At 41.6% G+C, this 288,358-nt stretch overlaps 1 protein-coding gene across 1 annotated transcript; it reads left to right on the top strand.

The window, feature by feature from the left end:
- Positions 1–83,647: 83,647 nt before the first annotated feature.
- On the top strand, positions 83,648–211,400 carry LOC309543462 (uncharacterized protein; the record flags this gene model as incomplete). Its single annotated transcript, XM_082242944.1, has 4 exons — positions 83,648–83,931; positions 91,349–91,424; positions 92,113–92,629; positions 211,285–211,400. 4 exons carry the CDS (start codon positions 83,648–83,650, stop codon positions 211,398–211,400), a joined length of 993 nt encoding a protein of 330 aa, XP_082099070.1.
- Positions 211,401–288,358: the final 76,958 nt, after the last annotated feature.

Raw genomic sequence — 288,358 nt, 5'->3', positions numbered from 1 at the left:
CACTTTTTTTCTCTGTAAATGTCTGTCAGTGTTGCATTCCCCACACACATGTTTTTAAATTAAATGGTCCTTTTTTTTTTACATTTTATATTAAGCATTACTAAAGTCATTGCTCCTCACCAAACTGAATTTCTAAAATGTTTTTGCTTTGATACGTGTTAACTAGCAATACTTTTGCTATTACTTATGATACAAAATGAGGCATATATTGTGTTGGGGGGGGGGGGGGCAAGGCTTTCTTTTTGCATAATTATCTTCCAAGTGCTGTAAATCAAACAGAAATGCAAATGGAAGTGCACCCATGCTAAGGAAAAGTGAGGTCCTCAGTTTGACATTCTGGGAAGGTATCTGAACCCATCTTGAAGGAGGATCAGCCCACCCAACCAGATGGATGGATTTATGCTGCAGACTCCTCTTCTACAAGATTTGCTCAGTTCCTGCCCATTTTGCCTGACCCATGTTGGGGTTGGTGTGTAAGATATTTGCCTTGTTAGTTGGCATGGACATCATTAGAGCCAAGCAACCGAGAACCCATGTCATCTCTTGTGGGTAGAAGTTAAAAGCAAAACAAGGCTTCTCTATAGCTCTGATGTGTCACATCAAGGGGAGGATTTCCACCCACTCTGAACTGCCTTGGTATTTTAGGTCTGTTGAGTGGGTTTGAGGGAGGCAGAGAGAGATGTGTACTGGGGGAGAAGAAAGGGATGTGTGGTGGGGGATAGAGCTGTATACTGGGGGCAAAGATATGTGTGTGGGAAAGGGGAGATATGTATTAGGGGAAATTTGACCCCTACATTCTGGCTTGCGCATTACGTACTCCTGTGCCCTGTACTCTATGCATTATGTACTCCTGAACTTTATGCAATAAGCACTCCTGACCTTTGCATTCTGTACATTACTTACTCCTTACCTCTGCGCTCTGTACATTATACATCCCTGACCCCTGAATTCTGTGCATTATACACTCCTGCACTAGCCCTTGGTCTTTGTTTATTATATACTGTTAACCTTTACACTCTGGGTGTTGAGCACTCCTAAACCCTGTGCTCTGTGTTATCCACTTCTGACTCTTGCACTATATACACTGCTCCAAAAATGTAAAGTAACGCTTTTTAATCAGAGTATAGCATCAAGTCAATTAAACTCCTTGGATATTGATCTGGTCAGTTAAGTAGCAGAGGGGGTTGGTAATCAGTTTCAGCTGCTTTGGTGTTAATGAAATTTACAACTGGTGCACTAGATGGGCAACAATAAGATGACCTCATAAACAGGAATGGTTTTACAGGTGAAGGCCCCTGCCTTTTTTTTTCCCTATTCATCTCCTCTGACTGTTTTTCACTAGTTGTGCATTTGACTAGGGTCAGCGTCATTACAGGTAGCATGAGGCGATACCTGGACCCTATAGAGGTTGCACAGGCAGTCCAACTCCTCCAGGATGGCACATCAATATGAGCCATTGCCAGAAGGTGTGCTGTGTCTCCCAGCACAGTCTCAAGGACATGGATGAGATTCCAGTTACTCTAGGAGAGCCGGACAGGTTCGTAGAAGGTCTTTAACCCATCAGTAAGACCGCTATCTGCTTCTTTGTGCAAGAAAGAACAGGATGAGCACTGCCATAGCCCTACAAAATGACCTTCAGCAGGCCACTGGTGTGAATGTCTCTGACCAAACAATCAGAAACAGAAATCATAAGGGTGGCCTGAGGGACGACGTCCTCTAGTGGGCCCTGTGCTAGCTACCCAGCACCGTGGAGCTCGATTGGTATTTGCCATTGCACACCAGAATTGGCAGGTCCGCCACTGGTACCCTGTGCTTTTCACAGATGAGAGCAGGTTCACCCGGAGCACATGTGACAGACGTAATAGGGGCTAGAGAACCCATGGAGAACGTTATACTGCCTGTAAAATTGTTTAGAATGACCGGTTTGGTGGTGGGTCAGTGATGGTGTGGGGAGGCATATCCATGGAGGGACGCACAGACCTCTAAAGGCTAGACAATGGCACCCTGACTGCCATTAGGTATTGGGATGAAATCCTTGCACTCATTGTCAGACCCCACGCTGGTGCAGTGGGTCCTGGGTTCCTCCTGGTGCACGACAATGCCCGGCCTCATGTGGCGAGAGTATGCAGCCAGTTTCTGGAGAGTGAAGGAATTGACACCATTGAATGGCCTCCCATGCTTGTCTGATCTAAATCCAATAGAACACCTCTGGGACGTTATGTTTTGGTCCATCCGAGGCCGCCAGGTTGCACCTTAGTCTGTTCAGGAGTTCAGTGATGCCCTGGCCCAGATCTGGGAGGAGATACCCCAGGACACTATCCATCTTCTCATTAGGATGTCGTCCCATACTCCTGACCCTTACACTCAGCACACCTCCTACTCTTAACCAAAGTATTTTTGTATCAATAGTTACTGATTGCAAAGTGGTCACTGACTTTTTTTAATAAGGTTCTTATTTAAGAGAGTCTTAGACAAAGTGTTTACTCTGTCTACATTTTCTGTACGAAAAAAGTATATGTAATGGAAAAGTTTTATTTATTAAAATGGATTGTTTGGATGTTTACAGTATACTGTATGTGTCTGCACGCTTTCACTTGTGGCACAGCAATAAAGCAAACAATGTAGGTACAAGAACTGTGGCATATGTGTGCCATATATACAATGAGTAGACTCTAGTTTTAATTAACCATGACTCTAGAATCCCACCCCACTGTTCACACAATTTAGCCACACTCCCACCTACTCCCAATGCCCTAAGTGTCAAAGGGGGGCCCATAACTTTCACAATCTTAAGCTGGCCATAGATGGATCAAAATTCGGCCAGTTAAGAAGGGACTGATTGAATTCCGAAACAAGTGGGGCTGCAGAGGTCAATTTATGTCTGTCAAATAGGAATATTGGAAAATGGGTTGCAACTTCTGATTAGTGTATTCTGATTGTATTCTGATAGCGGAACATCCCAATGTCAGAATACAATGTCTCAGCGGGGAGTATTGTGCCATCTACCTCATTTGTAAGGATGGAGGAAACCCGCTGGTTGATCAAAATAAAACAAGTAATCTATGGCCAGCTTTAGCAACACCCCTGGTGGTTAACATGGGTTTGGTATCCTTTGGCAATAGGCTTCCATGACCTCTTTGCATTAAATGGTTAAACACCAACTTTCTATATAAAAAACACAATTCTTACAATATTATTACACAGACAAAACCATTTACATTAATCAGTGATCTCTTTCATAAAAAAATAGAGATCCTATAGTCCATATCACATCGATCTCTCGGTTGTTCTGTGCTAGGATTATAAAGGACTTATACTTGAGCTCTGATTTTCCCTGCCTCCCATGTTTTCAGGAGATCTTCCGTTTGTGACACTTGATATAAAACACTCAAGTCAGTAAGCGAACCCCGTCATCAGTCACCATCAAGGCGCCGTGTTTTAGATTATGACATTTCCACATCTCCCGACACCATTTTACCAGGTAACATACAGTTTTTCTAATAAAAACATGCTGCTTGCAATGTTATATTAAAGCCCGAACAAAATGAAAGTAGTTGTGAAACGTAAACAGCCCACATCTGTACTTATTTATAATGAATATTGCAGGAAACGATTGCCAAGAAAACTCAAAACACAACTCCAAATAATAAAAAGGCATGTCAGGAGAAATGTATATATTATATATAGTTCACATCACAGTGCTCAATTTATCATTTCACACAAAAGAATGAAAACCAACTGGCACAATGGGTAGTAATCCACTTGCAAAGCATGTCCTTGGGGACTCCAGCTCATTGCCATTGTTTAGTCTAGTCTATAAAGAGAAAATGATCTGTTTTTGCTTATTGGATTTTTTTCTTTTTATAGAATGTTATTAAGTCACTTTTTATATTTGATATCCTGATAATTTCATGGTACTTTAATATTAGTGATATTATTAAAATGGATATAATTTCTTCCAAATAACTCAGTATAAGATATTTCATACATTGCCTCCAACCTGACCTATACAGACCACAGACTTTTAGGGATAACACTAGAGTAAAGGTTAACTGATACATAGCAACCAGTTTTTTTAAAAAATATGCCAGGGATTAAAACCTATTATATTAAAAAAAAAAAAAAAGCCCCTGTGCGTATGTGTGACATCCAACTTGCATTATTTTATTTATTTTGTTTTTATTTATCTTAACCACTTAACGTCTGCTCACATTGCTGCTACTGCAGCAATGTGGCTCGTTATCGTCTAGTGACGTAGTACTACGTCGCTAGACTCCTCCCCCTGTAGGCGGCGCTCGCGCGCCGCCGGAGGCGCGCTCCCGCTGTTTTCAGTCACAGCAGGAGTCGGGCCAGGGGAGAAGCGGCGGCGATCGCCGCTGCTCTTCCCCGATCGTCAAGGAATCGAGTGTGGAGATCCGCCCGCCTGTGTAAACAGAGCGGGCGGATCTCCTAAGTGACAGGGAGTGACAGATCAGAGTGTTCAGCATAGCTGGACATCCGATCTGTCCCTGACTCACTCAGTCACCTCCCCCCACATACGTCAGTAAGCACCAGGCATACATTAACCCCTCCCTCTCCAATAAAATTAACCCCTTCCCTGCCAGTGTCATTTTTACAGTAACAGTGCATATTTATAGCACTGATTACTGCAGTAATGTCACTGGTACCCCCAAAAGTATCAAAAATGTCAGTCAAGGGTCCGATCTGTCAGCTGCAATGTCGCAGTCCCGCAAAAAAAATCGCAGATCGCCGCCATTACTCGTTAAAAAAAAAAACACCAAAAATGACAGAAATCTTTCCCTTAGTTAGTAAACGCAATAACTTTTGCGCAAACCAATCAAAATACACTTATTGTGATTTTTTTTTACCAAACATATGTAGCAGAAAACAAATTGGCCAAAAATTTAAAACAATTTTGATTTTTAAATTTTTTTGGGGGGGAATTTCATATAAAAAAATGTTAAAAATATTGTTATTTTTTCAAAATAAACACTCTTTTTTTGTTTATAGCACAAAAAGTAAAAATCGCACAGGTGATCAAATACCACCAAAAGAAAGCTCTGTTTGTGGGAAAAAAAGGACGTAAATTTTGTTTGGGTACAGCGTCGCACGACCGCGCAATTGTCCATTAAAGTGGCACAGCGCAGAATCGCAAAAAGTGGCCCAGACGTAAGACAGCAAAATCCTCTAGTGGTAAAGTGGTTAAAGAAGAATTGAACACTGGAAGCCCTATAACATAGCAAATGCTGGCTTTTTGATTTCAGTTCCACTTTAAAATATAATACACAACAATCTGTATATACTAGCAGTCACATTTACAGTACATTTAGTTCCCACATGTCAGCAATTTAATGAATATAATAACAGTACTCCATACAAGGGTATGCAGTTGGGGTACAAGGGCCTATGTTTAAAGGGCTTTTGATTTTCATTCTGACATTCACACTGGTGTTATTATGAAAAAAAATGAAAAAAAGTCTGGTGCACTAAAAGTGTATCATCTGAAACAGGTGGATGTGATAAAAACATACCTATTTTGATATATCAATAAGTACTGATGACTAAAGACAAAAGTAAACTTTAGGTGAAAGAATATTATCCCAATTGGGAATTGTGCAAAAAGTCCCAAAATCAACAAACTCAAAGTCCAATGGTGAATGATGCAATAAATCACAAAAGTGTCCAACTCAAAATCCGATGGTCCTGAATGTTGTAAACGTGAAAAGTGTTAGGTGAACTGGTATTGAAGAAAACAACAGCGATATATGATATGATAATGATAAAAAGGGCATATAGAAGGCAGAAATCAATCCAGGGAGAACCTCTGTGACAAACCAACTTAAGAGTGATGAATTCCCACACTTATATATAAAGGGGCTTCTTACCAGATCCCAAATATTTTAAAGCTTGTGGTATATTTTCCAGTCTCTCCTAAGGCAGTTGATAATGTGCAAAGAAGGTCTCCTGGCGCACACACTCAGTTCTATGTCCAATATTCATATCGGCTGTAAAAACTCATAGATGTGAGCGTGTACCATGGGAAACCCTGTTAAATGGACTGTAGTGGATTCCTCATTTATTGTCACGATTTTTTGTGCTCCTGAATGTGATTTGTTTGCAGACAAGAATTTGGCTGGTAGATGGATAAAGAGAGCAAATCCTGCAGTGGCTACACTGGGGTTATTGCTTTATAAAATCCTATACTTGCCAATAGTCTGGAGTCTTGGAAACACCTAATGTCAAGCCTTTGATTCTTTGGGACAAGGATTCCCCCTTTTTATAAATCTCTTTGAAAAAATCTATAGCCCTGTTCATTCAGGAGGAAATGATTCACATCCCTTTTTTATTCCCACCAAATGCGGCAAATGTGAGATCCATGCACAATTTGACACTAAGGAGTAGATATGCAGGGATGGGGCAACTAACAGGCCACCCCCAAGAAACTCCCTTTCAGGCAGGCTGCAAATGTAACTGAGCAATGTTGAGGGGGGACACCTGTCAGTTATAAAATTCAGGCACCTTGACACCTTAATCTTGGGCTGTTCTGTTGGGCAAAGCTCTGGTATTTTCTGGTATTATCAAATCTTTCCTATCCCCTACATATTCATATTGGCCAATTTGGCAGCCCTCCCTAGTGATGAACCATTTACAATACGTGCGGAGTGGGAGGAAGCCACAAGCTTCTTGGAACTAAGCCGGAGAAACAACAGCAGGATTGCTATACAAACACACTATGACCTGAAACTTTTTTTCATAACTGTCTAAAACTCATATGAAAGAACGTCATAAGGATGCCAGGTGTATAACCTTATAGGGCAATGTGGAATTAGTGCAAGAATACAAAATAATGGAACAGATATAAAACTGCCTTCATTATAGGGAGATAACAACCAGACAGCAAGCATGTCTTTAGCTCCCATTGGTCAATCTTTCTGTCTGAGTGGGGATGTGTATAGGGTAGGATCAGTATCCTGGCCACATACCATAACCCAAAGACATGAATTGATACTGAGGGTTACTAAAAGTCTCATCTGAAAAGTTTGGCCTTCACTTACCTCCCCATGGTTACCTCTAATCCATTCTGCAGGGTTTTTTTGATACCTTGTCGAGAGTTTATTACTCACCTAATACCACCATCCAGGTGCCATGCTGGTGCAGATTCTGATGGTAGGTCCCCTTGGGTGGATGTCATCACCTGCAGACTCTCTTCTGAATCCTATTAGGGCCCAGTGCTGTACAACCAATAGGAAGTATTTATGTCACAGAGATGTCAAAGAGATTTGGACACCCAAAGAAGGACCCTGCCTCCTGTGCAAGGAAGAAGAGAGACCCATATGCATGATCGTGGGTTTAGATGAGTAAAAGAGGCATTTAGGTAGTTTTCCATATTGCCAGTAATTAGTTAGAGAAGGGAGAGGGAGGGGGAGAGCAAGATGAAAGGGGAGCCTGAAGTTCAGCTTTAAAGTAAAAACCAACCATTACAGTTTCCCAGAATAGGGATACTTCTTATTTAGAAGAACACGCTCAGAGGAATATGTACAATAACATTAGAAGTGGATTTTATTTAAAGATATAGTATTCGGTTTAAATGGAATTTTTGATGAACCAAATGAAAAAAAAAAAAACAGTTGCAGATATAATCTACAGGCACCATACTTGCAGAAGCCACAAAATGCACCCCATTATGGTGCATACCAGGAAAATTTGATGTCCATAAAGGTCTTTTAGTTTGCCTCCCTAGCTTTTGCCCCTATATATTTCTACTAGCTCAACATTATGATGGCTGTCTCTCTGGTCAACAAAAGTGTGTTGGCTGGTAATCTACTACATTTACTGCAACAGCCTGACAGTTGGTCATAATGGCCGAATTTTGTAGACTGCAGGCATTTTCAGGTATTTCTAGGAGCCTGCACTGTATACCTGCAGCAGTGCCTCCCCGCCAATAGATTTTCTTTATGTTAACCCTTAAATTTCGAAACATGACTGTCATGTATTGTCTAATGTCATGAGAAAGAAGATATATTTGAAGTTGCATTTACAGTACCAATTACCAGTTTTGGCTACAGGTGGGTCCACATAGAGTCATAGACTGTATGCAATCCTGAGGCAATGATGTGGCCTAAAGACCTGTACAAGTTTAATTCAAACTTGAACCCAATGCAGGTATCAGAATGCCTATAGCAAAGAACCAAGATGAAAAAAAAATATTTGGAAAAGCAACAGCCATTAAACCACATCTTCCACACAAGGCTACATGGTAATATACAATAGAACTACTAGTTCAGGTCATTTTTAGGTTCATATTGGCATTTGACATGATGGGGGATTATGTGGGCTATAGGGAATATTCCTGTTTGTCTGGCCTAGCTATCATACAATCACAATTTCAAAATTCATATTTGAGTTAAAAATGAAAAAATAATAGATAAAAAAAAAAAAAAATCAAACATCTCACCATGGGCCAAAGTCTGAACAGGCTAAAAACAAAGCGAAGCATCGAGCCAACTATGTAGGGAGGCCTCAGAGGTCCTTCTAGACAAGCTGCAAATATAGTTATTCTACAGAAGTGCTAGCTGTAAAGTTTATGTAATTGATGTACTTAGCAGAACCAGTAAACAGAAAAGCAGCCTAAGTAAAAACATCAGTTTCTTTCACGCACCAAAACATACAAAACATAAAATTAGCATATGCAAGAGGCTTATTGCTTTAGCATGTGTGATAATAGACATGAACAATACATACAAATTCAGTGATGAAATGCAGCTGTAGATACAGCACTGCCAATACACAGAATATAGAAATAACAAATAAAAATGAAGAGGTAATATAAAGAACGCATTATTTTCACAGCTAAATCTGGTGAATAACAAGAAATAGAACATAACACTGGTAAAAACGAAGAGCATAGAATAAAAAAATTAAAAAAAACTGAAAAAACAAATGGAAAAAATATTTTAACATTGGTTTTTTACTAAGGTGAGTTTTGGTGAGGGCTACACAATTGTCATATTGTTCACATCAGGGCAAATCACAGGCTTACAGTTTTTTAATGCAAAAAATAAAGAGCTTCCTGAGGATGAGCAATCAGGTAGAAACTCCTTAAAACTATACCTGCGTCATTGTGAGTCACGCAATAGTTACTTTCCCTGGTAATTAGTTACTTTTTTACTGATGTACCGTATTTTCCGGCGTATAAGACGACTGGGCGTATTAGACGGCCCCCCTAATTTTCATTTTACGGTAATACTTATACTTAGGTTACCTTGGAGATATTATATTCGGCGTATAAGACGACCCCCCATTTTTGGGGGATTTTTTTGAGGTTCAAAAGTAGTCTTATACGCCAGAAAATACAGTAACTCATTTACCTTTTGTGAGAAGTAACTAGTAACTATAACTAATTACCTTTTTTAAGTTACATGCCCAACTCTGCCATGTCCGCCGGGCATCCGCGATCGCCCTTTGTGGACACAGAACAGCGGTCTGCGGATGTAAACACGGCAGACCGCTGTTCTGTCAGTAATGAACACAAGGACCCTGTGTTCCTCTTATTTAGGAACACAGGTCTCTGTGTTATTCCAGTGAGCCCATCCCCCACACAGTTAGAAAGCATCCCCTTGGCACACACTTAACCCTTTGATCGCCCCTGGTGTTAACCCCTACCTTGTCAGTGTCATTAGTGCAGTAACAGTGCATATTTTTAGCACTGATTACTGTAGTAATGTCACTGATCCCCCCCAAAAGTATCAAAAATGTCAGTTAGATGTCCGATCTGTCCGCCACAATGTCGCAGTCCCGCTAAAAATCGCTGATCGCCGCCATTACTAATAGAAAAAATAAAATAAAATTGACATAAATCTTTCCCCTAGTTTGTAGACAGGATAACATTTGCGCAAACCAATCAATATACACTTATTGGGATTTTTTTTTTTTACCAAAAGTATGTAGCAGAATACAAATTGGCCTTAAATGATGAAAAAATTAGATTTTGAATTTTTTTTCCGGAATGTTATATAGCAGAAAGTAAAAAATATTGTTTTTTTCTTTCAGAATTGTCACTCTTTTTTTGTTTATGGCGCAAAAAGTAAAAATCACAGAGGTGATCAAATACCACCAAAAGAAAGCTCTATTTGTGAGAATAAAGGACTTACATTTTTTTTTGGGTACAGCATCGCGTGATCGCACAATGGTCAGTTAAAATAACGCAGTGCCGTATCGCAAAAAATGGCCTGGTCAGGAAGGGGGTAAAACCTTCCGGTCCTTAAGTGGTTAAATAAAAACTTCAGAATACAGAGAAATATTTTCATCATATTAATGGCTTTTGTTTCATAGATGGAAGTGTTTTTATAATACTTTAGCCAAGGTTGTGTAATAAAGTACCCAGATTATTTTTATCAAAATATACTGAATTAATTGTGTCTGGGGGTATTTTCTAGTCTGGAAGGCTGGTAGTTTAAATAATTTAGCTGCTTCTTCAAGCCTTTATTGTGATAAATGACAGTGGAAATGCACAATTGGGCAGCTATGTGGAAAATGAGGTTTAATGTTGATAAATGTAAAGTTATGAACTTGGGGACTAGAAACATGCATACATACTAGGGGGAGTACAACTGGGGGAGTCCATGGTGGAGAAGGATCTGGGTGTTCTGGTAGATCATAGGCTTAATAATAGCATGCAATGCCAAGCTGGGGTTTCCTTTCTTGTTTTAAGAAAGGCATGGACTGCAGAGAAAGATATATAATTTTGCTCCTATACAAATCATTAGTAAGACCTCATTTAGAATATTCCGTTCAGTTTTGGGCACCAGTTCATAAAAAGGATATTGGGGAACTAGAGAAAGTGCAGAGAAGGGCAAACAAAATGATAAGAGGCATGGAGGAGCTCAGCTATGAGAAAAGATTAAAGGAACTGAATTTATTCTCTCTTGAGAAGAGGAGAGTAAGGGGGGGGGGGGGGGGATATGACCAACATGCACAAATGAAAGTGTCTGCCCTCATGCTGTAAAAAGCTGCACAAACTGTTGGCGCTATAAAAATCCTGTATAATAATAATAATAGGTGGTCCATATAGTGAACTTGGTGTTGAGTCTTATACTTTAAGGTCATCACAGAAGAAAAGGGGGCACTCTTTAAGTTTGGAGGAAAAGAGATTTCATCTCCAAAAATGGAAAGGCTTCTTCACAGTAAGAGCTGTGAAAATGTGGAATAGACTCCCCCAAAAGGTGGTTCTGGCCAGCTCAGTAGATTATTTTAAAAAAGGATTATTTTCTAGATACACATAATATAACTGGATACTATTATGTATTGGTAAAGTTGATCTAGGGAACATCCTGTTGACTCTTGGGGGATAAGGAAGTAATTTTTCCCCTGCTGGAACAAATTCAATCATGCTTTGTTTTTATTTTTTGCCTTCCTCTGGATCAACTGTGGGTATAGCCTAGGATTGTATATATATATATATATATATATATATATATATATATATATAGGATTCAAAATAAGCTGCATAAATAATACAATAAGTCCTACATATACACTAGCAGCGCTTGTGGGCTACTCTCCTTAAGCCCTATAATGTATCAAAAATCGGTCAAACTATAGGCAATTACTGCATGTAAATGTGCAATCAAAGCAAAGTAGTCCTTTTCACATATATTACAATCCAATAAAGTCCCAATAGTGTATAGAGGAATCTTCCTTAAATTCTTGAAAGATAGATGGTGACAGGACACCTCCACCACACCTCTGTGAGCCCCTTAGGTACACACGTACCCTTAAGACTAAAGTCTGGCGCTTTGGATAATTCAGAGGATTAGTCCACCTCAGTCTGCCTGCACACACCTCGGTCCTGGAACCACCTTTGGATAGCAATCAGCACTCCTCCAGAGAATCTCCCATATCCATGACCACATAAAATTATAAAAGAGAACCCATAGTGTAATCCATAACAAAGGCACTTTATTGCAAAGAAAATAAAAATACACTCACATTGCTCTTAAAAATGTTCAGCATGTATACTATACCAGAGCACCCATTGCTCCTTACGTGCTGCCGCTCACTCGCTCCGCCCGGGGCTTGGTGTCAGCATATCGGGCTTCCGGGGCGTGACGTAGGCGTGACGTAGGACGCTCGCAGGTTGCCTAGGTAGCCGCGTGCTCACGTCCTGATGCGTTTCATCATCACGGACTTCAACTGAGGGCCTCAGTTGAACTCCGTGATGGAATATACCCCTTGTGATAACTCAATAATTCAAAGTACCAAAACTATTGTTTCTTGCTTTATATATTTGGGAGCCACTAACCCTCCTGACTTAAATAAAGCTATAACTTTTAGGCTCGTTTTAGGAAGGTTTGCATCGGGTAAGACAGACTCAGTGCCACAGTTTACCCTACTGGATTTTGTCTGTTCATTTGCTCTGGATGTACAGTATGTTGCTATGTTCACGTAAGAATGTTTATTTTGTTATAACATGAGCATTTAGCATTTATATGTATTTTTCTCCACTCTGTATGGATTTTTACACTGTAACACATTGTGTAATATGCTTGCTTTGTTATCTTTTTAAGTCAGGGATGTCCTCTGACACTTTTGACCTGTTGCATCCTGGGGTTGGAAGGAGTCTGGTTTTTGAACCACCAGGAACATAGGGGCTTTCTCCTATCATCTGTTAGTCAGGTTCAGGATATTGACCCGATTAAAGCTCATTGGTTGCTACTACATGGTCTAGAAAACCTGTCCACTATCATCCATATGAAAGCTTGGATAAAAGTGAGATTTATTATAGTTACATAGTTAGTCTGGTTAAAAAAGACACATGTCCATCTATTTCAACCAATAAAATGCAAATAAAAACCTAAAAAAAAAAAAAAATCCTATATTCACAATTCTATGAGGCAAAAAACCGCAGCATGATTGAATTTGCCTCAACAGGGGAAAATATTCTTCCTGATCCCCCAAGAGGCATTTGGATATTCCCTGGATCAACTTTACCTATAAATGTTAGCATCCAGTTAACCACTTGCCGACCACCCACAGTATATTTACTGCGGCAGTCAGCCCCTCAAGGGCAAAGCCACGTAGTACTACGTCGCTCGCCCAGGAGCATGCAGGGGGCGAGCGCGCGCCGCCGGAGGCGCGCTACCGCCCCCACTCGTTCCCTAACATCCCTGCATTACTTTGAGGTGAAATACCAACCCCCCCTCCCGCCACTTCCTGGTTGTCTCTGGGCTTACCTGACTTGTTAGCCTGGAGCGGATCCGCAGTGTCGGGTGCCTGGGCAGGAAGCTGAGTGAGTTCAAGATACCCCCCCGACTTAGCTCTATGCCCCTGCAGGACCGGACCGACGGCACTTCCACTTTCCGGCCTTAACCACTTGCCGACCGCCCACAGTTTATTTACTACGTATAGTATAATATACGTATACGTATACGTATAGTACTATGTCGCTCGCCCAGGAGCCTGTAGGGGGCGAGCGTGCGCCCCGAGGGCACGCTCCCGCCCCCCTCGTTCACAGCCATCCCTGCATGAGTGACCGGCGGCTCCAATGTCCACCGGTCACTCGTGATCTCCCGCTGGAGAGGGAGAAAGGCAGGCGGCTGATGTAAACATTCTCCTGTTATTCTCCCTGGCGTAACTGCAGAAATCATACGATCCTGCTATGTAGGATCGTATGTCTCTGTGGTTACATCACAAGCCACGCCCATTTACAGTTAGAATCACGCCCCTAGGGACACACTTAACCCATTGATCACTAATAAAGTTAACCCCTTCCCTGCCAGTGTCATTTTTACAGTAACAGTGCTTATGTATAGCACTGATTACTGTAGTAATGTAACTGGTACCCCCAAAAGTGTTAAAAATGTTAGTCAGGGGTCAGATCTGTCCGCCGCAATGTCGCAGTCCTGCCGCCATTACTAGTTAAAAAAAAAACAATAAAAATGACATAAATCTTTCCCTTAGCTAGTAAACGCAATAACTTTTGCGCAAACCAATCAAAATACGCTTATTGTGATTTTTTTTACCAAAAATATGTAGCAGAAAACAAATTGGCCAAAAATTTTAAAAAATTTAGATTTTTACATTTTTTTGGGGAATTTCATATAAAAAAAATGTGAAAAATATTGTTATTTTTTCAAAATTGACGCTCTTTTTTTGTTTATAGCGCAAAAAATAAAAATCACACAGGTGATCAAATACCACCAAAAGAAAGCCCTGTTTGTGGGAAAAAAAGGACGTCAATTTCATTTGGGTATAGCGTCGCACGACCGCGCATTTGTCCGTTAAAGTCACGCAGTGCCGAATCGCAAAATAGGCCCTGGTCTTTGAGCAGGAAAATCCTCCGGGGCTTAAGTGGTTAAATTAGGTACATTTAGGGAAGAATCCAGGCCTTTTTTTAAAGCAGTCTACTGAGCTGACCAGAACCAGCTCAAGTCTATTCCACATTTTCACAGCTCTTACTGTGAAGAAACCTTTTCGTATTTAGAGATTAAATCTTATTTCCTCTAGATGTAAAGAGTGCTCCCTTGTCCTCTGTGATGACCTTAGACCCTATTCTATTGGCCATTGTTGTTTCAAGTAATATGGATTCCCCTTCCACCTTCTTGGGCCAAATTTCCAGTAATTTTCACAATGATCCATTGATTCTTTATTTACAAATAATATATAGAAACCTTCATTGTGCTTTTAGATGGGCAGCACAGAAGGTTTTGGATAGGCTTGGAGGGAATGTCCTCAGGATTTATTCCTGCAACAGTAGTACAAGTATGTTCAAGAAGCTTCTTTACACTTTATAGGTCATGTGTGGGGCTATTTTTTGTGGTCGGTTTTAGTAATGTCTGTGGTCCTTTGTGTGCACATATACTGCTTTCAGCGACTTTGGAGGATTTTAAATTCAAATATGAGGCAGTTATCTTTAACCCTTGGCTGAATTGTTTCTTGTAACATATGCAAACATGCTCACATTGGATGTGATATACCATATTACATAGTTACATAGTTAGTCAGGTTGAAAAAAGACACAAGTCCATCCGGCTCAACCAATAAAAGCAAAAAAAACAGTAAAGAAAACCCAACCATACAATCCCATATACACAATCCTATACCCACAATATTGTAATTGTAATTATTTATAATATGTTAAATATTTCTTTAAAGAGTGGCAAGCTGTTCCCTGATGAAGATTTGTACAGTAATTAAATTGAAACACATTGAACCCTGGGCTGGGACACATTGCGATTGATTTATTAAAGGCAAATAGACTGTGCACTTTGCAAAGGGCAGTTGCATTCTGCAAGTGCAATTGCTCCAGAGCTTAGTAAATGAGGTAAAGCTTCACTTTGAAAAAAAACATGTGCAAGGAAAATAAAAAATAATAATTTTTGCTTCCACATGATTCCATGATGGAAGTCAGCAGAGCTTTTTCTCAGTTACCAAGCACTGGAGCAACTGCACTTGCAGAGTACAACTGCCCGTTGCAAAGTGCACAGTCTTTTTTCGCTTTAGTAAATCAAGCCTGTTCTATCAAGTTCTTGAATGGGATGTACTATGAAAGTCCCTGCCAAATGTATATGAGTTTTACCTTTTTTCTTATGTGACTCTGCCAAAGAGATGTGAATTTTATGAGATTTGTTTTATTGACGTAAACAATAAAATTTGTACTTTTTAATACACACTTGGTCTTTATGCCACATAAAGTCCAAGTGGAACAAGATGTAAAATATGGATGGTGGCAACTTATAGCCTCGTATAAGACCCAGTTTTGCATTAATAAGTATACCAACATTTGAACCTCTATAGAAACTGACAGGGTGCTTACCTGAAGATGACCCAATTTCTTCTACCCAACATCCCTCTTGGACAAACATAGCCTACATTTCTAAGTTTATACTTCTCTTGTTTTAATACATCAGTTTCCCATAATTTCAGTGATGTGTTCCTTAGTCATCTATTAGTCCATAAAATACTTTTTTTCCTGCATTTTGTTTCCACTTTAGGCATTTTACCGACACTTAAGTAATTTAGAACGAATAAATAGATGACTATCTGAACTCAATATGTATTAGGGCTCTTTCACACGGGCGGTCCGATCAGATCCGCCTGTCAGTTTTTTAGGCGGATCTGATTGGATCCTCCATGCAGCTCTATGGGGCAGTGGGTGTCAGCGGAGACACCTCCGCTGACACCCGCTGCCATCCGCATCCGATCCTGTCCGTGAAACCTGGACGGATGGAAATCCTATTTTTCCATCCGTTCAGTAATCGGAGCGGAGCGGATCTGATGAGAGCGGACAAGCGGTCCTCTCTCATCCGATCCCCCATAGAGGGCAGCAGGTGCTGAGACACCTCCCTCTCCGTTCTGCAAGCGGAGACGGAGCTGTCATCCGCCCGGCTCAGCGGGGATCGCGGATCAATCCCTGCTGAGCAACACGGATCCGCCTGCGGAGGCGGACCGTGTGAAAGAGCCCTAAGTCTGTAAATGTAAACATGGTGCTTTTATCAAATTACTATATTCAGTCAAGAAGTCAGTTTGCATAGTAAAGTATCCATCCATCCATCCATATTCTGGATGTTATTTCAGATATATTGAGTGGTAGCAATCGGTTAAAGTAAGAATACAAATAAGCAAATGTAAATAAAGCTGAAATTCAGGCCAACAGTTAAATTCACATATGAAATTCATATAAGGGAGTGGTTTTACCTGCCAAAGGATTTGGATTTCTGCTCATCTATTGCTGAGATTTACATAGATCACCTTGTCTGGCAGGGCAGGAGACCTGATTCTTCTCAGCTGCAGCTAAAGGGACACTAATGATATTTTTATTCTCTAAAAATAATCCATACACATCCACTACTTAAAGTGGCTCTAAAGCCTTATTCTATTAATTAACCACTCCAGCTCCGGAAGGTTTACCCCAGGCCATGACCAGGACATTTTTTTGCAAAACAGGACTGCTTTACTTAAACTGACAATTGCACAATCAGAAACCGCTGTACCCAAATAAAATTGATGTCCTTTTTTTCCCCCCACAAATAGAGCTTTCTTTTGGTGGTATTTGATCCCCTCTGAGTTTTTTTATTTTTTGCACTATAAACCAAAAAAGACTCACAATTTTGAAAAAAAAAACAAAAAAAAAAACAATATGTATTCTGCTACATATTTTTGGTAATATCCCAATAAGTGTATATTGATTGGTTTGCGCAAAAGTTATAGCGTCTACAAACTATAAAAAATGTTTATGGAATTTTTGTTGATCGTTTATTTTTTTGCTAGTAATGGCGACTTATAGCAGGACTGTGACATTGCCGCAGACAAATCGGACACTAAGTGACGCTTTTGATACTTTTTTGGGGACCAGTGGCACTTATACAGTGATCAGTGCTAAATAAAATGCACTGTCACTGTACTAATGACACTGGCAGGGAAGGGGTTAACGCTAGGGGCAATCAAAGGGTTAAATGTGTTCTCTGGGAGTGCTTTCTAACTGTGGGGGGTGCTTGTACTGTAAGGAGACAGAGATCAGTGCTCCTGCTTAGCAGAAACACAAGATCTCCTTCTTCTCCTGTCACAGAACAGCGATCTGCCTTGTTTACATTGGCAGACCGCCATTCTGTCTGCCTCGGGAATGATCGGTGGGTCCCAGCAGACATCGAACCCGCTGATTGGCTCCCACTTTATCCTATCACAGTGGGAGCGGGTCGCCATTGGCGTGTGTGCCTCAGGCCCAGAAAAAAAAATCACGTACAGGTGATTTTGCACTAAAGAGCCACCCTGCCACAGTACATGTACGTGGGGTGGTCCTTAAGCTGTTAAGGTAAAAAACATTCCATGCTGCAGGATCCCCCGCCCCCCCCCCCTTTATACTTGTCTGAGCCCAATCCAGCGATGTGCACAAGAGCAGTTGCTCATGCCGCTGTCTTCCTCCCAGATAGATTGATAGCAGCAGGAGCCAATGGCTGGCACTCACTGAATAGGAAGAACCAGGAGCACCACCAGAGGACCCCAGTAGAGGAGGAGCGGGGCTTCTCTGTGCAAAACCATTGCACAGAGAAGGTAAGTATGACTTGTTTATTAGTTTATTAAAAACAAATGCAGCTTTAGGCCCCTTTCACACACTCCGTCCGTTGGACGGAGTCCGTTTTTCTCAGCGGGGGATCGAGCCGCCGATCCCCCGCTGAGCAGCAGGAGGACAGCTGTGTCTCCGCGCTGTGTGCGGAGACACAGCTGACAGTTCCCCATGCATCTCTATGGGGGAGATCGGATGTCAACGGACCGTCAGTCCGTTCTCACCCGATTCCATCCGATCCGATCCGCTGGACGGATGGAAAATAGGGTTTCCATCCGTCCAGATTTGACGGATCGGATCGGGTCGGATGTCAGCGGACATGTCTCCGCTGACATCCGATGCCCCATAGGAATGCATGGGGGGACCGTTCAGATCTGCCAAAAAAACGGACAGGCGGATCTGAACGGTCCGCCTGTGTGAAAGGGGCCTATATGTTACTTTACTGGACCCGTGACCTATTTTTCATTAAACCATTTCTTATTGTGTTTTTATGCCTCCTAAGAAACTACATATCCCAAAATCCCTGGGGCTCGCAGTCTAGCACTGGTGTAGGTGCAATAAATAGATCTGACACAGCCACAAGCAGGCAGAGAATTTACATACACAGAAAGCTTGCTGATTCCGCTGCTGCAGATTTCTTTTTTTTTACATTAGCCCTTCTACATTTGTAATGCAACAAAAAAGCACTGCATACATTGGATGTTGCATGACCTAGAAATGGAAGTTGTCCTGGGCACATATATCTGTTTACCTATTTCTCTCCAAAGCCCTAAGTCCTGTGTCTTTCTGCTGCTCTGTTCCTCTGTTATCAGCAGGATAACTTCTGACAAGTTCTCTGACACAGGAAATAAAAGCAGCTAGAAATTTGAGACAGGCTGGGTGCTATATATATAGATTAGCAGAGAGCTGGTCTATTCACAGCACATCTCTGCGTGTTTCTCTCTTCATCTGCCTATGTGGAGGGGGGGGGGTGCCTTTCCTCCAATCAGCTGTCACACAGTGTATACCAAGACTCCACACCCAGAGCTGAAACAGGAAGAATAATTCTTAACACAATCATCACTTTCTAAGCAGTATAGAAAACTGAAGACAGCAGATATACAAATACAACGAGTGTAGGAGGATTTGTTTCATCTCTGTGTATCATCTGAGGCTGTTCACTTCACTTGGTATATGCGAGGGTTTACATTCACTTTAAGGAGACAGAACAAAAAGATGAGACAATAAAAAACCAAGGATTAAAGATTTTGCTTTTCTTTTAAAATCTTCACCCGTGGCAGAATCAAGATGGGTTATAAAGGAAAATTGGGTGATTGTGGAACAAGATGAAAGGTTGAAGAGTAAGGTGGAAAAATATCCTAATATAGCATTCATAAGTTGTAAAACTTTAAAGATCATTTGGTAAAAAGTGAGTTTAGACAGAAAAGATAAAATAAAGTAGCTAGCTATTACATGTGTGCTCTGTTGTAAATAATAGAAATGATAGATGGGGCAGTAGTAGTAATTAGATATAAGAAGACTACATTTGGGGGTATATACAAACCCGATTCCAAAAAAGTTGGGACACTGAACAAATTGTGAATAAAAACAGAATTCAATGATGTGGAAGTTTCAAATTTCAATATTTTATTCAGAATACAACATAGATGACATATCAAATGGTTAAACTGAGAAAATGTATCATTTTAAGGGAATAATAAGTTGATTTTAAATTTCATGGCAACAACACATCTCAAAAAAGTTAGGACAAAGGCCATGTTTACCACTGTGTGTCATCCCCTCTTCTTTTTTTAACAGTCTGCAAACATCTGGGGACTGAGGAGACAAGTTGCTCAAGTTTAGGAATAGGAATGTTGTCCCATTCTTGTCTAATACAGGCTTCTAGTTGCTCAACTGTCTTAGGTCTTCTTTGTCGCATCTTCCTCTTTATGATGCATAAAATGTTTTCTATGGGTGAAAGATCTGGACTGCAGGCTGGCCATTTCAGTGCCCGGATCCTTCTTCTACGCAGCCATGATGTTGTAATTGATGCAGTATGTGGTCTGGCATTGTCATGTTGGAAAATGCAAGGTCTTCCCTGAAAGAGACGACATCTGGATGGGAGCATATGTGGTTCTAGAACTTGGATATACCTTTCAGCATTGATGGTGCCTTTCCAGATGTGTAAGCTGCCCATGCCACACGCACTCATGCAACCCCATACCATCAGAAATGCAGGCTTCTGAACTGAGCGCTGATAACTTGGGTTGTCCTTGTCCTCTTTAGTCCGGATGACATGGCGTCCCAGTTTTCCAAAAGAACTTCAAATTTTGATTCGTCTGACCACAGAACAGTTTTCCACTTTGCCACAGTCAATTTTAAATGAGCCTTGGCCCAGAGAAAATGCCTGCGCTTCTGGATCATGTTTACATATGGCTTCTTTTTGGGCCTATAGAGTTTTAGCCGGCAACGGCGAATGGCACGGTGGATTGTGTTCACCGACAATGTTTTCTGGAAGTTTTCCTGAGCCCATGTTGTGATTTTCCATTACAGTAGCATTCCTGTATGGGATGCAGTGCCGTCTAAGGGCCCGAAGATCACGGGTATCCAGTATGGTTTTCCGGCCTTGACCCTTACGCACAGAGATTGTTCCAGATTCTCTGAATCTTTGGATGATATTATGCACTGTAGATGATGATAACTTCAAACTCTTTCAAAACTACTTTCTGATATTGCTCCACTATTTTTCGCTGCAGCATTGGGGGAATTGGTGATCCTCTGCCCATCTTGACTTCTGAGAGACACTGCCACTCTGAGAGGCTCTTTTTTTACCCAATCATGTTGCCAATCGACCTAATAAGTTGCAAATTAGTCCTCCAGCTGTTCCTTATATGTACATTTAACTTTTCCGGCCTCTTATTGCTACCTTTCCAAACTTTTTTGGAATGTGTAGCTCTCATGAAATCCAAAATGAGACAATATTTGGCATGACATTTCAAAATGTCTCACTTTCAACATTTGATATGTTATCTATATTATATTGTGAATAAAATATAAGTTTATGAGATTTGTAAATTAGTCCATTCCTTTTTTACTCACAATTTGTACAGTGTCCCAACTTTTTTGGAATTGAGTTTGTACATTGTAATAATTATTTAAAAACATGCAGGATCTGGTAGGTAGTGTATTGCATAATATGTTTATGAGAATTTTTTTATATAATATAAGAAAAACTTTCAGAATGATCTTTTAGCATACTCAAGATCATAGCATATTCAAGTTCATACACAAGAACATCTGAGATTTTTTTGAGACATCCAGAATATCCATGGTAGCAGCGTGAGAGATATTATGGTCAGTAGATGTGAGAGAGTGGAGGAAATCATGGAAAGATGTCATTACAAGAGGAGGCAAAATTGGCACCCCCACACAGGTGCATGTTTGTTATAGCACCTCATACTTTACCCTCTAATGTGGTTTGATTATTTATATTATCACCTGTAGGTAGGAAATCTGATTAGGAATAATGTTGTGCTATTAATATTGGCAATCCGATGGTGTGATTGTATCCTGAGCCTTGAAAATGCTGAATTATTTTGAATGTTTTTAGCCTTTGCTATTTTGTTACAATAAAGAAAATTAGAAGCTGAGAGTGCCCTTAGTTTTCTTCTTCTTGGAAAAGATATCTATTGGACTAAGATATGTGAGTATTACCTTGTTGGAGATGAAGACATGTATAGTGGTACCTTTTGTGGCTTTCACCTTTGGGTGTAACTGCACAAGTCTTCTTCTCCCTCTGGAATATTAATTGTGAGTTCCATGCATATTTTATTATGTGGATCAGCATTTGGCAACTAATACCATAATGAGGCAAATCTCAGCCCTTGTAAACTTATTCTAAAAACCTCTAGCTTCCTATGCATTAGTCAAGAAGACTTTTGTACATGGTGTCTCTCATGTGGACCCACATTTACAACTCCATGCAACTCTGTGGGATTTAAATTTGGTTCTGTCAGCACTTCAAATACCACCTTTTTAACCCATTAGGGTTAATTAACCCATTCCTCTTTCCATTCACACTCATAAGGTTGTTTTTCTTGTTGCCATCATCTCTTTGTAGCTTGTATCTGAGTTGGCAGCTTTGCCCTGTGAGGAATTCTACACAAGGGCACAAAAGTAAAGAGGTTTAAAGACTCCTTCCTTCCTAAAATAGACCTTAGATGGAGAAGGAAACAGGCACATTTCGATTCATGTATGGGCAGGCTAGTCCTTCTGAAGTTGATTCATCATTTTGTTTTTACTTAAGTAGTTATTATCCCACATTCTGCACCCCCTGTATCCCTCACTACCCCACATTCTGCACCCCCTGTATCCCTCACTACCCCACATTCTGCACCCCCTGTATCCCTCACTACCCCACATTCTGCACCCCCTGTATCCCTCACTACCCCACATTCTGCACCCCCTGTATCCCTCACTACCCCACATTCTGCACCCCCTGTATCCCTCACTACCCCACATTCTGCACCCCCTGTATCCCTCACTACCCCACATTTTGCACTCCCTGAATCCCCATTACACCAGTACTGCCACCAAATGTGACCTAGGCACATTTCGATTCATGTATGGGCAGGCTAGTCCTTCTGAATTTGATTCATCTTTTTGTTTTTACTTAAGTAGTTATTATCACACATTCTGCACCCCTGTATCCCTCACTACCCCACATTCTGCACCCCCTGTATCCCTCACTACCCCACATTCTGCACCCCCTGTATCCCTCACTACCCCACATTCTGCACCCCCTGTATCCCTCACTACCCCACATTCTGCACCCCCTGTATCCCTCACTACCTCACATTTTGCACTCCCTGAATCCCCATTACACCAGTACTGCCACCAAATGTGACCTATTCAAGCAAACAGGGCCTTTCTGAAACTTCTCTGAAACCAAATGTAATGGTTGTGGTGTGGTGTGGTGCAGTGTCATTTCAATGGTTAACATAGCTAGTGAGGAGGCAACATATTGCCTCGGAGCTGCATGTCAAATGGCTCTGAGAAGTAATCCACTATTGACACTTTTCAGATGAGTGGCAATGATTGGGGCATGTGTAAACAAGCCCTCAGGTTGTCTTTCTTAGGTGTGAAGATCTTGGCTCTTCGTTCCTCTTTCTCTGGGCTAACTTTGACAGCATTTGTTTGCAGACCTTTATTTGTCTTAGCAATAAACAAAACCTTTTGCAGGGCAAACCCCATGTTGGTAGAGGCCCATATTTTAGCAGATTAGTGACGAGTGCAATTTTGTTCTACTGATTTTCTGGCCTGTGAGAACATGCTAAGTGTGTTTATATAGAGATAAATTAAGTCCTGCTCCTGCAAACAAGGCTGATGGCTGTCAAAGTTGCCACATGATAGCAGACAAGAGCACTAATTATATCAATGTAGACCTTTACAGTCATGCAACAACTTCCAAGGAATCCACTTTTTAACAAAAATGTTGGTGCATTGCATAAAATTCAATCACAATGCAGGCTTTTGATATCTGCTTCCTTTAAACTTCAGAAATCTCTGCTGGCTTGTTGACATTAGTATACTATGGCTAATGCTCCGGCAGGTTTACACCCCTTCAAGACTAGGCCATTTTGTGCGATACGGCACTGGGGTACTTTAACTGACAATTGCTCCGTCGTGCGATGCTGTACACAAATAACATTTATGTCCTTTGTTTGATCACCTCTGCGGTTTTTATATTTTGCGCTATAAACAAAACAAAAAAAAAAAGACTGACAATTTAGAAAAAAAAAAAAAGTGATCAGTGCTAAAAATATGCATAGTCACTGTACTAATGACATTGGTAGGGAAGGGGTTAACATCAGGGGCAATCGAAGGGGTAAATATGTTCCTAGTGAGTGATTACTAACTGTGGGGGCATGTACTTTTACTGTGAGAAGGCAGAGATCTGTTTTCCTGCTTAGCAGAAACACAGGAACACTACTTCCCTTCTCACAGAACGATGACCTGCCTTGTTTACATCTGCACATTCTGTCTCTCTTAGGAATGGTCAGTGGGTCCCAGTGGACATCATGTCCACCGGACTCGCTGATTGGCTCCCAATGTGTCCAAATGCAGCGAGAGCGGGTCGCCGGTGGTCCATGTGTGTGCCCCAGACCCACGAGTGCAGAATCATGTACACCCCTCACATTTTTGTAAATATTTTATTATATCTTTACATGTGACAACACTGAAGAAATGACACTTTGCTACAATGTAAAGTAGTGAGTGTACAGCTTGTATAACAGTGTAAATTTGCTGTCCCCTCAAAATAACTCAACACACAGCTATTAATGTCTAAACCGCTGGCAACAAAAGTGAATACACCCCTAAGTTAAAATGTCCAAATTAGGCCCAATTAGCCATTTTCCCTCCCTAGTGTCATGTGACTTGTTAGTGTTACAAGGTCTCAGGTGTGAATGGGGAACAGGTGTGTTAAATTTGGTGTTATCACTCTCACTCTCTCATACTGGTCACTGGAAGTTCAACATGGCACCTCATGGCAAAGAACTCTCTAAGGATCTAAAAAAAAGAATTGTTGCTCTACTTAAAGATGGCCTAGGCTATAAGAAGATTGCCTAGACCCTGAAACTGAGCTGCAGCATGGTGGCCAAGACCATACAGCAGTTTAACAGAACAGTTTTTACTCAGAACAGGCCTCGTCATGGTGGACCAAAGGAGTTAAGTGCACATACTCAGCATCATATCCAGAGGTTGTCTTTGGGAAATAGATGGATGAGTGCTGCCAGCATTGCTGCAAAGGTTGAAGGGGTGGGGGGGGGGGGTCAGCCTGTCAGTGTTCAGAGCATACGCCGCACACTGCATCAAATTGGTCTGCATGGCTGTCGTCCCTGAAGGAAGCCTCTTCTAAAGATGATGCACAAGAAAGTCTGCAAACAGTTTGCTGAAGACAAGCAGACTAAGGATTTAAATTACTGGGACCATGTCCTGTGGTCTGATGAGACCAAAATAAACTTATTTGGTTCAGATGGTGTCAAGTGTGTGTGACAGCATACAGGTGAGGAGTACAAAGACAAGTGTGTCTTGCCTACAGTCAATCATGGTGGTGGGAGTGTCATAGTCTGGGGCTGCATGAGGGCTGCTGGCGCTTGGGAGCTACAGTTCATTGAGGGAACCAATGAATGCCAACATGTAGTGTGACCTACTGAAGCAGAGCATGATCCCCTCCCTTTGGGGGCTGGGCTGCAGGAAATTATTCCAACATAACGACCCTAAACACACCTCCATGACGACCACTGCCTTGCTAAAGAAGCTGAGGGTAAAGGTGATGGACTGGCCAAGCATGTCTCTAGACCTAAACCCTATTGAGCATCTGTGGGGCATCCTCAAACGGAAGGTGAAGGAGCGCAAGGTCTCTAACATCCACCAGCTCCGTGATGTCATCATGGAGGAGTTGAAGAGGACTCCAGTGGTAACCTGTGAAGTTCTGAAGAACTCCATGCCCAAGGGGGCTAAGGCAGTGCTGAAAATAATAGCGCCTACAGAAGATATTGACACTTTAGGACCAATTTGGACTTTTTCACTTAGGGGTGTACTCACTTTTGTTGGCAGCGGTTTAGACATTAATGGCTGTGTGTTGAGTGATTTTGAGGGGACAGCAAATTTACACTGTTATACAAGCTGTACACTCACTACTTTACATTGTAGCAAAGTGTAATTTCTTCAGTTTTGTCACATGAAAAAGATATAATAATATATTTACAAAAATGTGAGGGGTGTACTCACTTTTGTGAGCTACTGTATATACAGTATATATATATATATATAGTATACGGTGGCAAGCGGTTTAAATGTTACAAAATGACATTTCTTCATCTTTATTCACAGCAGCAAGTTGTAATGCGGTGCTGAAAAAAGTATAGCATACTGTACACTACTTTTTTTTTTTTTTTTCCAAAATACTTTTTTTAGCGCACACCTCTGTACTGATCTTAACTCATTGGACTCGGGGCAAATTGCCTTGATTATGCATTTGGAGTGGGTTGGGCAAGGGTGCCCAGCGCAGCCCAATTTATATGGTGTGAACGAGCCCTGCTGGATACATACCTTGCCTGCGTTATACCACATTTTTCCTACCATTAGTAGTATCTTTGGTAACACTTTTGACGTTTGACACAGCTGTTATAAGAAGTATTTGTATACTTATACTCAGCACTGTGTAATCAAAGTGGGGGCTGGCCATTTTTACGTTACTCAACCTTATGACTCAGACGATGTGTCCGCAAGACTTGTCCTTACAGCAAAATGTTTAATAAGAATTATACAACCGTTTCAACTGTTATTATTTTTCTGCTCACTAAATAATAACACCCGGTGGGATGTAAATGCCAGAACTGAAGAGCAGATGAGTATAAGTCGGAAATGAAAGTAACAGACACATTAGGCTGTAGGAGTTCAAGTTTAAACTTACTCAACTCAGATGATGTCACAATAACAAAGTCTGAGTGAGCCCACAATAATATCATACCAGCATGAATCATAGTGGAAATCATCATGACCATTACAACTTTACAAGCAATACTTTGCGTTCTAATCTGCAAAAAAAGTTTGTTTTGCCTTTCCTTTTTATCAGTATTATTTATTCAGATCACATACTGTATGTCGGTATGCAGTTAAAAAATGACTAATGGGCTTACTATTTAAAGGAAATAAAGGTGGTATATGTCAGGCTAGATTCATACCAAGTCATATCATTTAGCTCATGTTGATGTATTGCCAGGCATTGTTGATGCGTGCTTTTTTTTTAACCAATGACATTGCTGGACATTTTTGATTTTTTCCACACCAGGAGCCCAAATACTTTATTATATATTTGCATTACAGCTCACTGTTCTGCATTCTAATGCAGCACGTCTTACGTTTGCTCAGCGCACACCATCGCCATGCATTTGTGTGAACCGGGCATATTGAAAACCAGGGGAGGACCAGGCCAGGGGGCAGGGGGGCAATTGCCCCCTGGGCCGCTCTGATGCCCCATAAAAAGGCTGCACTGCTTCTGCTAAAGACATGCCTAAAGGATTCCTGGTGAAGAGAAGTAAAAAGTCCCTGCCGCTGACCTACTGAGTGCGAGTTGAAGATAAGGACAGAACGCAGGCCTCCCCCTTTCCCCCCAGCATGGAATGGTGTAAACTGTGTTTGAGCAGAGGCCAGTTTAATGAACCAATGGAGACTCTCCTCTCCTGGCCAGCCCCAACCAAGCTGTCCCAGCTCCCCCCAACTGCCTCCTGCTTGCCAGGTCATGAACCAGGATTCAGCCAGTGAGTAGAGAGTACCAGGAGCGAAGCTTCAGCCTGGAATGAGGGTCAGGAGGAGGACAGGAAGAGGGAGAGTGGGAGGGGGGCCGAGTAGCTGCACCTTGGGTCCCTGGTTTGTACTTGCCCCCTGGGCTAAAAGTTGCCAGTGTGCCCATGTTGAAAACAATGTCTTTTTTCTTGTTATTGTGTTGTGCCTGTGTTGGATCTGCTGTAAGTATTGAGTAATACTGCCCAATGCAGCCCAAGGCACATCTTTCCCTTTCATGGTGCTCTAAAATTAAATTAGAAATTAGGTTATTTCAAAATGAAAAATAGTATTTTTGTAAACATTTTATGAATTTCATGGAACACAATATATTCATTAGGGCTCTTGCACATGGGTGGTTGAGCCCATTCAATGTAAATGCCAGCGTCTTTTCCAGCCCATGATGCCTAGGTGCAGTGTACAGCCTCACATGGACATAAATGGATTTGTGTTGCTGTACCTGGGTATGCTCATGGATGCTGTTGTAAACATGATAAAGTAAAAAGTTATATATTTTGTATATATACTCATGTTTAGGATGGTACTGACATACAGTGCTCAGCATAAATGGAGTACACCCCAACAGATTTGTCAGAAAACCTTTACTTTCCTTTAAGAATCAACAATTTCTATGGGACACTATACTACAAAATACTCCCACATATTCGGCCCATTGATTGCAACCAAGATTTGTTTATTTGCACACACAAAAAAAGGATATTTCAAAACAAATTTATTCAAGACCATGTTGCAAAAATAAATTCACCCCAATGAAAGTTTTAGGAGCAAAGCTAATGTTTAGACAACAAAATCTTGATTAAAGGAGATATACAGCCAAAGCTGGTTTGGCTTTACATCTCCTATGGATCACAGGGGTGCAGTTTGTTCTGCACTCCTGTGACCTGTTTTCAGTAGAGAGCGGTCTGAAGTCTGCTCTCTGCTGAAGTCACAGATGTCGGTCCAGGCACCGCGTCATCATGACCATGGATTCGGGATCTGCCAGGTGCCTGGACTGACACCCGACTCCCTCCACAGCTCAGCGCTCCAATGAGCGAGGAGGAGGCAGAGCAGAGAGCTGCTGACTGACAGTCAGCAGCTCTCTGCTTGGGGAGCTGTCAGAACCGAGTGATCGGCGGTGTTCGATCGCTTGGTTCTCAGTTTATAGGCGACCGATGCTGCATCCACCTAGCTAAGTATAAATGGGGAACAAAATACAAATCCCATACTTCTCTTATAACAAGAATTCAACTACAGGTGAGTCTAATTATTCATTAAACAGGTATGCAGCAGGTAGTTGATAATAAAAGGGTTACTTAATAAAAAGCGTTACTTAACCCCTTCATGCTGACGGAATGCAAATATGCTGCCTCGGCTTCAGGGGGTTGTACCAGGGTGATGCCTCCAGCTAGAGGAATCACCCCAGTACTGTTGTTTAGAGCCGATGGTCGGCTTTCTTGTAATGACAACCGATGCTTCTGCGGCTCACCCGGGTCTCCCATGCCACCAGGAGACTCGAGCGACCAGCCGGCATGTCCGCCAGCTGGCCGAAGACCCAAACCAAGCCAGATTCGGCTCTGATCGGGTCTCTGATGTAAAAACCCAGAAGCTTTGTCATAAAAAGCACTTCCAGGTACTGTAGCCTTGAAACCAGATTTAAAAAAATTGTTGGCGTTTTGGATGCTTTGAAGTGCAGAGGAGGAGTTTGGGGTCTTTTAGACCCCAGATCCCTCCATAAAGAGTACCTGCCACTGCCTATTACAGTTACATGAGATGTTTAAATTCCTTGTGACAGCAATAAAAGTGATAAAAAAAAAACTTTTTTTAAACAGACGGTGTAAAAATAAAGAAAATAAAAATAAAATAATTAGGAAAAAATAAATAATTTAAGCGCCCGTCCCTCTGTGCTTGCGCGCAGAAGCAAACGCATATACAAGTCATGCCCACATATGTAAGCGGGGTTCAAACCACACATGTGAGGTATTGCCGCAATCGTTAGAGTGAGAGCAATATTTATAGCACAAGACTCCCTCTGTAACTCTAAACTGGTAACGTTAACATTTTTTAAAGCATCGTCCTTGGAGATTTTTAAGTACCATAGTCTCTCGTTATTCCACGAGTGTGCGCAACTTTAAAGCATGACATGTTAGGTATCTATTTACTCAGCGTAACATCATCTTCCACATTATACAAAAGAAAAATGGGCTATCTTTACAGTTTTTTTTATATCATGAAATTATATTTCTGCCCAAAAAAATTGCATTTGAAAGACCGCTGCGCAAATACCAAGTGAGATAAAATAATCGCCATTTTATTCTCAAGGGTATCTGCAAAAAATATATATATATCTATATCTATATCTATAGATATATCTATATAGATCTATATAGATATATATCTATCTATGTGTATATATATATATATATACATATATCTATAGATATATGTATCTATATTGATAGATACATATGTTGATGGGGACAAGGGCCTCTTCCCCATAACCCTCGGCTGTGGTTGTTGGGGTCTGCGGGCAGGGGGTTATCGGAATCTGGAAGCCCAATTTAACAAGAGAGCCCCCATGTGAATGAATATGGGGTATATAGTACCCTTACCCATTGATCAAAAAGTGTCAAAAAGAAATAAAAACACATTCACTGTTTTTGACAATTCCTTTATTGAAATTAAAAAAACAATGCCCCTCGATGTAGATCCATCCAATCACGACGCCGTTGCCACCGCAGGGCCCGAAAAAAAAAAACCTCTGCATGTGACAAAGGCTAACTGCCATATGCCTGGTCCATCATCTGACAGTTCTTAAACAGGTAAGGGGCGGGGCCACCTGGCAACATGTTGAGGGCATGTGGCCTGGTATAGTTCGGGGGGCGCTCGCTCGCCCCCCCCTTTGCTGACCTGCATACTCAGATACGGGTCTGGTATAGATTTTGGGGGACCCCATACTGTTTTTTTTTTTTTTTTACATTTTGGCATGGAGTTCCCCTTAAAATCCATACCAGACCCAAAGGGACTGGTATCAATTGGGGGATCCCCACGCCATTGTTTTAAACATTTTTGGATTATCTGCAAAAGGGGGCTCCACAGGCACTATATGTAAAGGAATTTTTAATTTTTATTGTTTCACTTTAAGCATCATTTAAATCACTGCTCCTTTAAAAAGCTTATTTTAAAGTTTTTTCTTGCATTGATACATATCCCCCAGGGCAGTACCTGGGCCCCTATACCCTTTTTATGGACAATTATTTGCATATAAGCCTATAAAATGGGGACTTTTGAGTTTTCAAATTTGGGTCCCATAGACTTCAATAGGGTTCACGGTTCGGGTCCGAACATGTGCGATGTTCGAGAGTTTTGGCGCGAACCGAACCCTGAGGTTTTCAACCCATCTCTACTAGTGAGAACAGCCATAAAATGAATTGTGGATTTTAGTGCTGTGAGTGTTGCCATGGGATCAGGACAGCATGACCTGATAGGTACTAACCCTTCCACACCCTCTATATTACAAAACTATTTTCATGGAGTTCCAGTTTAGCCCTTAAAAAGCACTTGAACCTTGTTAATTATTTGTATTTTGCATGGCATGATCCCAGTATAATTTCAGAAAAAACAACAAAGGAATACCTAGAGGCTGATTTTTAAAGTACCAATTGTTATTCAGATACTCAACAGTTTTATGTTGTTTTAGAGAGAGAGAAATAGAGAGGAACAATTTAGTTGGACATGCTTATACTGATGGTAGTAGTACCAAGATTGAAGCTGCACCACAACTTACTCACCATTTTTTTCCTTAGTCATTTTTTATGCTGTGTTCACCACTTATTGTTTACAGGGATGGATCCAGAGTCTAGTCTTGGGTAGGTCACTGCCAGAAAATAAGGTACTATAGTAACATATCACATGTGCACCTATTAAAAAGCAATCTGTTAATTAAATTATTTCTGAAATCAAAAATCAAAGACTTGCATCCATATCCAATCTGCAATGCACATACAGTATATGTGATAATCAAGCCCCACTCTGATCCTTAAATGGTGTTTAGAGCACAACAAAGCCAATAATTTAAAGAGGATAAACACCATTTAAAGGATCAGAGTGGGGCTTGATTTATCACATATACTGTATGTGCATTGTAGATTGGATATGGATGCAAGTCTTTGATTTTTGATTTCAGAAATAATTGTATTAACAGATTGCTTTTTAATGGGTGCACATGTGATATGTTACTATAGTTCCTTATTTTCTGGTGCTCTTAAAATTATTGGCTTTGTTGTGCTCTACTTGTAGTCAAAGTGTCCCACATGGATTTACATTCACCACTATTTGTTGACCACTTTTCACTAGTGTGATCTGCGATGCTTTGTGGAGTATTCCTCCAGTTAGTCACTGGCACTTTGTAAGACAACACCTCCATAAAAGGTCTTCATCAGGAAGCATCCTGATGATGACCTTTTATGGTTTAAAAGCGTTGAGACTAATTTGCGTCATTGCGATGCAACTTCAGCTGACATCATGTATGGGCACCGCTCCGCACTTCCGGGAGTGGAGCAAACACCCGCCAGTGACTCGCTGCTTACTAATACTGTCTATACAGGGTGCCAGGTACAATGGGCGCTTTTAAATGTAAATGTAATTTTTACCCACATTTTTAATAAATCATTAAAAAGGTTTTAGGCAATGAGCTCTTCCTCACTAGGGCAAAACCCCACAAAGCACAGCAGACCACACTAGCGATAGGTGGTCAACAAATTGTGGTGAGTGTAAATCCATGTGGGGCACTTTGAGCACAAGTAGAGCACCACAACGTCATTAATTTAAAGAGCACAAACACCATTTAATCACTTGCAGACCGCCCGACGGCTTTTTACTGTGGAAGGGTGGCTTCCAGTCGCGTAGTACTATATAACTGGAGTGCATGTGGTTTCGGCGGCGCACGTGTTTAGACACAGTGGGAGGCGGGCCACAGGAGGAGAGGTGGCGATCGCCGTCTTCCTCCCACGATCATCCAGGAAACTGAGAGAAGATTATGTAAACAAAGCAGGCGGATCTTCTTTCAAACAGCCAGGGACAGATCAGCAGTTTCACACACACACACACACAGTTAGTAAGCACACAGGCATACATTTAACCCCTTTGATCACTCCAGTATTAACCCCTTTCCTGCCAGTGTCATTTATACAGTAACAGTGCATATTATTTAGCACTGATTACTGTATTAGTGTCACTGGTCCCCATCTGTCCGCCGCAATGTTGCAGTCCCGCTAAAAATCACAGATCGCTGCCATTACTACTTAAAAAAAATAAATAAATAAAAAGTCCACAAAACTATCCCGTAGTTTGTAAACGCTATAACTTTTGCGCAAACCAATTAAAATATGCTTTTTGGGATTTTTTTTTTTTTTACCAAAAATATGTAGCAGAATACAAATTGGCCTAAACTGATAAAAATAAAATAATAATATTTTTTTATTGGGAATTTTTATAGCAGAAAGTAAAAAATATGTTTTTTTTTTCAGAATTGTCGCTCTTTTTTTGTTTATAGCGCAAAATCTAAAAACCGCAGAGATGATCAAATACCGCCAAAAGAAAGCTCTATTTGTGAGAAAAAAAAGGACATCAATTTTAATTGGGTGCAGCGTCGCACAATTGCGCAATTGTCTGTTAAATAACGCAGTGGCGAAACGCAAAAAATGGCCTGGTCATTAAGGGGGCAAATCCTTCTGGGGCTGAAGTGGTTAAAAGGATCACAGTGGAGCTTGATTTATTTATTTATTTTTAACAGATTGCTTTTTAATAGGTTTGTTTATTTAATTGCACAGGTGACATGTTACTATAGTATCTAGGACATTTTATTTATTTTTTTTTCATTTGTATTGCTGCTGATATGCGTGTACATTGTTACTGAAGCTGACACTGTATAATTCACATATTATTCATAGCAACCAAGACACAGCGTTTCAACCTAAGTTTTTTACATATTGATCTACCTGCTCCTTGCCACCTGAGCTCTGCTTACTATCCACGGGCTCACCAGTGCCACCACTTCCACCCCACGGCCTCCTGACTCCCAAAGTACTGGCAGCATGTAATGGGGCGGGGTCAGAGCGTTGGCGGAGCTCACAGCCCCTCCCACTCCTTGCTCACTGGGAAAGTGCCGCTGGCTGTCGCCTGTGTACCATGGTCAAAATTGTCAGAATTTTTTTCAACAAATAAATGAGACCAGGTAACACAACTGGTTGTTAGGGACATGCTGGCTTTTGGCACCCACTGTTTCCATAATAAGACAGAAAGCTGTTATTTATAAAAGAGGTAGAAAGAAATGCTACTATATATGATGTTCAGCTTCCACTGAATGAACAAAACATCCAGTGTTCACAAGAACACATGAACAGGCTATGTTTGCCCAAATCTTTGTTTGGACTGAACTGATTAACTGAAACAAATCCCTAATCTTTACTTGGTCATTAACACTCTACACTCTTTTTTATTTAGTTTTGGATAGAATGTATAAAGATTAGAAACACTGTCAGATTTTTATTGTTGCCTGTGCTTCTGCTGTGGAGTTTCACCCACTATATTTGTGGTGACCAATGTCACTAAGGCAATAAATGATGGCAAATTCAAAATGTTACAGATGTCATCAGGAGGTTAGGGGAAATCTCCAAATGGGGTCATGTCCCAATGACAGCTGTCTAAGAGGAGATTTTTCCTAAGTTTAGAGAAATTTCCATAGCTTCTAGATCAAGAGGCACAGGAAAATTTACGAAAAACTGAACCCTGAAAGAAAAAAATAAATACCTATCCAAAATCAGATCAGAATAGAGAAAGGTTGCCACCCACAGTAAGTTGCTTTTTAAGAAAAAGGCAAGAAAAAGCCTTCTGGGAGTCTGAAAAATAAAAGGAAAATTGCCCATGGTTTAGCTTTAAAGTAACAAAAATAACAATATTTAAGACAAGCAGTTTCTGCTACATATCCAAAGAAAATAAAATAATGGCGCTTTAACACTGCATGGAACTGAATGGTTTGGCTCGCTTTTGCGCTTTTCCACTGCAAGGAACCGCATGGTACGGTGTTGGAACGGTTCGGTACGGTTCGGTACGGCGGCGCTTTTCCACTACATGGAACCGAACGGTACGGCTCGCTTAAACAGTACCACCTCGGTTGTGGTTCCAAGAGGGCCGTGCCGATACCATATCCCACAATCCTTTGCATGCAGCCTTGACTGTTTGTCACTACTAGCCACTGATTGGTCAGAGAATCGTTGATATCCCACCCACTTACTACTTTAGTGGAAAAGCAAACCGTACTAAACCATACCGAACCGTTCCAACACCGTACCATGCGGTACCATGCAGTGGAAAACCAAACCGAGCCAAGCACGGCTAAGCAGGACCGAGTGGAGCCAAGCCGGTACTTGCAGTGGAAAAGTGCCATAAAACATGCAACTGTAGAACCCCTTTAAACACTTAAAGGGTAACTACACTTTCGTGGGGGAAAAAATAGCAAAGAAAAAACAATAAAGCGTATACAATTGCAACACAAATCATATTGTATTTGAATGTTATTAAAAATGACCTTTCCTTTTCAATCTGCAGCTGTTGTAATTTTCTGGAAATGCAATGCAATATGGCTACTTGGAGCTGTTCTGTACACAGAATGTATACTGACCACACCCCAGAAACATAATTTCCTGCTTGTGTGATTGGCTCACCAATTTTCCCTGAAGACTGCCTAAGATACAAGAGTCGGATTTCTGGCATCCCATGCAACAAAAATGTCATTTTCGGTGAGATACTCCCAATAGGAACACGCCTAAAGGGATGCAGGCCCAGCAGATTTCCTCATTAGAGCCCTGCAGCTGCCACAGCTGATAGATAAATATGAAACTACTCCCATTAGACCCACTCAGCACAGAGGAACAAACAGTGATTTCTTCAGAATAACAAAAGGTAAGAATCTGAAACAAAGTTTGTTAAAATCTTTGTAATGTACAGAGATCACCCAGAGGGGAATGTTTTTTTCCCAATAAAAATGGAGATACGCTTTAAATAAGCAATTTTGGGGGACTTACTAAAAGCTTCATACCATATAATCATCGCACTTCTCTGAAAAGGGCCTTGTTTTAACGCAGTAAGCATTAAACTATGTTTGGGTGTGTTCCTCTTTCAGGGGAATCGATTCAGTGCACCTTAGACACCGGAGAGCCCACTTCCAAAGATTTTGGCTGCAGAAAACACAGTTCATATGAATCATTGTGATCTCCCACCTGTTATGTCAAGTTGCATCATATTTATCTCGGAGACCATCTGCATCCAACTACACAACAGGAAACGCAGCTTCTTGGCTCTGATCCATTGGATTAGTTTGGAAGAAAATTGTGCTTCTTGAGTCATTACACAAGTTTACGTGAAAAAAAAAAAGATCTATAAAATAAAAAGAAATACTTTGGTTTGGCAACAGATGTCTGTTCTATAAGCATCCATCAAACCAAGCCCAGACAGGTAACCCTAGCAGTTAGAAAGATTCATCATTGTGTATAGATCACTGTAAAGACACACATCGGCTAGTTTTGTGCTTAGATGGGTATACTATGTAACATCACATCAGTAAGAGTATTGTTACTACGTAAGGGCTCTTTCACACGGCCGCTCAGTTTTTTATCTCCGCTGCGGCACTTTTTTTTTTTATTCACGGACACGGATGACACTTGTGTCATCCGCTCCGTATGTCCGCATATCATCCTAACCGTTTGCAAATGATATACGGACATAATGTATGTCTATGGGGATTTTGCATCCGTTCCGTTTTTTTTTTTTTAACGGAGGAAAAATAGGGTTCTGTTCCGTTCCAAAAAACGGAACAGAACTGAAAGGACGCAAATCGGATGTCAGTGGATGGTCATCCGCTGACATCCGCAATCCCATTGACAAGCATTATGTCCGTATATCCTCCGCAAACGGATGGGGTGATATACGGACATACGGAATGTCCGTGTGAAAGTGCCCTAACTATGTAACAATGTTGACTCCACAAACAAAAGTAGACTAGACAAGTTTATGCAGACAATCAGAAATATATGAAAAGACAAGAACTCACTGCTCAAGGTGGTTTGATTGCCTGATGACTCACACCGGTGCGTGCCCCGGCTCGCCTCCGTGAAAACTTGATAAAGGAAAAGGAATTGGCAGCACTCCAGGTTGAGTCAAAATCCAGATTTATTGATTGGACATCCAAATATGACAACCGTGACAAGGTAGACGCGTTTCACACACTGACTGTGTGCTTAATCATTACCAAATGACCACTGCAAATCTACAAAGACCTGGCCGTCCCTCTAAACTTTCAGCTCATACAAGGAGAAGACTGATCAGAGATGCAGCCAAGAGGCCCATGATCACTCTGGATGAACTGCAGAGATCTACAGCTGAGGTGGGAGACTCTGTCCATAGGAAACAATCAGTCGTATACTGCACAAATCTGGCCTTTATGGAAGAGTGGCAAGAAGAAAGCCATTTCTTAAAGATATCCATAAAAAGTGTAGTTTAAAGTTTGCCACAAGCCACCTGGAAGACACACCAAACATGTGGAAGAAGGTGCTCTGGTCAGATGAAACCAAAATCGAACTTTTTGGCAACAATGTAAAACGTTATGTTTGGCGTAAAAGCAACACAGCTCATCACCTGAACACACCATCCTCACTGTCAAACATGGTGGTGGCAGCATCATGGTTTGGGCCTGCTTTTCTTCAGCAGGGACAGGGAAGATGGTTAAAAGATGGTTAAAATTGATGGGAAGATGGATGGAGCCAAATACAGGATCATTCTGGAAGAAAACCTGATGGAGTCTGCAAAAGACCTGAGACTGGGACCTGAGATTTGTCTTCCAAAAAGACAATGATCCAAAACATAAAGCAAAATATACAATGGAATGGTTCACAAATAAACATATCCAGGTGTTAGAATGGCCAAGTCAAAGTCCAGACCTGAATCCAATCGAGAATCTGTGGAAAGAACTGAAAACTGCTGTTCACAAACGCTCTCCATCCAACCTCACTGAGCTCGAGCTGTTTTGCAAGGAGGAATGGGCAAAAATTTCTCTCAATGTGCAAAACTGATAGAGACATACCCCAAGTGACTTACAGCTGTAATCGCAGCAAAATGTGGCGTTACAAAGTATTAACTTAAGGGGGCTGAATAATTTTGCACGCCCAAATTACAGTTTTATATCTTTATGTTTGAAGCCTGAAATGTGGCAAAAGGTCGCAAAGTTCAAGGAGGCCGCATACTTTCGCAAGGCACTGTATGAGAGCCCAGTCTAAGTGTCAATCCTCTCTAGAGCTTTGTTCCTCTGCTCTCAGCATGTGTCACTTCTATGAAGTTTTCCGGATACTTGAGACAAATTTGTGTCGGGGGAGCTCAAAACAGAGGGGGGGGGGGTATGCCTTTCCTCCAATCAGGTCTCACACACTGTAACTGCAGTCTCTCCACCCCACCTCCACAGATGAGGAAAGATTTTTATCATGATCTGCCCTTTTGAAGGGGTGTAGAGAGGAGAAGACTGCAGATAAACAGGTAAAACCCATGTAGGAGAATTTGTTTCCTCTCTGTCTATCATTTGAGGCTGTTAACTTCACTGGGCATATGTGAGTGTTCACAACTACCTTAACCCTTAACTTACATGGACATGCTCTAGTTTACCCTTCATTTTACTATTGAACCCATTCATTTCAGTAGATCACCCTGTATAAAAATTATGTAACAATTTAATCTCCTGTTCCATGTTTCCATTTTAAATAATTTTGAAAAAATTTAATATTGTTAAAAAATACAAGTGTTATGGTATATCTGTTTTATTTTAAATCAGTAAGAACTTTAAATTACTGATGCATTATGAGATAAATGAAATATATGTAACATGTTAAGTTTTTTTTTTTTTGTGAACAACTAACATGCTTGGTAATAAAAATGTAATTTTAGTGTTGCAGCAAATAGAACAAGCAGCAGAAAAATATGTATATGTTTCCCCACAGTAATGGTACTTGTTTTTAAAATATTGCTGATCAAATTGTTAGCCTTTTTAAATTTTTTTTATTGGGAATGTTTTATAGCAGAAAGTATAAAATGTGGCTTTTTATTGAAAATTGTCGCTCTTTTTTGTTTATAGCGCAAAATCTAAAAACTGCAGAGGTGATCAAATACCACTAAAAGAAAGCTCTATTTGTGGGAAACAAAGGACATCAATTGTATTTGGGTACAGAGTCGCACGACCGGGCAATTTTTTGTTAAAGTAACGCAGTGCCGAATTACAAAAAATGACCTGTTCATTAAGGGGGTAAAAGCTTCCGGAGCTGAAGTGGTAAATTGCATCCTATGGTTTTATTGGATTGTTTACAGCATTGAAGTGCAGGCATTTTTTGGTATCCCCATTGGCCTTCCAGAAATATGGGGTTCCAGGCAGCTGTGGGTCCTGCCTATACCATTTTCCACCGCTAAGCTTGCATTGTGGGCCTGCATGCGTAGTTGGATATTTGCAGACATTGCAATGGCGATCCCTGAACTACCTACTCATCTTACACTTAAAACTGCAGCTAAATACACAGGCCATCAGCTCTGTAATCATTAATACATCTTAAAATGTATTTATTTTTTTTTTAACACAAGCAGTGTAAGTACCTGAACTGACCTGGTATCAGCCTCCTGCAGTCCCTGCACAGAAGAATTGGAGTGTGAGAGGAAGAAGCTGACAAAAAACATTCTGATAGGAAGAGAGAGCAGAGTGACAGAGAGATGAGCCCATTACTGTGCTGCTTCTCCTTTCACTGTTCAGTCACAAGTTAGGGGAGGGTCCAGGACAATCCTAGGCTCAGAGGAAGTGGCTTGCACGATGCTGGCAGAAAAAAAAAAGTACTGCAGGGGAAATCTTTGAAATAAAGGTAAATATTGCAGCAACAACTGAATTTGTTTTTTTACGTATATTTTTAATAGGGTTTTCATTTTTAACTTCTTACTTTTGGCTTAAGATTTGCTTTAGCATACTGTGGGATCTTTATTTGCTCTGTGTGTTCAACATCCAAATAATGCTGCTTTTGTACCTTTTGTTCCTATAAGTTAAGCTAAGGAATGTGCATGTCAACATTTTAGAGAAAAATTAAGTGAAATAAAAAACTAATGTGATCAGTCTGCTAAGCAATGAGATGCGTATATGACAAGCTAAACAGAATGTCAAAGTAACCATACACTCTGTTGTCATAGATATAGTACATAGTACAGATATTTATCACTGGATTCTCCACTTCAGGCACCAACATATGGCATTTTATGTTCTGGCTCATGCTTGAACCTATTTTTATTTGCACAAAGATACACACATGTGGTGTACAATAACTACCATGCATAACTTACTAAGTCTTTTTACGAATACTGTTTTTTTAAAGTCTCCTTTTATTATAGCTGATGCAGTTTTATTTCTGCATGACATATCCATTTAAAAATGATAACAGTGGATGAAAAGACCCAAAAAATATTAAAGTACATCGCATTTTAATTTTGGGGAGGCTGAACTGAAGTGTACATTCCATAGAAAGCTATACATTTTAGCAGAATAAAAGGATATTCTGTTTGGATATGATTTGCTTATCCACACACAATCAATGTGCCTGTGTACCTACGTTACATATCCTTTTATAAACCAGACCCATAGTCTCCATTTGGTCTAGCAAGAAAATGTGTAGATTGTAGGTTACAGAACCCTAAAATACAACTATATACTCTATAGCAGCCTTTTTCAACCAGGGTGCCTTCAGGTTTCTTTAGGGGTGCCTTGACAAAATGCCTAAAAATTGCCCAAAAATTGTATACAAGCCAGTGGGTGGATCAAGCCTGCCATTCATGTAACAGGGGGGAGTACCGCGCTTTAAAGGTGCATCTGTGCTAAACTATTAATGTGTTATTCCAATATATAAATTAATCTTACAAATAATATATCTAAAGTGACTAAGTGCTTCAGTGATTAATATAATATGTGTTTCACCATAAATAAATACTGTTGATTAATAAGTGTATACAAAGCTTATATGCATATAATAATCAATCTGTGCATACAATAAATATAGATAATAAATAAATAAAATATTTGTGCTTATATCCTGTTAATGTTTTAAAACAATAAATAATCAATATTAACATATATAGGTGGTTCAAATATTCTAAATATATTTAAAGTGCATAAGTGTCCTCAATAGTGGTGAAAATGATGTTTTAACAGTGTTGTGAAAAGAATAATGAAATGCATTTATTAAGGGATTTTGATTACCTCACTTCCGGTTTTAAATATAATGACATGAGAAGGTAATTCATACTATATATATTAATATTGATTATTTATTGTTTTAAAACATTAGCAGGATATAAGCACAAATATTGTATTTTTTTATTTATTATCTATATTTATTGTATGCACAGATTGATTATTATATGCATATAAGATTTGTATACACTTATTAACCGCTTGCCGACTCCTCACAGTATATTTACTGCGGCAGTCAGCCCCTCACAGGCAGAGCGACATAGGTCTACGTCGCTAGCCTGTGAGGCTCTGGGGAGCGAGCACGCTGCCGGAGGCGCGCTCCCGCGCGGTCACGGACCCCCCCGCGCGTGTGACCGGCGGACCCGATGTCCGCCGGTCACTCGGCAATCGTCGGGGGAGAGGGAGAAAGTCAGGCGGCTTGTGTAAACAAGCCACCTGTCATTCTCCCCGGTGTAGAAACACAGATCACACGGTTCTACAATGTACAACCGTTGATCAGTGTAACTACACCTCAAGCCACAGCCAATCACAGTAAGAATCACACCCCTAGGGACACACACAGCCCCTCCCTCTCAAATAAAGTTAACCCCTTCACTACCAGTGTATTTTTACAGTATCAGTGCATATGTATAGCACTGATTACTGTAGAAATGTCACTGGTAACCCCAAAAGTGTCAAAAATGTCAGTCAAGGGTCCCATCTGTCCGCCCCAATGTCGCAGTACCGCAAAAAAAATCGCAGATCGCCGCGATTGCGCGTTAAAAAAAACAACAAAAATGACACAAATATTTCCCTTTGTTAGTAAACGCGATAACTTTTGCGCAAACCAACAAAAATACGCTTTTTGAGATTTTTTTTACCAAACATAGGTAGCATAAAACAAATTGGCCGAAAATGTTAAAAAAGTTTGATTTTTACATTTTTTTGGGGGAATTTCATATAAAAAATGTGAAAAATATTGTTATTTTTGCAAAATTGACGCTCTTTTTTTGTTTATAATAAAATAAAAAATAAAAATCGCACAGGTGATCAAATACCACCAAAAGAAAGATCTGTTTGTGGGAAAAAAAGGACGCTAAATTCGTTTAGGTACAGCGTCGCACGGCCGCGCAATTGTCCGTTAAAGTCACGCAGTGCCGAATCGCAAAATACCCCCTGGTCTTTTAGCAGCCAAATCCTCCGGGGCTTAAGTGGTTAATCAACAGTATTTATTTATGGTGAAACACATATTTTATTAATCACTGAAGCACTTAGTCACTTTAGATATATTATTTGTAAGATTAATTTATATATTGGAATAACACATAAATAGTTTAGCACAGATGCACCTTTAAAGCGCGGTACTCCCCCCTGTTACATTAATCTGGATTGTGTAGGTTACCAATAACAGTACCTGCAGCAATAAAGGTTCTAGGTGGACATAATTATCAGACAGTGCGAGACTTACACACCCTCTTTAAGCCTGCTATTCAGTTACATAAAGCCACAGGTTTTCATTGTGTACAATTACAACCTTTCAACCATCTTCACAACCAATTAAGTCATTGGTTGATAAGGAGGACATTGGGCGCCAGCTCACCATCCTTGTTTGCCCCTCCCCTGCCCATCTCTATCAGAACTAGGGTCATGTTAGCTGAGTGAGGGGAATAAAAACATTGGAATACTAGTCACTACCAGGGTGCAAAGGTATGTTTATTTGGAAGAATAAATCACTTCTAATGTGTGGGGATGTTGCTGCGTTGGAATCCAACCACTTCTTGTGAGCCCAGGTTGTCAATGACACACTCCCTGGGCTAGTTTATTGAGCGTATCAAAAAGAAAACAGAGGTGCCGAGCAGACGCCCCTGCAAGTGGTTGCAAAACAAGTCTCAACACTGGTTTAAATGAATAAAGAACAATTTTATTGAAGAAAAAATGATTTGCATAAAAAATCAGTCACTGAAAGTACACATCTGACTGAATATTGACCTGTGGAAGCCTTCTCAAATGACAAACCACATCAACACACAAGTTGGCATTTGAGAAACAAGGCGTGTTCTTACATACCAGTGCTAAAAGGCAGAATGATCAAGATTCGATGATCCCTGGTGTGATCCGCATTATTGAGAAGGCCCTTTCTTCCCCATACATATCCATGGAGCATATATGCAAAGTATAGTGAGACTGGACTCGGGCAGGCTACAGGACAGCGCTCAGGGCTAAGAGGATCGTCCAGGGAGACCTAAGGGGATCCGGAGGCATTAGAGGCGATATTATACCTAAGGCCTGTTACCCCTGCAGGGGTAATTATTTCTGGTGAGTGCGGTCCTGGGGACACGGGGAGCACAGAGTGATCACCATAGTCAGCACCCTTAAGAGATGTACTGAAGCACCTGCACTGAAGTCAATTTTTTTGGAAAATTGTCTCTCTTTGCATAGGAGCCACTTGTGGATATTAGATCATTACCATACTTATGATTAATGTACTGTGGGATATAAATCATTGGACACTCATCGTTGGACTATATTTATAATTTTTTCCTATTTATTGGGAACTTTTTTATCATATTTATTGAGAGTGGTTTTGATATTTATTCTTGTATTTTTTATATCCCATGTTTTATATGGGGTTCCCTGCTGTTTTTATATTGTGTATCTCCTAGCCTGTTTCTAATTAGCATCCTGTTGGTTTTACACTGTGATTTTTCGATTTTATCTAGTTGCATTTCAAAAACGCATACACGGAGGATTTTCACTTATTTATACTTTTATGAATATTAATGATATTTATTATAACTTTTTTGATTACTATTAATAATTTTTTTGATTACCTTTTTTTCACATCATTATACTGAATCACGGTTTACTCACTTGGTTTTTTTATCACCAATTGGTATTTAGTTTATACAGCCATAGTTTATGACACTTTTTTGACTAACATCATTACATTTTTACCCACCAATTCACTCATTATCAGTTTTTTAAAAGTGGATCCATCAAATTGTTTGTTATTTCACCTTCACCAATTAATATAAAAAGGTCACACAATATTTATTTGCACCATTGCACTTTAAATATTTTACCTAACCAATCAGGAAGCTATAGGCAGCGCCATACACCTCCCCTTTTACCTTTTCAATTTCACTATATATCCTAGGATTATAGTTATAGAGGTAGGCTGCAGCCAGCTATATCAGTAATCTAGTATATCCTAAGCGCGGATTCTTTACATATATTTTCAGGGAGTACCTCTCCCCAATACAAGGGTTGAGCTGTTATAAGGTTACCCCTAGAGACATTTTTATGCGTTTGTAGTTTGTTGAGCAGCCTGGGCTGTCATTGGAATGCTGTATATACTGGTGCTCACATCTCACAATGTGAAAGTCATTACATGTCACACTGATTACTGCCCACCACTGACAATTGAAGAGGAAGAAAAAGGAAATCTTATGAAAGCAAGGAAGACATCTGGATATAAAATATGTATGGATCAACTATTAGGAATATAAGTGCCAAAAGGGATGCAGGCAGGGCTGGAGTGGGACTCATTTTCAGCCCTGGAGTTTCATGCCTTAGACCGGCCCTCTTTAGTTCACGACTGACTATATTAAAATAATGTAATTAAAACCTCAGAATATAAGTTTGCAATGGAGCACCGTTCTCTACAGCCTTGTAATTCATTGTATTTTTCAAAAAATATCATCATTTCCAATTCAGTGCAAATACAGTAGCCTTCTCCGCCATGGATTCCCCCAGATCCTTCCCCCCCCCCCCCTAGTATGTATGATGCATGCATATTCTTTGCCCCTAAGTGCATAACTTTACATTTATCAACATTAAACCTCATTTGCCACATAGTTTTTTTTAAATGTACAAAAATATCGGCCAATATCGGCCAAAGCCGATATTCAATAGCCAAAATATCGGTATCGGCAATAAAAAAACGATATCGGTTGATCACTAATTCATAGTGCTGCCAAAGAAGCCAATTCCATGTTTTAGCTTAGTATTAAAAATGAGATTAAACATTGCAGTGATATAAAGTGGGGAACTTTTGTAATCTGCTATAGCTATAGCACAAATAAAACCTCTACCCTGTACCAATTTCTAGAGAAATACACAGACATGCAACGATGTAGAATCCACAGATCACATTCAGTTTGGTGAAAGGTGACGGTTACATTCGGTCATGTATGGTTTATGTGCATTTGATCAAGGACCTCAAAAGCACCTAAGCAGCGTCCATTGGAGGCTTTTTTCCAATTTTGCTTCAGTAAACTACCAAACCCTTCAACTGTGCTACAGTCAGAAATTAATTTACTTCACCTCAATCTGAATTTTATGTATTTCTAAGAATTATGCAAAAATCTAAGATTCATGCAAGCTCCCACATGGAACGCATGCTTCTTGTTACTTGTTCCTGTACTGTGCAGTTGTCTCAGGGACACCAAAATGAATGATGGCAACAAGAGGACCTTACAACTCAGGGGCAATATCTCCTTATTCAAGGCCATCCTTCACCTCACCCTCCATAAAATGCTAGTTAAAACTGCAAAAAAAAAAAAAAATATCCACTAAATACCTGTAGGGAAAAAAAAAAATTAGCCAATTTACTTACCTTTCCCCCAGCTTCCTCCAGAGGTAGCTAATCAAGGAGGACATCATCTCCTTCAATTGAGGAATTTAAACCCTCTTCCGCTATGAATGCTGGGCCCCTGCCTGTGTGTGCCTGATGTCACTGGTTGCTAGACACCAGGTGGTTAGCAAACAGTTCAGGAATCACACAGTGTGCGTTAAATTCTGGGACACTGCTTTGTCCTGGAATAAAACTGCCTTCACTGTCATGCTACATGACAACCCCCCAGATGTTGCGCCCGGTGCGGCCGAAACCCTGCACCCAGTGCGGAGACAAGGTCATTCAGTGCCCAGGGCAAACATGGCAAGCTGTGCCCCCCACGCCATCTAAAGATAAGGCTAATAATGGTAGAAGGTTTGCTTCAGGCAGTAGGGAGGCGATACAATGGCTCCTTACCTCCTGTCAAATGCTCTCTGAAGATGATGGTTGCTTTTCAGAGACCAAAACACGTGTGAACAAGCCCTTAATTATTTATTTTTTACAAATGTTTTACATTATTTATATTGTTTTGAGAATTTATATGTACAGTGTATATATATACTTTTTACATTTTAACTGCCCTGTTGGGGGGCTTTTATGAAATATCAGGGCTCTAAACAGACCCCAGATGTTTCACTTTTGAGACACCATGTGGTTTGGTGCCTGCGTTAGCAGATGTGTGGGGTGCCATTACCAATAAATGGCACTGTCGCACATCTACTAATGGACGATTTGTTTCTGTGTGTGTGTCAGGAAAGCCACAATCTTGTGACTGACATTCAAAGGTGAGAACTTTGCCTTATAGTGGGGTCACACCGGTGCGCTGCAGTTTGGTCACAGTGTGATTGTGTGTGCATTTTACCTGGATTTTAGGTGCACTTCTATTGAATTCCATTACACAGTGCGTTTTCTGAAACCGCATCAAAGATGCAACATGCTGGACTTTGATGTACTTTCATGAAAACGCACTTTGTAATAGAGATTCAATAGAAGTCCACCTAAATCCAGGTAAAACGCACACACAATCATACTGTGACCAAACTGCAGCGCACCGGTTATTAGAGATAGGTATAGGGGGGATAGGTATAGGGGGGGGAATAGGTATAGGGGGGATAGGTATAGGGAGGTAGGTATGGGGGGATAAGGGGGGGGGAATAGGTATAAGGGGATAGGTAAAGGGGGGTAGGGATAGGGGGGATAGGTATAGAGGAGGGGGGATAGGTATAGGGGGGTAGGTATGGGGGGGATAGGGGGGGAATAGGTATAGGGGGATAGGTAAAGGGGGGGTAGGGATAGGGGGATAGGGATAAGGGGGGAATAGGTATAGGGAGGGATAGGGATAGGGGGGATAGGGATAGGGGGGGATAGGGATAGGGGGGGAGGAGGGCAGGTCTGGGTAATAAGAACATGTGTTAATGAAGAGCAGAGTGAAGGACTGTAGAGAAAGTGCTAATGCTGCATTTTAGGACAGGACTGGGTCAGCTAAATGGCTGCTTAGATAGCCCAGAGTTGGGACCAGAGTCTGCAGGACATGCAGTGCAGATTTATGGAGTGGACAGCTGAAAGAAGATGGTGAAGGGTTAATGTGAACAGGACAGGAGAGAGGAGCAGAAGACTCAGTGCTGACTTACTATTGTGCAGGGAAGGTAGAGAGGACATGCTGCGGACAAAGTGAAAGTAAACAACGAGGAAGATTCAAGTGACCTGGCCGGGAAGAACAAGCTGACAGGGGGGAGGGGAGCTTGTAAAGAGTAGAGTGATAAACAGCAGAAGAAGAGATAAGGCAGAGGTGAAGTGGATGGAACGGACAAGTCCGGGGATCATACATTGTACAGTGACAGGAGGGAGAATGTCATTCACCCCTCAGGCAGGAGAAGGCAGAAGCTCCTAGTGTGTCCCCACTTCATCACACATATGGACACGTCCAGGGCAGATGATACTTGTAACTTTTGGCAGTACACCGGCCCTGCCTGCACCCCAAATGGACCAGCCCACCTGGAATTCTCCAGATACTCCCGATTAGCCATTCCGGGCCTGGATGCAGGGGTCAGAATAGGATGGCTAAAGACTAAAGGGGGAAGATGAATAATGGGATTGGGCTTCAGATGGAGCAACTGATGATATAGCAACCTATCATCTTTCAACAATTACACATGACAGTTAATCTGTATAGATGATATAGATAACCTCTCCATAATTTTTCTCCAAGAAGAAGAAACATTAAACATTAGACTTAGATAAACATACAGAAGAAGGTAAAAAAAGCCACCTTTTCCAAAGTGTAACTATAGCCATAAAAGACCGTGGAACTGCTATGGGGCCCCGAAGCACAGAGGTCACATCACTGGCTGGCTATACAGTGATTTAGGCTGGCAGCAGAAGCATTCAGTAAATAAACGGCAATACAGCGTGCCCCTCTCATAATTTTGCTATGGGACCCCCATCACACTGCCCTGTGGCTTTCTATAGAGTTAAGAATTTTGTGTACACAGTCAAAAGAACTGCTTCGCTTCCTTATATTGAAAATGGGAACACAAAAGCAACTCAAAGCTCTGACAGAACTCAAAAGCACCGTAAACACATCTCAAATGTAAGCTGCAAGCATTTTAAACTTATCCATCTACATAAGCTCCAAAGTACATTTTTTTTTTTTTTGCAGTTTAGTAAACAGTTCTCAACGTGTTAATGGTGACATATCTTGAATAGAACTTATTTTAATTGTTATATATTTCTTGGTTGGTCAATAATGGTCAAGTTTAGGCAATCCAACTTAAAAAAAAAACTGGTGGAGTGTCTGGTGATCTGTACCCTAGGGCAAACACTCATGTCTATCAGTTGCCTCAGTAACATCTGCCATCAATTGTCTCACTATTATGAAATCAATTTACTGGTTAAATTAGCAATTTGACTACACATGGCTTCTCCAAGGTCATGCATGTGTGTCTTCTTTATCTGTCTGAATTGGTGTCTATTCTTCTTTTGTCTACATGGCTGAAAACCACCCAAACATTATTCAGAGGTGTGGACTTGCTCTCCCACTTGCACTACAATTCTGACATAATTGTCAGGCTGTTTGTGTTTTCCCAAAGACCTTACATGGATAATCAGTGCATTGTCAGTCCTTCTTTTTCTGCTGTCATAATATCAATGAACTTTATTTGATGCATGGGTGAGTGCCCTTCTTTTTGGATTTCAAGGCCAAATTTTATTGGTTTTTCTATTTGCCTAGTTAATTTGCATGGGAACAATGGGCAGCTTTTGTGACATCTGAGTGCTATATCATCATCATCTATCATTGTACCCTTAAGCTACATAGACATCTCTGTATTACATGCTTGGCGGGGATTGCAGAACCTTCTATAGATCCCAAGAAGATGACCTTATTTAGAACTTAAAAACCTTTAAATGACCCCAGCCTTTCTAAAGCGCTCTAGCAAACATTGACAATCTCCAGGATCTGGTAGCAGTCCGAGCATAATTTCTTCTTGCTGGGTATACCTAATGGTATGTAATATGTAGGCTTTACAGTAGCCAGTCTGGCAACATTTTGAGACTAATTTATTAATCTTTAAACATATTTTTTGTACACCCTTATAGTAAACTGATTTGAATATTTCCAATACACATGTTCTTAGGGTGGCCTTTAAGCAAGTGAATGCTGTAGCAACTACAAGCTGGGAAGCAATGCCAAAACAAGTCAAAGCATATATCACCAGCACACCATGGATCTTAAGAATAACATCCAAAAAGTACTAAAGAACTAAAGTGATCACATCACAGCAGTAAATTGTGATGGCCACTCAGGACCTTTTCATCGGGCTTGTAGTAAGTGCAAGGTACAAAACAGTGATTTTCAAAGTACCGTTCACCAAACAAAACAGAAAAATAAGGGCTGCCCCTTGACCTCTGGTGTCAGAGTAATGTCATAAACCTGTCAAAATGATGTAAATCCAGCCTGTCATATTAAAGAATAAATGTCATATTCGTCAGAAGTATTACGTATGGGAGGTGTACAGGTAAACTCACACAAAAGGCACACATATGATTATAGAAAGGGTCTTTGTTACCTGATTGAGCACATCTGGTGGCTGGCGGGTAAGATGTGGACCCCATTCCCCGGTAAAAAAGTGGTACTGCTGTAACGTGATCACTTTTTGGATGTTTTCTTACGATCCAAGGTGTCCTGGTGAACTCAAAACCCCCCATGTGCACCTCTATGCTAATTAAATATAGTTCAGCCGCTTTCCATTTTTTTCCTCTTTGCTTTGCATGAATTTTACACATAATGGGTCTTTAGCTGCCCCCAAATGAGTATGGTCTCCCAATGGGGTGCTGTAACTTTAGCTAGTGTAGTTAGCCTCATAATTGGCATTATACAATTTTGACCTCTGACGATAACAGGTGAGTACAGTAGAGTTGCAATGTACTAGAAAAGATTGAACATGTTTGGGGCTAACCGGCAGTGGGAACATCTAACTAGAATCAAAACCATTTTGGTGCTGTGATCAGGACTGTGAGTTCAGTAAGGTGCGATTTAGTGATGGTTACTTTAGTATTACAAATTAGGTTAGCAGTTAGGTTAAGGTTATGAATAGGGTTAAGTGTTTTGTTAAAGCTAATTTGAAATCTCCCAACCTACTGTCTCTTTATATTCCAGGTATTTTACATGCTATGTTTTATGACTGATTTTGCTTGAAAATGCCTAAAATGCCTTCTTTTCTCAATCAAAATCCTGTTTCTACCAGTCCATTTCACTTTTACATGATAACATAGCTGAATGACAGCCCTACCCCTCAGCACAATTCTCCTTATGCAGACTTGTATTGGAACGGAAGGAAGGGGGCATGCCTGATTAGGTCTGTTACCAAGGGTTTTTTTACTGAGTGCATTAGGTCTAACTCTGATGCCCATTGGAATATATGGTCATATTTAACCACTTAAGCCCCGGAAGATTTTACCCCCTTTCTGACCAGGGGGTATTTTGCGATACGGCACTGCGTGAATTTAACGGAAAATTGCGCAGTCGTGCGAAGCAGTACCTAAACGAATTTGACGTCCTTTTTTTCCCCACAAACAGAGTTTTCTTTTGGTGGTATATGATCACCTGTCTGATTTTTTGATCATGCGCCATAATCAAAAAAAGAGCGACAATTTTGCAAAAATAACAATATTTTTCACATTTTTTATATGAAATCCCCCCCCCCCCCAAAATGTAAAAATCTATTTTTTTTTACATTTTTGGCCAATTTGTTTGCTGCTACCTATGTTTGGTAAAAAAAAATCACAATAAGCGTATTTTGATTGGTTTGCGCAAAAGTTATTGCGTTTACTAACTAAGGGAAAGATTTCTGTCATTTTTGGTGTTTTTTTTTTTAACGAGTAATGGGGGCGATCTGCGATTTTTTTTACGGGACTGCGATATTGCGGTGGACAGATCGGACCCTTGACTGACATTTTTGACACTTTTGGGGTTACCAGTCATATTACTACAGTAATCAGTGCTATACATATGCACTGTTACTGTAAAAATGACACTGGCAGGGAAGGGGTTAACTTTATTAGAGATGCATTGACTATGTGTGTCCCTAGGGGCGTGCTTCTTACTGTGCAGGGATGTGGCTGTGTGTGTAACAGCACAGATCAACGGTCCTACATAGCAGGACGGTTAGATACGTGCTTTTACACAGGGGAGAATGACATGGCCGCCGGTCACACGCATGGAGGTGTCCATGAACGAGCCGAGGCGGGTGCGCGCCTCCGGTGGCGCGCGCTTGCCCACTATTGGCTCCCAGGCTAGTGACGTACCGGTACGTCACTTTGCCTGGCCGGGGCTGACCGCCGCAGTATATGTACTTGCGGCGGCCGGCAACCAGTTACAATGAATGTAAACACTTGCATATATCCACTGAAGTGATTAGCCTTTAGGTGATACACAGAGATGAAACAAATCCTCCCACATAAGCCTTGCCTGTTTATGTGCAGCCCACTTTCTTCTACAGCTATTCAAAGCCCAGAATTTACAGTGCATTTTTAAGCTCCAGAAGGCAAGGGGGTGGAGATCTGTTGTCACACACTGCAAAGCAAACAGAACTGAGTGTCATCTGAGACCTGAGCTGAGGGGATGGATACACCCCCCCCCTACACAGTTGCATAGGGAAATATGCACAGCTGAGGCTGTCAATCACCTGTTGTGTGTTGGAGGGTAAGGAGGCCATCTTCCAGGCCTGTCTGGTGTTAATAAAGACTGTCAAAAGTGACTCATTCAGATAGCAGAGGAATTAGAGGGGAGACAGAAATCAAGTGCTTTGGATAGAGGCAAGTACACACTATAGAAGAATATTCTTTGTTTATTTTTTAATTTCAGAGGTTTACAACCACTGCTGTATCAGTGGTAGGTAAGACTATAAAAAGAGAGGTTGTTAGTACGATGCTTGTGTTTATGCATATCTATTTCTGTGATGTTAGGGTTTAGGGAACTAAGTGTTAGGCTACAGAAGAGCTACAGAAGAGATTCACTCCCCCCGTAATTTCTCTTTCTTTCCCTTTTACCTTGATTGCTGAGTTGTCCTCAAAAAAAAAAATACACTTCCAGTGAATTCAACATTGTCTGGTGTAATCTGCCACTCACTTGCAGCCTGCCTGGGTGCTGCATTGCCATCTCCTTTTCTTACATTATCAGGGAGTAGGCTGTCCATTTCTGGTGTATGCAGCTGGCCCCCTGAGGACACTCCACAATCAATGCGCAAGAAGGGCAGGGCTAAGTCCTGAAAAAAGGGTATTTAAAAAAATTAATTTCGACCCTTCCCCACCTCCTCCCCACACCCCCCCCCCCCTTCCCTACCGTAATTCTCTGACTACATTAGTGGTCCTTTCGCTGAGATCCATCCAACTATCCCATTGCTAGGGTATGTTTATGACTCCTCTCCCTTTTTAGTTATGAGAATATGTAATTGGTGATAGTTGTGTTTATTGTCTAGTCACAAAATATTTTGTTGTTCGTATAGTTTTTTCTTGATTTTGTGTTCTTTTCTTCAATAAAGTCTGTTTAAAAAAAAAAAATAATAATAATAATTTCAATGGCTCTTTCTTGTTTTCTTTTTATTTTCACGCTTTTTATACTTGGGATTCAGAGCAGCAGAGGTAACATTGTCAGCACCCCACAGAAAGTTAGGAGATCACTGGATTTCTAGTGGGATCAACAAGTATTTTTCTGTAATCGCAGCTTTTTAAAACATAGGAAAATATGCATGTATTGCAGAAATGCACTTAGTTTTTATTTTATTTTTTTTTAATTTTACTTAGACACAAATTTTAAATTATGGGCCTTACCATTTGGGTTTCTTGGTTCTGATAACAAAAAAAACAAAAAACAAAAAAAAAAAATAGCTGCTGATACAAACAGGGGCACAGCACAGCAAGTGAAAGGGCAATGAATGGTGAGATGTAGCAATGAACAGAGGTAAAATGGGAAGTTGTGTTTTTGGAACAATGCAGAGTCTATTTTGTAAAGATTCGCAGGATGAATGTCACAGCCATCCATCCTGCCATCGTAAGTTCTGACTGAATTAATTATTATGTTTATTTTCTATGATCACAGCTCCCTTTAGTGGCCATAAAGCAGTATTTTTCCTGAAATAATTAAATTATTGGCAATTAATGTATCAGGCATTATTGACACAGGTTTACTGATCTGTACACCTGTGCGAAGGGTCATCTTCAGCTACCCGGGGATGCACTGGTGTTCCATGCAGGGATGAGCAGGCCTGTTGAAATGAATGACAGGCTTCCACCTGCATGGACCCGCACAGATCTCCATGTGCATATGGAGTGTAAATCAGTGCAGATCCAAAGCACAGATCTTTTTATAAATAGACCCCTTTTTGTGCCCTTCGGAGGTCCTACTGTAGATAAACTTTGGCCACATGACACTATGATAAGATGTATGCAAATATATAAAGCAGAGATAGGCACCAAGGGAGAAGCAAAATGTTTCTTTTTATGAGGCCATTTCCATAGTTGCCAACATTAAAAAAAAAATTTCCAGGGACACTTTGCAGCACAGCTATCATTTACCACACCCACTTCCATGAAGCTCCGCCCACTCTACATAATTAATCTTGCCTACTTATCAGATTATAGAGTCTACTCCAATATAGAGAGAATTACAGGAGATTAAAAAAGGGAATTTCAAACTTAAGGCCACAGTAGCAGAGTTGGAATAATTCTCGCATTCAGCTGCACTACTTCTGCGTAACATTTACGGGCAGCCCGATTAACAGGCACTTCCAGGGACAATATAAATTACCTGGGACAGGCTCCTGTTTGCAGGGACTGTCCCTGGAAAAAAGGGACAGTTGGCAAGTATGCATTTCTAATCTCCATAACAGCGTCTGCTGGAATGGGATATTGCATACAAAGTATAATTATTCGGAAATAACTTTAGTGCACTGTAAAACAATGCAATCCAAGAAAACAAGAGGGCAGAAGTCCAGGAAGGGGAGAAGAAACCACAAAAGATGGAACAATCCTAAATCATTGACAAATATTACAATTACAATTCTTCTAGCTCTCCGCAGTGTATATTCATGTTCATAACATTCAAGGAGAAGATTTCCAGGTGCAAATAAACTGAGCCTTGAAAAGTGAAAGGGCCTCAATGACATCTAGTGACACTTGCTGCATACATTACAACTCAGAAAAAAAAAAAAAGAAAATTATGCAAAACCAGGAATGTCACAATCTTGGAAGACAAGGGCAATGAGATTCAGTATTGTAACAGTCGCTTATTTTTCACGCTCCAATAACATACATAATTGAAACCACTCACAGATCATATTCTACGCCCATAGCTTAGAATTCCAGTAGGAATATGAACTTAGGATCATCTGTTTTGCTGGGGTAAAATAATCATCCAGAAGTTTTGGAGGAGAATCTGACATTCTTCAAGAGTGCGAGTGTTCTTCTCATAAAATTTTCACAACTGTGATCACTCACTAGATGAGAGGTCTTGCCTATACAGGTCAATCTGGCAAGTCTTGGAAATATAAATACAAACAAAATGATCACTTACGGTACTTATAGTGAGTGACAGCATGGAGTTGTTCATCCTGCAGGCTGTGATACACTTATAAATATATACAATTATATAAAGTAATTAAGTGAAACATTTCTTCAAAGCGGAAGTACAGCCTAATACCTTAAAGTGGAGTTCCACCCATTTTTGGAACTTTAGATCTATGTAATCCCCTTTAAAATGGCTTTTACCAATGGAAACTTTTTTTTTTTGCTAGTAAATACCTTAATTTCTGCTTTATTCCTCCTCTCCTCACTTCTGGGTCCGATCGGCGATGACGTCATTCGGCGATTCGCAGTGTCTGCTGGGATGTATTCTATTCCAGAAATCTCGCAGTAGCTGAGCTGTACTGAGCCATGCCTGCCCCGCCTCCGCCCCGCCTCCTCTCATTGAGTTGTATTGTATGAATGTATTAAGGCTGTTCTCTGCCCCGCCTCCTCTCATTGAGTTGTATTGTATGCAATGTATTAAGGCCGTTCTCTGCCCCGCCTCCGCCCCGAGGCGGGGCGGAGGCGGGGAAGAGAACGGCCTTAATACATTCATACAATACAACTCAATGAGAGGAGGCGGGGCAGAGGCGGGGCAGAGAACGGCCTTAATACATTCATACAATACAACTCAATGAGAGGAGGCGGGGCGGAGGCGGGGCAGAGAACGGCCGTAATACATAAATCGCCGAATGACGTCATCGCCAATCGGACCCGGAAGTGAGGAGAGGAGGAATAAAGCAGAAATTATTTATTAGCAAAAAAAAAAAGGTTCCATTGGTAAAAGCCGTTTTAAAGGGGATTACATAGATCTATGTATTCCAACCTATTAAAAATGGGTGGAACTCCGCTTTAAATTCTCCCCTGCAATCATTAATGTGAGGTCAGCCTTATGTGTCAAAATGAAAAAAAAAAAACAATTTTTCTACCTGAATTCTGCAGTATTCAGTGCTGTCACATGACTTCAATTCCTCTTCCTGCTGAGTCCAAGAGCAGCAAGTGGGTGTGGTTACTGAAAGCCAGTGACATCACTCCCAGGGAGGGGCACTGTTCATGTGTAGTCAGTGGGCATATACAGAAAAGGAGTAGCTGATCATAGGTTCCCACCCAGTGTTCTCTCATCATTAGGGATGCATTGTACATCCTAAAACATAAAAAAAATGAAGCAGAAAATTGCTCAGGTGGGAATGGAGCGTTAAGTACTTTTTTTAATGTATGATCCTGGTGGATGAAGTGGGAAGGGGCACAAGGAATGGAGGGAGGGACATCGGGATGAGTATTAATAGATAACAATGTGTAGGCATTTTGCAGGTCTCACACTGGATCATAGAGAATAATGGTCAGCCTTGCCCTCTTGTTCACACCACCATGCCAGCTCGTAATCCCTGATAGAAGCAGTGGCAGTAAGAAAAAGCTCTTGGGGGTGCAGTGCCCATGTCATGGGGACACAGAGGTACTGATTTGTATGTAGGAAAAAGGACTAAGCCTGCTGAGTTTACTTAGGATACAACAATCTTATCTCCGGTACTCATTACTAATAATAATCTGTCAGCACTAGGGGTTGTTGATAGTGAACAATCTTCTTATTAGTTGGTGTAGAGACTTAAAGTTGAGTGTTTCTTGTCCAAATTTAAAGGAAAGCTGGACTGTAGTTAGCTTAAATCAGGACTTCACTCTTTCAATCAACATTGACTATTTTTAATGCTGCTAACATTAGTAAATAGATAGGAACGTATACCCTATTTACTTGTTTTAAACTTTTATTTTACATTTCTGCAGTTAATTCCTGGTTTCAAGGTCTAGGCAAATGAGGTCATACATCTCAGGGGTCTCAGGAGGGGAGGAGGGGTTTTCTCAACTAAGCACAGCCTTCTGTCTGCATACCTGAGCTAAGGGCAGATGGATTTCAGGAAGTGAATGCTATGTGAACATTCTACCCTTACTCAAGGTGGCCACAGCCAGAAATGGGGGTGTTTTCCAAAGTATTTTCTCAGCACCATAAAACACGGACACATGGCTGGATGGGTGATTTTGTTTAAAAAAGTATAACATAATTAAATAGCATTTTAGGTTTATGGTGCTTGAAAGCAGTTTCATTCTGTGTTAAGCTCTAATTGTTATTGTTTTTTAAAATTGTTGATTTTTCCTAGGTTCAGACCTTTGTTTGCTTCTGCTTGTTGCAGGAAAGTGCCCCAGGCAGATAGAGCAGGAAGAAATCATATTACTGAGTTAATGTTTATGTCACGAACCGGCAGGACTGGTAGTGGATCCTCTGGACCAGAGAGGCGATGGCACGGGTTGTACTAGAGGACCGGTTCTAAGCAGTTACTGGTCTTCACCAGAGCCCGCCGCAAGGCGGGATGCATTTGCTGCGGCGGTAACTACCAGGTCGTGTCCCCTAGTAACAACTCGACCCCTCTGGCAGCTGATATGGCGTGGTCCACAGGGAGTAGGCAAGAGCGTAGTCGGACGTAGCAGAGGTCAGGGCAGGCGGCAAAGGTTCAAAGGCGAGTAGTCGGTAGCAACGGGTTCGGCAACAGGCAAAGCAAACGAACACAGCAGGGAACGCTTTCTCAAAGGCACAAGGCACAAAGATCCGGCAGGAAGCTGTGGAAGGAGAAGGTATTTATGGGTAGTGCACAGGTGAAGCCTAATTAAGTCAGCACTACCTCTCACAAACCTTAACCCTTAATAACCACTTTAGGCCAGGCACCAATCACTGGTGCACTGGCCCTTTGAATCTAAGAGTCCCGGCGCGCGCGCGCCCTAGAGAGCGGGGACGCACACGCCAAGACGCTGAAGTGCTGCCTGGAGGCATACGCTGTGAGCGCTCCGAGGCCAGCAGGGGGCCTGGAGCGCTCAGCGTAACAGTACCCCCCCCCTTTGGTTTCCCTCTCCTTTTGGTACCGAGGAACTTGAGGATGAGACTGCGGTCCAGGATGTTCTCCTCCGGCTCCCATGACCTCTCCTCAGGACCGCAGCCCTCCCAGTTGACCAAAAAAAATCTTTTCCCCCGGGAGATCTTGGTCTCCAAGATCTCCTTGACAGAGAATATATCAGAGGTACCGGCGACAGGGGTGGGAGAAACAAGCTTGGGAGAAAAACGGTTAAAGACAGCAGGTTTAAGAAGGGAGACATGGAAGGAGTTATGGATTCGGAGGGAGGGAGGAAGATGGAGCTGATAAGAAACTTGATTGATACGACTCTTGATTTTATAGGGTCCCAAGAAACGAGGGCCCAACTTGTAACTTGGGACCCTAAATCGGATGTACCTAGAGGAGAGCCACACCTTGTCACCCGGGGGCGAAATTCCGGAGGAGATCTGCGTCTCTTGTCAGCTTGAACCTTCATACGAAGCCTTGAGGAGAGCAGCGTGGGTTTCTCGCCAGATGGAGGAAAAGTCCTGTACAAGACTGTCAACGGCAGGTACAGAAGAAGGAGTGGGAGACTGTGGCAGAGGTGGAAGAGGATGACGGCCAAAAACTACAAAGAAAGGAGACTTGTTAGAAGCAGAGGATTGTTTGTAGTTGTAGGAGAACTCCGCCCAGGGAAGTAGATCAGCCCAGTCGTCATGGCGTGAGGACACAAAGTGACGCAGATAGTCACCCAAAATTTGGTTCACCCGTTCTACTTGGCCGTTAGACTGAGGATGGTACGAAGAAGAGAAGTCCAATTTGATCCCGAGCTGAGCACATAGAGCCCTCCAGAATTTGGAGACGAATTGTACCCCACGATCCGAGACAATATGTTTGGGAAGGCCATGGAGACGGAAGATGTGTTGGAAAAATTGTTTGGCCAACATGGGTGCAGAGGGTAGACCGGGCAGGGGTACAAAGTGAGCCATCTTGGAGAAGCGATCCACCATGACCCAAATGACGGACTTGCCATGGGAGGAGGGAAGATCTGTAATAAAGTCCATAGCGATGTGAGACCAGGGAACTTCAGGAACAGGTAAAGGCAAGAGGAGACCCGTTGGTTTCTGGCGAGGCGATTTATCCCGGGCGCAAATCATACAGGCCTGGACGAAGTCCGAGACATCTTTCTCCAAAGAAGGCCACCAGTACCTTTGGGAGATTAGTTGGAGAGATTTTAGCACCCCTGGATGACCGGCAAAATGGGAGGCGTGGCCCCACTTGAGAATTCGCAACCGCTGACATGGAGGTACGTAGGATTTGCCAGGAGGAAGAAGGCGCAGGTCCACGGGAGCGACTGTAATAAGGCGTTCTGGAGGGATAATATATTGAGGTGTTAACTCGTCGCCCACCACATCAGAGGAGCGAGACAGAGCATCTGCTCTAATGTTCTTACAAGCCGGACGGAAATGGATCTCAAAATTAAAGCGGGCGAAGAACAGAGACCAATGGCCCTGACGGGGATTTAATCTCTGAGCAGACTGGAGATAAGCCAGGTTCTTGTGGTCCGTGAAGATGTACACAGGATGTGTGGCACCCTCGAGTAAATGTCTCCATTCCTCCAGTGCCAATTTAATAGCCAGCAGTTCTCTGTCCCCAATGGAGTAATTTCTCTCTGCGGGAGAGAATGTTTTTGAAAAGAAGCCACAAGTTGAAGTCTTGCCTCTGGAGGACTTCTGGGTGAGGACAGCTCCGGCTCCCACCGAGGAGGCATCCACTTCAAGAGAGAAAGGCTTGGTGGAATCTGGTCTAGAGAGAACGGGTGCAGAGGCAAAGGGACTGGAAGGCTTCCTCGGCTTGGGAAGGCCAGGATTTGGGGTTAGCTCCTTTTCTTGTGAGAGCCACGATAGGAGCTACCAGAGTGGAATAGTGAGGGATGAATTGCCTGTAGTAGTTTGCAAAGCCAAGAAATCTTTGTATGGCTCGGAGACCAGAGGGGCGTGGCCAACCCAGAACCGCAGAGAGCTTGGCTGGGTCCATTTGAAGTCCTTGGGCTGAGATAATGTATCCCAGGAAAGGCAGGGAGGTCCGTTCAAAAAGATATTTTTCAAGTTTAGCGTACAGGCGATTCCTCCTAAGACGAGTAAGGACTTGTCGCACATGGACCCGGTGTTGGTCCAAATTGGAGGAGAAGATGAGGATATCATCCAGGTATACGACCACGCAGGTGTAAAGTAATTCCCTGAAAATATCATTGACAAATTCCTGGAAGACAGCAGGTGCGTTGCAGAGGCCGAAGGGCATCACCAAATACTCAAAATGGCCGTCCCTTGTGTTAAAGGCGGTCTTCCATTCGTCTCCCTCGCGGATACGGATCAGATTATAGGCCCCTCGAAGGTCCAATTTAGTGAAGATCTTTGCCCCTCGGAGACGATCAAATAGCTCAGAGATTAAAGGCAGAGGGTAACGGTTCTTGATGGTAATTTTATTAAGACCTCTGTAGTCAATGCAGGGGTGGAGGGAGCCGTCTTTTTTTGTCACGAAGAAAAAACCGGCCCCAGCAGGAGAAGAAGATTTTCTTATGAATCCTCTCTGTATGTTCTCACGTATATAGTCAGACATGGCAAGAGTCTCAGGAGGTGAGAGAGGATAAATTCTGCCCCGAGGTGGAGTAGAACCGGGTATCAGGTAGATCGGGCAATCATAGGGTCGGTGAGGAGGAAGAACCTCAGCTTGTTTCTTGCAGAAGACATCCGGCTTGGTATGGCTTGGGCAGCCCAGGAGGCGGAGAAACTTGCGGGTCCTGTTTTACCAGAGCAGGCTTGAGACAGCGGTCAGAACAGGAGGAACCCCAACGCAGGATCTCACCGGTGGACCAATTCAGGACAGGACTATGAAGTTGAAGCCACGGCAGACCCAGGAGGAGTTCGGAGGAACAGAAGGGAAGGACAAAGAACTCTAAAGTCTTGGTATGAAATATTCCGATGTCCATCTGCAGAGGCTGGGTACGGAACTGCACGGTGGCAGAGAGTCTCTCACCGTTAACAGTAGAGATGAAAAACGGCTTGGGTAGACGGATTACTGGAATACGGTACTTGTCAACCAAGGAGGCGTGAATGAAGTTGCCAGCTGAACCGGAATCCAAGAAGGCGGTTGCTTAGAAAGAGGACTTGGAAGAGATGATCAACTGCACGGGTATGATGAGACGTGGAGAGGAAGAATCCACACCTAGCAACGCCTCTCCCACGTTTACTAGGTGCGAGCGTTTCCCGAACGCGGTGGACGGAGAGGACAATCTCTAAGGAAGTGCTCGGTACTGGCACAGTACAGACACAGGTTCTCGTCTCTGCGGCGGCTTCGTTCTTGCGGAGTCAGGCGTGACCGATCCACCTGCATGGCCTCCATGGCGGGAGGCCCAGTAGCGGGTTGAGGTGGACGCCGAAAAACGGGAGCCAGACGAGGGTAGCGTCTAGGACAAGCTTTTTCCTTTTCAAGGAGGAGTCCCTCTTGTCTTTCGGCGAAACGCTTGTCTATCCTAGTGGCCAGCAAGATGAGGTCACTAATAGTGGAAGGAAGCTCACGTGCAGCCAGGACGTCCTTTATCTCGCTGTTAAGTCCCTTCTTGAAGGAGGCGCAAAAGGCTTCATTGTTCCAGTTCAGCTCAGAGGCCAGGGTGCGGAACTGAATGGCATAGTCACCCACGGAAGAATCTCCTTGGGTCAAGTTTAGTAAGGCAGTCTCTGCGGAGGTAACCCGGGCAGGCTCCTCAAAAACATTCCGGAACTCTAGGCAGAAGCTCTGGACGGAAGCGGTGGCAGGATCTGCGCGGTCCCATAGTGGTGTAGCCCAGGCCAGGGCCTTCCCGGACAGTAAACTGAGAATAAAAGCTACCTTGGCTCGCTCAGAAGGAAACTGGTCGGACAGTAGCTCGAGGTGGAGAGAGCATTGCGACAGGAACCCACGGCACTGCTTTGGATCTCCGTCATATTTGTCTGGTAGGGACAAACGGATTCTGAAACCGGTGGCAACTGCAGGCGGAGGTGCTGGCTGTTGCTGAGAAGGCAGGAGCTGCTGCAACATAGCGGTCAACTGGGCCAGCTGTTGACCCTGCTGGGCCACAATGGTGGTGAGGTCCGCTAGGCTTGGCAGGGGAACATCAGCGGGATCCATGGCCGGATCTTACTGTCACGAACCGGCAGGACTGGTAGTGGATCCTCTGGACCAGAGAGGCGATGGCACGGGTTGTACTAGAGGACCGGTTCTAAGCAGTTACTGGTCTTCACCAGAGCCCGCCGCAAGGCGGGATGGATTTGCTGCGGCGGTAACTACCAGGTCGTGTCCCCTAGTAACAACTCGACCCCTCTGGCAGCTGATATGGCGTGATACACAGGGAGTAGGCAAGAGCGTAGTCGGATGTAGCAGAGGTCAGGGCAGGCGGCAAAGGTTCAAAGGCGAGTAGTCGGTAGCAACGGGTTCGGCAACAGGCAAAGCAAACAAACACAGCAGGGAACGCTTTCTCAAAGGCACAAGGCACAAAGATCCAACAGGAAGCTGTGGGAGGAGAAGGTATTTATGGGTAGTGCACAGGTGAAGCCTAATTAAGTCAGCACTACCTCTCACAAACCTTAACCCTTAATAACCAATCACTGGTGCACTGGCCCTTTGAATCTAAGAGTCCCGGCGCGCGCGCGCCCTAGAGAGCGGGGACGCACACGCCGAGACGCTGAAGTGCTGCCTAGAGGCATACGCTGTGAGCGCTCCTAGGCCAGCAGGGGGCCCGGAGCGCTCAGCGTAACAGTTTATTCCTCTGTAGCAAACCACTAGGGTGTTTATTGCCAGTGGTGCATGCTGAAAGAGGATATACATATTTTGGGTGACCTTGGAGATAGGTATTTGTCGTTCCAGGCTTTGCTTGTGGAGAAGGATGTACTGGAAGTCTTTTATCTTTCCAAACCTGCAGCTTGGGGAGGATTGTTGTTGAAAGTGGGACCTGAGTCTGGGCTTAGTGAATTTATGCTGCCTTGCTGGAGGGTACATTACAACTGGAGTGGAGCAGGAAGATGGCTACCTATGTGGAAAATCTTGAGAAGTGATGTCACTGCTGAATAATGCCCTGGAGAGCTGGGTACAAGCTACTTCTAAAGGGTATCTGTTTTACGTGGTTCTGCTTAACAGCCTGCTGGTCTTGGCTTAAAACTTAATAGCCTGCATTGACTGTTGCTAAAAGGTCTGAAGCCATTATTGCCTATACTTTGGGTATCATGCACCCTAACCCTAACCCTCTCTTCTTGAGGTTATTGAGCTTTAATATACATCCCAAAGGGACTGGCATTCCTTTTACCTGTAAAAAAAGTCAAGGAATATGCCCTAAGAAAAAAAATAGAAATGTGGTGATATACAGTGGTTTACAGTGAAAATATTGCTGCAACTAGCAAATGATGGGTCAAGTGCAACAGTATCCAAAACAATAAAAATATTAATAAAAATAAAATAAAAATTATGAAACTGAAAGCAATTAAAAAATCTTGATGATAATATCAATCTACTGTGCTCAGATACACAACAGTGCAATATGTGAAACAATGAACAATACAATGAACAAATCAAAAAATCCTTTTTCAAATATCTAAAGTGCCCAAAACATAGTCCCTTCACCATGTGATATATAAACCACTTGTGAAATCAACAAAACAATTCTTCAGTGAAATTACACCTCCGTGCTCACAGGCCACTCACCTTACTGAAAAAGATAGCTAGTCCCAGTGGAAATCACAGAGTATGACTCAAATCAATGTGCAGAGGCCACCACCGACACCCAATCACACAGCCTCTTACTATCCATTTTTGACCTTCACTACAAAGGTCTAGAAATGTGGTGTTCAACTTTCAGTCTTTTTCCTGCTTTCTCAACTGATCTCATCCAGAACTTAGATACATGTCTTACATGTCTCATGCAGAAATAAATAAAACACTCATAGTGCAGGATTCACGAGCCAATTTAATAAAAAAAAAGATGTAAAAAACTCACTCACATGGTACCAATCATAATCCAGCATGTCTCTATACACTCAATCGGCGTTCCAAGCCAATAAGATGGCGGCCACGTCCCAGCATGTACCAGCGTTGTGCGTCTCCAGCTCCTCCCTATGCGTTTCATCAGCAAATGACGTCGTCAGTGAGTTTTTTTAAAACTTTTATAATAAATTGGCCCATGATGCCTGCACTATGAGGAGTGTTTTATTTATTTCTGCATGAGATGTTCTAAGTGCTGGATGAGATCAGTTGAGAAAGCAGGAAAGAGGCTATCATCATTATGGCCCACTGTAGGTTAAACACTACATTTCTAGACCTTTGTAGTGAAGGTCAGAAATGGATGATAATAGGCTGTGTGATTGGGTGTGGGCGGTGGCCTCTGCACATTGATTTGAGCTACACTATGTGATATCTGTGATATACTCTGCACATTAAATTTGAGTCATACTCTGTGATGTCCACTATCTTTCTGGCTGTGGACTTTTTCAACTGTCTTATGTTAGTAAATATATAGCGCTGCACCACTTTTTGTTTTTTATGTTCACTATATTGTTTATTCCACAATTTTGTGCCAGCTGCTTTCTGTATTATTTGGATCCTCTTTACGGTATATTGCTACTAGGCACAGCAGATATATAACTTTTAATAAATCAATCCCAATGCCTACTAAATTTTTCCTAATTGATTAAGTCACTTTATATACTGAGGGTTTACTAGTTTCATCCAAAAGCTTTTTGTTCAGCTGTATTCCTAATAATAACTCACTTGTGCAAATCCTTGGAAAAGTCTGATAAAGCAATGAAAATCGAAAATGTCAAAATGAATTAGAAAGTAAATAGATATTCCAATGAATTACAACCAGAATTCTGAAAATCCTGGAGCCCACAGACAGTTTGTTTTTCCAATGACCCATTTTATGATAGAAATATATCCCTAGAGTTCATCAAAATATACTGCAGTCTAATGCAAAACATGTATTTAATACTGAGTGGGTTGACCTTCCTTGTTGGACTGCGGAGTATCCTGTTCAGTCATTCTATAGCATTCTTTGCTGAGACAGTAAAAACCACAGTGCACACCGACTTTACATTCCGCATGAGTCTCTGCTCATTCAACTCCAGCTCCTATATTGACAGCTGGATACACCGGATACTGCATGGTGACAACTTCTAATTAGGTATTTATAAACTTATTTTTTTTATACGATCTTTCATTTCTACTACAAACATATAACATGTATTTATATGGAGAACATGGGACAGAGTAGTGGCTCTTCTAACCAGTGTTCTCAAGCTGTGATAAAGACGCATGGCCTGATTCACTAAACTGCTAGGTGCAAACGTTGCATCTGGTAAAGCTGATCTCCCAGCAAACAGACACATAAAAATACACAGATAAATCCATATATGAGACCTATCCCTCCAGTTTTGAAATTTATCCAGCTCTGCCACAAAACACAGCCTTGTCTGGCAGGGGGACCTGATATTTTTCTGCTGCAGTTTCACTTTCACTTACAGGTCTTATCCCCAACCCCACCCTGTGGCTGGACAGTGAAGGGAAAAGCAGCAGACTGGTGAGCTTATTGGTAGGTAAAGATGGCTTGCCTGCCACTAAATGGCTCTGTTCCCATTATAGCATGGAACGAGAAAGTTATGATTAGATGTAAGCTCCCTTTTAGAGAAGTCCCTCTTCTAGGGATGTCATGGATATAGTCAGTTTCCAATTGGCAGTGCCAATAATGCCAGTGTGGGAGGGGTCCCATTGTAGACAGGGCATAGGAGTGAAATACCTAGAGGCTGCTGAGACGTAATCTCCTGCAGTATTAGCCTAAAGGGTCATTTGTAGGGCTGAAGTCCCAGAAGAGGTGGAACAGCATTTGTGAGGAGTGGTGGAAGTTTGTGTCATCTGGCAGCTTGTCTGGCTTGGCAGAGGCATAGAGAGGATATTGGGAAGAGACTGATATCCTATAGAAAACAATTTCAGTTTCTCTGACACTCAGCTGTGGGTCCTGTGACATGGTGAAGGAAGTGTAATGCTGTGGACTGAGTATACATGGGGAAGTAGTCCCAAGTCTGTGGTGCTCCCTAGGAGCAATGGAGGTGTAAAGGGAAGATGGCTTAAAGTGTAACTCCACTTTTGTTGAGAAAAAAACATTCCCCTCTGGGTGATCTCTGTACCTTACAAGGATTGTAACAAACTTTGTTGCAGATTCCTACCTTTTGTTATTCTGAAGAAATCCCTGTGTGTTCCTCTGTGCTGAGTGGGTCAATTGGGAGTGGTTTTATAATTATCTATCACCTGTGGCAGGTGCAGGGCACTATTGAGGAAAACTGCTGACGTATTCCTATTGGGAGTATCTCACCAAAAATGACATTTTTGTTGCAGGGGATGCCAGAAATCTGACTTGCATCTTAGACAGACTTCTGGGGAAAATGGTGAGCCAATCACAGAAGCAGGAAATTATGTTTCTGGGGTGTGGCCAGTATACATTCTGTGTACAGGACACCTCCAGGTAGCCATATTGCATTGCATTTTCAGAAAATTACAACAGCTGCAGATTGAAAAGGAAAGGTCATTTTTAATAAAATTCAGTTCAAAATGATTTGTGTCACAATTTTATACGCTATATATATTTTTTTTTTATTTGCTGTTTTTTTTTCCCCACGAAAGTGGGGTTACCCTTTAAAGCACAGGTGTCAAACACAAGGCCCGCGGGCCGAATGCGGCCCCCCATGCCATCCCATGTGGCCCTCGCACCTCTCCTGCAGCTGCAGCGCCCCCCTTGTCTCTGCCCCCACCCTGTCTCCCTAGTTGGCAGCAGAGAGGACAGAACTCCCTTTCCAGATCCTGCACTCCTCTGTGCAGCTGCAGAAAGGCTTGTCTTTGATCACCCCGCCCTCCCCTTCTCAGCAGTCCGCAGCAGAGAGGAGGGCAGAACTCCTACAGATCTTGCACCTCTCTGTGCAGCCGCAACACCACCTTGCCTCTGCCTCCCCTGTTTCCAGCATTCAGCAGACTCTGGAAGCTGACTCCAGCCCTCATCTGGTTCTCCACCAGACCCTGCACTTCCCAGATCCACCCGCATCTTCTTCCTGGCAGCAGCATTAGGTAAGGGGGTGCATTGTGATGTAAGGAAGGGTGGGTGACTCTTGACTTCTGATGATGGCGGGACTCTTGACCTATCATGTAGGGGTGTAAGGGGGCGTGGGGGTGTTCTGGACATCTAATCTTACAGATATAACTGGCCCTTTGAGGGCAACTATAATGCTGATGCGGCCCGCAATTAAATTGAGTTTGACACCCCTGCTTTAAAGTGATATTAAACCCAGGACTCTGCATTCACTATATCTGGTCTCCCACAGTGCACAGAACATGGAAATATGAATATTTTTGTAAATATAAACTGCTAAATACCTTTTCTCATCAGCAGTATATAGCAGTCTTGTGACTTCTATCAGTGCCCAGCCAAGCACTAGTTAAAGCTTGTAGGAATTGTTTTCATTCACCTCTGACTGGCCTATGAGGCCTCATAACCTCCGACCCTCTATCTGGATAGCGCTGATTGGCCCTGTGCTGATCACATGCACCCCGACCCCCCCAAAAAAAGCAAAAAAAAGACTCTCTAGAATTACACACAAAACTGAGCATGTGCAGCGTGACTCCAAGGCTCTGTACTACCAGGAGATGGATTGGGGACTGTGGAAGAAGGAGAGGATCAGAGAAGATTCAAACAACACAGAAAAAGCCCCTCAGGCGAGGCAAAGACACCCAGGTGCTGGTCGGATCCGCCGTCCAGTGATCAGATATTCAAGGAAAAAGTTTGACCGCACTCAAAAGTAGATAAACTTGAAGTGTTTATTCCCATGCGTTATGAGTAAGCGACCCATAGAGTCGTGAAACGCGTCAACCATGTCCATGTCTGTGTGATGCACTGTTGTTTTCAATGCATGGGAATAAACATTTCAAGTTTATCTACTTTTGAGTGCGGCCAAACTTTTTCCTTGAATAGAGGATCAGAGAAGACAGGATCAAGCAGCCTTTTTACACAGTGTGGAGGATTAACCCCTTAGGTTCCACAGTGAGTATACCAAGCATGCTTTACTGCATATACAGACTGATTTTACTGTTGAGGGTTTAGTAACACTTTAAATTTTAAAACATGTGCTTGCAGGATTTGCTCAGTTTGGTGTCCACACCCAGCCAATGGTAAACCCCTTTACAAGCTGATCTCTCTGTTCTCTGTGCTCACATTTTATTACCATGATCATTGCAATGCATTTGGTCACAGTGCTCGAGAGAACCTGCTGGAGCAAGGAGTAAGGTAAGTGTTTATCCCCCTATCATTAGACCCTAATGAGCACTTTTTGGAGTTGGGCTTTGAATACCCATTTTAACACCTAAAACAGATTGAAGAATAGGCTACAAAATTCACATGACATATGTTCATTTCATGCAGGCTTATCTGAAGACAGTTTTTTTGGGCATCCAGTTTGGCTGCACAAACATTTTTACTGAATCGGGTTTAATTAAAAAAAAATTGTTACAATGTTATCTACCGGAGTCTCACATGCTATTTTTTTTAATGGCACAGGGACACCGAATATTGTCTTAGTGCTTCCGTATAGTGTTTACATCCAGTGTGAAGTGACATCACAACTGACATCACTGCCCTTCCTGTCAGTATGGATAACCAGGCAGAACTGTTTCAGCTCTGTCCAATCTCTCCTTACAGCAATAGATCATTGCTATAATGATCTATTGCTGGCAGACTGCAGCCAGCAATAAATCACTAATAGCAGTGATCTGCTATAGCACAGCTGCTTGGGGGTTTTGAATATTGCCTCCACTTTTGTATTTCTTTTTTATCTCTGAAATGTAGGAAGGTATGGTTTAACCCTTTCACTACCACCAATGTATGTTATGTCGGCAGCAGCAGGGGGTTTTACACACTGTGTGTAAAGTAGGTGGAAGCGATCAGATGGCTATACAGAAATCTGCGCTCTATTAGCTTCAATGGAGGGCAGGTGAGACCTCAACCTTGATGTCTCATTGAAGAGAACCTGTCACAACAAAATATAAAAAAAAAATAAATAAAAGTGAAACTTACACCTAAGCATTTAAAATGCACCCACACATACACACACACATACAAAGGTAAACACATGCGTCAGTGTTGTTTAATTGTTGCTAATTGTGCACACATTGCAAAACATGCTGGAGTGTGAGCACTAATCTAGGCCCATTTTTCATAGTTAACATGGACCTGTAGGGGCTTTTATAGCATCGCCTATAGAAAATTCAGGGTACCAAAGTTTGCTACTGTTTAATCACTTCCCCCCCCCCCCCCCGGAAGGTTTTACCCTCTTAAAGACCAGGCAATTTTTTGCAACACGGCTCTGCATTACTTTAACTGACAATTGCGCGGTCGTGCGACACTGTAGCCAAATAAAATGAACTGTATTTTCTGGCGCATAAGACTACTTTTGAACCTCAAAAAAATCCCCCAAAAATGGGGGGTTTTCTTATACGCCGAGTATAATAGCTCCAAGGTAACCTAACTATTATGAGAGATTACATGTGTTACAGTACTTTTCAATGGTGTTGCCTTGCTTCGGAAGGGGGTAGTCTTATATGGCGAGTATAGCCCAAAACCTATGTTTTAACTTGAAAATGTCGTCTTATACGCCTGAAAATACAGTGTGTCCTTTTTTTTTTTCCACAATTAGAGCTTTCTTTTGGTGGTATTTGATCATCTTTTTATTTTTTGCACTAAAAAGAAAAAAAGGGCTACAAGATTGAAAAAAAAAAACAATATTTTTTACTTTCTGCTATAAAACATATCCAGTAAAAAAATCAAATTTCTTCATCAATTTAGGTCAATATGTATTCTGCTACATATTTTTGGGGAAACAAAAATCCCAATAAGTGTATATTGATTGGTTTGCATAGTTACATAGTTAGTCAGGTTGAAAAAAGACCATCCGGTTCAACCATTAAAAAAAAAAAAACAGTATTGAAAACCCTACCATACAAACCCATATACACAATCCTATACCCGCTGTTGATCCAGAGGAAGGCGAAAATAAACCCCAGCAAAGCATGATCCAATTTGCTACAGCAGGGGAAAAAATTCCTTCCTGATCCCCCGAGAGGCAATCGGATATTCCCTGGATCAACTTTACCTAAAAAAAAAATTTTAGTACCCATTTATATTATGTACACCTAGGAAAGAATCCAGACCTTTTTTAAAGCAATCTAGTGAGCTAGATAGAACCACCTCTGGAGGGAGTCTATTCCACATTTTCACAGCTCTTACGGTGAAGAAACCTTTCCGTATTTGGAGACGAAATCTGTTTTCCTCTAGACGTAAAGAGACTTTGTAGTTGGCCAGCTAGAACCTGTCCTAGGTTGCTAATATGACCTACATGCATATACAGCTAGACCTGTTAATAACCTCAATACAGTGCATATGTTTATATGTGAGAGACAAAAGCAGAGTTATTTACTGTGATTTCATGTTTGGATGTCACATAACAATTGTATATTGTGTTCACAGAAGCAAAGGAAAAATATGCCTGTAAGATTCATTTGTATGCATGTAAGGTAAGCTCAGACACAGCAGAGTTGAAACCAGAAAGCACAGAGTTAAACTTTATTACCAATAAGGAGTTTGTGGCCAATCACAGCCAATCTCACACTCAGCAACAGTCTTGGCCAATTACAGCCAGCCTTACACCCATTTTTTTTCTCTGAAGCCTCATGCTTCAGCCAGCCTTCTCATTTTCCACTACAGAAGAGAACTGAATAGACACACAGATCCACAGAGCAGTTTTATGGAAGCAAGTGGCCAAAAATAGGTAATTTACAGTTATACATGTTCCTATTGTTAGTAATGTGATTAGAGCTGTATACTGAACTAGTTATGTGTTCACTTGTAGTTCCACCAAACTCGAACACGAAAACAAACAAACAAACTATTAAACTCTAAAAACTCAAAACCAAACCCAAGCAAACAAACCCAAGCAAACAGCAATACAGAGAGAAATATATCCACCATTTGTTATACTGTATTCAGCACATGTTGTACATGGACTGTCTGCTGCAAAAGTGTCAGTGTTATCTATGAAGAAAAGTTGAAGTTAATAAAGAAGATATCTTAAGCGTTTGGTGTGCTCTTTAAACCTACTGCTTTCCATAGAACGGTATTAGAGGAATTTATAGAGTAACAGACAGTCTGGTTAGACTGAAGTCAGAGAGATCCAATTCTTCTAATGCCACAGCGCATAAGGCACTTTGTAGTGCTGCGCCTGCCACACCCTTGTCCTCTGTGTTGACCTTAAAGTGAACAACTCAAACCCAAGTTCACTATATGGACCCCTTATGTATTTATACCCATGTTGCCCAATGAAACAGTGCACTGAGGTCAGATTGTAAGTTGGAGACCTCCTGTAAGGAAGTTATTCCACTGCAAAGCTTGGTGTCATCTGCGAAGACTGAAATGGTACTTTTAATCCCAGACCCCATATCATTTATAAAGATATTAAAAAGTAAGGGTCCCAACACTGAAACTTGGGGTACACCACTGATAACTTTAGTAAGAATCATTAAGCACTACTCTCTGAATTCTATCTTTTAGCCAATTTTCTATTCAATTACAAACCGATCTTTCCAAGCCTGTAGACTTTACTTTACACATTAGCCATGTGTGGGGAACTGTGTCAAACACTTTTGCAAAATTCAAGTATACTACGTCCACATCCACCCCTCTGTCCAAGGTTTTACTTACCTCCTCATAAAAAGAAATCAGGTTTGTTTGACAACTTCTGTCTTTCATGGATCCATGATGTCTGTTGCTTAAAATATTTTTTTCCAGCAACAACTCATCTATGTGGTCTTTTATTAAACTCTCCAATATCTTCCCGACTTTGTTATCGTGTCTACAAACTATGTGATATTTTTACGACATTTTTATTTGTTTATTAATTTTTTTACTACTAATGGCGGCAATCAGCTTTTTTTTAGTGGGACTGCGACATTGCGATGGACAGATTGGACCTCTAACTGACATTTTCAAAATTTTTGGGGGAACTAGCGACATTATTACAGTAATCAGTGCTAAAAATATGCACTCTTACTGTAATAATGACACTGGCAGGGAAGGGGATAACATCAGGGGTGATCAAATGGTTAACTCTGTGCCTAGCTGGTGTTTGCTAACTGTGTGGGGGTTGCCCTGACTGGATGAATACAGAGATCCGTGTTCCTGATTAGCAGGCACACAAGATCTCTATCTTCTCCCCTGTCAGAATGGCGATCTGCCTTGTTTACATAGGCACATCGCCGTTCCGCCATTCTGCCTGTCTGGGAAAACGATTGCGGATGGCCGGCGGACATCGGGTCCGCCAGACCCGCTGATTGGCATCCCTTGTGTCCAATCAGCGTGCTATCGCACCTCTGGTGTCTATTGCATGAGAAGACATACAGGTAAGTAGTTTAGCACAATAGAGCCGACTTGCCGTCGGCAAGTGGTTAATGGGCGCATGCAGTTTTAAGTCTTTACATCTTTGGTATCTGTTTACCTAGCACATCCTCATTTTTTATACTTTACCAAAAAAAAATTGAGTTACATATTTCATTTGTGTGTCCTAAAATTACCTTTAGCATGTAGCTTTTTTTTTTTTAATCTGAAAACTTGCACTTAATAAACCATTGCACTAATACTGTGGTACTACAACTACTTTATTCTCCAGGGTCTCTGCTTTCAGAAAAAAAAATGTATAATGTTTATGGGGCTTTAAAGTATAACTCCACTTTTGTTGCTGAAAAAACATTCCCCTCTGGGTGATTTCTGAACATTGCAAGAATTTTAACAAACTTTGTTGCAGATTCCTACCTTTTGTTAAGCCCCATACACACGTACCGATTGTCGGCCGTCTTTTGTCCAGGGCTGTCGTGTCTGTTGAAAACTGCAAAAGACTGCACACGAATTTTGTCGGCCAACAACAGCCGACTGCAGAAGTGATGTCATGTGATGGTTAACTTTCCTTGTCTTTTTTCTTTTCTGAGCATGCCCAGCCTTGCTAATCGGCTGTCTGTCGGCCGAAATCTGTTCTGACTGGCGAACAATCGGCCGTTCTGGTGTTGGCCAACAAAAATTTTAATGCCTGCACGACAGATTCTGTTCGGCTGAAAATGCGCTGTCGGAAGCATCATACTAACAAGCCTACAATCGGCTGATCGGTCGTCGGCCGAATATTTACGGCCGACAATTGGTACGTGTGTATGGGGCTTTATTGTGAAGAAATCATTGTTTGTTCCTCTATGCTGAGTAGGTCAAATGGGAGTGGTTTCATAATTATCTATCAGCTTTTGCAGCTGCAGGGCTCTAATAAGGAAAGCTGCTGGGCCTGCATCCCTTTAGACGTGTTCTTATTGGGAGCATCTCCCCAAAAATTGCATTTTTGTTGTAGGGGATGCCAGAAATCTAACTTTTATCTTAGGTAGACTTCTCAGAAAATTAGTGACGGAAATTATGTTTCTGGGGTGTGGTCAGCATACATTCTGTGTACAGGAACACCCCCAGATGCATTTTCAGAAAACAGAGCTGCAGAATAAAAAGGAAAGGCTATTTTTATTAACATTCAATTTCAATATGATTTGTGTTGCAATTCTATACGCTATATTGCTTTTTTCTATATTTGCAGATTTTTTGCCCCATGAAAGTGGAGTTACCCTTCAACCACTTCCCACAAATCGATGTAGCCCTACGTCGGCTCAGAGAAGTGGTTGTGCCTGCAGCTAGAGGCATCCACCCGATGCCATATTTTTAGAGCCGCCGGTCGGCTTTCAAGTGATAACAGCAGATGCGGCTCGGGAGCCGCTTGGCCGTTATCCCATCGAGCGGGAGGGGACACCCCGCCTCTCCCGCCGCCTTCTGTGGCACTGCCTGGGGCTCCCGTCCCACCGGGAGACCCGAACAACCAGCCGACACGTTAGTCGGCTGGTTGGAGTCCCGATCAAAGCGGAATTCGGCTTTGATCCAGTCTCCAATGTAGTACCCCGAAAGCGGTGTATCACGTTCAGGTTTCTCGACGGCTAAAGGCGCAGACTTTAAAAAACTGTCAGTATTCAAAAATGCCGATTTCGGCATTTTGAATACATTGAAGTGCAGTGGAGGGGTCTGGGGTCTTTCCATAAAGAGTACCTGTCACTGCCTATTACTGTTACAAGGGATGTTTACATTGCTTGTGACAGCAATAAAAGTGATCAGATTTTTTTATTTTTTTTAAACTATGCTAAAATTTAAAAATTAAATAAAATAGATAGAAAGAAAAAAAACATTTTAAAGCGTCCTCGTCGCTCTGAGGTCGCGCACTAAAGAAAACGCATACGTAAGTCACGCCCGCAAATGAAAGCGCTGTTCAAACATATGGGAGGTATTACCGCGATCACCAGAGTGAGAGCAATAATTCTAAAAAGAGAACTACTCTGGAACTCTAAACTGGTAACCGTTAAAATTTTTTTAAAGCATCGCCTATGGAGAATTTTATTGACCGTAGTTTGTCGCCATTCCACGGGTGTGATCAATTTTAAACTGTAACATGTTAGGTATCTATTTACTCTGCGTGACCTCATCTTTCACAATATATATAAAAAAGAGCTAACTTTACTGTTTAGTTTTTTTTTTAAACGCAGTGAAATGTATTTTTCCAAAAAAATGGTGTTTGAAAGATAGCTGTGCAAATACCGCGTGACAAAACATATTGCAACAACCGCAATTTTATTCTCCAGAGTCTTTTGTAAAAAAAAATATATATATATTTGATAACGCCCAGAATAGGCGGGCGAAATGCGTCGACGCACTTCCGGTCAGCAGAGCATCACACAACGTCACTTCCTGAAACCACCGTGGAACGCATGCCGGCAGCGTACGCGGAAGTGGGAGGACTTGCAGTGATTGTAACCCAATGCTGATTTTAACCTTACGTTTGTGAGTAAGATTCCTATACTTTTTTAAATAAATATACCTACGGGCTTCACTATGTTTGGCTCCTTCCCCTTCTTTCAATATATGGTCCTGGAGAAAGTGGAGAAGAGCCATTAGAGGGATATTTATAAGAGGCTGTGCAGGATCCATTCATCCATCCAGGGGATATTGTGTCTGCTTAAGGCTTACTTTTATCCTTGATTTGGTGAGTGCATCCCCATAGGGGGTTTTCTTCCTGAAGAGCACCTGAGCACCTTATGTGGATCACTTGAGCACCTTTTTCAGCACTTTAGTTCTATACTAAGGAACCGTTTTCTGGACTGCACTTTATTGAATATTTTTTGCACTATTATATATGATTGCACTATGGACAATTTATGATTGTACTCTATTTTATTCACTTTAACACATATAAATTTTATATTTATTGATCACGTTGTGCACTTTATTTTGTATGTATTTTATCATTTTTGATTACAATATGCATGGATTTATCTATTTTTATATACCTGTTAGCGCTGCCTTTTGATTGATTTTAATATATATATATATATATATATATATATATATATATATATATATATATATAATGTTTGGGGGTTCTAAGTAATTTTGTAGCTAAAAATACAGGTTTTAACTTGTAAACAACATGTGTCAGAAATGGGCTCGGTCCAAAAGTGGTTAAGTAATCTTCAGGTGTAAATTTTTTTTTTTTTTTAACATGTGTGCAAAAAACTGCTCTGGTGACGAATGGGTTAGGTATAACATAGCGCTGAGCCCCCTTGAAAGTCACACAGCTAGAGAAAACGTTGGCTATCCTAAAAAAACAAATGGATTCTAAATGACCTGATTTGTCTAGAAATGACTTTTTATAAAGTCAACTAAAAAAATGTTATTGCTGTATAATACTTAGGCAATGGTATAGAAACAGTTAAAAGTAAATATTTATGCGTTTGATTTGCACAGTACAGCAAGGCAGTTCACACAGTCTGCTTTTGTTTGTTAAATCATTTATCATTTAACAATAAAATGCTCATGTTTTTTCACTGACACATCAAGTAAACACAACAAATCAGCATTGTTAATGAGGCATAATAGTTGTGTAATCTCTTTCCTCTAATTTGTAGGAGTGTCAGACATTTGCTAAAGGTCAACTTCATAGAACGTTTTCTCATGTCTGTGATCGATCTGCCGGACAAATGTCTATGAGAGGCCAGATTCTGGAAACTGTACAGTACAAATCGCTATCTGCATGGCTAATGTTGATAGGAGAATGATGGGAAGTGTGGAAATGGCATTTCACTGCTTGTTTGCACATATTTATACAATCTTGTTTATTCCTACTCCAATTTTTGCAATAGTGGCTTATCCCTTTCTGAGTCCTCTATGCCTGACCTGAATATAGCAGAGACAACCACTGAAGGCAATCCTCACCTGAACCCACCAAACACTTGACATCCATGAATACCATTATTGCTTGTGAAAGGTTTGAGGCAAACAATATGATGTGTTAAATGTTAGGAATTTGCAGTGTTAAACACTTAAATATCGGGCACGGTCCCCCCCTTCCTGCCTAGACCAATTTTCAGCTTTCAGAGCTGTCGTACTTTAAATGACAACTGCGTGGTCATGCAACACTGTACCCAAACAACATTTTTTACCACTTTGTTCACACAAATAGAGCTTTCTTTTGGTGGTATTTAATCACCACTGCTAAACAAATAAAAAAAAGGCAAAAGTTTTGAAAAAAAAAGTTTTTCTTATACAATTTTGTCAATAAGTAGTTTTTCTCCTTCACTGATATGTTCTGATTAAGGCTTCACTGATTAGACGGCACTGACAGGCACTGATGAGGCAACACTGATGAAGTGGCACTGATGAGCACTGAGGAGGCAGCACTGAGGAGGTGGCACTGATAGGGAGTGATAGGAATGCACTAATATACAGCACTGATGGGCACTGATAGGCGGTACTGATATGCAGCACTGATGGGCACTGATGGCGGCACTGATAGGCAGCACTGATGGGCACTCATAGGTGACGGTGATGGGCACTGATAGACAGCACTTATGGCCACTGATATATGCCACTTGTTGGCACTGACAGGCAGCACCGATGGGTAATGGGAGGCACTCATAAGTGGCAGTACTGATGAACACTGAAAGACATCACTGATAGGCATTAATTAGCATCACTGATGGGGCTGCAATGATAAGCATTGCAGAGGTGCCCATTGAGGAAAGCTGTTTTTAAGCTTTTCTCTCCTCATATGCTGTCAGTGTGAGGAGAGGAATGCTGATAACTGGTACTTCCTAGTTACACTGTGATCAGCTATGATTGGACACAGCTGATCACATAGTAAATAGCCTCTCGTCTCTTTCCTGTGATCAGTGATGTTGTGTGTCCAAACGACACACCGCACCATGGATCGCCGCACTGCGTACCCTTGGGGGCGCACACGAGCGGCCTTTCTGAAGGATGTCTTCTGACGTCCTTTTAGAACAATAAAGCCCCCATCCAGCCGTCAATTTGTAATAGGCTGGGCAGGAACTGGTTAAAGGCCAAAAGGAAAATTTATTTTCAAGCCTTAATGTGTGTCTTGCAGGAACAATACAGGAACTCACAATGAGGAAAGAAGGATGTTACATCATATATACACAGAAATTTGAGTGTAGTTAAACAATGACCACATGGTGATTTATACATAAAGAACTCAAAGCACTGTCAGACTTTCCCCTGCGGTCCAAAACACACATTGGGTGCCAGCTTTCAAATAAGCTCATCCTGGCTATTTGAAGTAGATTAGAACACTGAAATCAGAAAAGCCGCACACTGGAAAACAGCTTCCATACTAAGTAGTGTGAATATCAGCTTCAGCCCCGCTCGTCCTATCCAGGCCCCACTGACGCATTGAACCCAGCTTATAGGGCTTATATATAGAGCTGAGCTCAATGATTTAGCCCCGTGGGTGGGGCGAAATTCATCAGGGGGGCGTGGCCAGAAGTAGCCGGGAAAAAGCCAATATTCACGCTACTTAGTATGGAAGCGGGGTTCTGTTTTCTGTGTTCTGAATAGCCACATGGTGGCAGCATAACCATAAACAGTAATTGCAGAACTAAAGCCTCCTTTTTAAAAACTGCAAGTAGGCAGAGTCTTTATTGCAGAAAATCTTGTGTGCTGAGAGGAAATTTCCATATGCCGAGGGGTGACGTTATCCTGCGACAGCTACAAAGACAGTCGCAGCCTAGCAGCTGGAAGAAGGCGAATCGAAGATTCTAGTGCCATTAACCACTTGCCGACCAGTCACGTTGACTGTACTGCGGCAAAGTGGCTCGTTCCCGTCCAGCGACGTAGACCTACGTCGCTGGACTCCTCCCCTTGTGGGCAGCGCGCTCCTGATGTTTTCAGTCACAGCGGGAGTGGGGCCAGGGGAGGAGCGGCGGTGATCACGTCTGAAGATCCGGCCGCTTGTGTAAACAAAGCGGGCGGATCTCCTAAGTGACAGGCAGGGTCAAATTGCAGGGTTCAGCATAGCTAAACCTGCGATCTGTCCCTGTGTCACTCAGTCACCTCCCCCCACACACGTTAGTAAGCACCAGGCATACATTAACCCCTCCCTCTCCAATAAAATTAACCCCTTCCCTGCCAGTGTCATTTTTACAGTAACAGTGCATATGTATAGCACTGATTACTGTAGTAATGTCACTGGTACCCCCAAAAGTGTCAAAAATGTCAGTCAAGGGTCCGATCTGTCCGCCGCAATGTCGCAGTCCCGCAAAAAAAATCACAGATCGCCGCCTTTTCACCAAAAATGACAGAAATCTTTCCCTTAGTTAGTAAACGCAATAACTTTTGCGCAAACCAATCAAAATACGCTTATTGTGATTTTTTTTTACCAAACATAGGTAGCAGAAAACAAATTGGCCAAAAATTTAAAAAAATGTTGATTTTTACATTTTTTGGGGGGAATTTCACATAAAAAAATGTGAAAAATATTGTTATTTTTTCAAAATTTACGCTCTTTTTTTGTTTATAGCACAAAAAGAAAAAATCGCACAGGTGATCAAATACCACCAAAAGAAAGCTCTGTTTGTGGGAAAAAAGGACGTAAATTTCGTTTGGGTATGGCGTCGCATGACTGCGCAATTGTCAGTTAAAGTCACACAGTGCCGAATCGCAAAAAGTGACCTGGACATAAGACAAAATCCCTTGGTGGTAAAGTGGTTAAAGGACCCCCTAATGTCTCCATAAAGAGTAACTGTCACTGCCCAAATCTATCACAAGGGGTTGAAATCCTTGTGAGACCAATAAAGTTAAATGAAAAAAAGTGTAAAAAAAAAATTTAAACAAAAAAAAAAACACCACCCCCTTTATTCCCATACTCACTCTCAAATGCAAATGCGCATACATATTGCATCACACATGTGAGGTATCGCTGTGACTGAGTAAGAGCAATAATTCTAGGACCATAAATTATGATTAACGTTAAACTGATAATCTGTAAAGGCTTTTAAGGCGTCACCCATGGACAATTTTAGGTACCGCAGTTTGTCGCCATTTCACAAGCATGTGCAATTTTAACTCTTGACATGTTTGGTATCTCTATACTCAATGCAACATCATCTTCTATATTTTACCAAAACGTGGGTATTATATTGGGTTTATATACACTAAAATTATTTAAGTGTACATTTCCCTGAAAATATGCATTTGATAAATGGCTGTGCAAATATTGTGCAATATAAAAAAAATTGCAATAGCCACCGCCTTCCATTTTATTCTCCAGGTCCTCTGCTTTCAGAAAATATATAATGTTTTGGGCTCCAAATAATTTTCTAACAATGCTGATTTCAATATGTGAAAAATGTCAAAATGACCCCAGTAGGCAAGCAGTTTATAAAGCAATGCAAAGAACATAGAAGTTTTATGCAACCAATGAAAAGATGTTTTTGTCAGCTTTATTTTAATTGAGTTTACAATGCTTACCTTCATTATACTTAAATTATATTATTATATTATACTTTTTTTTAATTTATTCATTATTCAGGTGTTGATATTTACACATTGTACATTCACACCAGTCCCTCCCCTTCACATACTAAGGCCATTTTAGACCAAGTCCAATTTAGCTACCAGCATATCCTTAGAGTGTGGGAGGAAAACTGGAGTACCCAGAGGATACCCCAAGGAAAACAGACAACCTTCATGCAGTGTCTTGTCTGGGGATCCCAGTGCTGCTGTGCTGCTTTTTAAAGATATATAAATATATACTATAATACATATATATATATATATATATATATATATATATATATATATATATATATATATATATATATATATATATATATATATATATATTTATATATATATTATAAACATATACTATAATACATATACATATATATATATATATATATATACATACATACTGTATATATATATATATATATATATGTTTTTTTTCTTTAAATATATATATTATTATTATTATTATATAGTATTTATATAGCCCCGACAGTTTACGCAGCGCTTTACAAGGGTAGACAGTACAAATACAATACACTTTAATACAGTAGGAATCAGAGGGCCCTGCTTGTTAGAGGTGCATCTCATAAATTAAAATATCAACAAACAGTTAATTTATTTCAGTAATTAAATTCAAAAAGTGAAAAGTGGATGCAGAAGTTGATGTGGTGCTTCTATCTAGGCTGAACCCAGCTTTGAGAGTTTACCTAGAGGGGTGGGGAAGGACTGCAGGACAGCAGTGGCCCTTTGGAATGCAGTGTAAGGCAAAAACATTTCTAACTGCTAATGTATTCCTTTTGAAAGTTTTGAACATTTAAATATCAAAGAAACACAGATGACTGACAATTGCGCGGCCGTGCGACGCTGTACCCAAATAAAATGGTTGTATTTTTTTCCCCACAAATAGAGCTTTCTTTTGGTGGTATTTGATCACCTCTGTGGTTTTTATTTTTCGCGCTATAAACAAATGGTAAAAGGTACTTTTTATAACAATATTTTTTAGTTTCTTCTATAAAACACATCCAATAAAACATTTTAAAAAATCTAATTTCTTTATCAGTTTAGGCCGTATTGCATTCTGCTACGTATTTTTGGTAAAAAAAAAAATCACAAAAAGCGTATATTGATTGGTTTGCACAAAAGTTATAGCACCTACAAACTGGGATAGATGTATGGACTTTTTATTTTTTTATTGTTTTTATTACTAATGGCAGAGATCAGCAATTTTTAACGGGACTGTCACATTGGGGCAGACAAATCTGACACTAAGTGACACTTTTTGGGGACCAGTGACACCAATACAGTGATCAGTGCTAACAATATGCACTGTTACTGTATAAATGAAACTGGCAATTGGGGCAATTAAAGGGTTAAGTGAGCTCCTAGGGAGTGCTTTCTAACTGTTTGGGGGATTGACTGACTACAGGAAGAACGAGATCTGGGTTCCTGATTATTAGGAACACAAGATCTCTCTCTTCCAGTCTGCCTTCTTTACATAGGCAGGCCGTCTTTATGTCTTTCTCCTGAATGATCGTGGACGGCTGGCAGCCATCGCGGCCGCCAGACCCGCTGATTGGCTCCCACTGTGTCTATACTTCTCTTTCTTTAACCAGCTCAATACCTCAAAATCTGTCAGGATTTAGCAGCAGCTAGGGAGACCAGACACATGGAAACTGAAACCAACAATTTAGACATCCTTAAAGTGAGATTTGTTTTTTTTTTACAGTGAAACACACGAACAAGCATACACAGCAAACAATGAACATAGGAAACTCCAGCAAACAAGAACCAACCCCAAAGACAAAAATATCCAATGATCCAAAGAACGGACTATCTACAAATATTTACAATATACGAGACAAGGGTAACAGGGAATACAGGGATGCAAGGAAGGGGCAATCATGGGAAAGGGAGGAACAGCCTTAAATAGCCACCTGGCAGCTGAACACAGGTGTAATTGATCATTATAGCCTGCTGACTTCTGAGAGACACCTGCTGGTGGACACTGAAACTGCAGCAATCAGCCCAGAGCAGCAAAGTGCCACCAGCAGGTGAACTCAATCCTAGCAATATCCCTTTCCTTTATAGGGCATTTTTCAGTTTTCAGCACTGTGATAGTTTGACTAACAACTACTTAGTCAGTTAACACTGCACACAAAGGAATTTTTTTTTATATATTTTTTGAGACAGATATGCCTTTCTTTTGGTGATATTTAAAAACCACTGTTTTTATTTTTTACTATACAAAGAAAAAAATATCAAACAGTAAAAAAAAAAAAAAAAAACATATCCCTTACTTTCTGTTATTACCAAACATATCTTCTTAAATGTCATACATTTAAGCCAAAACATATTTGTTTGATAAAAAAAAATCCAAAGATATATATTATTTAGCCTGTGTGAAAGATATATTTTACATAGTTTGTAACATTTTTGACCCCTGGTGTTCTGACTGTGTATTGCATTTCTTGAGGCCCTAAAATACCAGGACAGTAAGACCATGACACATTTTGAAGAACCAGACACCCCAAGGTATTTGATAAGAGGCATTGTGAGTATTTGTAAGATTTGTGACACATTTTCTTTCTAAAATGAACAAAGTAAATTTGTGTTGTTTTGGAAAGTGGGCACTTCAAGGTATTTTGTAAAAGGCATGGTGAATTATTTGTAGATCTATTGTTTTGCCGCTTTGTTATGGAAATTGAGCAAAGTAAATATTTTTTTGTAATTTTAATAAGTTATTTCTCACAAACAGAATGGGCGTTCTTAGAATTACATTTTTTCTTTTTGCTGCCTAGCCATAGAGGCTCCCAAAATCCAAGCATAAGCTTCAGGCTTTCAAGGGGCTTTCAAACTATTCATTCGATTTTCTGACTACCTATCACATTTTCAGAGGTCGTGAAGTGCTAGAACAGTAGAAACACACAGAAATTATCAAATTTTTGGTAAGAAGACACCCCATGGTATTTACTAAAAGGCAGGGTAGGTCTTTTGAAGATTTAATCTTTTTCCCTAAATTTTAACATGTAAGCAGTAAAAAAAAAGACATTCAAAATGGATGTGGCCTGTCAGAAGAGAAAGCAGCCCCACTGGTCATTTCACAACAACAGCTGGTAATGGTGTCTTATATTATATTTCGCTATCAAATGAAGTAAGGGAATATAATTGTCAGAAGAGAAAGCACCCTCACTAGCCATTTCACTACAACAGCTGGTAGTGGAGTGATGAAAATAATACTTTCCACTGTTACCCTTATACATTCCCTCTAGTGATGTACCCCAGAACTCTATTTGCCGTCCCCACTGCCTGTCCATTCAGTTTTCTGCTTTTGAAATTATCTGAAGTTAAAATACCAAATACTTTCCTTCTGTAGTTCTGGCTCACACTGTATCCCCAATATTATATTTTATGAGAGGATTCTTTTACTCTACATGTTCTTGTAGGGCAGGGGAAAAAGTTTACTAAGACCCACACACCCTGGAAAGAAATCCCTGAAAACGTAAGTGTTGGAGACTACACAATGTTATAGACTCCTTCTCTGGCCCCATGTGATAGTGCTGGGCAAATCACAAGGCACCTAGTGCTGTTACATTGAAGTGGAAGAAAAGGTAACATGTTTACCCATACCCAAAAGTGATTTCTCAAAAGCCCCTGAAACTTAAGAGAGCAACACAGGAGTGAGAAAGATGATTATATTTTGCCGGGCAGGAGGGTAGTTAACTAGAACACTGGCTGGTGGCACTACGATCCCTATACTTGAATGGTGTAGTTCCAGTGTCCACCAGCTGATGTTTCCCAGCAGTCAGCACATCTTAGAAATTAGTCACCATTTAATACTAACTGTTGGGCGAGTATTTAGCCCCATCCTAAAAGTCAAACAGTGACTTGGTATTTTACCTGTGTGCTTATAAACTCTGAATCTGTTACTCCTTGAACCTGCCACCTGTTCTGGTCCCCGTTCCTGCATGTCTAGCTCTCTATTACATTGTTCTCCTGCCTGACCCTTCTCTACCTGATTCCCCATCTCTGTACATAAGTAATTAGTTAGTTTCCACCTTACATGTTTCACTGGGTTGTGTATAGGTTGTTGTAAGTATGCTTTATGTCACTTGTGTTTATAATGCATTGAATTGTTTCACTTAGATTTGTGTCTGGTTTCTTGATGACACCGCTTGTTCTCATTCTCTAAACTGCGAATAAGCTGGGGAACAACTCAAATTCAACATGAACCTGAAGCTAATCTCTACTGGTCTCACTAGCACTGCTGGATACCAGCACATGCTATCTTTACATAATACTTGGGCCAAATGACCAGGCTGGCTACACAGGGGATCTGTGAGTTGTTTGCTGGCATTCACTTCATGTATTGTTGTGGAAACCCTGTATCAAGATGCATCTAAATGATGTCTTATATTATATGTTGCCAGTGAAAAAAGAAAGGGAATATAACCTTCAGATATTTCAGGACAAAACTAGAGAGCAGGTGCTGGAATACATTTGTGTGGCTCATTGCTTTGTTGATCAGGGATGTATTACATATGATGAAATTCAGCCACTGATTTATTTCTGGTTTGAGCTGGCTTTGTCTGGTAACTGTAGAGGTAACTCTAGTGGTGATGATTTTTACCTCCCTTTACGGTGTCTCATTGATCCTTTTTCTATGAACAATATTCTGTATATTCATGAGAAGCCCTGATGGACTGTAATAATGCTGTACATCCTCTTGTTAGAGAGGGAATTTATAAGTTTAATTTTGTTCAAACTCTACTCCAAACCTGGTCCGACATGTCAATCACAGCTAGTTTACATTTATCCATTCCTTCCTCTGGATACCACCCTTCCCAAAGGTCTTAATCTCCATCACACATAGCAACCACATCTTACTCCTCCACATCTCACCCTACTTCACAACCTTTTGTTCCTCTTCACTCTAATTGTACAGCCCCTGTCACTAATCACCCTGTTACCCATGGCAGTCCCTCAGACACCCTATCCAGCGACTGGTATCGGCCACCCAGATCCCCGCTGCTGTTCCAATTTTCCCGACAGCAAAACAGCCCAATCAGTTCCTTGCAGATAGCAGAAGTAGTTAATACTCAAACCAAAAAAGAATCAAAGATTTTTTCCAACCCACTATTCAGTGACTGGAGCCATCAGCCAGATACTCTGTCAGCTTCAATCTCCATCCAGTCTTCACTTGTTCCTCCTTTAGTTTACCATGTTACTCTGCCAATCTCTGACCAGTCCTTATCCCCCACCAGCCCTCAATTAAGCCTGTGGCATTGCCAGTCTTCAACCAGCCTGTTTGCCTTCCAATCACTGATCAGCCTGATCACCAGCCAACCCGTGCCCCAGATCAGTTTGTCACAGTGTTAACTCCAGCCACAGGCCAGCCTGTCTCTGTGAAAGCTGTTCCTGTCCAGCTTGTCTCTGTACTAGCTGTTCATATCCAGCTTGTCCTCCCAAATGCAGTTCCAGTCCAGCTGCCCCATAAGTTTCAATCCAGCTTGTCTCTGTGCCAGTTATTCCAGTCTAGCCTGTCTCCATGCCAGCTGCTCCAGTCCAGTTCATTTCTGTACCAGCTGCTTCAGTGCTGCGTGTCTCTGTGCTAGCCTTTAGCCAATCCTCTACTGTATCAGCTTTTGCTCTTACTGCTGCCACTCTGGGTTTAGAATGCTGAGCACCCCAGTATTCCTTCCCTGCAATTTATTCTACTCCCTTCTTCCTAAAAAGTATGATTCATCCTATGGACAGAGTCACTTATTCAGCCAAGAGGGGTTCTTGATCATTTTTCAAAGCTTCTCTGACTTCAAAGATCCTCCCTCCTGCCTCTGCTTCTGAGGTCCTGCACCCTGAATCTGCTCCAAAAGTCCAGCTTTGCAACTCCAGAAATCTTGCCTCAACTTTGCTCCAAAGTCATTGCACCTCATCTCACCAGAAGCCACGCATCCGATTTCTTAATCTGAGGTCATGCACCCTGAATCTGCCCTAAAAGTCCTGCAATTTCAGAAGCCTTGTACCCTGTTTCTGCTTCAGAGGTTTTGCATGCTGACTCTGGTTCAAAGATTTTTCACCCTGTCTCCACTCCACAAGCCACACACCAGCCTCTGTTTCATAGACCTTGCACCCCATTTCTGCTCCAGAAGTCTTGCAACCTTTCTTTGCCCCCAATGTTCTGTACATCATATTGGCTTCTGAAATCCTGTACCTTCTCAAGATCCTGTACCCTAATGCTTCTTATGTCCTGCAACCTTACTCTACTTATTCTCTGCCTGCTACCCACCCTAACTCTGGTGTAAACTTTGAGCTGCTGGGAGCTGGAAACGTCAATGTGCAGAGCAGGTCCTAGTGACTGTAACGCTCCTGCGTTTTTAGTATAGGCTGGATTTGCAGCTGCAAAATCTCCACTCAGTAGTCATGTAGAGATGTGTTGAATACCAGATCCAACTCTCCAGGACTTATCACCGTGGGCCTGTCAGCTTCAACATACAGATATATACACACTCAATGAGATGTTCCTGGAGTGATAGCATGTATATGATAGTATGAAGGTGATGTGCTGAAGGGACAGGTGTGAACAGTGACAAGGATGGTAATCACTTGATAGGTTTGTATAGGAGAGTTCAAGATGGTATTTAGGAATGCAGATAGGTTAGTATCGAGTATGCTAACAGGTGGTGAGGACAGCAGATGACAAATACAGGATAGACTAACCCAGTGCAAGGATAGATAGTAGTAGACAGGAGAGCTAGCAATCTATGCAGCAGTGATAGATGGTAGTAGGCTCAAGAGCTAGCAATCTATGTAACAGTGCAGATGATAGGATAGTATGGATAGGTAGTAACAGTCCTTAATGTGCATAGGTAGATAGTGCAATAAGGTTATGGAGGGTTCCCCTGCGGGGTACTTATCACTTGTAATGTTAGTAGTTTAGAGAGGTCCAGTAGATAAGGAATGATCCGGCAGCGAGATACAGGTATCAGTAGCGAGGTTCCGGTCTGCTCCAGGTAAAGGGAATAGCTGGAGGTTCCGATCGAGAGACAGGCTTGAAAGCATGTGGATAACAAGGCAGGTTGAACGAACAATGTGAGTGAGACCGCCGGCGGGTGAAATAGCCGCTCTGCGGCGCTCAGCAGTGACATCATCGTTCTTAAAGGTATATGCGTACCACCTGAAGAGAAAGGTGGGACGCATTACAGAGAAAGTGGTGATTAAGGGTACCGGAGGTACCAGAATCTTACAGTGACAAGGTTTTGGAGCATACAAGTTGCCTGGATATGGAGTGTCCTTGTATATTGACAGAGTTCCTGTGTTGTTGAAATACCCAGTACTAAATCTTCTAATGACTTATGGCACCCCAGCACTGTGACATCTGCTATCTTGATGAACTTGGGGATTCCATGTATTACAGTGAATCAAGTCAGCGGGACACTTAGATGGCCAGTAAATCCCAGTGGGGAGGCACCTTGCCTGTTACTGGACCCCAGAAGTTGGGAGCCCTCTTGATGGACATGTTTGGAACCCAGCTTTCCCATAAATTCCCTGTAAATAAAGGACTGCTGATTTTGTTTATGCTAGAATCTTACAGTACCCCCCCCCCCTTAAGGCCGGCTCCGGAAGGCCTATAGGACAGGTTTCTCTGGGTGTTTCGAGTGAAAGTTCCGTATCAGTCCAGGCGCATGAATATCAGAGGTATCTAGCCAGGTGTCGTCTTGGGGTCCATAGTTCTTCCATCTTATGAGAAACTGGAGTCTTCCTCTATGGATGCGAGAATCCAAAATTTCCTTGATCTCATACTCTTCTCCGCCTTCAACTTGTATTGGAGGTGGAGGCAAGATGGTAGGCCTTATTCCTTGGTTAGGAACATGGGGCTTCAGTAGCGACACATGGAAGATGGGATGGATCTTGAGATCTGCTGGTAGGGTGAGCTGTACTGCAGCTTTTCCGATAAGTTTTTTAATTGGGAAGGGTCCCAAAAATAAAGGTCCAAGCTTCTTGCTAGGGATTTTTAATCTTAAGTTCTTTGTCGATAGCCAAACAAGGTCCCCAATAGCATACTGAGGAGAAGGTCTTCTACGAAGGTCGTAGTACTTTTTTTGTTGACTGTGAGCGTGTGATATAGTGGTATTGAGTAAACCCAAAGAGTCTTTTATTTGGGTAAGGTAATCCGAGGCTACTGGGTTACTCGATGGCAGGATGCGTGGTGGAAGAAGAGTGGGATGAAACCCATAGTTCAAGTAGAACGGACTTTGCTTCATAGTACTGTGGGTTGCGTTGTTGTAAGAAAATTCTGCTAGAGGAAGGAGATCCACCCAATCATCCTGCAAGTATGATGTGTAGCAACATAGATATTGCTCAATGCACTGGTTGACTCTTTCAGTCTGTCCGTTGGTCTGAGGATGGTAGGGAGAAGTGAGCTTTCGCTCAATGCGTAAAATTTGACAAAGTGCTTGCCAAAATTTAGAGATGAATTGTGAACCACGGTCGGACAAAAGAGTTTTTGGAATTCCATGCAACTTAAACACATGTTTCATCAGTAGTTCTGCTGTTTGTTTAGATGAAGGTAGTCTACGGATAGCAATGAAATGTGCCATCTTTGTCAAGTGGTCCACTGACACTAGGATGGTATTAAATCCTTTAGAGGGTGGTAGTTCTACTATGAAATCTAAGGACACAACTTCCCATGGAACCTGGGGTATTGGTAGACTACAAAGTAGTCCAAATGGTTTTGTAGTGTCAATTTTGGACCTTGCACAGATGTCACATGAAGAAACAAATTTTTGTACAGACGTCTTCATATCAGGCCACCAAAACTGCCTGGTGAGCAAATTAAAGGTTTTCGTTATACCCATATGTCCTGCCATGGGCACATCATGCGATAACTCCAAGATCTTGGTGCGCATATTAGGGGGTATGTAGAGTTTGTCATTGTAATAGAGGAAGCCTTCTGCATCAGTACTTAGTTGTGGTGGAGGTGAATCCATTCTTATACTATGCAAAATCTCTTCCTTCAAGGAACGGACAACACCAATAATGCGTTCATAGGGTATTATGGGAATGGAAGGGATTTCGGCGCAGTTATCTTCGGTTAATCGTGATAGCGCATACGCTTTTTTATTTTTGTCTGCAGGCGTGTAGGTCACTAGGAAATTAAATCTTAAAAAGAATAATGACCATCGTACCTGCCGGTGGGAGAGAGTCTTGTTAGTCTGGAGGTATTGAAGGTTTTTATGATCTGTATATATGAGTATTGGTAACTGGGTACCTTCGAGCAGATGTCGCCAATTCTCCAGTGCCACTTTTATGGCAAGCAACTCCTTTTCACCCACTGGGTAATTCACCTCTGGGCTGCTTAGTGATTTTGAAAAGAAAGCAACTGGGTGGAGTGATGAAGTGTTTGTTGGTCGTTGGGAGAGAACTGCTCCTACTGCCATATTTGACGCATCTACCTCTAGAATATATTGGAGGGATGGGTCTGGATGGCGTAGTATGGGAGCAGAAGTAAAGCTTGATTTTAACAAGCAGAAAGCTTGATTTGCTTCTTCTGACCATTTGAATGGTTTTTATACTTGTCAGTTGTGTGAGAGGTCTCACAATAGCGGAAAAGTTCTTGATGAACTTCCTATAGAAGTTCGAGAATCCAAGGAATCGCTGTAGGGCCTTACGAGTTGTTGGTATAGGCCAGTCTAGAATACAGGATATCTTACTCATATCCATCTTAATTCCAGTTTTGGATATGAAGTATCCTAGAAATAATATTTCTTCTTTATGAAATAGACATTTTTTTAATTTCACATATAGTCTGTGTGAGAGCAGTCTGGACAACACAAGTCTTACATGTTTTATGTGTTCAGGCATAGATCGAGAATAAATAAGTATATCGTCTAGGTATACTACAACACAGACATCAAGTAAGTCTCTAAAGATGTCGTTTATGAATCTTTGGAAAGCTGCGGGAGCATTACATAGCCCGAATGGCATCACAAGGTATTCGAATAGTCCGTATCTGGTTCTGAATGCTGTTTTCCACTCATCCCCGTCACGGATTCGGATTAGGTTGTATGCCCCTTTCAGGTCTAATTTGGTGAAATAAGTAGCCCCACGCACCTGTTCAATAAGTTCAGGGATGAGCGGCAAAGGATAGCGATCCTTTATCGTAATCGTGTTTAATTGCCTATAATCGATAATAGGCCTGAGACTGGAATCTTTATTGCGGACAAAGAAAAGTCCTGCAGCAGTGGAAGAAGTAGAGGGTCTAATGAACCCTTTTTTTAAATTCTCATCCAAGTATTCCTTGAGATGAGAAAGTTCATCCTGTGAAAGGGGATAAACATGACCGAAAGGCAATTTGCTGTTAGGGAGTAGATCGATAGTGCAATCGTAATCCCTATGGGGAGGCAACACTTGAGCATTTTTCTCAAGGAACACTTCGGACAGATCCTGATAGCATAGTGGTGCAATTTCATCTGACACCACAGAAAGCATCTTCCCATAAGATGGGAGGTTACACGTATTCTCACAATAGTGAGAAGGGAAAACCAAAGTCCGTTTTTTCCAATCTATGATTGGTTGGTGTGTGTGTAACCAGGGAAGTCCCAAAATAATAGGAAAATGGGGTGAGGATAGTATGTCAAAGGTGATGGTCTCCACATGTGATTCGTTGGTAGTGGCAAGGAGTGCCTGTGTCTGGTTGGTGATTGGACCAGAAGACAGTGAAATACCATTAATGAAACTAACAGAAACAGGCTTAGATTTTGAAATAATAGGTATTTTATTTAAGGTAACAAAGCGTGTATCAATATAGTTTCCACAAGATCCAGTGTCGACCATAGCCTTGGTGGTGATCCTAGTTTGGTCCCACTGTAATATTAAATGAACAAAAAGATAGGGGTTAGAAAAGGAAGTCGTTAATCCTCCCAGCAAGACATGTGAACACTCACCCTCTTTTTTGCGGACAAGGGGACAGGTGCTTATCAAATGATCCGAGGATGCGCAGTACATGCAGAGATTTCTGGATGTTCTTCTAGCTCGTTCAGTAGTCGTTAAAGGTGGGCGTATGGTTCCTACATCCATGGGAGTAGGGTCAACGGCCGAAATCTGAGAAGGACTAGACAATGGAATTCCCATCTTTTCAGCCCTTCTTTCTCGCAGTCTGTCGATGTTGATACTAAGTTGTATCAAGGCCTCCAAGGTGCCAGGTAAATCCGCTCGGGCGAGCTCGTCTTTAACAGCTTCCGATAACCCGAGTCTGAATTGAGTTCGCAAAGATGTGTCATTCCACCCTGAATCAAGGGTCCATCTTTTGAACTCAGATACAAAGTCTTCTACAGGTCTCCTTCCTTGTTTTAAGGCCCTCAACTGAATATCAGCAGTACTCTGCCTATTGGGGTCATCGTATAAACTAGCGAGTTCCGCTAGGAATAAAGAATAGGTGTTGAGAATCTGATCATTATTCTCAAAGAGAGAGTCTGCCCAGGCCCGTGGATCACCCGTCAAGTATGAAATAACGGTACAGACTTTTATTTGATCAGTGGGGTAAGTACGAGGTTTTAACAAAAAAAGCAATTGACATGCATTTTTGAATTCACTAAATTTTTTCCGATCACCTGTAAACACTAGAGGAGGGTTTATTTTAGGTTCAGGAGGCTGAACAGCAGTAAGCCGTGAGAGCTGGGTTACCTGCTGTGTCAGAGTCTGATTCTTTTCTTGTACGTCAGTCAGAGCAAGTATAAGGCTGGGTTTCCACTAGTGCGACTTCAAAGTCGCGCGTCTTCAATAGCGACTTTGTACTTTGATAAACTTGTGTACGAATTTACAACGACTTGTTGCGGCTACGACTTGTTGCGACTTTGATGTATGCGACTTGCACATAAAAGATTCCTTTTCCTGCTAGTGATGTAATTCCTTTTCCTGCAAGTGATGTCATTTCCTGTTTTGGAATAGTAGTGTATGTTGCAGGAAACATGTTGGCTATGCAGTATGTTGGAGCAGCAGTAATTATGGCTGCTGTAGCAGCTGTTATTGATGAGGAAGAAGAGGACAGGAGAAGGAGAAGGCATCGCTTCTGGATCCATCCTGTCATCTCCCAAAGGGAAGAGAGAGGCCAGTTCAGGATCCTTTATCATGACCTCCGTGCTCATGAAGACAAATTCTTTAATTACACACGGATGTCAATTAAAAGGTCAGAACATATGTTCATGTCAACTCTTTAACAAATATGTCTCTATGTATGTTATTTTTTACATGGATAATGTTGATAAATGCCATATATGTTTTTTTTTTACAGTTTTGATGAATTGTTGGCTCTGCTCTCCACACATCTAGAGAGACAAAACACTAGATTCAGAAGGAGTATTCCGCCCATAGAAAGACTGATTATCACATTGAGGTAAATTTTCCAACCTACTTACCTCCTGAGGCATTTGGAGAGACACATTATCATGTAATTATCATGTAACATATATGTAGTAGTGGTTGTGATTATGTTTGCCATGTTTTTTTCAACAGTGTCTTTCTCCTGCCTATCTTCTTCCTTCATTTCCTCAGGTACCTTCGTCCAAGCCAGTTTATGCATCATTCTAACATTATTTTTTTATTTTTAGGTACCTGGCAACTGGACATACCTTTACAAGTTTACATTATGAGTTCTTGGTTGGCAAAACTACTGCCAGCTATATTATCCATGATACCTGCAGAGCCATCTGGAATGTTCTTAAGGATTTGGTCCTGAAGAAACCCACTACAGAAGACTGGTGCAAGATAGCAGAATATTTCTGGGACCACTGCAATTTTCCAAATTGTGTTGGTGCAATTGACGGAAAACACATTAGAATATTGAAGCCCATTGGCAGTGGAAGTAAATTCTTCAACTACAAAAAATACTTTTCTTTTGTCTTACTAGCAGTGGCTGATGCCAAATACTGTTTTAGCTATGTAGACATAGGTTCGTATGGAAGCAGCTCAGACTCGAGCATATTTGCGAGATCCACATTCGGAAGAATGTTGAGGGAAGATGGACTTCAGCTGCCACCGGACTGTCCACTACCAGGGACAAACGGACCACCACAGCCATTTGTTTTTGTTGGAGATGAGGCTTTCGCTCTCAGTCATCATCTCTTAAGGCCCTATTCAAATCGGTCTCTGACTGTGGAAAAAAGAGTTTTCAACTACCGCTTAACCAGGGCAAGACGAGTTGTTGAATGCGCCTTTGGAATTTTAGCTAACAAGTGGAGGTTCCTGCACACATCTATCAATTTAAAAATGGATAATGCAATATGTGCAGTCAAAGCAGCATGTGTTCTTCACAACTATGTTGCACTTCGTGATGGGTACAATCATGAAGATTGTGGCATGAATGACATGGAGGGTGCAAGTTTGAGTGCCAGTAGGGGCACAAGCAATGGTGCTACTGTGCGTGAGGGATTCACATCCTTTTTCATGTCTGCTGCTGGTTCTGTCCCCTGGCAGCTGGACGCTATTTCATAATGTATCACACGTTCCAACACAGTCCAATTTTGGATAAAATTCTGTTATGTTTTCCTTATATTTCTGTGCAATTATAACCAAAGTCTGCATATTGTTCCAGTTCTAGCTATAATAAAAATACATTGCTTAACCTTCTGTTTTGCTGTTTTCTACTGTAGATATAATTATATAGCATACACACATTATTGACAGTACTATAGAAGCAAAAATAATCCAAACAAAAACCACAGAGTAGAGTAACAAGGTAATTTTTTTTATTTTTTTTTTTTTTCAAAATTTAGAAAAAAATAAACTTTTTATAACAACATCACCAATGTTTTGGAGATACCAGCACCAAAACAATGAAAAAATAAATTAACAGGTAAAATGTTAACAACACCAAAAACAAAAAAAATTACAATTCCTGGTATATAATTGGAGATTCAGTGGACCCAGAATGAGAAATATTTGATGGGCCAGATGGGCTTGGGTAATCACTTGCAGATCCCTGACGGTATTGCCTTTCCGGGAAAGGCGTAACCTGCATGGGAGCAGGTTGGTAAGGTCTTGGTGTGCCAAGGGTGGAGGCAATAGGGGGCGGTATTGGGTGCAACATGCGGGGCCTGGAGATATTCGGCATGTTGCCATACTCATCGTAGTATGGGCGATTAACTTGGTGCCCATACTGTGAACTTGGTGGTGGTGGTGGTGGTGGTGGGTACTGGTAATTGGGGGGATATGTGTGGTGGGGGGGGGGGGTTTCCATACATGCTGTAGAGCTTGCCTCCCCAACCACAAAAGATTGGGCGGTTGACATGAGAGCCATCCTTAGTGCATACTTTTTCTCAGGGGGGACCTGCTTGCACATACCCAACAGCACGGTCATGAAAGCAGTGTCATCACACATGCTTTCCTTCATGTGTGCGTTCATTTCCTTCACCACCTTCAGAACCTCCTCCATGGGTTTACCACCCCTAGGATTCGCCCTTGATGAAGACCTTGAGGAAGATCTTCGTGAAGGCCTTTGTTCTGTACTAGGCCCTGGTTTAGCCTCCACCGCAGCAGGAGAATCAATAATGGACAATGGTCTTGATATTACTCCCTCTGATTCCTCACCATCAGGGTCAGGGTCACCAGGGTCTTGGCATCCCTCCTCCTCCTCCTCCTCCGCTGCCGCCTCCTGTGACCCCTCCTGCTGTTCAGAACCAAGTGAGGAGTCTTGCCAGCTTGCTTGGGTTCTGAAATATAATGAATACATTTCAAATTTTAGGAATATTAATATATTTTATATGTCAACTACAGTATCTAAAAAAATGCTGACAACTTACTCTCGCATCTCCAACACCGGCCTTAAAAATTCCAGCTCCTGGGCATGCGCATAGGGGACAATTCTGGAGGACCCAGAACCACTCCTTGCTTCTCGTAATTTTCTGAGATAGCGGTTATAGCAGTCCTTTATGCTTCTCCATCTGGTTTGTAAGGAGTGCACTGAAAAAAAGAAAATAACGGTACTGTACTGTACATATGGGGGCAAGCAGCAATGTGATAAATTGCATATATGAAACACTTACATTTTTCAGTCCGTTCTGTACTTGTAAGACAGTCCCAATTTTCAAAATAGATCCTTGCAATCTCCAGCCATGCTCTCTCCTTCCTCACATGGTCCTTATATAAGGGGTCTCGGGTGTCGTATATTGAGGGGCGAGCTCTGACCAGACGTATAATCTCCTCATTATCATGAGAAGTTCTTTTATTCTTCCTGGATCTTGGCATGCTTGCTGTATATAACACTCTCCTCTCCTCTGCTAACTATGGGAAGTGATGTTCTTGGGAGGTGCAGAGAGCATGTGATTTGGGGCGGAACATAACAATAAAAAAAATTTACTGTAAACTTCCGTGCAAATCGCAACGAAGTCGAGACGAAGTCGCGTTCAAAACCGTGTACTGCGACTTCGTTGCGACTTACATTACCTTCTATGAGGGACATATCGCACTAAAGTCGGCCCAAAGTAGTGCAAGAAGCAATTTTGAAGACGCTGCGTCTTGAGTCGCAGCAGTGGAAACGGTCCATATTGAAAACAATGGGTTTTGACTTGTCATGCGACTTGACATGTGTCAAGTCGCACCGCAAGTCGCACTAGTGGAAACCGAGCCATGCTTTTACTTGTTGTGTTAATTGTGTCACTTGAGTGGGTAATTCTGCTGAATCCATTTTTAAGGTTCGTTCAATCTGTAACGCTCCTGCGTTTTTAATATAGGCTGGATTTGCAGCTGCAAAATCTCCACTCAGTAGTCATGTAGAGATGTGTTGAATACCAGATCCAACTCTCCAGGACTTATCACCGTGGGCCTGTCAGCTTCAAGATACAGATATATACACACTCAATGAGATGTTCCTGGAGTGATAGGATGTATATGATAGTATGAAGGTGATGTGCTGAAGGGACAGGTGTGAACAGTGACAAGGATGGTAATCACTTGATAGGTTTGTATAGGAGAGTTCAAGATGGTATTTAGGAATGCAGATAGGTTAGTATCGAGTATGCTAACAGGTGGTGAGGACAGCAGATGACAAATACAGGATAGACTAACCCAGTGCAAGGATAGATAGTAGTAGACAGGAGAGCTAGCAATCTATGCAGCAGTGCAGATGATAGATGGTAGTAGGCTCAAGAGCTAGCAATCTATGTAACAGTGCAGATGATAGGATAGTATGGATAGGTAGTAACAGTCCTTAATGTGCATAGGTAGATAGTGCAATAAGGTTATGGAGGGTTCCCCTGCGGGGTACTTATCACTTGTAATGTTAGTAGTTTAGAGAGGTCCAGTAGATAAGGAATGATCCGGTAGCGAGATACAGGGATCAGTAGCGAGGTTCCGGTCTGCTCCAGGTAAAGGGAATAGCTGGAGGTTCCGATCGAGAGACAGGCTTGAAAGCATGTGGATAACAAGGCAGGTTGAACGAACAATGTGAGTGAGACCGCCGGCGGTTGAAATAGCCGCTCTGCGGCGCTCAGCAGTGACATCATCTTTCTTAAAAGTATATGCGTACCACCTGAAGAGAAAGGTGGGACGCATTACAGAGAAAGTGGTGATTAAGGGTACCGGAGGTACCAGAATCTTACAGTGACAAGGTTTTGGAGCATACAAGTTGCCTGGATATGGAGTGTCCTTGTATATTGACAGAGTTCCTGTGTTGTTGAAATACCCAGTACTAAATCTTCTAATGACTTATGGCACCCCAGCACTGTGACATCTGCTATCTTGATGAACTTGGGGATTCCATGTATTACAGTGAATCAAATCAGCGGGACACTTAGATGGCCAGTAAATCCCAGTGGGGGGGCACCTTGCCTGTTACTGGACCCCAGAAGTTGGGAGCCCTCTTGATGGACATGTTTGGAACCCAGCTTTCCCATAAATTCCCTGTAAATAAAGGACTGTTAATTTTGTTTATGCTAGTATCTTCCTAAGGGCTGTCTTTTTACAACTATTCCCCAAGAAGTGTGCCAAGGACTTTTTGGCTGAAGTTTGTTGGAGCATGGTGGGGCCACTCCTTAAAGGTGTGGGTGGAGTGTAAGGAACAAGGTCAATGTACATCTTTGCCAACACACCACAGATCAACAATTACCGTCTGAAAGTTTTATTGTAGAATAATCACATCACAATGGACAACGTGCAACATTTTGAAGTCAAGAAGGACCCATTTGTTAGGCATGTGACATGCCTGACAAAGGGGTCCTGCACAACTCTAAAATGGTGTACTTTGCCCATTGTAAAGTGATCATTTTACAATAAAACTTTGGGACAGTACTTGCGGACCTGTGGTGTGTGGGCAAAGATGTACATTGACCCGTGATCCCTCCAATCTCCAAGTGGCTGTTGCTGCAGCACCTGTTACTGGCTGCTGGGAGGATTAAAAGCCCAACCTTCAGGGTCACACAGTACCTCAGGATTTTACCTGTGTGTATAAGCCTAATTTGTTACTCCCTTAACCGGCTACATGTTCTGACCCCTGTTTCTGTCCTATCATACTCTCTGTTACTTTGTACTTAAGTCTGACACTTCTCTACCCAATTTGATTTCTCTTCTGTACATATTTACGTGGGTACTTAGTTAGTTTCCACTTTTCAGGTGGTTCATCAGATTGTGTATAGGTTGCTGTATTTTTTTTTGTTTATAATATATTATATTCTTTTACTTAGGTTTGAGTAGTTTCCACGTATGTGGTCACTGCAGGATTTGTGGGATTAGTTAAGTGACCCTTTTTCTTTGCCCTACATGGGCAAAGTAGGGATTCACCTTGAAGCCTGCCTGTTTAGGTCTACAAATATAGTCTGCTAATACTGATGCAAGCTGAATGATGCATAATGAACTTATTACTTTTTTTTGTCTCAATGCTATGTTCAGTGTTTGTAAACTGTAAAAGAGAAGGAATTTACACAGCCTGGATATGTTTCTGACTTTTCTTTTCTCTACATGAGATATAATAATACTGTTTGGTCAAGTACAGCCCAAGCCTGTAACTGGATAGTGAAGGATCAACATCACACTGATGAGGTCAGCCCTGTGCTCATACCTCCTATCAGCCAGCTCCCTGTGCACTGTGGATTTTAGTAAATCATGACTGGATTACAGAGCTGTATCTTCCACTCCTACTCTGATTCCTTCTATCCAGGGAGCTCCAGGAGACTAAGACAAACTAAAGAAATAAATAAAATATTTTTATGGATCTTTGTTTAAATTAACATAGGTTAGTGGGGGTATTTTTTATTTATGTACACGTCTGCTTTCAAACTGTTCCCTTTGCATTTAAAAACCACTTTGGTTGTTTTTTAAAATATACTAGCTTAGTGTGATGATAGAGTTGTTGAAGACCTGCAGTGATCTCTGACATTCTATGACTCGGAACTCCATAAAATGACACCTAAGGTAAGTCGCTATATAACCACTTTTGTACAGTACTAGGTGGATTTTCAGACCAGCCACTGGAGAACAAATTATGTGAACTGAATCTGTCCAAACCTTTCCTCACTAACTCTCTTTGCAATAATGTTACTGGACCCAGTTCCAACAAGTTAAATCTGAATTACATACATTGGCAGATATCATAAATTGCATTAGATAAAAGAAGGAAAATTTCTCTGGAGTAGCATTAGCATGGAAATCTGAATCACTTCTATATCAGTTCCATATCTGAATTATCCAAATATATTACAGATCATTTTATTTTGTTTCTGAATGTTGCTAAACTTTCTTTTTTTCTGAGAGCTGACCTTAAAAGTTGGCCAACTTCCCAACTGAGTCATTTTGAATCAGCAACAATAACCATCTGTCTGACATTCTGAGAACTTCCAATGTGAAATTTAAATTTCAGTCGTTCACTAGTTCCCCCTGTTCCAACCCTTAAGCGCAGAACATATGTAATATTTTGGAAGTAACAAGCCCTTTTAGTGTGATGCACACAGTAGTCCTTTACTGCTGACATCAGTGCCTACAGCTGGCCCACATTACAAGACAAGCTGATACAACTTCATCTGGCTGCCCTGTTCAGATGGTGACATTCATGAAAGTGGACCATAACTAGGTCATGCCTGGGTTCATATCTTTAATTACTGGAAAAGACCAGCTTCAACTCTGTTAGTTATCCATAACACCGTGTACAGATTTAAGGCAAGCCCCAAATATGTTATTTAGAGGATTTGTGTTTTTTTAATGTTGTATTTTTTTTTCTTGTTATATTGGTACATTGCCCCCATGGTTGTACCTCTTTGACAGTAGTTTGCCTATTAGCCCTAAAAATCACCACAATATACTCACTTCATAGACTTAAATTTTAGGCAGGATTTGCTGAACCCTTGGCAAATCAACTCTGGACAGATTTGTCATTCCTAATTTCCAAGGATATTTAGACAAAATGATGTTGATTGTGATGATAAATAGACAATGTGATGATGCTCATAGCGATTGTGCAGTTTTAACCTTTTCACTGCCACCAATGTAAGGCTTACATTGGCAGCATCAGCAATGGCAGCATTGGCCCATACTCTATACCAGTGTTTCTCAACTTCGGACCTCAGGGCACACTAACAGGCAAGGTTTGCAAGAAAACTGAACTACATCACAGATGATATCATTTGCTGCTCAGTGATTGCAGTATTCTAGTCTGCATCTCCCCAAGGTAATACTTAAAATCTGGTCTGTTAGTGTGCCCCAGGACCTGAGTTGAGAAACACTGCTCTATACTGACTCCTGGCTGCTATAGTCTGATTACCTTTCTACAGCCAACTGTTGACCTTTACTTCCATACACTGCAACATGTCACCTCTCCCCACACCATTCCCCCCTTCACCATGTATCGTGGGGCTCAGACTTTCTTGGGTGCCCGGGACCACCATGGCCATCTTCAACCCAACAACCAACAGTTGTTGGGTTGAAGATCAGAGGATGATTAGTGGCCATCAATTCGCCAATCATTCCTGCAGTGAAAAAACTCTGAGCAACAAGTTTCTAATTGCCTCCAATTTCAGCACTGTCATTCCCTTGCCCTGTGTCTGATCTCTGCTTGACAATCTTCAATGGAGTTTACACTCCATTGGGGCACATCGCCTATAGATGATTTTGGGTGCCATAGTTTGTCACTGTTTTATAGATGAATACAACTTCAAGGCTTGAAATGTTTGATATCTGTTTATTCAACACAACCTCATCTGTTATATTTTACCAAAATGTTTTATATTGTGTTTGTGTGCACTAAAATTAATTTGAGTGTGTTTTTACAGAAAAAAATGATTTTATAAACAGTAGTGCAATTATCAAATAACATAACAAATTGCAACTGCAACCATTTTATGTTCTATTCTCCAGTGTCAGAAAATATATTTTGGGGAATTCTAACTAATCTTCAGGCTTAAAATGTTCATTTTAATGTACACAAAAAAATTGAAAGAAAGAAAAGAAAAACAGCTCTGGCAATGAAAGGGTTATGAATAAACATTTGTTGTTTAAACCCTTTCCCACTCTATTTAAAACTAAAAAATTTTTTTTTAACCTTAGTCTGATTCTCCTCTGTTGAGTTGCTGTTATAGTGCAGCTTGTCTTCTTAGGGAGGGGCCCTCTCATTCTGGTACACCCCCAATAAATCAAAGATAGAGCTCTCCAATCAGCTCTGGCTTAGTAGGGGGCATGTTTGACCTCTGCAGCAAGGCCCCCGTATTCATAAAAACACCAGTCCTCTGTACCGCTTGCTGGCGGGGACAGACTGATTTACAGAAAGAACAAACAGTAGTAACTTTACAATCATTTTGCTTTAGTTCCTGCTAAATTTATTAAGGTGATTTTAATGAATGCTTTATTTGGTTTTCATTTTACTACTACTAAATGGAACAGTAAACAAAAAGCAATAGTACTGGAATTTTTCATAGTAATAGGATTTATTGTATGTCAAAAGCTTCCTTGTCATTCATTAGATCTACGGGGTCCTCTGTCCACACATTTTCCCAGTTCAGTTTAGGATTGCATTTGTGGTCAGGACACACAGCACTACACGATCTGTAATGTGCATGAGCTAAATTGCTCATCCTCATGTCATTTATCAACATCTGTTCTTTACTTGTTTCAGCTGTTCCAATATTTTTTTTCCTAATTATAACCAGATAAAAATATAAATCGGAATTAGTGACTAAGCTAGTTCCCTCAAACAAGGAAAAGCAATATTGAGGCTATAGACAATCCTCCATTGAATATTGCTGAATGGCCAGTTTACATATGTGACATCACAATGTGCTAAATAGATCAAAGGCTACACCAAGATGATAATGTTCTTAGATAAAATTATACAAAATGCCAATAAAGGTGTTTAAAATATTTAAGCATGTACAGTGGAAAGTACTAGATCCAGTTTGAGAGTAAATTTTAACCAGTACAAGACTGTCCACACTAGGTATGGAAAAATCAACATCTCGGGGGGTATATATATCGGCATCATTGCACTTTATGTGTGGATTTACAAGTGGGCACCAAGGGCTTGTGAACATGGTGTTACCTTTGGTCCTATAGCAATAGTCAGGAGCCAGTCTTTTTGGCTCCTTGTCATATGATCACTATGGCAGTAAAAAGGCTCTTTATAAAAAAAGTTGTTTTGCATCTTACTCCACTCTGCATCCTATTGTATCAGTTTTTAGATTTAGGGTGCCCTAAAGGGACTTTTTTGACTCAAAAGAACAACGCAATGATGTTAGTATTTAAACTTTACAAATTCTGACAGGGTCACTTTAATTAAACGATAGAAGAATGCTAGAGAAATTATTTTATTTTTGGAGATTATTTATATAAACATTTCTTTACAGTAGAGTTTTAGGAATATGTATTATTACTGATTTATGAGTTTGGTATAATGTCTATATAGAGCTACAGACATTAGTAATTAGTGCAATTATCTAGTAAAAGGTTTGAAAAGCATAAAAAGCATAAAAATGGTAGCTTGCTTAAGTGAGCTTACTGCCATGAGCTGTAAACATACCTATACACTAAAAATGCATCTTTCTAAATGTAATAGTGCATACAAAGTTCATAAAACTAACAAACAACCACAGCAGCCTGTTGGCACTTTTTCTGTGGGCATTATACCCCACTCTAGGCTAAGATCCTGACATATTCCATTGGAGTTAATGCACAATAACAGGGCCAGAACACCATCTTCTGTACTCACCATACTCTGTTATGTGGGCTTATACAAAGGGCAATAGAAACTGATAGAAAACTTTTTAAAAGGATTATTGTTATTATTTGTGCCTTTTCGTGCAAATGTTGAGACATTCCTCAAAGTGAATAGTTTATACATAGACCACTTGGTGGGTTTTGCGCATTTCTTCTATATCTTTGCAGAAACCTAGCATGAAACTATGCCTCTGTGCAGTTATACATTTGTGTGCAGACATTGACACGTATACGCATGATTACACGCATTTACATGTGTATATTGCAAACTGGCAAGTAGAAGAGAGTGAAGAAGATTTTGACACCTGTATATGCATATGCACATTTAAACACCTTTATACGCATTTAGGCATGGTCTTTACAGGACATTTTACTAAGGATCTTTCTGTGAACAAGATTGTGAGTATAAACATTAGTAAGTTATTACGTCCATGTGCAAGAGGCCTCTGTATATGCAGCAAAGGGATGATGACATGTTTACTTTTATATGGCAATGTAAAGTTCAGCTTTAAAAACAAAATATAAAAATACAAATGGCTTTCTTTACATTTGCATTGCTTTCAAAGCAAACAAACCCCATTTAAATGAATAAATAGGAGCAAGCTAGGAACCAGAAAGCCTGGTCAAATGACTTGTCATTGATTGGCCTCACCACTAGGGATGAGCTTCGAGTTGAACTTTATTTAGACTCAAACATTGGCTGTTTGCCCGTTTGTAGAATGGCGAACAAACAGGCTTCTTTGCAGGAACTTTGAGTTCACATCCTTAATGCACTGTGCACTGGCAGTGCATTATGTGATTGGAAAAAGCATGGACTCTGATTCCACTTATAAATCACCTGCTGGCCAAAGGAGTCAAACCCATGACCATCTCAATTGCAAGCCTTGAATATTACCACCTATGCCACCGTCAAGCCTGCTTAGGATGCACACACTCTCCCTGCCTAAATAACTAACTTCTATCTCACCCACTGTGTGTAGGGTGAGCTAGAAGTTAGTTAGGCAGGGAGAGTGTATGCATCCTGGTGTAGGTGGTAGAATACCACGCTTGCAATTGCAAGGTTGTGGGTTCGATTCCCTTGGCCAGCGGGTGATTTATTGATTTTTGATTTTCACAGTTTGTTGATATCAGATAGTACAGATAGTACAGTGTCTACCACAAAGATATATATATAGTACAAATAGTACAGTGTATACCACAAAGATATATATATATATATATATATATATAGGCACGTCTGTTTATATCAGTTTATGTCAGTTTTGCTGAAAAAAAACAGCATGGGGTCCCCCCCAGTCCATACCAGGCCCCTCGTGTCTGGTATGGATTTTAAGGGGAACCCTGCGCCAAAATATAAAAAAAAGAAACGGTGTGGGGTTCCCCCTAAAGTCCATACCAGACCCTTATACGAGCACACAGCCTGGCTGGCCTGGATGGGGGGTGGGGGCGAGTGAGCACCCCCCCCTCCTGAACCATACCAGGCCACATGCCCTCAACATGGGGGGGTGGGTGCTTTGGGGCAGGGGGCTCTGGCCCCCCAGCCCAAAGCACCGTGCCCCCATGTTGATGGGGACAGGGGTCTCTTCCCGAAAACCGTGGGCTGTGGTTGTAGGGGTCTGCAGGGGGGATGCTTTAACAAGGGGCCCCAGATCCTGGCCCCTCATGTGAATGGATATCGGGTACATCATACCCCTACCCATTCACCAAAAAAGTGTACAAAAAAATAAAGACAAAAGCCAGTTTTGGACAAGTCCTTTACTAAAAAATACAAATAAAAAAAATAGTGTCCCCCAATGATCAGTCGCCCGCCCGCAACCGAAAAATAGAAGAAAAAAAAAAGAAGCTCCTGCCTCTTCGGACGCTTCCCGCGTTAATGAGCTGTTTGAGTTTGACAGCTCTTTTATAGGGATCTGAGGTCATGAGCTGCCCCATAATGCACTGCTCAGGTGCAGTGAATAAATTACATGACATCATGTAATGCATTTCTCTAAGAGATGCAAAAAGAAGACTGGGAAATAGACATTGCTAATTTTCATACATGAAGCTTTAAACGAAAACTACACCCAAAAACATAACTGTAAAATATTTGCAGATTACCAGTCTGATGTAGTGGCTGCATTATGAATAATTATTTTTAGGCTGAGAATATTTTCTTTTTTTCCCTTGCTATTGGTATGTTACCTCTCATATAAACATAGAGAAACCAAAGGGAATATTGGAGTTAGGAGATGGAGGAATCGCTGATGGTGCCTGGAATACACATCCAAAGAGTGACATAGAGCTCTGCTAGACCTACCTACTTATGTAAGTGGTCAAAAAAATTTTGTGTGTGTGAGTGGATGTTGGGGTGGCCTAGGAAGCACAGGGGGGGGGGTCGATTCCTCCAGCTCCTAACTGTATTTTTAAACTTACTGCACTGAGATTGCCCCCCCCCCACCCCACAGACACATTTTAGGAATATTAAATCTTGGGGTAACCTATTCTTTAAAAATTAAACTTCTCCTGCACATGGTTTTATGCATTTTCACAATTTTCTGACCTCGGGCTCCTTCCTTCCTTGGGACTCCCTCCAAGAACTTCACACTGCACCTAATTTAGAACATTTCCACTATATACAACTTAGACTCTGTATATTGGCCTTGTGGAGGCTGGATGCTTCTCCATACACTAAAATAACTTTTGAACACATTTGTCTTCATGTTTCAGTGTTGCCCAACTCATTTCAATTCTATATTCTACTTCCTGGCTACTCCAAAAGTTATTACATTTAATAGTTCCCAAGGACATCTGAATGGCCTTTTCCACCTTCTGGGACATTTTTATAAACTAAATTATTTTTGGCAACAAAGCAATTGATAGCCAAAACATGCAAGAAATCTTCAGTCCCCTTTCAGGATGTCAAGGAACACGTGAGTCTGATGCTAGTGAATGAAAAAAATGTCTAACATCCTTCATGATTCACAGCCCAAATTCCTAAAAATTTGGGAAAAATGGGTCACCTATGCTCTACCAACCTTGAACCATACTTGTCTATGTGCTTTGTAACTTCTTCCCCCTTTCCCTGCTTTTATTTGTCTCACTTTTCTACTTCTGATTGCCTCTGATTGCCTATTTTATTTTTTTATTTTTATGTTTTATAGTAAGGCCAGTGTCACAGAATGCTGTGGCTATTCTGGAGACAACTGTTTGAGCACTACAGTATTGAAGGTTTATCTGTGTTTTGACTGATCTTGTATCCAACTATTGTCATTGTTGCAAACCAGCTGTTATTATTTATTTATTTATTTCAAACAATAAAAAGAATGGATGCAGATATGTAATCATTAAAAACTTCTTCAAGCATTTTAAATGAAACTTACATAAATACCTGCATTTTTATGATATCAGCCACCTTAAATAACTTGCCCAGCATGACTGGGAGAGGAAGGAATTGAGGTGGCAAAATGGCTGCTTGTACAAGATGGCTGCAAAAAGTATTAATCTTGTCTCTCTTCTGATTTCTTTCATGTTTCGTGAGCTTTCAAAAGCTAAAAATATATCTGATAAGCTGAGATATTCTGCAACAATGAAAAATTCCCAATCTCTCATAAAGAGGAACTCCGTCTGGACATCTTGACCACAGAACAATTTATATCTGAAATAAAAGTCCCTTGGAAATTCCCTGATGAAAATCACAGACATTGCAATATAGACTTTTAACCCTATGCTTACCATGATAAATTGTTAACCTTGATTGGACAATAATATCCTAATACAACCTACTTTTTATACGTTAGATGATAATACAACCTACTTTTTATACGTCATATGGTATATTTAAACTCCAACACGGAATAATAAATCCAGGTCATTTTGATTCAACCATCTTGAGTCTTATCTGATCGCACTATATGTAGCTACATATTTCTGATTTGGTATCACTGACTAACAGGTAATAGGTATTTTGTACCTGAGGAAAAGATTCCACGACAGGATAATGCCCCGATGTTAAAATCTACTCGGTTCAGCTTTGCACAAACAGCTTACTCTCAGCTATATTAGATTCTACAATTCCATCTGGGTTTCCCTGCCTTTGAACTGACTTCTTAAGAACTAAATGCTGATATCAGTTCACGCTGTCTGTAAGCACATAGTAAGCACACATTGTCACAAAAATTAGGTCCGGTGAACCCTGAACTGAGTAATAAGGTGTCATACTGAAAATTCAAAAGTTAACAAAGTAAGATTAAATAATAAGATCAAAACAGGTTATTGTAAATTGTTTAGGTAGGATTTGTAAGCCTCCAACGAATTCCAATTAAAATTCATATGTCACCCATAAATATGGATCTAATTAGAAGAATCACATGAATCAAGCCCTCCTACCACACACCCCTGAGCATTTTTGATTGGGTGTGGTTGTGGACCCTCTAGAGCAGGGATCCTCAATCAACGGCCCTCCAGCTGTTGCGGAACTACACTTCCCATGAGGCATTGGAAACAGACATGACTAGGATTGATGGGAATTGTAGTTCCTGAACAACTGGAGGGCTATAGTTTGAAGACCCCTGCTCTAGAGGGTCCACAAGAATATTTTGCAATTAATAACTGGGAACATTCAATTTTCAGTGCCAATATTGATTTTTTATTGCACTTTGGATTAGAGTTTATTTATTTGTACAGGTAGCGCAGGGGTCCACCTATTCATGTAAACATGTGTATTAATGTTTACATTTGCATAGATATTGCTATTATAAGAGAATGTGCTATACAGTAATGTGTTGTAAAATGTTATATTAACAATAGTGCATAGTCAAATGCTCTCATGTGTTTACTAAACACATTTTGTCTTCATCGGCTGAGGAGAGACAGTGCCTTAAGCTTGTATATAATTCTCACCTTATTACCCTAAAGTATAGAATTAGCTAAATAGATAGTTAGGATATAACATCATTAGCCTTTTGTATTGTTTCACTTGCTTCCATGTGGAACACCACACGTATTTGTACATAGTGTTAATTTTCCACTTGTTTTCATGTGAAATGCCACAGGTATTTGTACACATGTTTTATTCACCTGTATTTGTGTGGAATGCCACACGTATTTTTTATTAAATGTTTATCCTTCTTTTTTTCCCTTCCCTATCCACATTTTAAAAGAACATCCACTCTCAGGCTTGAGAACATATGTTTTTTTTGTGCAGACTCTGGGACGTAGTCTCTCTAGCAAAAGGAGAGTGTAGCACCCTTGTCTTAAACAGGGGTTCCTGGTAAATTTATCTGTGCTAGATGGTAACTAACCTGGCTAATTTGTAGTTTTTGTTATCATTTGGGGGTTTTCTCATAAGCCTGGTTTAAATTTTGTTCCTCCCTTCTGTCAGTAGGTAGCACTGTTGCCTTTGGCATTAGTGGGATGAGCTACATTGAGACTGAGTAATGAATATGCATATCTCTTTCAGCCAAACAATAGGAGTTTCAAGTAAATGATCATGCTGGGAGAGAGTATATATTTTGAGGAAGTTGGGTGATTGGGGTCCTCCAACCCAGACCTTGGTCTGGTGTGGATGTGTGAGAAACAGCTACATCGGGTGAGGCCTGAAGTCTATGGCCTGGTCATGTGCTTGAGGCTCTGCCAGAGAGAGCCTGTATGCTACCTGGGGCATGGGAGAGGTTTTTCCAGAGAGCAAGAGCATATTGTTGCCTAGAGAACAAACAAACAAAGAACTGGGGGGGGTGGCACACCCTGAACATGCATTTCTAAAGCTGGTGCAGCTATGAACCAAGCAACATGCATATTTACAGAGAATAGCGCACACATGCAAAAGAAATGACTATCAAATATAAAGGCAATCAATAAATAAATATGGGAATTTAGTCTCACCATATGGCCATATCATGCTCAAGCCCACCACTACGTCAAAGTACCCCATTGTCAGTGGGTCCTACACTATCCATAAAAGAAGGATGAATCCAGCCTCTCTAAACCATTGGAGATACTAACTCCTTACTGGGAGAGATGTGCAACCGCACTATAAGGGACTCCTCCTATATCTGCTTACTAGTGGACACTGATAGACTACAGATGTGGGAGGGTGGGGTGCTCAACCCCAGAAGTCTGGTCAGACCGAATACATAACAAACAAACAAAGAACTGGGGGGAGGGGGCACACCCTGAACATGCATTTCTAAAGCTGGTGCAGCTATGAACCAAGCAACATGCATATTTATAGAGAATAGCACACACATGGTTTAGAGAGGCTGAATTCATCCTTCTTTTTATGGATAGTGTAGGACCCACTGACAATGGGGCACTTTGACGCAGTGGTGAGCTTGAGCACGATATGGCCATATGGTGGGACTAAATCCCCATTTTTATTTATTGATTGCCTTAATATTTGATAGTCATTTCTTTTGCATGTGTGCGCTATTCTCTGTAAATATGCTTGTTGCCTAGAGGCATGAGGAAAAGGATGGAGTTCTGGAATGAAGTGCCAGAGGTTAGTCTTCATGAGCCGGGGACTGTGAAGAAAGAGGCTCAAAAAGAGACTCATCCAAGAAACCTTGCACGGTGTTGTGCGTTTTATGGTTGCTATAGGAGACAGCTGTTGCTACATAGATAAACTCTAAAAGATAAACCCTAAAAGTGACTGGTGCCCAAATTTTCTGCAAAGGTCTACACTAGGGATCGATCGATTATCGGCAAAGCCGATATATCGGGGGCCAATACGCACTCTCCCTGATATATCGGAATCGGCCCCTGAGGTTGCCGATATTGCCGATATTTCGGGAAAGTGCTTGTACTGGAGTGATGCCTGCAGCTAGAGGCATCACCCCGGTACCGGCGTCTATAGCAAATGGTTGACTGTCTTGTAATGCCAACGATGCACCTGAGAAACCGCTCGGCTGTCACTACAAGGAGCGGGAGGGGACGTCCCCCCCTCCTGCCACCTTCCGCGGCTCGCCCGGGTCTCCCATCCCACCAGGAGACACGGGCAACCAGCCTACATGGCCGCCAAAGAGAAGACCCGATAAAAGTCACATTTGGCTCTGATCGGGTCTCCATGTAAAAACCCGGAAGTGATGTCATGACATCACTTCCGGGTACTCGGCGCCAAATTAAAAAAATTACAGCATTCAAAATAGCCCAACTTTGCATTTTGAATGATTTTAAGTGCAGAGAAGGGGCTTGGGGTCTTTTAGACCCCCAGATCCCTCCACAAGAGTACCTGTCAAAAAAAAAAAAAAAATGTTTTAATATACGGAAATATTGGCCAATACCGATATGCGATGACCAAAATATCGGTATCTGCAATAAAAAACCATATCGGTCAATCACTAGTCTAGACCCACCATGCTGAAGAACCAGTACCCTGAGGTGAAATGTCAGCCCTCCATGATGCCGGGGGTCAGGGGTGCTACGCTACACAAATACAACTAAAAAATGTTAGCTTATACATACACTTTAGAGCAATTTGTAGATGTCTTTTTGCTTGGCAATAATTTTACATATTCCTTTTTGCACAGTGTAAATACAGAACATCATTAACATTTGGAAAAGCTGAGTATTTATATTTTGATTTGTTTTTAATTTAAACTAAACATACATGATGCTCTCTTCCTAAGGTAAATGAGGCATGTCCTAAGAACAGTGCACGTGAGGCCTCAGTTTTGCTAGGTGTACAATGGCTTGAGTGAAAACAGAGCCCATTCTCCCAACATTAAAGATTTGGATGTGCTAAGAGTCAACGGTTTTAATCTTCTCGGCTGCAGGGAGAAAAGCTTGAATCAGACAGGGAAATATGGATGATGACATAACTGTATAAATAAACACTTAATCATGTTGACTTCTTTTTGCAACAGTTAGAGCATAGAGTCATTAGTAGAGTTTTAAATATGATTAGTAACACAAATATCATCTAGCTATTCTTTATTTGGCTTTACACTTATTTATTTGCTCTGTGATCCAGACCAACACAGAGTAGCCCACAGGATATTAGTTATGCTCCTAAGTATGTTGTTCTAAGGATGTTGTCTGAGGAAACTGTGTCATCCTTTAATCTGGAAATGCATTACCTAACGTTCAACTGATGATTGGCTTCTATATGACTTTCCATTGAAATGTCTAAGGAGAAGACATGGGAAATCAGTGATCAGAAATTGGATATCTTTCTAAGATTTACCTAGAAACCACATGTTAGAAAGCAAGCCAAAAACAAACTGTAACTAGTTCAGTTGCTTTATTTTATAATGAATGTGTCCTGTTAATAATGCTAAAGGAATTATAATGACATAAAGGTCTATTTGTTTTAATATTTCATAATTTATTGTGGTTTTAGATCTATTTTTAGAATAGTGTGAATTTAGATGTTAAAGGTTCTGCATTCTGTAGGGTCCAGCTTTTCATGTTATTGCCTATTCTAACTGAGCCACCTCCGGCATTTTCATCTTTCCTGCACGTTGATGGGCAAGAAGCTCAAGCACAAAAATAATTCTTCTACCTTCATTACAATGAATTCAGCTGCGGAAGAACTTTGATGATTATTAGGTTCTTTCAAAAACAAGCTTTAAATCAGTTTCTTTTATAGCCACAGAATGACTCACCATCACTAAATAATGAAAGGCAAAGGTGGATGGCTTTATAGCTACAGTAAAATGTATAGGGTCACTTCTATATAATACATTTTATATCTTTTCTAGCTTCATTACAAATCTATGTGAAGTGCATATCATCCACCTACACATTTATATTAATGTGTGCCCTCCTAAGGATGTCTCTGTCCACCTCCATTATGCTTAAAACCTTTGACAAATAAAGTAAACTTCCCTCCTAAGATTTGCCGTGGACTTCATAGAAATAACATACCAGAGCTACCTCTGGCCTGTGGATGCCAGCAAAGTTGTAATAAAAAAGTGCAGCGCTCAGAAAATGTAAACTGTGAAGTGTATCATAAAGTGCAAACTTTACAGAAAAACATGTAAATTAAAAACTCCAAATTGTCAGAAGGATTTCAGATCGAATCGGTCAAAAATTGATCGACTGATTCAAATTCTATGTGAACATAGCTGTTTGTTAAGGAGTGGGCCGGGAAGTCGGCTATTGCATCATTAACAGCTGATGACTCATCAACTGTCAGTGGGTTTAGCACCAAAAGAAAGCTCTATTTGTGGGGAAAAAAGGACAATTTATTTGGGTACAGCGTCGCACGGCCGTACAATTGTCCGTTAAAGTAACGCAGTGCCAAATCGCAAAATAGGGCCTGGTCATTAAGGGGGCAATTCCTCCGGTCTTAAAGTGGTTAAATGATAATTTGAAGGACATGCGCCTTTAAATCATGGAAGCCACTATCACTGACTCTGAAAATGCCAACTGGTTTTCATGCTGATCCAGTGGCTTCACTACTTTCTGAGTTGTTGCCCTGCAGCAAATATACACATTAGAATTTACTATGAATATTTCAGATCTGCACACTTGTTCCCAGTCAGTGGCTCACAATGTATTGAAAGAAGATTTGGGCAGGGAACTAGCATTTTAAAAGAAAGTGAATAGTAGCAGATCCTGTATTTCTTCCCATGACAGCATTACCACAAAAATACTAATTGGATCAGCTTTAGTAGAGTAACAGCTAACTTTTCTTGCCCCCACCACCACATAAACACAGACATCCTATAATTATACTCAAATATCTGTATGAAAAGTAGCAAGGCAAAATATATACATATATAAAAAAAGAATAAAGACAAATACAAAAATAAGATCTAGGGTTAAACAAGGACACACAGGACTTAAAAAAAGTAATTAATCATGATTTGTGTTTTGGTTTAATTGCCTAACATGCCCTGATATTAAAAGTTTGTGTGTAATTATATAAAAACTGATTATAATAACTTTCATCCGGCTTCAACTCAAGAGCGCTCTAAGATTTTCCTTCAACTGTGTGTGCTAAAGAAAAAATAAATCTAAAACTTCTAACTGCTATGCAACAAGAGCATTGTAAATGTTGAATCGGTTTTTGTTGGAAGATTATCAAAGTGTGAAGTTATCAAAATGCATGAAATATTCATTTTAATATCCACAATGGAAGTCTTGCAAAGTTTCAGTGCAAGATGTTTTTCACTTCACTGTCCATGGTACAGTTCAAGAAAATAAAATAATCTCTATACTTTACTATAGGAAACCAGCAACTGACTCAACTTGCTGGTATAGATACATATGTTGTGCCAGTACATTTTATATATATTATGTGATTTTGATCTTTTGAAGCTGAACTAAAAGGAAGCAATTAGCTAGATGGTGTGAAATGCTAAATGTTAAATGGTCAAAAGTCTTGTGATTCAGACAACCCTGCCAGACAGTATAGCCAGCTTCTATACTTGTACCTGCAGCAGCAGTGAGGCAGTTTAACCCAGCTTGATGAACAATAAAAGAGAAGTGCAGCACACTGATGAGTCATCACTTTGATTGATATGTTGTCTTATATCAGCAAACTCTCAGTGTTAGACTAAACAGCCAGTGGTGGCTGGTGCTCCATTGACTATACACCCCCCACCCACACCCCCGGGCCACAGCAGGACAGGACAGGATCACTCACCCTGCCTGGACATCAGCGACGGCGACAGCAACGGCTGCTTCTTCCCCCTGTCTTCTGCGTCTCCTTCACACCCAATGGCATGGCTTCTCCTTTTGGCCAATCGGGAAACGGGTCTCAGAACGGAGGATCCGTGTTACAATAGCGAATTTTCATTCACTATTGACACACAACTGGGTGGGCTCGGGACGCAGTGCTCTGCGCTCCGAGCCCCACCCTTTTTTTGTAGCCTGTGAGAGCCTCTGGCTCTAATCACATGGTTAAAAAAAAAAGCCCCATTGAACACCATGCGTCCTGCACCCTACATGTAGATTAGGGGGCCGGACACATGGATAGGGGGGGCGGCGCCCCTGCGCCCCATATGCACCAGCCGCCACTGCTAACAGCACTGCACAATTCAGCCTGACTGCATTCTAAGACCAGCCTCAGAATAGTTCATATTCCCATCGCACACCTTCCTGGATATAGGCACATCATTTGTGGGTGCTGCAGCGATCACCAGCTGGACACTGGTCCTATCACAGATACATTCATATTCGCCAGCACACCAAGGATCTTGCACAGATCACATTAGGGATAGGTGCTGGCACCTAACCTGATGTGATCCTTTTGCAATAAAAAGTCTCATCGGACTGCTGTGCAAGATCCTTGGTGTGCTGGCAAATATGTATGTATCTAAGACCAGCCTCATCTCCATGGAATTATAGGAAGCTGATGTAAAGGCAGAATCAAATATTTGTATTATTTGTTCTTAAAATATTTCATTTTTTTAATCTATCTGCATTCAGGGTTTTTTCTTTCTGCCTAGTGTTTAGGTTTAATATATATATTGAACGTTGGTGGCCATTGGTGTGGCATAGTGGCCTCATTTTCATTTTGTACTATAATCTATGTGTAGAATTTTAAATAACTTAAAGCTTCCCAGGTAAACATTTAATTTCAGAAGGAAACAGACCTAACTTGAAAATTTCCAGAAAAATTGTTGTGGCTTATAATTTTTGTGTTGTTAGTTAAATGTATCAGTGAGTCTGAATCATTTCACAAGTGCTGCAATCAGACTTGGCATTGCAGCTGCTGTACATCATATAGATGTGAAGCTAAAGTACACCCACTCTTAAATCAGGAATGTGATAATCTCTTGCTGAATACAATGAAACACAATGTACATATTTACAAATGTTTCCCAGATAATCATTTTTCCAGAGCTCCGAGTTGGTGTCTGTTTAGATGCAGCTGGTATATAGATAGATATGACTCAATGTTTATGTCCTATAGGATTATAAGGAGATATATTGCATATGACCTTTAGAACAACACTGTTGTGTTATTTCTGTAGGATTTTGCAATAAAATTAATATAGACCTGCAGTGTATTGGTTATTATGCTCTGGTTTCTAATATTTCCCACCAATTTTCAGTTTGCCATTGAGGTTATGTTAGAGATGATTCCATTGGTGCACTTGCAATAAAAAAAAAAAAAGTACTGTCTGTGATACTTTTTTTTTTAGTACATCAAAAGTGCTGCGCTAATCAAACATATACAGTATATACATATACTCCAAATAAAACAAATATTTAAATAAATCCAGAAAAAAGTCCAGTCTTTTGTGTATTTCCAAAACGTGCATGCAGGTGTTCTCAATTGCTATTGAGCCTACACTTGGGCTATAAGTTTAATGTGAAGAATCCTTTCTTAACCTCCCTGGCGGTATGATTCTTTCGGATTTTAGGTGCTGAAAGCGGTACCATTATTTTGCATGTAATTCTTGAGAATGAGCAGCCCAAACCAACTATTTACATTTTTTTTTTTTTTTTTTTTTTTTACTGTGCGTTATTCTTTATAACATCTTGGGTATGATAAAGTATACTGTATATACTGTATATATATATATATATATATATATATATATACATATATACGTGTGTGTGTATATATATATATATATATATATATATATATATATATATATATATATATGTACTTATTAAAAAAGAATAGCGCACACATGCAAAAGAAATGACTATCAAATATGAAGACAATCCATAAATGAAAATGGGGATTTGGTCCCACCATATGGCCATATCGTGCTCAAGCCCACCACTACGTCAAAGTACCCCATTGTCAGTGGGTCCTACACTATCCATAAAAAAGGATAAATCCAGCCTCTCTAACCCTTGGAGACAACACTCCTTGCTGGGAGAGATGTGCTAATGCACTACAAGGGACTCCTCCTATATCTACTTGATAGTGGACACTGATAGAGTACAGGTGTGTGTGTGTGTGTGTGGGGGGGGGGGGTGCTCAACCTCAGAAGTCTGGTCAGACCGAATACATAATAAACAAGCAAAAAATTGGGGGAGCAAACCCTGAACATGTATTTCTAAAGCTGGCGCAGCTATGAACCAAGCGACATGCATATTAAAAAAGAATAACGCACACATGCAAAAGAAATGATTATCAAATGTGAAGACAATCCATAAATAAAAATGGGGATTTGGTCCCACCATATGGCCATATCGTGCTCAAGCCCACCACTACGTCAAAGTACCCCATTGTCAGTGGGTCCTACACTATCCATAAAAAAGGATGAATCCAGCCTCTCTTTTTTTAATATGCATGTCGCTTGGTTCATAGCTGCACCAGCTTTAGAAATACATGGTCAGGGTTTGCTCCCCCAATTGTTTGCTTGTTTATTATATATATATATATATTATTATATATGTATATATATATATATATATATACGTGTATATATATATATATATATGTATAAAAAAGTACAGTAAAACTGCAGGAAAGGGCACTGGGGGGCAATGTAATGTGAATTTATTTTATTTTGAACTGTATCAGTGTGTTTGGTGTGTTTTACATTTGAATTTGCCGCCGGTTCCACCCCCCTGCGAACATCACGTCGCAGGAGACGGAAGCCGGGGCACAGAGACGATCGGGAGGAAGATCTGCCGCCGCATACCGCTCGCATACATCGCTGAATCCCGATGACAAGGTAAGTAACCTCTTTTACAGGATCCAGCGATGCTTTTGGCTCTGAAATGTAACCCTGAGCCACGCTCGGGAATACCGCTAAGAAGGTTAAAGGGTAACTCCACTTTCGTGGGGAAAAAAATAGCAAATAAAGAAAAAAACAATATAGCGTATACAATTGCAACACAAATCATATTGTAGTTGAATGTTATTAAATATGACCTTTCCTTTTCAATCTGCAGCTGTTGTAATTTTCTGAAAATGCAATATGGCTACCTGGAGCTGTTCTGTACACAGAATGTATACTGACCACACCCCAGAAACATCATTTCCTGCTTGTGTGATTGGCTCACCAATTTTCCCAGAAGTCTGCCTAAGATACAAGTCAGATTTCTGGCATCCCCTGCAACAAAAATGTCATTTTTGGTGAGATACTCCAAATAGCAACACGTCTAAAGGGATGCAGGCCCAGCAGCTTTCCTCATTAGAGCCCTGCAGCTGCCACAGCTGATAGATAATTATGAAACCACTCTCATTTGACCCACTTGGCACAGAGGAACAAACAATGATTTCTTCAGAATAACAAAAAGTAGGAATCTGCCACAAAGGTTGTTATAATCCTTGTAATGTACAGAGATCACCCAAAGGGGAATGTTTTTTTTCCCAACAAAAGTGGAGTTACACTTTAAACTGCTGGAAACAATCTTTTTTTTTTTCCACATGCAAAGAATTTATACTGGCCCTGAATATACTTACTTTATAAAAACTAAAGGGAATGATTCTTTGTTTCGTATATTGTCTTGCTTAATTTCTTATGGATAGGACTAAAAGATAACATTTTCAAAAGCCAGATAGAGATAAATATTAAAGTATAACTCCACTTTTGTTGAGAAAAAAAACATTCCCCTCTGGGTGATCTCTGCACATTTGCAAGGATTTTAACAAACTTTGTTGCAGATTCCTACCTTTTTTTATTCTGAAGAAATCCCTGTTTGTTCGTCTGTGCCTCTGTGCTGAGTGGGTCTAATGGGAGAGGTTTCATAATAATCTATCAGCTGTGGCAGCTGCAGAGCTCTAATGAGGAAAGCTGCTGGGTCTGCATCCCTTTAGATGTGTTCCTATTGGACATATCTCACCAAAAATGACATTTTTGTTGCAGGGGATGCCAGAAATCTGACTTATATCTTAAGCCGACTTCTTGGCAAATTGGTGAGCCAATCACACAAGCAGGAAATTATGTTTCTGGGGTGTGGTCAGTACACATTCTGTGTACAGAACACCTCCAGGTGGCCATATTGCATTGCATTTTCAGAAAATTACAACAGCTGCAGATTGAAAAAGAAAGGTAATTTTTAATAGCATTCAATTACAATATGATTTGTGTCGCAATTGTATACGCTATATTGTTTTTTCTTTATTTGCTGATTTTTCCCCCCATGAAAGTGGAGTTTATTTTCATATGCAACCAGCAGATGGAGCTCTCAGCATATTTCTAGGGGTACGCAGTGCTGAGGCATTAATCCCGATGCATTTCACTTTTTTTTTTTTCTAGACAGAACTTTATTGAAATGTCACACTTGACATTTCAGTACAATTCTATTCAATGCAGCAGCATTGCAATGCAATAATTCACTTCCCAACCCACTTTGCTGAAAAATTTACTGCATGCAGTACTTTTTACAGCATCCTCGTACTCGTGTGAACTGCCCTCGTAGGAAACAAGACATTTTACCTTGTCTTGTGTAGGACTAAACTAAACTTTACATGGCTGAGCTGAACATTACAAACAGTAATAGTAAAGTGAAACTTCAGAGCACTGATTCATGCCTCTTTCCTCTCTACCTGCTTACCTCTGCAGACAGCTTTATAGGAAGTTTCAATCGGTTTGAGAGCAAAAAGCTTTTTCTGTGCTCTTTATTTGGTAAACACATAATGTATTAAATGTTTATCTGTCAAACATATATACAGAATTAGTCAAAAACCAGGTAAAACATTGGTTTAAAAACTTGCACATTCAAAAATGGTCCAAAAACAGCATTATGCTGATTATGCCTAATTCATAAATTTGAATTGTCAGATTTTCTCTTGATTTTATTTAAGTATTTTCTCGCCTCTGAAATGCCTCTCAAATACTTCTATGACCTTGTTGCAACATGGTGTCTAAAACTAGACTACATATTCTAGAACGAGGCAAACAAATGATGTACTTTCGCCTATTACGTGGGCTTATTGATATTTTGTCATACGCTGCCCAAGCTCATGTATTGTAAATGAGTAAGCTCTTTGCAGTACCCTTTGATTAGACTACTGGACATAAAGACAAATTGAGATTGGGTGACTGACAGAGGTGCACCTATTGCCAACCAATACCACCACATCCCCAATATTACAGTAAAACAAAGTACGGTGTTCAATGGACTGAAAAGACAGCCACGGAACCACCAAGGTAGTGGGACTTTAAAGGGGGATGGTTATGGCACAGACAGAACAACAAAAGATTGAGTTTAAAAATACATTTTATTAGTTTCCATAAAACATTAAAAAGATGCGAGAAACGTATCCAGTAATTCGTCAGCAAGAATTAATCCATGAGGAGAGAAATACAGTTGATACAAATACTGTGTTGTTGTGAACCGAGAAGATGTAGGGGGTCACCGGGGTCCATACTGGACATAAAGCTTGGTAGGTTTAAGAATATATATATATCACCTGGGCCCACCAACCCACTGTAATTTTATCACCAACATAAGTCATTCTCAAAGGCTTCTGAAACATTCTTCACTTGTATCATAAGATTTAGATATATAAACCAACATGTATTTAGGTTTGTTTTCTCCTTTAATTACTCAGAATCTAAACATCTGCATTTAAAATCTATATCATATGGTCTTTTTACTGTGTATAAAACATACATTATCTATTGATCACACACCTGAGAATTTTGAAATGTTAAAAATGTATTTCTCCACAAATGAGCACAGCTTGGGGTCTCTTTAAAAAGCAATGAGCTAAGTATTTTGTCTATGGAAAACATAAAATGATTACTATTAATTACTACCAATACCGGGTAGAGTATCATATACCAACAGTTAAAGTACCAAAGGGCAGACAAAATCATGACATCATTGTAGAAAAACGCCAAGGAGACAGAGCTCTTAAAAATAAGGTACATTGTAGGCATATAATATTTATTGGTTGGTTGTAGAAAGCGTTTTAAAAGAAAGAAACCTGAAACAGATATGACCTAGTGGCTGATACAATTACATACTATAAAGGATATATTGCAGTCATCTCTATGTAAGATAGCTATATAAAGAAACATTACGTATGCTTAATGGATATTTATAAAATCAATTGCCACTGGTGCAAAGTATATTTAAGCTTAAATGGATCTACTATATATTTCAGTACTCTATCTTATTAATTTTTACCTAAATGAAATTCCATATTTTTACAGTTGTATTTCAAATACAGATTTACAGATTCTCTATAAGGGTTTTTAGTATATGGGAGGATTTTTTCTTCAATCCCTATTCAAGTGAAAATGTTATCACCAGGAAAAAAAAAAAAAGAAGGCAGATATCCCAACAGGACCCTAAAAAAAAAAAAAAAAAGTCAGAAAATCAAGCCCATCTCCAGTCTCTCCAAATTAAAAAAACAAAATAAATGGATGAGATGACTGTGCAGGAAGAAATGTTTGGGTTTTTTTTAGTTCATTACTGGCTATAATGTGGAGGATGAGGTAGAACTGTGTGGGAGGCAAGATTAATTAGAAGGCTAAAAAGAGCCATTGGCTCCTGCTGCTGTCAGTCAAATTCTATGAGGAGGGAGCAGGGGGCATGGCCCAGTCATGCTGTGTCTATGGACGCACACAGCCTGGCTCAGAAGCATGCCTGGACATGTGCCCCCATAGCACGTGGTTTCCTATGAGGGCACACATAGAAGCATGCAGTGCCAGCAGGGGACTCCAGAAGTGGAGGTAAGGTACCACTTTGTGCAATATCCTTGCACAGAGCAGGTAAGTATAATGTCTGTTTACTTTGACCTTTTTAGGAAAAAAAAAAATATAAGCCTTTAATATCCCTTTAAGCCTTTTGATGCCTAACTATTATATGCTAGCACATACACAAACTCCCAACCACTATAGCAACTTGGAGTCTGTTCACTTTTTTACTCCTTGGCTGCTGGCTTTTTAGTTGAAGTGATTCAGTGGCTGTGAAGCCACCCATTCATTTCTGCATGTAGCAGATGATGCCTGACTCCCCTCTGCCATGTGTTCCGGGCTTACCTGTCCCTTCTGACAACTGGGATCATGGTGGTTTCACGACAGAAAGCAGCAGGAGATCAGCCAACAACTGTTTGCTGATCTCCCTGCTTTAAACACAGTCTATTACAACTTTGGCATAGTACGAAGATGACATTGCGGGTCTAACTAAACCTGTAACATGCACTATGCTGTCAGCAAAAAAAAAAAAAAAAGAAAAAGTTTAACTTAAAGTTTAATAAAGATAAAGGGAAAAATACCCAACTTTTGTTTTTTCGATTTTTTTACACCCAAGAATGTTAGAAATGTTAGAGTGAGAGCAATAATTTTAGTGTCATTATTCATAATGACATTAAACTGATAAACAGTAAAGGCTTTTTAAGAGCGGATATAGACAATTTTGGGTGCAGAATTTTTTCCTTGTTTCACAGAAGTAGGTCATTTGAGGCTTGACCTATTTGGTATCTATGTACTTGAGGCAATTTCATTTATATTTTACCCAAAGCCCTGGTATTGTGTTGTATTTGTATGCAGTAAAATGAATTTGAGTTTATTTATATCCTGAAAATATTGATTTGACAAACAGAAGAAAAAATATCACGTAACAAACAAACTTCAACAGCCACCATTTTATTTTACTGGGTCTTTGCTTTCAGAAAATACATGTTTGGGGGTTTTTGTGTAATATTCTCACATTTTGTATATTTTAACGTGTATACAAAATATGAAAAAAAGGCTCTGGTAGAAAAAGCCTCCAGTGGTGAGTACATATTGCCAGCAGCTTAAAAAATAATTCTACTTTTGTTGAGAAAAAAAAATGAAAAAAACAATAGACACTGAGTCATCAATGTAAGAAATAGCTGTTTGACGATGTCCTGCGCAGATTGGTTCTGAATAGGAGAGTCTCCTTCGTTATAATCACTTCTCATGGAGCATTCTCAGTGTTCTAATGAGGAAAGTTGCAGTGTCTGCATCTATTTAAAATGAATTACCATTAGGAAGTATCTCACCAAAATTTAAATTTCTGTTGCAGGGAGTGCCTGAAATCTGACTTGTATCTTAGTGCAGACTTTTGAGAAGTCAATCAATCATACAAGCCAGAAATTACATCTTTGGAGGCATTCTGTACACCAACAGTGTACAGAACACCTTTGGTTCACAATAATCCTGATGAAAGGCCAACCCACTGCCATAAAACACATCGGTGGTATGCTATTTGTCAACAGTAAAATACTGCTTATTAAGTACATTGGATAAAATTTTGACTACCCAGGAGCAATCATAACAATTGTCTATAATCAGCTTATTGGGAAAGGTAGATTTTTATTCCTCATAATAAAGCGGTATAGAATGTATCAATGCAAAGATTAGAGGAGAAAGTTGTATGTGTAAAACAAAGAATTGCATCGTCCTGCTTGTGGGGGATTTTAAAGGCACTCACATGAGACAAATTTATCTCTAAAAAGTTATTTTATTAAACAACATAAAAATATAATAGGCACTACTGTATAGGTAACTATATTAAAACACACATATGCACATACGCACATATACATATCGGTGATTGAGTCAGGGGGATGTACATTTACACCTCTGTACAGTTGCTTCACATAAGAGGTATCTGGTTGGTGTAATTAGTTGACGCGTTTCACTTCGTGCCAGCCACAGATATACCACATTCAAACGTTAAAGGCTCACTAAGGTCATACACATCTGGGGGGCAGACACAGGGGATAGGCAGAGGAGTAGGGCTCAACTCGAGTCTTTTTTCGCTCTGACAGCTTATATTTGTGATAACGGAAATGTTTAAAATCGATCCCTGAAGGTAAGTTCACATTTGAGGCAGTGCATATATGACGGCAATATAGATTTCTTATATCATAGCCTGCATTTGCTCAAAATGGTGCCTTTCCTTTACTTTCTGCTGGGCTGTATCTCTATCCATATCTGGAGCGGCCCCGCCATCCACATTCCTCTATATGTTTCCCCTTAGCGCGTCTGCCTGGTCGCCAGCCATAATGGTGAATCAATATGTGTAAAATAAATAGCTATAAGGAACAAAAAAGAAACAGAAAACAAAACAGGAAGTACAACATGTTTTAAAAGGGCTAAATATAGTGGTATTGTGCTACAGGGGTCAGTGTTGGACCCACTTAGTTTGAGCCTTTTTATGAATAACCTGGGGGATAGAATAGATTGTATTTTTTCTTTTGCTGATGACGCATATTCACGTAAAATGAATAAAAATTAGCAGGGTAGTAGCATATTACCAAAGAGTCTTGCAAAACACGAAAAGTTAGAGCCCATTCAGACTGGCGTGATCCGACTTCCAGGAGCGACCTGTGAAGTCGACTTCGGCACGACTTGCACGGACTTCATATAATTGAAGTCAATGCAAGTCGCCTCCCGGTCGCCCCAAAGTAGTACAGGACCCTTTTTCTAAGTCGGAGCGACTTGTGTTGCTCCTATTAGAATGAGTCCTGTGCTAATCAATGGCGAGCGACCGACCGCGACTTGTCAGGCGACTTGGTCGCCTGACAAGTCGCGCTAGTGTGAATGGACCCTTAAAATGACAAATTTGATTTAATGCTGAAAAATTTAAGGGTTTGCACCTATACTGTAGTAATAGCCATTGCCTCTATACATTTAGCAGAATACAGTTTGGACATACAAAACTGGAAAAGGCCTGGAGAATACTGGTTGGTTAACAATAAACTTGGCAATACCGCCAAATAGCAGGTGGCAAATACAAAAGCAAGGAAACACTCTAGTGATGCTAACATACTAGTTATCTGTAAAATTCAATTGTAGTGCCACTTGTTATACTACATAAGAATATTTCATATCTACTATGTGCAGCCAGCAGGCGTACCTCTGAGGTAGAATTTTACAGTTTGGCTTAGATATTTTGACTTTGAAAAGGCTGATTTCTTGCTGATGAGCTGTATTTAGAACATACACAAATGAGTAAACCCTAGGAGGGAGATACCCTCACTCCTCACTGTTTACAGCTCATACACATCTGTGTTAGTACTCAGTTGGAGAGAGGCAGTCAAAAAGTAAGCAGCTTGTTCTCTCATTTTATTTTCTGAAAAGCCCGATATTCACAACATTTAAAGTAAGATGGAAGTATAGCTTTTTAAAAAAATAAAAAATAATAAAAAATTTAGTGAAATATCAGCTTATAAACCTATAAACAATTAAACTAAACAAATAAAAAAAAAAATAAAGCTCACCAAAAACTAATAAAATGTATCTTTAACTGGTAATGAGAAAGATTTTTAACAGAATAGGTAAAGTTATACCTAGCCATTTATTTAGTCACCATTTTTATTTTTTTTTTCAAAATCCCCTTAAATAAAACTCTTTGCCTTGTTTAGGTTTTCCGTTTTTTCTTGGGTGGCAACAGAGCCTGAGCTCCAAATCCAAAGGAGCTCAGACTGGCAGCCTGGGAAGGAAGACAGACAGGCATACAAAAAGCTTGAGAGCCCAAGCAAGAGTTTGTGTGAAGCACCCTACAAATAGAATGGTCAGGGTCACTGTGGGGTCAATTAACGAGGACAAGTGAGGTAGCAAATCAGCAGACAAAGCAAGTTCGAGTTCAAAAAGCCAAAGATCAGGGCAGCCAGACAGGGTTAGGAAAAAAAATAGGGTCAAAGCAAGAATTCACAGGCAGAATCTGAATCTCTCAGAAGATCTGACACTTCTATAAAGAGACTGTAAAATACATGGAATTGGTTTTGGCATGAAAAGCAATATAGAAAACCTTAAGAGAGTGAAACAATATTCACTGAAGATCTTTCACATAACTAATAACAGACATGCAAGTTAAAGTAAACTAAAGGCAAAATTTTTTTTTTTTTTAGTTTTGGACAGAATGGAGAGGGATTAGAACACCTGTCAGTTTTTATTGTTGTCGGTGTCCCCATTACGGAGATTCACCCTCTCTATTTGTCCTGTTTACCATTATAATAAAAAGTGAAAGTAAAAGAAAACCAATATTTGGGTTGTCCCTAGAAAAGTAATATATGGGACATCCTGCAATGTAGACAATAGTTCTGATGACCTGGGGGTCCCCAAGAAATTCCTTTAATTTGCATGGATTTCATCTCACTTTCTGTTTGATTATGGGACAGGAAGTGAAGGGAAATCTCTGCAATGGAACACAGATGGTGAAAAAAAAATCTAACAGGGGTTAAATCCTTCCCTTACTCTATCCAAAATGAAAAAAAAAAAAGTTTTGCCCATAGTTCTAATTTAAGTTTATTTTTAAGCTGGATTTACATGTAAAGAAAGGGGTGCCTGATGTTTTTACAGATTTGGCTAAAAAACTAGTGACATTGAAAGGAAAATAGGGCCCAACCACTGTCAAATGACCGGGGCGTTATGTCACTGCTCCCCTGGGGCTCTCTGGCAGTAGGATCAGTTAACAGCCCAAAATGAAGATAGCACTTTAACCACTATCAAGGAGCATACAGTAGGTAATCTGCTCATGAGCAGGGCTCTCCTAACCCTCTTGTCTTGAATTGTATTGTATCTTTACTGTCTGCCTTATATAAACCCTGTATAACAATAATAATAATAATAATTATAATAATAATTATTATTATTTGATCTGCACAGGCATGCTAAAGGAAAGTTGATAAAACATAGTCTTGTCTATAATGTGGCTGATCTCTTAGGATCATGTTTATAATGAAGATAAAAATACGACCCATATTTTACAACTCTTTCATAAAATTAAGGCCACCTTGTGAAGTCAGCATGGCCCCACCAAGTTCTCTCTACTTATCGTAGCAGAGAAAACTCCCTGATTGTAGGAGAGCTAATTTGACTTTGACAGGTAACATCACCAGTCTCCTAAATTATTTTGTTTTGTTTTTATTACTATTCTTTGTTAAAGCTCCACTGGCTTCACAGTCCCAATGCTGGCAGAGTGCATGTAGGAAGGAGTTAAAGTGAATCTGCAATCAAAATTAATTTTTTCCTATTAATAGTATGTTTAAATATGAAAAATATCTTTATTTTTTATATTAATAATTTTCTGCCTAGCTGCTTGTGTAGCTTAGAAAGTCTTATCTAAACTAGACAAACAACTTCTTCCTGTTCTTCACCAACAATGCTATTTTCTGTTATCTGAATTTGCTAAGCTGTCTTTCACTTCCTTAAAAGGTTGTTGGTCTCTCTTAGATAGACAGGCATGGCTAGACCTGCCCAGACCCACCCCCATCCCTCCTATCCTTCACAAAACATGATCTCCTCCTGTCTTCATAGCCTCGTTTAGGCTAACCGCTTCTCCTGAGGGGGGGGGGGGGGGTCACGTGACCGGCGCAATATATGAAAGAAATAAGGTACAAAGGAACATTTTAGTTTTGAAGGATACAGATCCATTTCTATTGCTTATTACATGTAAGTAATGAGTTTTAGGCTCCGTCGTTTCTAATAGTGCGAATTGTCCCTGCACTGAGCGCTGACCTGGAATCACAGGAAGTTTATAGCTTTGCAACATGAGTACTCCAAATCACTTATGGCTAGGGCTGCTGATAGGACAGGACCATCGGTCCTCCTGTAGGGGGCCCAGACACACAGGGGGGCTCAAACAGGGGGATTCAGTGGTGCAGTTACAGAAGGATGCCCTATGCAGCTCTTTGCAGTAGCTGAAAGCTGGTTTCTCTCCCTCCTGCCATCTTTCAGCTGCTGTATGGAGACACAGGGCACATCACTGCTGTAATTGCTTCCCCCCACACTGATCCCCCTCCCTGTTTTGCCTGCTTCTGGTTCCTCCATGTACCCCATGTCACTGTACCACCTACCCCCCCTCCCGCCCCTTCCTGCTGTGATGCTGGCTTCCCTGTCCCGCCACCTGCTGCAGGTACAGGGCATGTGTCAAGATGGAGAGCTGTGTCCATTAATAACTGACCATAGTAAGCTTAATTTACTATGCTTCAGTTTATGAATGAACAAGAGCCCCTGTCTCCTGTTCATTCACCTTCATTGTTGCTGAGGGGTACATAGAAAGGAATCAAAGAATCAGTGTCCTCAATACCTTAAGGCTCTGCCTCAAAAGTGAAATGTTTAGACCCATAATAGCTCACCAAAAGGGGGCTTTATCCAAAACTATTTAAATTGTAAAAAAAAACTATTTAAAAAATGTGAAAAATAACGAACTGTAAAAATAATGTTTAAAAAATTGTAAAAAACAAACAAGCAAACAAACAAATAAATAAATAAATCATTTTTAAAAATTGTAAAAAATTATTTTTAAAAATTAAAATATTTTTTTTAACATTGGTAAAAAAAATATTTTTTAAAAATTGAAAAAAATAAAGTAATAAATGAAGGGCTAATTCACATATGTTCTCTGGCCCATACAGTGTAAATGAGCTTTTTGTGTGACAAGAGCTGTCTGTTACTCTATGAGAATGCAGTGCCTATATAAACACAGCCACGTCTTAATTTAATAGGTGTGCAGGTGTGAAGGAGTGGTCCCGAATACACACTGCTAATGTCCAGGTGCCATCTGCATCACCACGCCTGTCAAATGAGGACCTGAGTTCGTTAAGTTGCTGCATCACCATAGCATGACATAGGCTGCCTGCACACAGCAATAGCCATATTAAAAAAACAAAAAAACAAAAAAAAAAAAAAACACTGATTCACAGTGAATTACTCACAAAACTTTTTTTTTTAACTCAATACAGTTTTATCTTTTGCAGTTTTTCACATTAGGCCACCTGAAAAAAATAGATGTATAAAGTGTAAATATTAGCAAATACCTTAACATTTTTTTTTAGGAGCACTGCAGAATTCCCTAAAAATTATAGCTAGGCATTATAATTTGCAAACTTCGACACTTCCTGGTGGTGTCAAAGACCAAACCTCTTGCATCTTCCTACTGGCCTATAACAATAGCAGACAGTCACACTGGACAACAAAATGGTATGAGAGAGGTTTGTCCAACGTTCAGCACTATTGCTAAAACTTAAAAACTAGAGTTCCATGTGTTTTCAAAGGTCTCACAGTGCTCCTGTAGACTGGTTAGGGTACATACAGACAGCGCTTTATGCATCTGGTTAGCTTACAGTTTTTTTTTTTTTAATTACAAGTGTAATTTAATCATACCCAAATACTAATGGGCAGAGATGAGTTAATAAACAAAAATATCAAGAATATGAAATTAGACTTACCTGCTACCATACGTGATCTATTTTCAGATCCCAATCCTTTGCAATATGGTGTATATTGGCTGGACGGGGTGGGCATTCAATTTAAGCAGCACTAATCTCCTAGAAGCTCAAATAATAACTCTAGGAAAGTAAAAATTAATCTCTAGGTGCAGTGGTATTGATACTTAAGTAAATTAAATCATGATTAAAAGCATTTTGGAGACTCAGCTAAACGTAATTGTTTTATGTTGTGGAGTTTAAAGTCTTCAGGCACATCCAAATGAAGCAAGATGTTCTAAATACTTGCTAACCTAATCTATTGTTCCCTCTGTTCTTGGATGTGAGTATGGTATGTAACTCAGAAGGTTACAAAGGAAAGCAAACAGGTGAGAGACTATTGTGTGTACAGTGATGTTGGATTAATGTCCTGGAAGACTCACAGTTACATTTAATAAAACATTGTTATAAGCATTTATTGTTATGACACCACGTTCTGATATTCCAAGATTTCCTTAAGGAATTACTTTCCTTCATCACTTCCAATGTTCCATTAATAGGGATTGAACAAGGAGAAGCTTAACGTGTGAAAAAAAAATGCCCTTATTTATTCAAGTTATGTATATTCATTACAACAAACTTTAATATATTTTTACAGTTTGTTATGTGTGCTTCTGCAATCTCTTGTACATCAGCATTCAGAATCTAAGAGGAAGAGTTAGAACTTTAGGGCAATTCGTTTTTACTGCATTGTACAGTACCAAAATCTAACATATGGGGGTTTGTTTAATAAAGGCAAATATGCTGTTCACTTTGTGAGGACATTTCTCTTAACTTAATGAATATGATGAAAATTCACTTTGCAAAGAATATGCGAGTATAAAAAAAACTGTATTTTTTTTGCACATGATTGGATGATGAAAGTCAAGAGCTTTACTTCATTCCATAAACTAAGGGAAATATTCCCTTGCAGTAAATAGCCTATTAGCCTTATCTAATATGCGTGTTATCTAATTGGATGGTATGGGTTAATGAACTTTGCACATCTTAACTCGAATGGTCCTGAATGTATTATTGCTTAAATGACATGAAATTAAATCTACTGACCTCACTTTACTTGTAGTTTTCTAAACGCAAGGCATGTTGCAAAGATCAGTTAGTAAAATGATAGCTGTGGACCACTGGAATATAATTTTCTTGGGAAAGTTTGAAACCCTCTCTTCGTGATTTAAAGTCAAGATAGAAAATTAAGCTTGAGGTGAGCACTGGAAGACATCCATGATTCACCGAGTCTTCACACCCATTCATTCGATCTGCCTGTGGAGAAAATTCTATCCAAATTCACTCACAGGGGATTCTTTAAATATGTTTAATATGTCTCATCAGCCTGTTAGAAATAAATTGGATGTGATGTGTTGTACACAGTTTTGGTCTTGAAATAACAAGTCAGGAAGTAGGAATGTCACTTGGAACTGGACAGAGAATGATAGAATACAACTGGGAGTTCAGCAATGGTGGTGGTGTGTTCATAGAATAGAAATTGCAATTTCCAGGAATCCATCACATTATTAGAAGTTTCAAATCTGTTTTTGAAAACTCATCACTCAAACCAACATACGTAACTCAATAGGAGTAAACAGAACTTTTTGACCTATTTATGAATATTTTTCATTCTATCTTGTGCATTGGGTATGAAAGAATGTGATGTTGAGGTCTAGGAAATCAAAGCTTAATAGCCTGAGCTTAGAGCCATGAATTAGTTGACTTCATTCCTTTTAAGCCATTGTGGAGCAGAGGGCAGTAACAAATATCTTCTTCTGAACGCTATTCTTTGTTACTACCTTTACGTTCTTCCAGATCTACCCTTCCTTGTGCCTCTATCACATTGCGGTTGGTTTACTAAAGGCAAGGAGGCTGTTCACTTTGCAAGGGAATTTTCACATAGCTTAGTGAATATGGTAAAGTTCAGCTGCTTCCATAATCCAATCATGTGCAATCAAAAGTAGTGTTTTTTTTTTTTTCTTGTTTTTTTTTCCCCTTGCACATGATTAGATATTCTTTGCAAAGTGAATTTTCACCACATTCACTAAGCTAAAGAAAATATTCCCTTTAAAACTGAACAAATGATGTGTCTTTGATGAATTAACCCCATTGAGTCACCAGGTTTTTCTTGGTGTGAGGCCTTATGCATGCTATTCTTTGCAAGTGCCTTTGCTTTCTTCAGAGTCTCCCCTTCCTTACATGTCTCTTTTACCAGGTTTTTCCTGGCTTTCCTTTGTATTGTCTTGTCACTTGCTCATCTAAATGGTGTGGCCTATCCAATGTCTCTTTATTTAATCTTTTTTTTTTACTGTTGCCCATTAGTCAAAGTCCAAAGGGCCCTGGAACAACATAAAAGTACATGGGGTTTCAGTATTTGTTCTACAGATTTTATTCTGGTCCTTCTACTGACAGTGAATAGTTACATAGTAATAGTTTAGTCAGGTTGAAAAAACATATCTATCTATTTTAACCAAAATGAAAAATGAAAAAAAGAAAATTCAAATGGAGGCATCTATTCCATGGGGATTGGGTTAAGGTGTCCTAAGATGTGAATTTAAATGCTGGGCTATCTCCCCGACACTCTAGCTACTGAAGAGTCGGCTTTGTAAACTATGAACCATCTTTAACATTACAGAATAAGTCCAGTTGAGTGTGACTGTAGATAAACAATGGCCTGGATAAATAAGAAAAAAAAAAAAAAAAAAAAAAAAAGATAATAGAATCCGCGCTAAGGAATCAAAGGATATAAATAAGTACTAATAAGCTGCAGCCTCACTTAAACTATAGCCAAAAGACTATATAAATAGATAAGAATGGAGGTGATGGCGCTGCTTATATTATAAGGTGTAATTAGGTGGATATTCCTATGTAAACATATATCATCGGATGAATTGTATATAAAAAAGGCTATGGAGAATAGCCACCAGGTGGCGAAGTGTAATGTGCAAAGAAGTGCGGAGATAAATAAATATGTGTATATATACAATATGCAATAGTGATAAAAATAAATAGTCAACAGAGTGAATCTATAAACAACATTAAATAAATCAATCAATAAATAATATAAAATGACTCAAAAATCACGATGATAAAAATTAGTAAAATAGTGCGGGAAAAGCTTGACCAAACAGAATAAATGTGCAAATATACAGGAGAGTATTATTCAAAGTGTACAAATAGGTGATAGTACTAAAAATATAAAAATTATTATAAAAATTAAAGTTCGTGATCAAAAAATTGTGCAAAAGCAATAAAGTGCGGGAAACTTCTTTCCAAAGTGTGCCAATACGTAATAATCAGTCAATTCATATACTAGAATACATCCATAAGTAGGTGAGTGTACCCAGTGAGATAGGTGGGCAGTGACTTACGGTGACCCCCAAGGTGGGTGACTGGTGAGCTGCAAAGTGGCTACTGATGAAAAACCTACTCACCAGATATACCCACCCCACACAGGGGTATAGAGTGGGTATTGTAGATATGCCTCGCTGGTCCTTACTCTGTGTAGTGGTTCCCTTCCTGGGGGAGAATGGTGTGGGGTCCGCGGGGTATCGCAGATATCCTAGCGTGGGGTCCAGTACTAGGGTCTTGTTCCAATATGTCCGATGCTCCGTGGAGGGATCTAGTATGGCCACTCACAAGTATATGGATGGGAGGGTCATAGGAAGTGGAAAGACTCGATAGTGTGATATCGTAGGGGATATTTTATTCAGCAGTATACAATAAATGAATACTCACATTCAATCATATGGAAAACAGCGTGGTATTGGCGTCCCGGAACGCAATGCGTTCCAACTGGAAACCGGAACCGGACAAAACCTGCTGAATAAAATATCCCCTACGATATCACACTATCGAGTCTTTCCACTTCCTATGACCCTCCCATCCATATACTTGTGAGTGGCCATACTAGATCCCTCCACGGAGCATCGGACATATTGGAACAAGACCCTAGTACTGGACCCCACGCTAGGATATCTGCGATACCCCGCGGACCCCACACCATTCTCCCCCAGGAAGGGAACCACTACACAGAGTAAGGACCAGCGAGGCATATCTACAATACCCACTCTATACCCCTGTGTGGGGTGGGTATATCTGGTGAGTAGGTTTTTCATCAGTAGCCACTTTGCAGCTCACCAGTCACCCACCTTGGGGGTCACCGTAAGTCACTGCCCACCTATCTCACTGGGTACACTCACCTACTTATGGATGTATTCTAGTATATGAATTGACTGATTATTACGTATTGGCACACTTTGGAAAGAAGTTTCCCGCACTTTATTGCTTTTGCACAATTTTTTGATCACGAACTTTAATTTTTATAATAATTTTTATATTTTTAGTACTATCACCTATTTGTACACTTTGAATAATACTCTCCTGTATATTTGCACATTTATTCTGTTTGGTCAAGCTTTTCCCGCACTATTTTACTAATTTTTATCATCGTGATTTTTGAGTCATTTTATATTATTTATTGATTGATTTATTTAATGTTGTTTATAGATTCACTCTGTTGACTATTTATTTTTATCACTATTGCATATTGTATATATACACATATTTATTTATCTCCGCACTTCTTTGCACATTACACTTCGCCACCTGGTGGCTATTCTCCATAGCCTTTTTTATATACAATTCATCCGATGATATATGTTTACATAGGAATATCCACCTAATTACACCTTATAATATAAGCAGCGCCATCACCTCCATTCTTATGGATAAATAAGAACTATCACAGACCTAAGGCAAAAAACCCATATAAAGCATGATCCAATTAGTTTCAAAAGGAAAAATGTTCTTCCTGATCCCCTAAGGCAAACAGATATTTCCTAGGTCAGCAATCTATGATAATAATAATATTCTGTTATTATCAGTAGATTTAGAAACACATTCAGCCTTTTTTTATTTTTCGTAAATCTATTATTGGTTAGAGTTGCCTAGATCTAGCTTATGTGGAAGCCTATTCCAGATTTTCCCAGCTCTTACTATAAAGAAGCCTTTCCTTATTAAACCTCTTTTCTTTAAAAAAAAAAGCACCCCCTTGACATTTGCAATGACCTTAAAATGAACAACTTTTCACAAAGTTTACAATATCAAGCCTTTATGTATTTATACAAGAGATTAATTTGTGAGTTTTTGCATTTTCACATATATATTCAAAACAATATTCATTTTTTTTCACCATAGGGGGTCCATGAGCATGACATCAAATAGCAAAGGTCAGATGAATATACAGAATAATTATAGGGCCTGCTGATTTCATCCTAAATGTAATTCAGTTACTAAGACTAAGTCTTTTCTTATGCATTTTACAGCTGAGGAAAGAGCATCAAATTTTTCACTAACATTCATTATTGGGACTGAGATGCACTCAGCAGTGTACCCCCAAAACTCTTGCAGCATTATTGTGTGTGCTTTGTATAGGGTTCAGTTGTGGGTGTCTTGAAAGGACACCTTTCACTGCAGCAAAACCCATAAATCAAGATTCACTATTTTCAAAAAGCAGGACAAAGCCTGGCTATATTTTACCACTAAGGAGTAAAGCCACAATAAATGGGGCCAGCTATAGTGCTTGCTGTGGGTGAACTAGTGCTGGAAAATTGCTTAACCAGTGCAAATAGTTGCGATTGGGTTGTGAGGTTGGTAGGCCTTAAATCATGTATGGTGCATTAAACCTTATTAAAGCGCTGTAGTGCTAGTAGTAAAGAACAATTGTGAATGAAATAGTGGGATATATATATATATATATATATACAAAATGTCAACACAATGAATTATGAATAGCAATAACCCTATATTACTTTTCTAGGTATATAGTGTGCCAGAAAAAGCTAGTATGCAATTCTTAAAAATATATATGCAGTGCAATTTAAATATAAACAATAAAATCATAGGAGTAAAAAGTGATGAAAAGTGCAGTTCTTTGTGGTGATTCAATCAGATGGTGCTCAAAAATTGATTCAAAATGTTCAAAAATGTTCATAGAATACAGTTCATGAGTGACTTGGGTGCAAAATTCTTGAGTGCAGAGTGGATAAAAAGTGCAGGTGCTCTGTGTTCAATCCTCCAATGATCCAGTGCTGGTACTTGGTGTCACCGTGAGGAATAATAGAATAACACACTCACCAGATGAAGTGGGTCTTATATACCATATAGTATTAAGACCTATTATCGCTTGTTTGGCCACCTGGACCAGAGTAGATACCGCTGGGCGTTGTAGTGCCCCAGTGCTCCGGATTGCCCTCTCCTGGCTATCCTCCTTCCGCGGGGACCGGTCAGGGTATTAAGAATAAAAAATCTCCAGATAGTATATTACGATTAAAAAGATTTTTAATATACATAGGTAAAATACATGAAACATAAAATGTAAAAAACGCCAACTAAAATGGAGCCCGTTAGTGGAGAGCGGTGAGTACCGGCTTGCGTTCCACTCAGCTCCCGTGACGTAGACGGCGTGCGTTCCACCTTACACGCGTTTCGTCAATGCGTTTGACATCTTCAGAGCTCTATTTTAAATGTGCTCATGACTTATCTGACAAATGCGTTTTTGGAAATTAAAGTGGATGCTGGGAGCCAGACTGTTTTTCTGTTGTCTAATTTCAAACATAAATCTGAATATTGTTGTCGATTTAAAAACAATTCAATGGGGCATTCACCCAACAATTATCCAAAATTCAACCAATTTTGTTTGGACAACATTAACTCTAAAGTTAGTGAACAATAAAATCTGCATTTTTTTCACTTTCAGCTTCTCTTCTTCAGTAGAAGAACACCTTTACTATAGCATTCACCTATTTAAAAATACTTAGGGTTACCTTCCCTGCACATTCACCTGACTTTCCTTCATCCTCCTGATTAATAATAAATTCACCTGGATCAGGGTGGATATGGGCCTGATGAGGCAGGACATGCAGCGGGCGAGATAGAAGGTCACTGAGGCTAAACGCAGGATCTCCTCCTTGGAGGATGATTTCTCCCCAATCCCCAGCAGAGTATCTGCGGCCGAGAAGAAGATTTAATTTTTGTACCAGAAAGCTGATGATCTGGAAAATTGTCTGAGAAGAAATAATCTCAGGATAGTGGGCCTGCCAGAGAGGGCTGAGGGACAGAGCCCAGGGTACTTTGTTGAAAACTGGCTTAAACACACATTCCCTGATGCTGATTTGTCTGCTGCATTTGCTGAAAGGGCACATACAGTTCCAGCACAACCACCACTGCCTGGTGCTCCTTCAAGGCCTTTACTGGCAAGATTGCTTAACTGCAAGGATCGGGACCTGGTGCTAAAAAAAGGCTAGACAAAAGGGACAAATCCATTATGAGAATGCCAATGTGTCAATATTCCCTGATTTTTTCAGTGGAACTGCAAAAGCACAGAGTTACCTTTACTGTAGTAAAGAGGAAATGAAGGAAGCTGGGTTTGTATATTTAATGGCATATTCGGCTTGTCTGCGGTTGATAGATGGAAGCAAGATACAGTTTTTTTTAATACTCCAGATGCAGCACAAGAATGGCTTGCTTCTAGGGGCCGCCCTCTATAGGGATGACCAAAGTGATATATGGAGCTATCATCATTGTTTCCTACCTGATCTACTTTACAAAAAGTTGTGGGAACAGTTTTTAAAGTTACATGTGTGTTTGGAACAAATTTCAAGCCAATGTCTCAACATGTTACTTGGCAGAAGAATGGGACTCAGTTTTCTCATGACTCTCCCTGATATTTCACAATTTTGGAATATTAAATTCACCTGGATGAGTTGTCAAATTATTTTTTGTCTATTATGTCTGAAAGTGTACAAAGGCAGGTCCCTTGTTGGGTTTCCAGAGGTGGCTTCTTAAGAGAAGGACCAATTATAAATGAGGGATGGTTTTAAATTGTGCAAGGAACTCTGGGGAGGTGTCTCCCTTGAGTTTCCTCTGATGCCACTGGCCATATTTGGGCTTAGTCCAGATATGGGTAAAGCTGGATACACACTATAAAATTGTCTTTAGATTTTTTCCTTTAGATTTACCAAAACCATATAATATGTGGTCAAACTAAAACACTTTCAATTTGTAAGCAATCAGGCAGGCCCTTGCACTACATAGTTGAAGGTAAATCTAAAGAAAATTAAACAACAAAAGTTGTATAGTGTGTATCCAGCTTAAGTATATTGAAAAAGTGTCATCACTCTACTACACTGCAGATGTAATTTACTTTATATCAGCGTAAGAACCCTATATGGCCTTTATAAGTGCAAGGAATATATCTCAATGGTAAGCCCAAAACATCTAATATCTTTCCCACGCTGCTTGCTACTTGTAACAAAGACATAAAAGCCTTAGAGTTTAAGTTACTAAACACATACTAAAGGAGGTAAATGTCCTCTATAAATTATTCAGAACTTATGTGTGCAACAGATTAGAGGGCAGCTTAGAAAGATAAAAACAATACAGCCCTATAGGAAGGAAATATGTAGGGGCTTTATTCTTTGCTTTGATCTAGATAATTTAGAAATAAAGTAGACTAAGGCTGCAGCATTGATTTGTCATTTCCAAGAAGCACACAATAATGTCATCAGTTTTATTTACTACTCCTGTCCTTAGTTTATGGTGATACAAGTGTGAGGATATGTGGGGGAGCTTGCCAATGCTAGGACTCCAGATGACAGAGTTCAAGCACACTGAGGCCTATTAAAGACTTAATATTTCAGTATGTGTGAAATTGTATAAGCAGAAAAGAACATAGTGCTGTAGTACTTCACCAAGTACAAGACTCCAGTACAGCAGGCACGTTAAGCTCAGATGAAACAGTGAGCCAAACTGAAAAGGAAAGCTCCATAGGGTGTTTGTTCAACCAAAGGCTGATTTTTCCTGATTGCAGAAAATGTTATAGCACTTTGAGGATTAATTAAATCTTCTATTGAAAAAAAATATATATAGGTTCTATTTATAAATGTTTTACACAACATGCAATCAGAATTTGCACATTTTTCCAATTGAATCAATTTAGAAAAATGTGTGAATCTTGGGTGAGCATACTGTAAATGGACTCCTCCGTGTCTCACTCAAGGGTTTTATTGCTGTGTATATGCGTCATTATTTCAGCAAACCTATTAAAAACCATGTTGGAAGTGCATGGCTCAGAAGCTCTCTTGTTACACCTTCTCTTTTTGCATTCTTATCACAGCAGTGGGTGTATGAAAGCGCTAAAGCCAACCACAGAGGAAGTGGACAGTATCAAGACTAGAGCGAGCTCACATGTAGGAAAAGTTGCTGCAAAGGAAATTCACATCATAGGGTGAAAACACTGCTACTGTATGCTGTCCTGTCAGGAAGGCACTAGCCATAGTAGAGATGAAACCTCAAGATGTACATGGGTGCGCAGGCGCAGAAGTGCAGGTGCCCACGCGCTTCGCTAATGTTGGCGCCAATAGGATTATTAAAACTGCAGCAGTTCTATTAGCCAGTGCTGTCTGATCTACAGCTATTAACCGTGTTCCTGTATCTGTTCCTGTGTTGACTTCTGTTATTGACCCGGTTAGCCCTGACCTTGCTTGAACGCTACCTGCACTGACCATGGGCAGTTTCTGTATTTTCTCTGCCTCCTGTTCATCCTGTCTGATTCTACATTGCTGACTTCTGCTTGTATCCTGACCATCCTCTGCCTGCCATTTATGCCTGTATCTGACTGTTAAATACCTGGATCATCTGACCTTGCATTTAGTTATCCACCTGTCCTGCTCTGCATGCTACCTGGTCCCAGCTGGTCCTTTACCTGCTACCTGCCAGCTGCCTGTCAAGCACCTGCCACCTGCTGTCTGCCCAATCTGGTGTTTGCTATCTCTGCTGCCATCTGCTGTTCCTGGGATCTGACCCATCTCTGGTGATGCACATGCTCCCCACTGCCATGCCTGAGAGAACATCTTACAGGCACTCATACCTCGCCATGCTCTCGCAGCTACTGTCGCAACATCAGTGGTCTCAGAGCCGGAGTTGGGTACGTCACATATCCATATGCTATCCATAGAAAGGCAGCATTGTGACCCTAATACAGGTCCTAGGGGGCAAGATGGAATGATATTTTTGAGATACTGCGGGCATAGGGATAAAACAAAGGTAGAAGACCAAACATAATACAATTTATTTAGCAACATTATTTTCTTATAAGTGTTAAATTCCTACTCTGGGAACAATAAACTTAACAGGCTTTAGGCAGGCATACATTCCGTTGCCTGAAAAGCAACTTGCTCTCATGCTGAATTTATTCTACATCACTCAGATGTGCTGGTTTATATGAGGGGGAAGGACAGCTGTACTTCCAGGCTACTGTGGATGTACATGCTACAGAACTCATAGATCCAAGAACTACAGTTGTGTTTCCTCCTCACTCTCCTCCAGGCTGTTCACAAAATGAAGCCTGCAGATGCTGTATTTTGTAGCTACAAATGAGCAACCTGCCTGAGTAGTTAATTGTACTTTTGATGAACCAACTGTAAAGCCCACAAACCCTGAACTTAGTACTAATCTATTGAAGTCTATGGATGGCAAATCTTGCTATTTTATTTGGTCCAAAAAAACAAAAAATCATGGGGAGAGCCAGCGTCCAACTATGTAAATCCATGTCAATCACGGAGATTCTGCTACAAGCCCCTATATTATCCCTCATATTAACTTCATGTCCAACTTGTGGCATCAGATGTGAGAAAGGGGACCTTGTCTCTTAACATTGGGACAAGGGCATCTTGCAAATATAGGACTTTGCTGTCCCCCTTCCAAACTTAAAAGGGATGTGGCCTGCCTGGTACTGGAAAGGGGGTAGGGAATAAGGCTCGTTGCCCTCCCTTTCCTGGCCACGCAGGCTGCATACCTGAATAAGAGACTGGGTAAAATTTTAAGAGAAATTTCACACCACTTTTTTCTCATTTTTAAAGGAGCAATACACGTTAAAAATTGAAAAGAACAGTATGTGCTTCTTCTTAAAATTCCACTCAGACCCATATCCAGGCATGTAGCCTGGGTGGTTAGGAAAGCAAGGGCAGAGACATCTGTGCATCCATCCTATACCATACTAGGCCACATGTTTTAAAAAACTGTGGGGGGGGGGGGTTACCTTGTAATGGAAAGGGGTAGCAAAACCTTCTCTCCTTGGCACCTTGGTCTCAATATTAAAAGAAAATGGCCCCATTTACACCTCAGATGCCCAAGAAAGAGGTAGGAATAATATGGTGTTGACTAATATAGTGGAATATAGAAGCCACCAAATATCCTCCTCCTCCCAGGGGAATGAGTACAGGGGTGCTTTTGTACCCAGGGGTATTGTCATCTATTCCCAAAAACAGGTAAATGTAAATAAAAACACACCTAGAAAAAGTAATTTATAGTACTAATGCAACTTTAAAAATGTTTTTGATGTCCCCCTATGAATATTTCTGTAATCATAATGTCCCAACAATCTTTACCTGTCACCTTCCTGTCACTAAATGACAGCTATCCAGAGCTGTGGTTGTGAAAAATATATTGACTGGTCAATTTTTCTGGTCAATGATGTCACCTGGGATTTCCAGCAGTGTGTTTACATTACCACAGCACTGGGAATCCATGGGGGTGTGTAGGTTAAACATTGGTGCCAAGTCATTGTGACTGACATGGATTTACATCTCTGGACACCATGAATGACCCTGGAGCCACTGTCAATCATCGCTGCGGAGGAGGAGGAGGGGCGTGATGTTCGCTCTATGTCCTTCTCGTGCTAGCTGTGTGTGTGGTGCTCAGAACAGCTGTACATACAGTTGTGGTTTCCAGCAGGAGCATGCACATTGCAGAGACTCCTACAGGACTCCATAGGTGCCACCAGCACAGGGGCATACATAGAATGGCAATGCAGTAGCACAGTCAGGGGGATGGAGGACATTTATAAACAAAGAACATCAAATGCATGTGAGTTGTTATTTATATTTTATTTGGTAATAAAATACTTTTATACCACTTTAACCTCTTCACCTTCTGATTTCTCTGTGTATGACCTGTACATTTAATGTATCTACTACACCAGGCATCACTAAATGGCGGACCGAGGTCCGGATCCGGACCCAGTTAATGTCTCATCCGGACCCCTGCGGTCCCACCCTTTAGAGTCCTTCTGCCCACAGCCATCACCACTGCCAGTCTCACAGAGCCAACAGCTGGAGGCAGGACAGCTATAGACAGAGGGCGGGGGCTATCCAAGTTAACAAGCAGGCTATTGGTTGTGAGGATACAGGGCAGTCATTGCACAAACATGCGATTCGGACCTCTGCTGGAAGAATATTTTACTGACTGGACCTTTGTCAATTTTAATTCAATACCAATGTACTACACCATTACCAAGCACCATGTTTAACTCCCTCATTACTGGCATGTTTCTTTATTTTCAAAAAATCATAGCAATAAATCTGATCTTTGGGTGGCTGTCTACTTTCCAAAATAGGGTGATTTTGGGAGTATCTTTATTTGCTATGTTTGCTATGTTTTAAAACAGAAAGTAAGGGAAACTTTTGCCCATTTTTTCATCTTTTTTTTCCTTTTCCTAGTAAGAAAGGGAAACGTTTTTTTTCCCACTTTTTTAGTCATTTATTTCGTGAAAAATTTAAAACCCAGTGGTTATTAAAACCCACCAAAAGAAAGCTTTACCTATAAAAAAAAAAATAGAAAATATATTTAGGTACAGTAGAGTGTTGCATGCTTAAGTAATTGTCATTCAGAGTACAGTATTGCAGTGTAAAACTGAAAATGGACTGCAAAAGAAGGGGATAAAACATGCTGATACTAAGCTGGTTAATAAATGTTGTTTTCTTTTTGTGTGCTTTATATAAATTAAAAAACTTTTTCATGGTGTGTGTGTTTATCTAATTTTAATTCTTTCTAGGAATGATTAAAGGGTATAAACGTAAAGGCTTGGGATTTTTAGGAGAACGTCTTTTTTATCCCTTTTTTATTTTTTTTTACACTGTTTACTGTATATACTGTACATAACTAGAGGGGTCCAGGGAAGTTCTTTCAAATGCACATTAAGAATTAGGGGACCGCTGAATGGTTGCTATGCACAGGCAACAACTAAAAGCGACTTCTGACCTTAAATTAACCACAAAATAAAATTAAAGACAAATAATTCCACAATAATCAGAACAAATAGGTGTTTATTGGTCAAAGAGCTAGCAATTTAGAAATAAAATACAGTTTCCTTACTGACCCTAATCTCTCCCTATGGAGTTTGTCAGCTTTCTCTATCCTTTCATGACAGCAGTTTTCAGTACATCAACACTATGGCTGCTCTGTGCCCAGCCTTTATAGCAAGGGGACTGGGACATAACAAAGCCCACCATACAGCTGACCTAAGTTCAAAGGCTCTTGCAGTGCATTATGATCACAAAATATTTGGCCTAATGAAATCCCAAACCATGAACAGTCAGGGTTCACCTTGAACCCATGGTAGGGCTGAATCCATACCTCATCCTTAACAGTCAGCTATGATTTCCAAAAACTGCTAAAAACCTGTAACAAAAATTTGACAAATCATACAAGAAATCTGAGCATCCCTAAAGACACGTTATCATGAAACATAAAAAAATGTTACAGAGCCTCTAGGAGCTAAATAGCGCTATCCATTCTCCAATTGACACAACAGTGTTTACTCTGACTTTTATAAGTCATTCATAAAATGCAGATAATCCACATCCATCCTTGGGCTTTGGGGCTTCTACACCATCAACTTGCAGCCCAGCTAAGTCTCTGAACCATATAGCCTCTTTCCCTACCTTGACAGTTTCCAACACCACATTGAAGGATATGCTCCTATCGCTTATAGAATCCTTACAGGCCGCTATGTTATCCTGCATTTACAACTTTAAATGGGAACTCCAAGAAAGGCAATGATATCCAGTGGCTCAAGGCAAAAGTTGAGGATTTGGAGGACAGATTCCCACTGAAACAATATTAAAATACATAGGATTCCAGAATCAGCCCAACAGGCCTAACTGGCACACTATGTTTAAGATCTGTTCAAGTCAGTGGCCCCTTCCTTAACGCAAGAGGACCTTAGCATTAATAGGATTCACAGAATCCCGAAACCTACTCACCTGCCCCAATCTGTCCCATGTGATGTGTTGTTGAGGATTCATTTTTTTCAGGCCAAAGAGAAGATTATTTTCATTGCACCGATCACCTCCTGCAAAGGTTCCCCAGGTTGCAGCTGCTCCCTGACTAATCTCAATTTAACCCTGCTAAGACGTAAGAACCTAGCAACAGTCACCAAGGCACTGAGGAATCTTAGAGGAGATATAGATACCCAAGTATCTGATCTTGTTTGTCCAACACAAGGGTAAGAATGGGTCCGCCGTATTTACGGCTTCGTCATCTATCGGAAGTATTAGGGACTTATCCCAATTTACCCTGAGCCTAGACATTTTGGTAAATTTCAAAAGAAGGTCCAAAGCGGCCCAGAGGGAGACCTAGGATCCCGGAGAAAAAGAATGACCGTATGACCGCTCCGGAGCATCTGATGGCCGAAGCCAGGGGCTCCACCACTAGGGAAAACAGGGCTGGTGATAGCGGGCAACCCTGCCGGGTGCACCGACCTATATTGAAGGTTTATGATAGTGTCCCCCCCAGTTTGATCTGGGCCTGAGGCTTCTGGTGCAAAATCTATACAACAAATACATAGATAGAGAGAAACAAATTATTTATTACAGTAACGCTGCAAAAAAAATATAGCAGCACTGTAAATTCATTATATATGGTAATAATAGTCTCTGCACTATACCGGTCTGGTAAATGCATGATTGCCCATTTATGTTGTTTACACATTTGACTGTTTTTACCGTGTCCTACAGTTTGATAAAAATTCACTTCTAGTAACTTACATCCCAGCAGAGGGGAAGAGGAATAATCCCTTTGTCACAGTGAAGCTATACAGCGAATTGCTGCACGATATCATCCACTGAAAAAGAGAGTCGCGTATCACGTCCGAGTTCTGACGTCATGGCCCCATCCGCGTGCGTTCCTTCTGCACCGCATGCGCAAAATGGCGCTCAGGGCGGCGAAGCTCAAGCCTCACTCCTGTCTCGGGGGAGGAGACCATCACCTACCCTACAGAGATGACAATACTGGAGAGGGTGGGGAAGAAGCAAATAGGTGGATAATGATGCCTCAGGCAGAGCAACGGACAAGAACCAGATAGAAGTGTACATGAAAGTGTAGAATGCATATGTCCGCCCAAAATGACACATATGATCACAGATGTATCAATATAGCATAACTCAAGAAACACATTCGGGGTAAAACAAAATCAAACAAATAGATCAGATATTAACCACTTATTGACTGCCCCACGCAGATTTACTGCGGCAAAGCAGCAGGATGGCTCAGCTGCGCGTAATCCCGTAGATCTATGTGATTATGCGCACGCAGGCTTGGCCGCCGGAACCACGCTCTCGCTGTGAATAGTAGGGATGATTGAACGGTTTAGGTCGACCATCGGTACGAGTCGACCATTGACTTTTCGAGGTTCGGCCGAATTTAGAACTTTTTGCTGAAAAAGTTCGGAATTCGGCAACCAGAACCGACCAAAATGCAATGGGCCAGGAAATGGGCTTTATAAGCCAGTGATTGGACCAGAACCATCAGTAAAAGCCAATTGAGGGGGCAGGAGAATGCTAGGAATGTGATTGGAGTGACTAGGGGGTCCAGAGGCCAATCATTAGTGAATACGCCCCCCAGTATATAAGATAGCCCCTGCCAAATTTCTACCATTTTAATACAGGGATGTGGAAGAGAGTGGAAGCAGTTCTGTTACTTCTGCTTCAAAGTTTCATTTAGCAATTGTTAGTGTGAGGAAAGGGATATCTAGTGTAGTTAGGGTACTATTTTCCACTATAGTTAGATTTAATAATCTAGTTTCTGTAGGGAAAGGGTTAAGTGTAAGGGGACCGTAGTGTAGTGTAGGGTTAACTGACTCTGACTGCTATGGCAGGGTGACAAAACCCTTCCATTTCAGGGTGACCGCTATAGAGAAAAGATTGTTTCTCTTAGGTCACTTATAGAACCGTGATATGGCTTCGCCCCTGTCACCCTGCTTTTTGCTGCAGGCGTTTATAGGGCTTTTTTGAGGACATGTTTGGAGTCAGGCATGACATCAGAACTTCTGTGTAGGGGTATATACACACACACACATGTATGTATGCATATATACACATACACATATATAGGTGTGAAAATAGCAGAACACTATGCTTGCGCTTATGAAATTATTAACAGGCATATGGCTCCGCTCCTTTCACACCTATACGTGTGTATGTGTATAATACATATAAGTGTGTGTGTATATATACCCCTATACACAAGTTCAGATGTTTTGCCTGCCTCCAAAGACCCCCAAAAAATGCCCAAAAAAACACTTGCTACAAAACCGGCAAGGTGTGAAAAGAGCGGAGCCATATACCTGTTCTATAAGTGCACTAATACAAACAAACTTTTTTTCTGGTTCTGGACATGCTACAGAGCTGAAACTTCACAGGTACACTTTTTAGACCCCCCAGACACTAAATCCAAAGCATTTTTTTTTTATTTCTTTTTTTAATTTTTCGAATAATTGGCTCTCTATCAAAAATGACAATTTTTAAGAACTTTTTTGTGTGATTAATAGTCCCTGGGGAATGACCCAGAACCCTAGGCACTTTTTATGGGCATTTATTGGGTTTTAGGGCTTCAAAATGGTGTTTTTTTATTACCGAAGTTCGGGTCCCATTGATTTCAATGGGGTTCTGAAATCCGGGCCGAACTTTTGGGAGGTTCGGGTGTTCTGGTCGAACCGAACTTTTCAAAAGTTTGATCATCCCTAGTGATTAGACAGGAGCGGGCTCGATCGCCGCCGGCATCCCGCAATCTTCAGAGAAACTGACAGGAGAGCCGCCTTCCTATGTAAACAAAGAAGGCCGCTCTTCTGTCAGACAGGCACAGTGTGATCGTGTGTCTCAGCTAAGCTGAAACACCAATCACTCTTTGCCTATCACAAAGCCGTTCCCCCCCCACAGTTAGTAAGCATATTTAGGCATACATTTAACCCTTTGATCACCCCCAGTATTAAGCCCTTCCCTGCCAGTGTAATTTATATAGTAACAGTGCATATTATTTAGCACTGATTACTGTATTAATGTCACTGGTTCCCAAAAAGTGTAAAAAATGTCAGTTAGGGGTCCGATCTGTCCGCGCAATGTCGCAGTCCCGCTAAAAATTGCTGATCGCTGCCATTACTAAGAAAAAAATAAATAAATAAAAAGTCCAAAAATCTATCTCAAAGTTTGTAAAATCGATAACTTTCGCGCAAACCAATTAAACTACGCTTTTTGGGATTTTTTTTTTACCAAAAATATGTAGCAGAATACAAATTAGCCTAAACTTGATAAAAAAAAATTGGATATTTTTAAAAAATTTATAGGGAATGTTTTATAGCAGAAAGTAAAAAATATTGTGTTTTTTTCAAAATTGTCGCTCCTTTTTGTTTATAGCGCAAGATCTAAAAACCGCAGAGGTGATCAAATACCACCAAAAGAAACTAAACTGACAAAGTAGCTACATAAATCCTCAAAAGGGAATGTATTAGTACAGCACTATTTTCACCAATTAAAGAGACATGTGAACATATCAACATGATTTAGAGAGGGCAGACCATACTGGTCAACCTCTGTGTGGATGGGAGAGACAGCTCGTCCGTCCAAACACACAAAGTTTGTGTGTTGTATCTCTTTTCTTTTGTTGTTCTCTCCATCCTTTGTCACTTTGTGTGTTTGACACGGACGAGCTGTTTACTGTCTCTCCCATCAACACACATAGATCGAACAGTATGGTCTGCCCTCTCTAAATCATGTTGACATGTTCACATGTTTCTTTAATTGGTAAAAATAGTACTGTGCTAATACATTCCCAGTAAAGGATTTATGTAGCTACTTTGTCATTTTAGACTATTTAATATCTGATCTATTTGGTTGATTTTGTTTTCCCCGAATGTGTTTCTTGAGCTACGGTATATCGATGCATCTGTGGTGAATTTACAGTGCTGCTATATTTTTTTGCAGCCTTACTGTAATAAATAATTTGTTTCTGTCTACCTATGTATTTAGTGTATAAATGTTGAAACATTTAGACAATGAGGCCCCAGTAGGTGGGATATCCTGTAATCCCTATGTCTACCCTAAAGACATATTATAAGAACCTAATAGATCTAATCAATTTTGCCACAAGTGCTCATTGGGGATTGTTATTTATCTATTATTGGAAATCAAATACATGTATATATGAGTGTGAATATTTGTACATATCAAATTTGTGGCTATTATATTTAGGAGAACGTAATTTCCTCCTATATCAGGTCCTGAGGAAGCTACGCAGTACAGCGAAAAACACGTTGACATGAGGAGGCGACCCCTACACACAGATACCCTTCCTGGGGATTGGGAAACTGTTATATATATATATATAGTCATGCATTTGGTGGTCATTTCTAGCACTAATGTTATACTATAATTAGTTCACTGATTATTTATTTTTTGGTGTGAGGATTTATTCCGTTCACATTTATACTGATTTAGATTAAGATTTGGTAACACCCTTTTTTGCGCTGTGTTTTAAATGCTTCTAGAATGATCACTTGGTGAGGAACAGCTGCATTTAAGATTTTTTAGGCTCCATAGCGCAGGAAGTAAAAAAGCTTGTTACCTTCCTAGGGATTGTTACCCAATACAATGCATGTATGGGGGAGGTGCTGTTTTAGGGTCATAGTCTCTTTTGATGACCTGCAGAGGCGACCCCTACACACAGATACCCTCCCTGGTGATTGTTACCCAATCAACTCATGTATGGGGGAGGTGCTTTTTAAGGGTCATATTCTCTCTTGAATGTCTCTTTTTTGTATCATTTTAATTATGTGTTCATGTGTTCTTTGGATGTTATGTGGCACATCTTGTTTTTAATGTGTATAAATAAAACTTTTTGTGATATTTTTCTAGATGTTGGGCTGGTTTTATTCTCAGGCCATTAAAGTCCTCCTGGTGCAGGAAGGGGTCCTGCTTTCTTTCTGTTTAGAGAATATTTCTTTAATTCCCCCAAATGCATGGAAAATATTTGCCCATTTAGATGGGTTTCACTCCCTTTACGAGACCCAGCTACTGGCATCTCGATCTGAGGCATTCAGAAAAAATGAGTGTGCTGAGATATGTCTGGAAATTTTTTTTTTTTTGCAAACCAATTGATTTGCTTACCCTAGTAGTTAGAATGCTAAAGAGTCAGCCCCCCCACCCCAAAAAAGGGGTGTTGTAGTTGGAGTCTGGTGGGCTGATTCACCTCTTCAATTCTTATTTGCTTTGGATATTCTATAAAATAGATTTCTCAGCCATAATTTATGACTCTGTTTCTGCCCACCTTTGTGTACTACAGATCCTCCTGCTGCATTCCATACAATATAAAACAATCAACCAATATCCAGTTTGGGGAGTGGAAACACCTCATCCTGGCCACAGCAAGTGTGCAGCTTCAGAACTAAAGGGTTGATAGCTCATCAAAAAGGTTCAATAAAGATATAGGAAATTGGTAGGCGTTTTAACTCATCTCCATCTACCAAAAAACTGAAATATTAGTTTTGTGTGGACTGACCGTTTAAGAGCCACTGCACTATACAGCAATGCTCTTTTATACAACTTTGTACTCTGATAATAGCAGCTAGCCAAGAACAGGGTGTGCAAAGTTCATAAATTATTACAAAGATCTCTACCAGTCACACGGATGTCTCCAATCACTTGACATGATCCAACTTAATATTAAATTATGAATCCCTCTTTGGACTTTTTTTTTAATATTTTGGATAATAACTTTTCTGGACTGTATAATATCCACTGTTAGCTGAGCTTTATTTTGGCTGTTCTATTGTTACGGGATGCAATATTGTAAAGCATTTTTAACAATTTATAAATGAAATAAAGGGAAAGTTGCGATGAAATTGTGTTGTTGTTGATAATATTATTCTTACTTTGATACTGTTTTATTATAATATTTTTTTTAGCCTTTTCAATATTTGACCACAGGCAGCCCTGTGTTCCGCATGTGCCCAAGTTAATAAAATTGTTAGTAAAACATTCAAGGGTGGGTTTCAAAGTGTGCGATCTGTTTTCAATTGAGAAAACAGGTGTCTTTAGAGTTTGAGCGTCTTCCAAATAAAAAGAGATACGTTTTGGAACGGACAGTGCATTATAAAATGCGGTAATGCGCAAGAGCGACTAGGCCTACAGCATAAATATATGGTTTGTTGAAAATAAGGTGTGTTGTTAAAGGAAAGGTGGGATAGAATGTATTGCACAAATACCATCAATCATGTAAGCGTAGTTTCATCAGATTGCTTCTCTGCTAATGTTCATTGCGTCCCCATTTCATTTCATTCCCAGATGTTGATGATGTCAGAAGCATGAGTCATTTTCTGTATATACAGACAAAATAAGCAGTCTGCCTCTCGGAGATTAAGAACAAATTTACCAGATATGTTGTTCTTTGATATATGGAAACAATGCTTTATGTGGATTTCTATTTTTTTTTTTTATAGTTCCTTACACATACACATAGATCCATTTCTTCACAATGCTTATTATATTCTATCTATCTATCTATCTATCTATCTATCTATCTATCTATCTATCTATCTATCTATCTATCTATCTATCTATCTATCTATCTATCTATCTATCTATCTATCTATCTATCTATCTATCTATCTATCTATCTATCTATCTATCTATCTATCTATCTATCTATCTATCTATCTATCTATCTATCTACCTATCTATCTATCACCATCTATCTATCTTGGTCACCATTACAGCTTTACAAATTTTCTGTTAAATAAACAATGCAATGCAAATCTAATCTCTAACATATATTGAAAATAAATATTTAAATGCTTTAAACTTTATCTGTCTACTAGGGCAGTGGACGGCACAGGTGGTGGAAAGTTGGAACTAAAGACTTGAATTTGGGAGGGTTGGTGTCAGATCAAGCACAGAGGGCACCTAGAATTTACCAGGTTTAATAGCTGGGTCATGAGTATAGTAGCAGTTAAGTAGCAAGGCTCCAATTCACCTGCAGGATCACGGTTGAGGACAACAGAGGTTGGCAACGTGCAGCCAGCAAGGTACAGAATCCATAGGAAAATGTCAACCTTTGTCAAGAGTCCAGACCAAGGCCAGTAACGAAGTTAGGTAGCAAAAATAGACAGGAAAGGGTAATCCAGATGCAGGTCAGAATTAAGCTGGGCCAATAATGGGGTCAAGAAGATTCAGGATAACAGAAGGATAACAGAAACTAAAGCTGAAAGACCATTCAGCAATGATCTCATGCAGAGCCCTGGTTAAAATAGGCCGCCAGGCACCTGTATGTGTGCGTCCACGTGCATGTTGTTTACGCGTCCCACTTTGGTAGGCTCCCATGCCTGAAAATAAGTGCATGTTTATGCTTTACGTGCATGAGCCTTCTCATCTTTTCTCGGACAGCTAACATGATGTTCCTGACAGTATCTATTATTATATTATTATACAGGATTTATATAGCACCCAGGGTTTTGGCAGCACTTTACAAAATAAAGAGAGACAGTACAGTTACAAATAAATCCAGAAAAAAGAGGGAGTTAGGAGGGCCTTGCTCATCATAGCCTACAATTTTAAATTGGTTCTAAAGTCAGAAGGTTTTTTATCTTAAAGTAGAACTACAGGTAAAACTTTTTTTCATTTTGGATAGAGTAAGGGAGGATTATAACCCCTGTCAGATTTTTTTTTTCACCATCTGTGTCCCATTGCGGAGATTTCCCCTCAATTCCTGTCCCATAGCCAAACAGGAAATGAGAGGAAATCCCTGCAAATTATAGAAATTCCTTGGGGACCTCCTGGTCACTAGAACTAGTGACCCAATTGGAAGATTTCCCCGCTATTACTTTTCTGAGGACAACCCAAAATGTGGGATATTCTTTTACTTTCACTTTCAATGATAATGGTAAACATGACAACTAGAGGGGGTGACTCTCTTTAACAGGGACACAGACAGCAATAAAAACTGACAGTTGGTCTAATCCCTCTCCACTCCATCGAAAACCCCCCGAAAATTGCCTTTAGTTATACTTTAATGCATTCTATGCATTAAGATAAAAAACATCTGTATGCAGCAGCCCCCTCAGCCCCCTAATACTTACCTAAGGGCCATCTAGATCCAGCAATGTTGCAGGAGTGTCTCGGTTGTCTGGGACTGTCCCTCCTCATTGGCTGAGACAGAGCACCATTGGCTCCTGCTGCTGTCAATCAAAGTCAGTGAGCTCATTTAGAGAGAGAGGGGCACAGTCAAGCCATGGGTCCGTGTCTGAATGGACACACAGAGCAGAGGCACGGCAGGAGGGAGGAGCCAGGAGTGCCAGCTAGGGACCCAAGGTGAGGAGCATCTGGGCTGCTCTGTGCAAAATTATTTTAAACTAAAAAAAAAACAGAGACTTTAATATCACTTTAAAGGAGGGGGCGAGTAATACAAATATATTCAAGGAGGAGGACTAAAGATCCACAAAGAAATCTTTAGAAAGGATCATCTGGTCAATTATAAACAGCTTTTTTAAAGTATACTTGGTGAAAATAGAACATGAAAAATTGCAAAAAAAAAACAAAAAAAAAAAACAAAAATTGCAAACCTTCAAAAGAACAAAAAGGTAAAATGACAATGATGTCGAAAACAGACAAGAAAGCAAATGCAGACACCCACACAAACCACATATCTACCACGCTCTCATCCAATCCCATGGCCTAATCAAACAGATACTAATGCAAGTGGCTGCAGATGGAGTATAATGGGGTTTTTACCGCATGTTGGCCAGTCTTTGACTTCAAAGGTAGTACAGGGCCAGACGTGATGTGAAGTATATAAGGAATGGATGGATGGCTGAATCCCCTGAAACAGAGTCAATCAGTGGTGTATTTGCATAGTACAGTCATAAGTACCGATAAAGGCCCAATGCGGTCTGCGCACCGATGTACTGAATGGTAGCTCAAAAGCTAACCTGGCTCTGTGAAGCTATACTGTGGGAGGGTGGATGGGTGCAGAAAGGAGCAGTGTGCGTGCACTATCTTGCTAGGAGACAGACTACATGTGGGTGAGTCAGTGTCCTATGGACAGTATACACAAAATAAGTCAGTGCAATCTCACCATTCCCCAGCTGCGCTGAAAGTTCCTAATGCCTCATGGACAGAATCCACATAGAGGTAGTCCACCAGAGCACACTTCATTCATGCCACTCCATGTGTGCAGTGTCCAGAGGCGTAACTAGAACCTTCAGGGCCCCGATGCAAGAAACCATGAAGGGCCCCCCAGACCCCTGGCCGGGGCCCTTCCCTTCAAGCCCGGGGCTCTTCCCACTAATTCTGGGGCTCTTTAATCTCATTGCATGGCCTTTTATTATGGTCCCGCATCAGGATCCTTTCACAAGTTCTGCAGTGGGCCCCCTTCCTGCAATCTTGGGGCCTCCCCACAGTGGTGAAATGCCAGGGCCCGGTCGCAAGTGTGACCTTTGAGATCCTAGAAGTTCACCCACTGGTTTGCTACCGGGCCCCCTGGAGCATGGGGCCCGGTAGCGATTGCAACCCCTGCAACCCCTGTAGTTACGCCCCTGACAGTGTCAGTCCACAGGTAGATGATGTGGGTGTGGGAGTCTGTGTGGACGTCACAAGGGTAATGACGCCGTGCTGACATGTTTCGCTCGTGAACAGGAGCTTCTTCAGAGCAAAGAAGGGTTCAGCTGAGGTGCCCTGAATAAGATAATTAGTAGTGTCATCGTTAGGTTTTCAACAATAGGGGTCCTGAGCATGCACTCATCCATCCAGCATTCATTACAATAAATAGGCAAAGGGGAAAGTGCAACATTAAACAGCAAATTAAAAAAAATAAAATAAAAACAACAAACTTCTTTCAAGGAAGGGATAGATCGATTTAAAAGAGACAGTAAGCCCTGAGTTTAAAGTCCCCTGAATATTTTTAAGAGAAAAATGAGTAATAGGAAGGCCTCTTTTTGGTAGTGAATAGCTAATTACCGTATACAAAAAAAAAAAAAACAATAACTGGAGGGGACAATTAAAGTACATGTAGTGTCTGATAGTACTAGGGACAAGTCATAGTAAACAACTGCGTTTTAACTTGGATAACTTAACAGAGGAAGATATCTAATTCCAACTTTTGCTGAATCGACACATCCGACATATAGACGGATACATTTTACATTCATCAGGGTTCCAGGAAGACAAATTACATTCGGTATTGAGCCCTCTTCGATGTAAGGTTCCCAATCTAAATATCCACATTTTTTCTTTCTGGATCAAAATCCTAACAAAATCCCCCTTCTGAGGGGAAGGTTTAGGCCATAGATGCCCTTCACTCTCATTCCGCATGGATTACCTCCTTGGCATTGTAAGAAGTGAACCGCAAGTGGGCGTTCATCATGCTTCTTTTTGTTACTTTGGATATGTTTCCCGATTCAAACCTTAAGTGGCCTTATCAAGTGATAGAAATAGTAGTGACTGTGGGGGGATGAGTTGATGAAGAAGTTAAAAGTTCAGCTTTTTGGTAGAACTCAAGAACTAAAAAATAATATTTTGCAGTTTACCAATCCTTGATTTAGATTATTAGTTTAGTAGCTGTATAAACACATGTAATGATATTATTTAATTTATTTGTTTCTTTTTTTAAAGTCTTATTTATTTTGTGCTTCACGTTTACATGATCATCAAGCTTTCCAGTTAAATGGACAGTGAAAAGAGTTTGGGAAATTATACTACAGTAAGCTGTGCATAAAACTTTTCATTCACATGGTTCAAATGTTCTATGAAGCCCTAGTTTGAGACATTCTGTGGACTACAGCTGCATGGACCATGCTGTCACTGACAGTGTCACACATGCTGCTGCAACTCACACATAGCCAGTGCTTTAGCTTTTCTCCTTTTCCTATGCTGCCGGTGAGAAGAGAGAGCACAGAACACATGTAGGGCTGTGCTGCATGGCTGTGTGCAGCCAGGGGAAAGTCCCGTCCACCATCTTGGAAAACAAAAGGAAGCAGAAAATCTATTGCTATGCAGCCTGGGAAAGGACAGAACCTGCTTCAAGGAACTATGACCTGTGCAGAATGCAGTTCCTCAGGGAGACTGAACCAGCAACAGATTAATCTTGGAATTATGGAGGGATGAAAAGGAAGGACTTTTCTTGGGCTAGGGACAGTCATTGGGAAGATGTTTCGAGAGCACAGACAGTGTAGAATAATAATGACAGGACATTTGGCCACAACATCAGGGGCACTAAGAAGCTGAGTAGCTGAGATTTCCAGGCCTGTGGGATCACAACTGTCGAGCCTCACATGAATGCCTGATCATGGAGAGGATGTCACTGCAGCTGGCCCTGCTGAGCCCCAGACAGAGAGCAGGAGGAGACAAGTCACCACCTTAGAAGCCAGCTTGCTACACCCTGTTTAAAAAAGCACTTTTGCACCTGTACACGGGTTCAGAGGAACCTAATATTAGGTGCTTCAACACCTGATTTGGGCCCCGATGCACTGGCCAGTAGGGGAGAGCTTGCCAAAGACTGTCATACCATTGTCCTAATATCGCCTCATGCTACAACCACATATTAGAAATTTTGTCTCATCGCTCCAAAGCACCTGCTGCCATTTTTCTGCATCCCAGTTCTTATGTTTCCTGCATAGTTGGTTCTCTTAGCCTTGTGTCCATATCAGAGGCTTTTTGTCCAAATCTTTCCATGAAGGCCATTTTAGGTGAGACGTCTCCAGATAGTAGATGGGTGTACCTAAGTCCCACTGGTTTCCACCAGTTCTGTGCTGTTAGCACTGCTGGACATCTCCCGATGTTGAAAGTAAGTAAGTATGATGTGTCTTTCATTAACTTTCCTTGGCCGACCACAGTCCTCAATGTTGCCTGTTTCTTTGTGCTTCTTTAAAAGATCTTGAACAGCACTTCTTGAACAGTACAACAGCCTGCTTTAAAATCTTTGTCCAAGAGAGACCTTGCTGATGCAGTACTGTGTTTTGTTGTTATGCTCGGTCTTGCCATGGTGTATGACCTGGGACTTGAAACTGTCTTCCACAACCTCATTTCAGTAGCAGACTTTAGCTGATCTTCGCCCATTTTTTTGCCAGCTGTTTCTGTTTCAGGTAATGACTGTGTTTTAACCTACATATGAAATTGATGGTCATTAACACTGCTTGGTATTATTGGTTAATCATACATCTGACTCTAAGCCCCCGTTCACACCAGAGCAACAGGTCAAATCGCATGACAAGTTGCACCCTAATATCGGCAATGGCAGTGTTCAAATTGGTGCGACGCTGACACATCAGTTTGAAAATGTAGTTCCTGCACTACTTGCATAGACATCTGTGAATTAAGCTGCACAGATGTCTGTCAAGTCGCATTGACATGTGGCTTTGAACTTGTGCGATTTCAGATGAAGGTGCACAATTTCAAAGCCGCATTTAATGTGAACGAGGGTTAATTCACACCTGCCTAAAACTTTTGCATAGTACTGTATGCTAAACTGGTTTTAAAGCAACTCTGATGCTGTAATGAAACAGGACTACATGTATTGTACTTTACCCCATTCCCTGCCAACTTAGACAATTTATGGGCATGCTGAATTTCTTTAGCATGAGCCCCACCAGGGCTTTTTTGGCAGAAACCTCTAGATATCGCTTTTCTTAAGACACTCTGTGGACAACCCAGCCTTACCTAACCTGAGCTCAGGTCCTCCGATCCAATCCCCTTGATTCTTCCTGTCGGTCTTGGCTCTTCCTTATTCACTGGGCACAAGCCCATTTCCAAGAGTGGTTCCCCACTGGAACATAATAAGTACACTTCAGAGAGTTAAATTTCCAGTTTAAATTAATTATTTTTTAAAGAAACAACCTAAAGTGTAAATTAATAAATGTTCTCACCCAGGATTCACGTAACTTTTTCCTGGGATTCACAGATAACCTTTAAATGTATTTTTTGTGATTCTGTAAGGAATTTTACAATGAGGAATAAGGCATGGACTAATCTCGCAGTCTTCAATGTCAAATCAGATTCTCTCTTGTAATTGGAGTAATGAAAGTAAAGCCTGTTTGCCTGCACATAGACAACATACAGTAGTTCTTTGCTCAGATACTCGTATATGTAGAACAACATATGGTAGTTTCCTTCTATGGGATTAGAAGGAAACTAATGCTGAAATATGGATACTACCATTTCTGATCACTCCTTGGCAAATTTAAAGCCATTAGTATGCCATTTTATATGTGGAATGCGGGGAGGTTTTGTGGTTGTACCTCTATAACCTGTTATCTATATTCACCTCTTCCTTCTGACCATTTGCCTTGCTGCAGTATATATGTCCAAATTTTATGTAGAGTAAAAGCATTGTAGCTAGAGTTGAGCGGACACCTGGATGTCCGTGTTCGGCGGGTTCGGCCGAACTTGAAAAAAATTCCGGGTCCATGTCCCGGACTTTTTTCAAACTTTACCCGGACACCAAACCCCATTGAAGTCAATGGGGACCCGAACTTTCAGGCACTAAAATGGCTCTAAAAAACAAATGGAAAAGGCTAGAGTGCTGCAAATGGCAGCAAAATGTAGTTAAGAGCATGGCAAGTGCACTTAAAAAAAATTCCGCTTTAAATTTGTAATTTTTAAATAGCAAATTAGAACAGCACTCTGTAGTAAAATATAGCTGAACACTGCACACAACAGACTGATAAAATATATTTTTTTCTCCCTCCTCCTCCTCCTCCTCAGTGAGTTCAAGTGAGGGCAAAAAGATTGTTCACTGCACCACCCCCCACACAGCAAAATCGATGTAGATCGCTAACGGACGATTGTTCTGTCCTGTGTCTCCTCATCTCTCCCTGCCTAATCTCTCCAGCCTGTCCCTAAAATGCTCAAATATCTTTCCCTGCCTACACTCCGACCTGTCCCTGCATTCTTTTCAGCACAATGTTGTTTTACCCTGTCTGTCCCTAATCAGCAGCAGCCAGAACGTATGATGTGTGCTCTCTCCCTACACTACAGCAGACTGACACACCGCGCTGTGTCTCTCGAGCTTATAAAGACCTAGGTCACATGCTTCAGCTGGCCAATCACAGCTACTAATACATTAGTAGGCATGGCTGTGATGGCGCACACCAGTTAAACGCTTTTTGATTGGCTGTTGAAAGCCCGCCATTAAAAGCGCGCCATTACATACAAAACAGGAAATAAAATTACCGAACACGGATTTTAAACCCGAACATACAGTAACGTTTTCGGGTGCGTGTCCGGGTAACAAAAATCCAATTATCCGGTACAGACCCTAATAATACAGTCCGTGTTCGCTCAACACTAATTGTAGCACCCTCCTAGGTAGGCTGCTGAGTGGTAAGTAACTGTCGTTTTTTTCTGGTCTTACTGTAATCAGCTAATTGCCCTTCAATTGCTTTGGGCTGTATTATAGTTCATAGGCTCCAGATTTGATGGATCCCTCATTACTTCTGGATGTTTACAGAACATTGGGTGGGGAGAGTCAATTAAGTAGCCTGAATATTTATTTAGCTCCAGCCAATCCTTTGGATGTATGCTCAGCTGGTGGCTGAGGAAGTTAATAAATAGTGTGGGCTCTGGGACAGCTGGGTCTGTCTGCTGTAGGGATTCCATCAGTCTAGGTAAGGGTTGATGCCCCCTCCAGCAGGCTTTTCAACTGATTCAAGCTGACAGTCATAAAGGTCCCAGCTGTGGCAGAGCTAAGGAGCCTACACCTAAATCATATTTCTCACCCCAAGATTTCCCCTGATGAGCAATGATCTGGTCTGAACAATCTTACTGAAAGGCATCTTCTAAGAGTGTGCAGCTGCTTTATGGCCTCATCAATACTAACTGTAATACAAGATCCTGGTGGTTGTGTATTATAGGAATATCAGTCTCAGTGTAGCTCTCTCAGGGGAACTGCTTGCATAGGGTACCCATTTTGGCCTTCCCTTAGTCTCTCAAGGGGAACTGTACACTGAGGCTCAGTAGAGAAATTGTCTATGAGAAGCTTAGTTCAGTTCGGAGTGTCCTCTTATTTTTGAGTCTGGAGTATCCCATACTCTGCACCCTCTACCAGTGCCGGGACAAGGCCATCCATCGCCCAGGGCAAAGATGCCAAACTGCATCCCACCTTCCCTTAGGGTTAGGTTGAGGGTGCCCCCATCCCTGCAGTAAACTATTGCGTCCAGGGCAGCTGCCCCTCCTGCCCACTCCTTGCCCCAGCCCTGGATGCCTCCAAACCTCACATGATATTACAGTGCCCAGGGCAGCCGTCCCTCCTGCCCACCCCTTGTCCCGGCCCTGGATGCCCCCAAACCTCACATGATATCACAGAGCCCAGGGCAGCCGCTCCTCCTGCCCACCCCTTGTCCCGGCCCTGCCCTCTACTACTGCTTTCTTGTGTCAGTGTGCTTTGAACTGTTGCTCAGATGTGATGGCAGCCTCTGCAGTACTGCACCATTACACTGGTTTTCACATCATTCTGGGTTTTGTAATGACAGGGCTCAGAAGTAGGTTTTCCCTTTAAAATCCATACTAGACTCTTATCCTAGATTAATGTCTAGTATGGATTTTTAAGGGGATAAGCTTGGGATCTGCCCTCTAAAATACATACCAGAATCTGGCCCGGATAGGGAGGGGCAGTGATGGTGATGCCCCCTTCTCCTGAACCATACCAGGCCAAATGCTATTGATAGGGATAAGGGCTGCATCCCCACATTATTTGCCCAAGAAGCTTATTGGAGACTAGAAGCCCCTTTAGAATAAGGGGGCTGCTACTTATCTGCCCCCCACATAAAGGAGTTAGCGATGCACAGTATCACATGTTACTCATTTACACAAAAAATTTACAGAGTAAATAAACAATATAGTGTAAAAAGTGCAGTGCTAGAAATTAATAACTCAAATAATGTTGCCTAAATAAGTAAGTATATAAATGTCCCAACAAAAAACAGGAAAAGTTAGAATAGTGCAGTAGTCCCAAAGCCGCGTTGATTAGTCGGAATCCTATGAAAACCCGGGGACACCTCACATGCTCAGATCCTGCTTACCAGCTTGCCAGTAACCCCCTATTAGAGTGGTCAATCTGCGCTTGTGTGTATTCTAGCTCACCAGCATAAACGATCAAATGATCACCCTCCAGCATTACGCACCATCCTGTATACAGCACAGCCCGAGGTGGATGTCAATGGGGTAAATTTCAAACACTCCAAAGCTCCATAGAGGTTCAGGTGGATAAAACAAAGATGGCCACAATAGTGTAATATTGTTTAAAAGCAACTATTTAATAAATAGAAAAACACTCACACATTCTCAGGTCAGTACGGGCATGTAGCAGCGTTACAGATGCCAACAATCCACAATTTCAGAAACAAAAATTGCCAATTCCTCGCATGCGTAGTGGTGTACGTACGTCCACATGATTTTGTCACAACTGACATCATTAGGGGCGCGCACGCACACCTCACCATGCACTTAATATAGACACCGCCCTGAGAGAGGATCATGGTGATTGGTTATCTTTTCAGTCACTTGACCAGCTAATCTAATCAAAAGATCTTAGTCAGCTGTTTTATTATATTGCTACCCTGAGAAGCATTATAGTTACTGACATCTTGTGGGCATATAGAAATTAGCGCTCAAATTAAAAAACAAAAAATCAGTTTGAAGCACAAAAAAAAAAATTCTATAGTCGAATAATTGTACAAGCAAATGTGACATTAATGGGGGCAAATATTTGATAGCCGTAGATCTGGTCCTGCAACTACCTTGATTATCTCCTGGTACTATGCCCAACACGACTGAATTATGTGCATTTATCAAACCTATTCTAAAAATTATTCTATAAGATATAAAATGTATTAATTAAAAATAAACATAAAGACGCTATTCAAGATAACGGTTAGTCAAAATTAATACAAAATATCATCTCCTGGAGTCCTTAACTGTATCTAAGGGAAAGAAGAACAATAAAAATAAGGAGGGACCATAATAAGGGGACCTCAAAGCTCAGTTACTGTATATTGATAAAATAATTTATGTCCCATTCAATATTTAAACACAGAGGGGTGTATTACTTGAGGCAATATTTCCAACCCATTTTGGATCTGGAGAAACTCCTCTTGGCATTATCACCCCTCCAGTTTGGGTAAGATTTTTCTATGCCAAAAAAGGTGGTTCCCTTGGTATCCTTATTGTGTTTTTCGGCATGGTGCCTGGACACACTATGACCGGGGAAACCCTTACAAATATTTCAAAAATGTTCACCCAGGCGGATATGGAGTTCCCGTGTATGCCGCATGGGCACTTGATGAGGTATACCACATTTTTGGTGTGACAAAATATAAAGGTGTGAATATTATAAGTGATTCCTGTTTGTTTTGAAGTAAAAGAGTTCAACTTTCCTCCTCTGAAGGAATTAATTTGGCAAGCCCTATATATTTTGCTTGGATAGAAGCCATCCATGTTCCCAAAGAAAAAGGGTCTTTCTAGGGGACCTATTACATTGGGGGCTATCCTGTTTCGCAAGTTGTTTGCACCCCTAAAAATATCAGCCGGTTGATCCGGTAAACTAGGGCCCAATGTACGATCATTTAAAAAAAATTGGCCAGTATTTCCTAATGATGTAAATTAATGGCATGTTTAGTGTCTCTCAAAAAAGATGGGGTCCTCATTACCAGTGGTTGGAGGTAAAAGTCTATATATTTTCCAATCCACACTGTGATCAAATCTTTGCCACTGATGATGGGTCGCCCTGGAGGTGATTCCAAAGATTTATGAATCTTGGGTAAACTGTACATCACAGGTAATCGTGGAGCCAAAGGAATTAAAAAAAACTCTCTCTTTTTCATTTACGATACCATAATCAAAACTCCTATCCATTATGGTTTTGAGCTCCTTTTTATATATAAGCACTGAGTAAATAAACACACACACACACTGTGACAAAGTCCTTTAACCACTTCAATGCAGGGCACTTTCACCCCCTTTCTGCCCAGACCAATTTTCAGCTTTTAGCACTGTGGTCACATGGTACCTGCAGCTAGTCGGTACACTGATCAGTCAGACTGGTGACAGATCGCGCTGCAGTGACAAATAAGGTGCGATCCAGTGGGGTTTCATATGACATCCACCTGGATTGAGGAAAGTCGTCATTTTGCTATAGGCCAGGCCAGAACTGGTTAACAAAAAAGAAAACAAAAATGAAAGAACAAACATTGCTACCATGATTCTCTCCCAATGTACTCCACTCACTAAATGACAGTTCCACAACTGACAGCTAAATGTCAATAAACAAGCTGGTGATACTGGCTGATGTCATTGCCCAAATATCACCATAACCATATTTGGTCAATGACGTCACTTGGGATGTCTGCCGACTTGTTTACAGATTAAAATCTGGCCATTTAGTTTGCCCTTTTGGCAAACATTGAACAGCATGGAATCGGGTCAACCAGAACCCAAAGGCTTATCCCTAATCACAGCACACTAAGCTTCCTCATTAAAAGCTTAATAAAACATCACCCCATGCATGGTCAAAAACGCTGATACTCCTGTATGCACCGAGAAAAATTTACAGAAAAAAATCCTCTATCTTTAAATTCTTTATTAGCGCCAACATAGGATTATGCCCTGATTGGGCCTGTCGCAAAATGATGCTGCTGGTTGCCCTATTAAAATCCCTGTAAGGCAAATTCACTTCACATTATCTCTACTGAAGTGAATCGTCATTAGTGAAAATTTTAAGGAGTTCCCTTTGCTTCTGACAGTTTCCCCCAAACTCATTGCTTCATACATCTGTTCCTTTCAGTTTAGGACACAAGAGAATAAGGAACAGTTAAATTAAATTCACATCTTGGCTTATTACATTTTCTGGAGAACACATTTGTGTGCTATCTAGCAGGAAAATCAAGTGCTGATTGTGTTAGTCAAAAGATACAGTAGATGTTACTGAGGTCCACGAAGACTCTTAACAGCCATGTGACAGAAAGCAGGACAGTTTATTTTAATTATATAATAAAATGCTGGAGCCAGATAATTCCCCAAATGTTTTGTGCAGATTTTGTATGCCCAGGCCAGCAGGAAGAATTACTGAAACTGTGGAATGAACACAGAAGATAAATGCACAAGTTTGTGTGTTGCTTAGCTGATGGATCCCCACAGGTAAAGTTACTGATTGAATACAGTGATATCAAACTTTATGTATGTCTGACTATAAGATTTTGAAACTGGCTTGTACTACCAGGTCTATAAAGAAAGCTAGAACAAATATTGTTACGTATCTGCAGAGGTCATTGGTGGGACTGTCATTGTATAGCACGTAAGTTCCTCAAAGCCTTTGTGATCTGCTTTCTATACATTTCTAGACCTTCATAGTCCTCTTGTACTTCTTAACCACTTGCCTACTAGGCAATTTCACTGTCGCACTTTGAATGACAATTGCGCGGTCATGCTACACTGTACTCATATGAAATTTTCTATCATATTTTTCACACAAATTTATATATTTTTTTTGTCTGAAAAAAACAAAAAATGACTGAAAATTTTGAAAAAAACAAACAAAACATTTTTCATTGTTTGTTATAAAATTTTGCAAACAGGTAATTTTCCTCCTTCACTGATGTGCGTTGATGAGGCTGCACTGATAGGCTGAACTGATAGGCTGTACACATGGGCACAAATGAGGCAGCACTGGTGGGCACTGATAAGGAGGCACTGATAGGCAGCACTGATGGGCACTGACAGGTGGCACTGATGGGCACTGATAAGCAGCACTGATGGGCACTGGTAGGCAGCACTGATAGGTGACACTGATTGGCAGCACTGGTAGGCACAAATTGGCAGCACTGATGAGCACTGATTGGCAGCACTGGTGAGCACTGATTGGCAGTACTGGTGGCACTAATGGGTATTGTTGGGACTGAACTGATAATCAGGGCACTGATCTTGGGACCGAGTGCGTCTGACCTGGTGCCAGTTACTATTGGAGCTACCGTTCAAACCTGAGCTTCTAGTTTAATCCATGCCTGTTTGAACTCTCTTAATCGGAGGTCACAAGTGTCGGCCATAAAAGGCCTAAAAAATTAGCCCACATGGGTTTACCTGACAGCTAAGAACGTTGTGTTCTGTGGCTGGAGGTACATTAGGCATTCACAGGATACAGAAGTAAGTGTCGGCCATAAAAGGCCCCAAAAATTAGGCATTCAATGGGCATGAAATGCTGTTTCTGCTACTGTATTTACCGAAGACAAGGACCATGAATTGTTGTGGGTGGATGGTGGTCTGGCGGATATTTGTGGCCTGTCATGAGGAATTGTAATCAAACATGGTCTACTGGTCACACGTGTTGAATTCCCCAGAGATCCATGCCTCATTCATTTTTATAAATGTGAGGTAGTAAACACTGTCATGAGCTAGGCGAGTGCGCTTATCGGTCACGATCCCCCCTGCTGCGCTGAACGTCCTTTCAGACAGGACACTGGACGGGGGGCAAGTCAACAGTTCCATTGCAAATTGTGCAAGCTCTAACCAGAGGTCAAGTCTGCCCACCCAGTAGTCCAGGGGTTTGTCACTCCTCAGAGCGTCCACATCGGCCATTAACCCGATATAGTCGGACACCTGTCGGTCTAGGTGTTCCCTGATGCTGGATCCGGAGTACAGCTGTCGATGGATCAGCTGAAAGAAGGATCTCATATCTGAAGTGACCAACACATCTTCAAACCACTCTCTTCTTGCAGGCACTGTTGGATTACTACCCGCAACTGTCTCTCTGTGACTGGAAATTCCTCTGCCAGCGCATGCAAAAGCAGAATGCCGCATTTCTCGCAGCAAGGGCTGGAAGTGCTGCATTCTGACCGCCCTCATTTTTTGTTTGTACCGGGGGTCTAAGTACTGTATGTTGCCACCCAGTACTGGTCCTTACCCTTTATGTTTTTTATACGGGGGTCCCCCTTAACCACTTGCCGACCAGTCACTGGGACTGTACTGCGGCAAAGTGGCTCGATTCCGTCCAGCGACGTAGACCTACGTCGCTGGACTCCTCCCCCTGTAGGCGGAGACACGCTCCCGCTGTTTTCAGTCACAGCGGGAGTCGGGCCAGGGGAGGAGTGGCGGCGATCGCCGCTGCTCTTCCCCGATCGTCGGGGAATCGACTAAATCTAAACAGAGCGGGCGGATCTCCTAAGTGACAAACAGTGACAGATTGCAGTGTTCAGCATAGCTGAACATGCGATCTGTCCCTGTGTCACTCAGTCACCTCCCCCCACACACATTAGTAAGCACCAGGCATACATTAACCCCTCCCTCTCCAATAGAATTAACCCCTTCCCTGCCAGTGTCATTTTTACAGTAACAGTGCATATTTATAGCACTGATTACTGCAGTAATGTCACTGGTACCCCCAAAAGTGTCAAAAATGTCAGTCAAGGGTCTGATCTGTCCGCCGCAGAACGCCGCAGATCGCCGCAGATCGCCGCCATTACTCGTTAAAAAAAAAACACCAAAAATGACAGGAATCTTTCCCTTAGTAAACGCAATAACCAATCAAAATACGCTTATTGTGATTTTTTTTTACCAAACATAGGTAGCAGAAAACAAATTTTTTGATTTTTACATTTTTTTTTGGGGGGGGGGGGGGAATTTCATATAAAAAAATGTTAAAAAAATTGTTATTTTTTCAAAATAAACGCTCTTTTTTTGTTTATAGCGCAAAAAATAAAAATCGCACAGGTGATCAAATACCACCAAAAGAAAGCTCTGTTTGTGGGGAAAAAGGACGTAAATTTTGATTGGGAACGGCATTGCACGACCGCGCAATTGTCAGTTAAAGTCGCACAGCGCCGAATCGCAAAAAGCAGCCTGGACGTAAGACAGCAAAATCCTCCGGTGGTAAAGTGGTTAAAACACTGGAGCATGAAGGCCCCCATTTGCACTAAACTGAACGCGGTGTAGTGACCTGGCTCCAGCTCATCATCCAGGATAATGTCGTCCTCGTTCTCCTCCCCCCATCCACGGACAACACCAGGGATCCCAGACAGGTTTAAAGCATGCTCTTCTTGCTCCTCCTCATCTGCCCCGGCACCATCCTTCTCTGACTTCTCGACTTCTCTTCAGACTCCTGTTGTTGACTTGCACCCCCTGGGAATTCATCCAACATTGCGACTTCCTCATCTTCCTGCTCCTCAACGGCTTGATCAATGACACAACGCAATACACGCTCCAGAAAGAATGCGTAAGGTACGATGTCACTGATGGCGCCCTGGCCGTGACTGACCAGTTTGGTGATCTCATCAAATGGCCGCAGAAGTCTGCATGCGTCATGCATGAGCAGCCACTGGCGAGGTGAAAAAACCCAAGCTCCCCAGAACCTGTCCTGCCTCAGAGTTCGTACAGATAGTCGTTAACTGCACGTTTCTGCTGGAGCAGCCTATCAAGCATATACAACGTTGAGTTCCAACGCTTCGGGCAGTCACAAATAAGACGCCTGACAGGCAGGTTGTGTCGCCGCTGAATGTCAGCAAGGTGAGCCATGGCTGTGTAAGATCTTCGGAAATGGCCAGAGATTTTCCTGGCCTGCTGCAAGACGTCCTGGACCCCAGGGTATTTGGCAACAAATCGATGCACTACCAAGTTCAGGACGTGTGCCATGCATGGCACGTGTGTTATTTTGCCCTGTTTCAGCGCGCTCAGCAGATTGGCACCGTTGTCGCACACCACTTTACCAACTGCCAAATTGTGCCGTGTCAGCCACTGATCTGCCTGTGAACGCAAAGCTGAAAGGAGAGCAGGACCAGTGTGGCTCTTGGCTTCCAGGCACAACAGACGCAGCACAGCATGGCAACGTCTCACCTGGCATGTGGAATAGGTTCTGGGGATCTTGGGCGGCGCAGCGTAAGAGACGGTGGCAGCGGAAGAGGAGGAGTCAGCTGAGGAGGAGAGGGAGGATGGAGTAGGAGGAGGAGAAGAAGAGGCAGGCCTGAATGCAATCTGTAGCGGTAAAACCAAATCTACACGGGTGCCACGGTTTACATACTTGACGGCCGTCAGAAGGTTCACCCAGTGGGCAGTAAAAGTGATATACCTTCCCTGCCTGTGTTTGCTAGACCATGTGTCTGTGGTCAGATGTATCTTGGCACCGACACTGTGTGCCAGAGATACATTCACTTGCCGCTGAACATGGCCATACAGCTCTGGAATGCCCTTCTGTGCGAAATATTTCCTGCCTGCGACCTTCCATTGTGGTGTTCCAATGGCCACAAATTTCCGAAAGGCCTCCGAGTCCACCAGTTGATATGGCAGTAGTTGGTGGGTTATCAGTTCCGACAAGCCAGCAGTCAAACGTTGGGCAAGAGGGTTATCCGGCGTCATCATTTTTTTACGTTCTAACATTTGGGCCACGGAAGCCTGCATTTTCCCAGAACAACATGAGGACGGCATGATGGAAGGTGGAGTGGAGGACAATTGTGAGGAGAGAGGAGAAGGAGAAAAGACTGGATGGTGAGAGCCTGGAGTGTGGCTTTGTGGGTTCTGACGGCATTGCTCCCACTGGACTCGGTGATGGGAGTTCAGGTGCCTTCGTAAGGCGGTCGTCCCTAGGTGAGTGTTGGGCTTACCGCGACTTATGCGTTGACTGCAAAGGCTGCAGATAGCAACACTGTTGTCAGCAGCAGACACATTAAAAAAAGCCCACACTGCAGAGCCATGTGCCGGCATCCTGGGAGCGCCAGATGTGACTATTCATGGTTGATGGCTCGCTCCTGATACATTTGCAGTCTGCTTTATCCCTCCTGTGCAATCGAAGTTCCGCCTGCTTCTCCTCCCTATCTGCTGGTCCGTCTCTCCCTCTGAACTCCCCTCCTCTTCCTCTCTTGTGGCCACCTATGTGACGTCCATAGACACGTCATCATCCACGTCACCTTCCCCACCACTAACATTCGAAATCCGGGAGTAGGCAGCAACAGCGGGGACCAAACTCCTTGGGCTGATCTGGGTACTGTCGTCAGACTGCTGAGTGGCGGCTGTTGCTACCTCCTCTTTCTGATCGGATGCCAACAATGGCTGCGCATCGCAAATGTCTTGTGATGGATCGGAAAATAATTCCAGTGACTTAAGCGGAGGGTATATGGTGGTGGTGGTGTCTTTGGGGGTGCACACAGCAGAGAGTGAAGAGTGTGCACATAGAAAGGTTGAGGAGGGTGCAGAAGAGGAAGGCTGAGTGAGCCACTCAACCAAGTCTGGTGCGTCCTTTGACGTAATCAAACGCACCTTCTGGAACTTCACACTGTGGCTTCGGCCTACTGCTCCTGCCCTACCCCTATCACCCCTGTGTAAGGGCCTGCCTCTTCCTCTGCCTGTCATTTTTTAAAATACCCTTTGACAAAAGTCTCTAGAGAAGCGCAGTATATGTGGAAGAAGGAATATAACACCCCGCTTCAATCTGTGGTATTGGGGGGCCACTGGTTTATCACACCAGTTCTACAAATAATTGCCCAGTGACTGTTTTCACTGTGTGTAGCACAGTTAACACAGCAAAATGACTTTTTTGGACCTTAACAGAGCGATTTGTGTCACTGACGAATCTGTCCCTGGTGCACACAGCAGACCTCTCCCTACACTGACAAAAATGATACAGTACACCTATACCAAATACCAGCCCTTAAAATGACTTTTGTGGACCTTAACAAAGCGATTTGTGTCACTGACGATCTGCCCCTGGTGCACACAGCAAACCTCTCCCTACACTGACAAAAGAGACAGTACACCTTTACCAAATACCAGCCCTTAAAAGGACTTTTGTGGACCTTAACAGAGCGATTTGTGTCACTGACAGTCTGTCCCTGCTGCACACAGCCAACTTCTCCCTACACTGACAAAAAGCAGAATGTGAAATGGCCTCCAGGTCAGGTCTATTTATAAGGTAGGGGGTATGTCCATGTGCTGAAATGTTTCAATTGGCTGTCCCGTTCCACCTGATGGCTGTGTCATGGGTCAAAGTTCTCCCCAATGTAAACTAATATGGCTGCCGTGAACAACGCCATATGTTTGCAAAATCGGCGGGCTGCGAACAAGCACAGTTCGCCGCGAACAGCAAGGCCATCCCTATCATTAATTATAATGTTAACTGTTATACGAGCCACAGGTTTATAATACAGTAACCTAACCCAGGCAATAAATTTAGGTCCAAATCCCAAACTTACAAGGACTGCCAAAAGGTATGGCCATTGAATAGAATGGAAGGCCCTTTGGGTATCCAAGGACACCATGACTCGCTTATCAGGACTAGGTCCTTTTGATTGCAAGACCATAAACAAGCGACGCAGATCAATTTCTGAGCAAAAAAAATGTTTTATAAGTACAAAATCACTCCACCGAATATCCATCCAACCCTGGCGTTTTATTAGGGTGGAAAAATTGCATGGTAGCCTCTATCTCTACACCTGATAGAGGAAGATTTAGGTCTGCCGCCACCTCCTCAAACGGCACAGATAAAGGGATAGGTTCTAGGTACCGGTGGACCTCCTCCGACCCATACCACACACGAGATGAGTAAAGATTAGCATAACATTTCTTAAAAGCATGGTCTATATAATCTGGCCAGGTACATAATGACTGAGTTTCATCATAAATACAAGGAAAAGAAGTAGAAAGGGTTTAGAAAGATTTAACCCACTGATTACCCCAAGTTAACTCCTTCATTGCCCTGTCACAGTGTCACTATTATCACTATTATAGTGTACAGATCTTTTTTCTGACCACTGTATTAGTGTCACAGGTGACATCAGTTAGTAATAACATTAGTTAGCATCAATCCAGGACAGCATCAGATTGCCCGCCACATACATTTTAACCCTTTGAGTGCCAGTGACACAGCCACACACTAAACCCCTTCATTACTAGTATAGTGTCTGAACAGGTCAATATCTTTGATCAGATCAGATCTATACTAGCGTCCCCAACCATTTAGTATAGCGTTTCCAAAATGCAACATTAGCAGGGTGAGCCCCGACACCCACCAGCACCTGTGTTTAGCCCTCCCACCCAGCCCCCAAGAAGTGCAGAATCAGCAGATTACTTTCACTTCCAATACACAGCACACTAAACTGCAGCGTTAACAGAGTCAGGCCTGATCTCTGCTAGCACTAGCAGTTACATTTTTTGATAGCAGTTCAAACAATCCTTGATTACCAGGTGCTTTTTTACCTGTGAGTCACACTAGGTACCTATAAATTTATTGGCCAAAATTTCCAAACAGAGGTACACTAGTAAAGAGGCCTACACAATGCCGAGCATGACAGATGAGAGCGATGGGGAAGCCTCACTGTCAGAATCAGGCTCAGTATTCAAACCTGTAGAGAGCAGTGGCACCCTGACAGATAGTTCTGATGATGGAGTAGTGGTCCCTGCTAAGGGTAGGCTTACCCGACTCTGTTCTTCTGTTGCTGAGGTGCAACAATCGCAGGGTTCTCGTATGCAGCAGAGTGTCGGTACTAGTGCCGTTCAACCTTCTGGTGTACTGGCAAGCACTAGCGGCCTAGTACATCCTGGTCATAGTCAAACCAACATTGCAGTAACACTTGGTGATGTGGTGAGTCCTGTAAGTGGAGTTCAAGCTGGTGCGGTGGCTAGCACAAGTAGTGTCCCACAGCCACCAATAATTCAAAGAGAGGCCCTTAGAGCCCATAGTGTCCTTCCTGATGCGCTTGCAAATCCAGATTCATGCGCCCGTACTTCCCCCATTCATTGGCCAACCCGGAATTCAGGTGGAAACAGCCGATTTTACTCCCCTTGGTTTTTATGAGCTGTTTTTCACAGAAGATCTGTACAGATCTATTGTGGACCAAAGCAATTTATATGCCGATCAATTCATCGCCGCAAATCCAAATTTGACCCTTGCCAGAAAATTTGCATGGAAATGTATCACTGTTTCCTTCTGAATTTAAAACCTTTCTGGGCCTATCCCCCTCATGGGCATTACTAAAAAGAGTGAGTTGTGGTCATATTGATCCACTGACTCAATTCACCATATGCCTGTGTTCTCTGCTGCTATGGCCAGGACTAGATACGATCAAATCTTGTGAATCATGCACTTCAGTGAACTCTGTCGTCCTTGGGGTGAGCCTGGATATGATCGACTCCACAAAACTCAGCCCCTCGTAAATCACTTCAACCAAAAGTTTGCAGTCTTGTATACTCCCAACAAGCTGTCTGTGTTGATGAGTCCCTGATTACATTTTCTGGCTGCTTTCAAACAGTCTCTCCCTAGCTAGCGAGCCAGATATGGGGTCAAGATGTATAAGCTCTGTGACAGGGCAACAGGCTATACATGTAGTTTCCGGATTTACGATGGAAAAGATTGCAATGTGGAGCCCCCCAACTGCCCATACTACATGGGGAGCAGTGGGGGACTTGCTGTCACCCTTATTCGGAAAGGGGTACAATTATTACACAAGGGTGCCATTTTTTAGTCACCTTTTTCAATTCTGGTATTGGCGCATGTGGCACCGTGCGACCTAATCGCCGGGGCTTTCCCCCAATGGCTTAGACGAGGAGAGGGAACCTGCTTGAAGTGTAATAAATTGCTTGCAGTGAAGTGGAGGAACACAAGGAATGTTTTCGTTCTGTCCTCCATTCACGCAGATACGACAGTCCAAATTGCAACGGCGACTGCTGTTGTTGAGCAGCCCGAATACAACCTTAACAATATAAAAATATAAAATATTCCATGGACTCAACATGCCCCTCAGAAAATACCTTAGGGTGTCTACTTTTTGAAAATAAGTAATTTGGGGGGGGGGGGGGGGTTTGTGCTAGGCAGTGATTGGTTTTCAGGGTCCTGTGCGCGGCTGGACTGCCATAAAGTCCCCCACATGGGGTATCCTCGTACTCAGGAGAAGCAGCAGAATGTATTTTGGGGTGTAATTCCACATTTACCAATGGCATGCGTGAGCAATATATCATTTCCATTACAACATGGGTGTCCAACCTTTAGGCTTCTCTGGGCCACATTAAGTGTAGAGAAATTTTCTTGGGCCGCACATAAAATATATACTATAGTTAAGGTATATAAGTAATAAAATGCCACCACGCCCTTCCCGCGCCGCCCCCGCACTAATTTAACACAACTAGAGGATGATCAAATGAAATGGAATAAGTATACAGAGCATAGGCGTGCGCAGCCTATTGCATTAGGGTGTGCACCCCAAAGCTCAAACACACATGCGTGTATATATATATATATAGAGCAGTGATGGCGAACCTTGGCATGAGACGGTCGGAGACTGCAGACATGATACAGGAGATGGTCAGAGACTGCAGACATGATACAGGAGATGGTCAGAGACTGCAGACGTGATACCGGAGATGGTCAGAGACTGCAGACATGATACAGGAGATGGTCAGAGACTGCAGACATGATACAGTAGATGGTCAGAGACTGCAGAATGATACAGGAGATGGTCAGAGACTGCAGACATTATACAGTAGATGGTCAGAGACTGCAGACGTGATACAGGAGATGGTCAGAGACTGCAGACATGATACAGGAGATGGTCAGAGACTGCAGACATGATACAGGAGATGGTCAGAGACTACGGACGTGATACAGAAGATGCTCAGAGACTGCAGACATGATAGAAGATAGAAGAGCACTAAGGGGGCCGGAGAGCACAGGGGAAGCACTGGAGGAGGTGAAGGGCATGGTGGGCGGGGGGACAGGAGAGAATTAAGAGGGGGTTTGCAAAGCATTGTAGGGGGGTTGGAAGGTGCAGGGGGTGGAGAGCACTGGGGGGGCGAGCAGGGAAAACCAAGGGGGTGGAGAGCACTGGGGGGGACAGGGAGCACTTGGGGGGCGGGCAGGGAAAACCAGGGGGGTGGAGAGCACTGGGGGGGGGCAGGGAGCATAGGGGGGAGGGAGATAAAAAGCACTGTGGGGAGCTGAAGAGCATGGGGGGGGGCTAAAAAACAGGGGGTCTAGTGCACGGGGGGGGGGGGTTAAGAGCACTGAGGGGGGATAAGAACACTGGAGGGGGGTTAAGAGAGCACTGGGGGGCCAGCAAAGGAAGTTGTATAGGAGGGGGATGGGGCAGCTGCATATAGAGGAATTGATCTTTCACCATTCTTCCTGCAGGAGGGAGAGGAGGACAATAAGTTATTCAGCAGCTGCAGGAAGGATAGGGAAGGATGAATTCCTCTATATGCAGCTTCCCCATCCTCCTCCTATCCAACACAGAGCACACACACTTTGGCAATGGGCACTCACCTTCTTCCCGCCGAGGCTCCGCCCCCTCCTTCCCGCTGAGGCTCCGCCCCTTTCTTCCCGCCACGGCTCCGCCCCTTCATCCCGCCGCATCTCCGCCCCCCGCTTGCAGCACGGATTGAAGGAGCTGCCACTGCAGCTGCCTTCACACTGCCATACAGGATCTCTCAGAGGACGCTGGCTGATACCCCCCAGTGCGCCCCCCTATTGGTACCCCACTGTGTGTGTGACACAGTCACTGTCATGTAGCTGCTTGCAGGGAGAAAGACCAGCTGTCAAAACTTAGCAGTGATGTCGGGGGTGGGCGGGATAAAGCAGCTGTCAAACACCAGCCAATGATTGGACTGCTTAAGAAAGGGGCAGAGCCACATAAATGAAGCAGCCGCCCAGACCCCATCCCATTGGCTGGTGTTTGATAGCTGTTCCCTCCCACCCATCCCGACATCACCGCTGAGTTTTGACAGCTTGTCTTTCTCCCTGCAAGCAGTTACATTACCTGACAGTGTCACACACATGGCAAGCCTCACTGTCTGCTGGAGCCAACAGCACAGCCGCCTCTCCACTGAGTATCTCACTACCCTCAGTGCCAAAGATGGAGATCTCGGGAGGCAGCCAGCCCTACACTAACAGACACAGGGTGATTAGGGTGTGCCCAGGCACACCCGGCACACCCCTTGCGCACGCCTATGATACAGAGGGTTACTTCTTCTGAGAGATATTTAAGAAACACTCTGGTCGTGGTGGTAGGAGTCAGAAACACTGCACATGCTGGGATATTTACAGTTATGTGCTGGGGGCTAGTTGCACCCTTAGCACATATGCAGCAGCCAGGGGGGTTGCACGACACTTGCAGCCTAGTGCGTGCCCATCCAATGCAGCCTAAACAGTGCCATCCAATTCAGCTTCACCAGTGCGTACCCATCCAATGCAGCCTGATTAGTGCCCATCCAATGCAGCTTCACAAGTGCATGCCTATCCAATGCAGCCTGATCATTGTCCAGCCAATGCAGCCTAAACAGTGCCATCCAATGCAGCTTCACCAGTGCGTACCCATCCAATGCAGCCTGATTAGTGCCCATCCAATGCAGCTTCACAAGTGCATGCCTATCCAATGCAGCCTGATCATTGTCCATCCAATGCAGCCTGATCAGTGCCCATCCAATGCAGCCTCACAAGTGCATGCCCATCCAATGTAGCCTGATCAGTGCCCATCCAATGTAGCCTCACCAGTGCGTGCCCATCCAATGCAGTCTGCAATGAAGAGAGAGGAGAGCAACTGGATTACACAGAGCGGGGATCTCCTGCTTACCCGGCAACCGTTGCCATACAAAGTCCTGCCTCCTGGACCGGCTCCTATGATATTAGTCACCAATGTGCTGTCTATCATAGGAGCCGGTCCAGAAAGTGGGGCTTCATATGACAGCGGCCGCTGGGTAAGCAGGAGATCCCTGATCTGCTTTTAATCTGGCAGCGCTCCCCCTTCCCTCCCCTCCGAGGCAGCCTCTGCCTACAGTTAGTTGGAAGCTGCTGTGGCTGTGCCCCCGACTCGACTTCCTTCCTCCCCAGCAAAAAAATAGGAATTGTAAGGGGGCAGTGGGCCGCAGGTTGGACATGCCTGCATTACAACTTTGTGTAAAAAAAAAAAAAAATATTATTATTTTTAGTCATTTTTCAAACACCTGTGACAAAAAAAGTAAATATTCAATGGGCTCAACATGCCTCTCAGGAAACTCCTTTGGGTTTCTACTTTCTAAAAAGGGGTAATTTGTGTGTGTGTGTGTGGGGAGGGGGGGGGGGGGTTGTACTGCCGTGCCATTTTAGCACTTCAAGAAATGAGATAGGCAGTCAGAAAGTAAAAGCTGCGTAAATTCCAGTATATACACCATAGTTTGTAAACGCTATAACTTTTGCGCAAACCAATAAATATATGCCTATTGAGATTTGTTTTATCAAAGACATGTGGCTAAATACATTTTGGCCTAAATGTATGACTAAAATTTAGTTTATTGGATATTTTTTAATAGGAAAAAGTAGAAAAGTTAATTTTTTCTCAATATTTTTGGTCCTTTTTCTTTTATATCGCAAAAAATAAAAACCGCAGAGGTGACCAAATACCACCAAAAGAAATCTCTATTTGTGGGGAAAAAAGGCATTAATTTGATTTGGGTACAGCATTGGATGACTGCGCAATTACCAGTTAAAGTCACGCAGTGCCAAATTTCAAAAAATGGCCTGGTCATTAAGGGGGTAAAACCTTCCGGACCAGAAGTGGTTAATATCCCCTGTTCATTCTATATTTCTAAATCTAAGAAATTAATTTTCATCTCATCCATCTCCCAAGAGAAGTTGATATTCTTTTCATTTCTATTAGGACTCTGACTAAAATGTACTAAATTCTCTATATCTCCTGCACATAATAATTTAATTGATGTATCTCTTGTACATCATCAACTGGCTAAGTTTATTACTATATATGGCTTCCTATTCCCATTGGGCCATATAAAAGTTAGCCACGCTTGGTGCATATTTAGCTCCCATTGCTATACCTTGTATTTGCTTATACTAATTGTGATTATACCAGAAATAATTATGTTCACCCTTTGTGGACTCTTTAATTCACTCATCTCTTTCAAGGCCCATCTTGTGGCTTGTAATGCCTCTTGATGATAAATAATTGTATATAAACTGGCCACATCCGCTGTTGCTAGATATATTTCTTCAGAGTCCAGCTTGATATTATTAAGTAATTGTATGAGATGTATGGTATCCTTTAAGTAAGATTTAGTTTTTTGTACTTATGGTTGCAGAAACCAGTCTATTTATTCCCGTAATCTCGCTCCAACCGAGTTTATGCCATTTACGATGGGTCTTCCTGGGGTGATCTTATTTATCCTTATGAATCTTGGACAATATATACTGTAGATAACCGGAATACGGCATGTATTTGGAACAAGATAGTTCGACTCTTTCTCGTTAAGGAAGCTTTTCTTTTTCCTTTTCGGACTAATTTATCTAACTCCTTTTTTGTATATTAGTGCCGGGTTACTCAGCAATTTGAGATATGTCTGGGAATCTTGTAATTGCTTAGACATTTTATTTATGTAAGCTTCTTTGAGAGTATCAGAATAGCTCCACCTTTGTCCGCAGGTCTGATAACTATATGCTTCCTCTGTTCAAGTTATTTTATTCCTTCCTTAATTTCCTTTGGGTCCCATATTTTCTTCACATGTAACTTATTTAGATTATGGTTTATTATGATTGTTTGCACATGCACCTATATTTGTTGAAGCACTAGTGCACTTTATATCTATTACAAATAAATGAAAGGTTGCAGTGCTAAACAAAATTATGAAAAGTGTCTGAAAAATCACGTCCATCAATGGAACATAAGTCCAAACAACTCATAAATCCAAGTGGAAGACGATATTCTGTGTCAATATAAATTCAATACCGACATCAGCTAGTGTTTCTCCACCAAAGTAAAGAGTGAACACTCACCAGACCCATATGCTGTCTTGTCAGGACAGCTGAAAGCCTGTGAGATGAAGTCAGAGGAATCAAGCGGGGAATGATCTTTTTATCCCTTCACCGGACATGCTTTCCTCAAATGTTAAATCCGGAGTGGCAAATTTACAGGCAGGAGAGAAAAGAGATCTCCTCATGGTGTAGTATTTATTAAAACTTCCACAATGATTAAAAACAATGTACAAAACACAAATGGAGATCCATACAGTGCAACTCGTTAAGGAAGCCTTTTCTTTTTCCTTTTCAGACAAATTTATCTAACTCCTTTTTTGTATATTAGTGCCGGGGCACTCAGCAATTTGAGATATGTCTGGGAATCTTGTAATTGGTTAGACATCTTATTTATGTAAGCTTCTTTTGAGAGTATCAGAATAGCTCCACCTTTGTCCGCAGGTCTGATAACTATATGCTTCCTCTGTTCAAGTTATTTTATTCCTTCCTTAATTTCCTTTGGGTCCCATATTTTCTTCACGTATAACTTATTGAGATTCTGGTTTATTATGATTGTTTGCACATGCACCTATATTTGTTGAAGCACTAGTGCACTTTATATCTATTAAAAATAAATAAAAGGTTGCAGTGCTAAACAATATTATGAAAGTGTGTGAAAAATCAAGTCCATCAATGGAACATAAGTCCAAACAACTCATAAATCCAAGTGGAAGACGATATTCTGTGTCAATATAAATTCAATACCGACATCAGCTAGTGTTTCTCCACCAAAGTAAAATGTGAACACTCACCAGACCCATATGCTGTCTTGTCAGGACAGCTGAAAGCCTGTGAGATGAAGCCAGAGGAATCAAGCGGGGAACGATCTTTTTATCCCTTCACCGGACATGCTTTCCTCAGATGTTAAATCCGGAGTGGCAAATTTACAGGCAGGAGAGAAAATAGATCTCCTCATGGTGTAGTATTTATTAAAACTTCCACAATAATTAAAAACAATGTACAAAACACAAATGGAGATCCATACAGTGCAACAACATATATGGCACTTACACATAAAGCCACCAGACTAAAATGACTTAACGAGTGCATAATGCTCCTGAAGAAGCGTGTGTTGCAAAACAGCCAAAGAGCAGGGTTATATTCCAGAGGTCCATAAGCCACCAGTAGTTTTAGTCATTATGGTGGTGGGTCAACCTTGTCAAGTGGTGCTCATCATGACTGACATGGTTTTATATCAATAGACAATGTGTTTGGCGTTGGATTATTTTTTTAAAAACCTTACACTTCTCTACGTTAAACCTCATTTGCCAAGTCGTTGCCCACTCCGTTATTTTGTCCAGGTCATCCTGTAGGATATCTGCTTCATGCTGTGCAGTTATTGCCCTGCCCAATTTTGTGTCATCTGAAAAAACTGCTATTGAACTACTGACCCCGACCTCAATGCTGTTTATGAATAAATTGAACAAGGTTGGTCCCAGGACTGAGCCTTGGGGGACCCCACTTACCACCTTAGACCAGTCTGAGTATGCGCTGTTTATTACCACCCTTTGGACACGCCCTTTTAGCCAGTTCCGTATCCAAAAGCAAACCCTGCTGTCGATACCTGCAGACCTTATTTTATAAATTAAGCGCTTATGGGGAACTGTATCAAACGCCTTAGCGAAATCTAGGTACACCACATCCACTGGTCTGCCCCTATCTAGCTCACAGCTCACCTCCTCGTAGAATGTTAATAGATTGGTTTGACAAGAACGCCCATTTGTAAACCCGTGCTGGTTATTACTGATGATGCTGTTGTCTTTAGCAAACTCTACGATATAGTCCCTTATCATCCCCTCCAGAAGTTTACATACTATCGATGTCAAACTGACAGGCCTATAATTTCCCGGGACATGCCTCTGACCCTTTTTGAAAATCGGAATCACGTTAGCTTTCCTCCAATCTCCTGGTACATCTCCTGTCCTAATACTGTCCGCAAAGATCAGGAACAGTGGTCTGGATATAACCATACTGAGTTCCTTGAGTACTCTCGGATGTACGCCATCCGGGCCTGGTGATTTGTTTGTGTTAAGTTTATCCAGCCTTTCCCTGATTTCACCCTCTGTTAGCCATAGTGGCAAGTCCTGTGTATTACTACTAACCAAACAGTCATGGTCAGTGTACCCCTCCGTTTCCTGTGTAAATACTGACGAGAAAAAAGCATTCAGCACGGTTGCTTTTTCAGTGTCCTCTGTAACCATCCCCCCATCATCGCTAATTATGTGAGCAATATGCTCTGCCCTAGTTTTTTTCCTGTTGATATACTTAAAGAATTTCTTTGGGTTTTTTTTTACTATCCTCCGCTATTTGTCTCTCAAAGTCTATTTTAGCCATCTTGATTTCGTGTTTACACTTCTTATTTGCCTCCTTGTATTGGTTGAAAGCCAATACTGTGCCTTCAGATTTATATTTCCTGAAGGCCAATTTTTTTCCCCTAATAAGATTTTTAACGCTACGGTTTAGCCAGCCAGGTTTGGCTTTGTCTCTTCTAAATTTATTTCCCATAGGAATGCACTGCAAGATGCCTTTGCTTAATATATTCCTAAAGCATTCCCATTTTTCCTCTGTGGTCAGGGATCCTAGGGTTCGGTCCCAGTTTACCCTTTCCATCAATGAGTACAATTTTGGAAAGTCTGCCCTTCTGAAGTTAAGGGTTCTTATGTTCCCCACTTGCCTTGTTCTATTGTTATTTACACTAAATGTGATCATCCTGTGATCGCTAGAGCCCAGGTTGTCCTGGACTCCTACCTCCGAGATTATGTCTGGGTCATTAGTGATCAATAGATCCAGGATTGCGTTTTCTCTAGTAGGAGAATCCACCAGCTGTGACATGTAATTATCCTGTAAGGTTTCCGTGAATAGACGGGCCTTCTGTGAGTGTGTAGTCCCCTCTTCCCAGTCAATGTCGGGATAATTGAAGTCCCCCAATATTATGACTGATCCTAATAATGACTGGGGTATTAATTTCACTTATGAATATAAGCAATGTGTACAATTTTAGAAATCATACAAGAAAGGAGATTGTTCATGCATGATGAATTATTTTAGGGAGACAGATAAAATTTGATATATACACACTAGTACTGGATATCAATCTAAGTGGGTGGCCAGATGCTTAGAATCAGACAGAGTTGCACAGATACCAACAAGTATATTAAACTATCAAAAGTATTGAAACAATGCTTTGTTCAAAAAGGCTATAAAGAACAGGATATTGAAGAGATGATTGATACAATAGTAAAAACAGACAGGGAGGTATTATTAAAAAAGGTGGAGAAAAGTGTAAGACAAAATAACAACATGGTATATGTATTCTATTACACATTTGGCATTCGGCAAAGACAAATAAAACAGGTTTTTCAGAAACATTGGAATGAATTAAAGAAAGACCCTGTTTTACGGAAGCATATACCAGATTCCTTAGGGTCAACTTTTAGAAAGGCCCCTTATTTTAAAACTCTTCTTGTTTCAAGGGATATCGAACAACTTAGTAAATCTAAAGGTACTATTTAGGATGTAGGCCCATGTAAAGGGTTAAACTGACAAAAAATAGAAGAAAGGTTACAATAATAGAATTCAAAAATGGTAAAAAATGGAACAATGTATATCATGTGAAAGAAGATATGTGATATATGCTTTAGAGTCCCTGTGTAACCACGCTACCCGGAGACTGGGGAATCTATTTTCTGAACACATCTATTAAAATGGAAACAAAGAAAGAAAATAGTAAAATAGGAAATAAAAGTGTTTTGTTGAATTGTTAGAAAAATAGAAATATACTGGCGAGGGGCTAATATGAAGAGGAAAGTCTCAAGCAGGGAGACATTCTTGATTCATAAATTAAATACATTGAAACTGTATGTTTTTTTCAAATTTTTGAGGGGGTCACCACAAAATTTTTCTTCATAAAGGAAAAGTACACATTGTTTATCTAAATTTTGTACTGATTCTTTAGGAAAAAGGGAGATCCACATCAATCATGGTTACAATGTGTGTATTTTGATGTTGACCTCTAAGCCTTAGTAAAACACAGTTCCCCCACTGAACAATATTTTTTTTTAAGATGAACTCACACTCCAAGGATTATATGCTTATTTATTTCTAGAGTCTGCTAGCCTTACCCCCGCTACACCCCAACCATGGTCATCTCTACCTTTCCAATTCTCCCAATGGCCCATGATCAGATCACACCCAGCTTCCTCTGTCCCTATGATTAGATTTTTTGTCTACCCATGGTTTATGAAATGTCCCTACTTTTCTCCAACATGAAACAGAAAATAATAGTGATCTTCTTGTTGTGCTCTAGGTGACCTTTAAAGATGAGATTATCATGTTATTTAAACCTTTTCCATTCCTCTGAAAGCTTTATGGTGGTTTTATATAGCAATAGACTTAATTTCCTGGGCGATAGTAGTATCTCTGTGCTTGGCATATGAAGAAAGACAACAACTAAACTGTGTTAAACTGCAATGTGGCCTACCAAAGAAGATAACGGAGGTCCTCAGAAGAGTCTGTGTCCACAGTCAGATACTTTAATAATCAAATAAATTCAGTACTCCACCCTAGGATATCCAAATTGGTCAGCATATGATGATTTTTTTTTTACAATCCTCAGTTAGCCATATATTGCCTTTTAAAACAACTGTATGAGTTGTAACACTGAACACAAGTGGTATCCTTGGAAGGTAGGCATAGAGGAAACCGTAGTTCACCTTTTCACTTACACAGAGTAAACACGTATCAAAATTCAACCGGTTCAGCAGGAAGCAGCCAAATTTAAATTTGTGTGTTCAATAGAAGCCAGTCTAACATGCTCTAATCCTGCTGGAAATCCCACATTCGATCAACCACTGCAGCCAATAACTGCAGCATTTATCTGTGTATTCTGATGGTGGGGGGGGGGGTGTCCCCACTGTCAGAATCCACATCATTTGTGTGAATGTTTGGATCTGTGGGGTTTTTTTTCATCCAACCCGCTGGTTGAAAAGAAAAAAAAAACTACTCTATGTGTTTACCAAGCATAAGACTATTTCTATTAGGCTTTGTTCGCACTTGTGCATTGTGGGAACAAATAAAATATTACATGCTTTCCAGCAACCTACAAAAACTTGCAGCCCATTTGCAGGCATGTGGTGGTGCCTCCATGCATCTTGCTAATGTGTGAGCTAAGTACAAAGTACCATGCACTTTAGTGCAGTGCAATTTTTAAAAAAGGATCAGGCGCTTCTTTTGTGCATTTCTTACATGTTGGGCAGCCCATTGAACTTAATGGGCTGCGCTAAACACGATGTGCAGGAATGCAGAGAAACATGCAAAAAATACTCACACACTCCTTCGCACCTGGGAGATGTGACTGCAACCTTAATGATCTTTCCACTTGCTTTCAAGAGTACAAATCAGTCCTGACCAGCTGATAACATGTTTTTGTTTTTTCTAATAATGGTTTCCTTTCTACATCAAAGAAAATCTGAGCTTTTAATTGAGAGACATTTGTAAGTGTAAACTTAACTCTTTCCATCAATATAAAATGCAAAATATCCACATTAGTGACCAATATGGGCACTATATAAGAGTGTTTGCCTCCTATCCTTATATCATGTAACTAATGTACAGTATATCACATTTGCAGCCGTGTTCCCATTGTTAATTTACAAATAAAACATGTATTTCTTCACACTAAAACAGTACTAATATCATAACTTATCAATTATATGTATGAAGAAGACCCATATTTTATTTATTGTTTCCTCATGATACTTAGTTTTCCTTGTTTCCAGACCACCATCCGCTGATCATTTGTGCATTTTCATTTTCATCATATTTTAAAGTTCTAGAAATGCATGTTGTTTAATGGTGTTTGGTGGGACCCCATACAGACAAAGACCTTGGACCAGTGAAAAAAAAAAAGGCCCTTTGTAAAAATCTTGGCTCACGATTCCTAACATGGCCCGAGGGCCAAGTAGAACAGTGCAGTGAATCAGAGGGTTGGTTACTAGAGTTCTGGGCTTGCCAGCACATAAAATTTAACTGTAGGCCTTGATTCAAGAACTGGATTACCAACTGCACATGCACTGCACATGCACTACACATGCACATTGTTACTGTATATCCTGATAGGCATTGTTTTATCATCATCATGTTCTATTTCCCCACCACGTATTGTTCCCTCTACAATCTCAACTATACTAAACCCTCTGCATACACCTGTTTTGCACCTGTTTTTCCAGTGTCTGCACTATGTCCCGTAGCATCGCCTACCTTGCCCTGTCCACAATATATTATCTGACAGTTCCCGACCTATTGCCCATGATACGTTTATTGTGGCAGCTCACCCACGCTGCATTCTCTGGCAACTCTTCCTTCTCCCTTCCAATGTGTTCTGTGTTACTACAAGTCTGAGTAACTACAGGGGCAAGTCCTACGCATGAACCACTTCATGAGACAGAGAATGCTCAACTCCTAAAATTCTATTTTATTTATATAAAACCCAGAGTAAGCATTCTCACTTTAGCATAGTGGCAGTGTTTCCGACATAGCTTTAGCAGTTCTCCAGTTGGACTCATAGTCTGAGGTTGCTGTTTTTTCCATCGCCCTGAACAGTAAGGGGGCTGTGTAAAACAATACAGGTCTGCCACCCATGTAAAACACAAAGCCTGAACCTGGCAATGATTAAATCACTGCGGAGGAATCATTCCAAATGTTTAAAATTACATAATAGTAAAACATAGCATAACGTCCACCCCAAAAGCAGGAATTCAGGTTTTAAATAGATCTTCCATGTAGTTTGTTTTATCTGAGATCGCTAGATAGGATTTACTTCTCAATATTGTTTTATGGGATTTTTGTCAGTCCACCAGGAATTTCCCTGAGACCACCATTAGGTTTCCAGGACTGCAGCATATATCATGCGGTACATTGTAAAGTATTTCTTTATAAGAGAATGGGAGCTCATCCAATGTGTTATTTCTCTGTACGGCTTTCCCTGCTCCAGGTTTACCTCTTCCATATTAAAACATCTTATTCTGGGTAAAGCAAAGCAGATGGCAACCATTGTAATATTTGTGTTAAGCAAATGAAGAGCTAGGATATGGAATCACTCAGTATTTTATTTTCTTAAGGAATGATGCAGGCATGTTTATAAAACAGGCAAGAACACTTCATTTCTTTCTTGTGGGATTTTGAAAAGCATTAAGCATAACAAATTGCCTATAATTCATTGCAATGTATTTTAAATGAAATCACTAGATAAAGGGCACACTCCGGACAAACATGGAACTTTTTCATTTTTAGGGAATGTATAATGCTTTGTATATACTTATTTTCATTATTATTTTCAGGACTATGAGAATTAAGTTGGAATATTTTTAATTAGGTAAATGTGAAATATTGCATGTTAATATTTCATATTTATAATTTCTAGTAGGTAACTATTCACATGGAAACCAGTCTAATCCTAACTGCTAACTGCTTTTCTGTAAAAAAAAAAAAAAAAAAAAAACACGTTCTTCACATAGCTCAATTGCTAAAGCTCAGTTTACATAAATTGCCAAATAATTCCCAACATTATCTCATCTCCTCATTCCCGATCTCAAGTTCAACTCTAAGTGCCTTGTCATATAGTTGCCCTTCGAATGTTAACTACTTTGCTGTAAAAAAAAAACAAAAAAAATAAACAAACAAACAAACCTGTTCTTTGCTTAGTTTAATAGATAAAGCTCACATTACATATACAGCTAAGCAAATCCAAGGATTAAAGTGGTTGTAAAGCTTTGTTTAAAAAAATAAAATAAAAACAACAAACATGCCTATACTTACCTGCTCTGTGCAATGGTTTTGCACACAGCATCCCCATAACCTCTCCTTCTGGGGCACCCGCCAGCGCTCCAGGCCCCTCCTCTTCATTGGGTGCCACCTGTGCATGCTCGCTTCCGAGTCCCACTGCTGCGTCCATTGACACAGACAGCAGGACATGGCCCCACCCCCTGCTCCTGTGTCACTGGATTTGATTGACAGAAGAGGGGGCCAGTTTCTCCCGTTGCTATCAATCTGTCCAATGAGGAGAGAGACAGTGGCAGGAGCCGTTGCGCTCACGCATATCGCTGGATCTGATGGGTCCAGATAAGGAAAAGGGGGGGTCTGGGGGGCAGCTACAGCAGAGTAGGTTTTTCGTCTTAATGCATAGAATGCATTAAAGATAAAAACTTTAAGGTTTTAGAACCACTTTAAGGGTTTATCTTTTTCATCCTTTGTTACATCCTAATGATGCTGATGTTCTGCTTCCTCTTTACAGCCTGTTCTTCTCCAAGGGCACTACAGTGATAACATGATGCCTTTGTTATTTTCACAGGGTATATTTCCTATTTGTTGTAGTTTGCAATAGCTTTTTATTAACCTTTTTTAAATGGCGACAACAGTAGAATATGCCTGGGCCATGTGCATTGGCAAAGCAGTGTCCATTGTGGGGGTGGGGGGCTGTGGCAGGGTGATATATAGGCAGGAAAATGTGGAAGAAAGAGTGTTGTCCTTCCATTATACAAAGTACCCAAACAAGGACCTTCACGTTAACATTACCTACTGTTATTTTCATGAAAGCAGGCGAATAAAATAAAAAAGTGATATTATCATGTTTGAGGGCCAGTTCACACCAGAACACAGTACGGGAAACTCACATTCTGTGTGCATTTCCTGCACCATGTTCAAAATGCACTACAGTTACGATCTGCAGTGGTTGTCAATGTTAAGTTAATGTTACCCCAAGCGCTGATCGCTATTGCAGTGCTAGCAGCATAAGGATTAAAAAGTAGTGAATGTTGATGACAAAGTGAATTTCTACTTTAAAATAATCTAACAATAAGCAGGACAGTTTTGTGAGCAGACAGAGGTGATAAAAGGCTTCGACACAAGCCTGTTACACTAAAAACGTTTGTTACACTAAAAATAAAAGTGTTCTCTCCTGGAGACACCTAAATAAAATGGACCAGCAACAAGGTAATAGTTTACCTTATCCATGTAGAACAGTCCAGGCTGTGCAGACACAAACAAAGCAAGTGTGTTTTCTACAATAATATTTACAGTGTGGTAGATCAAATATAATTGTAAAAAAAAAGCAGAATAGTGAGGAGAAGTACCAGGAGATTTAAATGCTGGCAGCAGAGGCAGAAACAGTGGAGATAACAGGGGAAAATGTTTGGTCTTTCCCTAATTAACTGTATACAAATGTAATGCATTGAGATCATCAGTGCCATCTGTGGTTGGTGTTTGGAAGTCCTCTGTGTACCAGGTCTTATTTATTTTATTAAAAGTCAGTTTCTCAGTCACAAGTGCCCATCCCCCCTTCGTTGTAAAAATCCCTCTATCACATGACCTGTTCAAAAGGGTAGGCTAGTACCTTAAGTGCATATTGGGCCACCTTAAGCTGGTGGTACATGCTTGACACCCAGCAGTTCATGATAAAATTGCTTGTAAGAATTTCAGTTATAGCTTTGCTGTCCCTGCCCCTGTTTAATTGGTCATCGCAGGGATGGTATTTTTAGGAAAAAAAATTTAAAAACTGAAAAAAAAAGTAAAATTTCAAACCTGTAAACTACAACAAACTGTGATGGTGGATGGGAAAATGAAAGTGAGGCTGCTTAGACAATAAACTAAAGGAAAATGGCTGTTTTTCTCAGAAAAACCCAGCACACAAAGGTTGGTTAGAGACAGTAGATTGATGTTGGTGAGAGCTGTTTTGAGTTTCAATCCTTCACTCTTGGGAAAAGATGTGCAGCGTATAACTGTAGGATTCTCTACACTTGGCACCTACTACCTCCATGTGGTAGCACCTCTAGCTCCCCTTTCATGATTACTTTTTTTTTTTTGGATAGTCCGGATTTGCAAAGTATTTGGCAGCCTATGGGTGTAGGATTCTATTCTACACTTAAGTGTTGTTAATGCCTGTTGGCCTGGCCTTAGAATTTCCTCCCTCTATTTGTTGCTCTGAGTTGTGGAAAGGTAGACAGCCGATGGCCATAGGTTTTTACTTGCAGCTATGCCTCTAGTGCTTTGACTATAATGAGATAAATATTAAAAAAAGTATTGTATTAATAATCCCTACCTCATTATGAATCACCATTTTGGTAGATTCTTCAAAAGGTGACAAAATGATGCAGGTGTCCTTAATGATGAACCATTAACGTGGTTAGAACCCAAACCTCCTACAGGACTGCTGGGGCAGTGTCATATAGGTGTCAGAAATAAGTCAGTTGGCAAGCATCTGATGTTGGTGCTGCATATCTACCAGACATACTGGCGCTGGGTATGAGTGCCTAAAGTGGCCACAAACACCCCTGGCCTAGCAAAGTACCTCTTAAGCCAGAGTACTCCATGGAAATCTGCTGAAACCCTAGGTTGAGGACACGTACCAGGAGAAGTACATATGCAATTTTTCCCAAATGAAGGACAGTCAGCCACCTCTCATCCTGCTCCTTGAGAAGTTCCAGCAGTTATGGCCCAGTATAGCTCCTATCTCCTAGAATTGCAAGCTGCAACACAGCATGGCATCATTAGCCTGGGGAGTTGAATATGCTCTGGGACACTTAAGGGGGAGTACTGGTTCCAAGTAGTCAGAGGATGAGGCAATTGAAACAATCAAGCAAGCAATCAAGCCCCTCTCTGTCATAACTAGGGTCATTTAGTGAGGGAAAGGAAAACGAGGAAGAGGAGAAATGCTGGAATACTAGTCAGTACCAGTTTGCAAAGATAGAGGAATAAATCACCTCTAATGTTGGGCGGCCCAAACTTAATTATTAGTTTAGTTTTTTTACAATAGTATGCCTCGAGATGGTGCATCATTTTAAAGGGTGCCTTGAGGGGGCGTGTCTGGCCGGCGCTGCTAATGGCCGCGTTGTGAGAGAGCTCCTGCCACCTTATGGAATAAGCAGCTCATAGCAACAGAATCTGAAGCCACATCCCTCCGGACCCCAGCATGCGGCCTAACAGGCCCTAATGTCCCAGCAGCCTAACATCACCATTGCTATGTTTCCAGCTACTGACCAAGCCATCTCAGAGGCCACCATGAAAAATATGCTTCTCTCTCTGTGGAGCACTTTGTTTAGCGACTTTGCAGCTATGTTCACACATTGCAAGTACACGACGATAAGATCCATCACGTAGAGACTAAAATGGCGGACCTATATACCGCTCACAATCAGCTTGTTGATGCCTATACTGACCAAGAATCTGAGATGCAGCACACCTTCAATACAAAATTGCAGACCTTGGGGATTGCTCAAGGTGCAATAACATCAAATTAAGGGGCATCCCCGAAACGCCAAAAGATCTGACCAATTTTGTGCATCGCCTCATGAAGGCCCCTTTTCCATCATTGAGTGACATAGAACTGTGTGTCGATAGGGCCCATCATATACCTAAACCCAGCTTTCTGCCTGACACAGCACCCAGAGATACGCTGGCTCGCATTCACTACTACCATGTGAAGGAGAGAATTATGGCGGCCGCCAAACACAATCCGTTGGTACCGGATAAATTCACTGGCATCTCCCTGTACACTGATATTTCCCAGCAAAAAGCCTTAAACAGAAAGAAACTATCTCCACTCACGAAAATCCTACGCAACAACAGTGTAATGTATAAATGGGGCTTCCCCACCAAGCTGCTGGTAACATGGAACGGTAAAACCTATCCTGTTCACAGTGTTGAGAAGGGTATTCAATTGTTCAAACAGTGGCACCTTTTACAAGATGACTCCCCATCCCCAGAGTTGCCCACTCCAACCCACATGGGCTAACTTGGAACCGGACCAGACGTCTCCTCAACTTCCAGCTCTTCCATCTTCCTCATCCACTACCTCCTCATGAGGCGGAGAGCTCTCTGTTGTTCTTTGTCTGCCTTACTCCATACCATAGTTGTATTGACCATACTGGTCCAGTTTTCTGTACCTCTGTTCTGCCCTCGATGTGCCTTAGCGGCTGTGGCCGCCCATTGTGCCTGCATGGCCAGGCTTTTTTTATCTGTGCTTTCGTTATGTTTGCCTTTTTTGGTTTCCCCCACTCTAGCATTTTCTCCCTTGTCCAGCGAATGTTCTGTCCTCCAAAAATCCTCCTGCACTACAGCCCTGATTGGATCGTACACTGCTGCCCTGCCGACCTTCAACTGACCGTCTTCCTGGAGAACTACTACATCTCTCGACTTTACGCAAGTTTTTCCACTGGCAAGTACCTTCACTGGCTCAATTTTTCTTCTACCCCTGTGCCACTTTACTTTATAGACCTTTTCTGTTAACAAGCCGTTGAAGTTTATGCCACTTAATGCTAAAGGCCTGAACAACCCTGCTAAAAGAGCTTCCTTAATGGCTGAAGCTAAGTCGCTTCGAGCGGGTGTACTTTTTGTGCAAGAATCCCATCTTGCGAAAGACAAATGTCCGCGTCTAAACTTTCCTCACTTCCTCCATTTGTACATGGCCAATGCCCACAAGAAGACCTGCGGAGTCTTTTTTTGCTATTCATGATTCCATATCCTTTCGACATGTCTGTGCCATTGATGACCCCCCTGGGGCGCTACATTGTGCTGATATGTGAACTGAATGGAACCTTGTTCACACTGGTAAATCTATACGCCCCTAACACCAAACAAAGGAAATTTCTTGACCACCTATTCCACTCCTTAGTAGATATTGTGCAAGGAACTCTCATTGCAGGAGGTGACTTTAACACGTACATCCCTCACTGGGCTCTAGTACCACTGCTAGGAGACCGACTTGCTCTCTTTCCTCCCTGCTACTGAAGTTATACGACGTATGGCGATGCTTCCACGGATCTGAAAAAGACTTCACTTTCCTGTCAGCTGCTCACTCCTTATATTCCCGGGTTGATTATTTCTTGACTGATTAGCGTCCTCTTCAAAACGTCTTGCACGCTGCAATTGGTATGATTTCTTGGTCCGATCATGACCCAATTTCCCTAGAATTTGACGACAAATCGTCCAAGCCCATAATGATTTTTTTGCATTTAATGACACTGCTGATTTGCCTAGATTTACCCTGTGGGTTACTTATAAATAGGGTTGAGCGGACACCTAGATGTCCGTGTTCGACGGGTTCGGCCGAACTTTAAAAAAAAGTCCGGGTCCGTGTCCCGGACTTTTACCGAACTTTTCCCGGACACCGAACCCCATTGAAGTCAATGGGGACCCGAACTTTAAGGCACTAAAATGGCTCTAAAACACCAATGGAAAGGGCTAGAGTGCTGCAAATGGCAGCAAAACGTAGTTAAGAGCATGGCAAGTGCTCTGCAAACAAATGTGGATAGGGAAATAACTTAAAACAACAAAAAAAAAAACAGAAAAATAAAACAATGTTCTTCATCTCTGAAGGACGAGGCCCATATGGAGTAGGAGGGAGGTTGAGGTGGTGGTGGATGTGGCGGTGTCATAGGCGTGCGCACAGGGTGTGCTGGGTGTACCTGGGCACACCCTAATCACCTAGGGCACATAGCATTATCGCTCTGTTTGCCAGTGAGGAGATGGGAAAGATCTCCCTCGGACCTGCTCTGCTCTATTTCTCTTTGCCAGCAGGGAGAGTAATGTATCGGGGCCATGTACATGTAGGCAAACACATGCATGTGTATTTCAACTTTGGGGTGCACACCCTAATGCAATAGGCTGCGCACACCTATGGGCGGTGTAGGTGGAAGCGGCGGTGGAGGAGGACCAGGGCCGGATTAAGAGCATCATGGTCTTGGTGCTGAGGATTTTGAAGGGCCTTAAGGGCCGTGCCTTGGCATGCACCCAGAGGAGGAAGGGTGCAGCCATGCATGCCTAATTCAACATGGGATGCTGTCTCTGAAGCCCATAAACACATCCATGCATCGGCAACTGTCCCTCCTTGTCAGGCCTTCGCGCTGTGTGGGGAGGTTCTGAGGGTGCTGCCTGGGGAAGCGAGCATAGAAGCCAGACTTCTGTGTTTACAAGTGACAGAAGAGCGGTCACAGTGAATATGGCCAACCCGGGGCCTATATAAAAGGTAGGGGCCTGGAGCTGAAGCTCCAATAGCCCTGACGTTAATCTGGCCCTGAGGAGGAGGACGAGGTAGCCAACACTGCTTCTTTTCACAAATTTTAAATGAGGGTACACCCCAAAAGAGTGAGAAAGAGCAAAAATGGAACAATGGGTGGGTAAGGTCGGTATCCATTGCTATTCTGCACAAGGTACGGAAAAGTCCCGTGGGATCCATGCCTGGTTCATTTTAATGAACGTGAGCTTGTCCACATTGTCTCTGGACAGGCGGCTGCGCTTGTCTGTTATAACGCCCCCAGCCGCGCTAAATACCCGTTTAGATAATACACTGGCTGCAGGGCACGCCAGCACCTCCAAGGCGTAAAGGGCAAGCTCAGGCCATGTGCCCAATTTGGAGACCCAGAAGTTGAAGGGGGCAGACCCCTCATTCACTACATGTAGGCGTGTGCACACATACTGCTCCACCATGTTGGTAAAATGCTGCCTCCTGCTAAGACGTTCCATCTGAGCTGCTGGTGCTGCTGTTTGTTGTGGCGTGCTGACAAAGCTTTTCCACATTTCGGCCATGCTAACCCTGCCTTCTGAGGTGCTGGCGGTGCCCTGGTTGCGTTGGCGACCTCCTCCTCCTCCTCTGCCTTGTGCTTCCACTGTGGCCCCGCTGTCAGATGGGAATGCCAGCAGCATCGCATCTACCAGCGTGCGCTTGTACTCGCGCATCTTGTGATCGCGCTCCAGTGAGTGAATTAAGGACGGTACGTTGTCCTTGTAACGGGGATCCAGCAGCGTGGCCACCCAGTAATCAGCACAAGTTAGAATGTGGGCAACTCGGCGGTCGTTGTGGAGACACTGCAGCATGTAATCGCTCATGTGTGCCAGGCTGCCCAGAGGCGACGAAAGGCTGTCCTCTGTGGGAGGTGTATCGTCCGTGTCCTCTGTATCCCCCCAGCCACGCACCAGTGATGGCCATGAGCTGGCCTGGGTGCCACCCTGCTGTGAACATGGTTCCATCTCCTCCTCCAGCTCCTCCTACAGCTCCTCCTCCTCCTCATCCTCCAGAACTGTGCCCCTGCTGGACAATTGTGTCCCTGGCATTTGTGTATGCAGGAACCCACCCTCGGAGCCCCTTGCGAATGACTGCCCTGAAAGCCTTTGAAATGTTACCTCTTCATCCTCCTCCTCCTCCTCCTCATCCTGTGCCACATCCTCTTCCATCATCGCCCGAATTGTTTTTTCAAGGAGGCATAGAAGTGGGATAGTTAAGCTGAGAACGGCGTCATTGCCACTGGCCATGTTGGTGGAGTACTCAAAACAGCGTAACAAGGCACACAGGTCTCGCATGGAGGCCCAGTTATTGGTGGTGAAGTGGTGCTGTTCCGCAGAGCGACTCACGCGTGCGTGCTGCAGCTGAAACTCCACTATGGCCTGCTGCTGCTTGCACAGTCTTTGCAGCATGTGCAAGGTGGAGTTCCACCTTGTGGGCACGTCACATATGAGGCGGTGAGCGGGAAGGCCGAAGTTACGCTGCAGCGCTGCCAAGCGAGCAGCAGCAGGGTGAGAACGCCGAAAGTGCGCACAGACGGCCCGCACTTTCTGCAGCAGCTCTGACATATCGGGGTAGTTTTTAAGGAAACTCTGCACCACCAAATTCAGCACATGCGCCAGGCAAGGGATGTGCGTCAAACCGGCTAGGCCCAGAGCTGCTATGAGATTTCGCCCATTATCGCACACCACCAGGCCAGGCTTGAGGCTCGCTTGCAGCAACCACTCATTTGTCTGCTGTTCCATGCTCCTCCACAACTCCTGCGCGGTGTGTGGTTTGTCCCCCAAACAGGCAAGTTGTAAAACTGCCTGCTGTCGTTTAGCCCTGGCCGTGCTGAAGTTGGTGGTGAAGGTGTTACGCTGTCCGGATGAGGAGGCGGTAGAGGATGAGGTAGCGGAGTAGGATGAGTTAGGAACAGGAGGCAAACTGAAGCGCCCTGCAATCCTCGGTGGTGGAAGGACATGCGCCAAATTGCTATCCGCCTCAGGCCCATCTGCCACTGCATTTACCCAGTGTGCCGTTAGGGAGATATAACGCCCCTGACCGTGCTTACTGGTCCACGTATCGGTAGTTAGGTGGACGTTGGCACAGATGGCGTTGCGCAGTGCACACCTGATTTTTTCCCCCACTTGGTTGTGCAGGGAAGGGATGGCTTGCCTGGAAAAGTAGTGGCGGCTGGGCACGACGTACTGTGGGACAGCCACCGACATAAGGTTTTTAAAACTGTGCGTCTCCACCAGACGGAATGACAGCATTTCAAAGGCCAATAATTTTGAAATGCTGGCATTCAGGGCCAGGGATTGCGGGTGGGTAGGGGGGTACTTCCTCTTCCTCTCAAGTGTTTGGGAGATGGAAAGCTGAACGCTTCCACGGGACATTGTGGAGATGGTTGTTGGTGACCCAGGTGGTGGTGTTGCTGACAGATCGTCTGTTTGCGGGGTGGCAGGTGCCGGTATCACTACAGATGTGGCTGGAGCGGCCGAGACTGCAGCAGAAGAGGAAGCAGGATGAGCCAGAGACGTTTCTTGGTTTTGAAGGTGTGTACTCCACTGCAGCTCGTGCTTTGCACTTAGATGCCTGATCATGCAGGTTGTGCTCAGGTTGAGAAGGTTTATGCCTCGCTTCAAGCTCTGATTGCACAGGGTGCAAACCACTCGTGTCCTGTCATCAGCACATTTTCTAAAGAACTTCCACGCTAGAGAACTCCTTTGAGCTGACTTTGGTGCGCTCGTTCCCTTGCTGCGTTGGGCAGTAGCGGGCGTAGTGTCTAGGACACGGCCGCTCCGCTTCTGCACCCTGCTCCCTCTTCTGCTGTGCTGGTGGCTCTGTGCGACCACCGCCTCTTCCTCCAAACTACTCAGGTCACCTGCATGACGTTCATTCCATGTGGGGTCGAGGACCTCATCGTCCTCCACATCATCTTCCACCCAGTCTTCACCCCTGCCCTCCTTGTCGGTCTCCACAATGCTGAACGCCGCAGCAGTTGGCACCTGCGTTTCGGCATCATCGGAGACGTGCTGCGATGATCCTTGCATGTACTCATCTTGAGAAATAAGTGGTTGGGCATCGCTGCACTCAATCTCTTCCACTTCTGGGGCAGGGCTAGGTGGATGGCCCTGGGAAACCCTGCTGACAGAGTCATCAAAAAGAAGAAGAGACTGCTGTATGGCTTGGGGCTCAGACTGCTTGCCTGATTTGCAAGGGGGTGAGGTGAAAGACGGTTGGACATCGGCTGCAGGTGCCAACTGTGACCTTTCTGCAGTAGACTGGGTGGGAGACAATGTGAAGGAACTGGAGGCACTGTCAGCAGCAAACCAATCTACTATCGCCTCCACTTGTTCTGGCCTCATCACTTCTAGGGGCGTATGATGCCCTACCAAATACTGATGCAGGTTCTGTCGCCTACTCACACTTGAGGAAGGTGTTTCACTTGTGCGTGTAGCTGGCACAGATCGACCACGTCCTCTCCTTGCAACAGGAGCTCTACCAGCAGCACCACGACCCAGGCCACGGCCCTTATTTGACGGTCTCCTCATATTTCTGTAATTTAAGATCTTGCCCTAGAAAGGTTTTTATTGAATAGCGGAATAGGAAATATGATCCAAAAAAGTGTATGTATCTCGCACGTACAAAACCACACTAGGCCCCAATTACTATTGTTTCTACCCCTAAAAGGATGGATGAGGAGTAGGAGGAGTATGGAACAGACAGCACCCTCAAATCTTCAGAAGTATGAGATGAACCTCAAAAACTTGGAAAGGTGGATCTCACACGTACCGACACAGACTATCCCGCAATTCAATTGATCCTCAAAGGTTTTTATTGAATAGCGGAATAGGAAATATGATCAAAAAGAAAGTGTATGTATCTCGCACGTACACCACCACACTAGGCCCCAATTACTATTGTTTGTACCCCTAAAAGGATGGTTGAGGAGTAGGAGGAGGAGTATGGAACAGGCAGCACCCTCAAATCTTCAGAAGTATGAGATGAACACCAAAAACTTGGAAAGGTGGATCTCACACGTACCGACACAGACTATCACGCAATTTAATTGATCCCCAAAGGTTTTAATTGAATAGCGGAATAGAAAATATGATCAAAAAGAAAGTGTATGTATCTCACACGTACACCACCACACTAGGCCCCAATTACTATTGTTTGTACCCCTAAAAGGATGGTTGAGGAGTAGGAGGAGGAGTATGGAACAGGCAGCACCCTCAATTCTTCAGAAGTATGAGATGAACCCCAAAAACGTGGAAAGGTGGATCTCACACGTACCGACACAGACTATCACGCAATTTAATTGATCCCCAAAGGTTTTAATTGAATAGCGGAATAGAAAATATGATCAAATAGAAAGTGTATGTATCTCACACGTACACCACCACACTAGGCCCCAATTACTATTGTTTGTACCCCTAAAAGGATGGTTGAGCAGTAGGAGGAGGAGTATGGAACAGGCAGCACCCTCAAATCTTCAGAAGTATGAGATGAACCCCAAAAACTTGGAAAGGTGGATCTCACACGTACCGACACAGACTATCACTCAATTTAATTGATCCCCAAAGGTTTTAATTGAATAGCGGAATAGAAAATATGATCAAAAAGAAAGTGTATGTATCTCACACGTACACCACCACACTAGGCCCCAATTACTATTGTTCGTACCCCTAAAAGGATGGTTGAGGAGTAGGAGGAGGAGTATGGAACAGGCAGCACCCTCAAATCTTCAGAAGTATGAGATGAACCCCAAAAACTTGGAAAGGTGGATCTCACACCTACCGACACAGACTATCACGCAATTTAATTGATCCCCAAAGGTTTTAATTGAATAGCGGAATAGAAAATATGATCAAAAAGAAAGTGTATGTATCTCACACGTACACCACCACACTAGGCCCCAATTACTATTGTTTGTACCCCTAAAAGGATGGTTGAGCAGTAGGAGGAGGAGTATGGAACAGGCAGCACCCTCAAATCTTCAGAAGTATGAGATGAACCCCAAAAACTTGGAAAGGTGGATCTCACACGTACCGACACAGACTATCACGCAATTTAATTGATCCCCAAAGGTTTTAATTGAATAGCGGAATAGAAAATATGATCAAAAAGAAAGTGTATGTATCTCACACGTACACCACCACACTAGGCCCCAATTACTATTGTTTGTACCCCTAAAAGGATGGTTGAGCAGTAGGAGGAGGAGTATGGAACAGGCAGCACCCTCAAATCTTCAGAAGTATGAGATGAACCCCAAAAACTTGGAAAGGTGGATCTCACACGTACCGACACAGACTATCACGCAATTTAATTGATCCCCAAAGGATTTAATTGAATAGCGGAATAGAAAATATGATCAAAAAGAAAGTGTATGTATTTCACACGTACACCACCACACTAGGCCCCAATTACTATTGTTTGTACCCCTAAAAGGATGGTTGAGCAGTAGGAGGAGGAGTATGGAACAGGCAGCACCCTCAAATCTTCAGAAGTATGAGATGAACCCCAAAAACTTGGAAAGGTGGATCTCACACGTACCGACACAGACTATCACGCAATTTAATTGATCCCCAAAGGATTTAATTGAATAGCGGAATAGAAAATATGATCAAAAAGAAAGTGTATGTATCTCACACGTACACCACCACACTAGGCCCTAATTACTATTGTTTGTACCCCTAAAAGGATGGTTGAGCAGTAGGAGGAGGAGTATGGAACAGGCAGCACCCTCAAATGTTCAGAAGTATGAGATTGTGTTCACTGTACCCCACAAAGATTGTGTTCACTGCACCTCAAAAAGGATTTTGTTCACTGCACCCCACAAAGATTGTGTTCACTGCACCCTAAAAGGATTTTGTTCACTGCACCCCAAAAAGATTGTGTTCACTGTACCCCCCAAAGATTGTGTTCACTGCACCCCACAAAGATTCGGTTCCCTGTACCCCACAAAGATTCTGTTCACTGCACCCCACAAAGGATTTTGTTCACTGCACCCCAAAAAGATTGTTTTCACTGCACCCCAAAAAGGATGTTGTTCACTGCACCCCAAAAAGGATTTTGCTCACTGCACCCCAAAAAGATTGTGTTCACTGCACCCCACAAAGATTGTGTTCACTGCACCCCACAAAGGATTTTGTTCACTGCACCCCAAAAAGATTGTGTTCACTGTACCCCCCAAAGATTGTGTTCACTGCACCCCACAAAGATTCTGTTCCCTGTACCCCACAAAGATTGTGTTCACTGCACCCCACAAAGGATTTTGTTCACTGCACCCCAAAAAGATTGTGTTCACTGCACCCCAAAAAGGATGTTGTTCACTGCACCCCAAAAAGGATTTTGTTCACTGCACCCCAAAAAGATTGTGTTCACTGCACCCCACAAAGATTGTGTTCACTGCACCCCACAAAGGATTTTGTTCACTGCACCCCAAAAAGATTGTGTTCACTGTACCCCCCAAAGATTGTGTTTACTGCACCCCACAAAGGATTTTGTTCACTGCACCCCAAAAAGATTGTGTTCACTGTACCCCCCAAAGATTGTGTTCACTGCACCCCACAAAGATTCTGTTCACTGTACCCCACAAAGATTGTGTTCACTGCACCCCACAAAGGATTTTGTTCACTGCACCCCAAAAAGATTGTGTTCACTGCACCCCAAAAAGGATTTTGTTCACTGCACCCCAAAAAGGATGTTGTTCACTGCACCCCAAAAAGGATTTTGTTCACTGCACCCCAAAAAGATTGTGTTGACTGCACCCCACAAAGATTGTGTTGACTGCACCCCACAAAGGATTTTGTTCACTGCACCCCAAAAAGATTGTGTTCACTGCACCCCAAAAAGGATTTTGTTCACTGCACCCCAAAAAGGATTTTGTTCACTCCACCCCAAAAAGATTGTGTTCACTGCACCCCACAAAGATTGTGTTCACTGCACTCCAAAAAGGATTTTGTTCACTGCACCCCAAAAAGATTGTGTTCACTGCACCCCACAAAGATTGTGTTCACTGCACCCCACAAAGATTGTGTTCACTGCACCCCACAAAGGATTTTGTTCACTGCACCCCAAAAAGATTGTGTTCACTGCACCCCACAAAGATTGTGTTCACTGCACCCCACAAAGGATTTTGTTCACTGCACCCCAAAAAGATTGTGTTCACTGTACCCCCCAAAGATTGTGTTCACTGCACCCCACAAAGATTCTGTTCACTGTACCCCACAAAGATTGTGTTCACTGCACCCTAAAAGGATTTTGTTCACTGCACCCCAAAAAGGATGTTGTTCACTGCACCCCAAAAAGGATTTTGTTCACTGCACCCCAAAAAGGATGTTGTTCACTGCACCCCAAAAAGGATTTTGTTCACTGCACCCCAAAAAGATTGTGTTCACTGCACCCCACAAAGATTGTGTTCACTGCACCCCACAAAGGATTTTGTTCACTGCACCCCAAAAAGATTGTGTTCACTGCACCCCAAAAAGGATTTTGTTCACTGCACCCCAAAAAGGATGTTGTTCACTGCACCCCAAAACGATTGTGTTCACTGCACCCCACAAAGATTGTGTTCACTGCACCCCACAAAGGATTTTGTTCACTGCACCCCAAAAAGATTGTGCTCACTGCACCCCAAAAAGGATGTTGTTCACTGCACCCCAAAAAGGATTTTGTTCACTGCACCCCAAAAAGATTTTGTTCACTGCACCCCAAAAAGGACGTTGTTCACTGCACCCCAAAAAGATTGTGTTCACTGCAGCCCAAAAAGATTGTGTTCACTGCAGCTCACACACAGAAAAATGGATGTGGATCACTGACACCTGCCTATCTCCTATCCCACACCACACAGCAATATCGATTGTAGTTTGTAGAACACAGTTTCCCTAAAATTCAGCAGCAGCCTCTCCCTAACAGGATTGAGAAGAGATCGTAGATCGGGACTAAGTGCAGACCCCACACAGCAATATCGATTGTAGTTTGTAGAACACTCTGACCCTAAAATTCAGCAGCAGCCTCTCCCTAACAGGATTGAGAAGAGATCGTAGATCAGGATTGAGTGCAGACCCCACCCCCCACACAGCAATATCGATTGTAGTTTGTAGAAGACACTGACCCTATAATTCAGCAGACTCTATCCCTAAAATGCCTACAACTCGCCCTGCCTAAACACTCCGACCTGTCCCTCAATTCTATCCGGACACAAATGGTTTTTTCCTGCCTGTCTTTCCCTAATCAGCAGCCAGCACGTTGATGTGTGCTCTGTCCCTGATCTAAGCAGCAGAATGAAGACGCTGCGGCTGCCTGGAACTTATAAAGACTTGGTCACATGCTTCAGACGGCCAATCACAGCTACTGAGACATTTGCAGGCATGGCTGGGATGGCTTAAGGCACACCAGTTAAACGATTGTTGATTGGCTGTTGAAAGCCCGCCATGAAAAGAGCGCCAAAGCATGCAAAACCCGGAAATAAAACGACCGAACACGGATTTTTACCCGAACATACAGTAAAGTGTCCGTGTCCGTGTTCGGGTACAAAAAATCCAATTATTCGGTACGAACACGAATAATACAGTCCGTGTTCGCTCAACACTACTTACCACCTTCAAGCTCTCCAAATTTTACCTATCCTGATCCTCCCTGTGCTGGAGACAGTGTGGAGAGATCGGAACCCTGTACCACACATTGTGTTCGTGTATTTCCGTGAGATCCCTATGGAACAAAATATTCACTCTAATCTCTGTGCTGGTGCAAGATAAAGTCCCTCCCTCCCCGACACTAGCTATTCTACACCTTGATATCCATGCATTTAGACCCCGCCATAGAACTATAATTCTACAATTGCTCTTAGCGACCAAAACTGTTATCAGGAAACACTGGAAGACCACTGTGACTCCTTCCCTCAGTGAAGTCATCCACTCGCTCAAACATCAATGCCTGATGGAAAAGACGCTGGAAATGACCACTCTCTCCACTTCCTCCTTTCGAGCAAAGTGGGAAGTCTGGTTATCTCACCCTAAATGTACGGTCCTAGGCTGATATACTTTTGAGATATGATGCTCTAGACTCTGCTGGACTGTCCTCTCCTTCTTCTCCCCCTCCCCCCCCCTCCTTTCACCGTATGGTCCTTTCTCATTCCTAGCCCCCCTTTTCTCCTCCTTCCTACTCCGTTTTCTCATTTATCACTTTTGCTCTATCTCCAAACGGTCCTCTCACTGCTGCATTGAGGTCACACTTCTTTACCCTTTCTTATGGCGATGGGTGCATTATAGTTTCTACCTGCCTCTCCTTTCTACTATAAGTTTATGGATGTGAATGTTATGCCCCTGTCGCCGCCCTGGGGCACAGTTTGTTCCCCTTGGGGTGCCCTGGGTGTGATGACAGCATTCCCTTGATGATGACAGTATTCCCTTGCTGATCTGTACTTGCATGTACCCACTTAATATACGGCAGACCTATGTTTTAGTGAACATGCACTCTTTGGTATAACCCTAGGTACTTTGACCTTATTTACGATGTTGTTAAATATATAGTAGATATAGTTAAATGATTGGTTGCTGGATGGACTGGAATCACATGGTAAGATATCCCTACAATCCCAAATTGTACATACTGGATAAAAGACAGGTATAGTGAGGCCCCAACGTCAGAAGAAGAAGAGACCCTAACTACACCTATAAAATAAAGGGGATGGTGAAGAGGGTATCAAAAACCAATGTGTCTGAGCATCATAAGTAATCACCACAAATGGTAAGTAGAAAAGTATACACTCATTTTATTGATAAAAGATAAGCATTTACGATGTTATTTTGTAACTGTTTGGACACCCTGGTTGTTATGCTTCCTAAAATTTCAATAAAAATTATTGAAAATAAAGGGTTCTTTGACTTAAAAAAAGAATGAGAAACACTGATCTAAACTTTAGAGGGATTTCGGTTACAGGCACTGAATGCAAACTCTGCATATTTGCAGATGATGTCTCACTATTTGTTACATCTTATTTCTACCCTCGCTATTAGATTCTTTTGCCCATATTTCCAGTCTGGAAGTTAATTGAAACAAATGGAGAGCTCTAAATATCAATTTATCAGCAGACAACTGTCCTACAACAGTCCTCTCCTTTCCAATGGCCATCTCACTCTCGGAAATACCTAGGAGCGAAGTCATTACTTTTGTGCTCTAAACGAACAGTGCCCATTCAGGTGTTCGTAGAACACCGAAATTTGCAGGGCACTCTGTGGAAGGTTCTCCCGCCGAGTGGCCCACAATGCACCGCGTGCTGCACAGGCCATTGTAAAGGCCGTGATTGGCTGAAGCAATGCACCTAACAGCTGGTCAGGTGCAAGGCTTTTCCCACTCAGTGCACAGAGCACTGTGAGAGCCCTAATTGGACAAAGTCATAATGTCATGGACATGCAATAGTGTCCGGCAGCTTACCTTCTCCTCCATGTCTCTATTAGAGGCCTGACTCTCTTTCTGGCTGCCTTTTATCGTCTCTCCTCCCTGTATGGCTCCACCCCAGGCCATTCCAGGAAGTCTATATTAACCAGTGCACTGCAGGTCTTCTTTGCTGTTCAACTTTGTTTGTTAGCTTGTGTTCCTGTCTGCCGTGTGCTACGTCTACCTTGCTGTGTACCGATCTTTGGCTCGTCTCTGACTACTCTTGTTTGCCTGTGACCCTGACCTTTGGCCTGTCTCTTGGTTACCCTTGTCTGCCTGTTTGCCCCAACCTTGGCTGACCCATCACTATCCCTTGTGTCCTGAGTGGCTGCTTCCCCTCTCTTCCTACCGAGCATGACCTGGGGGACTCCAGGGACCGCGACCTGGGTTCAGCTGCAGCGAAGACCATCCTCACCATTAGAGGCTCTGGTGAACACCTGCTGGGCCTTAGACTCCGTGCCCTGGGGAATCTTGGGCTCACGTTTCCTGTCCATCCGCAGCAGTCAGCTATTGGGTTCATTACCTTGTGGTGCACCCCTGTACCCAACAGGGTGCAGTTGTCACCTGGCCACAGGTGACCTGACACATAATGACTTTGCCCAATCATGGCTCAGTGCTCATAGTCCTACATCACACTATAATAGGTTCCTTCCCATGGAATATTTTGCAGTGTAAAGTTCAAGATAGAGTAGGGCTCAGCAAGCTAATTAGTGTTAGTGTGAGAAGAGAGTGTCAGTGTATTGTTAGTGTAGTGTCATTGTAGTGTTTGTGTGTAAGGTAGTGCAGGGCCGTCTTTTCCACTGGGCATACCCGGTGGTTCCCCAGGGGCCCCACTTGCCAAGGGGCCCCACATGGATCGATGGATTGGTGGCATGTCCCACTCCCTGGTGGTCTAGGGCCCCCCCCCATTCCGTTGTCCGCCGGCCCGCCCGGGCCCCCCCTTATTGCTTCCTCCCCTCCGGAGTCCGGCGGCAGCCGTGGGTGGCTCGGGTCTGCACTGCACACACTGGTTGCTAAGGCCAGCCCGATTGACATCTAGCAACCAGTGACGTGAGCAGCAGAGCAGACCCAGGATGCACAGCGCCGCCGCCGCAGCAGAGGACTCGGAGGAGGATCCTCCTCCTCGTCGGCTCTCCTCCTCACTCCTCTCCTCCGGCTCCGTCCATCTCGAGTCGACCCTAGAAGAAGACTGGCTCCGCCTCCACCCACCTCCTCCCATGTACAGCCATGTAAGGTAAGGTAAGGCTGCAACAGTCTGCCAGTTTTTTTAACTCTCATTCTCATGGCATGATGTGATGATGATGGCAATGTATGATGGGATCTAATCGATGTGACAGTGACACAAGAGACAGAGTCAGACAACTACTACCTGTCCTGGCTGGAGGATATACTACCTACTATATATTGGTCCCTGGCCTATATGTATATAGTAAGGTATATATTATCCTCCAGGTAAGTAGTTGTACTCTCTTGTAGTATAGTGTTCCCTGCAATGTGTATATAGTCTATATACATATTACAGGGAACACTATATACTACAAGAGAGTACAACTACTACCTGGAGGATATACCTTACTATATACATATTACAGGGACCAATATATACTACAAGAGACAACTACCTGGAGTATATTATATACCTTACTAACTATATACATATTACATGGAACACTATATACTACAAGAGACTCTTGTAGTATATATTGGTCCCTGTAATATGTATATAGTAAGATATATACTCCAGGTAGTTGTACTCTCTTGTAGTATATATTGGTCCCTGTAATATGTATATAGTAAGGTATATCCTCCAGGTAGTTGTACTCTCTTGTAGTATATAGTGTTCCATGTAATGTGTATATAGTCTATATACATATTACAGGGAACACTATATACTACAAGAGAGTACAACTACTACCTGGAGTATATACCTTACTATATACATATTACAGGGACCAATATATACTACAAGTCAAGAGACAACTACCTGGAGTATATACCTTACTATATACATATTACAGGGAATCCTATATACTACAAGAGACTCTTGTAGTATATAGTGTTCCCTGTAATATGTATATAGTAAGGTATATACTTCAGGTAGTTGTACTCTCTTGTAGTATATATTGGTCCCTGTAATATGTATATAGTAAGGTATATCCTCCAGGTAGTAGTTGTACTCTCTTGTAGTATATAGTGTTCCCTGTAATGTGTATATAGTCTATATACACATTACAGTCGCCCTCTTCCTCCAGGCACCCCTCCCATTGGTCGCCGGGCTATCGCTGCTCCACAGGGGGCCCCAGTGCACTGAATTGCCCAGGGGCCTATAAGGCTCTTAAGATGGCACTGGGGTAGTGTGAGTGTAGTGTTATTGTAGTGTCAAAGTATTATGAGCATAGTGTAGTGTTAGTGTAGCGTGAGTATAGTGTAGTGTCAGTGTATTGCGAGTATAGTGTAGTGTCAGTGTAGTGCAGTGTTTAACAGCTGTATATACACTTTTATTTTGTTGCTGCGTCCTTTTTTTTCTCCCCTGCCCCCTTTTTTTTAAATTGTCAGCCACAGTTCGTCTTACTGTGATGCTCATGTTCCCCCTTTTTTATTAATATATATATATATATATATTTTGGATTTCAATTTGTGTCAGCGGCAGTTCCTAATTGTACACCGTTTATAGTGCACCAAGCACCACATACATTTTTTTCATTTTTTTTTGTCGCTACATCTATTTTTTATTATTGTTGTTGCTCCCCTGCCCCCTTTTTTAAAATTGTCAGCCACAGTTTGTCTTACTGCGACTCTGGTGTTCCCTGTTTTTATAAATGTTTTCAATTTGTGTCAGTGACAGTCCTCCATTGTATACAGTTTATAGTGCACCAAACCCCACATTTCATTAAATAAAGTGCATCCAATAAACCATTTCCTATTATCTAATAAACTGGTGTAATAACCCATTCTACCCCCATCATGTCTGGGAGGCCAACAAGGAAAGGCAGATGTTCCCATGCCACTATGAGGGGGCCAGCAGTGTCTGAGTCCACAGTCAGAGACTTTAAAGGTGTTGAAACCTCCTCTTAGAATGATTACCCATACACAAACATAGGTTAAAAAGGGTTTTTTATTACAAAATTAATTAAAAGAATATTATGTTGGGGATATACATCCCAAAAAAAACAAAGAAGTCTATCTCAACTCATTGTTCAAACCCCAACACCCCTGAAGATAGGGATTCCTCCCTCTCTGTATATACATAGTATTGTCAAAATATTGTTATAAAACCAGCATTACAGAAGAAAATGAACATTGAGATATCACATCGGGAAGATTATCACAACTGACACATTTCGCCTCGTCGGCTTCTTCAAGGGCTCAGAGGACTGTGGTAAGAAAGAGTTTAAAAGCTATGGGAATGTATCCCAGGAGGATCCAGAAAATCTCTCCCACTGTGGTCACACACAGGATGGGCATAAGATGGTAATCGGACTAATACCAAGGATTACACAAGCCAGGAATCCCCCCCCCCCCCCACACACACACACACCGAGGAGCCACAGACAAACAATGAGTTCAGATAGACTTCTTTGGTTTTATGGGATGTATATACCCGGCATAATATTCTTTTAATAAATTTTGTAATAAAAAAATTATTTTAATCTATGTTTGTGTACGAGTAATCATTCTGAGAGAAGGTTTCAACACCTTTAAAGTCCCACCTTTTTTCTACTGTTCATACTTTCACAATTTGGAATGTGGTGTTGAGTATTCAATTGAGCTCATGTTTTTTCTTTTTTGTCCACAGGCAAAGGTGGATGTGGTCCGTCCCCAGGCAGGGCACATTTGCCACTTTTTACTGCTGTTGGCCGTGCTATCCAGCCACAGCATGCAGAGAAGTGGTGGACTGACTTACTAAACCATCCTCATCCTCTATCACTCAAGCTGATGCTAGTTCACAGTCCACTGCAGCTTCCAGAGCAGCCTATTCTGTCTCCTTCTCCACAGCTACTCTTACCATAGCCCCATCATAATGCATGGAGGAGTCAGCTGAATTATTTGAACACAGGGTCAGCCACTTGCTTCTTGAGGATGCACAGACATTACTTGATTCTGATGTTGGTTCTGAGGTTGAGGAAAGAAATAACATGAGCCTACAGAGAGGGGAATAACACTGATAAACAACAAAATAGCAGTCATGTTCCCTCATAAACTTAGGCCCGAGTATACTATAATTTGGCTTCTTCACATAAACCTTGCTCACTGTGGGGCAAAACGTTTTTATTTCCATCCAAAGTCTGCCAAACGACACCAGAATTTATGCAAAAAATCTCTAATCTTGTTCCGAGTGCACTAAAATGTGGCCTCATCGTACAGACTGCCTCCCCAAGCCGTTGATTACAAAATAAAGAAAGCTTGCAGGGAAAATCAATGTAAATGTCTTTTTTTCCCCTTTCTATATATATTAGTTTTGCTGCAGCAGGTTCTAAACATGGTACAGATGGGGCACTGTACAGGCAGACTAAGGGGACCCCCAGGCACTATATTTAAAGGAATTTTCCATTTTTATTGTTTCACTTTATACATCATTAAAATCACTGCTAATTTAAAACTATATTTTTTTAAAAGTTTTTCCTGCATTGATACGTGTCCCCCAAGGCAGTACCTGGCCCCCATACCCTTTTTATGGCAAATAACTTGAATATAAGTCTTATAAATGGGGGCTTTTGATTTTTCGAGTTCTGGTACCATAGATTTTAATAGGGTTCTGGTCAGAAATTTTTCTCTGTACTACTGGGGGTATTTTGCATTTTTTTCATTCCAAATATTACCAGGGAGCCCAGCTGGCCCCCCTCCTCAAATACCATGCTACTCAGAAAGTTCCCTTCTGGGTTGGACTTGAGGCCCCGGATGATGATCCTCACACTTTAGATAATTTACTTTGGCTTACCCAAACACTTACCCAACGAGGCCATTCACTCCCCCCCACCTACTCAGCACTCCCTAAACCTCAAGGCAAACTTAATCTCATACCCACCGGTCCTTATTATCCGTCTTTCACAATCTGGCCTTCTATCCTGCAGTGACCTCCCCTGTAACATTTCACTATTGGACACGTCTATGACTCACCCGACTACATCGTCTTGTGTCTTCTAAAGGTTTTAAATATTTACCGACCTTCCAGGAGCAATATCAACTCCTTACCTCTGAGATTTTTAGGTACCTTCAAATAAAACATTTATTTTTACACTGCCAAACTTTCGTCCACAACAGACCATAGCGTGATGTCTGTACACGATCACTTCTGTGCATCTGATCAACACGACTTAGAAAGTTATATTTAAACTGTACACAGCACAACTATCACAGCCTATGTTGCTAAATGGACTACAGATTTAGCCCTGGACCTTTCCCCCGAGGATTGGTTGGATATCTGGCAAACAAGGTTTCTCCAAAACCTGCTGCACTGGAGACATCCTATAAAGTTTTATCATGCTGATATCTAGTTCCACAATGGATAGCCAAAGTGGATCCGGGGCTACCCACCCACCTGTTTTTGGGGGTGTGCAGCTTGGCACATATATCTGCATATGGCTGTCCTGTCCTATTGCCCAGTCTTACTGGGAAGACTTTTTTTCAGTCCTGTCTTTGTTGTTTGATAAGTCCAATTCACATGATCCATGAGTAGCCCTGTTAAACTTTAAGCCGTCAGAGCTGACCAGGAACCAATGTAATTTCCTTTTATTCCTGATGACTGCCGGAAAGCAGAAAATAGCTAAAGCCTTGAAGATGCCAGCACTTTGTGTGGTCACTAGGAAAAATCGAGTCACACAGGCAATGATACACCCCAAGATTGAGGTAATGCTCCAGGACAAGGTGAGATGGTACACTAAAATTTGGCAACCTTGGGTTTTACCTCCTGATTTTGACACCTCCCTCATGAAGCCTTAGCTGACTCTTTGTCACAGGTGTTCGATAGTGCTCTAAGGACTGGGGAAAGTCCAACCCCGGAACCATCCCTTTCCCCTTACCTCTCCCTCATCCACCTTTCCTCACTACTTCTATAAGGTTCCTCTTTTGTTCATCAGAACTTTGCTGCATATGTCATCAACTTTGTTTGGTCCTTGCTTTTCCCTGGGTCATGGCTGGGGTGGGCCATCCAACTATCCATTTTCTAACCTCTTTTACCTTTAAACTATATACTGTGTTGCTTAATGCCACCACCTGTTGGACCTTACCTGTTTATATGTCGATCGACCCCCTTGTGTTGGAATGCTGTTTGACCCAATTTGTTAGCAGTGCATAATGTTGTACCTCTCCCTGTGTGGAGTCAATCTTTACTAATGATAGATGTTTTTAACATGTGCTAGCATTTGACTGCTTCAGTAAAATATAAGAATATGAAAAAAGGGCTGAGATATATTCCTAATCAGTCCAGTCAGCCTAACATCAATAGTATGTAAACGATTGGAAGGAATCATAAGGGACCAAATCCAAACATTTTAGTACATCTAGATTTTGCTAAGACATTTTGTGCAGTACCCCAATGATGCCTAATTTAGAAATTAAGGTATTTTGACATTGATGATAATGTAAGTACTTGGATAGTAAACTGGTTGCAGGCATGTGTCCAGAGGGTGGGGATTAATGTCTATAATATAAAAAAGACACTCATTGCCATCATCTATGATTTGTATACAAACCAGGAAAAAAAAATGGGAAAAATCTGCCTATATTGGCCAGATAAGGAGTACACAACCATATCAAAACAATGTATTTTATTGTACAATCAATAAAAAATACCATACAATGTGTATGCATGTTTGTAAAAACAACTACCATACGTTGGTGATGAGATAGTTAACATTACATGCAATATAAATATAATTATGCTAAGTGTCAGTATATACAGTATCTTCATGAGTCAACTCGTTTCCTTAGAAGTGACTTCATGAGGACACATGAAAATAACACGGTAGTTGTCTATAAGGTGATTAATGCCATATTTTCCGAATGGTCTGCAGTTGTGAGTGGAGTGCCTCAGGGCTCTCTCCTGGAATCAATTCTGTTTAACTTGTTCATAAACGACAGAGATTGGAATAAATAGCTCAGCCTTAGTGTTTGCTAATTATGCAAAGCAAAGCAGGGCCATCATTTTACAACAGGATACAATAATTTTACAAGAAGACCTCAATAAAATAGACGGATAGGCAACTACATGGCGAATGAGGTTTAATACTGAAAAATGTAAAATAATACACTTGCCTCATCAAACCCCCCCCCCCCCCCCCCTCTGTGTTGTGTCACAAATGTGAAAGTGCTAATATAATGATCGGGGGGAGATTTACAAAAACTGGTGCACACAGAATCTGGATCAGCTGTGCATAGTAACCAATCAGCATCTAGGTTTTATTCTCAAAGCCTAATTTAACAAGCTGAAGTTAGAAGTTGATTGGTTACTATGCACAGCTACATGTGCAGAATCTGTGTGCACTAGTTTTATTAAATATCCCCCATTATCTGTAAACTGCAAGTGAGTTCTCTGTGTGTCTGTGAATGTTCTGCCTGCTTTTGTCTATCAGATCGCATTACTGTTTAGCTCTTACCTGCACCAATGCTAGACTAAGAGACCCAGGGATTGTGCGATATATTGCTTTTAGAAAAAGCATCAGGGCTCACACTACATACAGAGGTGATGTATTGACCCCTGCAGTGCCATGCCTCATGTTCCTATCAGGAGCATGTAAACACTCCTGTTCCATGACAGCTACGGGTCTCATTCCAGCATTCTGGTTTTGGCTGTAATACATTCTCCCTGTCTGCCCATCCACCTGCAAGGTGATTGATGTAGCCAGTCTCTGGCTAAAGATCAATCCTGATTTAGCCTGGGTTCACACTGCTGCAGTGCGAGACACTGCATAAAGCTCTCACAGGAATCGCAGCACATTTCTTTGCGAATTACATGCGGGGTCTCCGGGGTGCAATTTGAGCCATGGATTTTTATCGCTCAAATCACATCACATTTGCACCAAACTGGTGCAGGACCCTTTTTTTGTCTGTATCAGAATTACACCCATGTGATCCTATTCTGCAGATCTCGCTGCATTTTGCAAACTGATTCTGGGGTGTCATTAACCTAACATACACTCCGCAATCGGTTCACATGGACAGGTTGCAATTTACATATGGTGCCGAATCTGCAGCGAATTCACTGTGAATGTGCACTGTGTCTAGTGTGAATTGAGGCTTAAAGTGATTGTAAAGTCTCCTTTAAAAAAAAAAAAAAAAATACAAACATGTTATACTTATCTGCTCTGTGCAGTTGGTTTTGCACAGAGTGGCCCTGCACTTCCTCTTCTTGGGTCCCTCTTCTGTGCTCCTCGCCCCTCCCTCCTGTTTAGTCCCCCAAAACAAGCAGCTTGCTATGGGGGCACCCAAGCCGAGCCACAGATCCCAGTGTCAATTTAGACAAGGAGCCACTACCAGGCCTTGCTCCATCTCTCTCCTGATTGGCTGACTGACTTTGATTGACATCAGTGGGAGCCAATCATGATGCACTGCTGTCTTAGCCAATGAGGAAGGGAGTCCAGGGCAGCTGAGACACAAGCTCAGGTAAGTATTAGAGGGGCTGAGGGGGGCTGCTGCACAAAGAAGGTTTTTTTTATATCCTAATGCATAGAAAAAAACCTTCTGCATTTACAATCCCTTTAAGCCAGCCAAGCCTCCAGTCCCATGCTTGTAATAGTGTTTGTAACACATGCTCCAAATTCCCTCTTTGTAGGCTCTGCCTGCTAGTTTCAATTCTCTTGTTGATGACCTCAGATTGGCTATCGAATATGTGCTCAGAAATCAACCTGCCCTGAACCCGGACTGTCACTGACCACGCTGCCTGTCTGCCAACCGCAAATACCAATTTGCAGTGCTCAGTTTGCGCCTGCCCCGGCATGGTGGCCAGGTAATATAGCATCGTGTATAAGACCTGGGAGGCAACCAAGTAGCAGTAGGCCTGCTTGCCTCATGGGAGAGGGGGTGCTATAGGTGAACAACACAGAAACTAGCTATAGTGCCTGACCATCTTTGCTAAGGGTAAGCGTGATATTTCTAACACAAACTGAAACTACTGACACTGGAATGTGAAGATTTACTCTACTATTTATGTGCACACAGGACAATAAATGACACCATCAAATGACATGATCAATGCACACCTGATGCTGGTGAAAAACATAAAGTACAGGTAGAATTTACAATGCCTTTAAATAACTTGCAAAGAGACTGAACCAATGAAAGCCAGTTAGATTAACTGGTTTACTGACTGTAAACCAGGCCTTTTCATCCAATATCAGTGCTCCATCCAAATGCTTGTTTTCCTGGGCCTAACCATAACCCTGCTAGGTGTGCAATTGCAACATTAGTTTATCCTAAAGAATATTTAAATCATGTGAATAAAAAGTTGTGTGTAGTTTGTCCCAGCCTCTATCACTGTCCATGTGGGTGGGCGACCAGACCAGCATGTAAAAAATGGAGCACAAAATAAATAAAAGCATATGAAATGAAGAAGGAATTAGTATACTGAATGCTATCATTACATGTGTTTTTTATACAGTTACTGGAATACAATATGTTTTCCTTTAGCTATTACACTGTCACAGGGAAATGAAGGCATAGAAGCAGTGAAGCATTAAAAAGCTATCATTTTCATTCCTATGATACCCTCTAGTCTAAGCCTTAAAGTCGTTGTGTCTACTGTGAAGTGAAGACTCCAGACTGTGCAGACAGGACGTTTCAATAGAGTGTGGTGGGAAAATACGGGAAAAATGTCCTCCAATGTAGGTATACAGTAACTACATTCTATAGAAGACACAAAGCCATTCACCCGTTCCCAGCCACTTCACAAGCAAGTGATTCCCACTCCGTGCCAAACAAGGAAAATCCTGCACATGTTGGCCGGGACATGCAAATGACATGCAAATCACCACATTGTATGCCTTTCTGCCTTTTAGATATCTCATGTAGTGAATTTACTTCCCACTACAAGGAAAATCTATCTCTACAATTGAACGTCACAAAATCAAACTGCTTACAAATAGGTCTACACAGACTTATTTACATATGCACGGATTGCTTTAATGCTATTGTCTGTCATTAGTCACGCTATGGGTGGCCACACTTCAGATCTCAGACATGAATGTTGCCCCCCCCTTCTTTAGTTTTACAAAATAACTCTTTTCTTTCTTTTAAATAGACTGTAACATTGGTGGGCAATCCAACTTTGTTGGCATCCTATGCTCAAAGTTAGTGGGTGAAGGTGTGGGCTGAAATTTTGAGTTGCTCACAAATTTGAAAAGCATTTTTTTAATAAAAGTAAAAAAGGTTTATTTTCTAATGCCGATATATTTTAAGTGTGGTTGTAAATAAAGACATAGATAACATAATACTGATTTTAACGTATTAAAGGGATTTTTTTTTTACATTTTACATCTCATCTGTATTTGAAGTGGGATAAAAAGAATTCTAATAAAAAAAAAGACATTTTTGTAAATTCATAAAAGTGTAAAATTGTACATGTTAATATCATGTAATCTTTTATCCAGCCAACAGGTGGACCTTTTATCTCCCTTTTACTTGTGAAACATGATATCATTGCATCACCCACCCAAACTTGTCACCGACGAATGGTAGACAAGCCTCCAACACTAATGGGCATTGTCAAGGTTTGAAGCTATGCTTTATTTACACACATTGCTATTGGCCCTTTACTACAATGGACATTCTCACTGGCCAATAGTAATGAGCTGGAGATAGGCAGGGATGGCCGTGCTATGCCACAATTAAAAAGTGTTTGTACTTAATATCTACAGCAGTTGCATCCCTTTCCTATAGTAACAGTCTCTTTGAAGTGTATCTATATCTATCAGTGACGGCCCGTCCATTGGGGGCGCAGGGGCGCTGCCCCCCCTATCCATGAGTCTGACCCCCTAATCTACATGCAGGGTGCCGGATACATGGTTTCCAATGGGTTGTTTTTTTTTTTTTTGGGAAGCACGTGATTAGAGCCAGAGGCTCTAATAGGCGTCAAAAAAGGATGGGCTCAGGGCGCAGAGCACTGCACCCTGAGCCCATCCAGTTGTGTGACAATAGCGAATGAATATTCACTATTGTCACACGGTTTCTCCTCCTGGCCAATCAGGAGGCGGGTCCTGAGACCCGTTTCCCGATTGGCCGAAAGGAGAAGCCATGCTATTGGCCAAGGAGGAGGAGGAGGCACAGGGGAAGCCCGACCCACTGAGGGGGAAGCCGCCGCAGCTGCCTGCCCTCCACATGTCAGTCCAGGGTGAGTGAGCCGGTGACGTGTCTGAGATTTATGTGGAAGAGGTGGGAAATAATGTATTGCTGTCTGGGGCTTTATTAGAGAGATTTCCCCTCACTACCCCTTGCCTGGGATGGCCTTTTATGCTAGAAAGGAATGTTAGGAAATATCTTTTTCTCTGTTGCAGATTTTTCCTTACATTTTGTCTGGTTAAATGTTGTGCACAGAACAGAAAGTAAGGGTAACTCCCTCTAACAAAGCCCCGGATAGAAGTAAAACCCAACAGGGGTTATAATCCTTCCCCTCTGTATTCAATACTAAAATGTTTTGGCTATACAGTAGATTCACTTAAAGTCTCTGCCATTGTTGCCTTTTCTTGCTGAAATGCTAGTGGCCTGGCTGTTTTACTAGTTGACAGGCTGCAAAAGTTTTTGAGTGAAATGGGTTGAGCAAATATGCAAAGAAGAAGTTTTAGCTTTGCTTGGACTTTACTGCTGCCTGTGTGTTCACAGCAATTAACTCAGAAATTACAGGAGACAGAAGATCAGTATGACAGGCAGACAACTAGCATTTTTAGAAGACCAGTGATGACAGCTCTTATTTTTTTCAGTAAGTGGCTCAAGAGACACTCTATAGCTGGCATCACTAAATGGGGGACCGTGCTCCGGACCCAGCCCAAGTGACAGTTCTATCTAGGCTTCTGCTGTCTTGCTGGGATAGTCAAATTTTCTAGAAAGTTCAAATGCATTGTGTAAGTAAACAAAAATAATTATGGAAAGAAAAAATACTACAAGCTAACATTTGAAATACTTGAATTTTCTGTGCTTTTACCTGCAGTTTTTGTAGGTAGTGATTGGGTCTCTTTATCCACCCTCTACTACATTCTTCACACTCAGTAGTCTAATTAATATCTTGGCAAAAATTGTTAGAGACATTCTCCTGGTGATATTTCAAGTGACACTATGTTACCAAGATGCAATAAAACGGATTGATTTGCTTAGCTAGAGTTAGGATCCAGATGCCTTAATATGGCTTTGTCAACAAAATATGGCCTTTGGTATGGCTTGCCTTGTTCCATTACATATATTGTTTAGCTGTTGTTATGGGCTTTAATGTACTGGTCTGCAAAAGCATTTGTCAATGAACAAATGCTTTTTACTGTGAATGCTCTGTCTTGGGGTACTTTTACAGGTGAGCAATCTAGGCAACCAGATAATACCCCTTCGCGCAGGCATGTCTAACGTATATATTTTAGGCCATATGTCAACTATGCACTCTTTCCTTGCAGCCCGTGGCCTATTTTGGAATTTAAACTGACTATAGCATTTACTGTAAATAGTAAATGGTCAGTGACCATTTTCTATGGTATTCAGCACTTCATGGTGAACAGCAGTCTATTTACTCTCACCTGCCAAATTGTAGCTCCCTTGACTGGCTGTGGCCTTAACTGTTCAACCAATATTAGTCTCTTTTTTATAGGTGGCCAGTGTGTTGCTATGGGTATTTTTGTGATTTTTTTTTTTTTTATAGCATAAATATAGAATTAAGACCATGCATTGTTTTAGAAGCGATGCTTCCCTTATTTCTATGCTAACGAACCTGCTCAGCTAGTTAGTGAAGCTCCTAGGTGGGGGTTCCTATAGAGGAAATAGATGGAATTCTTACATTAGCATTGCTTAAAGTGAGAGTAAACTCCCATGCATAATTTGTACCTATAGGTAAGCCTATATTAAGGCCTACCTAAAGGGACTGTAAATATCTCGTAATCATGCACCATTTAGGAGATATTTACTGCACATGCAGTAGGGGATGTTGCCGGAACATGTGCTCTGAAGGATTGCCCACCTGGGATGTTCCTTCAGAATCCTGTGCCATAGACTGTGGCTCCCACGCTGAAGTGATGTTATTGCGGCTCCGGCCACTCACACAGCCTGAGTCTGCGAACCCAGAATGAAGAAGATGGAAGCTTTGTCAGCAGTGATAGCTCACCACTGGAAGGCTTTGTTCTAAGGTAAGTTTAACATAATGTGCTAGTCTGGGATGCAGACTAGCACAATATTGCTTTACCTTGCAGTGGTTTACTACTCCTTTTAAGAGGCAGGAGCAAGTGGCTGAGAATGGTAGATTCAGTCACATTAGTTGTTTTTGTTTTCATAGACTATAGACTGGGGCAAATTGCTAGCAAGTGCCATGCTGTGAAGACTGGAAAACAGCAGGACAGTGTTTCCTGGAAAACACGGAGAGAGATGCAGATTTATTCTTTCCACTACTAATCTATGCCATTCCGTGAGAATGTTACAAGGCAGCAGTGGCACCCTTAAAATAGTTTTGCAGTTAGAAATGGGCAGACAGAGAAATGTGAGCAGTGAGCTATATTTTCAGCACAGTGAGAAGGAACATATAATCTGCTTTGTCTCCTACACTTTAGAGGTAATAAACATTCAAGAGGTGTTGCAGGCAGAGCAGAAGGCCAGGTCAGATGGGATGAGGCAGACCAGAAGAGTAAACAAGAGCATGAGGAAGATGCAGATGATTTTCTGATGGCAGCTGAATTGGAGTGAACTTTCATCTGAGCATATGGTCTGGAGGACGAGAACTTTTATCTGGAACTTTCCCTTCATCTGTGTTACACAAACCACCAAGGACATTGCTCACCCTGCTAAGAGGAATGTTGCAACTTGTCAAGAGACAAAAGTCTGATCGCCCAGAACACATGGGGGTCAAAAGGGAATTTTTTCCTCCCATTTATAATACTGGGGGTTATTTTTCACTCTTTCCTGGGCAAAGGCTTTAACACCTGCTGAGAATTTCTAAGTTTCCCTTTTTCCTATATTATGCTATAAAAATCAAGAGGTGGAATGTCTTGCTATGGGTATTTTTGCGATTTTTTTATGCTAACTAGTTTGTGAAGCTCCTTACAGGATATGATGTAGAAGGAACTAGGGGGAGGGGAAAAAGACTTTAACAGGCCATGTGCTCATACAAAGAAGGGTTGTGCTGCCTGAAAGACAAAGAAGACACAGTTGTTCTGGAGTTGGAAGGACTTGTGCTGGACTATGACACAGTTGTTATTGAAAAAGGAGTTGTGCTAGAACAAAGAGCCATGAGAAAATTCCATCACCAGGAAACCCAAGTTAAGAAGCTGATTAGTATACTTTTGCCTATCACATACTGTACGTTGTACATGCTTATTTGCTAGAAGGGGTAGTTAGTTTGTACATTGTAGGCATTTTTTGTATTACTAACGAGTAGTTGCAGGTTGGAATCAGGCAGAATCATAGTCGAGGAACAAGCCGACGGTCGATAATGAGTGGTAGAAAAATTAGGAAGGCAGCTGGAAATACAGGAGCTAAATACTAGCTGGAGAGAGTACAATAATCTGGCAAACAGGTAGTATAGAGACATGGCTTAAATCAGGAAGTTGATGGGAGGAGCAAAAATTTCAGGGTTTAAGACAAGCAAGGTTCAAGACAGAATCATTCAAGGAATTGTCCAGGGAATTGTCAAGCATTCCAGGTAGCTCAGCAAGATGACATTGCCAGGCACAGCAGAGACTTCGGGTTCAAATCCAGGCCCTGACAAAAAAGCTTGTCCTGAAAAAATGTATGTTAGTGCAGATCAAAAAAGTATCACAGACAGTACTCAGTTGTTCTGGTCTAAAATCTATCATTTATAACCTCTTTCTCCACCAAGCTGTTCCACGTGGATAAATGGGAATATGACATTGGTGAGACATTAGAAGTGTAAATTGTGAAGTATACATCTAAAACATTATTTTTTTTTAATAACAAAGATGCTATACTTACTTGCTCTTTGTAGTGGCTTGGCACAGAGTGGCCTGGATCCTCCTCTTCTCGAGTCCCTCTTCAGTGCTCCTGGCCCCTCCCTCCTGTTAAGTACCCCCACAGCAAGAAGCTTGCTATGGGGGCACCCAAGCAGAGTCACAGCTCCCTGTGTCCATTCAGACACGGAGCCGTGACCTGGCCCCACCCCCTCTCTCTCCTGATTGGCTGATTGACATCAGTGGGAACCAATCGTGCCATGCTGCTGACTCAGCCAATGAGGAGTGGGGTCCTGGGCAGCTGAGACACTCCTGCAACGTAGCCAGATAAAGATGGGCTAAGGTGAGTATTAGAGGGGCTGGGGGGGGGGGCTGCTGTACACAGAAGGTTTTTTTTTTAACTTAATGCAAAGAATGCATTAAGATAAAAAAAAAAAAACCTGCCTTTACAATCTCTTTAACACTTTATTGATTGAAGCAAACTCTAAAGTTCTCCTAAGATGGTAGATGGTGCCAGTGAGAGGAGCATCTTGTGTACCGAGTGCGTCCATGCTGTGCTTTAGAGGTTGCAGCCTGAAAGGTAAGGTGTTTCATATCTGGTGGACCTGCATAAAAGTGAGGAGTTTCTGGATCTGTACTTATAGTTTTATTTACTCGCCCACTCAGGTGAACCTCATTCTGGCCAGCTCAGTAGATTGCTTTAAAAAAGGCCTGGATTCTTTAATAAATTTACATACAGTAATATAACTGGATACTAATATTTATAGGTAAAGTTGATCCAGGGAAAATTCGATTGCCTCTCGGATGATCAGGAAGGAATTTTTTCACCTGCTAGAGAAAATTAGATCATGCGTTGTTGGAGTTTTTTGCCTTCAACTGGACCAGTTGTGGGATATGGGATCTTATTGGTTGAACTAGAGGACTTGTGTCTTTTTTCAACTAGACTACGTAACTATGTAAAATCACCACTACAGGCACCACTGGAGGGGATTACAGGACACACGAGAAGGCTCATAGTGTTCATTTTTATAGAAGCTAGAATTTCCATTGCCAGGTCATGGAAATCCTCTACGATCCCATTAATCCGTTAAAAGTCCAAGTTATTGTGGATCATGGTTAATGAACGCCTTTCGGCGATTTTGAATGACAAGCTTGCCTTCTTCAGCAAAATTTGGGATCCCTGAATTAAATACCTCTTACATGTTTTCTTTTTGTCTATCCTCTGCCTATAGTCTATTTTCTCCCCCTATTTTTTTTTTCTTTGTGGCCCTTGGGTCAATTGCTGTTATGTAATGTAGATTACGAGACAAATTTAGACCTGCACTGTAGGGTGTGAAGCTGACTTTAGTCACATGCACTGTTTGTCTTGCTCTGCCCTTCACCCGCTGATTAAACAGAGGGTGGAATGATTCACTCTAGCAACATCGCTGTATCACTTCAATGTTCTCTGTTTTATGGATATCATTGGAGGGGTGGAGTAATATTGGGTTTGTGTTTTAATATCCTCATTGCTTAACATTTCGGCTTCCTACAATGTGTTTTGGAAAATTTGTGTTTATTGCAAACATGTTACCTCTTTCTTGTAACCTCTTACTGTAAAGTTTTATACCCTGGTGTGCAACCAAAGTGCACTATTTGTCAACTGTAACTGTTGGATCTTTGTAGTTTCTTTGAAACAAAAAAAATAAATGATAATAATTGGAAAAGAAAATGAAGAAAAGCTAAGGCAAAATTCTGAATTTACTAAATGGGGTTTAAACATATCCTCAAATACAGATAATGCAGCAGGAACAATTAGACACTCTTTTTTGTCTATGGAAGGATCAGTAAGTAAAGTAGGCAGATTTCACTAGTGTAGTCACTGAAAAATATAAGAAACCAGTCAGTGATTCCATTAGATTAGGCTAAATTCAGCCTCACCAGTATCTGTGTTGGGCAAGATGGCCTGTGATAAAATTCGATTTTACCCAGCTCATGCTCAGTAAATGCAGGATGTCCACATATGGCCCTCTGGTTGCTGAGGGGCCTCTGGACTCTAGCACAAAATACCTTAAATATTTACATTGACAAGTCAGATGATATTACACTGTACATATGACTCATAGCCACACATATGTGTGTTTTTTTTTTTTACTAGGAAAATTTACTGTGTCAAAGCAAGTTAAATAAAAATTGATGAATTCATGCCATCTTGCACTTTCCTTTTACTGATCTGTTTTCTATCCTTCCAAAGTTCCTCTAAAGTCTCCTTTGAGTCAGCTAGAAGGCTTCGAGTTTGAAAGTGTTTTAAAGTTGTAGCCATCTAAACAGATTGCAGATTGTCATTAGTCCAAATTCATTTAAAATGCTCTGCACAGTGTATTCCTTCAATGAAATTGTCCCATGTTTTGGAATTACTCCCTAACTTAGTTTGCTTAATTGATTTATTAACTTAACCATTACAAAAATAAAGGATTAAAGTGTTTGTTTGTTGTGCCCTTCCCATCCGTGTTCTAGATAATTTCATTGGAAGCCTTTTATTTATTTGTTTATTTATATTTTTTCTATCATTATATGTCTCCAGTCTAGCAATTATGGCATCCGTTATAAATCTGTTTACAGCAAAGCGAAACATATCATGTAAAATAACATGTCTTCCCCAACAATATATGTCATTTTCTTTGCCAGTTATATTCCAATACTTTTTGTATATGTAAAATATATACAGTACATACTGTACTTACAATGATGCAATGACAGAACTTCTATTTTACGCTTCTCATTTTTTTTTTTCAAAAGAACAAGCTTTCAGCTACATCCTTCATTAAGGGCATGAAGCTTGTGTATTGAAAGTTCAAAATTAAAAACAGCTCTAAATAAAACACATGAAATTGGACTGCTGCAGTTGCCTCATAGTAAGTGGGTATTTGGTATACCTGGGGATACCTGGGGATTACACACATCCACCGATACACTTGGAAAAACACTGCTTAATCAGCTTTTTTTATTTTTCTACTGCTAAATGACCACCCGACACATGAGAAAGGATCAAGTCAAACCTCATTCTTGCATGAGGCTGGGGAGCCATCAGCTGCTCCACAACTTGCGCCGTTCCTTCTTTACACCATACAGTAGGCCATGGTATACTGCAAAATGGGGATACCAGGCTATCTTGTAATTCCTCCTGAGGTAACTTGTTAACCATTTTTATATTTTATAACCTGTTGAAGGCGCCAAACCAAAATAATAATCACCAAATGCTGCCCCTTTAAATGTGAATCACATTAAACTAAGTGCAAATAAAATTTCCTGATGACGTCAACTGATCGACGAAATGCATTGAGGTCTGGTAACTATTGAAGTCACATCCGGTCTCCCAGTGGAACGCACGCCGGCCGGCCAAGCAGAGCGACAGGGGCTGACAGATCTAGCAAGTCTGTTTCTGGGATACAGCAATACGCTACTCGAGGCTATGCCGGTCAAGGAACCCACTACGTAAGCTGATACCATTTGCCCTTTTGTTAGGAGATATATATATTTAATAACCAGGGTTGCACTTTTATTCTATATATTCTTTTTCCCTTTTGTGCATATGATATTTGCCATTGGAGAGGAGTTTGGGAGTGGAGTGAATGGTGACATTGTGAGAACAGATTTCGGACAGCCTGGGTGACCCCTATTGGATAAGGCTTTACGGTCCTTTTGGACCAGGGAAATTTGGTGAGCATATTTATTTGTTACTTCACGTGGTGGATGATTTTCAACAAGCATGTGTGAAAGTGGTCAGAGTCACTGAAGCACTATTTGTCGAATGCGGACTGTATTTCATATTTTTTCACATTTTTAGCATTTTTTCGCATGTTTTTGGAGTATTTTTCACAGAATGAATTATTAAATATTTTGTGAATTCACGTGTTTGATCATCACTATTGATTTGTATAGTACCCCTACAGCGCCTTACTTATTTTTGCTAATTTTTTGCATTTTTATATTTTAACATGCTTTTGCCAAATTGGGATCTTGCAATCTGCAACCCCAAAATCTTCCCTGGCATATCTGTTATTTCTTGCACTAGAGCAGTTTGATCAGACTCCCCAGTCATGGCCACCAGTATATCTGTTATTTCTGGTATGAGCACTGTTTTCTGATTCCCCAACCATGACCACCTGTGAGAAATTGTCAGGTACCTCTAATGTAGAGGTGTCAACATCCCCCTTAAGTTGGGGTAAAACAGTCATATTATTTAATTCAATCCTATTTTACATCATAGGACAGGTTGCCTGTTTTTCCCCCACAGTTCCCAAAGCAGAGAAAAATCACAGCCCTTTACTATATTGTATAGCAAACTCCTAAACACACACACACAACATGCTTTACAGTTCCACTAGGTGTCTCCACTGACAGTACATCAGTAGGTTAGTCTTTGGCATTGGCATGTTTACAAAGAACTCCAATTCAGTCTGTGCTAAGCTTGGAAGGGCCAACCAGACTGGCATGGACCCATATGACAAGGCTTCCAGAGTTTATTAAAGCCTCCTGTAGATGTTCTTTTATTGCAATGGGACATATTTGTCTTACAATCTCAGTTTCTAGGTTTTGTGCAAGGACAGGCTTGGCAAATAGTGAAATACACCGCACATTATGTAGTCTCATGTAATATGGGGAAAAATGTTGCCACATTTCCCTGTCCCTGTTATTACCAGCACCTAAAATATTGTATTTCTCTCAAGGTACTTCTTTCGGGCTAGAAGGCCTTACATATCTGGCACCAATGGGTGTCTCCTTCTCTCCTTACAAGCCTGTTTACCATGTGGCAGGGAGAGGCCCTGCCACTGTGAAAACATAGGAGGAAGTTACACAGGGTTTTCACAGGTGCAGAGTGTGGGGCTCTAGAGTGTCAATTCTAAACGGAGAAAGGTGTTTTTTATCTTTCTCCCGGGTTTGTATTCCAGAATCACGGGCTGGAACTCAAAGACTCCTAAGTGCTTTGGGAGGGAAGCAATCCTATCTCTTGTTAATAATCCTTGAGTTGCTGACTTTCTACCTTTCTGAGGGACGCATCCTCAAATCCAGTGTCCTGGCCAGTAACCAGCAGGTTGAGTGTGCACGTGTTTACAGTCTTTATGATCTAGAACCTAACAAAAGTTCTGGGCTCTGCATAGGGTTCAGAAGGGCTTCAATACTTGCCTAGGAGTCAGAGAGGCTGCACGGGGCAGCCAGAGCATGTATGCCTGCATAGTGCAGGAGCAGACGGTGACAGAGCAGCAAAGAGCTGAAAGAGAGCCAGGGTTCAGAGGGTGTACAGGAGCATTGTGGTGCAGTGGTACTGCTAGTGAGCCAAGAAGCCCTTAAACAGCACTTCTGGAGTAGACTGAACTTACTGAGAAGCACTATCATTTAGCGAAAAACCCTAAACCATCACAAATCAACAATCTTGCCTGATGTTGAATTTTTTTTCTGTTTCCAGGGGTTGCCGGCTTGGAAAACTGATCCCAGAGGTAGTTCTCAGTGATAATTTGTCACTCAACACCAGCACATCCACATTCTTAGGGTCTGTATGGATATTGTGTCGCTTTGTCTTAACTGGTAAGGGTCTGAACAGTCACACACCATTTGTTCCACAAGCTGAGCAGGTTTTAGTACCTCTTGTTGCAACCACTTATCTGTGTTGGAACAAATCATACACTTGGTACCTGGGCTTCCCAGGATTATATTCCAATTTGAACAAACACTGGATAGGGTTTTTTCATTGAGTTTAGGAACCCTATGCTCCTCTGGTAGTTTCTCACATTCAATTGCTTTCTCGAAGAGGTAGGTTGTAACATCATCCTCCAGGATCAGTTTGCCTAATGTGCTCTACACCAGCTGTGGAGATGAAGAAGCTGGCCCCTGCACCACCATTTGCCTCTTTAACAAGGCCTGTATCTGCTGCTGTAAAGATAGGTTTATTTGCTGCTGTCCCTCCAAGGAGATCTGGTGGACTACACCTTACTGTTGCATCTGTTGAGTAGGGATGATCGAACGGTTCGGGTCGACCATCGGTTCGACCCGAACATTGGGTGTTCGAGGTTCGGCCGAATTTAGAACTTTTTGCTGAAAAAGTTCGGAATTCGGCAACCAGAACCGACCAAAATGCAATGGTTCAGGAAATGGGCTTTAAAAGCCTGTGATTGGACCAGAACCATTAGCAAAAGCCAATTGAGGGGGCAGGAGAATGCTAGGAATGTGATTGGAGTGACTAGGGGGTCCATAGTCCAATCATTAGTGAATACGCCCCCCAGTATATAAGATAGCCCCCGCCAAATTCCTAGCATTGTTATACAGGGACATGGAAGAGAGTGGAAGCAGTTCTGTTAATTTTACTTTAAAAGTGTCATTTAGCATTTATTAGTGTGAGGAAAGGGATATCTAGTGTAATTAGGGTGCTCTTTTAAACTTTAGTTAGATGCAAAAATGTAGTTTCTGTAGGGAAAGTGTGAGGTGTCAGGGTGACCGTAATGTAGTGTATGGTGAACTGACTGCTATGGCAGGGTGACCAAACCCTTCCATATCAGGGTGACCGTAATGTAGTGTAGGGTGAACTGACACTGACTGCTATGGCAGGGTGACCAAACCCTTCCATATCAGGGTGACTGCTATAGAGAAAAGCTAGTTTCTCTGAAGTCACTTTTGCTGCAGTAATATGGCTTCGCCCCTGTCAGCTTGCTTTTTTGCTGCAGGCGTCTATAGGGATTTTTTGAGCACATGTTTGGAGTCAGGCATGACATCTGAACATGTGTATAGGGGGTATATATACACACCCATGCATGTATATATACACCTGCACATATATAGGTGTGAAAGGAGCAGAAAACACTACTTGCGCTAATGAAATAATTAAAACCAATATAGTTACGCTCCTATCACACCTATATATGTCTCGGTGTATATATACATATAAGTATGTGTGTATATATACCACTATACACAAGTTCAGATGTTTTGCCTGCCTCCAAAGAACCGCTAGCGTCAAAAAAAAAAACGCCCAGGTGTGTTGTTGCAGGCATTTTTGGGGGTTATTGGAGGCAGGCAAAACATCTGAACTTGTGTATAGTGGTATATATATACACACATACTTATATGTATTTTACACTTAGACATATATAGGTGTTATAGGAGCGGAGCCATATTAGTGTAAATGATTTAATTAGCGCAAGCATATATTTCTGCTACTATCACACCTATATATGTCTAGGTGTATATATACATACATAAGTGTGTATATATACCCCCTATACACAAGTTCAGATGTTTTGCCTGCCTCAAAAGACCCCAAAAAATGCCCAAAAAAACGCTTGCTTCTAAACCGGCAAGGTGTGAAAAGAGAGAAGCCACTAACCTGTTCTATAAGTGACCTAATACAAACGATCTTTTTTTATGGTTCTGGACATGCTACAGAGCTGAAACTTCACAGGTACACTTTTTAGACCCCCCAGATACTAAATCCAAAGAATTATTTTATTTTTTTTTACTTTTTTTTTTTTAAATTGTTTTCAATAATTGGCTCTCCATCAAAAATGACAATTTTTAAGAACTTTTTTTTGTGTGATTAATAGTCCCTGGGGTATGACCCAGAACCCTAGGCACTTTTTAGGGGCATTTATTGGGTTGTATGGCTTCAAAATGGTGTTTTTTGATTACCGAAGTTCGGGTCCCATTGATTTCAACGGGGTTGTGAAATTCGGGCCGAACTTTCGGGAAGTTCGGATGTTCTGGCCGAACCGAACTTTTGAAAAGTTCGATCATCCCTACTGTTGAGAGGTTAAACAGTTTGTTTTTTGCTGGCTAAGATATGTCAACATGAGCTGAGAATGAGAATTTAACAAATCAAGGACCCTCTTTCATGTCAAAGATAATCAAAGAGCGTTGTTGGTTGTTAAAAATTACTCACCCCCCTTAAAGAGTTCAATAGAAACCTGAATGGTATGCTAAAAAAAAGTGGTTGATAAGGATGAAAAGACTGGTCTTTCACATAGTAATAGAAGGTCTCACTATAGCCACACATCTGGACAATCCCACGGATTGATGGTTAGTGGCAACCCCAGCCTGGACTCCAACCAGTCCCTGCCCCCGCCCCAACATTTGTTACTGTACTTAATTTTTTTAATAGTCCCCCACAGGGATTTCCTGATTTAAACTTTTATTCAATGACATCTCTGGGGGCTCCTGGATAAAGTCCAGAAAACATGGTAATGGAAAGGTATTCTCACAGTAGAGATCCACCTGGCAAAACACCTTACCCCCATACTGATGAGGACAAGAGCCCTGGGATGGCTGTGGGAAGGTGTATTTTTAGAATCTGGATACTACCATCCACATGAATGAGTAAGGGAATCATAGTATTCCTGTTTACTCATTGTGGGACATTTTTAGTGTTTTAACAAAAGTATCTTTAAAAAGGTACTCACTTTGCTTATTTTATTTGTCAATGATAAACCAGGGCTACCCCTATCCTAATCATATGGAGGTGCTGATATCAAAGGGGCCATTTAAAAAGGGCTTCCAAATTCTCCCAACTTTTTCCCTAATTTTTTTTTTCTTTTTATTTACACATGTCCTTATGGAAGTTTCCAGCACTCCCTGCACTTTGTTTGATTTGGGCTATTGCCCTTGCTGACGCTCTACGTACGTTTCGTCGTGATGAAATGTACGTAGAGCGTCATTGCGCCACATCCGCTCAAGTGGAACGCACATCCGCCCTGTGGAACGCACGGCATCCCGGAAGTGCGCTATTACTGCTGTTCTTTCATGCTAATACCCTTTTTTCGTTTGTGAGTACCTATTTTTTAATTTCTAATAAAGCATTTTAAAAGCGGTACTACTCTATGTGAGCCTTCTTCCCCCATATATCGGTACACCTCTGGACCCTAATACCAAGGAGCCTGGTTTGCAAGATTCGGGCAGATATTTGGATCACCTAATCACTTTGACGGCCAGTGGAGGAGACCCAGGATTATAGATCCAAGGCCTGATACCCCTGCAGGGGTACATAGCTCTGGTGAGTGCGGTCCAAGGGGTGCGGGGAGCACTGAATGGTCACCAAATACCTGAGCACCTCCAAATATTCATCATTAGAGCACCTGCACTCAAGTCACTTTTGCCCCTTAATTTAGGAAAAGTTTTTTTACCATTGTGGGACTATCCTCCTTTTTAGGTTTCTTAGTTATTACGGACTTATTTATACTTGGACTATTGCTGCCATAATATTTACACATCCATCGTCCACTTTATTTATGCCATACCTGATGCTTTGTACTGTATAATTATAAGGTTGTAGATATTCACAGCTTATTTAAGTGGATCCAACTGTTTTTATATATTCATATATGTTTTTTTACATTTCATACACTTTATTTATCTCTTCTTATCAATTTATATATATACCAATTTACACTTATTTTGTATAAATTTTTTCTTCACGGTTTTAGCACAAATATTTATTCTTCACAGAGTTTGATCCCCTATATTATTGCACATATCTATTTGTGACACGCACATGATGCACCTGACACTTTATTAATTTATTATTTATAGTGGTGATTGATATCGTATATACATTTAGCATCTTTGTTGGACATACGGAACCATCAGCACATTTTGTCAGCGCCATACACCTTCCTTTTTTCTTTCAATCTCACTATATTTTTAGGGAATATAGTATAAAGGTAGGCTGCAGCCAATATCAAATATTAGAAATCTAAAATTATGCTAAGCGCGGATTTTCTACATTTCATGGATACTGTTATTGTATTCCGCTTATCAATAAAAACCCATTTAGGGGAAAAAAATTTAATTGCGGGCTAGTCTGCATAAATTACAGTGAGATACACCCATTAGATACTGTTGTTCTATTCCGCTTATCAATAAATAAGACAATAAGTCAATCAATAAGTCTGGCCAGCATGTGTAAGGTGGAGTTCCACCTTGTGGGCACGTCACATATGAGGCGGTGAGCGGGAAGGCCAAAGTTACGCTGCAGCGCTGACAGGCGAGCAGCAGCAGGGTGAGAACGCCAAAAGTGCGCACAGACGGTCCGCACTTTCTGCAGCAGCTCTGACATATCGGGGTAATTTTTAAGGAAGCTCTGTACCACCAAATTCAACTCCTGCGCGGTGTTTGGTTTTTTCCCCCAAACAGGCAAGTTTTAAAACTGCCTGCTGTCGTTTACCCCTGGCTGTGCTGAAGTTGGTGGTGAAGGTGTTACGCTGACCGGATGAGGAGGCGGTAGAGGATGAGGAAGCGGAGTAGGAGGAGTTAGGAACACGAGGCAAACTGAAGCACCCTGCAATCCTCGGTGGTGGAAGGACATGCGCCAAACTGCTATCCGCCTCGGGCCCAGCCGCCACTGCATTTACCCAGTGTGTTGTTAGGGAGATATAACGTCCCTGACCGTGCTTACTGGTCCACGTATCCGTAGTTAGGTGGACCTTGCCACAGATGGCATTGCGCACTGCACACCTAATTTTGTCACCCACTTGGTTGTGCAGGGAAGGGATGGCTTGCCTGGAAAAGTAGTGGCGCCTGGGCACGATGTACTGTGGGACAGCCACCGCCATAAGGCTTTTAAAACTCTGCGTCTCCACCAGACGGAATGACAGCATTTCAAAGGCCAGGAATTTTGAAATGCTGGCATTCAGGGCCAGGGATCACGGGTGGGTACTTCCTCTTCCGCTCCAGTGTTTGGGAGATAGAAAGCTGAACACTTTCACGGGACATTGTGGAGATGGTTGTTGGTGACCCAGGTGGTGGTGTTGCTGGCAGATCCTCTGTTTGCGGGGTGGCAGGTGCCACTGTCACTACAGAGGTGGATGAAGAGGCTGAGACTGCAGCAGCAGAAGAGGAAGCAGGAGGAGCCAGAGACCTTTCTTGGTTTTTTAGGTGTCTACTTCACTGCAGCTCATGCTTTGCACTGAGATGCCTGGTCATGCAGGTTGTGCTCAGGTTGAGAAGGTTTATGCCTCGCTTCAGGCTCTGATTGCACAGCGTGCAAACCACTCATGTCCTGTCATCATCACATTGTCTGAAGAACTGCCACGCTAGGGAACTCCTTTGAGCTGGCTTTGGTGTGCAGCGTTGGGCAGTAGCAGGCGTAGTGTCTAGGGTATGGCCGCTCCGCTTTTGCACCCTACTCCCTCTTCTGCTGTGCTGGTGGTTCTGTGCGACCACCGTCTCTTCGTCCAAAATACTCAGGTCACCTGCATGACGTTCATTCCATGTGCGGTCGAGAACCTCATTATCCTCCACATCATCTTCCACCCAGTCTTCACCCCTGCCCTCCTTGTCGGTCTCCACAATTCAGAATTCCGCAGCAGTTGGCACCTGTGTTTCGTCATCATCCGAGACGTGCTGCGATGGTCCTCCCATGTACTCATCTTGAGACATAAGTGGTTGGGCATCGGTGCACTCAATCTCTTCCACTTCTGGGGCAGGGCTAGGTGGATGGCCCTGGGAAACTATGCTAACAGAGTCATCAAAAAAACTAAGAGACTGCTGTATGACTTGGGACTCAGACTGCTTGGCTGATTTGCAAGGGGGTGAGGTGAAAGGTTGATGGACATCAGCTGCAGGTGCCAACTCTGACCTTTCAGCAGAAGACTGAGTGGGAGACAATTGTGAAGGAACTGGAGACACTGTCAGCAACCCAATCTACTATCGCCTGTACTTGTTCTGGCCTCAACATTTGTAGAGGCACATTAGACCCTGCCAAATACTGCTGCAGGTTCTGTCGCCTACTCGCAGCTGAGAAAGGTGTTTCACTTGTGCGTTTAGCTGGCACAGATTGACCACGTCCTCTCCTTGCAACAGGAGCTCCACCAGCAGCACCACGACCCAGCACTAACATGGTGGAGCAGTATGTGTGCACACGCCTAGACGTACTGAATGATGGGTATGCCCCCTTCAACTTCTGGGTCTCCAAGTTGGGCACATGGCCTGAGCTTGCCCTTTACGCCTTGGAGGTGTTGGCCTGCCCTGCAGCCAGTGTATTACCTAATCGTGCATTTAGCACGACTGGGGGGGCGTTATCACAGACAAGCGCAGCCGCCTGTCCAGAGCCAATGTGTACAAGCTCACGTTCGTTAAAATAAACAAGGCATGGATCCCACAGGACTTGTCCGTAACTTGTGCAGAATAGACATGTATACCGGCCTTACCCAGCCATTGTTGTATTTGATCTTTCTTACTCTTTTGGGGTGTACCCTCATATAAATTTTTTTTTTATTAAAAACGATATCTTTAGCAGGCTGTGGAAGTGATCAAATCCACATGGAAGCATATTACCTGCTCTACAAATTCAGAGCAGGCGATAGCAGCTGAGATGGTGTTTAAAATCTCAGTCTACTGGCTGCTGTTTAGAAACTATGCTGGTAGACAAGTGGTTAAGCCATCTCCCAAGTATGGTATTTAAAGGAATTGTGCATTCTTAATGTTTCAATATAAGCCTTTTTAAAAGAGCTCCTATTTGCTGAACACTGTTTTTAAAAATTCTGTTTGACAATCTCTTGCCTGATTTTCAAGATCTATGGTCTGCAATAAAAAGGTGTGGATTCCAACTATCCTTTATATACAGTGCAATTCAGTCCAGCTGTAAACCTTCACTGGCTCTCTCTATTAAGGGGAACCTATAGTTTTTTTTTTCCCTGGCTTTTTTCCATCCAGAACACCCCCGCTACCTCTCTGATTACAATGACAGCGACAACTGAAAGAAAATCATAGGGGTTGTGCATATATTTTCATTTGTATTTATTATAGTGAGGGCTAAAACATTATTATTGAAAACAAGAAAAATTTTTCTTTTTAGTCATGTAAAAAAGTCATGCAAAAATATGATCAGAACTAAATGATTCAGAGCTGTAACTCATACCCCTCACCAACCCTCCTTTACTTTGTGCAAGATTGAAATCAGACAGGATGCACCCAAGCAGCCATTTCTGCTGTTCTTCTTATCCTGAGATTTATTGAGACTATATTCACATCTATACATTTTTTTAGTGTGTTTGCAGTTCCAAAGAAATATACTACAATCCATTTAACATTATTTCCTAAGCGTCCTGTTCACACCTTTGCAGTTTCTGCCAATGCAGGGGCGTAACTACAGGGGTTGCAGGGGTTGCAATTACAACCTGGCCCCATGCTCCAGGGGGCCTGTGCGGCTCCCCTGTACACCTGGATAGGGGGGGGCAGCATGTAGAGAAATCACTGCCCTCATTTTTCCTCCTGTAGCTGCAGGAGGAAAATGGAAGAGATTGGTTCCTCTGTATGCTGCCTCCGCCACTCCTCCTATCCAGTTTACTTGTATTCTGCTGTCTCTGGGCCCCTGTGTGCTCCCCTGGTCTCCTCCCTCCCCTCTCCTTCCGGCTGCTGCAGGGGGTGTGTCACAATAGAGAACCAGGAAGGGGTCGGTAAATATGTAATTTACCAGCTACTTCCTTTTCTGAATGGACAGAGTCATAGTCAGTGACATTGTAGAAAAATAAAATAAAATTGTAAAAAATAATACAAGTAAAATACCAAAAAATAAAAACTACGGAGACCGGTGGGTGAACTTGCAGGATTGCAAAGGTCACACTTGCGACCGGGCCCTGGCATTCCTCCACCGTGGGGAGGCCCCAAGATGGCAGGAAGGGGCCCACTGCACAACTTGTGAAAGGGTCCCGCTGCGGGAACATAATAAAGGGCCCCGCAACGAGAATAAAGGGCCCCAGGATCAGTGGGAAGAGCCCCAGGCTTGAGGGTAATGGGCCCCAGCTAGGGGTGTGGGGGGGCCCTTCATGGTTTCTTGCACCGGGGCCCTGAAGGTTCTAGTTACGCCTCTGCTCCAATGCATTTTTTTAATGGTGCAGGGACTTTTTTACATGCAGCACGGTGCATTTTAGGGCGTTTTCACACTAGCACTTTTGGTGCGCACCCGGGTTCGATTGACGTCAGAATTCGGTTCTTCTTGATGATGTGAACACTGTCTTTGAACTCAGGTGCGCACCCGCGAACCGTACCCGAGTCCACTTAAAAAGGGTGGTCTGGGGTACGGTTCATGTGAACTCCAGTACGGTTCGCTGCTGATGAGAATGCAATCATACCAAAGCGAGCAATTCTATCCATTTTGGCACCTTCTCGTTTACAGCGGTTGCCAAGCAACATGAGTACACGCCGGCTGCAGCTTGATGACACAAGTGTACCGTGGTTCGAATACAAAAATAAAATGTGAACACAGTCCATCGTAGGACTGTAGGGGGAGGGGGGAGCAATCGAACTCGGGTTCGGACCAGGCAATCGCACCAAGTGTGAAAACACCCTTAGACTTTAATGTAATTGCATCAAAAACACCTGAAAAACACACGTATATGCATTTTTATTGTGTTTACCTGCATTTCAAGAGAGACATTTCCTCCTAGTAATTTCAACACTTCCCATAGAACACAAAAGCATCAAAAATATGCATTAAAAAATGCAAAACATGCTGGAAAAGGCACTACAAATAGGCAGCAGCCGTACATGCATAGTCGTGAACCTAGCCTAACATCTGGAAATCCTTTGTTTTGTATTAAACATTTATTTGTAAAACAAATTTATTTTAGAGGGAACAAGACAAAAAAGGAGAGAGAGAGTGATTTAATAAAAAACAGACATGAAACATTAATTTAACCACTTCAGCTCACGGAACCATTTATACCCTTTATTGACCAGAGCATTTTTTACATTTCTGTTGAGTACCTGTTTATTCAAGGATAACTTTTTTACTTTACCTAAGATATCAAGGTAATATATATATATATACACTATATTAACAACAGTATTGGGACGCCTGCCTTTACACGCACATGAACTGTAATGGGATCCCAGTCTTAGTCCGTAGGGTTCACTATTGAGTTGGCCCACCCCTTTGCAGCTATAACAACTTCAACTTTTCTGAGAAGGCTGTCCATAAGGTTTAGGAGTGTGTCTATGGGAATGTTTGATCATTCTTCCAGAAGCGCATTTGTGACGTCAGGCACTGATGTGGATGAGAAGGCCTAGCTCGCAGTCTCCACTCTAATTCATCCCAAAGGTGTTTTACCGGGTTGAGGTCAGGACTCTGTACAGGCCATTCAAATTCCTCCACCCCAAACTCGCTCATCCATGTCTTTATGGACCTTGCTTTGTGCATTGGTGCATTTTGGAACAGGAAGGGCCATCTCCAAACTTTTCGCACAAAGCATGAAACTGTCCAAAATGTCTTGGTGCCTTAATAATTCCCTTCACTGGAACTAAGGGACCCTGGTCTGAGCATGCAGTCCAGCAGGTCAGGAAAGGGAAGGGACGAGTGAGCACACCCCCTCCTCCTGACCCGTACCACGCCAACCATAGCAGATTTTGGCAGGGACCCCATGCCATTTAAAAAAAAATAATTAATGTGGGTTTTCCCTCAAAATCTGTACCAGACCTGAAGGGCCTGGTATATTTTACATTAGGCGGGAACCCATGCTGTTTTTTTTTTTCTGATTTTTTTACTGCCGGCAATACTTTATTTTTTAATTCAGCTGACAGCTAATGACTTATTGGTTGTTAAGGATGCGGCGGCCACCGACTCCTTAACAACCATGTTGTTTAGTGGTTGTTAAAGCGTAACTCCACTTTGTTGAGAAAAAATCATTCCCCTCTGGGTGATCTCTGTACATTGCAGGGATTTTAACAAACTTTGTTGCAGATTCCTACCTTTTGTTATTCTGATGAAATCATTGTTTGTGCCTCTGTACTGAGTGGGTCATATGGGAGTGGTTTTAATAATTATCTATCAGCTGTGGCTGCTGCAGGAACCTAATGAGGAAAACTGCTGGGTCTGCATCCCTTTAGATGTGTTCCTATTGGGAGTGTCTCACCCAAAATTACATTTTTGTTGCAGGGGATGCCAAAAATCTGACTTGTATCTTAAGCAGACTTCTGGGAAAATCAGTGAGACAATCACACAAGCAGGAAATTATGTTTATGGGGGTGTGGTCAGTACACATTCTGTTTATAGAACAGCTCCAGGTAGCTATATTGTATTGCATTTTCAGAAAATTACAACACTGCAGATTAAAAAGGAAAGGTAATTTTTAATAATATTCAATTCTGATTTGTGTCACAATTGTATACGCTATATTGTTTTTTTTCTTTATTTGCTGATTTTTTTCCTCACGAAAGTAGAGTTACCCTTTAAGGACATGGACTGCCTCCCATTGGCTCCTTAACAACGTCTATTTATTAATGTTAATAAATATGCCGGCTAGTGCCAGGCGTTAAATTACTGCAAGTTTTCACTGCTAAAATACCACAAGACTTCATAAAAGAGATCATGCAGTATTTTAGTTGTTTTTTTTTTTTTTTTTGTGAATGCCAAAAAACTTTTTGAAAAATGATGAGTGGTATTTTACCACATTTTTTTAGTGGAACAGTATCGCTTTGTCAACTAAGCCGATTGTCTTACAAAATAAATATTTTATTATATATGCCATCTACAGAATGTAAAAAATGTTCTTTTTACTTTTAATTTAGAAAAACATTGTGCTAGTGAACATAAAAATAACTAATTTTATTCCACAACACTAAAATTATGTTTCCAATGAAAAAAACATTACAAAGGATTTTGCAAATCTACGTACTTCAATTTTTTATGTAGCATGCCTAAGGTACAAACTGAACTCCAGGAAGATATAAAAGACACAAAAAAAGCAGCTCTCTTTTTTTAAATACTTCCCTAAATGTATGTTTAAATACAACCAGTTTAAGTGTCTGAATTTGACCTGGTATTAGCCTTTTGCAGTCCCTGTACAGCAGGGCTGGAGTGTGAGAGTATGACAAGGAGCCAATCAGCTCATGTTCTGACAAGAGGCATTTTGATAGAAGAGGGCACAGTGGCAGAGAGATGAACTCAGCACTGCTACTTCTTCTTTCACTGTCCATTCACTGGCCGTTGGTGGATCCAAGACAACCTGAGTTTGATAATGTTGGCCATCAGACGAAGAATTTCGAGTGGCATAAAAAAGTGCTATAGGGTAATCTCTAGACTGTGAAGGTGAGTATTGAAGCAAGAGCTGGTTTTGTTATTTTATTTCCAATCTTTGTATCTTATTTGGCTGGAGCTCTGCTTTAATGATTTTTAAACTTAATAATAAATAAAATAAAATTGCCTTAAAACCATGACAGTTTTCCTTTACCTGTTTGAGTAATGCAGCCTACGTGAAAGCAGAAAGGCAGTGATGGACTTAACTTAACCTTGTAGTAAATATGTATTCCTAGAGCAAAGGTTTTTTAAACAAATAATTGCCAAATACCTAAATCACTAGTTTAGATTTGAGAAAATAAAATGACTGATAAAGTTTTCTTTTAATGATGAATTTGTTCGGGATGTACCGTATGTATGCATATTATTGGTGATTTTTATCCTGCTTTCGCTCTTAAAGTATACAGTTACCTTATTAAGAATCAACTCATCATAGGCATTATTAGATCCTCTACCACCTCCATATTTTTCCATACAAAAAAGTATATGATACTGCAAGGAGAATTCACGGGTTATTTAATGGTAACAAAACACAGAACACTGGCATAAATGAGAGGAACAAGTGGGAGGAATTTCTTTAGTAACTTTTCTTCCTTGTCTACAAAGTCTTTTTTATGTAAAAAAAAAAAGCACAATTTATGTACATGACAGCCCTAATACCTTTGCCACCATCAGAAAACGGTACATCATCCACTTTACATATGTCCTTAGGTAAAAAAGTACTTTTTTTATATAAAAAATTTCATTTTAATATTAATAAAATATGTCCTAAAAAGAATCCAGTAATTTTGACCAGGCATATCAAATTCATCTCTTTACCCGCCCCCACATTGTTCTGGGTCATTAGATACTCTGTCTTGTGTCTTTCTTACAGTATGATTCCACCTTTGGGTATACATTGAGGAACAAATGCAGTTACAAACATGTTAGATTCAGCATTATCGATGTTTAACTCATTTTTTTATTTAAGTAAATCGGTAAAGAGGAGCTACAGTCGCCTCCCAAAAAAATAATGTATATTACAAATACTGTAGCTGTTGTCCTTTAATGTAAAGATACCTGTCCAGGGATCCAGTGCTGTCCTCACCCGAGCCGATTCTTCAATGGGCTTCGGGTCCAGGCGCCGGCATCTTAACTAAGGAGAACCGGCTGTGAAGCCTTGCGGCCATCTGAGTGGGAACCTGTCAAAACCAGGAACTTGCTCCCCCCCAACAAAAAAAAGTGGCAAATGTTGAAGATAGGGGGTGGGGCAAACAAGCGTAACTTCCTCTTTTGGGTGAAGTTCCAAAAAAAAAACTCCCATTGTCGATATTCCATTTTTGCAGAGTTTGAATGAACTGTACATGCTTTCTGCCTACATTTGTAAAGTGTGTGACCAAAACTCTTCTACATCTTTTGTCCCTGTGCTATTGTACAATGTGTTTCACTGGATATACATAAAGTGTACTATAAATTATTCATTGAAGAACAGCATGTAGTGGCCCCTTCACCAATATATGACTTACAAATTTGACAGTACCATTGCTACAACTGAAACAATGGGTGACAGGGTGCCAGTACCCCCCAGAGGACCCCTTCCCTACTTGTGTATGCTACGATTTTTTTCAATCCTTGACATTTCTAAATGTCTTCAGGCCAGTCACGTGACACAGGGTCCTCGTTCTCTTTGGATCTTCCCCTGGCTGTCCTCACTGACAAGATAATGTCAACACCACCCTCAGCATCATTATATTGTACAAGTCCATGACACCCTGAACTCACAGAATGATCTCAGTCTTCAATGCTAAATGATGCTGGGCAGGGTTGAAGGGGACAACTAGCACCATTTTGAACTTTGGCAAACCCTTAGGTTTAGAAAGATCCCATGGTACTAGAGGAATGCCAACAAATAAGAACTTTAACACACTGTAAAGGTCAGGGCCAGAGAGGTGCAGGGTTATTAGGACCAGGAAGCTCATTGACTGAGAGGATCAAAAGAATGCCAGATTGCTTAAATGCTCTATTCGTAATACTGGGGATGCCATGATTCCCATATTTAGGTAGAAATGTAGGTAGGTTTAAGACGGTCATAGATGGATGAAAATTTGGCTGGTTCATCAGGAAGCGGACAAATTTGGATCCATCTATGGGCAGGCAGGCTGCAGTTGATCTATCAATCCACTTCAGTACAACAAGTTTTTCAGGTTTTTGTAATACGGTCACTGCCTGTGGCTATAGCATTGTATTCTGATGCCGGAGGAAACCTCCAGCTGTCATAATACAATAGCGCAGCGGGAAGGATTCCCTCATCAACACTGGTCTTGTGGGTGGGGGAATCAAGTGATTTTTTTTCTTCGACCGATTGTGGAAGGAAAGAGAATTGCATAATCTATGACCAGCCTTAGTCCTCCCCAGATACTTCCATAGTTGTTCAGCTCGAAATATAAATTTTCACTTCCTCACTGTAAGTGAAAATATTACAACTTTAGGCAGAAAGAAATGTATTTAATAATGTATTAATAAATAGAGAGTTGCATTATTTGTGTCTTTTATATCTGTCTGGAGATCACCTCTAATGTCTCAAGTTCATTGTTGTAGGAAATAGAGTTACTAGAAGCCAACTTTGTGCAGCACCACTAATGCCTTAGTAGCATTAATAAGTAAAATATATTTTCTATTTATAATTGTGGTTTCCACTTCACTTTACAAGCTTTGAATTAAACATAATACATGTTCAGCACTGATGTTTCAGTGTTTGGTAAATGAGGAAAACCTAAACCAGCTGACCTGACTCTATTGGGGAGGTCTCTTTGCTTCCCAAGTCTGCACACATGTTGAGGCCCTTTTGATGGTTTCAAACTCCTTGTTGGATTTTTGTGTTTATTTCGTATTATGGAAAATACAATAGAAGGAGCTAAACATGCAAAATGGACAGTAACATCTATAACCATGAAGTTTAGATTGAGCCTTTACGCCTTTTTGGATCTGATGTTTGTAGGGCACATGGTAGGAGTCAGAACCTGCCAAGTGCCAACAAATTGCCCCAATATACCATTGTGTGTGTTATTTACTAAGTTACACCTCATTGTAACTACTTAAATAGTGTTTTCATTTGCAGATGATTCTAAGCCTTATGCCCCATACACACGTGCAGATTATCTGCAGACTTTTGTCTGCAGACTTACCAAAACCATATAATATGAGGTCAAACCTAAACACTTTCAATTTGTATGCAATCCGGCAGGCCCTTGCACTACATGGAAAAGGTAAGATTGCAGACAAAAGTCTGCAGATAATCTGCACGTGTGTACGGGGCATTAATTTGCTTGGCGTAGATCAAATCTCAGTCCTAGTATATCTATCCTCTCAACTCTAATATTTTCCTTTTCAAACTCTAACGCACCACACCACACGACATGTTTGGCTCATTTTATTTCTGCTTGCTCTGATGAAGCCAGAACACTTGGCTTTGTTATTGTTTTGTTCAGTTTTCAAATTTTATGAGCTGTTTCTTTAGGGAATTGTTAAGACAACATGAGGGTGACAGGTGACAAGTAGTTAGAATTAGAGTTTCATTTACCACTTTCTGCCAAAGTTATTGTAAACCCCAAATCCGTATAGTTTACAAATGGAAAGCATGTTTCTTAGAATATTGTACCCCTATTTATAATTACACAATTGCAGTTTTCATTTAGTAAGTGGAAAGCGCGTGGATGAATAGAGCCAGAATCAATTATGACAGGCAGGATGGAAAGATGGAATATAATATCTTATAAAAAGTTTATTGTATTAGAGTGGCCACAGACAACATGGCTTTCAGTAGTTCAAAGTTTATTACAACAGTTTATACTTTATATTAATAACACATCCATGATTTCACAAAAAATAAGAACTCTAGGCAAGTGTACAAAATATCTATTTAGTCAATTTTAAAGTCATGCCATGTTTATCATTTGTGATTTTTCTTTTTTCGAATGTAAGATGGATGATCTTATACACAGTTCATTTTCTCAAAGAAAAGCACAGAATTTATTACTGTTTATCAGTTTAGCATTCATATCGCTGTAAATCGATCTCTCTTGTTACATAAGTGCAAGGAAAGTGATCTTATCCCAAAAGATTGTTTCAGGCAGTAGAGCTTGACTTTAAAGCAGAACTTTACCTTTAGAAAACACCACCCCCTTTTGTAACACCCCTCCCCCACTACATCAGTTTATTAATGAATTCCTTCATACATACCTTTTTCTGGGGTTTTCTTGCCCAATCACATGACATCTCTGAGCCTCCTTCTCCACCTGGGTCATTCCCCCAATCATCTTGGATCCTGCAGGAATGTCCCAGGATTTGAACAAGTTTCCAGGGTCCCACAGATGTAGGGGATGTCCCAGTGCCAGGTGCAGGAAAGCTCATTTCAGCATATGAAACTTGTCTTTGACAGTCTGTTTCCTTTTACTTGAATGTCCATCCTGCCGGCATGGCAGGGCCATTTTTAAGGTTTTTTTTAAGGGATGGGGAGGGACCTTGGAGAGGGGTTAGAGAGCCTTTACAGCTTTGTGGCATCCCCCAGGGGAAGGGAGGGGAAAGGAATGTAAGGACCTCCCTAGTGGTCCTAAGGGCCTCAACTCTGAGCATGGAAAAGAGTGAGGCAAGATTAACAGTTGCAATTAGGTAACACAATAACCCCCTCTAATCATCTTGATGTTGATAGGTGGTTTATTTACAATTCTTCTATGGGACAAGAGGCCAAAAGTATGGACTAAGTCTGTAATGCTGAATATTAAGGACAAATGTATTCTATGTATTGTTCTGTTTTAAACTCAGTAAATAGTGTTTCCCTCTCCTACACGAGGATTCTGCTCTTGAGGTGGCTGTCCATTCACTCTTAATATTTTCCTGCTGGTAAGAATCAAACCTGTATAGGTGGTGGGACATCAGACAATTAGGAAAAAAGGGGGGGAGATTGGCGCAATCGGATTGCACGAGCTGCTGCGATAATCTAGATATGGGCAAAATGCAGATGATTGAGTCCAGTGGAATTGCTAAACACTTTGATGGCTGCAGGCTTTGTAGGGTGAAGCAACCCTGTATGGATCCAAGACAAAAAGAGAGAGAAGACCAAGCGCCAATCTAAGTGTAGCAATGCAGTTGATTTAATAGCAATTAAAAGAGTATTACTCACAAACGTGCGTTAAAAACAGGCATCTCAAATAGTATAGGGCATCTGGGCGCTTTTCATCCAGGGTGTCATTCCGGATCCCTTGTGGAGCTGGCGCTGTGGGGGATGAGCGGCGATCTCCTGTTGTGAGGCAGGAGACGTGCAGATCCTTCAGCGGTGGTGTAGCAGCGTGGGTCCTTGGGTCGGAGGGCTATGACATCACTTCCTGGGGATGCTGGTGTGTAGAACGGCGATGCGTTGCGGAGCATGCGCTCCTTCTTCAGGCCGTGCAGGGGCCATTTTTGTCATCCCACGATCTATGGGCATAAATACCCACATCCAAAATGGCCCCTGCACGGCCTGAAGAAGGAGCGCATGCTCCGCAACGCGTCGCCGTTCTACACACCAGCATCCCCAGGAAGTGATGTCATAGCCCTCCGACCCAAGGACCCACGCTGCTACACCACCGCTGAAGGATCTGCACGTCCCCTGCCTCACAACAGGAGATCGCCGCTCATCCCCCACAGCGCCAGCTCCACAAGGGATCCGGAATGACACCCTGGATGAAAAGCGCCCAGATGCCCTATACTATTTGAGATGCCTGTTTTTAACGCACGTTTGTGAGTAATACTCTTTTAATTGCTATTAAATCAACTGCATTGCTACACTTAGATTGGCGCTTGGTCTTCTCTCTCTTTTTGTCTTGCATCAGACAATTAGACCTGTCTTCCTGGCTGTCACCTGAAGCACTATTTCTGATTTACCCACACTCGCCATTTGGAATTTCACTGACTTTTGTTACTTAAGTTTCCTTGGGACTGTAGATAGTTTCACTTGGAACCTTTGCATATTTGTTTATTTGGTACACGTTTGTTGTAGAAATTTTCCCAGGCACCTTACACACCAATTTATATGTTTATTTGATGTTGATCATAAGTATTTTGGTTTTTGATCCAACTTATTATTGTGTAACATTCATTTGAGAGTGAAATCTCAGCATTTAGCGCACCAGTATTTATTTTCTCACTTTATATTTCCAACTTTTGGATCCTTGGTTGCAGCTTATATTTAATTCACTTATCAGCGCACCCTTCACACACCTTTATCAAAAGAGTTGTCTGCTAAGAAACTGAGAAGGTGAAAGCTACTAACATGTTAAAGGAAGGTATTCTTTTAGTTACATCAAAACTTGACTTATTTAAGAAAAAGTTAACAAACTGCAACATAATTACCTATTAACAAATCATATTTTTCTTTCTAAAGTGGTTTTATGTGGAATAGAATATAAATGGATAAAACAGAGATGGAAAAGTACTTAGGAATATTGGGTAAAGCCCATCTCCAGTTCCCCCCCACCACACTCACCTCCATCCAGTGGTGGGAGAGATTTGCAGACTGGAAAGGATGTTTTGCAAAAAATGCAATGTCAAAAAACAACTTAAATAATAGTTATTAGTTGATGAAAACAAGCTAAGAAAAAGAACTTTACTAAGCCCAGTTTACATCCTAATAGTAAACAGCATAAATCCAGTGCCATTTTAGAAACAGCTAAATTTTTCTTTGAAAAAAAAAAAGCAGTGCAGGGAAAGGCAACACACTAGTTGTCTGGATTAGAAGGTCAGCTAATCTGTATATGAGCTGAGCTCCCAATTTCCAGCTTTGTCATTAGAAACAATACAGTTTTACTGTAACTGGATCATGTCTTTAAAAATGAACTTAAGATAAATCTTTAGGTTTAATTTTGGGTATAGTAGAGAAGGATAAGAACCTCCATTTGGTTTTGGTTTTAGTTTTAGTCAGGGTCCTTATTGGGGAAGTGCCCCACTTACTACCTGGGATGGACAGAAGTGAGAGGAAATCTTTTCTAAGGGCAGGTTCACATATGTGCGGCCATGGTTCCTAGCATGGGGTCCGGTATGTCCCTGTTCATCGGTCCAGGTGTGAATCAGGCCTGAATTCGCACCTGAACCCGACCCAAAGACCCTTTTGGATTGTGGACCGCCCTGGACCTGTGCAAAACGGCTCTGTTGTCAGCCGGTCACTCTCGCATGTCATGCGCATTTGGATGTGGGGAAACCTGCATGCAATTCGCAGATATGTGAGCCTGACCTCAGTGAAAGTTTGACAGCCAGCACACTTATGTAGAGTTTAATGATAACTTTAACAGGCTAAAGTACATAGCAAGCATTTTGAGACTGCTCTGCAGTGTTCTTCAGATGTGGTGGAGACAGAGCTGTCTTAAGAGCTTGCAATTACAATATACTGTAGTCAGCCCAAAAAAAAGAAAACAATTTTCCCTAGATTTCTTAAATATTTTATATCATTTTACATGTACAAAAAATTATAGCGATGGCAGCACTGACAGTCTATAGAAGGGTGAATCTTGTTTTTCAACTTTGGCTCTTCGTAAGTCTGAAAAGCACACTATTGGTAAAAAGGGATAGTAAGCCAGACACTACATGTACCAATGTAAAAAAAAAAAAAAAAAAAATTTATTTCTTACCACACAGAATTGCCAGTTCTCTCTAATGGCTCCAACACACATTAATAATAGGCTTTTGTGAGCCTACCCCTTTATGGAAAATTACTGACTCTTGTGTCTAAGCTGATCAGGGGCAAAGGCTTTGCACTGCATTATAGGCCAAGTCCTATTTTTGTTACAAACTGTTGAACTTTGTGGCCAAAAGTTCACAATCTGCAAACTGTGAATCATGAGGATTTGATGTGAGCCCAAGGCAAATCAGAACCTCATTACAAGTGACGCTATATTGATAAAGATACAGATATATATGCTTCAGAAAAGCTACTAATAAACTTAGACTGTTCTGTTTCAAATCCCCTGTTTTGCATTCACACACCTCTGTAGACCCAGTCTGTCCAGGCAATGGCCACCTGCTGACTTAGCACCATTTAGGCAGCTTAACTCTTCAATAGGACACAGATGTTAAATGCAACACAAATTTACTCAGATAAGTGAATACAGAGGATGTTTTTCCATGTCTTTTGAAGTGTAAGAAGACAATACATTGCTATGCCCTGGCTCTGCAAGGGCTAACACCGAGTGAGGGAACATGGAATAAACAGGGAAGGTCTAGAACTGAACTAAGTAGTACTAAACAGAAAAGGAGAGAGGTGGATACCAAATCACATAAGTAAAGTATTGTTGTCCTAAACCACCGCTACATGTCAAAATAATACAGGACTGCAGTGGCAATTCTTCCTGTGGGTTCTATGGTACCAGCACACATGTGCTGGTGTAGGAGAGTAATCTTTCCCATGTCCCTGATGAAACACTTTCACCAAACATGTTTCAACACTAGTTTTCATGGAAAGCCTTTAACTGTAGCCTTGCAGTCATCTGTGAAATACTCTGGGGATCCACAATATCTGAAGCAAATGCAGCAGTTCCTTAGAATCTCCCAACATTCTTCAAAGGGATTTCCCTTGATGACATGACCCTTCCCAAGAGGATATGGTTTGTCATGATTGAGATAGTTGGCATTTGTATCTTTTTACCTTACTTTGATGTTGCTGTTGGTAGTGGAGGTAACTTCCATCTTTCTAACAGTTAAAACATTTCTAGATTCTTCTAACTCTAACTAAGTTTTTGATGAACTTAAAAAAAAGGAGAATGTTGGAATGGAGGCTTTGTGTAGCTAAGACCAGGCAGATGTGGGTCTTCTATGGCAATTTTTTTTTTTTTTTATTCAATACATTTTTTTATAGAGTTGCATAAATTAAGTACAGAGGTACAAAAAATAGCAAGTCTAATATATTGTACACTTGACATATGTGTGAGAAGATGGGATAGCCAGTAACAATGAACAATGTACAGCGAAACATAATAGAATGTTGGCTGTGAAAAAGTGTTAACATGATAAAAATAAGCATGGTGCTTGCAGGGTGTGAAGCAACACGGGTCAAATATGCAGTATACTCAAAAAACAGAATGGTAAGGTTAGAGAAGGGAAAAGAGGGAGTAAGGAAGTTAAGGGTTGAAAATAGGGGGGTGAGTGGGAGAAGCCGGCCAAGAGTATTGGTACTTGATTGAAGCTCTAAGGCAATGTAGAGACTATTGTCACAATTCCAACAGTCGCTGGACAAAATTGCATGGGAGATAAGTTGTGACTCATGGTTCCCATACCCTATTAAAATTTACAAAAGTTGCTAGAGTCCAGTGTGATCGAGTTTTAACTTCTGAAGCAGATAGGTGGGGCGAGAGCTATGCCTTTGCAATCACCTGTTTCGCAGCTGTAAAGATGTGCGTCATGAGGGTGAACTGAGACTTAGTCAGTCCTTATGGTTTTCAGTTGAGGAGGACCTCTAGTGGGTTCAATGGCACTATTTGGCAGAACCACCAGATATGTGTAAAAGAACCCACCTCCAGACAGCCACAAAAGCAGTGAGCAGAGATGTTAGGGGTGGCATGGGCTAACCTGATGGGAACCATGAACCACAGAAGCAGTACTTTGTAATTGCTTTCTACAGCTGAGGCATTGGAGGAGAATAATTTTGTAGTAGCCCAGATTTGATCCCAGTTGGGGACAAGACGTAATTGAAGATCTTGTTCCAACCTGCTAGCAAAGCTCAAAGGTGTTGTCAATTGTTTAGAGGTCAAGATTTGATAAAGTAGAGGGATCAGCCCAACTGAGTGAGAATCATTCTAACATTTAGACTCGAAAGGTGTTAAAGGTAAGGGGGTTCCCCCAAGGCGTTCAGTTGACGTTACATACTGCTTGACCTGCAGATATCAAAATAATTTGGACGGAAGTAAACCATAGGATGTTTAAAGGTCAGCCCATGGCAATTTTAAGCTCAAGAAGATCACCTAGTTCCTGGAACTTCTTGTTGTCTATATTGGACAACCTAGAAAAATCCTGTAATCTTTTGAATAAAGCAAGTTCAATCACTTTGAAGCTGCCTTAGGTATTCTCTAGTCTCCCTATTCAAGATTAGGGTCTTGTCTGGTTCATGGATGAGAACAGTTTTAAGTCTCTTAACACAGTCTGATGATGGAGAGCCTAGCCACCTGATTAGCAAATTAATCTCTTGCATGGGTGAGATACTGAGGTCCTGAACTACTGACAGTTTGTGGACTACCAGTTCCTGTCATTCTTTGGGTGATCATCAACTACATGAAGGCATTGTTAAATCATTTTCTACAAGTCATGTAATTAGTAAGGTCTGACATATTAGTTCCTTCCAGCTTTGTCAGGTGCTCCTTCGCTGTTGCTGGAGGTGGTATCCACGATCTAAAATTTTTTCACTGCCCAAGAGATTGACAATCACTTCAAAAACAAGATGGATGTAATTCGAGAGGACATCTTCATGGTACAGAAATCGTTCCCACGTAACATACCCTGTCAAAGAGAACATTCAATACTTCAATAATTGCTAAAACCTCTGAGCTTGGATAAGGCTGCAGCTTCCTTTTTTTTTCCTTCTGAAGAACATCTAGCTGAGCTTCAGCTGTTTCTACCCTTGCCTGCCTTTTTGCTTGGGCAGTATATGCTCCTGCTTGAGCAGTTTTGATTTCATTCTGCAAACATGCCTGTGTAGCTTGCAACTCTGCCTGTGTGTGAGCTTGGGCAACTTTTGCTTCTGCTTGGGAAGCTTGTGCTTCTGCCTGTGAATGAGCTTGGGCAGCTTGTGCTTTAATGGCTGCTTCCATGTTAATGCAGTAAGATTCTGCTTTAGTTTCTTCTGTTTTACCACAGGCCACTATGAGTTGACTGCTCAATAAACGTCACTGAGAGCAGGATCTTTGTGATGATCCCTGTGAGAGTGACCTCAAGGTTTTTCAGTAAAGAATGCTTGAAGGCAGTAGAATAGCAGGATGTAGTTTCATGCAATTGTGATGTCTTTTCACCTACCTGTAAACTGGCCTCCAAAAAGGTGATGCACTTTTCTTTGTTAAGAGCACAGAACCTATTTAAAGAGTTGGTAAACCCTGACATATACCCAGTGAAGTTAAAAGCCTCAGATCATACACAGAGATGTAACAAATCTTCCTACAAAGATTTTACTTGTTTATCTGAGGTCTTCTTTTCCATACATCCCTTCAAAAGGGCAGATTGTGTTAAAATCGGCCTTTGTTTGTCAGGAACACAGAGGAGTGGGCAGAGAGACTGCAGTTACAGTGTGCGAGAGCTCATTGGAGGAAAGGAACAACCCCCCCCCCCCTCCACACAGCAATAGAACATTGTTCTGAATAGACAAGCTCCGTTCTCTCCCCGACACAAATTTTATCTCATTTGTCGGAAAACTTCTCAGAAGTGCCTTCATGCTGATAACAGAAGAAGGAAGCACCAGAGAGAAACCACACTAAGAACTTTTGAAAGAGATAAGTAAACACTACAGATATATGTGCTTTGCTCAGATTCCATGACTGAAGTTTAAAACCACTCCAACTGCTGCAGATAATATTCTGTATTGATATTTGATAAATAAGATAATATTTTTCAGAATCTCATTGCTTTCATAAGCTCTTTTGAGTTTTGCAAGTGCCTACTTAGTTGTTTTACATAAGGTGCATGTTCCATCACCAGCAGTTAGGCATTACACACTACTTCTCACTAAATCAAACACATTTGCAGACATTTTTGCACTGTTGGTTTTATCATTCTCTTTATGATTGAAGGAAGACTTAATCTTGTGTTTGGGGCTAACAGATATCCCTGTTGCAAATCAGAGGCTGCTCACTGTCTAACTAAAGTGAGTGTACAGGTTCTTTCTGGCACACGTTCCTGCAAATGTGGGCAGAAAAGTTGTACAGTATATGTGTGCAATCATAGGTTATGCACAAAACCAGATGTTTTTGCACAGCAGAATCAAACACAGTATATCACAGCACAGCAATTCTAGTAGCAGGGCAAACTTTAGAGACACGATTTACTAAGAGTTAACCATTTGCTTACTGGGCAATTAACCGCTTAACGACCGTCCACCGCAGTTATACTGCAGCATCAGCCGCTCCTGCGCGAGCCGCTGTAGGTATACTTTGGTTGCGTGCCTGCAGCTAGGGGGCGAGCTCCCGCCCCCACTCATCAGCGGGAATCCCGATGCATGGGGATGGCGGCTCCGATTGCCGGCTGACACCCGCTATTGTTCCCTACTGAGAGAGAAGGACGGGCAGCTTTTGTAAACACAGCTGACCATTCTTCTCTCTGGAATGATCAAAACCCACAACCCCCCACAGTTAGAAACACGCACCTAGGTACACATTTAATCCCTTCATCACTTACTGTGTTAACCCCTTCCCTGCCAGTGTCATTATTACAGTAACAGGGCATATTTTTAGCACTGATTACTGTAGTAATGTCACTGGTCCCCCCAAAAGTGTCAAAAATGTCAGTCAGGGGTCCAATCTGTCCGCCTCAATGTCACAATCCCGCAAAAAAATTGCAGATTGCCGCCATTACAAATAAAAAAAACAAACAAAAATGACATAAATCTTTGCCGTAGTTAGTAGACACGATAACTTTTGCGCAAACCAATCAAAATTACGTTTATTGCGATTTTGTTTACCAAAAATATGTAGCAGAAAACAAAATGTTAAAACATTTTGATTTTTACATTTTTTTTGGGAATGTTATATAGCAGAATGTGAAAAAAATTGTTTTTTTTTTCAGAATTGTCACTCTTTTTTTTGTATATGGCACAAAAAATGAAAATCGTGCAGGTGATCAAATACCACCAAAAGAAAGCTCTAGTTGTGGAAAAAAAATAACATAAATTTTATTTAGGTACAGCGTCGCACGACCGCGTAATTGTCCGTTAACATAGCACAGTACCTAATCGCAAAATATGGCCTGGTCACGAGTGTCAGAGAAGGTCCTGCTAGGATGGCGTGATGTAATCTGCTGGGAACTCTGGAAGGAAGCGCTAGCCCGTGAGCAGCAACACCAGGGAAAAATCCTCCCCTCCATCCAGAAAAGGTACTGGTCACAGTATGGATTGCGGGAGCTGTTTTTGGGAGATAAACCGCACAAGAATTAAGCAGGCTGGTCTGGGCAGAGATGCGGTTGAAAGAGAGCTATAGAGCCCTCTGGTGGCATGTATCCCAAACATGCCCTTGGATAGCGGATGACAGCCCAATGGAAGGCTTTGGCTATGGCAGCCGGGGACTGCTGTACGAGAAGCTGTCAGGGAACCCTAACTTTGGGAGCGATTTGGAGTGGAGGTTAGAAGAAATTATGGATTACAGAGAAAGGATTCTGAACATCTCGGAAGTGTTCTGGGCACTGGAAGATATGGAGTTTCTGGCCATTCAGGAATGGGAGCTAGAGATCGCCTACAGACGGCTGCTAGACTTGGCTCAGCACCAGGTCTGGGCTCACCTTGTCTGGGAATATCCAGAAGTACCAGCTGACAGTCCAGAAATCCTGACTGAAGAATCGACAATATGGCACAGTAATAGTGTGCTTTGCTCACCTGCACCCACGGTCTTGGATGCGGAGGTCTTATGGTGGATGCAGCAAGTGCTGACTCACCTTGACAAACCTGTTTCTGCACAGGATGAGCTTGGATGGAGGAATGCATCTGTCCAGCCAATGGATAAAGGTATAAGGATAAGGCCATCTTCATTCCCCACCCACGGATCACAGATGTAATTGACTTTTCATCGGAGGATGTTATGGATGATAAGTCACCTGCCAAAGTTTTGGCACTGGGCCCAAGTGACAACAGTCCATGCCCTGGACTTTCAGCCATTCCAGAGACTGGGGATTTAATAGATTTTTCTGCTGAGGAGAAATGTCCCAGTTAGCCTATAGCAGACATTGAGGCCTATTGCTGCTGACCTCTGCCTGCAACAATTGGTGACCCAAGAAGATGTGTTCAAGGCCACCGACTTTACAGTTTACTTTCCTGCAGAACATCTGGCAACAGGGCAGAGTGCTACCAACCTCTGCCCAGCACCTGCAAAAGCTACAGAGTTCCAGGAAGCTGGGGAAATCGACCCCTCGCCACAGCAACAAGCTGATGAAGTGAAACTCCTATACCCAGCTGAAGCGCTGGCAGCCGGACAGAGAGTCAATGACCTCTGCCCCGCACCTGTGGCAGTTCCGGAGGCCCAGGGTGAGAAGGGAGAGGAGATTGTTGTCCTTCCTCCCCAACAGTCAGTCAGAGACAAGAAAACTGTCTTCCCTCCCCAGCCAGGACCTGTACATCTGGGAGACAGTACCAGAGAAAGGTTGTCCCAGCCGCCAGATGTGGGCAAGGAAGATGGAACAGCTGACTCCCTTTCCCAGCAGCAGTTGGTGCCTCAGAATGATGAAACTAACCCAGCAGTAGGTCTGGCAACAGAGCAGAGTGTGGCTGGCCTCTGTCCTCAATGTACAAAAGATAGAGTTCCTGTGGTAGTGGATGGGACTACAGTCTTCACTTGTATACCCCAGGGATGCTGGACAGTCGGCCCAGATCCCCAACAGCCTGACGAAGTGAGCCCCACCACCCTGTCTTCTCTCAAGTGTCTGAAAGGACTCCCAAGAGAAGGGCTAGTCCCTGTATATCCCAAGTGGCGGGTATGTGCTACGAGAGAAGCAGAGGTTGGCTAATTATTAATGTTGGGTAAATAGTAGGTGGTATACACCTTTAAGCTGTTATTAGTTAAGGTCCTGGGTTTGTTTATGTATTAATGAGAAAAAAATAGAGCATAATAGGTATTTTTCTTTTTTGTGAACTGGACATTTTCTTACCACATGCGATAATTTATGCAAACGAATCACATGACCGTGTTATCGCATGCGGTAACCATTAGTAAATTGACCCCACAGTTTTTGTAATTCCTCAAGCAAATTTAATACATAGAAAATCAAATGCATATACAGCTTTCCAAACTGTAGAGAGATTTGCTTCAAATAAGTGTACTTAAACATATGAGAATGTTACAGAAGATCCTCAGTTGCTTCTTAGTAGTGTTTTACAAGCAAGAGACAGGATTACGTGCTTACTGACGTATTTCACAAGATGCGGCAGAGAGTATAAAAGGCTTTTGAAACTTACTCTTACAGTACCTATTCAAAGGCCACGTCATGCATTGACAAATCTCCATATACCCAGTTTGCGAGAACAGTATGGTGACCTGCTGACTTGGCACCATCCACAGGCAGGTTAACACTTCAAAAAGACATAGAAGATAAGTCTGTTACAATTTTACTTTAAAAAAGTTCAACAAAGAGGATGTTTATTAAGCCTTTTGAAGATTAAGAAGAAAATATCCTAAGCAATGACTAACGCCTCGTACACACAAACAGATAATCTTACGTAAAAAATCGCTTTTGAATGGATCGCAGGATAATCTGATCGTTCGTACACTGCTTTCGACAGCCGATCCCGACATTTCATGAAACAAAATCCGAAGGGTCAAACACAAAAACTTTTGTCGTATGATAGCCTGACGAACGATAATCGTTTAATCAGTACAGTATGTGTTTGCTAAAAATCGATAGACAAAGACCACGCATGATCAGAAACATGGAAATAACCCGGAAAAGGCCTGGCTGCCATTGTTTTTGTTTTGCACTATCTGATACGTAGCTACGATACTAGGAAGCTTTTCCAGAACCGTACTAAAAAAAATCATACGTTTAGTACGCATTGTTGAATTCGATACTAGTATCATGCAACAAACTGCGAATGATAAGTTGTCCGATTATCTGATCATGTGCAAGAGGCATAACACTGATGAAGGGAAAATAGAATAAACAGGGAGGGTTTAACAAGGACAGACCAAACTAGCACTAAACAGGAGGCATGGACAGAGACAGATACCAAATCACATGACAAAACATGTTGTAGTGGCCCTAAACCACTGCTAGATGTCAGCATACTACAGAACAGTAGAAGCCTAAATTAGTTTAATACAACATCAGAAAAAATTACTTACAGGTGGGACAGAACATAGACTTTTCACAAAAAAAAATCTCTGAAACAATTCATATTCTGTACAATCGCTTTATTAATTGAAACGTGCAACATGTTTTGCCAAAATATCTTCACTGACCGATGATGCTGAGTAAGAAGTCCAGTCTATAGAGCTTTACTCAAGTTTCAGCCACACAGCCGTGATTGCATCATATAGCGAGGAGGGAATTAAGTTGTTCTATAAGCAGAGATATACATCTCAAGTAGCTGTGGAGTGATAAATGACTATGGTAATGAAATAATCACAAGGATAATGTCAAAACATGTATTGAACAGAGCCTAATTAAATAAAAACTTGAAAACGACATGAAAGAAAAACAGGGAAAAAAAATGAATACAATAAAAAAAAAAGAATAAAAACTGGAATACTGTACTAGTGTACATGTTCCCCAAAGTAACCAATAGGAATACCGGTATATCCTTTACTGTCTATTCTACATTAAAGAAATCAAAATAAAATATGAACCTGATTGTTTGCTGTTTGTAAAAGACACGCAGAAAATGATAGCAGTACTCCCCTGCAGCACTGGGGTCTTTTATATGTGTTTGCTTTGATTGGTTATATTCTTTTCTCTATTCCTGCCCTGTCCACAAAGTCAGAAGCAAAGGGGTTGTTTTTTCTCTTAACAGTGCTTAGAACAGAGCTGTCAATGTAACCAAAGTTAGCAAATCGCAAAACTTTCAAATGTCCCTCTTGTACCTTGTCTTCCCCTCATTTTTGGAACCAAATGTCCTTGTCCCTCTTTCCTCCTCAAATGCCCATTTTTTTAACTTGTTGTAAAACCCTATTTAAATAAATATATGTAGCACCCTAGGTTAGACAAATTTAGTTACTGCATTTTTGTGGATGGGACCAATTATAAAATAAATATGAGCACCAACATCCCAATATTCTAGAGATATTAGGATATGGAGTGTGGGACTTTTAAGGTGTTCAGACACAAAGCAGAAAATACATGTATATAAAAATATAAACATTTATTTCTCAAAAAATATATAAAAGCATTGTTGTGCAAACAGATATTTTGTGTAAAAAGGAAGCACAATTCACTGCGTTTTTGTTTCCAAACAGTTTCGCCGAAATGGCTTCTTCAGGGAATTGCATGAAGAATTTTCGAAGAAGTTTTACTGATAAGAAAATAAGAAATACAATGAGGACTGAATAATGAAAAAGCAGCATATACATATAGTATCTCACAAAAGTAAGTACACCCCTCACATTTTTGTAAACATTTTATTATATCTTTTCATGTGAAACACTGACGAAATGACACTTTGCTACAATGTGAAGTAGTAATTGAATGAGTCTAAACCGCTACCAACAAAAGTGAGTACACACCTAAGTGACAATGTCCAAATTGGGCCCAATTAGCCATTTTCCCTCCCCGGTGTCATGTGACTCATTAGTCATACTGGTCACTGGAAGTTCAACATGGCACCTCATGGCAAAGAATTCTCTGAGGATCTGAAAAAAAGAATTGTTGTTCTACATAAAGATGGCCTAGGCTATAAGAACATTGACAAGACCCTGAAACTGAGCTGCAACACGGTGGCCAAGACCATACATCGGTTTAACAGGACAGATTCCACTCAGAACAGGCCTCGCCATGGTCGACCAAAGAAGTTGGATGCACGTGCTCAGCATCATATCCAGAGGTTGTCTTTGGATAATAGATGCATGAGTGCTGCCAGCGTTGTTGCAGAGGTTGAAGGGTTAGGGGTTCAGCCTGTCAGTGCTCAGACCATACGCCGCAAACTGCATCAAATTGGTCTACAAGGCTTTCATCCCAGAAGGAAGCCGCTTCTAATGATGATGCACAAGAAAGCCCGCAAACAGTTTGCTGTAGACAAGCAGACTAAGGACATGGATTACTGGAACCACGTCCTGTGGTCTAATGAGACCAAGACAATTTTATTTGGTTCATATGGTGTCAAGCGTGTGTGGTGGCAGCCAGGTGAGGAGTACAAAGACAAGTGTGTCTTGCCTACAGTGAAGCATGGTGGTGGGAGTGTCATGGTCTGGGGTTGCATGAGTGCTGCCGCCACCGGGGAGCTACAGTTCATTGAGGGAATCATGAATATCAACATGTACTGTGACATACTGAAGCAGAGCATGATGCCCTCCCTTTGAAGACTGGGGCAGTATTCCAACATGATAACAACCCCAAATACACCTCCAAGGCGACCACTGCCTTGCTAAAGAAGCTGAGGGTAAAGGCGATGGACTGGCCAAGCATGTCTCCAGACCTAAACCCTATTGAGCATCTGCGGGGCATCCTCAAACAGAAGGTGGAGGAGTGCAAGGTCTCTAGCATCCACCACCTCAGTAATGTCGTCATGGAGGAGTGGAAGAGGACTCCAGTGGCAACCTGTGAAGCTCTGGCAAACTCCATGCCCAAAAAGGTTATGGCAGTGCTGGAAAATAATGGTGGCCACACAAAATATTGACGCTTTGGGTTGAATTTAGACATTTTCACTTAGGGGTGTACTCACTTTTGTTGCCAGCGGTTTAGACATTAATGGCTGTGTGTTGAGTTATTTTGAGGGAACAGCAAATTTACAGTTATACAAGCTGTACACTCACTACTTTACATTGTAGCAAAGTGTCATTTCTTCAGTGTTGTCACATGAAAAGATAATAAAATATTTACAAAAATCGGAGGGGTGTACTTACTTTTGTGAAATACTATAAATGCAAACAATCAAAATAAACTGCACTTGATCAATCATGTAAAGATTTAGAAGTGTCTCCATACCTGTGGTGGCATAGAGCTCTGGAGACTATTGAATGATGAAGGTAAGTCTATCACAGGAGACCCATGCACCAGCCGGACTGAGGGGCCCACATACCAGGTCTCCTGCAGAGGAGGTAGAAGGTCTCAACAAATGAAGGGTTAAACCTGCATTTAAAATGGCAACGTGTCAAAGTAAGGCCCTCAACTACTTATACCAAATCTACTCACAAAGCTGTCACACTATGGTGTCTCTGGTTTTACTTACAAATGCGCCAAAAACGTAGATCTAAGAGTGCCTGCAACCAATATGGGATAGCCTTCATAAGGCAATGCTTCACTTGGTCATTTGACCCTTAGCGGTCCCTTAATGTACATCAATCAGAATGGCCAGACTTCACTGAACCTTCAAGAGCTGCCAGTCTATATAGGGAAGGGAAATGATATAAAAAAATAAGAATTTGTTCCTAACCTGGTTATCTCATAAACACAACATAGCCTCCCTTTCCTCTTACACATTCTATTTGGGAAAATACCTGTATTTGTTGTGTAGCTAGGCAAAACTTGAGCTGTTCCAGCAGACAAGTGCAGTGTCGGTTGAGTCCCTTATATACCCCCCATCCCGCCGACATCTGAAGTCAGCGTGGGATGCGGGCACTATAACAGGGCATCGTGCATGCAAATCTGCCCGATCCAAGGCCACTCCCACCTCTCATCGTTTGCTGTCTGTGCCTGCCCAGATGAAAACAGGGCAGGTCAGGGGGGAGGTGATGGAACGGGATGGGTTTCTGGCAGGAGCAGCATGAAAAATCAGGGCTCCGCCCACATCGCACATACACTTAGCCTGTATGGGGTGGTGCCCAAGGTCCCCACATTCACAACGCCAACCTGTCAAAGGGCTACTAGTAGGTGTTTCCATTTTTTTGTTCTTAATCAGGGATACATGGTCTCTAATTCTTTTGAAAAAAGAGTGCTTGGTTTTTCCTTTGTAGAAGCTGTTACATTTGCATTTCATAATATAAACCACACCTATTGTCTCACAGGTTATGCTATGTTTTAGAGTCCATATAGAATTGTTAGGGAGCTGAATGTCCCTGCCTGTCAAATTGTGGGAATAATAATTGCACTTTCCACACGGAAAAGACCCTGTTGCATAAACCTTCTTATTGGTATCACTTGAATGAATGACTTATTACTAGGCTGTCTCTAAGTGATCTTGAGCGTTTATATGGTATTTCCTGGATACAATTTAATATATTTTTGGATCTTTTGATCTGATGTCAAAAGATACAAATATTTATTGTATATAGCTGTAAACTTCTAATGTTGTCTACTGTATCTGGTTATATTTCGAGTTTTTGTAGATTGTGTATCGCTCTTAGGTTTATAGATAAGGGATAGCCTGTCCTGGGCCTTTGCCCTATTGAAGGCTTTCTTAAGGCTGGTTTTGCTGTTGCCACATTCCAATAAGCATTTTTGTAGGGCGTTTGCCTCTCTTTGAAAGTCCATGTCCATAGTGCAAATTTGTCCGAATTCTGAAAAACTGACTGTAGGGAATACTCTTAACTAAAGGCTTAGGATGTGAACTTGTTGCATGTAATACTGTATTGCCAGCTGATGGTTTTCTTACCAGTGTGGAGCAAAGGAGTTATACAAAGCTTCAATATCGATAGCTACAAGCCAGGCATCTCCCGGTACTTGTAGACCATCTATTATTTTAAGAAGTTCAATGATGTCCTTGACATAGGAAAATAAAGCTTCCACATGTGCGTACAGATATTCGTCAACCACACGACTGGCATTTTCAGTTAATGAGCCTCAACCTGAAATTACTGGGCAGCCTGCTGGGGACGTGAGACTTTTGTGGACTTTGAGCAATGTGATTTGGATTATTCAAGAACCTTAATGTGTCCGCATTGATTAAACCCTGTGTGAGAATATTCTTAAACTTTACAGTGCTGGTTTGTAAAAAGAAAACAGGTACCTGTCTGTACTATTCCCTATTATGGATGATATCATAATACATTTTCAGTCAAGTGTGTTCATAATGACTAAGTTCCCACCCTTGAGGGCTTGATAACAATATGCTGATTGTTTTCTAATGGCTTGATGGCCTGTCTGTGAATAAGGGATATATTCCGTGGTGGACCTGATTTCCAAATAGTGTTTTCAAGGGCTTTGGTTACCTGAATTACATAAGCCCAGATGTTTAGATTGCTTTGTAGGATAAGGAAAGATTTGGACTTCGGTTTGTATGCCAAGGGTGGAGCGAGGGTTGGAGTCTCCAGGGGACGGTCCAGAGAAGGGACACAGGATAACCTGTGAGACAATAGGTGTGGTTTATATTATGACATGCAAATAACGCCTTCTACATAGGAAAAGCCAAGCACTCTTTTTTCATAAGAATTAGAGGCCATGTATCCCTGATTAAGAACAAAAAGATGGAAACACCTATTGGTAGACATGTAGGATTATACCATCAATTTGATATTAATTCTATCAGCTTTTTTACATTGGAACATGTCCCGTCACATGAAAGAGGTGGGGACATAGATCGGAGGTAACTACAAGTTAAAGCTCAATGGATTTATTCTCTACAGGCTATGACATTTCCTGGACTAAATGATGAGATTAGCTATAAACCCTTCCTGTAACACACTAATTAATAGCCTTTTTTATTTTGAATATGTTTCTTTCACTTCCCTCTTCTTCTATTTATATAGGTACCGAGAGTTTACCATAATTTGATGTCCCTTTAAAGAAGAATGTTGGTCTTTTGAGATTTAATTTACATTTTTATGATTGCAGTAAAAAATATAACGTTTGTATATTGTCTTGCATTACTGTTTGTATACATGGCTCTGATATAACAGGGCAGGTCTTTCATGTGGAGTTTCTTATTACATTTCACACAACATACAATAGCCTAATATACTCCACTTCTACAGAGTCTGTCACGGGGGATCAGGTGCCTCCGGATGGAATGGCCCATGTTGCCTTGGGTCCCCGTACAAACACCCGAAGCGTCTTTGAGAACCCTCAGGCTCAGTGCTGCACGTCCTTTGACAGGCTGGCACTGTGTTAGTGGGGACCAGGGCACCGCCCCTACAGGATAAGTGCATATGCGATGTGGGCAGAGCCTTGATTTTTCATGCTGCTCCTGCCAGCACCCCTGTAACGTTAAAAAACCCTACCCCGTGAAAATTCCCTACCCTCATCACTTCCTGTGCACGTACGTCATGCATCAGCTGAGCCGCTTCCCAGTGCGCATGCTCAGGCAGTAAATGATCGGCTCACACCGGAAGTGACGAGGGTAGGGTTGTTTCAATGGGGTAGGGTTTTTTGACGTTACAACGGCTTCCCGTGAAAATACCCTACCCTCGTTCCCCGGCGGGTCGAGGAAAATGTAAAAGTGTCTCCTAATGGAGGAAAATTTAAAATATATAAATATATTTTCTTTATCATTCCATTTCGATGAATATATATATACATTTTCTTCTGTTAGGAGGCACTTTATTATTTTTCTGGATCCGCCGGGGAACAAGGGTAGGGTATTTTCACGGGAAGCCGCCGTTTTAAGGACTGGGAAGGAGGGTAGGGTTTTTTTCATGGAAGCCGAGATCATTTACTGGGAAGCGGCTCAGCTGATGCCTGACGTACCCTCCCCGGAAGTGACGAGGGTAGGGAATTTTCACAGGTAGAGTTTTTTAACGGAACACCGCATCCAGTTCCAACTCCTCCCCCCTGACCTGCCCTGTTTTCACCTGGGCAGGCGGCGGATAGAAACCAATGCCACACCCAGGTGGGAGTGGCCCATGGATTGGGCAGATTTGAATGCAGTGGCCGGACTTTGTCACCATGCATGCACAATGCGCTATTATAGAGTCCGCATCCCGCGCTGACCTCAGATGTCGGCGGGGTGGGGGGGTTTATAAGGTACTCACCGGAACTGCACTTGTCTGCTGGAACAGCGCAAGTTTTTTTCCTAGCTACACAATGAATACAGGTATTTGCCCAAATAGAATGTGTAAGAGGGAAGGGAGGCTATGTTGTGTTTATGGGATATCCAGGTTGGGAACAAACTATTATTTTTTTTATATCACCTCCCTTTCCTGTATAGACTGGCAGCTCTTGAAGGTTCAGTGAAGTCTGGCCATTCTGATTGATGTACATTGAGGGACTCCTAAAGGTCAAATGACCAAGTGAAGCATTACCTTTTGAAGGCTATCCAATATTGGTTGCAGGCTTTTTTTGATCTCCGTTTTTGGTGCATTTTAAAGTAAAACCAGAGACACCATAGTGTGACAGATTTGTGAGTAGATTTGGTATAAGTAGTTGAGAGCCTTACATTGTAAATGCAGGTTTACCCTTAGTTTGTCGAGACCTTCTATTTCCTCTGCGGGGGACCTGGTATGTGGGACCCTCAGTCTGGCTGGTACATGGATCCCCAGTTACAGACTTACCTTCATCATTCAATAGTCTCCAGAGCTCTATGCCACCACAGGTATGGAGACACTTCTAAATCTTTACATGATTGATCAAGTGCAGTTTATTTTGATTGTTTTTATTTATGTATATACTGCTTTTTCATTATTCAGTACTCAGTGTATTTCTTATTTGCTTATCAGTAAAAATTCTTCGAATTGGAAACAAAAATGCAGTGAATGATGCTTCCTTTTTACACTAAATATCTGTTTGTACAACAATGCTTTTATATATCTTTTGAGAAATAAATGTTTATATTTTTATATACATGTATTTGCTACTTTGTATCTGAGCACCTTAAAAGTCCCACACTCCATGTCCAAATTTAGTTACTGGCTCACTGTAATCAGTTGAGTTGCATGTGATTGTTTTGGTCTGTTCTGTGTTTCACTGGCTGCAGGGTAGTCAGCTTTCCCTTGTCTGTCTGGAAAGGTTCTGGAAGATAGTGGGCTAGGAAAGTCAAATCAGCAGCTAAATATTTATGGAACCTTGGCAAATCCCTGTATAGAGGTGCCCAATGGTGACTTTATTTTTTTTTTTCCTAAGCCCGTAGCGTGTGCAACACACTCAAAAGACTCCACCCGGTGCATAAAAAAGTGCACACACACAAAGTGAGAACACAAAAAAGCACAGGGTGTGCGAAATCGTATGGTCTTCCCTCCGAAGAGGTAGGACCCGAAACCTCGATCCCCCGGGGCGCAAGACTCCTGACAGGGATATAAGGTACTCATGGTCTGTCTGGCCGAAACCAGACCGACCCCGTTCTTCAGGGGGACTGCCGAAACAGCCCCCACCGAGTACTAAGTAGGGCTCCCCCGAAGGGAGACCCCATGGGAGAGGGCGAACTAAGCCAATGGTGACTGGGAGAGGGCATTAACCTCCTAGGCGGTAATCCCGAGCGTGACTCGGGGTGGATTTTTCATTGCAGGATCGGTAACCCCGAGTCACGCTCGGGGTGGATGGGCAGAGAGCACAGCGGTGTCTCTTACCTTATCCTGGCGATCCAGCGATGATCTCTCATTGCTGAGATCGCCAGCCGAGAGTCCCGCCGCTCCTCCGTCCACCGTCGGTCTGATCACTTCCTAGTTCCGTTCCCTGCAGCAGCAATGCTGCATGGGAGCGGAACTAGGGAGGGAAATTCAAAAAAAAAAAAAGTTGCACAAAACACATAACACATTTTATATTATATATATATATATATATATATATATATGCATATATATATATGCATATATATATATATATATACATACATACACATATATATATATATATGTGCATATATATATATATATATATATATATATATATATATATGTGTGTGTGTGTATATATGTGTATATATATATATATATATATATATATATATATATATATGTGCACACACACACATATATATGTACATGTATATATATATATATATAAAATTATATTATTGATTCAATTATAATTCATGCGTTATATATTACACATATATATATATATATATATATATATATATATATATATATATATATATATGTGTGTGTGTATATATATATATATATATATATATATATATATATATATATATATATATATATACACATACACACACACACATATATAATATATATATATATATATATAATATATAATGCATGAATTATAATCTAATCAATAATATAATTTTATTATATATATTATATATTAAATAATAAAATTATATTATTGATTCGATTATAATTCATGCGTTTGTGTTTCAAATTTATCACATCTGGGATGTCTACTAGACTCTTGTTTTGGTCAGGTTTAAGTCAGTAATTACTAAGAATTGTAGGCCTATAATACATAACGCCAAATTTCCATGAAAAGAATTGTACCGCTTTTGGTATGTAATTCCTGACAGAATCATACCGCCAGGGAGGTTAATAATCCTGGACTGAGAGCAGAGGGCCTCTTGTCATAGAGGAGGAGATCCCAGACTGGACCTCTCAGGCAGCCTTGCCATGTATCTGCTGTTCAACAAAGTCCCAGCTAGGGTAGCTGGGGGCCTATTTTGATGAAAGTTGCTGGAGCTGACTGAGGGACTTTAGTCTGGGAATCTGGTCTAGTATAACTGGAAAAGGTGCCTTGACGATATTGGAAGGCGGTGTCCAACTATCTAAGGACATTAGTGGAAATATTAACATCGATGAGCACAGAACAGAAATGGGAAATTTTCAAAAATACTTTACGCAAACTCACTGCAAAGTATATTTCCATGGATAATACGTTTAAAAGGCTAGAAATAAAACCTATGTGGCTCATGGCCAAAGTTAAAAAAAGCTATAAATAAAAATTTTAAAAAATATAAAAATGAAGAAACACTATCTTTGTTTAATTGTTACAAAGAATATAACAGGATATTTAAAAAGTAAATGAAGGAAGCAAAAATCCAAAATGAATTAAAGATTGAAAAAGATAGTAGGAAAAACCCCCAAAAAATTATTCAAATATATTAATAGTAAAAAGGTTCGGTCTGAGCATGTAGGCCCTTTACAAAAAAATCAGCAGTAGGTGACTGGGGACAAAGAGAAGGAAAGTTTATTAAATACTTTCTTCAGCTCTGTGTATACAAAGGAGCATGGGGAAGCTCATGATCATAATGAGGATGGTATTGACACAGCCTTAAATGATCCACAATGGCTCAAAAGTGATATGGTCCAAAAATATTTAGACAGAATGAGGGTGGATAAAGCGCCTGGACCAGATGACATCGACCCACGCATCCTAAAATAATTGAGCACTGTAATTTCAAAGCCTTTGTTTCAAATTTTTAGGGACTCATTAAGGACTGGAATAGTACCACTGGATTGGCGTAGGGCCAATGTGGTGCCTACATTTAAAAAAAGATCAAAATCTTTGCCAAGTAACTATAGACCTGTTAGTTTAACTTCCATAGTTGGGAAGATACTGGAGAGTTTAATAAAAGACCACATAGATGAGTTCTTGCTGGAAAAAAATATTTTAAGCAACAGACAGCATGGATTCATGAGAGACAGAAGTTGTCAAACAAACCTGATTTCTATGAGGAGGTAAGTAAAACCTTGGACAGAGGGGTGGCTGTGGACGTAGTATACTTGGATTTTGCAAAAGCGTTTGACACAGTTCCCCACACATGGCTAATGTGTAAGGTAAAGTCTACAGGCTTGGAAATATTAGTTTGTAAATGGATGGACCATTGCCTAAAAGATAGAATTCAAAGAGTAGTGGTTAATGATTCTTACTCTGAATGGTCTAAGCTTATCAGTGGTGTACCCCAAGGTTCAGTGTTGGGACCCTTGCTTTTTAATATCTTTATAAATGATATAGGGTCTGGGATTAAAAGTGCCATTTCAGTCTTTGCAGATGACACCAAGCTTTGCAGTGAAATAACATCTTTACAGGATGTCTCCAACTTACAATCTGACCTCAATGCACTGTTTCATTGGGCAACTATGTGGCAAATGAGGTTTAATGTTAAAGGTTAAATGTAAAGTTATGCACGCTAAGAATATGCATGCATCATACATATTAGGTGGAGTAGAACTGGGGGAATCCATAGCGGAGAGGGATCTGGGTGTTCTGGTAGATCATAAGCTTAATAATAGCATGCAATGCCAAGCTGCGGATTCCAAAGCAAGCAAAGTCCTTTCTTGTATTAACAGAGGCATGGACTCCAGAGAGAGAGAGAGATATCATTTTGCCCCCGTACAAATCATTAGTAAGACCTCATCTGGAATATGCAGGTTAGTTTTGGGCAACAGTTCTTAAAAAGGATATCAGGGAACAGGAGAAAGTGCAGAGTAGGGCAACCAAACTGATAAGAGGCATGGAGAAGCTCAGCTATGAGAAAAGATTAGAGGAACTGAATTTATTCTCTCTTGAGAAAAGGAGATTAAGGGGGGATATGATCAACATGTATAAATACAGTACATACAGTGGGGATCGAAAATGTGGGCACCCCAGGTAAAAATTTGTATTAATGTGCATAAAGAAGCCAAGGAAAGATGGAAAAATCTCCAAAAGGCATCAAAATACAGATTAGACATTCTTATAATATGTCAACAAAAGTTAGATTTTATTTCCATCATTTACACTTTCAAAATAACAGAAAACCAAAAAATGGCGTCTGCAAAAGTTTGGGCACTCTGCAGAATTTATAGCATGCACTGCTTTACAAATTTTAGCAAACATTGCATAAAAAAAAACGGATACTTACACTCACATACTATCATAACCATATATGTTGTATAAAGCCAGATATTTTTATTTTTCTTTCTTTTTCTAGTTTTTGGTAGTGTAGGGAAAGTTGTAAACACTCTCACCTTTTTTACAGCCTGTGTCCCATTGGGACAATTTCCTTTCACTTTCTATCCTGTCCACGTGAAGAAACACCTCTCTTGGACAGTTGGCAATGCAACAAATGTCCCCATTGGAAGATTGCCCCTCTATACAGTTTATACTCAAAATTTTGGATTTCTCATCACTTTCAGTCCTAGTGAGATATCCCTCCCATATAAATTACACAATCAAAAGAGCAAGGTCAATAAAGACATGGATGAGTAAGTTTGGGGTGGAGGAACTTGTCGGGCATGCACAGAGTCCTGAAAATTATATTCATGTCAATATGGTGCTCCCAACAAAAAAAAAGCCCATCTCCACCTTTTATTTAAAAAAAAGACCCTGGCTCCATGGCTCGCGGCTTCAGCACTGTGACTGGCCGAAGCTGGGATGACGTCACTTTTTACGTCACACTGCTCTAAAGAAACGGCATGGGTGGCCATTCCTTCAGAGCACATGTGCCAGTGACGTAACTGGTTGCTAGCTCAGTAAATATATCCTAAACAGTGCATGTTTAGGAGATATTTACACTACCTATAGGTACTGTAAGACTTAATATAGGCTTACCTATAGGTAAGACTTAAAGATTGAAGTTCACTTCCTCTTTAAACCAGGAGTAGGTGCCTGAACATGGACCTCCATGGCAAGATCACCAATGATTATGGTAACGAATGCTACTAATGTAAAAATATACAAAAACTCTTTAAAAAAGTACATTAATCTGTTAAAATAAACCTACAGTTTATGATAAGTAAACATTTTTAATCTAATGAGAGCAAAAATTACAAGTAAACAATGATATCCGGATAGTCTTGTACTAGAGTTAAATGCAATTCCATGGGTCTACATGATCTTCAATATGTAGCTGAACCTTGATTTCACACAAACTCTCCTCACTGAAAGGATTTTGGAACAGATATAATCAACAACATTAAACAACAGGAGGAAATCTAGCCAGCACATCTATGTTAAAGTATAACTGAAGTTTAAGCTTCTTCTTTTTTTTTTTTGGATGGAGTTAAAAGGGATTAGGGAAGTTAGAATTTTTTAGTTCTGTTAGTGCCCCTGTTAGAGAGATTCACTCTCCTTTTTTGTCATGTTTACCATTATCATGAGAGTGACAGTAAGAGCCGGTTCACATACAGGCGACCCGACTTGCCGGGGCGACCTGTGAAGTCGCGGTGCACAGCGGGCACCGCGACCTCAGAGTGACATGCACGGACTTCATATCATTGAAGTCAATGTAGGTCGCTCCAGGTCGCCCCAAAGTAGTACAGGAACCTTTTTCTGAGTCGGAGTGACTTGTGTCGCTCCTATTAGAACGGGTCCTCTGCTAATCTATGGCAGGCGACCCCCGGCGACTTGTCAGGCGACCAAGTCGCCTGACAAGTCGCCCCAGTGTGAACCGGCTCTGATAGAAAACCACAAATTTCGGGTTGTTCCCAGTACAGAAATAAATGGAAAATGTCCCAATGGTGACCCTGGTGGCAACTTTTTTTTCACTTTCTGTTTTGGCTATGGGACAGGAAATCTCCATAATGAGACCCAGATGAAAAAAATAATTAAAAAGCAAATAAAAAATTGACCAGGATTATAATCTTCCTTTATAAATGAAGAAAAAAAACAAAACAAAACAGAACAAAACAATGTTCTACTTAAGTTTTTTGCACAAAATCCTACATATGTTGGTACTGTATATCTAACTTTAAGCAGCTCTCAATTTTTTTATCCAATTTTTATTGGGCTTATAAAAGATTTCCTACTTGAACCATAAATGTAACCAATTGTCTCCTCTTCCCTACTAAAGCTCAAAGTTGAAGATAACATTTTTTATAAAATGTTGGTTCAGTGCTATCATTAATTGGATAGAGCCACCGTCTGATTGTTCCAGTGTTGAACACGTCTAATGGTTTATGATAACCTGGAGACTTGCCTATACTTGCTTTTTGAGGCCGGATGATGTTAAATTTGAACTAATATCCACAAATTTGGTAGGCCAAATCCTAATATGACTGTCACTGTTGAGTCTTCTGGCTGTTGTTACTTTCTGCTGTCTCCTGAAACCTTGTAACTTGACTGCCACTGCCGCCAGGACCCACCTTGCTATTTTAGTATCCCTGGTGGAAGTTTGTAAAGTAAGTGGTTCAGGCTATTTTGGGCCCATCATCTCATCAAGACCCAAACCACTCTACCAAATTTTGCATAATTTGCTGCCTCTTTAATACACACTTTTTGGAGCCTAGTTCAGATTTTCATTGACCTCCAGAAACTCTGAATTTTCATGACTTTGCCGTACCAATAACCGTAACAATGACTGAGAATTTCACTCCTTTCTGTCTACGAACTTTCACAGACTAGGGTTTGATCATTGGGTTTAAGTATTTAATGCTGGATGGAGGAGTTTAGAACTGATGAGATTGAATGCCAAAGTTAGGGCTCTTTCACACGGTCCGCCTCCGCAGGCGGATCCGTGTTGCTCAGCGGGGATCGATCCGCGATCCCCGCTGAGCCGGGCGGATGACAGCTCCGTCTCCGCTTGCAGTGCGGAGAGGGAGGTGTCTCAGCACCCGCTGCCCTCTATGGGGGATCGGAGGAGAGCGGACCGCTTGTCCGCTCTCATCAGATCCGCTCCGCTCCGATTACTGAACGGATGGAAAAATAGGGTTTCCATCCGTCCAGATTTCAGCACAGGATCGGATGCGGAGGGCAGCGGGTGTCAGCGGAGGTCACCTCCGCTGACACCCGCTGCCCCATAGAGCTGCATGGAGGATCCGATCAGATCCGCCTAAAAAACTGACAGGCGGATCTGATCGGACCGCCCGTGTGAAAGAGCCCTTAGAAATAACTGGAGGTTCCTTGGTATTAATAAATTTTGTATATATATTGTAAATACATTTTGTATATATATTGTAAATACATTTTGTATATATATTGTAAATACATTTTGTATATATATTGTAAATTTTGTATATATATTGTAAATAAATATATTTTTTAAATATTTAAAATGATTTAAAAAATATATATTTTTTTTTATAATATACTGACCTCAAACTGCACCTAGCATGAGTTGTATTTCTGAGGTTATGCATACATGATAGGTAATAAATACCAGTAAATGTTATACCTATCACAGAGATTACAGTACTCCTCTTGATAATGCCTTCATCTGTTTTTTTTTCCAGGAGGATTTGTTCAGGCATCATCAAAAATGTTATTTTCTTGGCTGTGATCCCAAATGTCTGACACAAATCAGCCCCTACCCCCTCTCGCATTGGGGACAACAAAGATACAATGTGGCAGTCTGATCACTTGAGGAGAAGAGACTGGGAAAATGCTTCCTCCTGCCTGCCAAAGATTGATGACATCATCTCAGCCTAGGCAAAATCACTGGCCTGCAGCCTCAGGGCCATTTTTAACGATAAAAGGTAAAGGTTTGACTTTTTTTTTTTTTTTTAATGAGAGAACTAGTAATTTGGATTGTTCAAAACATCAGCTCACTTGTTCAGACGTAAAAGATGGCATATAACAAGTGTGGCCACCTCGTGCTTGTGTCGGGCTTCGATGCAGTAGATATTGCTCAATTCCTGTATCCCCCCCATCAGGGGGATATAAGGGGTATGTATGTGGTCAACAGTAAATGGTCAAGTGGTCAACAGTAAATGTGGTATATAGCCATAGGAGTGCGCAGCCTATTGCATAAGGGTGTGTACTCCAAAGCTCAAACACACTTGTGTGTATATATATATATATATATATATATATATATAAAGGTCAGAAGTTGGAGTCAGTAGGACAGTGGATGATGTCAATCAGTAGATCAGTTATGAATGGACACAGAAGTTATCAGTACCGATCACTCATTGTGTTCATTTAAAAAGAGAAAATGGTTAGTAAATGACATATTTACCAGCCCCTTCCTCCACTCTTCATCTTGAAACATCCCCCACAGCAGCCGACAAGAGAGGAGAGGAGTGAAGCCAGAGGCACTGCTGAAGGACGCTGTGACAGGGGTAATCTGCGCCGCACTAGTGATTAGGGTGTGCCTAGACACACCTGGCACACCCTGTGCACGTGCCTATGTATATGGCCACGGTGTATGTGATCAATGGTACATGTGGTCAATGGCTGTAGTATATGTGGTATACAGCTATAGTATATGTGGTCAATAGTACATATGGTATATGGCTGCAGTATATGTGGTCAATGGTACATATGGTACATGGCTGTAGTATATGTGGTCAATGGTACATGTGATATATGGCTGTAGTATATGTGGTCAATGGTACATGTGGTACATGGCTGTAGTATATGTGGTCAATGGTACATATGGTACATGGCTGTAGTATATGTGGTCAATAGTACATATGGTACATGGCTGTAGTATATGTGGTCAATGGTACATGTGGTATATGGCTGTAGTATATGTGGTCAATGGTACATGTGGTATAGGGCTGTAGTATATGTGGTCAATGGTAAATGTGGTATATGACTGTAGTATATGTGGTCAATGGTACATGTGGTATATGGCTGTAGTATATGTGGTCAATGGTAAATGTGGTATATGACTGTAGTATATGTGGTCAATGGTACATATGGTACATGGCTGTAGTATATGTGGTCAATGGTACATATGGTACATGGCTGTAGTATATGTGGTCAATGGTACATGTGGTATATGGCTGTAGTATATGTGGTCAATGGTAAATGTGGTATATGACTGTAGTATATGTGGTCAATGGTACATGTGGTATATGGCCGTGCTATATGTGGTCAATGATACATGTGGTATATGGCTGTAGTATACGTGGTCAATGGTACATGTGGCATATGGCTGTAGTATATGTGGTCAATGGTACATGTGGCATATGGCTGTAGTATATGTGGTCAATGGTACATGTGGCATATGGCTGTAGTATATGTGGTCAATGGTACATGTGGTATATGGCTGTAGTATATGTGGTCAATGGTACATATGGTACATGGCTGTAGTATATGTGGTCAATGGTACATGTGGTATATGGCTGTAGTATATGTGGTCAATGGTAAATGTGGTATATGACTGTAGTATATGTGGTCAATGGTACATGTGGTATATGGCCGTGCTATATGTGGTCAATGATACATGTGGTATATGGCTGTAGTATACGTGGTCAATGGTACATGTGGCATATGGCTGTAGTATATGTGGTCAATGGTACATGTGGCATATGGCTGTAGTATATGTGGTCAATGGTACATGTGGAACATGGCTGTAGTATAAGGGGTCAATGGTACATGTGGTATATGGCTGTAGTATAAGGGGTCAATGGTACATGTGGTATATGGCTGTAGTATAAGGGGTCAATGGTACATGTGGTATAAGGCCGTGCTATATGTGGTCAATGGTACATGTGGTATATGGCCGTGCTATATGTGGTCCATGGTACATGTGGTATATGGCTGTAGTATATGTGGTCAATGGTACATGTGGTATATGGCCGTGCTATATGTGGTCCATGGTACATGTGGTATATGGCTGTAGTATATGTGGTCAATGGTACATGTGGTATATGGCTGTAGTATATGTGGTCAATGGTACATGTGGTATATGGCTGTAGTATATGTGGTCAATGGTACATGTGGTATATGGCTGTAGTATTTGTGGTCAATGGTACATGTGGTATATGGCCGTGCTATATGTGGTCCATGGTACATGTGGTATATGGCTGTAGTATATGTGGTCAATGGTACATGTGGTATATGGCCGTGCTATATGTGGTCCATGGTACATGTGGTATATGGCTGTAGTATATGTGGTCAATGGTACATGTGGTATATGGCTGTAGTATATGTGGTCACTGGTACATGTGGTATATGGCTGTAGTATATGTGGTCAATGGTACATGTGGTATATGGCTGTAGTATATGTGGTCACTGGTACATGTGGTATATGGCTGTAGTATATGTGGTCAATGGTACATGTGGTATATGGCTGTAGTATATGTGGTCACTGGTACATGTGGTATATGGCTGTAGTATATGTGGTCACTGGTACATGTGGTATATGGCTGTAGTATATGTGGTCAATGGTACATGTGGTATATGGCTGTAGTATATGTGGTCAATGGTACATGTGGTATATGGCTGTAGTATATGTGGTCACTGGTACATGTGGTATATGGCTGTAGTATATGTGGTCACTGGTACATGTGGTATATGGCTGTAGTATATGTGGTCCATGGTACATGTGGTATATGGCTGTAGTATATGTGGTCAATGGTACATGTGGTATATGGCTGTAGTATATGTGGTCAATGGTACATGTGGTATATGGCTGTAGTATATGTGGTCAATGGTACATGTGGTATATGGCTGTAGTATAAGGGGTCAATGGTACATGTGGTATATGGCCGTGCTATATGTGGTCCATGGTACATGTGGTATATGGCTGTAGTATATGTGGTCACTGGTACATGTGGTATATGGCTGTAGTATATGTGGTCACTGGTACATGTGGTATATGGCTGTAGTATATGTGGTCCATGGTACATGTGGTATATGGCTGTAGTATATGTGGTCAATGGTACATGTGGTATATGGCTGTAGTATATGTGGTCACTGGTACATGTGGTATATGGCTGTAGTATATGTGGTCACTGGTACATGTGGTATATGGCTGTAGTATATGTGGTCCATGGTACATGTGGTATATGGCTGTAGTATATGTGGTCACTGGTACATGTGGTATATGGCTGTAGTATATGTGGTCAATGGTACATGAGGTATATAGGCGTGGTATATGGCAGCAGTACAAACAGAGGTGGGACACTTGTGAATCTTGCACGCCCCAACATACAAGTTTGGGATGCAGGATACCTCCACAATGTTTTTTTTTTTACTGTTGTACATTGTGACATGTCAGGAATGTGTTCATACAGACTTGCAGAGTTGCTGAAAGTCACTTAAAGTTCACTTTAATGTTATGTAACATAATACTAATCAGTGTGTTATTATAGGTTGCATCTGTTTTGCGGATTTACTCCGCCTTTTGCAAACTAAAATGTTGTTATGAACTGTGTAGCTTTTGCTGCTATTTGTAAACATAATCTGTCTACTTAACATAGAGATCTGCTTGGAATCCCCTGTTTAGGAGGGAATAAAAGTTTTGAATTTCAGATTGCTGATGACTTACTGTAAAACCATAAAGGAGTGACACTGCCATCTAGTGGACGGTGTTGGTGTATGTGTCATTGGATATGGTATGCGGACAAATACAATCTAAGCATTCTTCCTTATGAATAAGCTATTAATAACCTTCAGTAATAGAAAAACCTTGGATGTCCCGACATCTTGAAAAAATGAGCTATTTCATGTATGAAAATGTGTTCTGTATGTTTTCTATGCTACCGGCCATTTGAGGCTGCAGAAAGACCATGGCCTGGTTCACACTGAATACAGAGCGGCTCATAGCAGGGTCAGGTGTGTCCCCATTTCAGGTCCGAATTATTGACTGAATTTGGACCTGAAACGGACCAGAAGACGCACAGGACTTTCTGGAACCTCCCTGAAGCTGTGTAAACTGACTGTATTGAGAGCCGGTCACAGTCTCCTGTCATGTGAATTAGATGAGGGGAAACCCACATACAATTCACATCAGTGTGAGCCCAGACTGAGACTAGGTTCACACCTATGCAGGTTACCATGAATGCGTTTTGCTGATGCATTTTGAGTTTTTTAGACATGTGTTTTTGACGCGTTTTTAATATGTTTTTGATGCATTTTGCTTTTTTTGGGAGGTGTCTGTTGACATGTGTGGAAACCAACAAAAATGCAGCTGAGTTACTGCGTTTTTGATGCTTTTCCACTGCGTTTTCATTGAGGTCTATGGAACCAAAACACAACCGGCTGCTGATCCTTTTAAAAAAAAATGCATCGAGTGAAAATGAACAGAAGTGAATGTGACCCAATGGAAATGATGGTAAATGGACTGTAATGCGTTTCTACAAAACTGAAAACACTCTGCAAAAAGCACAGGTGTGAACCTAGCCTGCCTGCAATGCACTATAATGCCCCCTAAATCCCCTACAGGTGCAGATGTCTTTAATGTCTTATCTGATACAAGACGAAAAGAAAAGCTGTGTGTACAGGCTGAGATCGAGCCTTTCACTTGTTTCCAGGGGGCAAATCGACTTCATTTTGCAAGTGCCTTTGCACTCCGCGAGGGAATTTGTTTGGTAAATCAGGTAAAGATTCAATTTGCAAGGAATACGCAATCACATTCAAGAAAAAAAAAAAAAACATTTTTGCTGGCACGTGATTGGATGATGGAAGTCAGCAGATCTTCAATGCAAAGTGCGACTACACTTGCACAGTAGGCAGTCTATTTGCCTTTAACTACTTTCGGAACACCCAACGTGTATTTACGTTGCTTCTTTGATGTTAAATACGTCAGATAGCTGCCATAACCCCGGTATATATTTTTAAATGGTGGGTGGTCTGCTTTAACCACTTTACCACCGGAGGATTTTGCTGTCCTACGTCCAGGCCACTTTTTGCGATTCGGTACTATGCGACTTTAACTGACAATTGTGCGGTCATGCAATGTCGTACCCAAACGAAATTTACGTCCTTTTTTTCCTTATTTGATCACCTCTGCACTTTTTATTTTTTGCGATATTAATAAAAAAATGCGACAATTTTGGAAAAATAACAATATTTTTCTACTTTGACAGTTAAAAAATATCCAATATATTCAATTTTTGTCATATATTTAGGCCAAAATGTATTTAATGTATTTAGCTACATGTCTTTGACTAAAAAAATTCTCAATGAGCGTATTTTTAACCGCTTTAAGACCGGAAGATTTTACCCCATTCCTGACCAGGCCATATTTTGCAATTCGGCACTGCGTTACTTTAACGGACAAGTGCGCGGGCGTGCGATGCTATACCCAAATTAGATTTAGAAATAGAGCTTTCTTTTGGTGGTATTTGATCACCTGTGCGATTTTTACTTTTTGGGCTATATACAAAAAAAGAGCGACAATTTAAAAAAAATAACAATATTTTTCACATTTTTTTATATAAAATTCCCCCAAGAAAATGTAAAAATCAAAATTTTTTAACATTTTAGGCCAATTTGTTTTCTGCTACATATTTTTGGTAAAAAAAATTGCAATTAGCGTATTTTGATTGGTTTGCGCAAAAGTTATCGAAGCTACTAACTACGGGAAATGTCATTTTTATTGGGTTTTTTTTGTTTTTTTTCCAAACAATGTTTTTTTTTTTAACTAGTAATGGCGGCGATCTTGCGGCGATCTGCAATTTTTTTTGCGGGACTGCGACATTGCGGCGGACAGATCGGACCCTTGACTGACATTTTTGACACTTTTGGGGGTACCAGTGACATTACTACAGTAATCAGTGCTATAAATATGCACTGTTACTGTAAAAATGACACTGGCAGGGAAGGGGTTAACTTTTATTGGTGATCAAGGGGTTAATGTAGGCCTGGTGCTTACTGACGTGTGTGGGGGGAGGTGACTGTGTGACACGGGCACAGATCGCAGGTTCAGCTATGCTGAATCCTGCAATCTGTCACTGTTTGTCACTTAGGAGATCCGCCCGCTTTGTTTACACAAGCGGGCGGAACTCCACACACGATTCCCCGACGATCGGTGATCACCGCCGCTCCTCCCCTGGCCCGACTCCCGCTGTGACTGAATACAGCGGGAGCGACCCTTCAGCGGCACGTGCACGCTGCCCACAAGGGGAGGAGTCCAGCGACATAGGTCTACGTCGCTGGACGATAACTAACCACTTTGCCGCAGTACCAGCTCAGTGAGCGGTCAGCAAGTGGTTAACATAAGTGATCCCAACGACGGATTTGCCACGGCTTCACTTTTATGGACGGCAGGAGAGGTGCCCATCCCCCTCCCGCCGCTTACCGATTCAACAGATGGGCAGGAAGTCGAGTGAGGGCAAGATGGCTTCCACTCGACTCTATGCCCTTGGAGGACCAGAGCGACGTCAAATGTCACTTTCGCTCTCCGGGCTTAAAGGGCATATTTTTTTTCTTGAAAAAAAAAAAAGACTTTTTTTTTTATTGCTTGTAAGTGTAAATGTGAGATCTGAGGGTTTTTTGACCCCCAAATCTCACATTAACCACTTCAATACTGAGCACTTTTACCCCCTTCCTACCCATACCAATTTTCAGCTTTCAGCGCTGTCACGTTTTGATGACAATTGCATGCTCATGCAATGCCGTACCCAAATAAAATTATTATCATTTTTTTTTCCACACAAATAGAACTTTATTTTAGTGGTATTTAATCACCGCTGGGTTTTATCTTTTTTCTTTTTTTCCAAAAAAAAAAAGATAGAAAATTTTGGAAAAAAAACGTTTTTCTAAAATTTATGTTAGTATGTCAATTTTTCTCCTTCACTGATGTGCGCTGATGAGGCGGCACTGATAGGCTGCACTTGTGGGCACTGATGAGGTGGCACTAATGAGGAGGCACTAATATGCTGCACTAATGGACACTGATAGGTGGCACTGATATGCAGCACTGATGGGCACTGATAGGTGGCACTGATAGGCAGCACTGCTGGGCACTGATAGGCAGCACTGGTGGGCGGCACTGATGGGCACTGACAGACAGCACTGGTGGGCACTGCCTGGCACTGAGGGGCAGCACTGATGGGCAGCACTGATGAACAGCACTGATGGGCAGCACAGATGAGCAGGCACTGATGGGCACTGACTGGCATTACTAATGGGCACTGATTGAGGTCACTGTGAGCCCTGATTGGGGTCACTTATTGGTGTCACTGATGGGCATTGGTTGGTGTCACTGATGGGAACTGCTTTTTACTGTATTGTACTTTACTGTAATCAGGGCACTGATGTTCAGTGCCCTGATTACCTGTCCTGGACTTCCCTCTGAGGAGGAGCCGCTGATCAGCTCTCCTCACCACACAGTCTGACAGTATGAGGCGAGAAATGGCACTTCCTCACTTACATGTGACCGGCTGTGATTGGACACAGCCGATCACATGGGTAAAGAGCCACGTCAATGGCTCTTTACTAAGATCGGGGACGCGCCGTGTGCTAGGTACTAGCGTGGCAGTGACCGCTACCCTGCACACTTGCGTGGGTGCATGGGAGGGGCTGTTCTGGGATGCCGTCATATGACGTCCTCCCAAAACGGGGTGGCAAGTAGTTAAAGAGGCCCTTTCCTGCCTATTTCTATTACAAGGGATGTTTACATTCCATTTAATAAGAGAAAAAAGTGATTTATTTTTTTTTTTTAAAGGGACAGTGTAAAAATAAAAATAAAAAGTAAAATAAACAAGAAAAAAAAAAATGTAATCTCTTTTCGACCCCAGATCTCACATGAAAAAGGCCCTGTTCTGCTTATTTCTAAGGGATGTGTACATTCCCTGTAATAGGAATAAAAGTGATCAATTTTTTTTTTCTAAAGGGACATTGTAAAAAAAAAAAAAAGTAAAATAAATAAGAAAAAAAACAATCCAGCGCCCTGTCCCTCCAAACTCGTGCGCTGAAGCGAAAGCATACGCAAGTCACGCCTACATAAGTAAACTGTGTTCAAACCACACATGTGAGGTATCGCCACAATCGTTAGAGCAAGAGATATAATTCTAGCAAAAGACATCCTCTGTAAACTGGTAACTTATAGAAATTTTAAAGCATCATCTATGGAGATTTTTAGGTACCAAAGTTTGTCGCCATTCCACGAGTGTGTGCAATTTTAAAGCATGTCATGTTTGGTATTAATTTCCTCAGCGTAACATTATCTTTCACATTATAGAAAAAAAATTGTACTGTTTTCTTATTTTGTAATTCAAAAATGTATTTTATCCCAAAAAAAATTGCATTTGTAAGACCACTGCGCGAATATGGTGTGACATAGAGTATTGCAACAATCTCCATTTTATTCTCTAGGGTCGCCGCTAAAAACAAATATATAATGTTTAGGGGTTCTAAGTTATTTTCTAGCATAAAATACTGATTTTAACTTGTAAACAACATGTGTCAGAAATAGGCATGATTCTTAAAGTGGAGTTCCACCCAGTTTAGTAACTTTAGATGTATGTAATCCACTTAAAAAAGACTTTTACCAATGGAAACTTTTTTTTTTTGCTAGTAAATACCTTATTTTCTGCTTTATTCATCCTATCCTCACTTCCGGGTCCGGTCGGCGATTACGTCATTCGGCGATTCGCAGGGTGTGCTGGGATGTATCTCAGGGAATGAAATCTTGCATTATTACACAGGAGATGAGCTGTACTGGGTGTTCTGCCCCTCCTCCACCCCACCTCCTCTTAGTGAGCTGTACTGTATGTATTGTATTGAGGCCGTGCTTCGCCCCACCTCCGCCCCGCCTCCTCTCAGTGAGCTCAGAGAGCATATAATGCTTTCAGTCCTCGCTCACTGAGAGGAGACGGGGCGGAGCACGGCCTCAATACAATACATACAGTACAGCTCACTGAGAGAAGGCGGAGCGGGGGCGGAGGCGGGGCAGAGCACGCAGTACAGCTCATCTCCTGTGTAATAATGCAAGATTTCATGCCCTGAGATACATCCCAGCACACCCTGCGAATCGCCGAATGACGTAATCGCCGACCGGACCCGGAAGTGAGGAGAGGATGAATAAAGCAGAAAATAAGGTATTTACTAGCAAAAAAAAAAAAAAAAAGGGGATTACATACATCTATGTAATCCAACTTATTAAAAATGGGTGGAACTCCACTTTAAGCGGAATGAACCCCAGTGTTTCTATTTTAATGTTTAACATTTATTTCTGCAGGTCTTTTGGATCCATTTATGTCAGGCCCCCCAATCTAATGTCCATACCACAGTCATACACTTAGAATAAGATTGCTCCAAAGCCAAGTAACCTGCTGAAAGGTTTTTGGAGAGCAGGAAGAAATCCAAACAGAAAAACATACTCACCCCATATAGATAGAAAAAAGAAACACGGGAAAGTGACAGCAGAAAAAGACTAGTCCATCGAGTCTGCCCTTTTTTTCTGTTTATTTGTTCTGTTTTTTTTTTTCCTTTCTTTTTTTTTTTCGTTAACTTTATTGTCTGAGTATAGATCTATGTTTGCCCCAAGCATGTTTGAAGCCATTTACTGTTGACTGTCTCACTACCTCTGCTGGAAGTTTATTCCAACTATCAACTACCCTTTCAGTAAAATAATACTGTCCAAGATTACTTTTGAACTTTCCTCCAGTTAGTTTGAGGTCATGTCCCCCGTGTTCTTGATTTTGGTTTCATACTGAAAAAACTGCCCTCCTGAACCTTTTTCACCCCCTTGACTATGCCTAGGCTGAGATGGGTCTCCTACCCCCGCCCATCAGTAATCAGGCTGGGCATTGTAGCTCTGTATAAAACCAAAACTAGAAAAATGTAGGATTTTTTCAGGGACCGCAGAAGAACTTATTCACAGGTCTTTAAAAACAATACAGCTTTAACCACTTAAGCCCCGGAGGATTTGGCTGCTAAAGGACCAGGGGTTTTTTTGCGATTTTTTACTGCGTGACTTTAACGGACAATTGCGCGGTCGTGCGACGCTGTACCTAAACGAATTTGACGTCCTTTTTTTCCCACAAACAGAGCTTTCTTTTGGTGGTATTTGATCACCTGTGCGATTTTTTGATCACGCGCTATAAACAAAAAAAGAGCGTACATTTTGCAAAAATAACAATATTTTTCACATTTTTTTATATGAAATTCCCCAAAAAAAAATGTAAAAATCAAAATTTTTTAACATTTTTCGGCCAATTTGTTTTATGCTACCTATGTTTGGTAAAAAAAAATCGCAAAAAGCGTATTTTGATTGGTTTGCGCAAAAGTTATCGCGTTTACTAACAAAGGGAAAGATTTTTGTCATTTTTGGTGTTTTTTTTTTAACGCGTAATGGCGGCGATCTGCGATTTTTTTTTCGGTACTGCGACATTGGGGCGGACAGATCGGACCCTTGACTGACATTTTTGACACTTTTGGGGGTACCAGTGACATTACTGCAGTAATCAGTGCTATACATATGCACTGTTACTGCAAAAATGACACTGGCAGGGAAGGGGTTAACTTTATTGGACAGGGAGGGGTTAAGTGTGTCCTAGGGGCGTGATTCTAAATGTGCAGGGACATTGCTATTGGTGTAAAAGCAAAGATCAACAGTTCTACATAGTAGAACGATCAGATCTTCACTTTTACACAGGGAGAACTGACAGGCAGCTTGTTTACACAAGCCGCTCTGTCTTTCTCCCTTCACAGGAGCGATCGTAGTGTGACTGGCGGACATCGAGTCCGCCGGTCACACGCACTGACTTGTCTGTGAACGAGCCGCGGCGGGCGCGCGCCTCGGCGGGCGCGCGCCCGCCCGCAATAGGCTCGCAAGTCAGTGACAGGCGAGTGACGTATCGATACGTCACTCTGCCTGGCCGGGGCTGACCGCCGCAGTATATAGTCGTGCGGCGGTCGGCAACCGGTTAATATTATTATGTTAAAATGTATTAAAATTCCGTTGCCATACAATAAAACGGTTTTGTGTCTCAGTTGTAGGTATATCCCCTTCCAGTGCCCATTAGCTTTTATTTTGATCATAAATTTGATAATGCAACCAAAGAAAAATACATACTGTACATTTTGACACATATTTATTTAATGATGCCATGGAATGGAGATCCGCGACGCGTTTCACAGATACGCTCTTCTGCTTCTTCAGAAACACCACTGAACTACCTCTAAAAGTGAATAAATTATTGTACCTAATATTCATTTATATCTACGATGGCATAATGTCTGTATCATTGTATACAATGTAGATTCTTAATCATTAACTTACATGGTTGTGAGCTCAGTTGGGGTACAGCAAGCATAGGGGCAGAACTTTGTATAAAGGTGGGAGGCTGCAGCAAGGGGGACATCCTTGTCACTCATTTGTTAACACATTTGTGAACTGTTCAGGCACCAGGATTTTCCTGATTGTGTTATATCTGCTGCAGCTTCTGAGCCCAGGAAGTAGCTGCTGAAGCTGGATAATGTCTGACCAAAGATGGTGCCATCCTTCTGGAGAAAAAAGCAGATTAAGGCATTGTCAGTGGGAGTACACTGGTAGTCTCACATTACTTAGTATGCATGAGCTTAACTTGAAAACATATACTGTACATGATGCCAAGTCAGTTATTAGCCTCTAATAAGGTCTCATAATTTAAATTACACACTTTTTCTTACCTTTATTGTGGACTATATACACTGCTCAAAAAAAATTAAAGGAACGCTTTTTAATCGGAGTATAACATCAAGTCAATGAAACTCCTGGAATATTGATCTGGTCAGTTTAATCAGAGGGGGTTGTTAACCAGTTTCAGCCACTTTGGTGTTATTGAAATTACCAACAGGTGCACTAGATGGGCAACAATGAGATGACCACCAAAACAGGAATGGTTTTACAGGTGAAGGGCACTGACAATTTTTTCCCTACTCATCTTTTCTGACTGTTTTTCACAAATTTTGCATTTGGCTAGGATCAGTGTCACTATTGGTAGCATGAGGCGATACCTGGGCCCTATAGAGGTTGCACAGGCAGTCTAACTCCTCCAGGATGGCACAGCAATACGTGTCATTGTCAGAAGGTTTGCTGTGTCTCCCAGCACAGTCTCAAGAGCATGGAGGAGATTCCAGGAGACAGGCAATTACTCTAGGAGAGCTAGAAGCTCCTTAACCCATCAGCAGAACTGGTATCTGCTCTTTTGTGCATGGAGGAAAAGCATGAGCACCACCAGAGCCCTACAAAATGACCTCAAGCAGGCCAGAAGGTATGCTGTGTCCCCCAGTACAGTCTCAAGAGCATGGAGGATATTCCAGGAGACAGGCAGTTACTCTAGGAGAGCTGGACAGGGCTGTAGAAGGTCCTTAACCCATCAGCAGAACCGGTATCTGCTCCTTTGTGCAAGGAGGAACAGAATGAGCACTGCCAGAGCCCTACAAAATGAACTCCAGCAGACCACTACCATTACATTACATCTACATAAAACTACTGTACATTATTTAACATCCCAAAAAGAGACCCACAATTTTAATACAGGGTATAGCCATATCATCCTGTGCCCCAGATGACATCACATGTCATGAAATGCGTAGAGCAGAGCGACATGCTGACGTCATTGTGTGTTCCAGCGGCAAATTTTAACTAAGCAATTTATGGTACTTCTTGATGTAAGTGCAACCTTTACTTTTAATAAAGTACCTAGAAGGGTTTTACATTATGCAGTTTCTTCTTGTATGTTTCAATAACGTTTGGGGTGCCATTAAGATGAGCAGTACAGTCCATATTCCTATCCTTGAGAGGATCCTGTAGGAGAGGCTTGGGGAATACCCCGGCCAGGGTGTTTGGCCACATTCCCATCTGACCTCTCTTTTATGAAAGGGTCCATTGAAATTGTTAAGCCTGCATTTCCTACTGAGGTGGTGGTGCCACGGGTTGGGAAACCTGGATGGTGATGGATATTCACTACCTTCACAATCAAGTTTGAAAATTTCTGAAGAGGACTATTCTAATTTTTATATTTTTACTTTTTTTTTTTTTTTATATTTTCCACTTTTTTCCTTTTTTATAGCTCACATTTTTGAACTTTCATTTTTGTTGTTGTCTTTTTGTTTTGTTTTTTTGCACTTTCTTGTGCACTTTATTGCTCCATCTACACTTGGACCTTATTTTGCACATGTGTCATATAATAGATTGTATGAAACATATATTACCATTGTATTATTCAATTAACACTTGGAATAATTTGGATTTATGTGTTTTGATTATCACTGTTTTATAGCGTGGCTCTTTTTGATATATACACTGCTCAAAAAAATGAAAGGAACATTTTTTAATCAGAGTATAGCATTAGGTCAATTAAACTCCTGGGATATTGATCTGGTCAGTCAAGTCGGGGTTGTTATTCAGTTTCAGCTGCTTTGGTGTTAATGAAATTAAAAACAGGTGCACTAGATGGGCAACAATAAGAACAACCTCCAAAACAGGAATGGTTTTACAGGTGGAGGCAAATTACATCTTTTCCCATGCTCATCCTTTCTGACTGTTTTTCACTATTTTTTCATTTGGATAGGGTCAGTGTCACTAGTAAAAGCATAAGTCGGTACCTGGACATGATTTTTTGCAAATACCTACTAGAGCTCATTGTTGTTGAGTTAAGGTGGAAAGGTTTGCAATAAGTGGGATGGTCTTGCTGCTGGAGGGAGCCTATAGTTCTTTCAGTTTTGCGTCATGTTATGCAAGATGTAGACTTCAATCATTGCATTGTACTCTTCATCAAGTCTTCACACAGTTTACCAGCCCTCTGGCTGTCTTCTTCTGTCTAATATGAAGAGCTGTACAGTTTCTTTGCAATTATTAAGCCCCACTGACCGCCCTCTAGCTCAAAATTAGCTGCAAATTTGCATACTCCTTTCTGCAATTACCAAGATGAATTTTTAGCATTGACTCCACAGCCAAGTTCAACACAGTTTCTGTTTTGCAATAATGATGTTTTCTACATACATATACAAACATGTCCTCCGTTTACGTTAGGACAGATGGTAGCAGTCTTCTGCCAGCATCATTTGCCAAAATGTGCCACAGCTCAATAACCGAGATTCAAAAGCATCTTGAAGGAAAATAAACAGACGCATGAATTATTGGAAAACAGATCAAAACACATTTGATTTCCATGGATCAAAACTGTTTGAAGCATCACAAAGTATCCACTTTTGCTACATTACGTTGAACGATGGTCTCGAACCACAAATCTAGACAAATAATAGAGAATAGATTACACTACATACAGTTACGTATTTCAGACAGAAAGCTGATATCTAATGCCACCTGTGCCACATTAAAGACAGGATGCTGCAACTTGCTTAGACTAAACATTGGCCAAATAATATGACTATTAGCTAATCGCCAGGTCTACCGTTTTATTTAACATCTACTTCCATTAAGGAGGGTAATTGAAAATAAAATGTGATATACTCTTACATACTTAAACACGTTAATAGCCACTTTTCTTTGAAGAAGTTGTTAAGTTTCTCAACATGATCCCCCAAGATTGACTTTTAAAGGAAACTCTACTTTCCTTTAAAAGGATTTCATGAGGATAGTGATTTGGGAGGTGTCATTGTTGAAATGTTTTTTTTAAAGGTGCAAGCTAATGTGCCATTGTTGTTTTATTCTTTGCTTCTTTACATATTGAGCCACCTGGAACAACCATGAAGCCAATGAAGTATGATCTCCTGTCTTACTTATTTGTTCCAGGTCAGTACTTAGTAGATAGGGAAGCCAGGAAAGGAATGATGGCTCTGGAGAAATTAATAATGGATATTTATATATATATATATATATATATATATATATATATATATATATATATATATATATATATATATATATATATATATATATATATATATATAAACTGCTTCACTCCCTTCTGTGAGTATATCTAAATCCAATCCCTTATATGTTAAGCTTTAAAACATTTTTTAAATGTCATTAGTAGTTTTCAATCTTTTTAAATCTGCAACTTTCATCAAAATAAAGCCTGTGGATCTTGTCATGGCAGCTTGGTTAGATACTTCCTGCTACATAGTTAAATAGTTAATCTGATTGAAAAAAGACACAAGTCCATCCAGTTCAACCAACAGATATATAAAGCATGATCCAATTTGCTTCAGCGGGGGAAAAATTCCTTCCTAAATCCCCAAGAGGCAATCAGATATTCTCTAGATCAACTTTACCTATAAATATTAGTATCCCGTTATAGTATGTGTATTTAGAAAAGAATCTAGGCAATTTTTATAATAATCTACTGAGCTGGTCAGAACCAGCTCTTGAGTGAGTCTATTCCAAGTTTTCAAAGCTCTTACTGTGAAGAAGCCTTTTTGCATCAAGATTAAATCTCTTTTCCTCCAAATGTAAAGAGTGCCTCCTTGTCCTCTGTGATTACCTTAAAGTGCATAACTCTACACCAAGTTAAGTATATGGACCACTTATGTATTTATACATGTTTATCATATCCCCCCTAATCTCTTCTACTCAAGAAAAATAAATCTGATTTGTTTGACTTCTGTCTTTGCTGATTCCATGCTGACTTTTGCTTAAAAAATGTATTAGCAAAAACTTATATATGTGGTCTTTTATTAAACTATCAAGTATCTTCCCAACTATAGAAGTTAAACTAACAGATCTATAGTTACTTGGTAAAGACTGTGATCCATTTTTAAATACAGGCCCCATTTTGGCTTTATGCCAAGCCAGTGGTACTATTCCAAGCATTAAAGAGTCCATAAAAATTAGAAACAAAGGCTTTGAAATGACAAAGCTCAATTATTTTAGGACCCATGGGTGTATGCCATCTGGTCTAGGCCCCTTATTCACCTCTATTCTTTCTAAATATTTCTGGACCATTTCAATTTTGAGCCATAGTGGATCATTTGGGGCTTTGTCAATAATATCCTTGTTATGGTCCATGCTCCTTTTTATACACAGAGCTGAAGAAAGTATTTAATAAATGTGCCTTCTCTTTGCCCCCAGTCACCCCTTCCTGATTATTTTGTAAAGGGCCTACATGCTTAGACCTGATCTTTTTCTATCACTATATTTGAAGAATGTTTGGGGTTTTTTTTCTACTATCTTTTTCAATCTGTAATCTGTTTTGAATTTTGTGGCCTTGATTTCCTTTATGTATTCTGTTATATTCCTTGTAACATATAAATGATGATAGTGTTCCTTCATTTTTATATTTTTTGAAAGCTCTTTTCCTATTATTTATAGCTTTTTTAACTTTGGCTGTGAGCCACATTGGTTTTATTTTTAGCTTTTTAAACGTATTGCCAAAGGGAATATACATTATTTTGCAATGTGTTTGCAAAGACGTTTTGAAGAATTCCCATTTCTGTTCTGTGTTCATCAATGACAATATTCCCTCCCAGTCTAAGTCTTGGAGAGCAGCCCTTAGTCTTGTAAAATTTGCTCTCTTAAAGTTAAGTGTTTTTATCTTTCCGGTCTGTGCTTGTTGTTTACAGCTAATGCAAATGAAATCATGTTATGTTACTGCTACCCAGATTTTCTAATATATGAACATTAGTAATAAGCAATATATATAAACTGTCTGCAAACTTTGCTTCTGTTTTGTCACTGTAACCCAGCCTAGGTATCTCCACTGTATAATCCTTGAAGCTGAGGAAGTATTAAAACATCCAAGAAATCCCCCCCCCCAAGTAACTGGACAACACACAGTTCTGGGAGTCAACTAGAATGAATTGTTTATTGAAAACACAAGAGATCTACACTCTGGCAAAACCCCTCCCTCTTCGAGCCATTCCACACACAAACCTACACATCCCATAAGAACCTTACTCTAGCCAGACAGGGACAATAGGACAATGGAATGCAGGTATTCAACAATAACAAACCTCACCCCACTGGCGTGGGTCTATGAAACACTTCTGCCATATTCTAGCCATCTGCAATAAATCCCCACACATCTCCTGAGGGACACTGCTCAGAAATATTATGGTCCCAAGTGAAAGAGTCCCTCAATCTCTCAGCACAAACCACACTCTCAGTGTCCATTCTGCTACACTGCTCCCCCTTAACCACAAGCCGGGATACACAGTCTGATTTATAACGGATCGGCTTGGGGATGTCCGGGGAGTACTCACAGATCATTTTTCCAGTACAGTTTGTTGCGATAACCCGTCAGCATTGCCATTCTGTTTAGTCTCTCATGGTGTGAAGTCCTTTGTTGTAATATGCAGCTTAGGCCTAGAGTCTGTGTCGCTTGGGGTGACAGGGACTTGAATTCAAATTAACAGTACTGCAAGGGTCCCCCAGCATACACCCCCACACAGAGCGACGCTCCCCTACAAGCCAGGGCCCATAGTCCGTGGGCAGGAGGTTGGCCTCCACACTCCTCCAGTAGCCTGTGGCGAACGTCCCAGAAAATGGGCATTCATCACATACCCCCCCCCCTACTGGGGAAACTAACCAGACCCCAGACCTCCAACTGGTTTGGGTCTGTGTTAGTCTAATGTCTTTTCCCAGACTGTGCCGTGCTCCAGAGGACCTCCTGCCCTACGTCCCAGTTGAAATATCCGGGGTCTTCCTGGGCAGGGCACCAACTATAATACACTCCAGAGGCATCCTGTTGTTGCTGGAGGGGCAAAATCAGGGTTGAGTGGGCCCCCATACTAGAGGGATCTGGGCCGGTCTGTAATCCAGGGGTGGAGGCCACGGCCCCATCCACCGCTTCCGTGACAAATGCTGCATGGACGGGTAAACAGAGACCAGTGGGGTTTTGCCCTGCTGCCAGCTCTTCCGCTGGGTAGCTGCTGGGGAGCGACCACCACCTTCTCGCCCTGGGCCTCTGGAACTGCCACAGGTGTGGGGCAGAGGTCTTGGACCCTCTGTCCTGTTGTCAGCGCTTCTGCTGTAGGCCCACTGGGAGGTTCCTCCTCTGCAGAATAGTCTACTAAATCCACAGCCTCTGGAATTGCTGGCTGGTCCTGGGTAGTGGGCACGACCATCTCCACCCCCATTGCTGTTGGCTGCTGTTGGGACGAGGGACCTACAATTGCCTCTCCTGCCAATGCTGGCTTGTCCTGGGTAGTGGGCATGACCGTCTCCACCCCCAGTGCTGTTGGCTGCTGCTGTGCCAAGTCTAGGAGGTGTTGGTAGTCCTGTTCCAACCCCCACTCCATGATAACCAGGTGGCTGAGGTCTAGTCTCAGCTCCAACAATTGGACCGGTAGCATCCTTCTCCGGTAATAAGAAATAGCCCAGAACTGCAACATCGCAGGACTTCCAAAATCATCCTCCTCCTCCATGGCCTTCAACAACAGACCTGGGCCATCATAGCATCCCCCCTCTGGTTGAATGCCTTCTGCCACCCAAGGGTCTCACTGGACTGTGAACCACCATAGTGCCCGGTACGATACGTCCAGCATAATTTCTCTCTGGACCAGGCACTCAAGGTGCCTTACCCACTCCGTCAAGGGTTGCTCTCCCAGGATAAACATCCGTTGGCTCACTTGTTCCTGCCAGCGTTGCGCTGTACTTGGAAGCTTCTCTTTCTGCCAAAGCTGTGCTACCTCCATGGACTCCTGCCAGAGGTCTTGCATTACATGTTTTCTCCAGTCCACCTTGTCCTTGGCTGACATATGGCCCTGTTCCTTTGCCTGTAGTCTCCGCTGGAACTCCACCTCATATGGGGACACTGCCCGGGGGCTAGCTTGCTCCATCTCCTGAGTTCCTCCTTTAGATCGGGACGCTGCTGGGTTCCTCACTGCATTCCTCTTGCTGCAAGGCTTGTATCCCACCGCTTGCCACCAATGTAATGGAGCTCCAATACCCAGCCTAGGTATCTCCGCTGTATAATCCTTGAAGCTGAGGAAGTACTAAAACATCCAAGGAAACCCCCCCCCCCAGTAACTGGACGACACACAGTTCTGTGAGTCAACTAGAATGAATTGTTTATTGGAAACACAAGAGATCTACACTCTGGCAAAACCCCTCCCTCTTCGAGCCATTCCACACACAAACCTACACATCCCATAATAAACTTACTCTAGCCAGACAGGAACAATAGGACAATGGAATGCAGGTATTCAACAATAACAAACCCCACCCCACTGGCACAGGTCTATGAAACACTTCTGCCATATTCTAGCCATCTGCAATACATCCCCACACATATCCTGAGGGACACTGCTCAGAAATATTATGGTCCCAAGTGAAAGAGTCCCTCACTCTCTCAACACAAACCACACTTTCAGTGTCCATTTTGCTACAGTCACCTTGTCACATGCACCCAATGTAGACTACCAACGGCCATTCCCATGCAGGTATTTCATGTATTTTCCTCTACTGTCACAATCAAGGAGCTTGCCTAAGCAATTACATCCAGTTGTTGCTGGAGAGCACGCACATAGACAGGAAGTGGCTGGAGGAAACTTGAGTATATGGATAAATAGAAATGAAAATAAAACACAAAGGATACTTATAACCTGTAATTAAAGTGGCTCTAAAGTTTAAACGTTAAGGTAAAAAATATTCCACTACCTGTCCGGTCATACCCCCTTCCAAACCACATACAGGAGTCCTCCATGTGCCCAGCTGCAGCTCTACTCCCTTTATTTTCTTGTCTCACAGGAGACATAGGCAGCAGTGGGAACACTTACCGGAATACAATATTTTTCACAATAATGGACTTCAAATGACAATGGAGATGAATGTTAAAGTCCAACTCCAGGCTCAAAGAGGGCTTAAAAAGGCCAGGAGACATAACAATAAAGCAAAGTTTAAAGGTAAGTATATATAAGAAAAAGCATAACGTTGCTGAGGGGAGGGGGACTCAAGGGCAGGAAGCATCTTGATTTTTCCATTTTTTTTTTATTTTGCTTCACCTTACTCAATCCTCCACTCTTCATTCCTACCTTGCTTACTATGAACTGGTCTTTCTTACCAATCTGTATTGCTCCCTTGTAAATGCTCTTGAACAATGCTATATTCAAGTATTTTGGGTTAAAAAATTTAATTGTGAATTGTATTTTGCCTATGTTTGTTCCAATGCATTTTTTAGAAACAAAAATCCTACACTCTTCTAGCAGATTTGTCCCTAAAGCCTAATTCAATCCTGAAGTCTGAATAAATAAAGACCTGACAGATCGCTGATAGTGTTGAGCGAACACGGACTGTATTATTCGTGTTCGTACCGAATAATTGGATTTTTGTTACCCGAACACGGACCCGAAAACTTTACTGTATGTTCGGGTTTAAAATCCGTGTTCGGTCATTTTATTTCCGTGTTTGTATGTATTGGCGCGCTTGTAATGGCGGGCTTTCAACAGCCAATCAACAAGCGTTTAACTGGTGTGCCTTAAGCCATCCCAGCCATGCCTAAAAATGTATTAGTAGCTGTGATTGGCCATCTGAAGCATGTGACCAAGTCTTTATAAGTTCGAGACCGAGCGCCGCTGCGTCATTCTGCTGTAGTACAGGGACAGAGCACACATCATACGTGCTGGCTGCTGATTAGGGACAAACAGTCATAAATTATATTGTGTCCGAAAAGAATTCAGAATCAGGGACAGGTCGGAGTGCTGGAGGCAGGGCGAGTTGTTAGGGCATTTTAGGGTGAGGCTGGAGATAGGCAGGGTCAGTGTTCTACAATCGATTTTGCTGTGTGGGGGGGTTTGCAGTGCCGGCAGTGACTGATCTTATCGATCATTTTAGGGCCAGGCTGGAGATAGGCAGGGTCAGTGTTCTACAATCGATTTTTCTGTGTGGGGGGTTTGCAGTGCCGGCAGTGACCGATCTTATCGATCATTTTAGGGCGAGGCTGGAGATAGGCAGGGTCAGTGGTCCACATCGATTTTGCTGTGTGTGGGGTGGTGTGAACACAATCTTTTTGCCCGCTGAGGAGGAGGGAGAAAAAAATATTTTTTATCAGTCAGTTGTGTGCAGCGTTTTCCTTCAGTGCTGCTGACTGTGATAATACACTGCTGTGTTCACATGTGCTATTATTGAGTGATTTCAAAATGTATACACTTTTTTCTATTCCACTATTCAATATACACCTTTTTGGGTTAAAAAAAATTAAATTGTGGCATAGTCTGTACTAATCAATTTAAAAATTACAAACTTAAAAGGGGAATTTTCTTTTTTTTTTTCCCTCCATAGCCTGCAGCAGAGCTGACTGATATAAGACACTGCTGTTCACATGTGCTATTGAAAAAATCACCAATTTTATATCATATTTTCTATTCCGCTATTCAATCTACACCCTTGGGGTAAAAACAATTAAATTGCGGGATAGTCTGTATTGGTACCTGTGAGATACACCTTTCCAATTTTTGGGGCGCATCTCATACTGCCGAGGATTGCAGGGTGCTTCAGTGTGCCTCCTGCCTGTTCCGAACTCCTCCTACTCCTCATCCTGCCTTTGGGGGTACAAAAAATAGTAATTTGGGCCTAGTCTGGGTCTGTACGTGTGAGATACATACACCTTTTGATATCATATTTGCTATTCCGCTATTCAATCTACACCCTTGGGGTAAAAACAATTAAATTGCGGGATAGTCTGTATCGGTACGTGTGAGATACACCTTTCCAATTTTTGGGGCATATCTCATACTGCCGAGGATTGCAGGGTGCTTCAGTGTGCCTCCTGCCTGTTCCAAACTCCTCCTACTCCTCATCCTGCCTTTGGGGGTACAAAAAATAGTAATCAGGGCTTAGTCTGGGTCTGTACGTGTGAGATACATACACCTTTTGATATCATATTTTCTATTCCGCTATTCAATCTACACCTTTGGGGTAAAAACAATTAAATTGCGGGATAGTCTGTATCGGTACGTGTGAGATACACCTTTCCAATTTTTGGGGCGCATCTCATACCGCCGAGGATTGCAGGGTGCTTCAGTCTGCCTCCTACCTGTTCCGAACTCCTCCTACTCCTCATCCTGCCTTTGGGGGTACAAAAAATAGTAATTTGGGCCTAGTCTGGGTCTGTACGTGTGAGATACATACACCTTTTGATATCATATTTTCTATTCCGCTATTCAATCTACACCTTTGGGGTAAAAACAATTAAATTGCGGGATAGTCTGTATCGGTACGTGTGAGATATACCTTTCCAATTTTTGGGGCGCATCTCATACCGCCGAGGATTGCAGGGTGCTTCAGTTTGCCTCCTGTTCGGACCTCCTCCTACTCCTCATCCTGCCTTTGGGGGTACAAAAAATAGTAATCGGGGCCTAGTCTGGGTCTGTACGTGTGAGATACATACACCTTTTGATATTATATTTTCTATTCCGCTATTCAATCTACACCCTTGGGGTAAAAACAATTAAATTGCGGGATAGTCTGTATCGGTACGTGTGAGATACACCTTTCCAATTTTTGGGGCGCATCTCATACCGCCGAGGATTGCAGGGTGCTTCATTTTGCCTCCTGTTCGGACCTCCTCCTACTCCTCATCCTGCCTTTAGGATACAAAAAATTGTAATCGGGGCCTAGTCTGTGTTTGTACGTGTGAGATACACCGTTTTGTAAATTTTTTCCTATTCCGCTATTCAATATACACCCTGTTTGAGTGTAAAAAATTAAATTACGGCATAGTCTGTATCGGTAAATGTGAGATACACTTTTTTAAATTCGTTTGGCGCATCTCCTTCCACCGCCGAGGATTGCAGGGCGCTTCCGTTTGCCTCCTGTTCCGAACTCCTCCTACTCCTCTTCCTCATCCTCCCTTTAGGGTACAAAAAATTTTAATTGGGGCCTAGTCTGTGTTTGTACGTGTGAGATACACCGTTTTTTATCCTTTTTTCTATTCCGCTATTCAATACACACCCTTTTGGGGTAAAAAAAATTAAATTGCAGCATAGTTTGCATATTTGACTGTGAGATACACCCGTGCGATACTGTTGTTGTTTTGTTCCGCTATTCAATAAACACCTTTCTAGGGCAAGATCATAAATTACAGAAATATGAGGAGACCGTCAAATTGGGGCTGTGGCCTGGGTCATGGTGCTGCTGGTAGAGCTCCTGTTGCAAGGAGAGGACGTGGTCGATCTGTGCCAGCTACACGCACAAGTGAAACACCTTCCTCAAGTGTGAGTAGGCGACAGAACCTGCAGCAGTATTTGGTAGGGCATCATACGCCTCTAGAAGTGATGAGGCCAGAAGAAGTAGAGGCAATAGTAGATTGGGTTTCTGACAGTGCCTTCAGTTCCTTCACATTGTCTCCCACCCAGTCTACTGCAGAAAGGTCAGAGTTGGCACCTGCATCCAATGTCCAACCGTCTTTCACCTCATCCCCTTGCAAATAAGGCAAGCAGTCTGAGCCCCAAGTCATGCAGCAGTCTCTTCTTCTTTTTGATGACTCTGTCAGCAGGGTTTCCCAGGGCCATCCACCTAGCCCTGCCCCAGAAGTGGAAGAGATTGAGTGCAGCGATGCCCAACCACTTATTTCTCAAGATGAGTACATGGAAGGACCATCGCAGCACGTCTCTGATGATGACGAAACGCAGGTGCCAACTGCTGCGGCATTCAGAATTGTGGAGACCGACAAGGAGGGCAGGGGTGAAGACTGGGTGGAAGATGAGAAGGGAGATAGTGTCAACACAGGATGATACTGTGGACACTTGAATTAATACGTGCCACAACCTAGTCAAAATTTTTTTCAAACTTTATTGGCACTGACAACCAGACAGTTACGTCGTAAAAATAGAAATATTTTATTAAGAAATCATTAAAAAACATATATGCGTATGTGTACCACCACAGGTGCAGAACATGAAAAACAAATCAAAAGACAATCACATTCAATTCAGAAGACATAAATTTAAAAGGCATATATAACCTCAATAACCATAGCCTCTAGAACCATCTACATGGACCAAATATACCGTGATGGAGCTATACAAACTGGAAGTTGTGGAACAGCCCTAAGGCTATTTCTGGTATAGTAGTATAAAGCTTGTGAGCAAGTCCATTGACGGTAGAGATAGGGAGGCTTGGTATTTGGGTATTGAATTCGGTCAGAAACAAACTCTACATGTTTCGCGCAGTTAGCGCTTCTTCAGGAGTTTAAGTATTAGCTGAACAATTCAATATAACAATGTTGGTAACATAGTGCACAAAGGCACTGTTTTCTTATTAAAAAGGTGTAAATGCCTGTGCCTGCAAAGCAGACAAAGAGGAGCAACTGTCCGAAAAATGCCAACAAAGCACACCCCAGACACAAAGGGGAGGGGTATGTAAAAAGGAGGCAGGGGGATATTTAGGAACACGGTCCTTGATCCATTCAAGCTAGACAGTATAGATAAGGTCACGAGGTATATAGCTGGATACTGTTTTGCATAGATGCAGTCACAGACAAGTCCCAGAAAAGGTAGTTCAGTATTCCCTCAAAATATATAGTAAAACGCAACCAGCCCGGATAACTAGGTAACGTGCATGCGGATGTTCTGCTGTGTGGCAGGGAGACCCTTACTGGTGAGTAAGGCTTCAGTTCCTGTAATAGTGTTCGAAGAATTCACGTGTATCCGGGGAGAGCGCCGGCTGGAACGGCCGTGACCTCGAAGAGCTCTTCCTGCCACACAGCAGAACATCCGCATACAAGTTACCTAGTTATCCGGGGTGGTTGCGTTTTACTATATATTTTGAGGGAATACTGAACTACATTTTCTGGGACTTGTCTGTGACTGCATCTATGCAAAACAGTATCCAGCTATATACCTCGTGACCTTATCTATACTGTCTAGCTTGAATGGATCAAGGACCGTGTTCCTAAATATCCCCCGCCTCCTTTTTACATACCCCTCTCCTTTGTGTCTGGGGTGTGTTTTGTTGGCATTTTTCGGACAGCTGCTCCTCTTTGTGTGCTTTGCAGGCACAGGCATTTACACCTTTTTAATAAGAAAACAGTGCCTTTGTGCACTATGTTACCAACATTGTTATATTGAATTGTTCAGCTAATACTTAAACTCCTGAAGAAGCGCTAACCACGCGAAACATGTAGAATTTGTTTCTGACTGAATTCAATACCCAAATACCAAGCCTCCCTATCTCTACCGTCGATGGACTTGCTCACAAGCTTTATACTACTATACCAGAAATAGCCTTAGGGCTGTTCCACAACTTCCAGTTTGTATAGCTCCATCACGGTATATTTGGTCCATGTAGATGGTTCTAGAGGCTATGGTTATTGAGGTTATATATGCCTTTTAAATTTATGTCTTCTGAATTGAATGCGATTGTCTTTTGATTTGTTTTTCATGTTCTGCACCTGTGGTGGTACACATACGCATATATGTTTTTTAATGATTTCTTAATAAAATATTTTTACAACGTAACTGTCTGGTTGTCAGTGCCAATAAAGTCCATTGTTCTTACTCCCTCTATAAATGGGTGGAAAATGATGTGGAGGACGATGAGGTCCTCGACCCCACATGGAATGAAGGTCATGCAGGTGATCTGAGTAGTTTGGAGGAAAAGGCGGTGGTCGCACAGAGCCACCAGCACAGCAGAAGAGGGAGCAGGGTGCAGAAGCGGAGCGGCCGTGCCCTAGACACTACGCCTGCTACTGCCCAACGCAGCAAGGGAATGAGCGCAGCAAAGCCAGCTCAAAGGAGTTCTCTAGCGTGGAAGTTCTTCAGAAAATGTGCTGATGACAGGAAACGAGTGGTTTGCACCCTGTGCAATCAGAGCCTGAAGCGAGGCATAAACCTTCTCAACCTGAGCACAACCTGCATGATCAGGCATCTAAGTGCAAAGCACGAGCTGCAGTGGAGTAGACACCTTCAAAACCAAGAAAGGTCTCTGGCTCCTCCTGCTTCCTCTTCTGCTGCAGTCTTGGCCTCTACCTCCACATCTGTAGTGATACCGGCACCTGCCACCCCGCAAACAGACGATCTGTCAGCAACACCACCACCTGGGTCACCAACCATCTCCACAATGTCCCGTGGAAGCGTTCAGCTTTCCATCTCCCAAACACTTCAGAGGAAGAGGAAGTACCCCCCTACCCACCCGTGATCCCTGGCCCTGAATGCCAGTATTTCAAAATTCTTGGCCTTTAAAATTCTGTCATTCCGTCTGGTGGAGACGCACAGTTTTAAAAGCCTTATGTCGGTGGCTGTCCCACAGTACGTCGTGCCCAGCCACCACTACTTTTCCAGGCAAGCCATCCCTTCCCTGCACAACCAAGTGGGGGAAAAAATCAGGTGTGCACTGCGCAACGCCATCTGTGCCAAGGTCCACCTAACTACCGATAGGTGGACCAGTAAGCACGGTCAGGGGCGTTATATCTCCCTAACGGCACACTGGGTAAATGCAGTGGCGGATGGGCCTGAGGCGGATAGCAATTTGGCGCACGTCCTTGCACCACCGAGGATTGCAGGGCGCTTCAGTTTGCCTCCTGTTCCTAACTCCTCCTACTCCGCTTCCTCGTCCTCTACCGCCTCCTCATCCGGTCAGCGTAACACCTTCACCATCAACTTCAGCACAGCCAGGGGTAAACGACAGCAGGCAGTTTTAAAACTTGCCTGTTTGGGGGGAAAACCACACACCGCGCAGGAGTTGTGGAGGAGCATGGAACAGCAGACAAATGAGTGGTTGCTGCCAGCGAGCCTCAAGCACGGCCTGGTGGTGTGCGACAACGGGCGAAATCTCATAGCAGCTCTGGGCCTAGCCATTTGACGCACATCCCTTGCCTGGCGCATGTGCTGAATTTGGTGGTGCAGAGGTTCCTTAAAAATTACCCCGATATGTCAGAGCTGCTGCAGAAAGTGCGGGCCATCTGTGCGCACTTTTGGCGTTCTCACCCTGCTGCTGCTCACCTGTCAGCGCTGCAGCGTAACTTCGGCCTTCCCGCTCACCGCCTCATATGTGACGTGCCCACAAGGTGGAACTCCACCTTGCACATGCTGGAAAGACTGTGCGAGCAGCAGCAGGCCATAGTGGAGTTTCAGCTGCAGCACGCACGCGTGAGTCGCTCTGCGGAACAGCACCACTTCACCACCAATAACTGGGCCTCCATGCGAGACCTGTGTGCCTTGTTGCGCTGTTTTGAGTACTCCACCAACATGGCCAGTGCCGATGACGCCGTTGTCAGCTTAACTATCCCACTTCTATGCCTCCTTTAAAAATGATTCGGGCGATGATGGAAGAGGATGTGGCACAGGATGAGGAGGAGGAGGAGGAGGATGAAGAGGTAACATTTCCAAGGCTT

Source organism: Pelophylax lessonae, assembly GCF_965119305.1.
Source record: "Pelophylax lessonae genome assembly, chromosome: 1".
Classification (NCBI taxonomy): domain Eukaryota; kingdom Metazoa; phylum Chordata; class Amphibia; order Anura; family Ranidae; genus Pelophylax; species Pelophylax lessonae.
This window is presented reverse-complemented; position numbering and strand designations above follow the sequence as displayed.